Source organism: Taudactylus pleione, unplaced genomic scaffold (genome assembly GCF_031769625.1).
Source record: "Taudactylus pleione unplaced genomic scaffold, aTauple2 ptg000391l, whole genome shotgun sequence".
NCBI classification, from domain to species: Eukaryota; Metazoa; Chordata; class Amphibia; order Anura; family Myobatrachidae; genus Taudactylus; species Taudactylus pleione.
In genome coordinates this window covers 1,384,483-1,672,840 of record NW_028284792.1, presented here as the reverse complement: position 1 = coordinate 1,672,840, position 288,358 = coordinate 1,384,483, and the positions used below count along the sequence as shown (strand labels likewise).

General features: G+C 43.9%; 1 protein-coding gene and 1 pseudogene across 1 annotated transcript; one reads left to right on the top strand and one right to left on the bottom strand.

Annotated features, from left to right (window-relative positions):
- Positions 1-40,686: 40,686 nt before the first annotated feature.
- Positions 40,687-42,245, bottom strand: LOC148507526 (protein kinase C delta type-like; annotated as a pseudogene).
- An 8,783-nt stretch (positions 42,246-51,028) lies between these two features.
- On the top strand, positions 51,029-256,096 carry CASTOR2 (cytosolic arginine sensor for mTORC1 subunit 2). The gene is made up of 9 exons (XM_088445855.1): positions 51,029-51,400; positions 143,883-143,953; positions 232,306-232,499; positions 235,467-235,599; positions 236,729-236,852; positions 238,542-238,652; positions 240,329-240,411; positions 245,332-245,426; positions 253,753-256,096. Exons 1-9 carry the CDS (start codon positions 51,288-51,290, stop codon positions 253,816-253,818), a joined length of 990 nt encoding a protein of 329 aa, XP_088301981.1. The 5' UTR covers positions 51,029-51,287; the 3' UTR covers positions 253,819-256,096.
- The last annotated feature ends 32,262 nt before the right edge of the window (positions 256,097-288,358 follow it).

Genomic DNA, 288,358 nt, shown 5'->3' with positions numbered 1-288,358 from the left:
TATTAAAGGCATTCTGTATTTAACATATAACTTACTTCTTATCAAATGTCACATTGAAATTAAATAGTTATATGATTATGACATTAAGAACACTCTATAGCCTGAATAATGGTTGTCAAGATAAGACAACAGGTGAGCAATTATCATTAGGAAAGCCTCTTTTATGGACCAAGGCTTCCCAAACATGGTCCTCAAGGCACTCTAACGATTTAAGGATATCTATGCTTGTGCACAGATGGTATAATCAAACTGTGAGGTGCTAATTAAGTCACCTGTCCTTAAGCATGGATATCCTCATAACTGTTAAAATGCAGTGCGCTTCAGTACTATCACCTTCTGCTTTACTGTGAAGACAACAGCCAACTTTATCAAGATGGTTGCCGCAATCTTACAGCATGTATGTGACCCCGTATCCCTGTTTCATCTTAGATGTGTGACTGATGTACTGCACATGTTCCCCTTGGGAAGTCTTACTACAGATATTACTAAGCTATTAGCATTACCACTACCAATAACATCAATACCACTGCCTCTAGCAACATAACCGCTTACTCTGTACTATACTTTGTTACTGTTGACAACCGCTGTTATCCTGAATAATGCTCCAAACCTGCTTAAGGATAAACTGCTTGGCCTCAACTCCATTTCACATTCCAGTGGTACCATTGTTCTACACCAATACCACATATCAACAAAAACCTGGACTGTTAGGGTTAAATTCACTAATCTCCATGTCTGGTCCAAGTTTGCATTCATGGGTGCTTTGCCATTTTTACAAACACAGAGATTTACTAAAGACAACCACATGAGTGATTTCATGATTATGCAAAACATGGGTGAACTCAGGAATAGAAATAATTACACCATCATTGTCTTCAACAGACAAGAAAAAGCAGCACCAGGTTCACAAAATATGGGGGGCCTGGTTCACAAAATACGGGGAACAAAAAAGGTAGGGGTCCCCCGTATTTCATGAACTAGCATAGGGCTCTTGGTTGTAAAAATACAGGGGAAAATTGCTGTGAACCAGCACCGGGCTTCACTACCTGGAGGGTAATGCCACATCCAGAGGACCACTTCACTGGGTCGCCCGGCCAAAGCATTGTCACCCCAAGATAGTCAGCCCAGGCCCGGGATCCCAAGGAAGGTGGGTCCCCCCTACCCCAATAAAGGGGGGGCCAACCTGGGATCACCATCGCAGCCACTGGTCGCGATGGTTGCCCCTTTGGCCAGGCTGTGGTAGCTGAAGCCTTCTGCAGCGTGACTGGGTCCTGGCAGCTTGCAAGGCCAGGAAATCTGTGCCCACTGACACAGAGCCTGGACTCATCCCTCTTGGAAAATGGGGATGACACACCCTAGTTTCCAGGAATGCTGGCCAAGTTCACCCTCGCTCTGACTCACAAATACTGCAGCCTATCAGGCTGTGGCTGGGAGGCACTGCGAGTGGAGGGCTGTACATGTGCAGTACACATTCTGCGCATTCACAGTCCTCTAACAATCAGATGTGCGCATATGTGAGGATGAGTAGAAGTAAAAGTAATGATGATGACACAGAAATTGAGGATGCTATTGTGAAAGTTCAATAGGATGCATGGGATATTTGTGTATCTGACACTAATGAGGATGTTGATTATGAATTTGTTGGACAATAAGGCATTGATCAAATTCAGGAGGATGATGTTGTTTGTGTCAAAGTAAGTCAGTCACCAGTGGCAGCAGTTCTTGCTAGTTATAAAATGGACATTGTCATGCCTGAACATAAGTCCAAAAAAGCCACTTATTACATTTGGACATATTTTTACCCAAATCCTGACCACATTTCTTAAGGAATCTGTAACATTTGCGATGCCAACGTAAGTAGAGGTAGAGACTTTATCCATCTAGGCACCTCCTCCCGGTTATGTCATTTGCAGCAAGTTCATGCAAATTATATATCAAAATCTGGAAAATCATGTAAAATAATAATGAGCAGTCCAGCATGAGCTACCAGCAACATGGATAGATCCCAGCTCATGCAATGCCCCCTGCCAATAACTTCATCATCAACCTCCTCATTAATGATCAGAGATAATCCTGCAACCAATTTGCAAAGGCAAACTGGTTCTCCAGGAATCCCACGAAGAATACTTGTGCGTTAGGGCTACTGCTGTGGGTTTGAATCTTCGTCAAAGAATATGATAGAGAAGACTAGTAGTTTCAAACAACTGTTTTCTGTTAAACAAGCATTTGCAAGGCGGACCAAGTATGACAGCCACCATCCTGTTGCACATCGGATCACTGAAGCCATTATGGCTATGTTAGCATTAGATATGTGTTCAATATCTGCCATCAATCCATTTGGTTTCAGACAATTAGTTGAGGTTATGTGTCCATGCTACCAAATTCCATCTCTATTTAATTTTACCAGAACAGCAATTCCTCACCTGTACCATGTTTTGTGCACACAATAAACTTAGTAGTTCAGAATTTCTTTAAAAAAATGACAGGACCATGCAGGAGGTCTGGCTATGGCCTGTAAACTTTCTAGCCATTTTTTTCACTCAGCAACCACATGTAGAAGATTGTAGCAGCTGCAAGAAAAGTTCAATTTGCCATTCCACCAACTGAAGCAAGAGGTAGTAACCCGTTGGAATTCCACCCTTTATATGCAACAGTGACTGGAGGAACAGCAACAAGCCATTCAAAGGTACACGTCAAACCATTATATAGAATAGGGGGGAACAAGTTACCACCTAACTGCAGCACACTGAAAAATACTCTTGGTTTTATGCCAGCTCTCTGCACCTTTTGAAATTGTAACCGATGAAGTGAATTCAAACACTGTAAGCCTGAGTCAGGTCATAGCCTTAACTAAACTACTTGAAAAACAGCCAGTGAAGCTGAAGTAGGAGATGAAACTAAGCGATTCCACTAAGTATGTTGGACTTGTAGAGCAAGTTCTTTATTTGCTTTGCAATGATCAAAGGGTTTGCCAAGTCTTGGAATTGGATCACTACATTTTAGCAACAATGCTTGATCATAGGTTTAAGTTGCATGTAATGTCTTTCCAACTGACACAGATCTTAAGAGATACAAAAAGCTCCCTGTGAGCAAGTTGTTAGCTCAAGTGGCACATGACACGATAATGTATCCTGCTTCGGTTTCTCCAGCAGGTTTTGCTGGCATCAAAAAAATTACCTTTTCCTACAAAGACCCAGTGGTGATGATGATAAGTCCGTTCAGAGCACCAGAGGGAAACATTAAGATATCTGATCAGGCTTAAAGAATTGCCCACAATCAATAATAACTCTACCAAGACTCAATCTGATACAGTAAGAATCAATAGAATGGTGGAGGATTACTTTAATGATAATGTACAAATCAGCATGTCACACAGTATGTCCTTTTAATATTTTAATATGAGTGGGTGGGACAATTACTTTGTGCACACTCTTCATTATGAGCTTTGCCAAGATTGTGTGTGTTTGACAGGCAGCGTATATTACTGTACTTTGTTGGAAAATTCATGTTCTTCTGTATCTTGCAAGACCATCCATCTTCAGCTTCTTATCCAGTCATATAGGCCTTGTTTCCGACAGCTTTTTCACAGAAATAGTATCATCCTTCTTATCATCCTTTATTGTGTGTGGTTGACAGGCAGAGTATATAATGTTACTTTACTGGGGCATTCATGTTCTTCGGTATCTTGCAAGGCCATCCATCATCAGCTTCTCACCAAGGCTTAAAGGTCCCGTTTCCTGCAGCTTCTCACAGATACAGAGCAGTATCTTCAAATCATATAATTTATAATTATTGACTTCTACTAGCCTAATAATCTGCTTTGAATCTCTTGTATTGTCCCAAGACCTGTGATTTGCTGTTTGGATTCAGTTTCCACTTTAAAAAATCTAATTGGGATTTGGAAGCTTGTTTTTTAATAGTTTATTCCATGTCTCTGATTTACTTTCTTTATAGTTATTACTGTTAGTAATCAATCAATCAATGATTTACCTGGCTTCCACTAAATATCCCACCTCTATTTACATGTACTGATTAATGAAAACATTCTACAGGGTCATACAGTTTATTAAACTGCCATCCTGTCTGTCATTGCAGTGCCACTATGTTTCATAGATGTGTTATATTCTTTTAAATTGCCATGTTTTTGTACCGCTGCTCTGTCACTTATTCAGCCAGCAGGTTCACTGCAGTCTCTGGCCAATATTGGAAAAACAATATTGTGAGCTGTGAGTTGGTCAAAATTACTGGAAATTAATGATATTGTTGTTAATAATACTTTAGTAACAAAAAACAGGCCAAATTACATGATTTAGCTGTTTTATCAATTTTTAAAGCAATCTAAAACCAAACCATTTACAGTAAGGTGGTTTTACCAAAACCAAAACACAAAAAAGTTTTAGAATCAAAAGCAAAACACGGGGGTCCACGCACATCTCTAATTGCAAAAAAATTAGTTGTGGGCACATCCACAGATATGCCTTTTAGGGGGCATATCTCTTAAAGTGGGTACACACTTAACAGATATATCTGCAGATCGAGTGATCTGCAGATATATCTGAAGATGATGGTCGTTCATAGTCATACACACTGAACAACCAACATCTTGCAGGCAGCCGCGGGTCCCGCTGGCCAGCAGGTGGGTCGGGGCCGCCCCCCTCCCTGCAGCTGCCGCTGTGTGTGTACGAATGATCGCCCGTACACATTTGCTGATGGACAGATATGTGCTGCACAGCTAATGCGATATGTCTGTGAACGACTTCGTCCATAGACATATCGTCTGTACACAATTGATCGTTCAGTGTGTACCCAGCATTACAGGTATTGGAGGGCTGAGCCAATGATATGCAATGAGGATGACTATGATTATGACATTATCAACAGCATTATCTAGCCACTTCTGATTGGCTGTTTTGAGGCTATATAAAATTAAGTCATTAATATCTATTCAAAATACTTCTGTTATTTCCATTAGCTCTACTGCAGAAAAGAGGACTGTCATTTTATTTTTAAAGGGATAAACAATGACAGTGGATGTGTAAAATGCATCTTTTGCATTTAATAATAACCAAGACATTATTCTCTCTTGTGTATGTGACACTTCATTACTTATATTGTGTACAAATGGGGTATTGTGACTTTTGTATTTACTAACACTGTCAAGCTAAATCTATATGCTATCATTACACATAAGCATACACTTCTACTCTGATGTAAACCTGGTATAAATATGATTGCTTTGTTTTTTTTTCTTTTTCAGTTTAAAGCATCTTATCAGCATTTACACAAATTCATAATTTTTTTGCAATAACATTTTTAGGCCTACACTCATAGTGCAAATGCTTCCAACTTTAAATGAGGCCCTTAGTCTATGTCCTGATCTAATAAATAATTTCCTTTGTACTATTCCTCCTGTACATTGTTATAATTAGGGAGCTGATTTAGACCCGCTTGTTAGGATGCGAATGCTCGTAGCTGACCGATAGTAGCTGACCCATGCATCGTAGTGCACGTGTGCGAACCAGTGCGAATGCTCGGGAAGCAATCGCTCGCTGCGCATAGACAGCCCAGCAGAGTGAGTGACAGGAGAAGCCATTTGTGGGAGGTGACAGGGGCAGTCCACTAGAAACGGGGAAGTGGAGGTGCGAACGCAGGCGTGCCTGAGTGTTTCAACGCTGTTTCAGAGGCATGCATAATTAAATGGCAGCGTCATAGTATGTGTCACTTGGTTGCATTTCACACTGAAGTGATCGCAGTGCTTGTGGCAGTGTATAGTCAGTCTCAAGCGCTGCAATCACATCCGATGGTGCTCAATGTATCAATGTTTTCATGCACGTCCAGGAGATGACGTGCGCAGGTGGGCGTCTTATTAATGGCTGCTGGGTGTCTGCATACACTAAGTGAACGCACGCCAAGACATAGTGGGCGTGCTAATGCCTTGCCATGCTATCGCCAGCCTTGCTGGGCATGCGCTGGATTTGCATACGCAGGGTGCGAGCGAACGCATCTAGCGAGCGGGTCTGAATGAGCTCCTAGTGCCGGAGCTTTAGGCAGCTGCCGGCACCTGAAGGGGCAGCACTGAGGCTGCTGGAATAATAATAAGGATGTTTCTCAAAGTCTTTGGCGGCGGATCCTACAAGCCGCAGCCACCGCCCCCGCACTTATCATCTGCTCACAGTCTGACATATCTGGTGGAGCGCAGCCAGCAGTAGCAGTGACCGACCACTTCCCTCTCTTCATGGTGGCAGCTCGCTCACACGGAACCAGCCACTAATGTACTGCTGTCTATCTATCCCTTCTCCTGTCCCTACATGTCACTTGTGAGGGTATTTGAGGGGTGGTAGGCTAAAATTTTGCATAGGGCGGGTCTGAATGACCCCCATAGTCCACATAGCAGTCACTAATCTAAACTGCTAGTATGTTATCATGTGCCTGAATGCAGAAATAATAATAATAATAACTAGGGAATCCCGACGGTAACTGCCTTAGTTATGGAGGATATTATATATTTTAGTTACTGAGGATATTATGGGGATAATGAGTCCGTAATTTGAGGGTATTTGTCATAAAGAGTTCTGCTAAATATGGTCGAACAACCACATTGAGCAACAAAACCTTTCTATTGTGACAGCAGTCTGATAAAAGGGCCGTTAGTCTCCTCTACCAAGAAGTGTATAGCTCAACAGTTCACACATTGCACATCCATAGGATCCCAAGAGTACAATTGTGGAGAATATGTCATGTCCAATGAGAGCGGTGTACCAGTTGATCTTGTCATACATTGTTTACGATCTTTGAACTGCGAGCTCTGGGCGACATGTAAGGGTTCCACCACATCGACGGCCTCGAGGCTGGCCTCTAGGCATGTTTGGTGCAAACAATGTGAGGTGAAGTGAATAATGAAATTACGCAGCAGTCGGTGTCACTGCTTCCAGACTACCCAGCAGGTCACATATTCCAGGTCATCCAGCAGGTGCACAGGGAGTGTTCACCAACTGTCACATTGACCAGAGCACAATGATGATGCATTGTAAATGGAAAGTGGAGGTTTTGCTATATAACTCTGAAATGAAGCAACCAATTACAATGCCAATTGCAACTACATACACAGATCAATCGATTGTTAGCCATTGCTTATGTACCACACTGCATCTGTGCGGCAATCACCCTGCAATTACGCACGCAGATAGGACAGAGTAAGTGACAGGCTGTGAACATTTGGGGGTGGTGACGGGGGAGTGGTTGCAGAAACACAGGCGTGCCAGTCCGTTTGAAAGCTGTTGCATGGGCGTACATAAATTAGCCATTCAGACTTTCTGCGAGGGGTGAGACCTGTTGTAATTGTGCATGACGGGCCAATGCGCTTTGATGTTACTGATGTACACACAGGACTACGAGGTATTACGGATGTGAGAAAGCAGCTATGGGCGTCTCTATGCTGGCTGAGCTGTGGCATGCATTAACATATTTTTGCAGCTGCATTGCGTGCGATTATGCAGCTGCAATCGCAATTGCTACCTGAGCTGAATCAGGCCCCAAGACCTTTCATTTGCTATATGATGTGCCCTGCTCAGACAACGGCATCATAGAAATGTCACTCATAAAAGTCATCCTTCTGCTATTAATATATAGATAATAATAATACTTTTATTTAGATAGCACTTTTCTCCAATAGGACTCAAGGCAGTTTACATAGTATGAATATAATACAGAAGTTTACGTTTTCAAAAAATACAGAAACCATGCATACTGTATACAGTATTACAAAGGCACGGCAGCCATTTTGGATTTTCAAGTATTATTCATCCTTCCTAAGAATCATCCAAGCGAGGCAGCCATTTTAGGCACACTACATAGGATTACACTGGGCAGAATAGGCAATGGAAGAGATGACACCTAATGGGGAGATAAAAATAATAGGTGAAATCCTTGCATAATCATCAGAACCATGCATTGTTCATTCTACACAATAGAGTACCAAATGAGGCAGCCTTGTTGGGCGCACTACATTGGCTGAAATGCGTGCTAAGCTATATATATGTAAATAAGACATACAAGGATAAAGTGAACAGTGACTAGCAAGATACCAACTGCATAAATAGTTCCACAGGTTGTTTATCCTGCCCTTGAAAGTACAAATTGAGGCCGCCATCTAGGGTGCAGTACATAGATTACAGTGGGCAGGATGAGCCATTCATAGAAGTGTAAAATGCTGTGGGAAATCACAGGGAAAAGAAAAAACACAGTAGGTTGAAGTGGGTGGAGATACTGGGTAAGGGATTGGGAAGAAGGGGGACAGGGGAGGGACGGTAGAGTAGGGAGTACATGATGCGGCAGTACAGAGAGACATGCAAAGCAATCAGTATATTACACATAGAAGTACAAGGTAAAATGGATTAATAACAAAGATGCCATACATTAAAATATGTGAAGACAGAATGCAATAATAATCATACTTGCCAACCCTCCCTCATTGTCAGGGAGGCTCCCTGAAATAGTAGCATCTCCCTGACTCCCTGAAGAGCCCAGCAATATTCCTGATTGCACCTTACCCCCATTATGAAGCTGTTATAATTAAGAAAAAAAAAACAGAGATATATATATTCAAATGGGATCATTAGTATCATTTCCCTGCATTGGTTATAAGGCACAATGATCCCTACAACCACATGCATTTTCTGAGAAGTATTCTTAGTGTGTTTTCATCAACAAATGGATCTTACTGACTGCTTTTGGGCTTGCTTACATTTGGATGTAAGGAAATGTTATGACACGCCTCTCAGATGTAGCAGTACACGCCCACTTTACCGCCAAGCTCATAGGTGTTGCTTTCACAATCTCCCTGAAACACTTTTTCAAAAGTAGGCAAGTATTTATAATAATAGACAATGTAAAAAAAACTGTGTCAAATTGAAATTACCAGGTGAAGTTGTATGAGGCTGGAATTTAGGAGTAGTAGCATGCAGGGTTTGTAGTGTTTGAGAACTTGCACTATTATAGAAATTAGAGAGATGGGCAAAATAAAGTCCAAATCCAGTGTAAACTCTGGTTTCAACTCTGTATCCTTGGAATGACATCCTTAGAATGCAGCCTTCACAATGGCAGGCCAAGGCCTGATTGCAGATCTTGAAAGTCATTCTCTTAAATACTACACCGGGTCACAGTGTAGTACACCCTGTATCAGCTGGCACAGGGGGAGGGTGTGTTTGATCGGAATGTTCAGAAGTCTAATAAACAGGGGGGGTGTTACATTGGAGGCAGCATCACAGAAGATGGTTTTAAAAGGTCTGGAGTTGATTCTAGGTGAGACATTTGCATTTGGAATCAGTTGCTGTCAACTCTCAATATGAGATCCAAAGAGCTGTCACTATCAGTGAAGCAAGCCATCATTAGGCTGAAAAATCAAAACAAACCCATCAGAGAGATAGCAAAAACATTAGGTGTGGCCAAATCAACTGTTTGGAACATTCTTAAAAAGAAAGAATGCACCGGAGACCTCAGCAACACCAAAAGACCCGGAAGACCACGGAAAACAACTGTGGTGGATGACAAAATAATTATTTCCCTGGTGAAGAAAAACCCCTTCACTACAGTTGGCCAAATCAAGAACACTCTCCAGGAGGTAGGTGTATATGTGTCAAGGTCAACAATCAAGAGAAGACTTCACAAGAGTGAATATAGAGGGTTCACCACAAGATGCAAACCATTGGTGAGCCACAAAAACAGGAAGACCAGATTAGAGTTTGACAAACAACATCTAAAAAAGCCATTACAGTTCTGGAACAACATCCTATTGACACATGAGACAAAGATCAACTTGTACCAGAGTGATGGGAAGAGAAGAGAAGGAAAGGAACTGCTCATGATCCAAAACATACCACCTCATCAGTGAAGCATGGTGGTGGTAGTGTCATGGCGTGGGCATGTATGGCTGCCAATGGAACTGGTTCCCTTGTATTTATTGATGATGTGACTGCTGACAAAAGCAGCAGAATTAATTCTGAAGTGTTTCGGGCAATATTATATGCTCATTTTCAGTCAAATGCTTCAGAACTCATTGGACAGCGCTTCACAGTGCAGATGGACAATGACCCGACGCATACTGCAAAAGCAACCAAAGAGTTTTTTAAGGCTAAAAAGTGGAATGTTATGCAATGGCCAAGTCAATCCCCTGACCTGAATCCAATTGAGCATGCATTTCACTTGATGAAGATAAAACTGAAGGGAAAATGCCCCAAGAACAAGCAGGAACTGAAGACATTTGCAGTAGAGGCCTGGCAGAGCATCACCAGGGATGAAACCCAGCGTCTGGTGATGTCTATGCGTTCCAGACTTCAGGCTGTAATTGCCTGCAAAGGATTTGCAACAAAGTATTAAAAAGTGAAAGTTAGATTTAGGATTGTTTAGTTTGTCCCATTACTTTTGGCCCCTTAAAAAGTGGGAGGCACATATAGAAACCGTTGTAATTCCTACACCGTTCACCTGATTTGGATGTAATTACCCTCAAATTAAATCTGAAAGTCTGCAGTTAAAGCACATCTTGTTTGTTTCATTTCAAAGCCATTGTGGTGGTGAATAGAGGACAAAATCTGAAAATTCTGTCAATGTCCCAATATTTATGGACCTGACTGTATACATACACTAACACATGTATACACACACTTATATATATATATATATATATATATATGCACACACACACACACACTGACATACACACACTGACATACACACATACATACACACTGACATATACACATACAGTACATACTGACACATAAACACACACTCAGGGCCGTAGGGAGGGTGGTGCGGCCGGTGCCTCCGCACAGGGCGGAATCCTCTAGAGGCACCGGCCACGAACTGCCCGACTCCGGAGAGGTCTGCAGAAAGTGACCTGCAGTGCTGCGAGGCGCACACCAGCGATGCCGGCGAAGATCCCCGCCCTCCACCCACCTCCAAGAGGAAAAAGTAAGCGCTCAGGGGGAGGAGGGGGCCGGGGGTGAGTGAGAGGGGCAGAAGTGCAGCACAGGGCGCACTGCCGTCCTGCTACGGCGCTGCATACACTGACATATACACATACACACACTGACATATATTCACACTGACACATATACACACACACTGACATATACACATACAGTACATACTGACACATATACACACACACTGACATATACACAAACATACACACTGACATATACACATACAGTACACACTGACACATACAGTACATACTGACACATATACACACACTGACATATACACACACTGACACAGACACACACTAACACAGATACGCACACACACACGCTGACACAGACGCATACAGACACACACAGACACATACACAGATACACACTAACACAGATACACACACACTAACACAGATACACACACGGTGACACAATTACACCCACACTGACACAGATACACACACGCTGACACAGATACACACATGCTGACACAAATACACACATGCTGACACAGATACATACATGCTAACACATATACATACATGCTGACACATATATACACACATGCTGACACATATACATACATGCTGACACAGATACATGCATGCTGACAGTAACACAGATACACACATGCTGACACAGATACATACATGCTGACACAGATACACACATTCTGACACATGCACACACATGCTGACACAGATACACACATGCTGACACATATACATACATGCTGACACATGCTGACACAGATACAGGCATGCTGACAGTAACACAGATACACACATGCTGACATAGATACACATATGCTGACACAGATACATACATGCTGACACAGATACACACATGCTGACACAGATACATACATGCTGACACATATATACACACATGCTGACACATATACATACATGCTGACACAGATACACACATGCTGACACAGATACACACATGCACATGCTGAAACAGATACACACGCTGACACATATATACACACGCTGATGCATATACACACATGCTGACATGCTGCTCCCTCCCCCCCAATACTTACCAGTGGTGAAGCTGCAGAGCGCTGGGGAAGGAGAACTTTCATTATCCGTGTCACCCGGCGCCAGCAGCAGCTCTCAGCCTCTCAGGGTCAGCATGCTGCAGAATACCAGGAGGACTGCCTTGGAGGGACTGCGCGTCTCTTCTGCAGCTCCCCCTACAGTCAGCACCAGCAGCTTGCTGCTGCTAGTCACTCACTACACTGTACTGTGTACAGTAGTAGATTTCGTCAGGGGAAGCGGAGAGCGGGCGGTGCAGGGGGGGGAGCGGAGAGCGGGTGGTGTGGGTAACAATGCCCTGGCTGGCGCCCCCCTCTGCTGGGCCTGCCACGTCGCCCAGGGCACAAGCCCCGCTCGACCCCCCTTAGTTGCGCCACTGTTAGACTGTGCTAGAAAAATTATAGCTAGAAGCTGATTGGTTGCTATGGGCAATTTCTACACTTTATCTCTCTCCAAAGCTTGCTACATCTCCCCCAAAAGCAGCAGAAGCAGAAAGTAGCAGTACATGACTGCTTAAACCATGGTGAATATATTCCATATGATACAAGAACATAGCTATTGTTACTGCAGCTTATCATTACATTTCGATGTTAAACTGGAGGTCATAATGTGGAGTATTTTAGAGTCTATGGAGAACTTTTACTAACTCTTCTGCTTCCTCCACTTTTGGAAAATATTTTCCATAGAATCTTATTTTTTTCTGCTGCCCATTTCACAGATAATGGGCCTCATTCAGCAAGGATCACTATTGCTAAAGCGTACACAGAAGGCCAATTGTTGCATACTGCGCATGCTTATGCATCGCAGTACGTGAAGGCACCACTGCAATCACGGAGACCACGCAGAGCCATCGAAGAATGATTGACAGGCAGTGAGTGTTTGGGACTGTTGATGAGGGGTGGTCGGTGAAACGCAGGCATGCCAGTACATATGAACACCATTGCATGGGCACGCATAAATTAGCCTCTGCAATTTCATACACAGCTTGAGTACTCACTGTGTGCAACGAGGTTAGCAATTTAGAGGTAAAGTCAGGGCTGCTATAATTCTGTGTGAGAGGTCGATGGTACTTGATGTTACCAATGTTTATGGAGGTTTGCAAGGTATTACGGATGTGAGAGAGGCAAAGTGGCGTCTGCATGTTGTCCGTGCGAGTGCTTTACAATTGCAAGCATTTGCATACTTTCGCAGCAGACCTGCATGCTTGATTGCAGCTGCTATCACATCAGCGATCCGGGCTGAATTAGGCCCAATGTCCACTGTCTATTCTCTCTCCAAGTATGCTGAGGATGTGACTAGCTTCCATTAGCAATGCAGATTCACAACCATAGAAATGCTAATATATTACCCTGGGGGTGGAAAAAGACTTCTTTTATGTAGAATAACCCACTTTGTGCCTGTTACTGAGGGTCCAGTCTAGGTAATCTATTATGTCTCAGGAAAATGAACAGAGGTTGGGATAGAAACAGTGACATATTGAGATATTCCACTGCATCTCAGACTGTTTCCACTAGGGATGTGCGCCGACCCCCGTGTTTTGGTTTTGGATCTGTATCTTCGTGTTTTTGATCTGAATTAAACAGCCCTTGCGTGTTTTGGTTTTGGATCTGTATTTTTCTTCAAAAAATCATAAAAATAGCTAAAATCACATAATTTGGGCCTGTTTTTGTCCCTACAGTATGGTTAACCTCAATAACATTAATATACTCTAGTTTCCAGTCAATTTTGACTACCTAACAGCTCACAATATTGATTTCATCCAGTTTAAGCCAAAAGATTGCATCCAACTAGCAGGCTGACTAAGCTAAGTGACAGTAGTGGGCAGCACTAACATGTGGCAGTTCAGCTTCCAACATGGCACAGAGTGGTACTGCAGTGGTAGACAGGATGGTAGTTTAATAAACTATACGACCCCATAGGAAGTTTAAAAACCAATAGTGTTTTCATTAATCAAGGACTAGGTCAGAGGCCCGAGGGAGTTGGAATATGTTTAAGGACTAAAGTCAGCGAAAAGACAGAAGGATTGATTCGTTTTCAATTTATTTATTTTAATTCTTAAAAAAAATGATGAGTGAAGATCAATGTAGAAAGACATCTTTGATCTAGATGAGGTTTTTAATACAACTAATAGAAATGCGGTTGCCTTGCTTGTGCTAGTAAACACTGTAAACAGACATTTACTATGTGCTCAGGGAGGTTGTTAGGGATAATGGGGCCAAAACTTGCAGTTTACATCAAAGAAAAGCAGCCTGTAGCTCTCCAGCTGAACTAGAACTCTCAGCATCCGTGATGTTTGCGGGGCCTACTGGAAGTTATTTGTCAACAACAGGTGGCGTGCCTCAGTTTACCTCAGCCTGCTTTACGCATGTATGTAATTTCTGGACATATTTTACATTCCGCAACAGCATGTAGAAGATTTCAGCAGCTGTGGAAGTTCAACTTCCAACATGGCATGTCAGGAAACAAATGTTTTTATTATTCAAGAGGCCTGATGGAATATGTAGTTGAAGGCAGGGAAAGGAAGGGTTGATTAGTAGTCAAATTAATTTCATTTTTTGTTTCCGAAGAAAATTTATGAGGGAGGAAGGGAGGGGAGGAGGCATTTACAAAAAACTATTAAATCATTCACATTAGTCCTTGCCCCAGAAGAATCCTTGAGCGCTACGTCTGCTGCTGCTCCTGTTCCTCATGTGTAACTCTCTTCTCTGGCCTACAAGCATAATTGTAGGCAATAAAATGAATTCTACCAAGGGCTGGCTGGGCCAGTTGGTAGGATGAGATCTGCCTCCAGATGGTAGAATTCTGACAATTCTGGGTGCAGGTTGCTCTGTATTACTTTGCCTCTGCTCCATTTGTACTTATCACAAAATTAGAGCACCCGGACACAGTGGCGGCTCCAGAGATGGGGCTGCAGAGCAGTCCAAAATTCAAATAGGGGAGCCAGTGAGTCCCAGACGACGATGTTTTTGCAAAATTTGGAATGGCAGTTGGTGTGGCTTCTCTATTTAAATTTTGGACTGCGCTGCAGCCGCAACTCTGGAGCCACCATGTCCCAGACTACATCCTCTGCCTGGCCCGGCCACCAGTCACATCCACCATGCAGTGACAGTGAGTGTTGATGCTGCACTGTTGCAGGGGTCATACCATTAATATTGTTACTAGAATGCTGATTGGTGGATGGCACTGGCCATTCAGAAATCACAATGGTGGGAGGGCTCTACACACTAATTGGTGGATGGCTGGAGCTATCTACAAATCACAGTGCAGGATGCTGAAGCATGCTGAAAGACTGCAAGGGACTGATGGTTAAAGAATAGTGAGTAAATTTGATCACTCCATACTTCTGAAGTCTGAGTGCTTGAGTTGCCTCATAGACCTTATGCCGCGTATCCACTAGGCAATTAAACTGAGCGATTGAACCATAACGACATCGTTAAAGTTCAAGCACTCATTAACCGTTCACAAATCAGGCATGAAAATGTCGAAAACGACCAGTGATGCGCGATCCCGCTGGTCGTTTTCAACATCAGTCATCGCCTGAACATGCAGGTCATTCTGCAGATAACGACAGATTGGGCATGTTCGGGGATAAGGAAGGGTACCTGCACTGAACGACATATCGTTCAGTGTAGGCACTACAGGGGATGAGGAACGACTGTACGATTACAATGTTGTAATCGTACTGTCGTTCCACTATCTGCTAGTGGATACGCACCTTAAGCAGTTGCTTAAAGTGGTCCTAGAGACGTGGTGGAACTCACCCACCCCCAACCTCAGTGCTTTTTCAATAAAGGGATAGCACTTGCCGTAGGCCTGTGTCGCAAAAGAGGCATGGTCTCAAAAGAAAGGGGTGTGGTCATACAATAGTATCCCCAATTCAAATTATGCCACACAGTAGCACAATCTTATTCACATTACACTGCACATGGGGCCTGATTCAGCAAGCAACGCAAAGGAGAGAATGCACGCACCCATCCGCTGCGAGAATATGCTAATCAATGCATACGCACGGACAGCAGCACAAGATGCAGATGCCCCGCCCTATATTAAGCCACCCTTCTCCCTTTATTCAAAGCCTGATCAGTACGCAAGATAGTATAAACATCAGTAACATCGAGAGAAAAAAACTGTTAAGCAGTAAAAAACTGCAAAAATCCCGGCGCTGATTGAGAGAGGATATAACGATCAGTGCCAGCTGCAAGTATTAAGGTTATGGTCAGTAACCCAGAGACAAAAGTCTCTATAGCGATAAGCAGAGAAAAACGGAACAATACTGCGCTATGCACTGATGTATAAAATGGTATTGTTCATATGTCTATAATAGGTTTGCTGTTTGTTAATAAACAGGAGGCCTTATGAATAAGATAAATGTTTTTAATCAACACAATGTAGTTCACATATATATCAAAGTTACAATCATGTGCACATGAAAAATAGATCCTACATAAAAACAAATAAATAAATCAATAATGGGCTGGAATAAATTGCTAAATGCAAAAAAATATCGTTAAACTGGGGTATCACAGCATAGAGAAGCCACTGTCGTAACAATGTGGCTAGAAAGTAGCAAGTGTATCTTGATAGAAATTGTCAGAACAGCTTGGATTCGCTACTGTGTAGCAATCACTACTGGCGTCCCAGAGTGAATTGCAGTGGAATGGTAAAAATAAACAGTGAAAAGGTGGAGAAGGTATTACCTCTACCTCTAGGTAGCCGTGTTCACACTGATGGTTATCCCGGCTTAACTCTTTGGTGTAAGGCCGCGGGTGAATGATAGCAGCTGCCGTGCAATGGGAGACAAAATCTCTGTGAAGCGGTGAACGTGATCCAGCGAACAGTGACCAGGAGCAGGTAATGTACCGGAGGTGACTGGATCCACACTGTCCTCCGCCCTGACTGGTTCGCTTCACTGTGGAGTCGCGGCCGAATAAGACCAACTTGCCATGCAGCGGGAGATGGAATGGATCTGTAGAGTGAGTGCCGTGTGCGGCTGGCAGCGCTCCCGGAATAAATGGATGGTTCCGTATATATCATCCAAAGTAACAGACGGTAAGTGGTAGTGATGCTGTGAGCAAACCTCAGATGCCTGGGTGATGACGTCAACGCGTTTCGTCCCGCAAAAAAATGGAACTTTTTCAAGACTACTGATACCCCAGTTTAACGATATTTTTTTGCATTTAGCAATTTATTCCAGCCCATTATTGATTCATTTATTTGTTTTTATGTAGGATCTATTTTTCATGTGCACATGATTGTAACTTTGATATATATGTGAACTACATTGTGTTGATTAAAAACATTTATCTTATTCATAAGGCCTCCTGTTTATTAACAAACAGCAAACCTATTATAGACATATGAACAATACCATTTTATACATCAGTGCATAGCGCAGTATTGTTCCGTTTTTCTCATCAGTAACATCGAGAACCATCGACCACATTTGCATAATACTGGTTGACCAGACCTCGCGCAGGATCTTGGCAACTTCCTAAAATGGCATCCCAACTCACAGGCACGCCTGCGTTTACCCAACCACACCCCATCACCACCCACAAACTTCACTTCCTGTCAATTGTCAATCAATACGCTGCGTATAGTCTGTGTACGCTTACCCGATCGCACTGGCTAGCATACGCATGCGCAGTACTAAAACATCGACCGAGTGTGTGCGTTCTCTCACTTGCATTGCATGCTGAATCAGGCCCATAGTGCCGCTGATTCACATTACACCACACAGTAGTGTCCCTTATTCATGTTATGACACACAGTAGTGCCCCTTTTACACAATGCGCACATTAGTGCTCCTTATACACAATGCCCACAGTAGTAGTGCCCCTAATACACATAATGCCCACAGTAGTAGTGCCCCTAATACACATAGTGCCTGATTCTGCAAGGAACCCAATTCTGCTTATACGCACGCACCACAGTTGCTAATATCAGCGGTGCTATTTAAATATGTTCATTCACATTGCATACGCAGCCTGACATAAGGACGCCCACTTCCCCTTACTCACATCCGTACACTAGGGCAACATAGCGAATTAATCGATAGCATCGAGTAACATCAGACCCATACGCACAGTTAAGGAAGCCCAGACCTGACTCAGAAATTGCTAACTTCTGTGCACGCTATGAGGCCTCAGGAGGCTACTGGTATCACAGTGGATAATTTATGCACACCCATGCAACATCATTGAGACGCACTGGCACGTGCATCTCAAGAGAGGAGGCGGCCCGTGTGCACTCCCCGTGTGGTGCCCCCTCCTCTCTGCCCGGTGGCCGGCAGCTGACTGACGTGGCTAGCCAGCCACCGGAGCCTTAGTAGACTCCAGGCACTAGAGTGTGCCCGGAGTCTACTGCGCATGCGCAGAACGCCAGAAGATGGCCGTGGCGGCCATTTTCCCAGTGTTTTGTGCATGCGCAGTAGACTCCGTGCACACTCTAGTGCCCGGAGTCTATTGCGCATGCGCAGAACACCGGGAAAATGGCCACGACGGCCATTTTCCGGTATTCTGAGCAGTTCAGACACCCGCCGTGGGTCCACGGACAGGTAAGTTTAAAATAATATGGGCCCCCTGGACCCGGGGGCCCGTGTGCCCTGCACACACTGCACCCATTATAGATACACCACTGCGCACTGGCACGCCTGCTTTCGCATGGCCACCCCCGTCACCATCCACAAACGGCACTTCCTGTCAATCACTCTGCTTTGTGTCTGCGTAGCCTCTGTGTACGCAGTTCTGACCGTAGCATCTGGCTCGCATGCGCAGTAAGAATTAATCAACCGATTGCATGTGTATACTGCGGTCCTTGCTGAATCAGGCCCATAATGCCCACAGTAGGGGTGCCTCTTATACAATGCCCACAGCAGTAGTGTCCCTTACACATAATGCCCACAGCAGTAGTGCAGGGTAATCATACAAAGTGGGGAGGTGGTGGGTGGGATAGCAGTGGGAGCAGAGTGTACACACACTGGCCCTGATTCAGAGCCAGACACTCTGAAAGAGTGCTCGCTCTGAATCAGGGTTTTTTTTTTTGGAGCGGCCTCCTGGCCGCTCACATAGCTGTGGGTGAGCACTCGTGATGTCAGTGGGAGAGAATTCGGCTCTGTGAGAGCCGAAATCTCTCTGGGGCTTGCGGAAACGAGACCCTACCACAAGGGTCTCGTCGGCCTCCTGGTCACCCACAGCTATGCGAGGGGCCAGGAGGCCGCTCTAAAAAACAAGAAGGCCAGCCCTGATTCAGAGCGAGCGCTCTGTCAGAGCATCTGGCTCTGACTCAGGACCACAGATGGAAGGGGGGCAGTGGGGGAGCAAAGAGGTATTTTATAAAATATAAAAACTTCATAAGCTGCCAGTGTAGCAGGCTAGCAGCAGCACTGCTGCAGAGAGAGACACAGAGACCCTGATTCAGGGCCGGTCACTCTGAAAGAGCGCTCGCTCTGAATCAGTGCGGTTTTTTTTTTGTGCGGCCTCCTGGTCGCTCGCATAGCTGTTAGTGACCACTCACAGCTATAGCGACCGGCCAGGTAGAAGGTCGCGATGGTCAAGACCATCGTGACCATCGGGCTTGTGATGAGACTCTTGTGGTAGGGTCTCATTGCTGCAAGCCCCAGAGAGATTTCAGCTCTAACAGAGCTGGAATCTCTCCACTGACATCACTCGCGATGTCAGTGGGGCCGCCCCCAAATGGCAGGCGTTCACATGGGAACGCCTCCGTTTGGGCAGCCACCCCCCGACCTGCCCACCAAAGGGGGCTTGCTGTCACTCAACATCTACAGCTCACCCCCTTTGTTGCGAGACCCGGAGCGACAGAGTGCCCGTCATTATCCGGGTGTCGCGCATGCGCACGAATGAGCCGGCTCCGTCTTGCGCATGCGCTCTGGGCCACCATCGACCCGGTTGCGAGCGCTCAGCGCTTGCGACCGGGTCTGAATCAGGCCCAGAGAGAGTATTTCATTTTCATACCATTACCAGCTTAACCAGGCAGTTACCATGCGAACAGAACAGCTTTGTTTGCATTCAGAAGAAAATAAATCCTATCCTGACCTGCTAACTCAGTGCTCACACACAGCAGAGCTCAGTGTGCTGGCCTCAGCATCCGCATGGGCTCCTCTGAGTCTTAACGCAGAGGGAAAGACTGGAGGATGCGGGGTGGGCACAAGCCAAATCAATCATAGAATTATATTATATATGGCCATAACCCATATGGGCACTTTGGGCAGCGCCACAGCAGCGCTGGTGGACAGCACACAGTGGGGCAGACGGCAGTCATAGCGCCGGAAGCAAGCCGCCAAGCCACAGTCACAGTCAGTGACTTTGGGGTCTATTTACTAAGCAGTGTTAGGAGACAAAGTGAAAGGATATAAGGTACCAGCCAAACAGCTCCCAATTGTCATTTTTGAAACACAGCCTGTGACATGGCAGTTAGAAGCTGATTGGCTGGAACCGTATCTCATTTCACTTTGTCTCCTTACACTGCTTAGTAAATAGACCCCTTTAAAACAAATACTAAGGTAGTAAATGATCTGGTCACTGCCAAGGCTAAAGGTAATTTCTCACTCCTAATTCTTCTAGATCTCTCTGCTGCTTTTGACACTGATGACCACTCTCTTCTCATACAAAACTACAGTCCCTAGGTCTTAAGGACACAGCTCTTTCTTGGTTTTCTCCCTACCTATCTGATCATTCTTTTACTGTTCGTTTTTTTGATTCTGCTTCCTCTTCGCTACCTCTATCAGTTGGAGTACCGCAAGGCTCTGTCGTAGGTCCTCTGCTATTCTCAATCTATACCACCTCTCTTGGCAAACTAATCCGCTCTTTTCAATTTCAGTACCATCTGTATGTGGATGATACTCAAATCTACCTATCTTCCCCAGATTTATCGCCATCTGTATTGGTCCATGTCACTGAATGTCTTTCTGCCATTTCATCTTGGATGTCATCTCGCCACCTGAAACCTGAAACTTAATATTTCTAAAACAGAATTAACTATATTTCCACCGGCCAATAACAGTTACCAACCTGATCTCACTATCACTGTTGATAACTCGACAATCCACCCTGCCCCACAAGCTCACTGCCTTGGTGTCATCCTTGACCCTGAACTTTCCTTTGTTCCCCACATTCAATCTGTCTCAAAATCATGAACCATACATCTAAAAAACATATCCAAAATTCAACAATATCTCACACAATAATGGGGTAGAGGGTGCGGAGGGTGCGCTCGCCCTATGGGTGTAATGCTGGAGTAATAGTGTGTTGTGGTCTTTTGTGTTCGATGTTGTTTGTGGAGTGATGGGGTGTAGGGAGGGAAGGGGGTCTAATGGACTGGAGGTGGTGGGTGAGGAAATGAAGACAGAGGCAGAAATGGGGGCCAAAAGGTTTATTGGAAAAAAACAGTACTAATCCTGTTTGGTCCCAGGCACCCAGGTGGGGTGAGCGATCCACTTGGGGGTGTGTGTGGGTGGAGACTGGGGAGGTGAGTGGACCCTTTTAGGGGGCTCCTTTCCATGCAGTTCAATAGACCGGCACGTTACCCCTGCTGGACCTTTGGTCAACAGTCTTAGGATGTCTCGGGGGGAGGGGAGTGGTGGGTTGGCAGCGGGTCTGGCGGTTGTGGATGTACACCCTGGCAGCGTCCCGCGCAGGGGTATAAGTCTCGGAGTCACTTACCTACCGGTAGGATTTGTTGGTGAAAAAGGCTTGGGCTGCTGGTAGCTGGTGTTAGTTTCCTTTTGCAGATGCGGTGTTGGATGGCTGTTGCGGTGTCAGCGGTTGGAGGAAGCTCTGTGTGTGGTAGTGGCTTGCTGGTGCACCGTGTTGCTGGCGTTCTGTTCCCGCTGCCTGGTGAGTGCCTGCTGGTGTGGATCGCTTAGGGATTGCTGCTGGATGAACAGCTGTGAGTGGAGCTGGTGTTGGTTGCTCCCAGGGGGCGGTGCGTGGTCGCCTGGGTCTAGCAGGTGGAGTGGTGATCAAGAGAGGTGTGAAGGGCTTTGCTAGGTGTGATGCCCAGCGCGGCCCTGCGGGTGGTGGGTAGAGAGGGTTCTGGAAGCAGCAAGGCTCGACCGAGTTCTCCGCAGGAATGAAGAGCTCTGGTGTAAGCTGGCTGTGGTGTCAGAATGTAGGGGGTCTCCAACGCGTTTCGGCAGGGGCTCTGCCTTCTTCAAGGAGGTAAGAAGTGTGGCTATGCATGTGTGAGGTTTAAATGTGGAACTTCCGGGTTCTGTGTTTGTCAGGTGGTGGAGATGACCAATCAGGGCTAAGAGTGGGTGTGGCCCATGTATCTGATAGGTCGTGGGTGATTGTGCGAGGCTAAGCCTGTGGTTGGGTGATAACGTCACGTGGTTTGGGCAGCCAATGGTTTACTGTGCAGCTGTGTTTGTGTTAGCTGGAGCTCATGTCTGGGTGCATATGTGGCTGCTATGGGGATTGTGACCGGCTGTGAATGGTCAGCGGCGGTCATGTGGTGTCGGCAGCCAATCGTGTGCTCTGCTGGTGTGGGTGTGTATGCTGGGGCTGGTGTGCTTTAATGCATTATGCAGCTGCTATGGGGATCGAGACCAGGTGCGGTTGGTTGGAGGTGGTCACGTGGTTCTGGCAGCCAATCTTGTGCTGTGTAGGGTTTCCGTATGTTTACATGGGTTAAGGTGACAGCTGGCTCTGGCGTGCGTTGGGCGGAGGAGGTATGCGGAGTGTTTTGTGCATGGGGGCATGTGGCGAGTAGGGTGGGGGTCAAGGGCACCGGGGTGTGTAAGGCAATTATTGTGGAGGTGGGGATGTGAAACAGCATTGTCGTGGTAGTTTAGTCCCGTGGTGCAGGCGGCCAAACGTGTGTGTGTGGGGGAGTGATTATGAGGGTGATGGTTGAAACCCTTTGGCCCCCATTTCTGCCTCTGTCTTCATTTCCTCACCCACCACCTCCAGTCCATTAGACCCCCTTCCCTCCCTACACCCCATCACTCCACAAACAACATCGAACACAAAAGACCACAACACACTATTACTCCAGCATTACACCCATAGGGCGAGCGCACCCTCCGCACCCTCTACCCCATTATATCGTTACACAGGACCCGGTACTCCTGCTTTTAGGAAGGTGCAGCACCCCGACACAAACAATACATCTCACATCCCATCTGCCCATACAGCAGAGCGCAGTTCTAACCCATCATTTGCAATATCTCACACAAGACACTGCAAAAACTCTAATCCATGCACTTATTATTTCCCGCATTGACTATTGCAATAGCCTCCTTACTGGTCTTCCTAAAAACAGGCTATCACCATTACGATCCATTATGAATGCAGCTGCGAGGCTTATCTTCCTTGCCAAACGTTCATCGTCGCTGCCCCGCTCTGTCAGTCCCTCCATTGGTTGCCGGTTTTCTACCGTATTCAATACAAAATACTTTTACTTACACATAAGGCTATTAACAAAACCACACCAACATACATCTCTTCACTCATCTCAAAATATCTCCCAACCCGACCTCCCCGCTCAGCACAAGATCTGCGTCTCTCATCCCCACGCATTACTTGCTCCCATTCACAGTTACAGGACTTTCTTCGGGCTGCACCCACTCTATGGAATGCCTTACCATGCACAATAAGACTTTCCTTTAGTCTCCAATCCTTCAAGCCTTCCCTGAAAACTCACCTCTTCAGGCAAGCTTATCAGATTCCGGAACCACCCACATAACCTTCATAGCGTCCATATCTAATTACATCCCCTTTCACAGTCCACACACAACCTCACACATTGTCTCTCACATCCTCATGAAATTTGACCATCATTCCGGTGTGACTAGATCATGCAGCCCACCAAGAAACTGTGCATTCCGGCTCTACCAAAATGCAATATATAGCACATATCCTTGTGTATCAATGCCTATTTCCCTATAGATTGTAAGCTTGCGAGCAGGGCCATCATACCTATATATCTGTCCGTTATTAACCAGTTTTGTTCAATTAATGTTTACAATTGTAAAGCGCAACGGAATATGCTGCGCTATATAAGAAACTGTTAATAAATAAATTAAATAAATAGCATTTACGAACATAATTGCTCTTATTTTCACACATTTAATAAAGCTCCACAAAACTTTTGGGAAATACAAATCATGGGATTGATTTTGAACAAGGTGAGGCAGACATATTTGTGGCAAATATAGATCTGGGGTTATTATTCTTAATAAGTGAGAAGAAGGGGGGGCAGATCTGGAGTGTTTTTTTTATCTTTTATTTGAGTCATTGCAGTACATAGAAAAATAAAATACTGAACAATAAGTTATAGTAAATACAATAATTGAAAAGAGAAAACAGTAATTCATTAAGATTGCTATTTCCAGCAATACTATGACACAATAATACTAACAGATGAACAATGGGAAACTAAAATCCCAACAATTTATATTTCAATTTATATTTCAAACAATTGAGTTTGAAACACGCATTTGTGTTAAAAATTAACATATACAGTGCAATTAGAGAAGTTGGCTCAATACTCTGGGTGGGAGGCGTCGGTCTAGCAGTGTGCCTCTAGAAATGAATAGGGGGTGGGGTAACAATGGGGGGTGGGGTAAATTTGGGGTCTGATTTTAAACAGGGGTCATATCTGGGGTATGATATTATTGTAATGATGGAGTTGGGAGGGTAGATCTGGCATCTGATTTTTAATGAGAGCAGGAGTGAGTCAGATTTGGGGTCTGATTTTAAAAGAGGGGCTAGATCTGGATTCCGATGTTATTTCACATTTGTAGTAAAAGAAAACAATTAGAAATTGTATAATTTTTTTAAAAATATTTACATTTTTGTTCTCATATTGTTGTATATATGTAGTAGATTGTTTTTAATGTGTGAGTACATTGTTATTTATGCCATCAGCAAAATTATTATTATAGTTATATGTAGTGTGGACTTTGCCAACTATGTTTATTAATCATAAGCTTTATGAATTGTCATGTTAGTGAGCAGTGCAAGCCTTGGTAAATGAATACCATTATGTCTCATGAGAATATTACGATTTAATCTGTATGATTAGAAATTGCAATAGTCACCAAAACCTGCAAGAATTCTATATGTATTTTATATTGTTCAGTAGAAGGGTCACTAGATCCTCCACGTGTTGTATATCAGTCACTTGAAATCTACTAGGAAGGTGTCTATATTGTACATTGGTCACTAGATCCTCCATGTGTTGTATATCAGTCACTAGAAATCTACTAGGAAGGTGTCTATATTGTACATTGGTCACTAGGTGCTCCATGTAGTGGCATAGCAGTTTTAGAAGTGTGTGCGTGGGGGAAAGGGGGGGTGGGCAAAGAGTAAAAATAGGTGATGCAGTGAAGACACCTACTTCTGCTGGGCCTTACCACACTGTAATCCCCCAGTAGGTCACAGTACGTGTCAAATTAATGCCCTCAATAATTCACATTATAGTACACTGCAGCAACCCCAACAATTAACATTATGCCACACAGTGACCCAGTAGATCTCAGTGCCATGCTGTAGTGCCCCCAGTAGGTCACATTATGCCACAGTGTAGTGCCATCAGTAGTTCACATTATACCACACTGTAGTGCCTCCAGTAGTTCATATTATGCCACACTGTAGTGCCAAAGCAGGTCACATTATGCCATACTGTAATGCCCCCATAATTTACATTATGCTACACTGTAGTTTCCCCAGTTAGAGATTGCACTACTTACCAATTCTTGTTCGGGTGCAGTTGTTCTCCATCGGTCTGAGCGGGGAGCCCGGGCAGTGAACCTGAGTCTACTCTCACAGCAGTGAAGCCAGATGGCAAATCTCTGCACTCTCACAGCAGTGCAGTGCAGCCAATCAGGCACTCTCATCGCAGTCAATCAAAGACACAATTTGGACAGTGCACCCCCTCACCCATCTCTCAAATTTGAATTGCCAGTGGCCAATTATCAAAGATACCCCCGTTATGGGTAAATGGAAATAAAAAATTGAGACAGTCAGTGCACTCACCAGGGTTAGATTTTTCAGCAGGGGGAGCAGACGCTCCCACTGCCTACGTCACTGGCTCTATGTGTTGTATACTGGCCACTAAAAGAGTCCTTATATTGCATAACTATCACTGGAATGATACCTGTATTGTATATTGGTCACTAGATGCTCCATGTATTGCATATTGATCGCTAGAAGGGTCCTGTATTGTATATTGGTCAATAGAAGGGTCCCTGTATTGCATAACTGTCAGTAGATGATCCATATAGTATATTCATAACTAGTATGCTCTGTATATTGTATAGAGGTCACTGTAATGCTCTCTTGTTTGTTAGATGGACCTTATAGGTGTTGTATTTGTTTATTACTCTTCGACATAACATTTTTTTACCTATTTCATTGGCTATTTAAACCACACACACATTAGATAAACCATGTCTGCAGGGTTTTTATAATTTTTCTGTTGCATTTTGCTGGTAGAATGGGTATGGCCACTTCATTGTGTTTTTGTCCCCAGGCTGGAAATTGTCTGCCGGCCCCTGACCTTTACTATAATTTAATCTCAAGGTCCTTAAACATTCTGTCAATTTCAACAATGTCTGATGTCACGTCATGTACTTTTAAACTAACCATTTCAATTTGTGAAGGTTCCTTATCTGTCTATAATCTACATTTGTTCTAAATAAAGCATTAGTTGGACATATAACATCTCTGTTTTAACTCACTAAGCTTAAACGGTGTGTACTCAAATCACTAATAATTACTATTTGATTACAGTCGTATTGTTTTTAACATAGGGTAGCAGGAAAAGTGATGATAAAATGACTGATCTGATCAACAAAAATGTTTATTTATACATGCTGGTAGATATATGACAAAAGATCTAGTCAGGGAATTGGTGACATAAGCATTACTTTGGTCACATATACAGTATATGATTGTTGTTATGAAAGTGAATCAGGTATATGTGTGTTCACTTATCCTAAAGGTAAACAAGCTGCACGTGGCCTTGTTGCATAGCACTGTCATTATTGCAATCTTCTACTGACTCACCGACCTGTTTCTCAGCAATACTTCGTTCCTATATGCTGCAGCTGGAATATGATAACAGGTCTTTCACAACCCTGAGTCATAACAATGGCTCAGTATTTCAAGCATTGATCTAGTTCTTCTGTCATGTTTGTTTTGTGCTCAGCAAAGAAGTCAACAGATAAATTTGATTTTGGTCCAAATGTATTTAAAACTGGTTAATGAAATTGCCACATGTGCAGCCAAGTTAAGCCTCAGAAGTCGTATGTGTAATAATTTCCAGCAATGAGTTTATTCAGCGTTTATCAAGCAAAGAGAGAATGAACAATCAAATTTTATAACTAATAAAACCCTAATAGTTAATGAATGGTCATATCTGTAATAATACTGTGGACATATCCAGCAGGACTTTCTGCAAACAATTGTTTTCTATGAATATATGTCCAAGACATGTCTTTGTCAAAACATACACAGGTCCCATTACATTATTTATAATTATTTAAAAAAAACAGATAGGGCCTTATTTTGAGTTGGACGCAGAAGCAATGTCGGACAGAGTGGAGCAATATTTTTTGTATGCACTATGCATGTGTCCCGCATTTGTATGTACAGAGTACTGATTCGGACACGGCAGGATTGCCACTTTTGTCTGTACACCGTGCATGAACATCTTGTAAAAAGTAATTGTCCTGAACACAAAATGGACATGTCTGCGTAAAGTGCCACAGTACTGATTATGCCACAATTGGTCAACAAATAAATGTCTAGATAATTTAATGATAACTTTATTCCTAGAAACTGATAATGTTAATTTGCACTGTGGCTGCTTCCAAGGTCACTCTTTCAAACCTACAGCTTTATATAAGTATAGTGGATTACTACATTTACTAGAATACAACATTGAATTACCTTATTTTGTTTTGCAGATAAGTTGATAAGAGAGAGCTCTCAAGAGAGGGAGTGATCCCAGTGTTCCATGTTCAGGTTGGCACCCGCTATGAATGGCATTGCCTGATTGATTTTCTGGCTGTGTACTGTACCTCCCTTTGGTTGTGTGTACTAATTGTCTCTACCAGAGACAAAAATCATGGCCAAATACATTCAGGAGAATCTTTAGCCATGCTTTATGAAGATGAAGAACAGGGAGGGGGATTATGACCTTGCATTGTTTACAAAGGTCTGAATGCAATCACTAGAAAGAATCAATATACACTCCCGCTCATCTCTGAGCTTCTGGATCATGTAAAAGTAGTTATATCTATTAACTAGGGGTGAGCGGGTTCGGATTTCTGAAATCCGAACCCCCCCGAGCCCCCCCGATCCGAGGCAGATCCGAGTCAGGCTCGACTTTTCCTGCCTGACTCGGATCTGAAATCGAGGCAAAACGTCATCATCCCGCCTTCCGAGTCTCGCGGGTTTTGGATCCTATATAAGGTACCTGCGTCTGCGCCATTTTCTCACTCGGCTGTGGACAGTGAAGAGGGAGGCTGGGAGTTAGAGCTGGCTGGGCTGTGTAGTGTAGTGTAGTGCAGAGCAGTGTTGTGCTGTGCTGCGCTGTGCTGCTGTTGTCCACTACTTCAAAGTCCATAGGGGCTAGCTGTGTTGTGCTGTACTGCTGTTGTTAATAGGGGCTGTGTCCACTACTTCAAAGTCCATAGGGGCTGGCTGGACTGTGTTGTGCAGTCAGTTCTCCATAGGGGCTGTATCCACTCCAAAGTCCTGTGCAGTGTCTCAGTCCTAAAGGGGTGCTGTAGTGTTGTCCAGGGGGTGCTCTGTCCATCAGGGGTGCTCCCCCCAAGTGCTAAAAAAATAATATTTTTTGTGTGTTTGTGAATTGTGTGCGCAGTAGCCGCACGTGCATCAACAAAGTAGTGCCAAGCGTGCGCCTGTGTCATAAGCAAAGGGCCGGCTAGCTTGACCGTTAAAGGGTGCTGTAACCCCCGAAAGTACACTCCAGTCCAAACCAAAAAAAAAAATTATTTTCTGTGTTTGTGAATTGTGTGCGCAGTAGCCGCACGTGCATCAACAAAGTAGTGCCAAGCGTGCGCCTGTGTCATAAGTAAAGGGCCGGCTGGCTTGACCGTTAAAGGGTGCTGTAACCCCCAAAGTACACTCCAGTCCAAACCAAAAAAAAAATTATTTTCTGTGTTTGTGAATTGTGTGCGCAGTAGCCGCACGTGCATCAACAAAGTAGTGCCAAGCGTGTGCCTGTGTCATAAGTAAAGGGCCAGCTGGCTTGACCGTTAAAGGGTGCTGTAACCCCCAAAGTACACTCCAAACCAAAAAAAAAATATTTTCTGTGTTTGTGAATTGTGTGCGCTGTAGCCGCACGTGCATCAACAAAGTAGTGCCAAGCGTGCGCCTGTGTCATAAGTAAAGGGCCGGCTGGCTTGACCGTTAAAGGGTGCTGTAACCCCCAAAGTACACTCCAGTCCAAACCAAAAAAAAATTATTTTCTGTGTTTGTGAATTGCGTGCGCAGTAGCCGCACGTGCATCAACAAAGTAGTGCCAAGCGTGTGCCTGTATCATAAGTAAAGGGCCGGCTGGCTTGACCGTTAAAGGGTGCTGTAACCCCCAAAGTACACTCCAGTCCAAACCAAAAAAAAAATTATTTTCTGTGTTTGTGAATTGTGTGCGCAGTAGCCGCACGTGCATCAACAAAGTAGTGCCAAGCGTGCGCCTGTGTCATAAGTAAAGGGCCGGCTGGCTTGACCGTTAAAGGGTGCTGTAACCCCCAAAGTACACTCCAGTCCAAACCAAAAAAAAAATTATTTTCTGTGTTTGTGAATTGTGTGCGCAGTAGCCGCACGTGCATCAACAAAGTAGTGCCAAGCGTGCGCCTGTGTCATAAGTAAAGGGCCAGCTGGCTTGACCGTTAAAGGGTGCTGTAACCCCCAAAGTACACTCCAAACCAAAAAAAATATATTTTCTGTGTTTGTGAATTGTGTGCGCAGTAGCCGCACGTGCATCAACAAAGTAGTGCCAAGCATGCGCCTGTGTCATAAGTAAAGGGCCGGCTGGCTTGACCGTTAAAGGGTGCTGTAACCCCCAAAGTACACTCCAAACAAAAAAAAATATATTTTCTGTGTTTGTGAATTGTGTGCGCTGTAGCCGCACGTGCATCAACAAAGTAGTGCCAAGCGTGCGCCTGTGTCATAAGTAAAGGGCCGGCTGGCTTGACCGTTAAAGGGTGCTGTAACCCCCAAAGTACACTCCAGTCCAAACCAAAAAAAAATTATTTTCTGTGTTTGTGAATTGCGTGCGCAGTAGCCGCACGTGCATCAACAAAGTAGTGCCAAGCGTGCGCCTGTATCATAAGTAAAGGGCCGGCTGGCTTGACCGTTAAAGGGTGCTGTAACCCCCAAAGTACACTCCAGTCCAAACCAAAAAAAAAAATATTTTCTGTGTTTGTGAATTGTGTGCGCAATAGCCGCACGTGCATCAACAAAGTAGTGCCAAGAGTGCGCCTGTGTCATAAGTAAAGGGCCGGCTGGCTTGACCGTTAAAGGGTGCTGTAACCCCCAAAGTACACTCCAAACCAAAAAAAATAAATTTTCTGTTTGTGAATTGTGTGCGCAGTAGCCGCACGTGCATCAACAAAGTAGTGCCAAGCGTGCGCCTGTGTCATAAGTAAAGGGCCGGCTGGCTTGACCGTTAAAGGGTGCTGTAACTCCCAAAGTACACTCCAGTCCAAACCAAAAAAAAAATTATTTTCTGTGTTTGTGAATTGTGTGCGCAGTAGCCGCACGTGCATCAACAAAGTAGTGCCAAGCGTGTGCCTGTGTCATAAGTAAAGGGCCGGCTGGCTTGACCGTTAAAGGGTGCTGTAACGCCCAAAGTACACTCCAGTCCAAACCAAATAACAAAATATTTTTTCTGTGTTTGTGAATTGTGTGCGCAGTAGCCGCACGTGCATCAACAAAGTAGTGCCAAGCGTGCGCCTGTGTCATAAGTAAAGGGCCGGCTGGCTTGACCATTAATGGGTGCTGTAACCCCCAAAGTACACTCCAGTCCAAACCAAAAAAAAAAATATATTTTCTGTGTTTGTGACTTGTGTGCACTGTGGCCGCACGTGCATCAACAAAGGAGCAACGCCAAGCGTGCGCCTGTGTCCCATAAGTAAAGAACCGGCTGGCTCATTTCTTAAAGGGTGGTGTAACCCACAAGGTGCACTACTCTCCAGCAAAAATAAAAAAATATTTTCTGTGGTTGTGTGCGCTTTAGCTGCACGTATATATCAATATAACATAAATGGAGGACCAAACTTTCTGCGATAAAAATAAAATAGGGAAAGATCAAGAACCACTTCCTCCTAGTGCTGTTGCTGCTGCTGGGAGTTGTTCATCATCCCAGAGAGGAAGTAGGAACATCACTTTTACTAAACAATTGACCCTCCAACAGTCCCTAGCGATGAGGATGAAGTACGACAGCAGTCATCCTGAAGCAAAACGTATAACTGAGGCCTTGACTGCTATGTTGGTGTTAGACGTGCGTCCGGTATCCGCCATTAGTGCAGTGGGATTTAGACAATTGATGGAGGTAGTGTGTCCCCGGTTCCAAATCCCGTCTAGATTCCACCTGCATCCTCAAAGCAGCAGCGACAAGCGTGCGTCTGTCTGTTAAAGGGTGGTGTAACCCTCAAAGTGCACTCCACAAACAATAAAAATATTCTTCTTTTTTTTTCTGTCTTTGTGAAATGTGTGGGCTGTAGCCGCACCTGCATCCTTAAAGCAGCAGCGACAAGCGTGCGTCTGTCTGTTAAAGGGTGGTGACACCCTCAAAGTGTGCTACACAAACAATAAAAATATTGTTCTTTTTTTTTCTGTCTTTGTGAAATGTGTGGGCTGTAGCCGCACTTGCATCCTTAAAGCAGCAGCGACAAGCGTGCGTCTGTCTGTTAAAGGGTGGTGACACCCTCAAAGTGTGCTACACAAACAATAAAAATATTGTTCTTTTTTTTTCTGTCTTTGTGAAATGTGTGGGCTGTAGCCGCACCTGCATCCTTAAAGCAGCAGCGACAAACGTGCGTCTGTCTGTTAAAGGGTGGTGACACCCTCAAAGTGTGCTACACAAACAGTAAAAATATTGTTCTTTTTTTTCTGTCTTTGTGAATTGTGTGGGCTGTAGCCGCACTTGCATCCTCAAAGCAGCAGCGACAAGCGTGCGTCTGTCTGTTAAAGGGTGGTGTAACTCTCAAAGTGCTCCAAAAAATAAAAAACTATTTTTTTAATGTGCTTGTGACTTGTGTGCGATGTAGCCGCACTTGCATCCTCAAAGCAGCAGCGACAAGCGTGCGTCTGTCTGTTAAAGGATGGTGACACCCTCAAAGTGTGCTACACAAACAATAAAAATATTCTTCTTTTTTTTCTGTCTTTGTGAATTGTGGGGGCTGTAGCCGCACTTGCATTCTCAAAGCAGCAGCGACAAGCGTGCGTCTGTCTGTTAAAGGGTGGTGACACCCTCAAAGTGTGCTACACAAACAATAAAAATATTCTTTTTTTTTTTTCTGTCTTTGTGAATTGTGTGGGCTGTAGCTGCACTTGCATCCTCAAAGCAGCAGCGACAAGCGTGCGTCTGTCTGTTAAAGGGTGGTGTAACCCTCAAAGTGCGCTCCACAAACAATAAAAATATTCTTCTTCTTTTTTCTGTCTTTGTGAATTGTGTGGGCTGTAGCCGCACTTGCATCCTCAAAGCAGCAGCGACAAGCGTGCTTCTGTCTGTTAAAGGGTGGTGACACCCTCAAAGTGTGCTACACAAACAGTAAAAATATTGTTCTTTTTTTTCTGTCTTTGTGAAATGTGTGGGCTGTAGCCGCACCTGCATCCTTAAAGCAGCAGCGACAAACGTGCGTCTGTCTGTTAAAGGGTGGTGACACCCTCAAAGTGTGCTACACAAACAGTAAAAATATTGTTCTTTTTTTTCTGTCTTTGTGAATTGTGTGGGCTGTAGCCGCACTTGCATCCTCAAAGCAGCAGCGACAAGCGTGCGTCTGTCTGTTAAAGGGTGGTGTAACTCTCAAAGTGCTCCAAAAAATAAAAAACTATTTTTTTAATGTGCTTGTGACTTGTGTGCGATGTAGCCGCACTTGCATCCTCAAAGCAGCAGCGACAAGCGTGCGTCTGTCTGTTAAAGGATGGTGACACCCTCAAAGTGTGCTACACAAACAATAAAAATATTCTTCTTTTTTTTTCTGTCTTTGTGAATTGTGGGGGCTGTAGCCGCACTTGCATTCTCAAAGCAGCAGCGACAAGCGTGCGTCTGTCTGTTAAAGGGTGGTGACACCCTCAAAGTGTGCTACACAAACAATAAAAATATTCTTTTTTTTTTTTCTGTCTTTGTGAATTGTGTGGGCTGTAGCTGCACTTGCATCCTCAAAGCAGCAGCGACAAGCGTGCGTCTGTCTGTTAAAGGGTGGTGACACCCTCAAAGTGTGCTACACAAACAATAAAAATATTCTTCTTCTTTTTTCTGTCTTTGTGAATTGTGTGGGCTGTAGCCGCACTTGCATCCTCAAAGCAGCAGCGACAAGCGTGCTTCTGTCTGTTAAAGGGTGGTGACACCCTCAAAGTGTGCTCCACAAACAATAAAAATATTCTTCTTCTTTTTTCTGTCTTTGTGAATTGTGTGGGCTGTAGCCGCACTTGCATCCTCAAAGCAGCAGCGACAAGCGTGCGTCTGTCTGTTAAAGGGTGGTGTAACCCTCAAAGTGCGCTCCACAAACAATAAAAATATTCTTCTTTTTTTTGTCTTTGTGAATTGTGTGGGCTGTAGCCGCACTTGCATCCTCAAAGCAGCAGCGACAAGCGTGCGTCTGTCTGTTAAAGGATTACATCGGTGACAGCATCCAAGTAGGCATGTCAGACAGTCCGTACCTGTACTGGCAGGAAAAAGAAGCAATTTGGAGGTCCCTGTAAAAACTGGCTCTATTTTACCTGAGTTGCCCCCCCTCCAGTGTGTACTCCGAAAGAGTGTTTAGTGCAGCCGGGAAACTTGTCAGCGAAAGGCGTAGGAGGTTGCTTCCACAAAATGTGGAGAAGATGATGTTCATAAAATGAATTATCAACTCTTCCAGGGAGACCAGCCTCCAGAACGTGCAGAGGGACCTGTGGTTGTGGATTCCAGCAGGGACAAATTAATACTCTGTGAGGATGAGGATGTACACAACACTGAAGAGGGTGAGGAATCGGTGGATGAGGACGACATCTTGCCTCCGTAGAGCCAGTTTGTGCAGGGACAGATTAATTGCCAGCTTGTTTTGTGGGGGCCCAAACGAACCAATCATTTCAGCCACAGTCGTGTGGCAGACCCTGGCGCTGAAATGTTTGGTTTGTTAAAGTGTGCATGTCCTGTTTATACAACATAAGGGTGGGTGGGAGGGCCCAAGGACAATTCCATCTTGCACCTCTTTTTTTTCTTTGCATTATGTATAGTTTGGGGCCTAGTTTTTCAAACTGCCATCCTGTCTGCCACTGCAGTGCCACTCCTAGATGGACCACGTGTTTGTGCCGCCCACTCGTATCTCTTAGCATAGTCATCCAGCTACCTCGTGCAACCTTTTGGACATAAAAACACTATTGTGAGGTGTTCAGAATAGACTGGAAATGAGTGGAAATTAAGGTTATTGAGGTTAATAATGGCATAGGAGCAGAAAAACCCACAAATTCTGTGATTTTAGCTGTTTTTATGCTTTTTTTCAAAAAAATACAGATCCAAAACACAAAACCCAGAACCCAAAACACGGAAGGGTGGTTTTGGCAAAACCAATCCAGATCCAAAACACGAAGAAAGATCCAGATCCAAAACCAAAACACGAAAAGTGGCCGGTGCACACCCCTACTATTAACTACCTATAATCCCATTCATATAATGGAAAGCCGCTTTCAATACCAGTTATGTACTATGTACTATATCTCGTCATGCCTTTTGGTTTACGCAAAGCACCAGCAGTATTCAAAAGCTTTGAGAATTATATATTCTGGTGTTTCTGTACCCTTTTGTTGTGTTACAGTTTGAAGATCATTTATTGAATCTTTTCCCGTGACATTGTGACACATTGTCAATCTAGACAAACGTGCCTTAGAGAAATAAGACAGCTACCCTTCCTCTAACATAATGTGTCCTGATCAGGTCTCCAGATGGATCTGAGAGAGTGGAAGTTATTGTGTATTGGTCACAGCCTGTTAGTCTTAAGGCCATACAACATTTTCTGGGTTTGCAAACTATTATAGACAATTTATCAAAGAATACACCTCAATTGTAGCTCCAATCAAACAGAAGGATTTTAGCGCCAGGGGGGCGGGGCTTAGCACCAGGGGGTAGCAGCGACGGCTGGTCGGCGCATGCATGGGGCACTTTGTTCCGAAAATACTGTGACTAGTGTGAGGATGGGAATCGCAGGGACAGAGGGCCTGATTCAGAGCCAGATGCTCTGACCAGAGCGCTCGCTCTGAATCAGGGCCCTCCTACATGAAAATGGAGCGGCCTTATGGACGCTCACATAGCTGTGGGTTACCACCCACAGCTATAGCGAGCGTCCATGATGATGGTCGCGATGGTCAAGACCATCGCGACCATCGGGCTTGCGACGGAGACCCTGCGGTAGTGTCTCACTGCCGCAACCCCTGGTGTGATTTTGGCTCTATCAGAGCCAAAATCACTCCCACTGACATCACTAGTGATGTCAGTGAGGCCGGCTTCAGACAGTAGGCGTTCCCATGGGAACGCCGCTGTCTGGCAACCACGCCCCCGGCACGCCCACCAAAGGGGGCGTGCTGTCAATCAACATCGACAGCATTCCCCCTTTGGTGCGAGACCCGGAGCGACGGAGAGCCCGTCGCTAGCCGGGTCTCGCGCATGCGCACGACGTAGCTCCCTCCGTCATGCGCAGTGGGGCAACATCGACCCACTTGCGAGCGGGTCTGAATGACCCCCAGAGCTTTTTTGCAAGCTCTGTCCCTGCAAGGGATTTGTAGTAAATCCCTGTGATATTGCTACACTACAATCTGCATTCAATATGCGTATTGTAGTAAATACAGCCCCTAGAAACATTCCTCAAAATGTGTATATGTCTTATTTGTCAAAAACAATTGGGTGGATCTGCTACTATAAAGCTCTAATTCCAGATCTTCCTTTTTTTTTTACCCACCCGCATCTTCCTGCTCTCACTTATGTTCTTAGGAGCTGATTCAGAGCCGCTCACTAGATACGATCGCTCGCACGATGTATATGCAAATGCATAGGCAGCGCTATCGCACAGCAATGCATTAGCACGCCAAGTATTTCTTAGAGAGTGATCACATAGTGTATGCAGACACCCACCAGCCTGTTTTAAGACGCCCACTTGTGCAAGTCATGTCCAGGAAGTGTATGCAACCATCGGTACATCGGATGCGATTGCAACGCTTGAGGTTGACCATACCCTGCCGCAAGCACTGTGAGCACTTCAGTGTAAAAACAAGCAGGTGACGTGTACTATGATGCTGTCTTATTATTATGCACACCTCTAACACGCCGTTGAGATGCTCAGGCACACCTGCGTTTGCACCTTCACTCCCCCGTTTTTAATGACCAGCCCCTGTTACCACCTACAAATGGCTTCCCCTGTCACTGTGCTGGGCTGTCTATGTGCAACAAGCTAACGCATTGTGAACTTTCGCTAAGGTATGCACACAAGCACTGCGATGCATACGCATGCGCACAAAGCATACACACTGCATACCATCGGCAGCAGCGAGCGTTTGCATCTTAGCGAGTGGGTCTGAATGAGCTCCTTAGTCCAAAGGTCTCTGCTGTGAGTTCCCATCTACAAGATCTGCCCAAAATATCCATCTTTGTGTACTGAGTATAGAGGAAGCACCACAGTACACTAGCCCTTTTAAGATCCTCCAGAGATTTGATCCTGTGGCCTTTAAATTAGAGTTGCCCACTTCCTTCTGCCTACTAAATGTGTCTCAATATTAAAACCATTGGTAATCAACAATGTCTTTTCAATCAGTTATCCCTGTTCCATCCTTGTTCAACAATAAAAAGATGAGAAGAAAAAAATTTAGATTCCCTTGTCTCCAAGGGTGTCTTGCAAATCTGATTGATTGGAAGATGTACATCCCTGATTCATATTTGAGGATAAAGCCACTAAAATCCATGCTTTTTGGGCCTGATTCAACAGTGCGCACTAGTGCACTGCCAATCGCAGATTCCCAATGTTCGGGAATCTGCGCATGGGCGGGACCTGTTCTGTACATGTGGAGAACAGGTCTGCAATCATATACGCAGTCAGGCAGCAGACTGACAGTGATTGACAGTCTTCTGCTGTTTCTGGGCTCAAAACGGAGGCGTGTATCTGCTGTTGGGGGGGAGTGGAGAGGCCAGGATCTCCATTGGCTTATGGAAATTTTCTGGCCTCTTTTACTCATCTACAGTGACCGGTTTGCGTGACCCCATTGTCACTCAGCTGGACGATGATAGCGCAGATGATCCGATGCTGCATCCAAAGACGCAGCTTGGATCATTAATGCAGGTGGCATGACGCATTACCATATTAATGCTATAGCATCTGCTACCATGTTAGCAGCTGCGAGAGCCTATGCATCCGCAGCTGAATCCCCTTTGTCTTCTTAATACATTTCAGAGAACATGCAGATAAGCCATTTATGGGGTGTTCGGAGTTCACTCATAAGAGGGGAACTACTGCCAGGCATCAGTTGATCCATTCACTGGGTTCAGCATTTGTCACTGTTGGGGCTTCCATCCTTGTCCTGCTCTTGATGCCTCCACTCCTCTATGATTCCTCTCTGTGGCTGCATCCTTAAGCATGCGTCTCTAATGATAATTTAAAAGGCCAGTCACATAAATGCTGATATCATGTAGCTTGGCCAATTCGCATCGGTTAGGGTATTTAAGACATCTTTGTACACAGTCCTGTGTCAGAGTATTAGGCTCACAGCTAGTGTTCCAGCATTAGCTCTGATTCTGTCCATTTTGTCCTGACCTGGCTCCTCTTGACTTTCTCTTCTGATAATCAAACTGGCTTATACCCAGTCTGCTTGTGTACAAGACCCAGCTTTCTACATTCCTAGTTCCTGTTAGGAGGACTGTTACATGCAAGTCAACCAGGGCTGTAGCCCAAATTGCCTTGTGGCAGGGCCAGATTAACAATGGGGCGGGTGGAGCTGCAGCTCCAGGGCCCCCATTGAAAATAGGCCCACTGGAGGCTGTCACCTCATACTGCTGCCGCGAACACTTATGTAATGCAGTCAATTCAGTATATGATGCCCTGGTGCCGTCCAAAACCAAACCAAAAATACCTACAGGGACTGGCACAATGTAGAACTTGTCACCACATATTTTTTCTACATTGTGCCAGTCCCTGGTGTGCCACCTCTCTCTGCTTTTACATACATAATGTATGTGTGTGTAAATATACTGTATATGTATACAGGTATAAGCTTCGCTGAGTCGCTTTTTTTTTGTTCTCACTATGGGGTATAGATCGAAGATCTTCTTGGTATAACTAGAAATAAGATTTGATCCTTTTTATATAGAGAGATGTCACATTCATGACATCACTAATTGACCCACATGCTCTTTAGTAGACAAGGTTCAAATTCATGTGGTCAGTAAGTGCCATTTTTCTTTTTTTGTTTGTAGACTTTCACATCACACTGTTGATATAAGCAGAGTGGGGGTGCAATTGAGGTGATTAAAGGAAGGCGCTAGACACAGCCTGTGATGCATACCACACCCCCACAGCACTGGTCATGTCCCATGACATCACTAGTCACATCCCCTGAGGCAGCACACAATAGGCCCTTTGTAAATTTCAGCTCCAGGCCCATGTGGACCTTAATCTGTCACCTTTATTTATTTTTTAAACGTTATTTTATTAATTGAGCAATATAGAAGAGCCAATAGTGCATTTCCTGGAATGTAGCCAACATCGGAGCAGGTGGCACACAGTGCTTTTTTGGAATGTAGCCGAGGTCGAAGCAGGCAGCAGACAGTGCATCTCCAGGGACTTAGCTGAGGTCGGGGCAGACGGCAGACAGTGTATCTCCTTGGACGTAGCCGAGGTCGAAGCAGGCGGCAGACAGTGCATCTCCAGGGACTTAGCTGAGGTCGGGGCAGATGGCAGACAGTGCATCTCCTGGGATGTAGCTGAGGTCAGGGCAGGCGGCAGACAGTGCACCTCCTGGGATGTAGCCGAGATCAAACAGGCAGCAGACAGTGCATTTCCAGAGACATAGCCTGGGTTGAGCAGTAGGCAGACATCGCCAGGGACATAGCTGAGGTCAGGGCAGGTGGCAGAGTGCATCTCCTGCGACGAAGCCGAGGTCAGGGCATGCGGCAGACAGTGCATCTCCTGGGACATAGCAAAGGTCGGGGCAGGTGGCAGACAGTGCATCTCCTGGGATGTAGCCGAGTTTGAACAGGCGGCAGACAGTGCATCTCCAGGGACTTAGCTGAGGTCGGGGCAGACGCAAACAGTGTATCTCCTGGGACGTAGCCGAGGTCGAAGCAGGCGGCAGACAGTGCATCTCCAGGGACTTAGCTGAGGTCGAGGCAGATGGCAGACAGTGCATCTCCTGGGATGTAGCTGAGGTCAGGGCAGGCGGCAGACAGTGCATCTCCAGGGACATAGCAAAGGTCGGGGCAGGTGGCAGACAGTGCATCTCCTGGGATGTAGCCGAGTTTGAACAGGCGGCAGACAGTGCATCTCCAGGGATGTAGCCGAGGTCGAGCAGGCAGCAGACAGTGCATTTCCAGGGACATAGCCGAGGTCAGGGCAGGCGGCAGACAGTGCATCTTCTGGGACCTAGCCGAGGTCGGGGCAGGCAGCAGACAATGCATCTCCAGGGACGTAGCAGAGGTCGGGGCAGGTGGCAGACAGTGCATCTCCTGGGATGTAGCCGAGTTTGAACAGGCGGCAGACAGTGCATCTCCAGGGATGTAGCCGAGGTCGAGCAAGCGGCAGACAGTGCATTTCCAGGGATGCAGCAGAAGTTGGGACAGGTGGCAGACAGTGCATCTCCTGGGACGTAACCGAGGTCGAGCAGGTGGCAGACAGTGCATTTCCAGAGATGCAGCAGAGGTTGGCACAGGTGGCAGACAGTGCATCTCCTGGGACGTAGCCGAGGTCGAGCAGGTGGCAGACAGTGCATTTCCAGGGACAGACAGTGCATCTGCTGGGATGTAGCTGAGGGCAGGCAGCAGACAGTGAATCTCCAGGGATGTAGCAGAGGTCGGGGCAGGCTGCAGACAGTGCATCTCCTGGGATGTAGCAGAGGTCAGGGCGGGCAGCAGACAGTGCATCTCCTGGGACATAGCCGAGGTCGAGCAGGCGGCAGACAGTGCATCTCCAGGGATGCAGCAGAGGTTGGGACAGGTGGCAGACAGTGCATCTCCTGGGATATAGCCGAGGTCGAGCAGGCAGCAGACAGTGTATCTCCTGGGATGTAGCCGAGGTCAAGCAGGCGGCAGACAGTGCATCTCCAAGGACATAGCCAAGCTCAGGGCAGGCGGCAGATTGTGCATCTCCAGGGACATAGCCGAGGTCGGGACAGGCAACAGACAGTGCATCTCCAGGGACATAGCTGAGTATGGGGTAGGCAGCAGACAACACAGGAACAAGATGTTTTTAGGACTGCAGATTTTTCTACTTTTTGTTAGACCAGGTCTTCGTCTGATGGCATAGTGTCTGCTTCCATTGGCACATTGTGATAAGTTTTACCCTATTTAGGTCACACAAATTGAATGTTATCAAAAAGCCTCTGGTTCGTGATAGTACTTGGTTCTTTCAACACTTCACTATGGGACAAGGGAGTTTGCTATTTTTCATCTAGATCCATATAGTCCTTGTGCAGTATAACTGGGGATGCTGTTTTTCCAGTCTCTGTTGCTGCCCAGTTAATTGAAGAGAAGAAGCGGTGTTTTCACATATTGCCATTTACTCCAAGCCGGAGGGACTGTTTCTTACACAGGAGCTTTGTTATAATGTCCTTTGTTACAGGATCAGTAAGCCCTGAATACAATGGTTCTTGAGTGAGGATCATTGTGTTTACCACAGAAGCTGACTCTCCATGTAAAGGAGGGAGAGTAGATATAAAATAACACCATATGCAAACCAATCCACACCAGCACTGTATGGCAGACAAGTTATAATTTCTGGAGCTTTATAGCCATTGGTCCCTCCAAGTACTTTGGCATTGGTTTCTCCGTATGCATTCAATAAGGTCAGACCAAACTCTGTGATTTTAACATGACTCTCTGTGGTTAGTAATATGTTCTCCAATTTGAGGTCTCTGTGAATAATTCCTCTTGAATGCATGAACTGCAATCCACAAACCAGTTCAACAGCTATAAATTTTATTGTGCTTAAGTCCACCGGTGAGGTCTTCACAAAATCGAATAGATCCCCTCCGCCAGCCAGTTCCATTACACAGTATAGATAGCTCTCTGTGTGGAAGGCTGCATAGCCATGGATCATAAAAATGCTCTCATGTGACATTTCAAGTACTTGACATTCAACCAAACTGTTCTCATGTTCTATTATTGCTGTCTTCTTTAAGATTGTAATCAATGCTCTCTTCTTTAAGATTTTCACTGCTACTCTTTCCCTACGAATAGCATCTGTTGCCAGCATCACTTTGCCGTAACCTCCCTTCCCAAGTAGTGAGTGGAAAGTAAATTGTTCCACTGTTAAAGGTACAGTGTCTGTGCTTTGGTGGCTGGTGGGCATAGTGCAGCTCTCTTCTGCAGTTTGCTGAACCAGTGGGATGCCTGGTTGGCCTCTACTAATTGCTGTTATGAATTGATTTTTCTTCTTTTTTACAAATCCAGAAAACCTGTCCCAGCGTGTTTTGCCTGATTTCTTTTTGGTCATCTCTTTTTTTGAAAGGTTTGTCTGGCCTACCCAATGGCTGCATCCCTCCCCTGGATCTTCAGCAACGTCAAAGTTTCTCCTGTGTTTCACTCGCCAAAATCTGGGACATCTGCTGCATGCTCTTATGAACTGATCTCTTTTCTTTTTTAGAAATCCAGCAAACCTGCCCCAGCCTTTCTGTACACCTGCTACAAATGCATTGTTTATTCTTACCTCTCTCTTAGCTGCTTTTGCATGGCCTGCCTCCTTTCCTCTGCGTCTCTCTGCTTTTTTGGTCTGTTTTCTTTGGTTTTTCCGTCTCCCTGCTTTGTCTGGAGTTTTTTTTCTCTTAACAGTGCCCATGTTATGTCAGAAGACAACAATAGGGCTCTTAGAACATAAAGCAAACTTGCAATATCACAAGATGTGACTACGCAGTTTGGAGTTTCTGAAAACAGAGCTTCAAGGGTTTCAACAGCTGTACAAATAGTTCTGTGATGTCATCAATAATTGTGATGTCACAAGCAACTGCAATGTGCAGTTGAGCTTAGTCCTAAAGCACATAAATTATGGCAGTTGATGTATATGTAAGTTCCATCCTGTCCAAACTGTAAACAGTAAAAGATATATCTAAAATATACTTGTGCCCATATTAAAACGAATAATTTATAAGAGATGATACATTTTGGAGATTAAACTGTATTGCTGACAGTATTTACAAAAATAGAGAAGCATTTAAAACAGCTTTTTATTGCAATTGTAGACAGTGGTTTCCAGTCAGAAATACTAGAAAACTGATCTTTGTGATACCTCCTGCTATGTACTACAGAAAAAATGACTAGTAACCTACTAGGCTTCATTTTAACTTTAACAATATGAGGCCAATTTATCATAAACAGCCCTTTTGTGGCGATATGTGAGACTTTTATGTCAATAACTGTAAGATGTCTGCCAGGCAGAGATAGGAAGCTGTGGAGACATGATTGGTCTGCACAGTCACAGTTCCAACGGGACCTTTAGCCTTTAGTAGGGAGGTTTCATATTCATGTGATCACTAAGTGACCCACATGCTCTTTAGTAGGGAAGTTTCAGATTCATGTGATCATTAAGTGCAATTATTCTTTTTTATAACTTTAACAAGCGGTATCTCCTTTTATTTGTAGACTTTCACATCACACTGTTGATATAAGCAGAGTGTGAGGTGCAATTGAGGTGATTGTGATGTTCTGGTTTTGTTGTGGGCCCGGGGTGGTGATAGGAGCAAACACAGAGGCGGATTTAAAACAAAACGTGGAACTTTCAATAAGTGGTTTGGCAGACATGAACAATGGGAGAAAATAAAGTCCAGGGATGGCACTAAAGTGCAAATGGGAACTGAGGTGAAGCAATGAGTAAAAGTCCAGGTAGTGACATATAGGAGCAGTCCAATAATCCGGGTCTTGTGAGGCTGTAATGAATTGCAGGTTGAAGTGAAATTGCAGGCTGTAGTGAATTGCAGACTGAAGTGAATGGATAATGTCCAGGGGATTAGCAAGTGGAGGCAGGGAGCAGGGTAACAGCTGACACAGGTACTCAGGCAAGGGGGAGGCTATAGGAGGAGGCAGAGGATTCCAGCAGGGTATTGAGCAGGTCAGGTAAGCAGGCTAAGGCAAAGATCCAACAGGCAGTAAGTGAGCACAGGAACTCTCTCTCAGCGGCGGCTGAGAAACACATTGTAATGGCAATGAAAGAGCGATCAACTCCCTTAAATACCCAGTGCTCCACTGTGACAGGCCAGAGAGAGCATGTGACCCCCCAGGATAGGGCGATTAGATCACATGGCTAGAGGCAAGATGGCGGCGCCCATGCTGGAGCAGATGGAAACACCGCCAGACCAAACAAGCCCAGAGTGACAACATGCCCACACAGGATCACGCACAACCAATGCTCCCTGCCAGGCACCAGCACCACTGCCAGACGCCCCCCACCATAGCGACCTCACAGGTAATACCAGCCGACCGCTATGCCGAGAAACCCTGGTCTTGACAGTACCCCCACCCCTTATGGGTGGCCTCAGGACACTCACCAGGCTTCTTAGGTGAGTAGAATGGAATCTTCTGATGCATGCGGGAGCATGAATGTCCCGGGCATCAGTCCAGCAGCGTTCTTCCGGGCCGTAACGCTTCCAATCTAGAAAGTACTGCAAACGGCCCCCGAGGAGACGAGAATCCAGGCCTCCCTCTGTCTGGATACGAGGGGAAACAGAGAGGACCTTAAGGAACTTATTCAGAATCAAAGGTTTTAGAAGGGAGATGTGAAAAGAGTTTGGAACTCTTAAGTAAGAGGGGATCTGAAGGCGATAAGCCACAGGATTGATGATTTCTGTGATGGAGAAGGGTCCGATGTAATGTGGGGCAAACTTCATGGATGGAACTCTGAGGCGTAGGTTCTGGGTGGACAACCAAACCTGGTCTCCAACTTTCATGCAAGGTACCTTCCTTCGCCTCCTGTCTGCTTGTAGTTTGTAGCAAGAGGACATCTTCTCCAAATCAGTGCGCACTTGAGCCCATATGGACGCAAACCTCTATACTGTATCCTCCACGGCTGGAACATCGAAGGCTGGCAGGCTCCGAAACTCAGGTATTCAAGGGTGAAGACTGTAAACCACCTGAAAAGGAGTTTGATTCATAGAGGTATGATATGAGGCATTGTGCACAAATTCGGCACAAGGCAATAACTCGGACCAGGTGTCTTGGGATGTTGACATGAATATTCTCAGAAAAGTCTCAAGGTCCTGATTGACTCTTTCTGTGGATCCATTACTCTGTGGGTGGTAGGCTGTAGAAAAATTGAGTTTCACTTGTAGGACAGAACATAAGGCTCTCCAAAACTTCGCCACAATTTGAGCACCACGATCAGAGACTATATCCGTAGGGAATCCATGCATACGGAATATGTGCTGGATGAACAAGTGAGCCAATTCAGGGGCTGTTGGCAATTTCTTCAGAGGAACATAATGGACCATCTTCAAAAATCGATCCACCACGACCCAGATGGTGGTGTAACCCTCAGAACTTGGTAAGTCTGCTACAAAGTCCATGGAGAGATGCGTCCATGGATGTGATGGAATAGGTAGTGGCAACAGTTCACCAGCTGGAGCTTAACATGAGGATTTGTGCTGGGCACAGGAGGTACATGATGGGATAAACTCTAATACGTCAGTTTTCATCGAGGACAACCAGTAGGACCTTTTAAAAGTTCCAGAGTCTTGCGAGTACCAGAATGGCCTGCGAAGCGTGGGGACTGAGCCCACGTGAGCAGCTGCTTCCTTAACTCCGGGGCCACAAAGGTTCTCCAAGTAGGAGGCTGTAACTGTATGGTGGCAAACACCCTTGATTCCAGCATGGGGGTACTGCAAGAGATTTCGGTATTGTCACAGGAAAATGATCTAGACAGAGCATCTGCTGTCTGGTTGAGGGCTCCAGAGTGAAAGGGAAAAATAAAGTGGAATCGAGCAAAGAATATTGCCCATCGGGCCAGACGAGGACTTATACACTGAAGATTTTTGAGGAAGAGGAGGTTCTATGGTTGGTGAAGACAGTGAAAGAGAATTTAGCCCCCTCCAACAGGTATCGCCACTCTTTAAGTGCCAGCTTAACTGCCAAAAGTTCTTGTTCTCCTATAGCATAGTTCTTTTCAGCTGGAGAAAACTTCTTGGAGAAGAAGCCACAAGGGTGTACTCGGTTATCCTCATACCGTTGAGATAGAACTGCTCCCACAACCTCCAATGATGCATCTAACTCCAACAAAAAAGGTCTGTCTACGTCTGGTTGTCTTAACACTGGAGCCGTGATAAAAGCTTGTTTCAAAAGCTGGAAGGCTGTCTCAGCTCAGGAGTCCATAGAGTGGGATTAGCGCCTTTACGAGTCAATGCTGGGATGGGAGCCAACAGAGACAAAAATCCTTTGATAAAGCGTCTAGTTTTTGGCGAATCCGAGCAGTCTTTGGATGGCTTTCAATGTCTGGGGTCGGGACCAATCTAGAATCGCCTGGACCTTTTTGGGATCCATCTCCAGGCTGGAGCCGGAGATGAGATAACCAAGGAATGGCACACTGGGTATAATGAAGACAGATTTCTCTAGTTTACAGTAGAGATGGTTTCTTCTCAAACGAGACAATAATTCCTTCACATGTTTATGGTGTTCTTCTAGAGAAGAGGAAAAAATCAGTATATCGTCCAGGTAAACACCAACAGAGACATACAACAAATCTCGGAAAATCTCGTTGACGAAGCCTTGGAAGACAGCAGGAGCATTGCATAAGCCGAAGGGCCACAAGATATTCAAAGTGACCGTCTCTGGTATTAAAAGCGGTTTTCCACTCATCTCCCGCACGGATATGAATAAGGTTATAAGCCCCTCGTAGATTTAGTTTAGAGAAAATTATGGATCCCTTGACCCTGTTGAACAGCTCTGTAATCAACGGAAGAGGGTATCGATTCTTGACTACTATGTCATTAAGGCCTCGATAATCTACACATGGCCTTAACCCACCATCCTTCTTCCCGACGAAAAAGAATCCAGCACCAGCAGGAGACATAGAGGGACGAATGAATCCTTTCTCTAAATTCTCCCGGATGTACTCGGACATTGCTTTGGTCAATGGCAAGGATAGAGAATAGGTGTGACCTCGAGGAGGCATCTTATCAGGCAACAAATCGATGGGACAATCCCATTCCCTGTGAGGAGGTAAGACATTAGCTTGTTGTTCAGAAAAAACATCAGCAAACAGTTGATACTCCTTGGGGATAGCTGGGGGTACTAACGAGACTATTTTCCTCACAGGTCGTATCTTGGGAAGGCAAGACTTTTGACACTCCATTCCCCATGAAAGAATTTGCATAGAGCACCAGTCTATCCTGGGATTGTGCAGATGCAACCAGGGTAACCCTAGAACGACTTCTTAGTAAGCCTCAGGAATCACAAGAAATTTTAGATACTCAGAATGGAGTGCTCCAATGCGGACTAATACTGGTTGAGTCTCCTTGGTGACAACTCCATTAGCCAGAGAACGTCCATCTACACCAATCAGAGAAATAGAATGATCCAGGGTAGAACAGGAAATTTGTAATTTATCCACAAGACTAGAGGTCATAAAGTTTCCGGCTACTCCAGAATCCAATAGAGCAGCGACGAAGGCAGGTTTAGGCTTAACATCTAAAGCCATGGTCAGAACAAAATCTTTAGAAGTTGGGGACGGACAGATTACTCCTAACTTGATGTCCCCAGGGTCAGTTAGGAACAGGCGTTTCCCGGTTTGCGGGTACAGGATGCCACCAGGTGACCCAATTATCCACAGTATAGGCAGAGGTTTTTTGATATTCTTCTTTGGTGTTCCAGTTTGGTGAGATGGGTATGATTCACCTGCATTGGCTCTTCATCTGTAGGAGGAGGAGGTGGACGGGTAGGGGAAGGAAGAGTGACTGACCTAGTACGGTCAGTTCTTTGCTTCTCGACCTGACATTCTCTGAAGCGTAGATCGATTTTGTTACAGAGAGAAATCATATCATTGAGATTAGTAGGGAGGTCACGGGTGACCAAGTCATTCTTCAGTCGGTCGAAAAGCTCATGCCAGAAAGCAGAGGTGAGGGCCTCATTCTACTTGAGCTCTGATGCCAAAATCTGAAACTGTACGAAATATTGGCTGACAGGACGGGTACCTTGTTTCAGTTACATAATACTAGATGAGGCTGATACAGTTCGCCCAGGTTAATCAAAAAGCCTCCTGAATTATGTTACGGAATCTGTATAGTTGTCCAGCAGTAAATCTGAACGCTTCCAGAGTGGGGAAGCCCAATCCAAGCCTGGACCGGACAACAGAGACACAAGGTAGGCCACTTTGGTTCTAGCAGTGGGGAAGTTGTCAGGCTGTAGGGTGAAATGTATATCATACTAATTCAGGAATCCGCGGCAGAGCTTGGGGTTGCCATCGAATTTGCTTGGCATAGGAAGGTGCAGCCGAGGAGATGCCCTGTAACTAGTATTGTCAGGCGGAGGAGCAGGGGTAACTATAGTTGCATTAGAGGTAGACAAAGAAGTTTGCAGATTATCCTGTCATTTAGACATCTCTTGAAGAAACTGAGCCATTTGATGCTGCATAGTTTCCAGGTTTTCCAATCGACCTGCAATACACCGAAATAAATCTGTTCCAGACTCCTGTCCCATGGCTGGGTCCATGGGGCCAGTGCATACTGTGATGTTCTGGTTTTGTTGTGGGCCCGGGGTGGTGATAGGAGCAAACACAGAAGCAGATTTAAAACAAAGCATGGAACTTTTAATAAGTGGTTTGGCAGACATGAACAATGGGAGAAAATAAAGTCCAGGGATGGCACTAAAGTGCAAATGGGAACTGAGGTGAAGCAATGAGTAAAAGTTCAGGTAGTGACATATAGGAGCAGTCCAGTAATCCGGGTCTTGTGAGGCTGTAATGAATTGCAGGTTGAAGTGAATTTGCAGGCTGTAGTGAACTGCAGACTGAAGTGAATGGATAATGTCCAGGGGATTAGCAAGTGGAGGCAGGGAGCAGGGTAACAGCTGACACAGCTACTCAGGCAAGGGGGAGGCAATAGGAGGAGGCAGAGGATTCCAGCAGGGTATTTTATCAGGTCAGGTAAGCAGGCTAAGGCAAAGATCCAACAGGCAGTAAGTGAGCACAGGAACTCTCTCTCAGCAGCGGCTGAGAAACACGTTGCACTGGCAATGAAAGAGCTCTCAACTCCCTTAAATACCCAGTGCTCCGCTGTGACAGGCCAGAGAGAGCATGTGACCCCCCAGGATAGGGCGATTAGATCACATGGCTAGAGGCAAGATGGCGGCGCCCATGCTGGAGTGGAAGGAAACACCACCAGACCAAACAAGCCCAGAGTGACAACATGCCCGCACAGGATCACGCACAACCAATGCTCCCTGCCAGCCACCAGTACCACTGCCAGACGCCCCCCGCCATCACAGGTAATATCCACCGACCGCTATGCCGAGAAGCCCTGGTCGGGACAGTGATTAAAGGAAGGAGCTAGCCACAACACATGATGCAGGCCACACCCCCACAGCACTGGTCATGCCCCACAACATCACTAGTCACACCCCCTGAGGCACCACACAATAGGCTCTTTGTAAATTTGAGCTCCAGGCCCATGTGAACTTTAATCTGCCACTGCCTCGTGGGAGTAATTGGCGATGGGAGACCTGGCGAAGATGGGGAGCTTGCTAGACTCCTCGCCTTTGCCATTGCCGGCATAAATCCAAATTGAAACCAGTAAACTCAATTAACTCCATGAAAGCTGACTTTCCAATTTCTGTGATTCATCCATTTCAGCCTACAAAGAACTTATTCAGATTTGTAGAAATGGATATAGAATAATGTACCATCTAATGTGAAATATAAGAATAGTGATTCACTAAGGAGTTCTATAACCAAGCAGCCTCATGAACCCTGAGGGCAGTATAATATCTGGCTGAGTAAACTAAAGTTGGGTACACACGATATGAATGTGCAACTTAGCGATGCGATGTAACGATACATTGTGTCGCTGTGTACACTACACAATCCAGGTGTACGACTGCAGCATTATCCTTACAGGCAGCACCGTGTCAGTTGTGGAATCGTCCCATCTGATGTGCAGCACTGTAGATGGGACAATTCAAAGAACAAAGACAGTGAACAACGTATTGGGTATACACACTATACATTGTGTATGATATATCGTTGCGCTCCACATCGGGACAATAGATTGTATAGTGTGTACCCAACTTAAGACGATGAAAGAGACAAACAAGGCATAGAAGCAGTATATACGGTAATGTTAAATCAAAATGTAAAATACATAGGGTCTCATTCAGACCCGCTCGCGTGCGCAGGACGCTCGCAAGTGGGTCGATGGTGCGCACGACGGATGGAGCTCCATCGTGCGCATGCGAGAGACCCGGAGAGCGACAGCTCCGGGTCTCGCACCAAAGGGGGAGTGCTGTCGATGGTGATTGACAGCACGCCCCCTTTGGTGGGCGTGCCGGTGGCGTGGCTGCTAGACGGAGCTGGGAACGCCTACCGTCTGGGTCCGGCCCCACTGACATCACTAGTGATGTCGGTGGGAGTGATTTTGGCTCTGATAGAGCCAAAATCACTCCAAGGCTTGCGGCAGCGAGACCCTACAGCAGGGTCTCGTCGCAAGCCCAATGGTCGCGATGGTCTTGACCATCGCGACCATCATCATGGACGCTCGCATAAGCTGTGGGTGGTAACCCACAGCTATGCGAGCGTCCAAAAGGCCGCTCCAAATTTAAATAGGACAGGCCCTGATTCAGAGCGAGTGCTCTGGTCAGAGCGTCTGGCTCTGAATCAGGGCCATAGTTTGTCACTCTCTGACATGGAAATGTTTTAAAATGGAAACAATAATGAAATACAATGTTGTGTTGATTAGTGATATCAGAGATTGCCAAAACAAATGCAAGTAATGTACTCCATAAAATATTAGGGTATTAAAAAGCCTCCATTGAGTTATCAATATATATATTACTGTACAATGGAAAATCAATAGCATTATGTATAACTGCACATTCTAAAACTTATAACGTTTACTATCAGTTTGGATGCATACGGGGAGATTGGACAATCACAATGCATTAAAAAAAAACAAAGTGTGCACGGAGCATACAAGTTGCAGCTACAGTATATACAGTACTACTCACACTATAAAACGAACATCGTGAGTTCCAATGCAAAAAAATGGTAAAAAAAAAAAAAGCCCGTAATTTGAATGCATGTTCCAAATACAAAAAAATGACGTGGTAGTTTTTTACATTTTCGTTTTTTTTATTATTTCTCATAACTGCACCGTCATCCATTCATACAAAATAAATCACGACCTCCCATCTCCCCCAACCTCCCATCCCCCGACCCTTCAACATATCACATGAAATACAAACGTTGTGAATGCAATGTTGCAGGTGCAGATAACTGGCAGCGCAGCTGTTTGAAAATTCCGATATTTCATCCAATTGAATCAAATACAGATAGCACAAACACCAGCAGCCTCCTGCCCTAGCGGCAGATGATCTGGCAAGGGGATAGGACTCTGGAGGAGGAGGACTACACTTCCCAGTCTGCCTCAGTGCTGGTACGCATGCGCAGTGCCGGGCGGCTGGAGTGGCAAGTTGTTTGTTCCAGTGTAGCAGCAGCTGCTCTCTCTGCACTCTGGAGGAGCTGCCGCTGCTGCTGTTCCTTCCAGTCTTCCTGAACTCATTCTCCTACTAATCCCCCTCTCTCCTTCCATCTCCTTCCCCGAGCTCCTCAGCAGGCAGGGGGGCTGCAAGTAACAGGACAAACCACAATATTCCCTATAGATGATCTACAAATGAGAAGAAGAAAACGATGGAACTGCATATTCTAGAACACAGGCTAAAAGTGGCCAGCATAGCCAAGGAGAACATTCAATTCTTCACCTATGGATTAATCAAACTTGCTTTCTTGTCATCCAAAACCAGGTAAGCGGCTGCCCGGGCGGAGGGAAGGGGAGAATGACACTGAGCTGCTCAGCGGGTCACTCTCACTGGCTGATTCCATAGCAGAGAACCTCAGGAAAACAACTTCATCTTATTGAATTGTTTGATCCCACAGGGCGACAGTGAGCGTCATTAGGTGCTGGGATGCATGAGGCTGAGCACTGAATGAATGGAACAGGTGTTGTTTTTGTCCAGAAAATAAAAGTATAACATAATAGCCAAGCCAGGGCAGATGGACAGGACACAGACAGTTATTTGGCTTTCAGATCTAATGGGAAATGCTCCTACTCTGGGACCTGGACAGGCTACTGGGCATCCATAGGTCTCTAGTGACATGTTTTGCTCTAGGTTTCTGTGCAGTAAACATGAGCTGGATGGTAATTTGGATTATTTATGCATTTTAGTGTTGCAGCAATTTTTTGTTAAGGCCTGATATACATCTATGCTGCAAGAGGAGTCTATATGTACTAGGTTTTAGTGCTAACTATTTAATCTTTCTGTTTGTTAGCTCAATGGTCAGCGTTCATTGTTCTAAAGGTCATTAGCAAAGGGCACATTTGAATGGGTACTAAGGAGAACATGGATAAAGTTTGCATATAGGATCAATGGTTCATCTGAAACAATGGCTTGGTTTTGATAAGGGGGAGTGGCAGCCTATGTACAGCTTGCTGAAATGTGCACAGATATTTGGAGCTTTTGTCTCCCCAGTGGTTCAGCACTGCCATTGTTTGCAAAGTAATTTATTCCAGACCCGTGTTTACTTTCCCTGTGTACTGGGGGATGTAACAGTGTAAATCCCACGTGTAAAAATGAGGTGTGGGTGTGTGACTGCTTGCAGCTCCCCAATGACACAAAGACCAGTTACTCAGCCTGTCTAGAGTTAAATACTTCATTTGATTATTTAATAATGGCTGCTAAACCTTTTTCTTTAAAGTGTCCCTTGGTCCCTATTCAGAGCAGTTAGAAGGTGTATTTAGTTATATATTTGTTTTTGCAGGAAAGAAAGAAGAAAGTAGCCTGTATATGTTAGTATTTATAAATAAAAATAGGGATGAATCCAGGCAGATTTAAGGTGTCTGGTTCCTTTTGTTTCAGTTCTGCCATTCATCACTTCAGTTGTTGCTTGTTTGATTAAATATGTTTACAAAGTGTAGTGCGTAATGTGAGTAAATGTGTCTTTAATATGTAACACAAAAAGAAGCTGTGTCTGTTACAGAGGCCTAGGATTTTTCCATGTATGCAAAATTAGCAGCATGAGGTATATTGGAGGTTGTTTGTGCCCCACACCCACACTAACATTTTGCATTGATTCCTTGTTGTACGTTTTGGACCATTAGTGAGTTTGGAAAATGTCATAGAACCTCACAATTATCAAATGTGTTTAACTTGGACTGCCAACAATGACTGGCCCTAATTCCTCACTTACTATACTGAGGGCTGTATCACAGTGTTTACTGACTGTTGGTTTTATTTTTATTAATGGTCCTATTTAATATAGAGGGCAACATTGAAGTGTCCCCTTTTTAAAATTTTTTTGTTTTTTTTAAACACTCCTATCCCTATTTTTTTCCTGTAAGTTTTCTAATTGTGAGAGACATCTATATATTTGCCTTGAGGTTGTGATTTTACCATAGTGCTTTGTTGAAACTACTAAGAGTGCGTGATTGTGGCCTTGTATTTTTCTTTGCTTTACCATCCTTTTAGCCTATGTGACTTATGTTGAGATGTGATTTGACTGATAAAGTAAAGTTGATAAACAGTATAAACAGTGAGTTCTGATGTCACCACTTCATTGTTCATCTGTGAATAATGCACTCCTCTATTTACAAATATCAAAAGTCATCACGGCCTTCAGCCTTATGCTTTCTATATGAAACTGTTCAATTACTTTTAATATCCTTATTATACTAAAATTATAATAATGGTTCACAACAATTTTCCAATAGAATAGGACAAAAGAAAGAAACTCCTTTTTGGGGGCACTCTTAATAAGAGTGCCCCCAAAAAGGAGTTTCTTTCTTTTGTCCTATTCTATTGGATAATTGTTGTGAACTGTCTATAGCCTTTACTCCTGGGGAGCACCACCAACCAGCTCATGGGTATGGGATGTTTGAATAAACACCCTGATAAATTGAAAGATATGTTGGTTCGTATGGTCTTATAAATTGTATTAATCCAGTGCGGAGTTCCCTCCTGTGCTTTCATATAAAATTATAAAAACACAGGTCTGCGAAATGTAAGGTATTGAAAGCTTTTTTAATAATACTTTTATATTCTTAATTATACTCCTGTGTACATCAAGAAATAGTATATTAAAAAAATGACCACATCACATTTGCCTATAAGGGAGTTACATACATATTTAAGAAAAAACAAGAAGTTTGTTTTTGAAATATTTATGGTGAAATACGAAGAAGTGTAGATGACATTACTGTTTGTGTCTTAATTACATAATAAAATAACAATAAAATCAAATAAGAATAGAAACAAAACCATAATTATTGAAAAAATCGTTATTATCTTGTTTTTTTTTTGTCTTCAAACTTCGTTTTGTTGCTTTTTGCTTATAAGCTTTTTATGTGTCGTCTCTGTGTATCATCCTGCAGTAGTCAGCCATCATGCTGACGACCCTGGTATTTTCTTTCTACATCTTTAACGTCTTGGTGGAACCGTTCACCTTGTTCTTCACTGTAGTCTCCGAGATTATTCGGGAAATGCTCAATATGGGAATTCAAAAAATTTACCTTTAAACTAATATTGCAGCCAAGGTTTGTGTAACTATTAAGCATTTCCTTGACAATTCTTTGTAGTTTGGATTCTTGACATTGCCTAAAATTTTTTAAATCCCTTGTTTGAACGAGTCCTCGCCGAAAGTTCCACAATAATCATTACACGCCCGAAATGTTCATCTTTTATTAACTTTCTTTTATTAACTGGTATAGAACTGCAACGTTCTATTCAACCAATTGAATTAATTTAAGACAATGTTTTATAATGTAGGCAGAATACATTTATTACTTTAAAGAGTATGAAAACAGTAACATAGAAATGCACGTTTTGCAGAAAAACGTGATGTGATATGCAAAATCGGGAGTCATTTTCGTGTTCAGAAGCCAAAAATCTAGAAGTATCACATAAATTCGTTAAAAAAGCTTTTTCATAGCAGACCTGTGTAATGAGTTGGGCATTGTATACAATAATGCCAGAATTGTTGACAGCAAACCAGTTGGGTCTTGGAGGTATAATGCACCTATATCATATTTATAGCGTACAGATTTGGATGTAGCAATTAGGTCGACAACTCAACGTCGATAGTTAAGATGTTGTCAGGCAGTGCGTCTGCAGTCTCAGAATGCAGACGCACTGCAGAATGTTGGTATTATGGCTTAGGTTGCAGATGGGAGTGTTAGGGAGTGGGGGAAAGGGATAGTGTTAGGCGCTAGAGGGAGTGTTTGGGTTAGCAGAATTACACTTACTGGAAAGCTGTAGAATCTCCGGTCCGACTCCCAAGTCACGGTCACATGACCACCATAAGCCACTGCAGCTGTTAGGAGCAGGTAAGTTGACGGCTGGGCCACCAGGGACGATATGTCGACATTTCATCAGTGTCTACATGATGAATGTAGACATGGTCAATGTTGATATTATGACCATGTCTATATTATGAATGTCGAAATATCATACCACACTCAAGATTTTCTTGAAGATAGAGGGGCGTCATTCTGAGTAGGACATATTTGCAGTCGCTTCTCCATAAGGCCGTGGCAGCACACTTACTAGGTTATGCTAACGCGAGATTATGCCTATGTCTACCGAGTATTTGTATGTCTGCATGTGGAAGGCCGGCCCACCCACTGTTTTTCCGTTTGCAGCCATCATCATTAGTATCAGGACTTGCACCCACTCCATGCTGGGTGCAAAAGATCTGCCTGAAACAGGCATTCCCTCTCCATCCACACGCTACGAATGAGAACGGAAGTCGTCTTACACGCCCCTTGATCCTCCCATAGATGGAACAGATCAGCGAGTCTGCATGAGCGTCACCCAGAAACGCCCATTTCATGGAAAGAGTGGTCTGTCACTGAACAGATCACTTAGCCTGCACTTGTAGTCTCTATCTGTGTGAATACATCATGTCTGACGCATGCGCGGTTTGTGATTGCATTCCATGGCACATGTGCAGTATGCCGATATACATAAGATCCATCCACATTTCTGACACTAGGTGCCCATACACTGTGCGATAAATCAGCCGATCCGACGGATTGGTGCGATTTGGCAGCTCTATCGTACCGTGTTTGGGCATGATATCGGATAGTGCGCGCACCCGTGGGGTCGTGGATCACACCTCCAGATCTTACTGTAGGTTCTGTTGATCTGGGGTTGCAATGTGCAATCCCATGCTGTGCTATGCGGGGGTGCTGGCATATCGGGCGGTCGGCCACCCGATCACACTGTGTGTGGGGACCGCCCGATACTTTGGCCGTCGGATCCCCCGTCGCGTCGCAAGGCACCATGTATGGCCGGTTTTAGATTCAGAAGCTCTTTGCTTTATTACTGACCCTGGTTTGCTAGATAAACATTTTGACAGTCCTGCCCAAGACCCGTTTTATAAAAAGGTATATGTAAGAATAGCTCATTGACTCATCGTTGCCTTAAAGAGAAATATTGTTTTCATTAAAATTTAACTACAGGCTCATAACTTTTACTTATACCCCTTTCAGACATACAACCTGGGAAATTTCCTGCTCTGACCCGGGAATTTCTACTGTGCAAATTCCCGGGTATTTGGTCGAGACCCCCCCCTTTCACACTACAGCGTCTACCCGGGAAATTCCCAGGTAGACCCCTTTCAGACATAAGCAGGGTTTTTTAGTTTTTAATATTACCTGCCTCTCCTCTGCCCTTCCTAGCCTATCCCCTCTCCGGCTGCCGCTGATGATGTCATCATCATGCAGCAGGCAACCGACCAATCACTACAGGCATTTTATTTTATTATTAAATTATTTAAATGTGCCGTGCTGGTCCAGCGGGAGTGCGGGCGGCCTGCTGTGGCAGAGACCCGCCGGCGGGTGTCCCCGGCGTCCGGCACTGGGGGAGGTGAGCAGCAGCGCTGTGCGTCCTATATTACGCTCTGCGCTGCCAACTCAAAGCAGCAGTGCTGGGCGTCCTATAGGACGCTCTGCGCTGTAAAAGCTGCTTGGTGCAGCCCAGGAGTAGTAAATTCCCGGGTAGCAGCATTCAGACATAAGCAGGGTAATTTCCCGGGACTTAAGTCGGCCATACCTATCAGACATACGCGGCAACCCGGGAATTTGGCTGAGGCAGGCCAATTTCCTGGGATTCTCAGCATGTCTGAAAGGGGTATAAGGTGCTGTATAGATTTAGATTAAAGAAATGTTGAAATCCTCTCTAAAAAACAAACAAACCATTTATGGCTGCATTCCAAAATTCACAATAACATCACATCATTATTTGTTTGTCTATCCATATATATTTACATATGCATTATTGAAGAAAGAGCAATCCAAGCCATTCTGAAAAGAATGCTTGGTTACTGTAAGCCAGTGAAAATTCATATTGAAATTGAAACCTTGATTAAAGGCACATAACTCTATACGTTTTGATGACAAAAAAAATCTACAAGTACTGCTTCCCTTTTATGGCTCATATACATGGCTTTTGGGAAAACAACTCTATATAAAAGCATATTGAAAACCTTGCACTTTATTGTCACTGTAATATCAGTAGAAGTGGCTCGTATAGTGGGTACAGTCATTAGCATTGCTGTCTCAGCTCTAGCAGGGCACTATCTATGTGGAGTGTTTATGTTCTACCCGTGGTTATGTGGGTTTCCTCTGAATGGTCAGATTTCATCCCAAGTCCCCAAAAAATTAAGCTTACCCTAATATTTATGTGGCAAAGAACTTTATAAGGTGCGGAAAGGCTAATTTTAATAGTCTAAATGAAACTGAATGTGCACAGCAACCTAGGGAATTATTTCATTACAGAGCCCCTTGGGCTGCTACATGCAACTGTTTGCCCTGGGGATTTTCCAAGTCTGTAATACAGAACTGGCAATTTTATTTTGTTATCCACTTGTTAATGGTACTTTGGATTGTGACTAGTTATTGACCGTCTCACTATTTCACTCTGCCCACCCCCATGCTTTTCAGAGGAAAGGAATTCCTTTTACCTCAGCATACATCTTATGGTCCGTGAGTTTGCCCTTATTGTTTTCACAGTGGAACTTATTATTTTTCATTGGAGCTTATTACCTACACTAGAAGCTCTATTGGAGGAACTACAAGTCCCAGATATAACTCTGGGTACATTTATATGGCATTACTTGACTGATCTTCAGCAACCCTTACATAAAGAGATACAGATGGTACTGTCAATCTAAAATACAGTTTATATTGACAATTCAACCCAGTCACTATCAGTTAATCATCATACATGTGGCATATTATTCATGTTTATACTGTATGTGTGGCTAATACCAAATTTTAACTTTGTGCTAAATTGTATATTTTCTATCTCATTTTGCTTCACTAAACATTTTTACAACCGTTACACAGAGATGAGCGCTCTGCCATGTTATTTACAATAACTTTTTTCTCCTTGTAAAATGTGCTCTATTTGTTCTTTTGTTAGTATTCATGACTAAGTTGCAGTGCACCTTTATGTGCAAACTAATGGAGCATGGGCTTGTACAAACTATGAACCATGTTGTCAAAGTGTTTTGAACACCTTTTAATTAGTGACATTGACAGCAATAAAATCAGAGGCGTACAGAATGAGCACCTAATATTGTTAATCCAGCCTTTTTCTCACTTCAATGTGGCATTCATGAAGGATATTTACTACCGTGTTTGTGGAATGTTAATATGCCCAGCATAGAGACGCCCACTGCTGCCTTCTCATATCCATCCGGTGTCATGCACCAGCTTAAACATTGGTAACATTGACAAAGATCGGACAGCCATGCTGCATATGCGGCAAGTCTGACCTGTCCAAACAGTCTCTCCTGACATGCAGAATGCTCTCATGCTTCATTTATGCATACACTGCGGCTAATTTATGCACGCCCATGAAACGCGTTTATACGGTCAGACACTCCTGCGTTTGTCTAGCCTCCCCAAATTGCTGACTGCCTGTCACTCACTTTGCAAATTAATCCTCTGTGCGGGTGTAATCGCAGAATAATCGCTGCATGTGCGCAGTGCGGTTGACACATGCACAATGGAAAACAGTCTCTTGATCTGCGTAAAAATCGGCATTGCGTACATCTCTGAATCAGGTCCTCAGTGCTGTCCATGTCACTTATTAAAGGTACAGTACTCAAAACACATCACCCATGCACATATACCTTGAGATTGGGAGGGCGAAGCTGTAACTTAACCCTTACCACTCCAAGCAGGTTTGGGCAGGCAGCCATGCAAGTGTCAATTGGCCAGTTCACTATGAGAGACTTAATACTTTTATTAACAATACTTATTATTAACTGTCGTACTTCGCAATATTTAGCAGTCACAGTGACTCCTTCATTTTTCAGCCATATGTCACAATAACATGCATAAATGGCAAAGCTTGGTAGTATTAATATACAGTATATGGCAGCATAATTTAACACAAGTTGTGCCCCACACATTTGACCTTCCATCTAGTAGTGGCACCGTGAGGTTCCACAATCTTAAAACCACCCACTAATGTTCTTTCTCCATGTGGACAACCCTGAAAATATTATACAAGTTCTCAATGAAAGAGATGAGTCTGGGAATGAATATATGGTACCTGATCAGAGCTGTTTTTTGCAGTGTGAGGACTTCTGAATTTATGCCTTGGGAGTCCCTCTGTGCACGTGCACTGTAGAAGTCTCCGAAAAGAAGCCCATAGGCTTCTATTAGGCAACGCCATCTATAGATGGCGATGCCTATCGAGTGCAAGCTAGCTTGGTGCATATGGGGAATGCAGTAAAATCTCTGAAAATGGCATTTTCGGAGGTTAGACCACATTTTTGGTGTTGATGCATCCCATCCTTTGTGAATAACTGACCTTCCTTGGAAACAAGTGTAGCCATGGAAACATTTGGAGGACTTCAGTTGTGTTTAAGTGGAGTTGCCCTTTAAGCCAACGAGCAGCTTTTGTTTCCCAACACTTTGGTTTACTGTAGACTGAAAAGTTCCATCACTAGTAAAGGGGGTAGAGTGTGGTGATATTTCTGTTTCTGTTTTCCTGTACTTAAAAGAACACGATCATTTAATATTGTAGATGGCTTATAGTTAAGTTTAATGATGGTTATGGAAAGTACAGCTTATATCTTGTATGATAGTCTTTGGGTATGTGTATTAAATTGTGATCTGTCCCACTGGAAATTAACATTCCTATATCATATTGCAGTAGTGAGGAATATTTTTTTCAGTGATGTGTTTTGTCTTTCAATTACCAGCGATGAGCTCTGATATGAGCCTGTCCCTGCGATGAGAAAGAAGTAAATTGAGTGCTTACATAATCACCTCCGTGCAGTGTTGTCTGGTTTAAGCCACCTTGGTTTAAATCATGGTTTAAGCCAAATGGCTTTTTAAAAGAAATACCTTTTTTTTTTTTTTTTTTACACTGTGACTACAGGCACTGCGCTGTGACTTCTTAAAAAAAATAAAAAGCCTATTATAAGGGAATCCTCCTGGTGTTGTTCCACATTGTTGTTGCTTGTGGTCATCATTTGAATGAGATGAACCAATACAGTAAATTCACACACATCCGATAAATAGGGAAGATGTACCAAATCAGAGAGGTACTAAATCTGCCTAGCATCAGCTAAAGGTCCCCATACATCAGCAATTGATTGCAGCAATCGTGCAATTTGCAATTGATTGATTATAAAAATCTTTCCCTTTTTCAATCGATTGTGGCAATTCTGCAATGGATTGAAAAAGGGAAATATTTTTATACTAATCGATTGCAAATTGCACAATTTCTGCAATCAATTGCTGATGTATGAGGGCCTTTAGACTCCACAAACTCCTTCCCTAACAATCTTGTAAGGACAGGAGAAAACCACAACTAAAGGGGGGTATCCACTTAGCGATTTAGCCAAGCGATTGAACAATAACGTCGTAGTTATCGTGCAATCGCTTGCAAATCGCGCATGCATCGGGCATGTTTTGGTCGGAAGCGGCCAGCGATGCGCGTGCCCGCTGGTCGCTTCCGACATCGCCCGTACATGCTGGTCAACCTGATGATCTCTTCAGGTTCAGCATGTGCGGGGATGAGGTATGTGCCGGGACTGAACGAGTGAACGTTCAGTCTAAGCACATCACTAGCTATACAAACGAGAGCACGATTGCAATGTCGTAATCGTGCTCTCGTTTGTATATCTACAAGTGGGTACCTGCCTTAACATTCTCAATTTAAAGGGTAAACAAATCCAACACATTAAAGAGAAACGCCTCTATAGATTGTAAGCTTGCGAGCAGGGCCTTCCTACCTATATATGTGTCTGTTATTACCCAGTTTAGTTCTATTAATGTTCCAATTGTAAAGCGCAACAGAATATGCTGCGCTATATAAAGAAACTGTTAATAAATAAATAAAATTGTTTACTTGTTTATTTCAATTCAAAACCTTCAGTCCAACTGAGTTGAGTGGAAGGAAGAAAGACTAAGGGGTCTATGCACTAAGCTTTCGAGAGAGAAAGTAGATGGAGATGAAGAACCAACCAACTCCTGTCACTTTACAGACTGTTTGAAAACTGAAAGGAGCTGATTTTTTTGTACTTTATCTCTGTCCAAGGCTTAGTACATAGACACCTTAGTCTGGCTCTTTTTAATGAGATAAAAAATCCTAATAATTTTGGATTGTTAAGGTGCGTACACACGGGATGATTAAAATGCTCGATATTAATGATATCGATCATATCGTGTATTTTCTGGTCCCTTCCAACCCACTAACAACTTGTGATGCATGGACGATTACGATATCGTCCATCGCCCGTGCATGCAGGCCAACCTGGTCGATATCGACCAGGTTACTATAGGGACCCGCGATCATTGATCGCGGGTCGTTGGCCATTGTTGGTGGTGTGCTGGTTGATCGATATCGATCATCCAGCACTCTGGGAAGGTGTAGGATGATCAGTCAGCGATATCGTTATCGCTGACTGATCGTACCGTGTGTACGCTCCATTAATGTTATAAAGCATTAAAACATAGCAATGTTTCACAGTATTTATATAATAAGTAGGATTACATTTTTTTTTTTTTCATTAAAACATTAATGCAAAAAGACAGTTTTAAAAAAACAAAACAAAGACAGTTTAAACCAAATACACAGTCTTTTTGCCGCAAACAAGTCCTGCAAAACTAAGCTTTTCAGAGCTTGTTATAGAGCTCATGTATGCCGTCCACATATAGAAAGTTATGGGGCAGCTCCTGCGATGACTGGCAATCAGAAAGCAGCAGATATCTATGCTATCTAGAGCCTGGTACTGACTTGCACGCAAAGTAGCATGCAACAGCATCTATTGGCTGTGACCTGTCTGCGGGTTTATGTCCTACAAACTCCTTCACTTGTGCATATCCATGCGGCTGAATGTGCAAGGACTGAGATGCCCACATTTAGCACATGTGCACACTATAATACCGATTGGTGCTTCCTCATACGCAGCCATTTATCACACCATCGAAATTGCATCAGCCTATGGCAGGTGTAGTTTCTCTGTCTGACCATGGCCTCCTATGCTTGCGTCTGTGAACGTGGCTGCTGGCATTGACACTCCCATAATACATCCACTGAATGGCCTTTTTTGCATGCACTATAAGCCACCTCCCAGTTACCTACCAGGAACACCCATTGCTTTTCCCACATTCTTTCTGATGCCATCTGAATCAAACCTTTGTGTGTGCATCTGTGTAGCGGATGCTTAGGTGTTTTCAGAGATTTTCACGCAGTTGCAAATAATCGCTCAGCTACGTAAACATCAGTATTGTGTGCTGCTCAGAACCAGGCCCTTAATGCTTTCAATCGTGTTACGTACTTAATTCTGTTTTTAAACACGCGGAAACAGACATTTCCACATGTATTAAGGACAGAATTTACTTGACAAATCTGCCCCTTTATCTTTAGTTGTTTTACTGTTTGAAGAAATAATTGTACATTGTGGAGCTATATTTGTTAGCTATGTGACTTTTCACTTTTCTTTTAGTCTCCGCAGGTTTTTATTGTGCAGGAAACTGGCAAACAATAGGTTTCCCTAAACAAATGAAACCAGATGTATGTGTGCATTGCATAGATGTGGTAATATTTGTGGTAATTAATTTTGGGAATCCTTTTTGCTTGAATAGTGAGACCTATACCATTTTTTACAGTAAAACTTTTTGAATCATTCCTCAGTGTTTGCTCTTACTGTAAAGAATCCTTCGCAGTTGAAGGTGATTTTTTTCTATATTCTTAAATTCTTGCAGTTTTTCCTAATTCATAAAACTGCCTGCTGTAATATCATTAGGCGGCTTGTAGTCAACATCCCAACAGTAGGATGACCACAGTCACAATACCGACATCAGCATCCCGACTGTCAGAATCCCGACAGACTGAGGAGGTAAGTATTAGGGTCAGGAGGAGAGTTCAGATTAGAGTGAGGGTTAGGGATAGGCTGCGGGATGGGAGGGTTAGGGGTAGGTTGCGGGATGGGAGGGTTAGGGTAGACTGCGGGAGGGGTGAGTTAGGGGAATTGTTAGAGTATGGGTTATAATACTTACAAAAATCTGTTGGGATTATGTTGGGATTCCGCTGTCTGTATTCTGACCAGCAGCATCCTGACCGTCAGGATCCCATACCCTCCCCCTTTAGGCATATGTCAAAATACAGACATGAAGACTATGGGAGAGTCTACAACAGGGGTGACCAAGTGGCCAGTCACAGTCTACATATAGATGTAGAGATAGGCAATATTATGGTAATATAGTTTTTTAAGTTCTTGTCTATGTGAAGCTGTTAGTTTAGGTGACATGCAGGTGATGAAATATATAGAAGAGGATTCTCTATATAAGGCATGAAATACATTTCACACTTCAATAACATGCAGAGGCAATACTTCATACACTTCTACACAACGGTAAAGTAGCACACCATATCACTATTAAATTGAAGCCTGCAAAATTGTTGTATGTATTTATAGTGCTTTTAATCTAATGTTACTCAGTGGTACTCCGTACCGGAACTTTTTTTTTTTTTTTAAATATCTGTTTTAATTATCAGTTCTGTATACAGGAAGAAATCTGTGGGATCATTTCAGAAAAAAATCAGTGTAAGATGACTTGTCCAGAGTGTGTAAGCTACTATAAATCTTGTATGAACTTGTAACTTTTAGGGGGCAATTTAATACATCTTGGAGAGAGATAAAATTGTGAGAGATAAAGCACCAACCAATCAGCTCCTAACTGTCATGTTACAGGCTGTGTTTGAAAAATGACAGTTAGGAGCTGATTGGTTGGTGCTTTCTCTCTCAATTTTATCTCTCTCCAAGCTTTATTAAATCTCTCCCCTAAGTGAGTAATGGTACATTTTATTTTTTTTAAAATATGCCAGATCGATCGGTCTCTCTCTCCTCCGCTACCTTTACCCCAGGCGCTCTTTACAGTGGTCCCTTCTCTTTGTTTCATGACATGCCATAACTGATTTATTATATCCCATCCTCAGCTTGCTGAAGGTTCCATAGCCAAGTATCTTCCCAATATAAAAAGATAAACTGTGCACAATGGCCTAGAGGCCTATATCGTCAGTTAGTAGCTATGTAGATAAAATATGAAAAAGCATTTATTAAATAGCAACAAATTATTAGCAGCACATATGTTGGGCCTCTGAAAAAAAAATAGTAGGTAAGCAGTTTGTTACATAAATGCCAATAAGGATTCCTTTTCCTTATATTGGCCTGTTGGTATTGGCATGGTATGGGCCTAAGACTGAGAGTATGTCCCTTTTTTAGATGAACATTTGATGTAGTTAAACGCATCAAGTGACCCATACTGTTAGTAGTTATTCTATCATAAGGTTTTCCATGATAACTACAGGACTTACCGACTGTGCTTTTGAGAGGAACCACTAACTGAGAGTTGACATCATCGCTAATCCGGACCCCATCAATATCTCCACAGAACTGGTAATACCAATATTTTAATGCTGGACAAGTGTCATTCTCTGTTTTAATCTGGATACACACTGGAGCGATGTCTGACCACTATGTCGTTACCTGCCGAGTCAGAATGAAATATCGTCTGGATTGCTTAGTGTGTACGCCCATCTGTGCGTTCCCACGGCCGTTAGTGCTGCACGACCAACCAGACAATATCGCACGCTGCACCATGCAATGAAGGACTGAAAGAGGGATCGTTCCATCATTCATTACATCATTCTGATGTGTACCACAAGTATGATATGTCGGCCGCCATATCATCCGGGTACACATCGTCTAGTGCAGGGGTGGGGATTAGCGATCCTCCTGCTGTTGTTGGACTACATAGTCCAGCATGCTTTGCAACAGTTTAGCATGGCCAAAAAGTAAAACTGTGGCGGAGAATGCTGGGATGTGTAGTTCTACAACAGCTTATTGCCCACGCCTAGTCTAGTGTGTACCCAGCATTAGGTCCATACTATACCAATACCAACTGGCCAAATTGAGAACAAGGAATCCTTATTGACATTTATGTAACTAACTGCTGACCTACTACTATATTCAAACGCCCGACATATGTGCCGCTAATAATTATTCTATCTAAGCCATTGTTACTATTTTATATGTTTATTATTTAATAAATGCAATTACATATTTTCTGTACATAGCTATTAACTGACGTTATTGGCCTCTAGGCTATTGTGTGCTATTGAAGTTGATGTATTTGAAGCAGGGAAAATGGGCAATCCTAAAGAATCTGAACAACTTTGACAAGGGCCAAATTGTGATGGCTAGCTGTCTGGGCCTGTGTATTTCTAAAATGGCAGGTCAAATGGGGTGTTCCTGGTATGCAATGGTTAGTACCTACCCAAATTTGTCCAAGAAAGATTAACTGGTGAACCACCGACAGGATCATGGACACCCAAGGCTCATTGAGGCGTGTGGGGTTCAAAGGTTAGCCCATGTGGTCCAATTCCACAGAGCTACTGTAGCACAAATTGCTGTTAAAAAGTTAATGCTGGTTATGATAGAAAGGTATCAGAACACACGGTACATTGCAGCTTGTGTATGGGGATGCGTAGCCTCAGATCGGTCAGAGTGCTCATGCTGACCCCTGTCCACCGCCAAAAGTGCCTACAATGGATAAGTGAGCATCAGAACTGGACTATGAAGCAAAGGAAGAAGGAGCCTGGTCTGATGAATCAAGTTCTGTTTCACATCATGTGGACGGCCGGGTGCGTGCGTGTGTGTTGTTTACCTGGGGAAGAGATTGTATCAGGGTGCACTATAGAAAGATGGCAAGCCGGCGAAGGCAGTGTAATGCTCTGGGCAATGTTCTGCTGAGAAACCTTGGGTTCATGTGGCGTTACTTTGACACATTCCACCTACGTAAACATTGTTGCAGACCAAGTACACCTTTTCATGGCAATGGTATTCCTTGATGGCAGTGACTTCCTTCAGCAGGATAATGCGTCCTGCCACATTTCAAAAAATGCTTCAGGAATGGTTTGAGGAATATGACCGAGTTCAAGGTGGTGACTTGGCCTCCAAATTGCCCAGATCTCAATCCGATCGAGCATCTGTGGGATGTGCTGGTAAAACAAGTCCAAACCATCAAGGCCCTACCCCTCAGCTTGCAGAATTTAAAGGATTTGCTGCCAATGTTTAGGTGCCAGATACCAAAGGACACCTTCAGAGGTCTCAATGGGTCCGAGCGGTTTTGGCAGCACAAGACGGTCCTTCACAGTATTAGATAAATGGTTTTAATGGTATGGCTGATGGGGGGTATATATAATCTCTCAGCACTTAATTTTTCACAGATTCAGCATGAGGCAAATAGCTATGGCATTAAAATTTGCAAGCTATCCTAATATAAAATTTAATTTTATGTACCGAATATTATTATTATTACCAGTTATTTATATAGCGCACACATATTCTGCAGCGCTTTACAGAGAGTATTTGGTCATTCACTTCAGTCAGTCCTAATATAAACACTTACTGCTAGAAGTCCAGCTTTGATTAGTATTTTGTAGAAAATATATTGTACAGGTCAGTTGAAATTTTTAAATCTTGCCTAACTAAACAAAAGCAGCTGTGGAAGCGTATCTATTATTACAGTTAAGAATGTAAAGTGATTCTCAGGTAGTTAGACCCAGATGAAACTTATCTGAAGTAAGCCGACTGATCATTACATTGTATATGTATTAAATGGTTTGGTTTCTAATCTTCTCGCAGTATGAATTTGTAGTACCACAAACTATAACCTCTTTACTGTGTTTATATGACGTACATATTTTAAAATAGGTTTATTTAAATTTACAGTATTTATATTGTGTTAACTTAGTAACTTTAGAGACTGAAATAAACAGACCTCATATTTTGGAGAAGAATGGACAGGATCTGAATTCATTGTAGGAGTACTCGTTACCTAATATTTCTAGGAATTTAGACATGTTTCGGAAAACCATCCGATTTATAAATATCCTGGTATAATAATAGGCCCACTCAAAGGGTTGCCATTGCTGGATCCAGCAATTTGACAGGCATCTATTTGAAGAACACAGGATTATAAAGATCTTACTCCACCTCCACCTCCATCATAAGCAGTGAGGAGATTTTAGTACACGTGATGACAGCTGTTTTTAGTTGTGTAGTGCACATTAGATAATGGTACTTATTGTTAAAATGCTACATGTAATTTCTATAAAGAACTAAAAATAAATCAAAAGAATCAAAAAACTACTAACCACACATACAATTTCAATAGCAGGAATGATAAACAACTTTTTTGGGTTTGTTTATTTATAAAAAAAAAAAAACAACAATTTTTTTTCCAACCCTGGTCAGAAAGCATTAAAACATGGTTAATCAATTATTTTTCTAATAAATAGCAATGTTTCACAGTATTAATATAATATGCAGGATCTTTTTATTAAAACATTAATGCAAGTTAAAAACTTTTTTTTTTTTACTTTTTTTTTCAACCCCTGCAATGTAGCCAGTATCAGACATTTGGTGAGATGATTCCACATTGAAAAACTAAACCACAATGCCGAATAATTATTTTTGAGGCATTTGATTGAAGATGAGCGCTAATCCACCTGGGCGGGATGGGATTGGCTGGATTTTGTCCTTCTGGGCCTTTTACATATATAACCTGATTAGACTCTGATCCGAGGAACAGGAGAAGTTCCCATGTCTCACCAGCTCTAGTCCAGTTTTAGGTCTCTTTCTAATTAAGTAGAAATATAGGCAATGGCTCAGCTTGAGGGGAAAAACTGGTATCATTAATTTGTGATTACCACAACATGCATGCCCAAATACATCAGTGCATAAATTCATAAATGTACCTTATGAAACAACAGAATTTCTATCCCAGTATCACATCCAGAGGAACAAAAAACAAGTTTATCATTTAAGTTTTGCATCAAAATGCATTATCTGCAAAAGAAATGGGGGAAAAACATTGTTCAAGACTGGATAATTTTATATGTTTTATATGATAAACAGATCATGAAATAGAAAATCATTGTGCCAAATGGATAGATCTAAAAATGTGAACAGTGCCCCTTACAGCTCTGGGCTTTAGCCCCCACCCAAAAAAAAAAAGATTCTCAACTTCTAAGTTTAATGTGTGCAGCATGTAACAACAGATAAAGAAGTGTGTGCCGAATGACTACATATGTATTTGGATAGTGTGATTAATACATTTTACCAAGAAGTATCTGTTCTTCATTTGCGCTTAGAGAAACAAGATACCCTGTGAGATCGCCTTTTCACTGTGTCTTACCAGTTCTTGTATTCTTATGTTATTTTTAAATATCTGAAACTTGTAACCAGATGACTTGGAGAAAATAGATGGTCTGTACATCTGTTGCTGAACACATTTGTTCCTGTCTCTTTTTATCCTACCATTATGTCTACCTAGTCCAATCTGTCATCTGAAAATGTAATCAATCACTTAAAGAAAACCAACAAATATTTCTGGAAGATGCATAAAATAATCCTAAAAAAATATACGGTATATTATATAATAAAATAACAATTGTGAGGCAGAGATTATCAGACATGTAAGATTCCTAAGTACAAAATGCAGTTTTATGTTTCTACAATATCAAAACGTATAGTAGATGGGAAAGCATCTAACAAGGCACTATAGCGGAATGATGATGACTGCGTAACCCAGTGTAGTACTCCAGTATATTTAGGCACCTCTACTCTTAAAGGCGGGTATCCACTACCCAATTAAACAGAGCGTTTGAACGATAACGACATAGTTATCGTGCAATCGCTCGTTAATCGGGCACAAATCAGGCATTCAAATGTCGGAAACGACCAGCGATGTGCACTCACGCTGGTGGTTTCCAACATCAATCATCTCCTGAACATGCTGGTCAATCTGCCGATAACGACAGATTGACCATGTTCGGGGGTTTATGGTGGAGGGTGCCTACACTGAGCGACTGATCGATCAGTGTAGGCACTGCAGGGGCTGGGGAACTACGGTACGATTACGATGTCGTAATCGTACTGTCTTTCCCTAGCCGACATGTGGACAATGTTATTGACTGCTCAATCAACTACAGCATCAATTGTGCAGGCAGAGCTTTAAAACAAGTAGGCATGTAGCAACAGGTCTGCAGTGTAGAGTCAATACGGAGTAAGGATTTAAACAACGTTGATCGGAACATGTTGGCTGTCAGACACACATCAGTGTATTAGAAGCAGCAACTGTTCTGTGGTTTTTACACAACCGTGAGACTGATGCTTTGCTATCAACAAAATAACATACAATTAAAGGTGTTCTTCTGGTAGGAAAGAGTTGATGAAAAGATACTGTTGAAGCTGGCAAGGTTTCTATAGAGTAACAGATGGCCTACAGTAAGCCAACTAATAGCTGACATCAGCAGTGGTGCCAGAGGAGGCACAACTCTCTGTATTTTGACACAGATGGTCTTTGGCTGCCAGTAACCCAAAAAGTTTAAACTCTGTCAACTAAAAAAATTGTGGCTATAGTGGACTAAGAGACGCAAACTCTGAACACTTGAGATGGTATTTTCTGCTGAATCCCTGTTTCTGCCGTTCCACCCTTATGAGAAGACCAGAAGAATAAGGGTTTGAGTGAGCTGATTCATGCTTCTTGGTGACAACAAGGCCGGCTGGTGGTGATGTAGTTGTAAAATACAAGGTGTTTTTGTTGCAACACATTGAATCCCTTAATATTTCATGGTAACAGTGATCTATGAGAGGGATTATTTTCTTTAGCTTTATTATAAAAAAAAAAAAAAAAATGTTCCATGTTATGAAATTAGAAAAGTTCTGAAATAGTTTTTCGGGGCTGTGTGTGAATACACCTTGTAGATGTTTTTAATGAAGCAGCCATTAAGTGTAACATACAATTATTTGTATTATGACCATGCTCTGCAGTGCTGTACAGTTAGGGAACAAACGCTGTAATAAAACAGGATTGGGTACTTACAGATAGAATGCGAGCAGGGCCCTATTACCTATTTATCTAGCTACAGCACAGATTGAAGCTACACAGAAATAAGAAGGACACAGCAGTGCTACATGAAGTCACAATGTAGCAAATCCCGTTTTCAATATATGTAGAGTACCACCCAACATTACAACATGCATAGACAGGACAAATAAGCCTTAACTATCCACTTTGCGGTGAAACCCTGCCCAATTTATTGAAGTTTTGACTCTTAAGCGGTATGCTATTTGGCATTGTCCCACCAATGTCCCTACGGTTAGGAGGTATGATTAAGTATGGTCACACATTCTTATTTATGGAACGCAACTTGTGATATCCAACCATCAGTTTAGTGCTGAACATAGAAATACAGATTTCTCAATGCAATGTAAAAGGCATCTTATTCATATTTATGGATGTGTATATGGTTCTACAATATCGCTTTTTGCTGACTGAGGCTACCGTGAAAATTCCTCACAGTTCATTCATTTCATTATATTGTAAGCTCTCATGAGCAGGGCCCTCTTCCCTCATGTGCTTCACGTACAGTATACCATCATAACAGGCAGAGTTCTGTATTCTAGATCTTTTTGCAACTCTGTGCTGGCTTTACCACACTTTGGATTTATTGTCAATACATGGTATAAACTCAGTGGGGTACATTTACTAAAGCTTCTAAAACAGACAAGTGGTGGTGGTGCCCATAGCAACCAATCAGATTTCATTTATAGTTTTCTAGGATGCAATAGACAAATGATAGTTAGTTAGAATCTGATTGGTTGCTTATGGGCAACACCACCACTTATATGTTTTAGAAGCTTTAGTAAAGCTACCCCACTGGGGCAAGTTCTTAGGAATATTTGGTTTGTACAATTAACATATTATTTAATATCCTCTTTTACTCTTGATCGAGTTACATACATGTCAATGCGGTGGTTTATAGTCAAATTGGCTTGATGTACATGTATGAGGATCACAAACAATGCTATTTAAAGAGTGTAATTGTATATAGTGTGTGTTTGGTCACAGACTGCCTAGTACTTATGAATCCTTGTTCTGCTCAACCACCTAACGAATGGGTCTGTATAGCCTTCACCTTCCTGTGCCTAAACTTTGTAGTAAGTACAGTCTCTTTTGGCATGATCATGTGTATGGTCAGCTTTGTAGGCACGTTACTGTTTTTATACAGTACATAAATGTAAGAACAAGCAGACGTGATTAAGGAAAGTTTGCCTACTTTGTTTGCTTAGAAAGTTGTTCCTACCTATCTATACACTCTAAAATTGTCGCTATTTAGCACAAAAAGTTATTGTTCAACATAAAAGGAGATAGTTACACACTGTGATCTAAATTACAATTAGCGCAAACAAATTATACAGCCACAAGGTACAGTCGTTACATACGCACGCGCTCTGGGTCCAGATCCCAGCATCAAAGATGAAACCTCCGTCAACAGCAAAGCAAGATGACTAGCATCTAGTTTCAGAGAGCCTGCATATATACTCTTACCGAGATAGGCAATACAATAGAACAGTTTGGCATGATTCCATTGGTTCTTCTTCCTGGTTCTTCTGTTACAGTACAGTTCATAGGTCAATTCGTATGGTCACATTCCAGCCTCCAACAGCTCTGTGTGTCCAAATTCCCGCTGCATAACAAATCGAAACTGGCTGCATTAAAGGATACATTTCAATGCCTAACTGTCTATGATCCATAACTTGCAGACACATGTTGCGATTTCTTCACCGATGGAACCGGAAATCTGCAAAGACACAGTGGTTACCAAAACACGGTCTGCTTATCATTCAATAACATGTATTTCACAACATTACTGATAATGAATAAAACCTTAAATATTAACCTTAATGCTAGGGAACCTTTTTATGTAAGTGTGCAGTGTGTAAGTATTGGGGTATTAAGAAAAGACGCTAGTTAGCGTTGTGCGACTACATGTTTTGTGGAGTACACAGTGGTATGTGTTTTGCAGGGTTGATCATATATGTTTTAGTAACTGTCTGTATTTATATAATGAGACTTCTAACATCTTTCTATTGCGTGGGAATTGCACGACGCTAAATGATACCATCGCCGTATGTACTTATGTGTGAGATTCGCTAAAATGGCCAGTCGCAAAATGGCGTCTTGTTGCCATTCGCAAAATGGCGTCGTGCAGATCTAATTTTAAACAGATTCTGTCTCAGCCAATTATCTAGCTTCGACAGTAGTATATACATAATTTATACATAAATTAACCTGCAAACAACAATTATCTACTAGGTAAGTTTAAACAAAAAGCTGACACTGGGTACACAGACAGATATATTGTCCGTTCAATTGATCGGCCAATATATCTGCAGCCTGTCGGCCAGTAGTGTGCCCGCGATATGTCTGTGAACAACGTCGTTCAGACATATTGCATTGGCTGTGATGCGCAGCAAATGGACAGATATGTCTGCAGACATATCTGGCCATCGGCAAGTCTGTGCGTTCACACACCATGGCAGCCGCGAGGAGGAGGGGGGACGCTCCCCCAGCCCGCCCACCGTGACCCACGGGCAGAAGCAGATGATGGCCGTTCGGTGTGTATGAACGACCATCATCTGCAGATCACTCGATCTGCAGATACAGTATCTGTATAGTGTGTACCCAGCATTAGACACAAGTAGGTTGGTAAAAAAAATAAATAAATTTGTACATAATCTCCTTTTATTATACCTTACAGTGTGACGCTTAGAAACGGGGTTTCCTAAATGGTGATTACATAACATGCAGTTGTATTTGGATGAGTATTTTGCTAAACTAAAGCCTTAAATCTGCATTCATTTTTAAAAGGCTCAGCATGTAGAATACCCAGGAATTGTAGAGTTAAAGCCGCATGTTGGTAAGGTCAGCACATTGTAAAGTTGGTTTAAGCACTGGTTACCAGGCAAGTGAAGATGAAAATGACTTTGCTTTGCATGCTGTGTGTACAGAGCGTTAGGGAATATGAGGAAGTGTTTGCATATACTTTATTTGTTGGGACATTTTGATAATGCTAAAGATAACCATCTAGGTCCGAAATGTTGGAAAATGCTTCTATCTTTATCCCCCAAGATGGAACTTGTAGACTAAATAGCTGTAGGCTCTCCTGCTCTTTTTCCAAGGAAATGTGTCCATTCATGGTTTTTCTTTGGTGCAATTAACATTTTGCACTCAAGCTGTTAAAAGGAAGCAAATAATAATAGTGTGAGATTATTTAATTTTAATTTCTAGTTCGAAATCTTAGAAGAATCTTGTTTTATTTTTTTTCCTGCTGCTACTAATGATTCAGCAGTGTCATGAGACTACCATGGCAACCACTGTCACATGGCACATGATGTAGTGAGCAGAGGGGGCTCCCCTAACCTCAATCTGCTCTGTGCACTGTAACATCCTTCTTCCCCCTCTGCCTTCATGTCATACAAAGAGCTGCGAGTCTGAGATTGGCAGCCCTCCAGTGATATTTTGAAAAGGAGATCATTCTGGGCAACATAGTGTCATCGCTTTACACATTGCTGCTTCACAGCAATGGGGACATGAGTTCATTTACTAACCATAGCGCCATCTGTGTGGAGTTTGTATGTTCTCCCAGTGTTTGCATAGGTTTCCTATTTTAGTGCTCCTGTTTCCTCCCACACACCACAAAACATACGGGTAGGTTAATTGGATTCTGACAAAAATTGACGTGTGTGTGTGTGTGTGTGTGTGTGTGTTAAGGCGGGTATCCACTGCTAGATATACAAGCGAGAGCATGATTACAACATTGCAATCGTGCTCTCATTTGTATATCTAGTGATGTGCCTAGACTGAATGTTCACTCGTTCAGTCTAGGCAGAATGAGATCAAGACACGGACCTCTTTGCCGCTCTTGCTGCCGCCGGACCTCTCTGCAATACACGAGAAGGGAAACAGTCACAGCCTGATGATGCTGGACACTCACACGTTGTGAGTGTCCAGCGTCATCAGGCTGTGACTGTTTCTTTTCCCGTGTATTGCAGAGAGGTCTGGCGGCAGAGAGGTGCTCTCTATTGCTCCCCGCACATGCTGAGGTGCTCTCTATTGCTCCCCGCACATGCTGAGGTGCTCTCTATTGCTCCCCGCACATGCTGAACCTGACGGGACGGGAATTTTTAAGTGGCTTTGCAATGTATTATGAAAGTGGCATCATGTTGTAAGCTGAGCCAAGTATCTGTAGGTGGGGTCAAATAATCAGGAGGTGGAATAATGTGCTGCTACTAGGTTGCAGTGCACCACTGGTGTGGGTGTTGTGATGCTATTGGAGGTGGCTTATTGCCATCCAAAGCGTCCCCTTTAAAGTACACCATCATTGCGAAGTGCAAGTATAATATACTGCAAATCTATGTGTATATAGCAAATAAAAGCATGGGGATTTTGCCCATATATTGAACAAAACAACATTTAAGCTTGCAGCCCGTCATCAAGGGACCCCAATTTATCTGCAGGCCTACACTAACATATATGCCCAACACACCATTAAATTGGAGTTCTATGCACGCACTTCTCACATGTACAGGGGGTGACATCTAGACAAGGGCTGGCTTGTGAGCCTCATAGAACTAGGCATTTTATAGTCTCGATTGGAAACAGCCATGATAGCACTAGGCAAATTTGTTAAATAAAACAGAAAGGAGGTATGTCCGCGCTTGGTTTTACCTATATTGTACATGGTACCAGCTGCCTGGCAACATTATGTATATAAAACAGAAAGACTCTTGCTATCGGTACTAACAATAATATACTGCAAATCTATGTAGCTAGCAAATAAAAGCATGGGGATTTTGTGCATATTTTGTCACATTTCCAAAGTTTGCCTATTAAATTCATTATAGTGTGTTGTTTATCATAAGGACTTCCTGCACTTGGAAATTGCCTCTAACACAAGCTTAGTCACTTTCCTCTTCTCCACTTAAGTCTTTCTCATTCATGTAAGCTGGCATAGTTGCAGTTGTATTGCTGTAGGCACATGGGATACATAATTGAACTATTAAACTAAATCTTTGTGCTTAATAGAAGGAGAATGTGTTTGTTAAACAATTTGGCAAAGCAAAGTTAAGGTCAAGGTAACTTGTATGGGGATGCAATCGGGAAACCGGCTGACATGATCCCAACAGCTGGTTTTATCCCGGCGTGGGTTAAATGACAGGCGTCTATCTAGACCCCTGTCATTTTCCCAACGCCGGGAGACAGGCGCCTGGCATCCCGATCGAAGGGATGCTGGGCGCCGCGAGCGGGGGGGGGAGGGTTAGGTTTAGCGCACCCAGGGGGGACTTAGGGTTAGGCACCCCACGGGAGGGTTAGGCTATGGGGAGGTAGGGTTAGGGTTAGGCTAGGGGGAGGGAGGGTTAGGGTTAGGCACCCCCGGGGGGGACTTAGGGTTAGGCACCCCCCCCGGGGGACTTAGGTTTAGGCAGCAGGGAAGGGGGGATTAGGGTTAGGCACTTGGGGGGAGGTTAGGGTTAGGCACCCCTAAGGAGGGTTAGGGGTGTTAGGTTAGGTTAGTGATTACTTACCTTAGGACGATCGCGATTTCCAGAGCTGTCGGCCTGCCGCTGCCGGGATCTGTTCAGCTGTCGGGCTGGCGGTATTTCATACCGGTTCCCTTGTATGTAACAGGTAAAGTTACCTTAACCTTGGGATTAATCACTTGTCTGGAGCTGACTTCTCCCCTTATTTTCTTATGTGGACTGTGCGTGACGTTATATTGTGTTGGTATTTTATTTCAGTCTTCCTATTGTCACATAAATATGTAGAATCATGAAGATTGCATTCCACAGTATGTTTTACTAGCATCTTTTCTGTTCTGTGTCTGGGCTTGGTTCCCCTGGGATCTACATAATTTGAGGGATTGACTTCAATGCTGGTAGATTAGCAATTGTTTTCTAGGTTTAATGGCATTGTTATATTTGCAAAAACATGAAAGCACATGCAGAATGTAGGCATGCCTTGTGAGACAAAAAACAAAGCAAAAATATAAATACTTATTAATCTCCATTGCAGTATGTGTACCAAGCTTTATGCTGGGTGTACACTATGCGATCCATTGCATGGATTGGAACGATATATCATGTGGATTGCATTGTGTGTACGCCCCGATCACGTGTGCTAGCGGGACGTTCATCACAACTTCCATTGTGCTGTGCAACACAGCAGATGGAATGATGCGAGGAATGACACATACAGCATGGAATGACACTGCGCCGTCGTCCACTGCTTTGTGCAGTGTGTATGGACAGCGTGATATATTATACCGTCTCTGGGTACACACATTGTGTAGTGTGTACCCAGCTTTTCTCAGCCCAATTCTTCAATTGCAAACCATCTAGACCTAAGTCCAAGTAAAATGTATCACTTTTCCCCCCTTTCTCATCTTCTGCAAACAAAAGTTAGAAAATAACGACTATCATGCAAATTGTTCAGAATTTAGATAGATTTGGATAGATATATATATATATTTTAGGCTAATATATTCAGCATTATTCACATTCATTTGTTATTTCAATATTAAATAGATTATCCTAGTTAGTGTAAATCTGCTACTTGTAACAGTTTGTAGCAAATGACTAGTGAGCACAAGCATTACGCTTCTGATTTTCCTTGTTTGTTTGAAACAGACTCTGCCTTTATTCTAATCTTTTTCTCATGATTTCAATGAAACCTGATTACTGCATTCTGTGTGACACCTCACCAGCCTCAGTTTCTTTACTGGAATGGAGAAATAACTATGTTTCTGATTAAACTATGTGACTTATGTGCCCTGCGAAGATGACTCTCTTGTTTTTCTTCATTTTATGTTGTTTTTATCTTTAAACATTAGTCTCTTAATTAGTGCCTTTTTGTTTTTTACTTTTATTACTTTTTTGTTCATTGTATGTAATCACAACGTTCTGTAACATTGGATACTGTGGAATGGCAGGACTGTACCATGCAAGATGAAGTCTTGTAATTATTCATCTAATAGTTTCTGCCACCTCCCAGACTCCTTTTTTTAGTTTGAAGACCAACTAGAATGTGTCTGACCTCCCATAAATAGCTGTAGCACTTAATCTTGTTTTTGTAACAGCCCAGAGGGCAAAATCTGTTTTTGATGCAGTGACCTTTGTCTCTCTGCTATTAGAGACAATGCAGGTTTTAAACTGCTGGTTTATTTACTATAGATGTAAGCATCAACAGATCGTGTCAGATTGCAGCAAACACCATCAATCTTAAGAAACATTGTGTTGTGTTATCTATGATTTATGTTGTCTTTTTCCATTGTCCACTGTGTGTGTGTATGTATATATATTTGTGTATATATAATATTTATTACAGAGTATGGGTGGAGGCGGAATTCACTATACAAAAAAGCCACTTCTATAATCATATTATAATTACCAGCAATGATGACACAATGGTTACATTGTGTTACGGTCCCATATCGACTGTTGGACACTGAACACTTTTTTTTTTTTTTTTTGCTTTTATTGTGTAAAAACTAGGGAGTGCGGTGCTTTGGATAATATATATGTGTATATATATATATATATATATATATATATATATATATATATATATATATAGCTACATTTTTATGTAAGTGACATTTATTAATTTTTTTGTTGACTGTGGGGACCACTCTGTGCAGAGCTGTAACTATAAATATTAGTGCCTGGGACAGGGGGAAAAAACTAGACACCTACTATATCCACTTTAACCAAATTATCCATATTACATTTTCTGCTCCCCCTTTAGCCCTGGGCGGATGCCCTTCTCAGCCCTAGTTATAGCTCTGCATCAGTGCTACCACCCATGTAATTTCTAGTCATTGTGGCCTCTCCTTTCTGACATTACACTAATCTCTCATTTATTTGTCACTAATGAGAAAAATGCTTTGGGGGAAATAAGCTTCAGTTTATTATTTAACAGGTCTCTGAGGCGAAGTGAGAGAGAACTTTAGTGAAAATTTGCTGTGAGAATAGTTGAGTTTTTGCCACACATGACCCAAAATGACTGCAATACCTGTTAATAGATTAAAAAAAAAATTGATGGGCTCTTTATTGGTCATGTTGGAAGAATTGGCCCATTTGTGATAAATCACTTTTAATGTGTGTAACCTAGACAGTTATTCATGAGGTTTTACGATTAGGGAGTCTATGTATTAATAATCGCGGTACTGCCACGATTATTATCTGTCCAACTCGCAGGAGATATTTTCAATTTTAATGAAAATATCCTTGCTATGTACCATGGGGAACTCGCAGAGACAGCTGTTGCGGTAACCACTGTCCCTGCGAGTTATATCCCCGGCAAATTGTGTAAGTCTTTCACAGAAGTGAAAGACTTCGCCAGGGGAAGCTGACATTGCACATGTGCACAGTGTCAGCTTCCAGGGGCTGCGAGATCGAAAGATCTGAAACTACCGGGGCTAAACTCCGCAAAGCTTTGCTTTTTGGAGTCAGATCGTAGTCCCCATTGATAATAATGGGGAATGCGATCTGCAGCGCTAATTAGCACTTTGCAGGAGATTTCTGTGAAAACTCCTGCATTGTGCTATTAGTACATAAGAATAATACATAAAATTATGCAGAAACTGCAGTTTCTGCATACTTTTATGTAAAAAACTGTTTGATACATAGGCCCCTTAGATATGGAAAGTATTGACTGATATTGTAGCTTAGTTATGATACAAAGTCCTACTGAATTGATAGAGCGCATTCATATGACTATTGTTTCAGCCTATAAAATGTCTCCCTCCATTGCTGGGCTGAATTCACACACATATGTTATTTTAGTGTTTTTAAAACCAATTACAATTTATAGTCAAATGCCAAAATAAATGTGAATTTGTAATTATGTAAATTTAAGTGCAAATGTTTTTTAAATGCGGCCTTGTGAGCTTATGTTTACTGACTTACCACATAAGTGTCCCAACACAATCCACTTCTTAAGCTGGGTACACACCTAACAGATATATCTGCAGATGATGGTTGTTCATACACACTGAACAACCATCATCTTCCTTCTGTCCGCAGGTCCCGCTGGCCGGGGGTCGCACCACGCCCCCCTCCACGCGGCTGCCGCTACAAGTGTGCGGTCAGTTGGCTGATTGCCCGTACACACTGCACGATGGGCTGATATGTCTGCAGACGTCGTTCACTGACATATCGCTGGTTCACACTGGCTGACGGGCATACGATATATTAGCCAATCAATTGATCAGCCAATATATCTGCCAGTGTGTACCTAGCTTTAGTCAATTTTAAATCTGTCATTTTTGGAATGATTTGTTTATCAGAAATGAGACTCTTAACACCATTATATAAACATGAATAGTAGAATTAGGATTATATACTATTATATATCTAATATAGGTACTGGCACGCAGTGTAACATCTGTGTGTATTGCATTGCCCTAATCTTTGTTCACTGGAAGGTAAATTTAGCTTTAACATTTGTCAAAAATAGATATCAAGTATGACACTATTTCTGTGGCTATGGCAAATTGATTAATAATATATCACTAATTTTATCGTTTTGGTAATTTAATAACTGCTGAATGCATTTGTGGTTTGCCTGAAGTTATTTAAAAGTGACATGAGTATGGAAACTGCTTGGTCAGCATTTTGGTAACCTGGTCTGTTCATATACTTCTTGTTAGAAAGTGTTTCGAGTTTGTTTTTCAAAAATTCTATAGCTAACATAAATGGGTTTTTACTGCTAGATTTAAAACCCCTCATACTGTGAGTAAATGGGCATACCTACAGTATGGTAGTATTCACGAGTAGCCTCATAGGTGGGAATAGATTGTAGCATTGTGGCTTACCTCCCAATATTTTTTTATTTATTTATTACCAGTTATTTATATAGCGCACACATATTCCGCAGCACTTTACACAGTGAATATTTGCCCATTCACATCTGTCCCTGCCCCAGTGGAGCTTACATTCTATATTCCCTACCACATGCTCACACACATACACACTATGGTCAATTTTGTAGGGAGCCAATTAACCTGCCAGTATATTTTTGGAGTGTGGGAGGAAACCGGAGTACCCGGAGGAAACCCACTCAAGCACAGGGAGAATATACAAACTCCACACAGTTAGGGCCATGGTGGGAACTAAACCCATGACCTCATTGTTGTGAGGCAGTAACGCTAACCATTACACCGTCTGTGCTGCCCAATAATCACACATTCAATGTCGAGACAATTTGACCAAAACCAGCAACTTTTTTTTTTGTTTTAATTGAAACCCTGACTGACCCTCCTTGAAGTTGCTGGAATTGGGACAGTTGGAGGCTTTGTTGTGGGGGTTGGGTCTTATGACTGTTATTGAGTGATGTAGTTACCTGGCACTATAACCTCTCTGCATCTGATCAGCCAGTGTAATAAACTGCCATAATATACCAGTAAGTTTTCACCTCTACAAATGTTAACATGTGCATCATGAATTACATATTTGTCTTCTTACCATATGTCATTTTAATGTTGAAAAAAATAAGTAACTTCAAGTGTGTAGTTTGCTTTAACCTAGTCATACAGCCCCAGCAGCTGATCAGGCCACTCTATACAGTGTCAGTATGGGTGGCTACTCTCTGACAATGAGCTCTTCTCTGCGGGCTGTGGAATGAGCAGATCATGTGTATCCGATAACCCAAATTAGACCTCTGCTAAGAAGCCACACAGAGCTTGCGAGAAGCAAACAGCTCCTATGTGTTATTTGTTTTCAGACTTGTGTTACTTTGTGTGAAAAGGAATTGCTAAATTCATGTCAGGGAATAGGGAATGTTTACACATAGCGCCTGATACAGAGGTGGATGCAATGGCGATTACTTACGCATATTGAGCGGTTGTTTGCCATGGCGCATGAGCTATGAGGAATCCATCGCAAAGTGAGTGACAGGTTGTGAGCGTTTGGGGGAGGTAATGAGTGCTGGTTAATAAAAGACAGGCGTGTCTGACCTTCTAAACGCTGTTACATGGGCGTGCATAGCTTGGCCATTGCGATCTCATACACAGCATGAGAGCGCTCTGCGTGTCAGGAGAGCTTCCCAGTCTGTGGCTGGTCAGACCTTCTGCAAGGGCTAGATAGCCACTCGGTGTGCGCCGATTTTATCCATATTTACACAGGTATACAACGTTGTACGCATATGACAAGGCATCGGTGGGCTTCTTTATGCTTGGGTAAGCTTTGTAACTATTACCATATTTCGCATTAGTGTCCATCTCTGAATCCGATCCAATGTCATTTGGAAATGCAATAGTACTTGTGCAAAAGTTTTTCTAAAAGCCTTTATAGTGCAAATAAACTTATATGAAGCATGATAGTAAATGTGTTCTACATTCTACCTGTAATTTTCCTCTAGTTTTTGTTATCATAGACCAGTCTCTGCTTCGTACCACCCTGCACTCTGTTCCTCTCCCCTGCCCTGTGGCGCTCTGTCTCACTTGCTCTGTCCCACCCTTGTCAATGACAGTTTTTTTTCCCATGGCTAAATTGTAACAAAAATATAAAAAACTTTACGAAAATGACAGCGAAATCTGTGTTCATGATGCCCTGATGAGTAACGACGAGATGAAATAGCTGGATCTGTTGTGGTCGGACGCGTCAGCTCTGTCCTTTCTTCCACCCAAGTCTCCTCAGCCTCCCCCCCGCCTGAGTGCGTGACGCGCGTGGAATCTTGCGAGACCGCAGTAGTTGTAGTATCTGGAATACTGTACCACCGTTACCATACAAAGGGTAAAAAGGAGATGCCATTTTCACAATTATTACTGTGTCACTTGGTGCATAAATATAAATACTATTGGGACGCTTTTGGTACAGCCCACTGCCATCTTAGTTATGGATTATTGGGGAATAGTGTGGCATATCATGTGAAATGGGGGGCATGCACAATGTGGCATATCATGTGAAATGGGGGGCATGCACAATGTGGCATATCATGTGAAATGGGGGGCATGCACAATGTGGCATATCATGTGAAATGGGGGGCATGCACAATGTGGCATATAATGTGAATTGGGGGGGCTAACTTTTCAAGGGAATTTTAGAGATATGTTCTTCAGCAAAATCCATTATAGTATCATTAAACTGCAAAAGTTGTGACTAAAACATTGACTAAAATTTAAACTGAGATCCACTGACTAAATCTTGACTAAATCAAAGCAAAAAAAAAACAACTAAAATGTGACTTTCATCTAACTACAATTTTAAGTAAGCGACTAAGACTGAGAGGGGTATTCAATATGAAAGGTTAACTTCCCTGGCGAAGTTAACGTTTCATATCGGAGTTTTTTTCTGTGTAAAGGTATGGTGCGCGCTCCCGCTTATCCCCGTATTCAAAATAAAATTAACGAAACGGGAAACTCCGAAGTTGGATTTGCGTAAAGTTACGAATTTTTCCTTAAAATAATTATAAGACCCCCCCCTAAAGTTGTAAAAACATGGGGGAACACTATGGGTACCCCCGTTTTAGCCTTTAATTGAAAGTCGGGGATTTAAATAGCCGCAGCAGATGTTTTTTTTCCGACATTGAAGAAGTGATGCAGAAGAGCACTTAGGTTATTGTTTTTGTTTTTTTGAAGTGGTCCCATCAAATTTGAGGTACATGAAAATGGCATATTTTGGTGTCCCTAAAGTAATTTTTTAAAAATTCTGCATTTGTGCACCTGCCGCTATAATTCTTTTCTAGAAAACACCTGCCGCATACTTGCAGAATAGCCCTGAACCTATTTCCCTATTGTTTAACAATTTTTTTCCCATTTTTTTTTTTTGCACCCCAATTTTTAAATTAATTTTTTGAGGTGTCCCTATTTTTTTTTTTACTTTTTTTGACACAGTTCTTTTTTAAATGTCAATGTCAGGGGTGAAGGCTATTTTTTTTTTAATATAGCCTGAACCCCTGAATATAGCCTGAATATATTTTTTAATATAGCCTGAACCCCAATTCTGCACTTTTTTCGACACCTATTCAATGGTGAAAAGTTATCACTGTTTTTTATCAAAGACTTTTCAAAACTGTGATAAGTCTTTGAAATTGAATACGGTGTAAAACTAAAACAAGTGATATTAACGCAAAAACGTTAAAAAGTGCGATATTAACGCAAAAAACGATGTTATCGCACCCATATTGAATACCCCTATGAGGGTTGTATTCATTTGTTTCGCCCCACTACACGCCCGACAGGAGCTATTCAATTGTTGCTCCTGTTGGGCGCAATCAGTGGCTGGCGCACCATTTCAGCTCATTCCTCCCATGGGGGGGTGCGAAAAGTGACCTGTTTGGGTGCCCAAACAGCACTTTTCGTGATCGCGCCCAGCACTTTGGTTGGGCGTAGCCGTTTTACTTGGCTAAACCTGACCACTATGGGCGCGTTCAGTGCAAAAATCGGCAATGATTGAATAGAGCCCCACGATCTCCCGTCACTTTAGAAGGGAGAGCGGACGTGCTGTAACAATTGAATACCGCCCTCTGATATATACTAAAGTGAGAGTTTTTAGAAATGGAGATGTTGCCCATGGCAACCAATCAGATTCTACTTAACATTGAAATAGCACCTTCTAGAAGATAAGAGCTAGAATCTGATTTCTTGCTATGGGCAACTTCTCCACTTCTAAAACCTCTCACTTTAGTAAATATACCAAAACTAAATTGAAAATACTTGTCAAATTTAACACTGGTTGGGAGCTGTTGGGGTGCACATTTTGACTTTCACTGTATGTGCATTGAGGAGACAGGACAGACTTTCTGCAATTTTATAGATTTGATTAGCAGGTCACATGATCATTATCATTAACTAACTAAAAATGTGTGTGACAAGCTTTTAATGTACATAGAAAGATCTTAGAAAAATGTTCTCCTGTTTTCTTTTGTTACATACATATAAAAAAAAGTTAGCAACTGTAGGATATTTAAACTTTAAGCTCCAAACAGCAAGGATTAATGTTGATGATTAAACATTCTCTAAACAGCACCACGGTATATAAATAAATAAATGATAATTTATAAAAAAAAAAAAACTAAATCAACTGATCCACCATAATATTCATCATCGTTTCACTTTTGAGAGTACAGTACTACATTCTCCATCACAAAGCACATTTTTAACTTACAATTGTTAAAAAACTGCTTATTTAGGACAAACACCTCAATAATAGTTGAGTTTTTTCTTTCATACTGTGGGTCTAATTCAGAGGTGGACGTAATGATAATGTTGTATGTAGTGGGATGATTTTTCACTGCGCATACTCCAAAGCTGTAATGCGCAGACCCCGCAATTTCACTAATGACGACAGACGCAGTGAGGATTTATTTGCAAAGTAAGCGTCAGGTAGTGACCGTTTGTGGGAGGTAATGGGGGGTGACTACAAAAATACACACGTGTCCCCACCATTTTCTGGGCGTATCATAGTCGGCCACTGCAAATTCGTTCCTGTCGTCTTAGCGGAGATGGACATTCTGAAACCCCATAGGGTCGCTCAGAAGTTTGATGGTACAACTGATGTTCCCGTTATTGCATCTTTTGTATGTAAGCAGCGAATCTGAGACCGGCGGTGGGCGTCTCTGTACACAAGAAAGTGGATGAGTCATTAGCATATTCTCACAAGCCCACTGCGTCTGAAATTGCAAATGCAACTGCTCCCACCAATAAATCAGGCCCTATAAAACCTCTAATCACGCTCATGCATCCACCAACCTGCGTCATGCTTTTCCAGGAACCCAACAAGGCTTTGAACTGCTAGATGCGCTTTGTGAAAGCCAAGCAGTCAGTGGTGGGGTCAGTGAACTTGTTAATCAGTTCTAATAAAGTCTTTGCAAGTTGCAATTGGTTCAGTGCCATCCTTGCCTTCTGTTTCATGTCATTGTATGTTAGTTATACGTATCATGATTTCTTCAGTATACTGCAGTTTGTAATGTGTGCCAAATAAATAAAGGATAATAATTATAATGGACTTCACAATACACAGTGAGGCTGATGCAGAATGGGGAGCAAAGCAAAAGTGGGTGCAAATTTGCACCTTGGCAAAACCATGTTGCCCTGCAGGTGGGGATGACTTGAATTGTGCAGAGAGATTAAGAGTTGGGAGGGGTGTGTCCTAGCTACCCTGCATGTAAAAATACACACATGCTGTCCAACTAAAATGCAAATGCAGCAGGAGGTGTCTGTAGGACAATGACACCTTCTGTGTGAATCTACGATCCAAATTCAGGGTCCGTAAATGCTGCTTCAAGTCACCATCGCAACCCGATGGTCGTTTCCCTCTGTCAGGTCGCGTAAGCCAAAGCTTGCTCAGTCTGGCCTGAACACCTCTGCCAGGTTTAGGAAGTCTGCGGCCGATTACGCAGACCCTGGGCTTGGCATGTCTTCAAAATGGGGTCGTCACGCCCACATTTTGTAGGACAGTCTTTGTTACTGCCCCCCAAACGCTGCAGCATGTCATTAATGCTGTGACTAAGGGGGGACTGCAAGCGATCATACAGGACCCATTCTGCACATGTGCAGACCCCCAAACATTGGATATGTATGTAAACCATCGGGTTTCCATACATATATGACTCTGGCCCACGTTTTGTCCAGGTGCAGAGTTGTTCCTTTTTCGCTTTACTCATAACTCCGAATCAGCCCCATGTGGCTAATGTGCAATTAGCAGTGCCGTCTGCGCCAATGATAATGGCATCTGCGCTCCACTGGCAACTTGCTCCCAGGTTAACTTAGTAATTGGCTTGAGCATGTTTTCTAATGATAAATTGTCTACATGTCATCTTGCCCTGTTATTAAAAATGAACAACTTCTAAGAATCTACCAGCAGCATGGTTCCCTTTTGTGGTTAGTTCTAATTCTTCTCCGCTTCTCATACTGGTTTCACAGTGCTGCCCTGCTGGCAATGCCTTGTATAGCCACATATATCACATCTACATACATCGTTATACACTGCTTCTTAAATAACATTTCTTTGTTTCACTGAATGATTGTGTAACATGAACACAGCAAATTAGAAGCTTCAAGTCTGCTGAGAATCTTTCTATCATAACATGTTTACTCCTCCAGTAGAACAGTTTGTACAAGTGTGTTAATAAATAAATTGAATGTCATCTGCATTTACAGTTGTTGTTTGCAGCGCATGACATTATGCTATTTGTTGTATAGCCTACATTAAACTAAACTAAAATTAGATATGGCTATGTGTACTGAATTTTTGTAGATGTACTTACATTGCTGGGTTTATTCCTGTTTCTATGTATTATCCACTTCAACTAGCAAATCTGAGAAGATTCACTTGCAAAGTGAGTGACAGAAAGTCAGCGTTTAAGGGTGGTAACGGGTGGGGGCGGTTACAAAAACACAGGCGCATCTGACCGCTTACATGTCGTGCATAAATTAGCCATTGCGATCTCCTTCGCAGCACAAGAGCTCTCTGTGTGTCAGGAGAGCCGCAGTGTTTGAGACAAGTCAGACTTGACTTAGAGGCTGCGTGGCTGCCCGATCTGCGTCAATGTTACTGATGTTTGCACAGTTGTACATCGTTGTATGGATATGAGAAGGCAGCAGTGGGTCTATGCTTGGCTTTGGTTAGGAAAGCATTAGCAACTGCATTCGGTAAGGGATTGCATTAGCGTAAATCTCGGAATCAGGCCCTTAGCTCACTGTTCTAAATCATTGCTAATGCCACTGGACTACATTCTTGTGAATGTTTGTTCAGCCCAAAAAAATAACTGCACCTGCCACTTGTGGACAACTCTTGTGGTAAGATAATTGGTACCACTGGCCTCACTAGGGGGGTGCGGGCTGCACTGGGTGACACCATCCGAGGCGGTGACACCAAAATATCAAAGCTGCTCTGCTATTTTGGTGTCATCCCGTCGGATGGTGTCACCGTGAAGCCAGGACATGGAGAGAGGCAGGGGAGAGACTGGGCTGCCCCAGCAGCTGCAGGAGCACTGGGGAAGCCCGCACTGTGTGCTGAGAACGGGAGGTGGTAACGCCCCCAAGATCGGCACGCGACCATGCCCTCTTACCGCGAAGCCACGACCCCTTTAGAGAGCTCTGCAGCGCGTGCCTACTGTGCGCAAAAAAGCTCAATCCAGCCACACCGGGTGTCACCCAGGTAAATGACGCCCCTTATTGTTATGTTTAACTGACTTGTGCCCACACTCTGTTAAGGGTTTTGAGTTCCATAAATTCAATAATTTGTGTGTGACTACAGAAATATGTAATGTGTAATGTATTTGAAAATTGAATATTTGTAGTTGAAAAGTAGAAAATACTTTTGGTTTCTGTCGCGGGGGAATTCAAATGGCCATGGGACTTACCACAGGCTTGTAGTTCCTGAGGTAAGCTATTCAATCACTGGCCACAGTAAGTCCCAAGGGTGCACTTAACGTGGATTTCTGAAATCTGTGTTAAATGTACCGTCTGGGTTTACCACAGCCGGTATTTGCATAGCTCTGGGCACTTAACATGAAATATATGCCATACCGCGGGATACAATTGAGCAGCTCCAGGCATGTATCCTGGTAGCCAAAAGCCCGTGGTAAGTCCCATGGCTAATTGAATTCCCCCCGAAGTGTGACTCTTGGGCACATTGTATTATCTGCAACTGGGGAAGTGAGGAAACCCACAAGTCTATGTACTAATAACTGTAGCGATAACCATTGTCCCTGCAAGTTACATTGTCCGTTTCCAGAGACGGATGGAGGCTGTGGGATCGAAAGATCCCTTTCCTGTGAAAATGTCTCCATAGACATAAAGCGGTTTATGCCAATCTGTGGATGAGGTAAACCTATGGAGTAGTGTAGCTTTTCGGAGTTTGGTACATGGGGCTCAGACTGTAGTCCACCTTTATAATAATAGTTAGCCTTTTTCAGGAGACTACTGTGAATTCTCCTGCATAAGGCTGTTGATACATAACCAGTATACATACAATTATGCAGAAACTGTAGTTTCAGCAGCATTTTATGAAAAGCCGGCTTGACAAATAGACCCTTGCATCGCCGTTATATTGTCAATGTCAGGAATATAGCCGGTCATAAGTGTTTTTGACCAGTTGATTCAAATAATTGAATTCTGCAAAAAGTTGAAGCTGTCAGTGTATTGTACGGTAACATTGTATTTAAGCTGCACATCTTCCTGGCAATTAGTGGGAAATAGAGAAAAAAGTGACAGTTTGCCAATTGACTCATGTTACTGCTCTGACAGCATGCCCCTTGCAAGCTAGCGAAGGTTTGGCTATTTCCTCTCCTGTGATAATAGGGAAATATTTTGACTTGAAACAATTGTTCCAAAGAACAAACTTGAGCTGATGTATTTCAGCTTTGTCACTGTTTGTGACTGCATTGCATCCTATTCCAGTTTCAGCTGTTTCCTCTGATGTACATGAATGGTACATCCTGTCAGTGGCATACTGACATCAGGTCATGAGAACACTTCACAAAGGCAACCTGAAAGGCAGCATTACACTTTCAAATAGAGCGAGAAAGAGCAGTGGTTAAAATTAAAAAAAGAGGGAGATCATTTAACTTGTGCAAGTATCCTTTTTAAAACAAAAATGCTAAAATAGCTACTCAACTCCCTCTGTTATCCATGCTGCCAGCAGCCCTTTTGTGCTTTTCTCTGTTGACTTTCAATAGGACATGATCACTAAATTAGCCCCACTCTTCTTACATTATTATTATTATTATTATTATTATTTATTTATATGGCACCACAAGTGTTCCGCAGCGCCTTACAAAGTACATAAACAAATTGTAGACAAGCGACTTACAGAACAATACACTACAGGACCAGGACATGGCTAATATATATTGCTACATTAGAGACCATAACACCCAGATAAGCAACAGAGCATAAGCAGCCAGGTGTTAGGTGCCCTAGTGGGGAGTAAGGTTAGATGAAACTAAAGTAGGGAGAAGCCCTGCTCGTAAGAGCTTACATTCTAAAAGGGAGGGGAAGACAAACAGGTGTGACACAGATGGGGAGGAAGGAGCATGTAGCAGGGAGTTAGAATGAGAGCTGGAAGGCTTTGATGAAGTAGTGGGTTTTGAGAGCCCGTTTGAAGCATTGCAAAGAGGTGGAGAGTCTGATGGCCTCATCATTTTATACCCCTTTTACAATGACTTAAAAATCCCAGGTTGATGCACGTGATCGCACATCAACCCGTCATTTTTGTCAGTGTAAATAGATCCACCCAGGTCCAGGGCCCCGGGACCCAACTTGGGTAGCTTGCAGGGTTGGCCACTGGTCGTTACCGTGTTGCCCTCCATTTTAAACTGGGCAATCTGGGTCACTATGACCCGTATGGTGCCGCAGGCTGTCTAATTGGCCGGCTTCAATACAACCACTGCCGGTCCGACCAGCGCTCCCTACCCACCCTCCCTACCTATGGACCGCTGCAGAGAGTGTGGTAAGGGAGGGAGGGGAAGAAGCTCTGCTTACCTGCGCCAGAAGAGCTGGGTCACTGTAGACCAGTCTGCGCCGCGGTGTAAAAGGGGCCTGTCCTGGGTTGGAGACGTTTTCCAAATCCCGGGTCAGACACTGGACTTTGGTATAAACGTGATATACGTTTAAGGAATATGGCTATGACATCTGCACATATCACATCTAAATATATAGTTCAGCTCATGTGATTAACCTCTTGGAAGACTTTACTTTTTATGGCTGTTTAGAGGTAATAGTCAGCCTGAGGATGTGTCAAATGCTTTATGGGCATACATAATGCTTCAGGAGTACTAGAACACCTCCCCTGGGTAAAGCTCTAACAATAATGTGTAGCATTTGCACACCCCCTCTAAAAATTTCCAACATGCAGCACAAAAGTCTGTCATCAAGGTAACTGTAACATCTGTAGAATTGGTTCTGCCCTGCCTTTGACATTTGTACACATCTGCATTGTAGGTAGCAATTTTTAGGGATTTAAACATGTTTGTGGGCTGTGCTGCTGAGGAGCAATCTGTGAGCTTAAACTCTGTAGCTTCCAATACAGTTTTCTGATCACATGAGTTTAGTATCACAGCATCTACAGCACGCTCCAACATCTCTACCTTTTATACCATGCCTTTAGCATTATTACAGACATTAGAAGATAAAGACAATGGGCCTGATTCAGAGATCTACACAAACCCGATGGTTTACGTACATCTCTGATGTTTGTCAATTTGCGCATGTGCAGTATCTGTACTGTGCATGTGTAGATCTCTGTCTATGATGATGGTCGCAGTGCCCCCCAAGCCGCAGGATAATTTAAATGTTGCAGCCATTTGGGGGGTGAGGATAGGGTGGCGACTGTCAGTGTTACAGAAAAAGGGTGTGTTGACCCCCTTTTCTGGGCATGCTAAACCCAGTGGCTGTGTCCTAGGATGCAGCCTCGGCAGCGTGAAAACACCAGCCGTAAGGGTACGCAGATAATCCGATGGATCACAAAAGCACGCAGTGTGCATATTTCAACTACAGATGCCTTCTGCTGCTTTTACATAAACACACCGGACACAATAATATGGAATGCTAAAATTAGATGTTAATTCGGCATTTCATCACCACCTGCCTTAATGACAGCTCGGATTTTCCGAGGCATGCTATCAATATGACTATGTGGATCACATTCATATCTCATTGCGCCCATTCCATGACCAAGTGGTCCTTCAATGCAGCCAAATTCAGAGGGTGTTTATGTTCTTCTTCACAGCCCGTACCAACATGTCCCAAATTTTCTCAATGACATTGCGATCTGGCAACTTGGAGGGCCACGTGAGATGTGGCACGTCAGTCTGGTGCCCTGCAAACCAACCCTGCACAATCGTAGCACGATGGACAGTACAGTTATCATCCTGAAACAGTGGATCCACGAGATGGTCTTCGTCTTTCAGAAACTAGACAAATGGCAAAACTGCATGATCCAACAATGTCACATAGTCCACCACTTTCATGCAATTGGATACCTCAGCCAAGGGTCCAGCTCCAGCACTCGGAATACACCCTCAAAACAAGACATTTCAACCTACTTTCTGCACAGCTCGTTGGACACAGTCTGGTTGGAAGGCTTCCCCAGCCCTCCTCATGACTCTGGAGTGGCCGTCATTGGAATATAAGCAAAATCTGGATTCATCAGACCATATGATGCGTCTCCACTGTTCAATTGTCCAGTGACCATGCTGTTTGGCCCATGTCAGACGCTGTTTCTTTTGGATGGTTGTTAACCTGGGACGCAATTGGGCTATTTGACTGAAAATTCGTAACCTATGCAGTTTGTTCTGATGCTGTTTGGCTGGGTCCGGCATTGTACTGTTGGAGCCGTTTCTGACGCGTTTGGAACAGATTGGTGGTTGCTAAGCGCCCTAAATGCCTGCGGTCCTGATTTGTCATGATTGAATTTCGGCCACTGTTCCGCCGCTGAGATTCTTGGTGTCCATGCTTCTTCCAATGTACATGGCTACTGCTCACAGTCTTCGAGGGCACATCAACAAAAGCCGCCACCTCTTCCAGGCTTTGGCCATGCTCTCGGACAAAAAATGGCTCACTTTTGCCACTTCACGTGTATGACCCATGGTTCCACCTGAAATAGAAACAATATCTGAACCAATTTGCACTGTATCAATACCTCAGACATTCACAATGATTATCCAATAGTTTGTGTCACCATCTACACGCATGTTCACATCCCGTTTCGTTGAACTTATACCACCTTGTCTTTACGCATTGTATATTATTTTGTCTGGTGTGTTTATTTTCACGCAGCAGCTGCATCCAAAGACTCAGCTGCTGTGTGAACTATATACATCTCTGAATTGGGCCCAAACATTTTTTTTTTAATCCTTGATGGCATGTGTGTTAAAAACTTCACAATGCAAATAGGCTTTTACTAATGTTACACTAATGATATTAGATGTTTCAGATGTACACTACGATATAATCTCAATTGACACAGCTTTAAATTTAGGATTTCCAAGTGTTATTCAGTATAGCAAAAAGTCACAAGAAAGATACATTTTGTGCACTTAATTTAGCACCAAGGATGAGGAACTGGGGTAATTAAGTTGTTTTACACACAGTGCAGCATAGCATCTATCCATTAGCTTTATTTCCCCTTTTTCCTGTGATGCAAACTGCTTTAATGTCACTGCATGGTGCAAGTTCTACAAAGTATCTATTAGTATCCCGCAGACACTCCCAGCAGTGGTTCTTGCAAAGGCTTCTTGAGATCTCCTGTATTATTTTTTTTATAGCAACATAGTTAATAAATGTATTCTCATAACTAGAAACAGTTCTAGCAAGAAATTGTATCGAAATGACCCACAGACCCTGCAAATTAACATACGCCTCTCACACACGTACACATGCAATATACTTTGTGGGCAGCACAGATGGTGTAATGGTTAGCATTACTGCCTCACAGCACTGAGGTCATGGGTTCGATTCCACCATGGCCCTTCCTGTGCGGAGTTTTGTATATTCTCCCTGTGCTTGTGTGGGTTTCCTCCGGGTGCTCCGGTTTCCTCCCACATGCCAAAAATATACTGGTAGGTTAATTGGCTCCCAACAAAAATGAACCCTAGTGTGTATGTGTGTGTGTGTGTGTGTGATAGGGAATATAGAGTGTAAGCTCCACTGGGGCAGGGATAGATGTGAATGGACAAATATTCTCTGTAAAGCGCTGTGGAATATGTGTGCGCTATATAAATAACTGGTAATAAGTAAATGTGTGCTTTGTGTAGTCTGCAATTTTTAGTCATATTTTGTATTTTTAAAACTGCTCAGTTTAGACTTATCTTTACTTATAATGAAGGTGTGATGGTTGTGTCTGTACATAGAAAGTTTTCTGCAGAAATGTACTCCTTGGGAGACTTTTTTTTTTTTTTCCCCTAAAGTTTTGTATGTCACGCAAAAAGTACAGGATGAATTTGGATTGCGTTTTCAATATTGTATAGCTTAGTCACCTAGAAAGAAACTGTAGTATGTATTATCTCAATCTGACATCAGGGAGAGGAGCAACAAAGGAAAAACCAGAAGCTTGACACTCGGTGTGTGCAGTATGCAGGCTCCTCAAGCCAAACATGACTAAACCATTATAAATACAGTGGGTAAAATAAGTATTGAACACATGAACATTTTTCTCAGTAAATATATTTGTAATGGGGCTATTGTAATTAAATTTTTACCAAATGTTGGCAACAACCCATGCAATCCACACATGCAAAGAAATCAAACCTTTAGATGACCATAAATTAAGTTATGTGTAATAATGTGAAATGACACAGGGCAAAAGTATTGAACACATGAAGAGAGGGAGGCGCAAAAAGGCATGGAAAGCATAAGTAATTGGAAAGCAAATGGTGTCTCATTACCAAGGTGTAAGACACAAGAAACATCTGATGATGGGTAGAAGCAAAGAGCTCTCCCAAGACCTTTGTAACCTTATTGTTGCAAAACATACTTATGGCATTTGTTACAGAAGGATTTCTAAACTTCTGAATGTTCCAGCGAGCACCGTTTGGGACATAATCCGGAAGTGGAAAGAACATAAGTTCACCATAAACCGGCCACGACCAGGTGCTCTTCGCAAGATTTCTGGCAGAGGAGTGAAAATAATTATCAGAAGAGTTGTCCAAGAGCCAAGGACCACTTGTGGAGAGCTTCAGAAAGACCTGGAATTAGCAGGTACAATTGTTTCAAATAAAACAATAAGTAAAGCACTCAACTGGCATGGCCTGTATGTACGCTCCCTCTGCAAGATTCCATTGATGAAGAAAAAGCATGTTGAAGCTTGTTTAAAGTTTGCTGCACAACATTTGGACAAGCCTGTGAAATACTGGGAGAATATAGTCTGGTCAGATGAGACCATAATATACACCATGTTTGGAGGAGAAATGGCACTGCACATCACCCCGAACACACCATACCAACAGTGACGTTTGGAGGTGGGAACATCATGATGGTTTTCAGCATACGGTACTGGCATACTTCATATGATTGAAGGAAGGATGAATGAAAAAATGTACCAAGACATTTTTGTTAAAAATCTGCTGCCATCTACCAGAATGCTGAAGATGAAATGAGGATGGACATTTCAGCAAGACAATGATCCCAAACACACAGGCAAGGACACTCTCAATTGGTTTCAGAGAGAGAAATTAAATCTACTAGAATGGCCCAGCCAATCACCTGACTTGAATCCAATTGAAAATCTATGTAAAGAACTAAAGATCATAGAAGAGGCCCACGGAACTTTCAAGATTTGAAGACTGTTTGTGTGGAAGAATGGGCTAAAATCACACCTGAGCAATGCATGCGACTAGTTTCTCCATACAGGAGGCGTCTTGAAGCTCTCATTACCAACAAAGCCTTTTGTATGAAGTATTACATTTTCAGTAAGCGTATTCAATACTTTTTTTTCCCTGTGTCATTTCACATTATTACACAATTTAATTTATGGACATTCATGGTTTGATTTCATTGCATGTGTGGATCGCATGGGTTGTTGCTGAAAATTTCATTACAATAGCCCCATTCTAAATATATGTACTGAGAAAAATGTTGATGTGCTCAATACTTATTTTACCAGCTATATATATTTTTTGAGACAATTATACTTTTAGGGACTGTTTTTGAACTATGGAGGCAAAAATTTCTCACAGGCTCCTCAAGTCCAAAATAACTGGTGTGTGTGTGTGATTATATATATATATATATATATATATATATATATATAATATGTGTGTGTGTGTATGTACATAGATTTTCAAAAAAAACATTGCTTTTCTTAAAAAAATCAGGAAATTTCAAAGTGACCCCGAACTTTTCAACGGGTGTGTGTGAGATTATATATATATATATATATATATATATAATCTCCATCTATCAGCAATACCAACTGCCGGTGATGTTTGGCAGCATTTGGGGTCATAGTTGGTGTTGCTCCCCTATTTGAATATTGAACTGTGCTGCAGCCCCACCTCTGGAGCCGCCACTGATATAATGTTTATATATATCTATCTATCTATTGATGTATAACAATATAATGTGGTATAGGGCGCTTGTCCTTTAAACAGGAGAACAGATATGCAGTTTGTCCTAGAAAGAAAAAATTCTTCCAACTGAGGAGTTATCAGTGTTTCAGACTGGAGGCACTCTCCTATGTAAAGTGTGGGGGGGGCTGCTGTTCTCCAAATGACCGTTATTCAGATGGTTTCAAAATAGATTTCTGCAAGAAAAATGAGAAATAGCGCCTCCTAGTGTTGTATTTTAGGTAATTCTTATTCCCGTCACCAGGCAATAACGCCCAAGAATTGGAGGTGTACCTATTTCAGTGGTATTATTACCACTATTCTAACCGCAGATGAGATCTTTCTCTCAAATTGAAGTTTCCAGAAGTAATGGCAGCTTAGGATATCTCCTTCTGGGGATCACCCCACAAATCCAACATCCATTCCGTGCAATATTATAATATATACGAGAAAAAGAGAACAAATACCGTAGTGTAATTTACACCATTTATTTAAACTAAAAAAAAATATTATTTAAAGTTATGCTTGTACAATATCTAAAAATTAATAATGCTTATCTGGAGGAGAACTGTCCAAGTTCTCTAGGTCTCAAACATTAGAAGACTAGCGTGGTTAACCTCAACGCGTTTTGTCCTTATGCCATCTGCTGGATTTCACCAGCAGGGTAAAGTGCATGGTATGGAGGTAACCCTATATATAACCCATATCATTAGTATAATAGGGGGTATGTGTACCGCTGAAATCGTGTAAATAACCGGCACTGTAAGTGAGCCTACTTCCTATTTCTGTGGTGATTTACATCATATGCAGTCAACATATGTTTATTAGCCCACATACTTTCGGATCTAGCAGCACCGATGTGTAGTATTGATCACAGTGCCGTCCGCTCCACACATCGTGTGCAGTTTCCCCGGGTTATCGCAGGTGTTGCAGCGGCCATTTTATTGGAGTCCAGCGCCATTTTGTGAGGGATTATTCCAATCACGGCGGCCATTTTTGGGTCCATCATTATGTGTCAGGAAGGAAATATCCTAAATTGCTAAAAATATCTGCTTTAATACTGTAGGAGCTGTGATTATTATAATCAAGTTGACCATCAGAAGTTAAGTATAGCAGAAGTCACATACAGTACAGGTGCAAACGACTACCTAGAAGAGATTCATCTGCATAAAAGTAGGTTATTGCATTTTCCCCGAGCCATGCAGTACCTGGATATACTACCAGTGCTAAAACATGGCCTGGCAAAGAAAACAGATTGCTGATTTTTTTCCCCAATGCTTACTGATAAATCTGACTGCAAACATGTCAGATATCGTTCTCTGACAAACGTGAACGCGCATCGTTCATCGTCCATCGTTCATGCATGTAGACATGAACGATTTTTTTCATCAGATTTGAACGATTTTTAAACTCGTTATCGTTCAAATCTGATGAAAAATCTGACCGTGTGTATGCTCCATTAGATGTTCCCGAGCTCTTCGCTTACATATTAATTTTAAAGTATAAAAATTCCTAAAATGCAGTTTTTCTCATCGAGCGGAGGTACTTTATATCTCATTGCCAAATGCACCTGGAAAAGTGATTGAGATCTTTATGGACAAGAATAAAGAGAATGTTTTTAATAGTTTTTCTTCCATATGGTTCAATTTTGTACAATCTGATTCTGCACGCATTGCTAGTGTTTTATAACTACTTGGGAAGTCAAAAATATACAACAGCACTAGTGAGTAAACAAATGCAAGCAAAAATCACCAGTTTTAGGTTTTTTTTCTTTTTCGGTGGAGTGAGTCTACTTTGTCAGTGGGTATATTATTCAGCTCTGTCCCATATGTAAGACTTATTTCATATATTAGGTGAATTACACACACAATGGGCCAAATTCAATTCAATGCTAAGATGAATAGCTGTGGGAGGAAGCTTCCACAGCTATTCAATACACTGTGCTGTTTGGGCAGGTTAAAGGATGTCTTCTCACACCCCCCTGGGGAAGCGAGGAGGAATCCGACAAAAGTGCCGGGGGCGCAGCTCTTTGCCGGCTTAGCGCGGCACTAACAGCCGCGTGATCGGCACTTTAGTCGGAGAATGCCGGTTCTCGCGACTAAACACCCTGGTTAAGTTGCGTGAACCGGTATTTTCTGACTTAAGCGATTCCCGACCAGGCAAACAGCGAGGTGTATTGAATTTGGCCCATTGTGCACCTCTTTATAACCACCTATTTATATAGCTTCATCATGTTACACAGTGCTGCATAGAAAATATTTATTCATTCACATTAGTCTCTGCCCCATTGGTGCATACACTATATAAATTCTCTTCCTCACATATAAACTAGTGTCCATTATTTGTCAGCATCCAGTTAATCTACCAGTTTGTGTTTTGACTATGGAAGGAAACGAGTACTGGAGGAAACCCATGCAAACATAAAGAGAATATCATACAAAGGGGTCTATGTATCAAGCCATTTTTTACATAAAATTCTGCAGAAACCGCAGTTTCTGCATAATTGTATGTATCGATCCTATGTACTAATGGCACAGTTCACAGAAATCTCCTGCAAACTACAGATCGCAGTCCCCATTATTATCAATGGGGACTACGATCTGACTCCTATGTACTAAACTCCAAAGAGCGATGCTTTTCAGAGTTTAGCCCCGGTAGTTGACACCATCTTCAGATGGTGTAAACTACTGTAAGCCTATGGAGGCTCCCAGTGCAGGAGACAGATCTTTTGATCTCTTCCCCTGCAGCCCCCGGCCAGTCCAGGAAGCTGACGCTGTGCGCAGTGTTAGCTTCCCCGGGGCAGTCTTTAACTTCAGTGAAAGACTTCTCCAAAATGCTGTGGATATAACTTGCAGGTAGGACATAGCCGTTTTTTTAAAAAATAAAAATATCCCCGGCGAGTTGGCAGTGCCGCGATTATTAATACATAGACCTCAAACTCTGGACATATAAGGGCCCTGGTTGAAATCGAACACATTGCTTCAGCTCTGCTAAAGATTTTTTCTTCATAGAATATGGTTTTACTGTATACCAGCAGTCCTTTTCTTAAGAACCTTTTCAGATCTGTCTACTTTTAGACCATAGACTCATATACTCGTCCTGCATGTAGATGCTGGTTAGTGTCAGTCACACTTTCCTGCTTTCAATAGCAGTGTTCCATTAACAGTATGGAATGCAGTGCCCAATGTAGTTTCATAGTGGCTTTTATCCCCACTATACCACCTAGTGATAAAATGCAGTAATGATACAAAAATAGTGTTTAGTTTTTTAACTTTATGGAATATGTTTGTTTGAAGTAAGAAAATGAAGGGCTTCTTTGATTTTTATTTTGGTTATGGAAGGTAAGGAAATTCACTATTGTCTGATCTTCCTGTATGTAAATATGTTTTTTTTTTTCCCTGATTGCAGAGATAAAAAAATATTTCGTGAAAATGTATGTGATATGGAAACTACCTAGCGAAGCATATTCAGTTTTAAAAATTTGAAGTAGAGTTAAAGCCTTAAGGTGGGTACACAAGAGACGATATGTCGCCCGATCCGGCGGATCAAGCCGACATATCATCCACATCGGCAAATGTGTACCCACTATGGACGACGATGCCCACTCCCACAGGTCGTTCTTCGGGTCATTCCGTCGACCTGCATGTAGGGCCGATTGAACGACCCAGCTGCCGACGCCATATCGGGTGGTCGGGCACCGGATTGTGTTATTTTCTATCGTCCACCAGATATGTCGGCCCATTGGGCGTCTCATTGCTGGGTACACACATTGGTAAGTGCTATATAGAGGTAGTTTTTACATGGAGGCACTTTTATTAACTCCTTAAGGATTTAAGTGGTTGTATTTTATAAGTTGTTGAATACACAAATTCCCACATATGTGTTAGTTGCACCAACCTGCCAAATTTCATTTATATATGTGTTTTGCCCAGCAATGTGGTTCAGAGTTCATTTACTGTGTAATTATCAACAATTACTCAGTAGAAATGTCAACAGTACACACATAGCATAGTTGTGTTAAGCTTAACAGAAAAAAGTGCTGAGTGGTGTTGATACACTGCATGACCAAAAGTATGTGGACCTCCTTTCTGAGAAGTGCGTTTGGCCACTTCAGCTACACCCATTACTAAGGTGCATACAATCAAGCATATACTGTACAATTATCTGGCAGACCAAGTCGAAAATATTGATCGATCGGGCATGCTGAATCATCCAACATGTCCATCCGATGCATTTTTTTTAAGTTACAGGTCCAACGCATCTGGCAGCGTATGCCCTGCTGCAGCAGACTGAAGGACATTTCCATCTCTTCCTTTGCAGAAGTGTAACAGGGTAATGTCTCCTCCCCAGGGGAGGAAGCCAGATATCGTGGCCAAAACACTGTGACGTATCTCACAGTATATAGCCATGATATCTGCAGAGTATCAGGCTGATAAAATGTCTGTTGGTCTGACACACATTTTATCTGGCAGTGTATGCCCAGCATTAGCAGTAGAATGGGTTGTATTGAAGAGCTCACTGACTTTTAAGGGCATATTCAATTCGGGGTGAGGTTTAGCGAAATAAAAAACCCAATTTTGGATTACAGTGGGTATACGCACTCACAATACCCGCGGTATTCAATTAAAAAAAAAAGTGGTTGCGGGGTTTTCAGAGCTGAAAACTGGCACGCTTAAAAAAATGAACTAAAAAAAAATGATACTCACCTGTCTGGGGGGGGGGTCTCTGGTGGTCTCTGTGGCTCCTGGTGGCCTCCCCTCGATCTTGTCACTGGGGAGGGAGCTGCTGGGAGTCCCGGAAGCTGGTGGGAGGTGCAAAGGCTGCTGAGAGATGTAGTTCTCCCAGCGCTGGTTATAAACTCTTACGGGGAGGGGGGGGGACACTCACACATACACACTTGCAAACACACACACTCACATACTCACCCTGCTGCAGAAGACCTGGCCCCTGACACTGGATGCCGAAGACACCGCTTTGGAATGTGAGTAAGTACTAATTAATCTAATTGGAATCTTCCAATTGCTTACTTAGTCCTCGGGGGTTGCCGCCGGTGTGACAGAGCAAGTCTCGCTCATTTTTCCTAAAATTTACTGTTTTAGGAAAAAAAATCAGACTTGCTCTGGAGGTGCAAGAAAAATGATGGAAATCACTGAGTCCCATTTTCAGTCACCTAATTGAATAGCAAAACCCCGCGGCTATGGGAAAAACCCTTTGCTGCGTATTTTTTTTAAAAAAGCCCACACGCAATTGGATTACCCCCTTAATGTGTTGTACTGCCACAGGGTCCACCTTTCTAACTAGTCAGTTTATCAACAATAGCAAAGCATTCGGCCCCAGAGAACAGAACTGCTGAGTGCTGCAGTGCGCAGCACATAAAATGCTCTGTCCTCAGCTGCTACACTCACTACGAGCAACTTTTCGACTGAAGCTTAATGGTTTGGGTTTTCATGGCTGAGCAGCTGCCTACAAGCCTCCAATCACCATGTATAATGCCACTGGACTATAGAGTTGTATAAATATGTTCTCTGGACTACCATCTGGCATTCTGATTGAGTCAAAATTTGGCAGATGCACGGAGAACGCAGCCTGTCTGATTGTGTGCTGCCAATGTATGGCAGAGGATGACTAATTATGGGCTTTGACTGTTTATCATGGTTTGGCCTGGGCCCCTCAGTTCCAGGGAAATTAAATCTTAATGCTACAGCATACAATGGCATTCTAGAAAATGTGCTTCTACATTTGTAGCATCAGTTTGGGAAAGGCCCTTACCTGTTTCAGCAGGACAATGCCTTGTGCACAAAGTGACGTCCATCAATATGGCCCAAATGTAATAGGGCGAGAGTTTAGAAAACGTGAGGGTTTTCTCCCGCTTTTTAAACTTGCCAATGTAATAGTCAGAGAACATGCAAACTCACATATTTTTCAGACTCAAAAAAACTCGCGATTTAAACTTTCATTCAGATGTTTTCCCATTTTGAAGACTCAACTCGACCAATATAATAGTGTGAGAGTTTACTGCTAAACTCTCACATTTTCTAAACTCTCACTCTATTACATTAGGCCCTACATGTCTTATTCCAACCATAACAAACACCTATGGGAATTAATTGGGACACAAACTACAAGCCGGGCTCTATACCCAAGATTAGTGCCCTATCTTACTAATTCTCTTGAGGCTACAAAACCAGAAGAGTGGTGGCTGCAATAGCTGAATAAAATGCCATCTCCATATTTAATGCCCATAGTTTTGGAATGAGATGTTCAACAAGCACATATGGGTGTGATGTCCAGAGCCGTAACTAGACATTTTGGTGCCCTGTGCCAGAAAGAGTGCTGTGGCAGATAGTTCAAATATTACATTGTTTACAATCCTAAAGACATAAAGGATCAAGCGAATGGTGATTAGCATACAGTAAGTATTATAAACAAATATAATCTCCCTAATTATAATGGTGTATGATATAAATTGGTATATAAGAAGGCTATGATTAACAAATAAATCAGTTTAATAGTATAGTAGGCTGCTTGAGACTGAACAGAGGGGGCTGGTGGCCAGAAACCTGGTACCAGAGTGCAGAGAAGGAGCCGGGCGCACTCTCCTAGTGCATCCTGCACTCTGTGCGTCAGCATTGGCTGCAACACCCTACTTATGGCCCTGGTGATAGCTATGTGTCCTCTATACTTATGGCCATGCAGTGTATGTATGATTGGGTTCACCCTTCTATGTGTGATCCACCTTTGCACTGCTGTCCAAGTATTACAGATGTGTGCTCACTGTGTGAATAAGACGCATTTGAAGGTTAAAAAGTTGCACGAAAGACGCTCGGCACTACTGAGGCACATGGAGCTCCAGCGTTATGTGTGGCGCGACTTGTAGTGCATGGAGGATAGATGTATGTGGACACATCTGTAACATGAGGATTTCATATATGCTACCAGTGTGCGCTTGTGAACCAAGAAATATATGCTATGAATATTGTTTTGGAAGATGGGGAACACAAAGATTGGATTTGAGCAGCCTTAAACATAGGGATAGTTTTTTGTTCTGGTGTGAGGTAGAGCAGCTAACCTTACACATGACCATTTAATCTGTGGGCCTGATTCAGAATTGTACACTGTTTGCATCGCAATGCTAAAATATGGTAATCCTGCAGGAGGCGTCCAAAGACGAAGCATCGGATCACCATCGGCCATCTTAATGGCCGCCAAAACTCTTCTGCGGGGGTCAGGAAATCTTCGTTGGAAGACACATGCCCCGTTTTGTAAAATGCTCACCGTCGCCCACCAAAAAGACGCAGCATGTCAATCATGCTGCTGCTTAGGGGCCACTGCGACCATCATGGCAGACAGAGATTGGCACAAGAGCTGGTTGGAAAACATCGGAGATGTGCGTACAACTCTGAATCAGATTTTGTATTATTCATTTGCTTGCACTATTTATTATGAGAAATGCTCACCTGGCTTGCTGTCACAGGCTGTAGGTGTTGAACCCACTGTGCCATTAGTGGTTTGACGCTGGCTTACCTGGGAGTGCTTGGGAAGTGAAAGAGCTTGGGAGGGAAGGGGCACTTGTACATGATGGCTGCTGTGCTCTCTGCGTAGAGCAGTAAAGTAGTTACTTTAGAAATAGTCTTCCCTAGGGACCTGCTTGTTTACAATCTCCTGTGCATACATGAGAGTTGGCTCAGAATAGACTTGTTGAGTAAATTAAAAATGGATAGAGAAGAGGTTCTGGGTAGAAGCCAGAGGCTCATCCCCCAAAGATATGGTATATTATTTATAACACATTTCTTAATTCATTCATTATTGCCAAACAGAGCTAATAACGAAGACCTTCATGAAAAGGAAATGTAATTACTATACACCACAGAGAAATCTCTTTGAACATAGAAAACACTTTTGAAGTATAGCTGAAAGTGCTATTCTGTACACAGGTCTGGATAACCACAGGAAAAAAACAGGTCAACATTTTATGAGACACCATTTAAAGGCACATGCTCCAAGAACAACGCTAATACAAACCATGTTCTATAGTTTTGCAGTATGGGCCGTATCATGTCCTCTGTTCAATACTTCTTCCAAATAGTGTTAGCTGGCTATCGCTACTTATCGTTCTGGTGTTTTTCCTCCCTCTCCTGTTATTTGTAATCATACAGTCAGGTGCATAAATATTGGGACATTGACAGAATTTTCATATTTTGGCCTCTATTCACCACCAAAATGGCTTTGAAATGAAACAAACAAGATGTGCTTTAACTGCAGACTTTCAGATTTAATTTGAGGGTAATTACATCCAAATCAGGTGAACGGTGTAGGAATTTATATGTGCCTCCCACTTTTAAGGGGTCAAAAGTAATGGGACTATCAACTCAAAAGCTATTTCATGGACAGGTGTGGGCTATTCCCTCATTATTTCATTATCAATGAAGCAGGTAAAAGGTCTGGAGTTGATTCTAGTTGTGACATTTGCATCTGGAATCAGTTGCTGTCGACTCTCAATATGAGATCCAAAGAGCTGTCACTATCAGTGAAGCAAGCCATCATTAGGCTGAAAAATCAAAACAAACCCATCAGAGAGAAAGCAAAAACATTAGGTGTGGCCAAATCAACTGTTTGGAACATTCTTAAAAAAGAACGCACCGGAGAGCTCAGCAACACCAAAAGACCCGGAAGACCATGGAAAACAACTGTGGTGGATGACAGAAGAATTATTTCCCTGGTGAAGAAAACCCCCTTCACAACAGTTGGACAAATCAAGAACACTCTCCAGGAGGTAGGTGTATATGTGTCAAAGTCAACAATCAAGAGAAGACTTCACAAGAGTGAATATAGAGGGTTCACCACAAGATGTAAACCATTGGTGAGCCACAAAAACAGGAAGACCAGATTAGAGTTTGCCAAGCAACATCTAAAAAAGCCATTACAGTTCTGGAACAACATCCTATGGACAGATGAGACAAAGATCAACTTGTACCAGAGTGATGGGAAGAGAAGAGTATGGAGAACCCAAAACATACCACCTCATCAGTGAAGCATGCTGGTGGTAGTGTCATGGCGTGGGCATGTATGGCTGCCAATGGAACTGGTTCCCTTGTATTTATTGATGATGTGACTGCTGACAAAAGCAGCAGAATTAATTCTGAAGTGTTTCGGGCAATATTATATGCTCATATTCAGTCAAATGCTTCAGAACTCATTGGACGGTGCTTCACAGTGCAGATGGACAATGACCTGAAGCATACTGCAAAAGCAACCAAAGAGTTTTTTAAGACTAAAAAGTGGAATGTTATGCAATGGCCAAGTCAATCCCCTGACCTGAATCCGATTGAGCATGCATTTCACTTGATGAAGACAAAACTGAAGGGAAAATGCCCCAAGAACAAGCAGGAACTGAAGACATTTGCAGTAGAGGCCTGGCAGAGCATCACCAGGGATGAAACCCAGCGTCTGGTGATGTCTATGCGTTCCAGACTTCAGGCTGTAATTGCCTGCAAAGGATTTGCAACAAAGTATTAAAAAGTGAAAGTTAGATTTAGGATTGTTTAGGTTGTCCCATTACTTTTGGCTCCTTAAAAAGTGGGAGGCACATATAGAAACCAGTGGCGTAACTAGGGTATTTGGAGCCCAGGGCAAATTTGAAAACGGAGCCCCCCCCCCCCTAACACACCGATATTCGCGAGCGTGGGAAAAAATGGGCGTGGTCACTTAAAAATGGGGTGTGTCAACATGACACACCCCTTTATTTTCACGCTGAACATTCCTATCCATATGCACCTTAACCCCAGTAGTACCCCTTATACAGTACCCCCAGTATGCAGTTGTGGTCCCTCTTATGCAGGCCCATAGTAGTGCCCCTTATACAGTACCCCCAGTAGTGGCCCCCCAAATGCAGTGCCCCACGTAGTGTTCCCCTTATGCAGTGCCCCCAGTAGCAGTCCCCACAATGCAGTGCGCCCAGTAGCAGTATCCCTTTATGCAGTGCCCTTTATATGGTGCCCCCAGTAGTAGTCCCCCCCCCCATGCAGTGCCCTTTATATAGTGCCCCCAGCAGTAGTCCCCCCCCCCCATGCAGTTTTCCCAGTAGTGGTCCCCTTATGCAGGCACCCTGTAGTGATCCCCCCTATCCAGTGCCCCCTGTAGTGGCCCTTCCTATTATTGCCCCCAGTAGTGGTTCCCCGAGTGCAGTGCCTCTAGTAGGCCCCTTTCATAATGCCCCCAGTGGTAGTTCCCCCCCAAGTAGTAGTCCCCAGTAGAGTAGGTGCTCCCAATGGTGCCCCCAGTAGTAGCCACCCCTCCCCCAGTAGAGGTCCCCCCAGTAGTAGTCACCCCTCCCCCAGTAGAGGTCCCCCCGGTAGTAGCCACCCCCCTCCCCCGTTGTGCAGATAGGTTACAAAAAAAATAAATATATATATAATCTATAAAAATATACTTACCTCAATCTCTGCTCCTACTCCTGGTCCTGATCGCGACGCCGCTCCCGCCCGGGCGGTCGCGCTCAGCATTATGGGACAGACGTCATGACGTCAGTCCCATTACCCACTGCAGGAGCCGGACGGAAGTCCGGCTCTTGCAGTGGGTGCTGTAGCAGTCAATGAGAGTCTATCTGACTCTCATTGGCTGCTGTTTAACACATGCATCGCCGCCAGCGCTGGCGGCGATGCATGTGTTATGCACAGCCTGAGCCCGCCTCCTGGGGGAGGGAACGGGCTCAGGCGTGCAGCACAGGACCGGCGCTGGAAGCCTAGCGCCGGTCCTGTGTAAATGTGTAGCGCTGACCGCACTCATTGCGGTCGGCGCTACACTGGCTAACTAGGGCGGGCCGGTACCGTGGCCGGCGGCGCCCCCCCCGCGCCGCCGGTCCAACGGCGCCCAGGGCACGAACCCCGCCCGCCCTGCCCTAGTTACGCCACTGATAGAAACCGTTGTAATTCCTACACCGTTCACCTGATTTGGATGTAATTACCCTCAAATTAAATCTGAAAGTCTGCAGTTAAAGCACATCTTGTTTGTTTCATTTCAAAGCCATTTTGGTGGTGAATAGAGGCCAATGTCCCAATATTTATGCACCTGACTGTATATCTCTAAAAGAGTTGTACAGTGTCACTTAGCAAGATTCAGGCAACGTAGGTTATGAATGCCACTTTTAGCATATTAGCGATAGTGGCCAGGAACCTGAGCCACTCAGCTAAAATGGCCACAGCTACAAACACTTTAAAGTTTTGGTGCCTTGAGCCAGAAGTGTAGCTAGACCTATGGGGTCCCATGGCAAAATTTTCAAGGTGCCCCCATAGGTCTAGCTATGTCTACAACCCCCACCGCACTTCTCACATGCTGAGTCTGCGGCATGCTTGCCAACATTGTGGTTGCCCCCTCCGGGACGGGGCAGCTGGGTCGGCATAGTGGGGGGGGAGGCGTGGCATAGGGGGGCACAGCCGGGGAAATGACTCGGAATTAGGGGCGGAGCGGGGGGCATGACCATGCAGTCGCGTAATACACAGCGCGGAGATTAACGGTATTATAAAGCGGAGAAGCGGGGTCATGACGACTCAATTCAGTATAAATTGCATCATCGTCCCCACCCACTGTGGGGGTTTGTGTTGCAGATGCCGGGGGTGCAGCGGCCGGCCGAATTGGTAGAGTAGGCAAGTATGGTCTGCTGCCCCCCATCCGCACCTCTCATCTGCAAAATACACTTCTAACCTGTCCACTCCCCACTTCTGATCTGCATAGTCTCTCCCCCCCCCCCCCCCCCGTGCATTTGTCCCTTGCAAAATCTGGTCCCCAAGCCCCCCCTCTGCACTTCTCCCCTGTTGAGTCTGGTCCCCCCCAATAAACCCCTCCCCAGCATTATTCCCCTGCTGAGTTGCCACCCCCTCCCCCACTACTCACCTGCTGAGTCCGGCTCCCCTTCTCACTGATGCTGGGAGGAGGCATCCCCGGGCCATGCCACGCCACCTCCCAGCATTAGTGAGGAGAGTCCTATTAGCAGGGGGTCGGGGGTGTTGTTGCTGGTCAGCCTTAGACTTGGTACCCATTAGCTTATGTGTACCCAGCACGATATCATAGGCGGTGGGTCCCAGCATCGGGTTGTGTATGAAATCCCGGCTGTCGGAATGGCCCTGTCTGAATACCGACAGCAGCATCCTGACAGCCAGAATCCCGACACCCGAACGGTAAGTGTTTTTCCTAACCCCTAACCCTCCCTCCCCAGTGCCTAACCCTACCTCCCCCCCCTAGTGCCTAAACTTAACCCTCCCTTCCCGGGGCCTAACCCGCCCCCTAGTGCCTAACCCCAACCCCGCACCCTAACACCCCGATCTATACCTTTGCGATGTCGACTATGGGGATACTGGTCCTGGGATCCCGAGCTGTCAGGATTTCGGCGCCGGCATCCCGCACGCCGGGATGCCGACTACATCCCCCGGCATCAGCATGTGCATACGATGCCGGAAGCGATAGCGGGGAGCATGTCCCCCGCTGATGATATCGCCCGTCAGACCTGCATGCAGTGTCGACAAGCAATGCCACTGACGATGCGTGTGAGCGCGCATTGTCACTGGCATAGTGGGTACACACTGCCTGATGTGGATGATATGTCGTCAGATCTGCCGGATCGGACGACATATCGTCTAGTGTAGGGGTGGGCAATAAGCTGCCGGCTGTTGTAGAACTACACATCCCAGCATGCCTTGTGACCATAATTTTGCTATTTGGCCATGCTAAAACTGTTGCAAGGCATGCTGGTATGTGTAGTTAAACAGCTGGAGGGCCGCTTATTGCCCACCCCTGGTCTAGTGTGTACCCGGCTTTACAGAAGGATCCTGATCCCTGCAGCAAACTTTTTCCTAGTGACAGACTGAAGTTTGCTTGTGACTAGGAAGAAGTTTGTAGGACGGATCAGCATCTTTCTGTCACAGTGGGCTCTATTTATTAACATTATTTTAGTTTCACCTACAGTTACTATAGGGCAATTGGAGCAGAATTCGTAAAATTCTACTCCAACCCCTAAGTATCACTTATTTTTAGTAATCAGATCGCATTTCTCATAATTGTATTGGGAAATGTGATCTGCCTGTAGTTACTAAAAATAAATTGTGAAAAAAATACCTAGGGAGGCTCTGTGATAATAACGCTATCTGGAGGGGGAGTTATCCAGGGTCTCCCCTGGTTACCGGACTCCTGCTCTGCTCTAAAAGGCAGAGCAGAGCCGGGAGCTGGCCTCAGTGATCAGCTGTGTGGTCTAAGCAGACCACAAGCTGATCACTGGGGAAAAAAAAAAAATAGTAAAAAAATAAATCAACGTACCTGACTCCATGGACTGGTGGTCGGGGCTCCGGTGGTGTCTCCCCTCTGGTCAGCTGGTCTCCCATGCTGCACTGCGCCCCGGTCATCAGGAGATCGGGTCCCAGTGCAGTATGGGTAATCACCTGACCGGAGGACAGGGAAGACATCCCCGGAGGCCCGGATCATGCAGGTAAGTGTAATTAAGGGAGGGCGGGGTCGTGAGTGGGAGGGCGGGGTTGCGTGGGGTGGTCTGCAATTGTGGGGGCGGTGCTTAGCACCGGGGGCGGGGTAGCAGCAGCGGCCGGTCGACGCATGCGCGGGCACTTTGTCACAGTATTTTTTGCGAAAATACCTTGACTAGTGTGCGGAGGGGATTCGCAGGGACAGAGCTTTCTCGCAAGGGATTTGTAGTAAATCCCTGTGATATTGCCTGAAATCGCAATGCGAATTCAGTCGGTAATATCACACTACAATCTACATTACAAATGCGGATTGTAGTAAATAGAGCCCAGCGTGAGGTGAGCTGGGTGCCGGGAGAAGTGGGCCCCATAGCAACCGCTGCACCCACGGTAGCTACGCCCCTGCTGTGAGCTGAATGTGCAATTATATAGTCCAAGCGCTATGTGCAATTGTAGAAATGTATGTTTAAATGTATTGACCGTGCACTTTTAGATAATAGTATTTGTTGATAGTTTGTGAGTCTTGAAAGAGTATTAAGTTGCAAACTATCTTGTTAAAGAAAGCCTATTGTGTCACGCAGACACAGCTAATAACATGTTAATTAAGCCATAGGTTCTCAAACTCTGTCCTCAGGACCCCATACAGTGCATGTTTTTCAGGTCTCCTCACAGAATCAGAAGTGAAATAATTAGCTCCACCTGTGGATATTTTAAAATGTGTCAGTGAGTAATGACTACACCTGTGCACCTGCTGGGTAACCTGGAAAATGTGGCCTGTGTGGAGTCCTGAGGACAGCGTTTGAGAACCACCAAATTAATTTGATCAACCATTTTGCTCTCAAAAATAGAGCTGATTTTTTGTATTTTGATATTCCTTTAGATTACAGTTTCCTAGAGATGTCTGCCATAAGGAAGGAGACACAAAATAATTCAGTTTGCTTTCTGGTGACTAAATATTCTGTGTGTAGCTTCAAAATAAAAATGTATAAAATATATCAGCAATTGCATTAATGCATGCATAGGCACCTATGACTTATTCCCCATTTCCCAGGCACCCCTCCAGATCAGTCTTGTGTGTCTCTGATCACATGAGCCTACTCATTATCCTGATGAAAAAGACTCCCAAAAGGAAAGAGCCAATAAAGTAGTGTTGACCAAGACTAGAAAAAGACCATCACAGTAGTGTTTGTTCTGAAAACAATAAAGTTTTATTTAAAAATTTGGAAAAGAAAATCTGTAGTTGCTGCCTTCCTGCACACTGAAGGGAAGTTGAAGAAGGTGGTTAGGCCCTGATTCAGAGCCGGACGCTCTGACCAGAGCGCTCGCTCTGAATCAGGGCCCTCCTCCATTAAAATGGAGCGTCCTCCTGGACGCTCGTATAGCTGTGGGTCACCACCCAGGGGAGAGTCTGGTTAGTTTGGTGGGGCATTTGCGTACCCATGTAGCAATTTAAAATAACGATTTGAACAATAACGATATCATTACCGTTCAAATTGTTCATTTAAATGGTCCCTACCAACTTACCATCGACAGCGATGCGCGGCCATGTATGGACGATAGCGATATCGTCCATCGGCCGTGCATGCCGGTCAACTTACTCGATATCGAGCAGGTTACTATAGGGACCCGTGAACGTTGGTCGCTATAGTCGTCGGTAAGTAGGTGGTGTGCTGGATGATCTATAGCACACCAGGGAGGGTGCATAATGATCAGCCAGCGATATATCTTAACGCTGGCTAATCGCTACGTGTGTACGTACCATTAGGTGGGTAGCAGCATGGGAGAAGTCTATTAGAATTACCTCTGACCTGCCCCTCACCTCATATCTGATAATTATTTCTCATTCCTGTGTAGGCCATGATGCTTGAGAGCCAAGCTTTTGCAATGAGTGAGGGTGCTTAGATCACCCATCCCCACATAACAAAAAAAATCCCATACATAGCAGGGTTAGTGGCTGCAGTAGCACAAGTATAGGGGGTGGTCAATTGATAATAGAAGACCAGATATGCTGTGGAACTGAATCGGAAATGGATATTTGAGGGGAATGACAGCTAGGTGCAGGCTGGAGTAGTTAAGTTGGAAAATGGATCATTTTGGTTTTATTTTTAGGTAAGGGCATATTTAAAAAAAAAAAAAAAGTACTGTACTGCTTTCCCCAATAGAAATTTTCAAATTGGATAGGGAATGCCATGCAAATGTTATTTAATTGGCTATATTGTGAAGTTAAAATTAAGCAATCTTCAAGTTGTGCAATATAGAGCTTATACAATGACTAGGAATGCCTTCCGCTGTGTGGTGAGTCTGTGGTACAATTGAGAAAACTTAAAGCCATGGTTCAACGACTAAGCAACGCAAATTCATGCGCATAACAAGGTGAAAACTTTGCGGAACAATTTTTTACATTTTGTTTATTTCTAACCCTAGGTTTAAAAAAAAAAAAAATTGTATAGTTTCTATTGCAATCATTTTTCTGTTACTCTTTTTAATGCCTTTTGGGGGATTAAAAGAAACCAGAGAATTATTGTGGACTTTGGGAAAGGTCAGCTGCTTACTTGATGACATTCCTATATCCCTAGCATGCTGCAAACACTGGCAGGGACATTAAGTAGGTTGGCAGTGGCCGTCTTAACGGATAGCTCAGGCTCATTCCTGAAGCATGCTTGCTGGAAAGAAATACTCAGTGCACATTTAGAAATGGTCAGTTCCTCTTGCAGCGGTGTTATGTTTCCACTAGTGTCTACTGTACTTGGCCAAGATGAAAAAGGATCAGCATCCGCACTTCATAACTTCTAGTAATGCTTTTATTGGAAAGCAGTAGATGACTCCATTGTTAGGATTCCAGATCCTGGAATTTGCCTGATCTGTTTTCGTTCTGCCTGCTAACATTTAAAGATATCTGTTTCTGTTCTGTCCACTGGGGCATTACTAATAAGCAGAAGTGAGCTTTGCAAAAGTACTTGACATTACAATTCTGCAGTACTTTATCTGCTGTTCTCAGATATTCCAGTAAGGTTCAATCAAAATCTTCTGTTAATCGTGTCCAATTCATATTTACAGAAACCAACTGGCCGGTTCCCTGTTTTATTTGGGATTGGTTCCAATGTTTTATTTTTATTATGTCATATGTTGTAGCCAGTTATTATTTTTTTTTTTCATTTGACATGTGGAGGCGAAGGAGTTAACACAGACAAACCTAAGTTTTAACCTTAGACTTATGAGGTCATTGTGACTGCATTAATTTATCAGTCCTCTCCAGATAATCTAAACAATTGTGCTGGCACTCTTCCTTTTCAAAAATTTCCTGGGCCTAGGTTGCCTTATATTTAACGCAGGGACTTCAAACCTCCAAATTTCTGAACATCTATACCCAATATCTAATATCAAACTAAAAAATGGATTATTGTTCTACCAGCTAACTGTGTGTGACTTGCCCATTCTGTGGGTGATGTAGTCTGTAATATCATTGCTGGAAAATGCAGTCTTACCTACTTTTGTAGCTGGCAGACATTACTGCTGTGATTTGCCCAGCTGTCAAAGAATAAGTACACACTGACCGCATTCTTCATGACAAAGGTCATGCATGACATCCTGTGACTTACCTACATTTATGTGCCCTGTCTTCGAAATGAAGCCAGTTCATTTGGTGAAAAAAACCCACATCCTATATATATCATGCCTTTCTTCAGTTAATGGTTTATGATACTGTTGCAGCAATGTTTTATATACCATGTACTTGTCCTGCAATGTCTTGTACTGTATGTCACTGTATTCTTGTTCTGTTCAACTGTTTATGTACTCTGTAAGGTGCTAATAAAATAAAGGATGATAATAATTTAAACAATAAAAAACCATTTGCATAGAAAACTATGTACTTAAATTTAGTTTACTATTTTTGTATCAAGATCACAAAGCTATAAGAAATAACACCCTCACCCCTGCACTATCTGTTAGTGATAAAGCAGGAGACATTTCGGTATCATTTCCTTCATCAATTAATGTCAAACAGGAATGAACTGAGGCTTCCCTGTGAACGTGCACGCTGCAGGGGCATGTCGCAAGTCATTGGGTGCAAGGCCTCGCGGCGTGCCCCTGGCTCTCTGCTAGCTGGCTGAGCAAAGAGCGGAGGCTGAGCTGCTCGGCCAGGCTTTCGAGGCCATCGGCCCTTCCGACATTTGCCGGAAGTGCCAGTCAGGCCCTAGGGCGCTGTTGTTGGCGCCGGCAGCTGTCCCCTCTTCGCGCCCAACGGAGCTATTCTATTGTTGCTCCTGTTGGGCGCGAACAGCTGCTGGCGCCAGCCAGGGGTGGCGAGCTGAAATATATGCGAAAACTTACCCGTTTGGCACTATTCGCAATCACGCCCAGCACTTTGGTCGGGTGTAGCCGTTTTACGCAGCTAAACCCGACCTCTTTGGGCACAATCGGCGTGATAATCACAATCAATTGAATATCGCCCTGCCATCTCACATCACTTTAGACGGGAGATTGGGCACGATAAAACAATTGAATAACGCCCCTAATGTTTTCTCCTGCCGTACAAGAAATATTGCACTCATCTGTTATTTCTCCTTTGTGAGTGATTGATGGGCAGGCTCACTTTCCCCATAGTAGCACTACTTGGTCATTTAGTAGACAGCATGAAATGTCACCCCTGTTATGGTTCCCAGCCATAAAGGAGGCAAGCAATGGTCTGTGGCACCCCTAGTCTCTTCTGATCAAGTCCTCTAGCCACATAGTCATAATTTCAGAATTTCTCAGTAATGTTTGTTCTGTTTGTCAGAAAAATGGCTCTTGTTATGTTACTCTACCTCCTCTCAGCAGCTTAATAAGGTCTACGATCATTGTCTTGTGACTGAGAATATTGCACAAGAGCAATCCAAAGAGTGTTCTCTGGAATATACTGTATATTTCAGGCTGGGAAACACAGGGGAATATTGAACGAAAACAGTTACCTTAAGTGAATACTAACAACATGACTAGTACTGGATCCTGTGAACTATGTTTTGTTTGCCTTAGAGCCTGTTTGCAGATAATATACTTGTTTTAAAGCATATGATGTTTATTGGTTGAGATAACTGGACATTAAGTTGTCCTATAAATGAGTCATTAAATGAACATTGCATTAACATTTAAAATGTATTGATATGAGGTTTTATAGTGTTACTAAAAATAACACACAGGCATGTATGGGATATAGTTAAGAGAAATCTGATATTTATTAGAAATGTCAGCAAAGGAAAGGTTCATGGGTTATGTAACTTTTTTTGGATAGTACTTTTTCACTAATTACCTATAGTATGCTCATCTGTAAAAAAAAAAAAAAACTATATCAAAGTAATAGTGTATTCTCTAGCAGCAGATTTGGATCCCAAAACAGATTTGGGATGATTATTATTATTATTATTATTATTATTATTATTATTATTTATTAGTGCAGTTCTCCCAATACTACTCAAAATTCTTAACATTATTACAGAGGATGAGGCAACCATCTTGTGTGTACTTACAGTAGTTGCTATGCTAAGAAATCAGTCATTGGCTCATTGGAGCTCTAAATACACACACACACACACACACACATCTAACCTCTTTGGGCGTGATAGTCACAATCAATTAAATATCGCCCTGCGATCTCGCATTACTTTAGACTGGAGATCCCCCCCCTAGGATCCATTTTTAACAGAAAACAAGTAACCTACCAGTATAGATACAAAATAGTAATGACTAGTGCCTTAGGCTGCAGCTTAGTCCCACCCCCAGGAACCAATCCTGAATTGCAAAAATATATACAAAATGGAGCTAAAAAAAAAGCGCAGACTTCGCTATACAATCTAAAGTTGCATCTAATCCAACTTTGGCTATGCCTTCTTGTATGGCCACCTAAAAATGGTACTACTTTTCCAGATACTCTGACTGCATACCAAGCCTCGTTCCTATAGCATAGATAGCACTCACCGAGTGGAAATAAATACCGTTTCTTGAAAGGTTTCTTCATATTCAGGTCATGCAAACCTACCAGTATGTTTTTGGACTTTGTGGGAGGAAACCAATACAAACCCTGAGAGAAAAGGCAAGCTCCACATAGTTAGTGCCTTGGTGGGAGTTGAACCCAGGGACCCAGTGCTTTGAGGTAAAAGTGCCTACCACTGTGCCACCAATTCAAGTACACTGTAGTAATAACATTCTACAACAACCAAGTGAAACAATTTATGAATTTACAAATAAAAGCATGCCAAACAAATATGAGCAAAAATTATATAAAGAATATATAATGTAAGTATAAATATATTAAATTAACATGCAAGTTAATAACAAATTCTTATTTAAGATACATAATACAAACAGAAGTGAAAGATTTGTGAACCACAGTGTTAGAAAGTTGACAGTTGTAGTAAGAATGACTGAAGCTGGCCACACATCTACAGATTATCTGTCCAACCAGCCAACTATTTGGTTGGTTGGAATGAAAATCTGGTAAGGTATGAAAGCAAATGACAATCAGCAATTTGCTCCCAAACACCAGAAAATGGACAAAAACTGTTGTTTGAACAAATTGTTTACATCAAACATTTAACACACTTGTCAAACAAATATTTTCATCTGTTTTCTGGCATTTTGGAGCAAATTGCTGATCATCAGTTACTCCCATACATCACCAGATTTTCATTCCAATCAACTAGTTGGCTGGTTGGACAGATAATCTTTAGATGTGTGGCCAGCTCAAGGGGTTGATGATGTATCAAGTAGTGAAAAGAGTGGGGAAGTGGACCAGTGGACAAGTTGCCATAGCAACCAATCTGCTTCTTCCTATTATTTTATAGAATATACTTGATAAACGCTACCTCAAAGTGATTGGTTGCTATGGACAACTTCTACACTGGTCCACTTCTCCACTCTTTTCACTGCTAAACACTAGATCCAGGGAGAATGTGACATTACTATTGAAGAAACATTGAAAGTAGGGGTCATTTGGACCCATTCAGCCATTCTATTGTAAGGGATTCTGGCTGATATTGATATAAGCAAGTTTGAATGTGTTCAGGGATTTCTATGGTACCACATACAAATAGAAGGCACCATCATCAGGGAATACGTTCTAGCTGTTGCTTATTAGGTGGTAGCATCTGCAACATATTATTTTGCTTATTTATCAATCCAATGTTACATAATTTAAAATCTTTGCTCGTTTCATTTTTTTTTTCTTTTTAAGTTGTACCAATATCCCTAAATTCAACCCTTTTTCATACCAACGTGACATATGATTGTAGACTGTTTGTTATCTCCTTAAGGTGCCCATCCACTTACCGATAATACTAAACGATTGCACGATTACGACATCGTAATCGTGCAATCGCTCAGGTATCGGCTGCAAATCGGGCATGTAAATGTCTGAAACGACCAGCGAGGCGCGCGCCCGCTGGTCGTTTCTTACATCTATCATTGCCCATGTTAGGGGATGATTGATGTGCATACACTGTACGTCTGAACGACGGCGCGATTACGATGTCGTAATTGTGCTGTCGTCCCTGCATCTACAAGTGGATGGGCACCTCTAGACTGATTTTCCAACAGTAGAGATAACAACACACATTTTTTCCCCTGAACCAACCATTGCATTTCTGTACAATCACATCAATATGTCTATTATTAAGTGCACTCATTGTAAAAAAACAAAACAAAAAAAAAACAATTGTTCCACTCACATCACAGTAATGAACTGACTGTGTATTGGCAATTTGTGCATTTGTCAGATCGTTACACTTTAACCATAAACTAACAATACAAACACTTCATTAAACTTCAGGCCAATCCTATCGATTAAATTATCAATCGATTTGGTCATCTGCAGATGATCATTTTGAGCCTTTTGCCTTCCAGACATGTACCAATTCTTTAACAACTAAATAAAAGAAATATTGACTGGAAAAAAATGGATTGTTATGTGTTTAGTTGACTTAAGATCTAGTTTTTGATATGAAGGTCAGAAACAAAACACTGTATTAGTCCAATCATTGTGGAGTATATTAACAAACGCAGATCACTTAGCTCAGCAACACTTTACAAAACCCCCATCCCCGCCCTTGTTATCTGAAACTGAGAGCCAGCTGGAGCTGTAGGTCAGTCAGTCAGTCCATAGTTCTTCATTAGAGCTCTCTGTTGGGACAGCTATGGATAGATTGTAGTATGCTCAGCTGTATCTGAAGCAACTGGCTCCACATCATTTTGAATTCTGGGATCATGAACGATTTGCTTTAAAATCTAGCATTTCCTATTCCAAAGACCCTTTATGGTTGGGTTTATGCTGCATTTTGCATTCTTGATTATATTTGCTGAAACTCCTACTCTAGATATAGGATTTTCTAAAAATAAATGTTAATATACAACTCTGAACTATCAAAATACTTTTCCGTATTTTTTTTTTTTTTACAGACTGCAAAACTATAACAAGATTAAAGAAAAATCTATCTGCTACATTATTCTCTGCAATGAGCTAATAATAGTTGAATTTCCTCATTGAAAAGAAAGGTCATTGGAAGGTCAACCTGTTGTTCAGGTTACCCAAAGTAAATCATATATGTAAGATGTTTACAAATACGTTTGGGAGTTTTCGGTATCTAGCACCTAGGTGAGGCATAATCAGCAGGTCATTGGCACTTGTTTCGTTTTGTTCTAGTGTGAACTGCGTCTGACAGAGAATTATTCTACGTAATAGACACTTAGCACCCACATGCATATATTTTATAACTGTTCTCCTATAGTCAGGATATGTGTACTTATTATCGGTGCAGATTTTGTAGTGTTTTTCATATGATGCATACACACGTAGTGATATAAATGCGCAATTTGAACGATAACTATATGCTGGTCAATAGTGAGTTGGTCCCTACCAACTCATTATCGACCAGCGACACACGGCCACGTATTGATGATAGCGATATTGTCCATCGGCTGTGCATGCAGGTCAACTTGGTCGATATCGAGCAGGTTACTATAGGGACCCGCGATCGCGGGTCGCTATAGTTGGTGGTGTGCTGGATGATCTATATTGATCATCCAGCACACCAGGGAGGGTGCAGAACGATCAGCCAGCTATATCCTATCACTGGCTGATCGCTACGTGTGTATGGGCTTGCAGATTTTTGCTCACAACTCTATAGGGCTACTTACAATCCATGAGATCGGGTTACATTGGGGCAGGCTGAATTGACCCCGTAGATTTAAAAAAAGAGGAAAAAAATAATTACTAGATTTACAGTAGGTGGCTATTTATAAGGCAAAAGGGGAGGGGCGTACTGAGAGGCCAACCAAGGGTCCCATATTTTGTCAAATGATTACAAAGATCTATTAATAATGCTAGTCATGTATTGAATTAGGTAAATATACCATATTCAGGATGAAATAGATTTGTGATGTAAATCTTATAGAATCAATGTTTTTTAAAATAGTCTTGTTAGGATGGTATAAATAAAGCGGTTTGCAAAGACTACAATTTAGTACTTGTTTGCCTTCAATTACACAGAATTACATTGACTTTTCCCAGAGCATATCTGTTGGTACTATTGAGGTGTGATTATCCCTATAGAATACAGAAGTTTAAAGATCATATTTTACTAGCAAGTAGTGGCTGCTCCAGGGGTGGGGCTTCAGCGCAGTCCAAAATTCGAATAGGGGAGCCACACCAACTGCCAAAGAGTCCTAGCCATCTATGTTTGGCAGCATTTGAAATGACAATTGGTGTGGCTCCCCTATTTGAATTTTGGACTGCACTGCAGCCCTGCCTCTGGAGCCGCCACTGCTAGCAAGCATGTTCTGTAAGAGGTTTTACATCATTGGGGAAAAGCCAGGTAAGGAAAGGACAGAACTATGGAAAAGAGCAGGCAGCAAAGTATGATAGACATTACCAAATCATTATACACAATTAGGTAATTTAATATTTGATGCCTTATTCCCTTTTAAAAGGAACAGTAGGACTTGAATTATCTTCGAAGGATACTGACAGTGCTGGGGGGGTGGGGGAGATGTATCAATCCGAGGAGTGAGATATGGTGCAGAGAAATAAAATACCAACCAATGCACTGCTGACTGCCAGTTTACAGGGGTCTATTTACTAAGCCTTGGAGAGAGAAAAAGTAGATGGAGATGAAGTACCAACCAATCTGCTCCTAACTCATTTTTCAAACTCAGCCAGTAAAGTGGCAGGAACTGATTGGTATTTTGTTTCCATCCACTTTCTCTCTCCAAGGCTTAGTACATAGACCCCAAGTATCTCTCCCCACTTTCTCTCTCCCCACTTTCTCTCTCCCCCACTTTCTCTCTCCCCACTTTCTCTCTCTCCACTTTCTCTCTCTCCACTTTCTCTCTCTCCACTTTCTCTCTCTCCACTTTCTCTCTCTCCACTTTCTCTCTCTCCACTTTCTCTCTCTCCACTTTCTCTCTCTCCACTTTCTCTCTCCTCTCTCTCTCTCTCTCTCTCTCTCTCTCTCTCCACTTTCTCTCTCTCTCCACTTTCTCTCTCTCTCCACTTTCTCTCTCCCCTCTCTCTCTCCCCTCTCTCTCTCTCTCTCTCTCTCTCTCTCTCTCTCTCTCTCTCTCTCTCTCCACTTTCTCTCTCTCTCTCTCTCCACTTTCTCTCTCTCTCTCCACTTTCTCTCTCACTCCAAGGCTTGATACATCTCCCCCTGGGTATGTATAGTTATCTAGAGAGAAATAATACTCAAGAAATAGTAAACACTTCGATATGCAGCTTATATCCATTTCAGTATTCGAGTTACCAACTTGTAAAGCCGCTTTACCATGGTAAATTGTTTCCTCAGATAAATTACCCATTACCATGAAATGCTTCCTTGAAATGTTGTAGGAAAAACAACTTACATTTGGATGGAATTTTACTGTGGTGCAATACTTCCTATTATCCTGAAGATGGTGCTGTGCAACACGCAATGAAACACAATTTTAGCAGAAAAATAGCATTAATCAGATTTCCCAATACACACATTTATTTTGTTTTATCAAAAAGAAACAGTCTGACTGTTGTTCACAAAAATAAATAAATTTGGATGAACCCTTCATTTAAATCTTAATATCATTAACTACCAACTTTAGAGATTATTTGAATTATTTTCAGCCAGTTCAATCCATTTTTTTATACACTGCCTTTCCACATAGCTGCTTAAAATACCTGCAGTACTTCACAAGTCTGTGGCAGAAGAAACTACAGCTGCACTGAAACATAACTGCCCTCTGTACTGATAAGTTTAATGACAAATGTAATGAGCTGACTTGTAATGAGACAGTGATCTTGTTAAGACCATGCATAATATTTGCTTTCTTAATACAAAGGCTGATTGAGCTGGAAAACTTCATAGCTAAATGCCCCCAGAGTATCTAGGCTTGCTCAGTGGAAATATGAGCGGAGATGCCTTGTGTTAGAAGCACACCTAAAATTTGCAGACGTTTACACTCGTAAATAAAACAGCTACAATACCAATGTAACAAGTAAATCCAAAATTGAAGGTTTGTTTCAGCATGTATAGGTTTATGTGAGATACACCATACCATGAGGAATGAAGTTTTACATTGTAGTTATTGTCCTTAAATAGCCATTTTGAATTTGAAATGGCTTCTTGCACTGCATTGGGAATGCCCAGAACACATGATTTGTATACTGTCTGTTTAGCACATCTACAAAATGGAGCAGATCACTTAACAATATGGCCATGAGTATATTACACTGATGTTAATTGTTTGTCATAGATATTACATGGCTGAATTTATGGGTTAAACATTTTTTTTCTCATCTGGTGCTTGTAAGGGATTGAACCTGAACACAATTAAAAGCAGTATTTTTTTTTTTCTAAATAATGCGTTTAGCAAGTAGATCCCCCAAAAATGCATTTAAGTTTGCTGGTTTTTTATTATAATAGCAACAATAGTTAGTGCATATAGTGTCCACATACATCTATCCTCCGTGCACTGCAAGACGCATTACACAACAACTCTGTAGCGCCGAGAGTGTTTCTTGCAACTTTTTCCCTTAAAATGTCTTATTCACAAAGCAAAGTGAATATGACACAAGCAGCTTCTGCTGATTAAAATGATATGCGGCATGCCTATGTTCTGTGTGCGACTGTGGGTGTATCTGCATGCAAAATGCTGTGTCACAGCTGCTGACACTGTAACATAGCATTTCACATGCAGATAAAGAAAAAAATTGCAGTGTTGAATCTGTTTTTAATGTAGTAAAATATATGTAATATAAGTTGTCCTTGGGTGTCTACAAAATGAAGTATCTCGGCTATGAGAATACAGCATTTGTTAGACAGAAGCACTTTCCTTTACAGACAAACTGTTCATCAAACAGACTTATCATGAGTTCAGCCTTTCCAAACAACCTCACGCATGAATTTATGAACTTGACCGCAAAAGTTCACTTGACTGAATTCCTATATACTGTACTTGTGACAGTGATGCAAAGTAATTTGGGAGTATTTGCATGTGAAAGGAGAGGATTTGAATAGTGCCTTCATTCCCAGGAGCTGTTCAACAATCTCTGTGGCAATAATTGTGCTCCCTACCGCCACACATGTGATATACACAGTCCCCTGTTTACTGAGAAATTATACCAAGAACGTTTATATTTGTGTGAAACGAGGAGTTCAGTTGGCGTCGTGCTGCGAACCACTACTGTGAGGATGATGCTTTTGGGTTTTTGGCTGGAGGCAGTGTTTTTATTAGCTTGTGCTCACAATATTCTGTAACTAGAGAATGTGGTCTAACATTTGAAAGATTGTTGCAGTGGGTGTGGGATCACTGAGGCACCATTACTGCTAGCTAGGGATGTGCAGTATATGGAATTCCTGTGTACTGATTGGGACACTGAGGTGTGGGTAATGTGCTGGATAGAATATTTGTGCCTGTTTGCAGACGAGTTCTCCATTTTGGACAATCACATTTTTAGTTGTAACCTTTGTGTCATATATATATATATATATATATATATATATATATTACTGCTATTGAAGATAGTATACATAGCATCCTTCTCTGTTATACATGATTCTAGGTTGCGTGGAGTCTTGAGCCAGATTGAAAAACACTAACCTGTATAAGAAGTAATTGTTCTCATTACTTATGCTGGACATACACTATACAATTATCTGTCAGATATCTGTCCAATCTGGCTGGTTGGAATGAAAACCTGGTAACGTATGGGAGAAAATAACATTCGACCATTTACACTGGAAAACAGACAAAAATGGACCTTCAGCCAAATTGGTTAAAACACACGAATTTAACCAATTTGAACAATTGTTTTTTTGGGGGGTTTTTTGCATCAAAAGTTTTGATTTAAATCAACAAAAAAGAAGAAACTTGAACAATTTGTTTTTTTTGTCCGTTTTCCAGTGTTTAAAACCCTATGATCGACACTCATTTGCTCCCATACATTACCAGGTTTTCATTCTAACCAGCCAGATTGGACAGATATCTCACAGATAATTGTATAGTGTATGCCCAGCATTAGTCTGTCCCAGTATTCATAGCTCAGATGTCTTGGGATGTTACAAGACTGGTAATAAAACAAGATTTTATGGGTTAAACAAGAATACCTACTGTCTTTTACAGTTTACTTGTATTTACCCTTGTCTCCACATTACCGATTCCATAGATTCTTATATAATTTGATTTCAATGTTTCTTCCTATCACATTTGCTGTTACATTAATAGTTGCTTGTGAGTTGTATTTTGTTGCGGCCTTAATAAAAAATAGTTTGCATTAAACAAAATAAAATAATTCACTAGTCTCAACCTGTTCAGAAGAAATGCAGAGAGTTTGCTACATCTTTTAAGGCTTACGTTTTCTTCTGTCGCTGGTTTTAGTACAATTTCCTTTGTTACCAGGGCCTGAAATTCCTTTTCATGGTAAAGCTCCTTCTGCTTAGTTGGCAGTCTAACTTGCTGAATTTGTTGAGCCAAAACACAGTTAATCCACAGGTCATCAGCAGCAATAAAAACAAGTGACTAAGCCAGTCTGTTACTGTAGGAACAAAGCCTACAGGCAGTGTATGCCAGTGTGCTCTGCAGACATGAGCACTTTTCTGACTGGAGCATGGGCACTAACACAGGTTACTGCTACCACATTATACAGCATTATTACTCTTCACCAAATGAAGCTAGTTTGCACTTTGTGAATTGCACTGAAATGAGGTAATATTAGCAATTACTTTTATTGTGCCATCATATTCCGTTTCACTTTATAATTGTCATTGTGGCTGATTTTCTGTTCTTAGTTCAGCAGAGTTTTCTCTATCATTATATTCAATGTTCTGTAATTTATTATAATGCCCTAAATGTACTTCCCACTGTGTACAGTTCTGTGGCAAATGTTATACCTTTATACCTGCAATGCATCGGCAGTGTAAATAGGTAAAAAAACAGCAATGTTTATAAATATTTTATTTGTGTGTATTGCAGGGCTACAGTAAGTCCTGGACTGCAGGGCAGTAATAGTGTAAGCCCAGCGCTAAACACCAGGCATAGAGACTGTATGTCAGAAGGGATGTAGTTAATCCCGACTGCTGAATGCCGGCAAAGGATTCATGATAGGCGTCGGAATACCGACGCCTATCATAATCTCGATGCCGGAATCCAAGAGGACTCGTGCCGGAACGAGGTAAGTAGGGGCCGCATTTTCTGTTAGCCGCTGGGGGTGGGTGGGTGGATTAGGTCACTTAGCAGGGTTAGTGTTAGGTTTTGGGGGTAGAGGTTAGTATTAGGCACCCCCAGGGAGAGGTTAGGGTTAGGCACCCCCAGGGAGAGGTTAGGGTTAGGCACACCCCCAGTAGGGTTAGGTTTAGGGAGCGGTAAGGGGGGGTTAGGCACCCCCGGGGGGAGGTTAGAGTTAGGCACTAGTGGGGGAGGTTAGGGTTAGGCACCACTAAGGGAGGGATAGGGGGGGGGGACAGGGAAGGTTAGGATACTTACCACCTGCCTCTGCCGGGATCTTCATCCTGTCAGGCAACTGCTGTCTGATTTGAACCGCCGGCATTTCGATCCCATTCCTGTCAGAATAATGCAGACGTGAGTGGTAAGCCCCAGGCTGCAGTGCCTTGGTGACTAAAGGCCCAGGCACAGTTTATAAAATGGTAATAATAAATGTATTTGCAAATGTTTATAAATAAAATGTAAAACCCTCCCCTCACCTAGAACTCTGTGGAGCCAGGCTTTGGGGCTTGGACAACTGCAAAATTACTGCTTCCATTGTCTACCAAAATTTTCATCATCTGTGTCGGGGTCCCTATGGCCAGTTCCAGGTAGTACCCTCTCCTCGAGTCCCCCTCCAGGTGATCCACCATCACAATGAAGTTGATTCGACCGTCGGGGTCTGATGCCAATGAGAGCCTCATTATGTCCTTGGGAGCTGCCGGGGAGACAGGCCGGGTCTGGTTGACCTAAGCGGGTGAGATCCGGAGCAGGAAGAAAAAAGTGGCCAAGGAGCAGTGGGTGGCCCCCAGTACCAGGGGTGTGCACAGCCCCCTGCATTGTGCTGTGTTCCGGGGCTCATAGGAGCTTGGAGTCTGGGGAACACATGTCTCCTATGGGCGCTGCAGATCCATCATGCTCTGGCCACAATGTCCTTTCCTCAAAATGCAACCTATACATTTATACATTGTTGCTACTTGCTTTAACATTTTATTTATTGTGGAACAACCGTAATAGTGGACCATTTAAATTCTACTCCTATTTTTTTTTTCCCCTCTGTAATGGCCTAATTATAGATGAAAGTATAATAATTATCCTGTTCATGTTTTTTACATAAGGTCTCATAGCGGGTAAAATAAGTATTGAACGCATCCACATTTTTCTCAGTAATTATATTTGTAATGGGGCTATTGTAATGAAATTTTCATTAAACGTCAGCAACAACCCATGCAATCCACACATGCAAAGAAATCAAACCATAGATGTCCATAAATTGTTGTGTGTAATAATATGAAATTACACAGGGAGAAAGTATTCAACACATGAAGAAAGGGAGGTGCAAAATAGCTTGAAAAACCAAAACACCAGCTGAAATCCATCAATAATTCGAAAGCAATCCTGCCACTTTTCAGTGCAAATTTATATAATCAGTCCCAACTGATGGCAAAAAGGTGTCTCATTACCAAGGTGTCACACAAGAAACATCTCATGATGGGTAAAAGCAAAGAGCTCTCTCAAGACCTTCGCAACCTTATTGTTGCAAAACATACTGATGGCATTGGTTACAGAAGGATTTCTAAACTTCTGAATGTTCCAGTGAGCACTGTTGGGGTCTAATCTGGAAGTGGAAAGAACATAATTTCACCATAAACCGACCACGACCAGGTGCTCCTCGAGGAGTGAAAAGAATTATCAGAAGAGTTGTCAAAGAGCCAAGGACCACTTGTGGAGAGCTTCAGAAAGACCTGAAATTAGCAGGTACAATTGTTTCAAAGAGAACAATATGTAATGCACTCAACCGCCATGGCCTGTATGCATGCTCACCACGCAAGACTCCTTTGCTGAAGAAAAAGCATGTTGAAGCTCGTTTAAAGTTTGCTGCATAACACTTGGACAAGCCTGTGAAATACTGGGAGAATATAATCTAGTCAGATGAGACCAAATTGAACTATTTGGATGCCATAATAATAAATGATAATACCATGTTTGGAGGAGAAATGGCACTGCACATCACCCCAAAAACACTATGCCAACAGTGAAGTTTGGAGGTGGGAGCATCATGGTGTGGGGCTGTTTTGCATTATACGGTACTGGCATACTTCATGTCATTAAAGGAAGGACAAATGGAAAAATGTACGGAGACATTCTTGATAGAAATCTGCTGCCATCTACCAGGATGCTGAAGATGAAACAATGGTGGCCCTTCCAGCAAGACAATGATCTCAAACACACAGCCAAGGACACTCTCAATTGATTTTTAGAGAGAGAAAATACAGCTGTTAGAATGGCCAGGCCAACCACCACCTGATTGTAATCCAATTGAAAATCTATGGAATGAAATTAAGATCAGAGTTCATAGAAGAGGCCCACTGAACCTTCAAGATTTGAAGACTGTGTGAAAGAATGGGCCAAAATCACACCTGAGCAATGCATGTGACTAGTTTGTCCTTAGATTAGGCGTCTTGAACCTGTCATTACCAAAGGCTTTTGTACAAAGCATTAAATACATTTCAGTAAGTGTGTTAAATACTTTTTCCCTGTGTCATTTCACATTATTACACACAACTTCATTTATGGACATCTTTGCATGGGTTGTTGCTGACATTTGGTGAAAATTTAATTACAATAGCCCCATTACAAATATATTTACTGAGAAAAATGTTGATGTTCAATACTTATTTTACCAGCTGTAGATACTAGGGGTGTGCATCGGCCACTTTTCGTGTTTTGGTTTTGGATCTGGATCTTTCTTCGTGTTTTGGATCTGGATTGGTTTTGCCAAAACCACCCTTCCGTGTTTTGGGTTCTGGGTTTTGTGTTTTGGATCTGTATTTTTTTTTTAAAAAAAAGCATAAAAACAGCTAAAATCACAGAATTTGTGGGTTTTTCTGCTAGTATTAACCTCAATAACCTTAATTTCCACTCATTTCCAGTCTATTCTGCACACCTCAGAATAGTGTTTTTATGTCCAAAAGGTTGCACCGAGGTAGCTGGATGACTATGCTAAGCGACACGAGTGGGCAGCACAAGCACGTGGCCCATCTAGGAGTGACACTGCAGTGGCAGACAGGATGGCAGTTTGAAAAACTAGGCCCCAAACAGTACATAATGCAAAGAAAAAAAAGAGGTGCTAGATGGAATTGTCCTTGGGCCCTCCCACCCACCCTTATGTTGTATAAACAGGACATGCACACTTTAACAAACCAATCATTTCAGCGCCAGGGTCTACCACACGACTGTGGCTGAAATGATTGGTTCGTTTGGGCCCCCACAAAACAAAATGGCAATTAATCTGTCCCTGCACAAACTGGCTCTACGGAGGCAAGATGTCATCCTCATCCCCCTCATCCACCGATTCCTCACCCTCTTCAGTGTTGTGTACATCCTCATCCTCCCAGAGTATTAATTTGTCCCCGCTGGAATCCACCACCACAGGTCCCTCTGTACGTTCTGGAGGCTGGTCTCCCTGGAAGAGTTGGTAATTCATTTTTATGAACATCATCTTCTCCACATTTTGTGGAAGCAACCTCCTACGCCTTTCGCTGACAAGGTTCCCGGCTGCACTAAACACTCTTTCGGAGTACACACTGGAGGGGGGGCAACTCAGGTAAAATAGAGCCAGTTTGTACAGGGGCCTCCAAATTGCTTCTTTTTCCTGCCAGTACAGGTACGGACTGTCTGACATGCCTACTTGGATGCTGTCACCGATGTAATCCTTTAACAGACAGACGCACGCTTGTCGCTGCTGCTTTGAGGATGCAGGTGCGGCTACAGCCCACACAATTCACAAAGACAGAAAAAATTAATTTTTATTCTTTGTGGAGCGCACTTTGAGGGTTACACCACCCTTTAACAGACAGACGCACGCCTGGCGCTGCTGCTTTGAGGATGCAGGTACAGTGCAGACAATTCACAAACAGAAGAAAATGTTTTATTCTTTGTGGAGCGCACTTTGAGGGTTACACCACCCTTTAACAGACAGACGCATGCTTGGCGCTGCTGCTTTGAGAATGCAGGTGCAGCTACAGCCCACACAATTCACAAAGACAAAAAAAAAGGAGAATTTTTTTTATTTTTTGTGGAGCGCACTTTGAGGGTTACAGCACCCTTTAACGGACAAGCCAGCCGGCCCTTTACTTATGGGACACAGGCGCACACTTGGCGTTGCTCCTTTTGTTGATGCACGTGCAGCCACAGTGCACACAATTCACAAACACAGAAAATATTTTTTCATTTTGTTTGGAGTGCACTTTGGGGTTACAGCACCCTTTAACGGTCAAGCCAGCCGGCCCTTTACTTATGGGACAGAGGCGCACGCTTGGCGCTGCTCCTTTGTTGATGCACGTGCAGCCACAGTGCACACAATTCACAAACACAGAAAATATTTTTTTATTTTGTTTGGAGTGCACTTTGGGGGTTACAGCACCCTTTAACGGTCAAGCCAGCCAGCCGTTTACTTATGACACAGGCGCACGCTTGGCGCTACTTTGTTGATGCTCGTGCGGCTACTGTGCACACAATTCATAAGCACAGAAAAAAATATTTATTTTTTTATGCACTTGGGGGGGGAGCACCCCTGATGGACGGAGCACTCCCTGGACAACACTACAGCACCCCTTTAGGACTGGGACACTGCACAGGACTTTGGAGTGGATACAGCCCCTATGGACAACTGACTGCACAACACAGTCCAGCCAGCCCCTATGGACTTTGGAGGAGTGGACACAGCCCCTATGGACAACAGCAGCACAGCACAACACAGCCAGCCCCTATGGACTTTGGAGGAGTGGACACAGCCCCTATGGACAACAGCAGCACAACACTACACTGCACTACACTACACTACACAGCCCAGCCAGCCCTAACTCCCACCCTCCCTCTTCACTGTCCACAGCCGAGTGAGAAAATGGCGCAGACGCGGATACCTTATATAGAATCCACAACCCGCGAGACCCGGAAGGCGGGATGATGACTTTTTGCCTCGATTTCAGATCCGAGTTAGGCGGGAAAAGTCGAGCCTGACTCGGATCGGCCTCGGATCGGGGGGGGTTCGGATTTCAGAAATTCGAACCCGCTCAACCCTAGTAGATACATTGACTTTATCATATACCTTATGCCACTTATAACTACCTTTCTCTAATAATATAGAATATATGAAACACATTCCTGCTTTTTTTTCTAGCTTATTTACTAAACGCCTAACTATATTTTTATATTTGTAAATAAAGTTGTTTATTGATCGATTTGTAAACCAAACATGTTTTTAACAAACAGATTGCATTAAAATATAATCCTGTTGCACAGCCATTATTAACTGCTATAAAGTTTTTATGAATACTTTTTTATAGAACTTGCCATGCTCTACAGTGTCATTATTTTTGTATTTATTTCATACTTTATTTTTTTTTATATACACTACAAAACTTTTCGCTAAATATCTATATAATAAGCGAGAAAGAGTGTCCGTCTTTATTTTTGTCCTGTATGTGTGGCCAGAGTTTTGGACCTAGCTCCACTAAATTTGCCAGGGTGTTGTAGTTTGACTAGGGTTAGGATTTTGCCTAGATTTGAACCGAGTCAGGGCCACACACTGTCACACAGTCGCTAAAAATGGGGACACTCTTAAATTACCCAGGTTCCGGGGCTGGCTCCTGTGGAAACTGGCAGTCTGCCAAAAACCTGTGTGACTGCTACAAAAGTATAATTTTAACCTCAGTCTGAGAAAATTTGATGTCTCATGCAAGTTCATATTAAATACAGAGCCTCTGTGTATTCATGTAAGGGCTTAACTATAACTTTGTGGGTCACATCTTAAAAGCCCCCCCAGAGGTAAAAAAAACCTCAAAACATACATTTGTCCCCACACAGCCCATTCAAGTTATGCCACACAGTAGTACCCTTTATACACATTATCCCATACAGTAGTAGTGTCTCTTACATAATGCCACACAGTAATGCCCCTTACACTACACATGTAATGTCTCTTGCACATTATACCACACATTAATGCTCTTTACAGATTATGCCACATAGTAGTGGTGCCCCATATAACACATTATTCCACACAATAGTAGTGCCCCTTACATATTATGCCCCTCCACAGCAACTCGCCTCCCCATGTCCCTCCAGAAGCCTCTCTCCTCCCCCTGTGTGTCATCGGCAGCCAGCAGGTGTGGATTTGGGGCAACAGCAGACATATGGACAGACCATGCCAGAGCAGTTTGAATCTGGCACCGGTCGCAAACTGATCAGGAGCTGACACTGCTGTTTGGTTGCCAGTCCGTGAGCTCTGATTGCCTCGCGACTCTCATCTCGGTCTCTCCATGACTGCCTGCCAGTGTGCTAGCTGTAATCAGCTGGCGGGCCGACACCACATCAACATTGCTGACTCCTTGGCCCCCCTTGACAGCCCTGACTGGACTGGCCCAACTTGTGTGCGTGACTGGGTACAGGGGTAGCGGCGGGCCACAGAGACAGCATGCTCACCATAGCATCTGCACCCCTTGCACCCATGGTAGTTATGCCACTGTTTGCAAGCATGTTAGCAAACAGTGGGGTCCTTTTCGGGATCAATGGAATGGGGTTATAGGCAGGACAATGTAAACAAATAAAGGATGCAGGTGTACTTCAGGGTCCAGTCTTCAACCCTGGCAACGTCAGGTATCCCAGCTAGTTTGTAATAAATGTCTAACAACAGCAAGGGGACTTGATAGGGTGTGAGGTGCAATGTTAGTTGCACATTGATAGAGCAGAGGCATCAGCTTAAAATTATAGATATAAAAGATTAATGCAAATCTGTTCCTAGTATATGCATTCCACTGTACATGTTTATATTTATCAAATACATTTTAGTTTGCTGCTTAAATGCAGAAAATTGCAACCGCTAAAACGTCTAAACATTTTCAAGGTTTTATTATGTGACAATTATAAGCTCAGTGTTGAGCGCATTCTCTTGTGTACAATGTAATGTTACTTTTAAATGGAAACAAGAAATGTAAAAAAGATGAGAGCAAACATAAACTATATTTTAAATACTTATTTAAATTTTATACTAAATCTATAAACAGATTATAAAGAACATTAAAAAAATCAATATATACACAAACATGTCTGAGTCGCTTAATGGAAATTTTTCACTTTTAAATGAAGTAACTAAATAATTTGGGGTGAGACATTAAGAAAAAGTGTGCTCCCTATCAGTGCTGCAAAAAAAACAAACAACCCAAAAACTAAAGTACATACAGAATTATTTCTTAAGTTCAGTCAAAAGAATGATGCATAAAACGGGAGCTTAATGGAATGAGGAAATACTGTAGACACCCAGCATTACTAAGGAACCAGGCTGCAATTGGAAAGAAAGAACAACCAGGGATCCTAAATCAAATTGAACTTGTCACAATTCTATTTGTAGCAGGGATCTCTTCTACATGGCCTGCTAGGTTAGAAAGGCAGCTTGGCTTCAGAAAATAAACAGTATAGACAACTTTTATTTTATAGACTCTCTGCACTGTCCTACAACACATGTGGAAAGGGAGTGCAGTTTGCTGCTTATATGTGATCATAGCTTTGTATTTGTCTTAATTTATATAAATAGTCAAGTATCCTAAAGCATGAATCAAATGCATATGAAACCCAAAGTAGCAATATCTCTCATGATATGGAATATTTATAGGCTATGCCTCACTGTACGCCATTTTATTTACATCACTTGTATAAGGTGATAAAGTAATTTTAGCAACAACCCCACAATAAAGTGTTCTACATCTGAAATATGTTACTAATGGTGCATACACACGGTCAGATTTTTTTCTTCAGATCTGAACGATAACGATTTAAAAATCGTTCAGTCGTTCATAGCTGAAGGAAAATCTGACAGATGAACGATTTGAACGATGCGCGCTCCCGATGGTCAGATATCGATATCTGACATCTGATGTGTTTGCAGTCAGATTCCATTCATTTTAATGCAGTCAAAAATCATTCAATCGTTAAAATCTTTGGTCAAAATCGTTCAAATCGTTCATCTGACAGATCTGACCGTGTATATGCTCCATTACACTTTAAGGAAGAATTTCTGCATCAATTTTATGACCGTTTATAATGATGAAATGTAAGTGCTGGGCTTTATAGCTCTGGATTTTTATCTCAAATAATTCAGATATTGAAGTGGGTAATGATGCATTTTATTTGACTCTCTATTGTATTCATTGCTCATCTGTGCACAATGTAATCCAATTGCCAGGATATTACTTATCCTCATGTGGTACCTAACCCTAATCCCCCCCCCTTTCCCTAGCCCTCCCGGGGGGGTGCCTAACCCTAAATTCCCCCCGATTAGGGTATTATTCAATCCCAGCGCTCTGCACAATTGTATAATTGTGTAAACATACCTTTAAACAATAATTTTTTTGTTGTGTTTTTTGTTAAAGGAAGCCAAAATGTGTCACACAGACAGTTAATAACATGCAAATTAAATCTTTGATAACCATATACCGCAGCGCCTTTGTGTTTTGGTCTTCCTGCATTTTGGTCTTGCAAGGTGTGTCTTGAATAAGGAAGGAGACAGTCAAATTGCTCTTTAAATCCAATTATTCCAAATATTCCAAAGTTGAACCCAGTTGACAGGTTCCTTTGAAATTAAAGTTCTATTTAATGTTGGGAGACACTGTCCTGTGAACTAGACTTAATTGGTTAAAATGGTAAGGGTGGGAGACAGAATTGTACAAAAATACGGCTCACTGAGCTCAGAAATGTATATATCATATTGACCATTTTGGCGTGTTAATTCTCTGCCCATCATGATAGGAATGCACCATCTTATATGCTGTAATATTATTTGTCTTTTTAAAGACATTTGGAGCTAAAATATCCTTCAAGAAAACATTGGCATCTGTATCCTGTGACCACCATTTAAATGTCAAACACCTTTAACCATTCTCACCTGTTTGAAGGTTTAGACCAGTGTTTCCATGCTCAAGCCCACTGCCTGCTACCAAGCACAGTACTTGTCCCTAGGAAGCAGCCAGTGGGGATTTAGCCAACATTAACCATCAGGCATAGCAGCAGTGTGTCCACACATACAAAGAAGTAAGCGGCTCCAGGTGCTGGTGGTCTGGGAGAGGTGTTTACAGGTGTCCCATGTAGTGAAATGTCTTAACTTTTCCCTGTTGGTCCTGGTGAGAGGTTGCAGCAGCCCCTGGTTCCAGAAGAAACCTTTCCCTACCCTGGTGGCTACCTCCCGAGTTTGGGTTAATATAGGAGGTGTTGAAAAAGCTGGCTGTCCAGTAGACTCCAGTCTTGGTAGCAAGGATACTGCTGCTCCTAGGTTTAGCTGCTTTGCATCTGGAGCCCATTTTCATCCAGAGAAAGCAGCCAGCAGTTCTTCTGGATGTAATTTTTTGGAGTGAGATGGAGAGATAACTGCCCCCTTACTAGCAGTGGCGTAAGTTCTTCCCAGACATCCGGAGGCAAGTTATAATATGGTGCCCCCCCCCTGTCACAGCTGCTGCTGACACTGTAATGTAGCATTTCACAAGCAGATACACCCGCAGTTGCACACAGAAAATAGGCATGCCACAGATTATTTTAATCAGCAGAAGCTACTTGTACACCCTCTTTGCATCGCTGTGCGAATAAGACACATTTGAAGGGAACAATTAGGACTAAAAAATGTTTGGAGTTACCGAGCCACTCTGCGCTTACGCGTTGTGACGCACGGAGGATAGGTGTATGTGGACACATCTGTATGCATTAGTCACAGATAAGATAGTGATCTGTATGATGCAATTAGCATGAGGCACAGAGACCTCCTGATGGAGGCGAAAGCTACCTGATATGGGGTGGGGAGCTTATCCTCGAGCCAGCCACTCAGGAGTCTGCTGCACGGATCAGCGGCTAGTGCTACCGCCAGGAAGTGAGACATAGTTGTGGGTGAGGGGGGCGCCGGACGGGTCACAGACATAAAAAGCTGCAACACCAATGAGTAGGGATAGGCTAGAGATAGACGGAGGCGGCAGCTGATGGTCTGACATGGAGCTCTCCACTAGTATAGTGGCTTCTCAGGTGTCCGGAAAAGGTACCATGTATTGGGCGTCCATGATGGTACACTTACGGGTACATAGTTATAGCCCCAAGTGGGATGAATATATTATGGACAATGGAGGAGGTGCCCCTTCAGTGCTGGTGCCCTGCGGCAGGCACCTCCATTGTCTCCCATAGCTCTGCCCCTGTTTACAAGACTGCAAACCCTAATCTATTTGTATCCTGTGATTACCAGTTAAGTGCAAAATGTTTAACTGTTCTTTAGCTGTCCTTACAGTTGAGCGCAGTGTCTCCAAACTCAAGCTCCCTGCTTGCTTCCAAGCGCAGCATTGGTCCATAGTAGGTGGCCAGTGGGGGTCTAGCAGACACCAAGTTGTTGTGGCAGTGTGACCACACATACCCAGATGTAAGCCCACTCAGGTTGCTTAACCTCTCCGCAAAAATGTACCGGCCAGCATAACAAGATCATACTGTAGACTACAGTACTGGAAAGTTAAGGATTTTTACAGACTTTGTGTGATTGTCAGGCTTGTTCCAGTATTTGTTTTCTTGGTCATGCATTGCAACCTGACCCAGCCGACTACCTTCTGAGGCTTTTTCATGAATAATCAGCGAAATACTCCTGAGAGAAAGTAGCGTCTTTCACCAAGCCTCATGACTATTTAATTACCAGAGCAATCCAGAGATGAACACACATTATTAAGTTATTCAGGTCATTTAACAATCGGAATGCATTGTAAACTGTAGGCAGAACAGTGTTTTTACAATGTAGTGTAAGGGTGCATACACACCTGCACGATATCGGCCTGATATGACCGATTTAACCAAATCGGAATGACAAATAGGGCGTATCGTACCGTGTGTATGCCCAATTTGCGCGTACCCGTGGTCGCATGCGATATTGTGCGATTGGCTGTGCTGCACAGTCAATCACACGATATCACATGTGAGCCTGTACATGTTAATGAAGGATGGAACAGTGATTGTTCTGTCTTTCATTAAATCTTTCAAGTGTGTACCGGCAATTATGCGATGTCCAGGGTGAAGGCAAATCGCCCTGAACATCGGCGCGATTGCCAAGTCGTTTAGGTGTGTATCCAGCCTAAAAGAAACTGATAAAAGTCAATCCTCCATCAATTCAAATGCTGAACGGTAAAATGTCTTCTTTCTGTTTTTGTTTTTAAAAGCAGAACTTTGTCAGGTTAAATTTCACATTATTTTGAATATGTCAAATTGTGTAGTCAATCTAAAATTCAGATCTATAGAGTGGCAAGGTCTCTGCCCCACTACCTATATGCACTAAAATGGGCACAGTGGCACTCAATGGGTTACTAGTCAGAGAGGTGGTGGTTGGGAATGCTTATAAAACAAGAACAAAAAAATAATAAAAATTTATTCTTTAAGTGTACTTATGCTGCAGCACCAGATTTGGGTGCATGTCGAAAGGGTTAAGTCATGGTGCTAGCCACAGAGACTAGTGCAGAGGTTCCCAAACTCTCACTATTACAGTCCATGTTTTAAGGATATCCATGCTTGAGCACAGATAACTTAATTAGTACCTCAGTCAATTTGATTTCTGCGCTCCAGCATGGATATCGGGTTAGTTTACTTACGTGCCCCTGTCAGGATGTCCTACTGTCGGGCTTCCGGCATCGGTATGAGAACTAGCGGCTATTCAGTCGTTTGTATTTCATACCGATTCCCAGCACAGGCTGGTAGTCCCAGCACATGAATTTTCACACTACACTACAGAAGGCTATAGGAACCTCAACCAGAGCGCTTTTAACCACCATTTCTATTTGTATAGGAGCAACAGCTAGGGGGACACTTGTCCTGGTATCTGGCCACTCTGAATTTCCAGATGGGAGATCTAGTGATAAGACCCCGACCCCTGCACCTACACATCCAGATGCATGGGAGGAGAAAAGGGCTGGACTTTCTCCCCCTGGCAGCCTCATGTATGGAGGGGAGAACACTCAATCTTGTCCACTGGCAACAATGTAAAAATGTGTGAAACCTCTCCTGATGGATGCACGTGCACAATACATAACTTGAACTGGATTGGTTTAAAGGAACAGGGCTGGCTAACCCCCTGCTGTACTATATGCTAGAACTGTATAAAATAAATCTAGCTTTGTGAATACTCTTTAACATCTTGGCAAGTGTAACGTGATTAATTTTAAAGAACATGTTGTATGCTGTATGTTACCAATACCTAAAAACCAGAGTTTACCAAAACTCCATCATTAGTGTCCAGGTTTTAAGGATAGAAGTCACCTGTGCCAATCATGGATATCCTTGAAACCTGGACTCTAATGGTGGAGTTTGGGGAACCAGTTACTCTGCTGAAATCAGAAATAAGGGGGCGTGGGTGTGGCAATAAAAATAGAACTTAGGGCACACTCACTAAGAACAACTTGCTCATTTTATTACCAGACCTCTACGGGTTTGGGTTTTAGAATTTTCTTCTGTCAGCCCCTTTGAGAAGGGAAGATAATTCTGACAAACATTGTTGCTAGTCTAGTCCTGGAGCATCAATGATATACTCACACCTTGGCCAGGGAAGCAATCGGGAAGCCGACTGCCTAAATACCGGCAGCCGGCTTCCCGACTGTCATTTCCCGGCAAGGGTGAAATGCCGGGCGTCTAGATGTAGACGCCCGCATTTCCCCGACGCTGGGAGACCGGCGCCCGGCATCAGGATCTTAGTGATGCCGGGCGCCGCGAGCGGACAGCCGCGGGGGGGGGGGGAGGGTTAGGTTTAGGGCTCCCGGGGGGGACTTAGGGTTAGGCACCCCCCGGGAGGGTTAGGGTTAGGCTAGGGGAAGGGGGTGGTTAGGGTTAGGCACTTAGAGGGCGGATTAGGGTTAGGCACTTGCAGGCCGGCGGTATTTCATACCCATTCCCTTGGCCAAGTCCTTCTCTGCGTAATGAATGCTCTGGGCCTCACGCAAGTTTTGTTTTCCAGTTTGTTTTAGAAGTCTCTTGCCTAAAAATAAACTCTGTAATTGGTCAGATTACTACTCCATTCCCAGGTATTGGTGGCAGATCTGGTCTTACAAGTTTTGTTTTCCAGTTTGTTTTAGACGTCTCTGGCCTAAAAATAAACTTAGCAATAGGTCAGATTACTACTACATTCCCAGGTACTGATGGCAGATCTGGTTCTCTTATTTCATGGGTGCCTGGGAGGATCCTTGATCTGTTATCAATTACTATAATTGGAATGGAATGACAGCAATGTATGCTATTGCTCCTGTTTGTAAATGACTATTCATATCACAACGTTAAGCACCTTGGTTTGGCACCAGTATTGGGTTACTGAAGAAGTGAGGTTGCAGGCTAGAACGTCAGTCTTTCAAGACTCACATTGAAGAAAATTGGATCTCAACCTCGAATATGAGTACTCCCAGGGGGGTACTTGCTGTGATGTTCAGGGACCTCTACCCCCATGAATTAGAGAGTGACCCTGGTAATAAGCAGGAAAATAAAGTGACATGTCTTCAGCCTATGATACTGCATATGTTTTGCCAATTTAATCATTAAAGTAAAAAAAAAAAAATGTTTGCATCTGTTAGAACATAACAAAGTAAAAAAAATACTAAGCATATGTATACTAAAGTTGTATTGTCAGTTTCCTTTTTTTTATTATAATTTGGGAGAGAATACAATTGTACAATTCATTCTATTGTAATTCTTTTAAATTCTTGTTTATAGCACATCTATTGTATGTGTATGTGTGTGTGTGTGTGTGTGTATATATATATATATATATATATATATATATATATATATATATATATAGCGACGCCCATGCATTTTATCTAATTGCAATTATATTCATTAAAAATGTTTTGCTTTGCAAATGTTGGGGGTACAAATAATGCAAATGGGCTGCCAGGGCCTACAGGTGGAAAATGATTGACTGTTGCAGTGGATCAAGCTTATTGAAGAATACCAGTCCACAATCACCCATAAAAGTCAAGGTTCCTGTCTGAATATGGAGGTACAAAAACAGACCAGTGGGTGGATCATTCGCTGCCATCATTAAGCTACACTGGCACCTTTTAACTACTTGTTCTACAAGGCTTCTACACTAACAAAGGAATAGTTTGGACATGCTCTTACACTGGCACCTGGAACCGTTTGTTTATCCAGGCTCCAACACGATCACCTGGAACAGCTTGTGTAAGCAGGCTGAAACACTGGCATCTGGAACCACTTCCCCAGGATCCCTACACTGCACCTGAAACTGCTTATTTCTAGGTATGTTTGGCCACACTGCTGCAACACATCCAGGTTGGTTATGGCCAATTCCCTACTAGCAACTTTATATGGACCAGTGCCCTTGGTAGTGGGTGGAGCATGGAGACACTGGGCCCAACTGCAGGACAGCTAGAGAATGGAATAGCATTTGGCACTATTCTATTACTAATAAAATTCAAGCAGATGCAGTCCATTCTTGAAGCCAGATGATGTTTTATAGCTCTTGTGAAATGTCTTTAAAAAGACAAATTAATTTCTTAGCTGAAGGTGCTGCAAGATGTTTCAGATGTTAAGATGATATACTCTCCAAGCAGGGGGTAGACCAGCCCCCTGTCTTTGAAACCTATTTAGATTACGGTAGATTACAAATCCTAGATGTTTTTGCAAATATTCACATTTTATTATGATCTCTCATCAGGAAACAATGCCTTTCCAATTGAGTTAATTGACAGCACTCTTGTCAGTTGTGTTCCTTTTTAGAATATCTATTTTATATATTTTTAGTAGCCCTGACCACCAAAGCCGTAACTAGACTTTTTGGTGCCCTGGGCCAGAAAGAGCATTGGCTTCCCCCCCCCTCCCATTTTTCAAATAGGGACATGAGACACTCACCTGGCCTCATGGGGGAAGGGCCATTAAAAATATGGTTTGTCCTGTACAATGATGAAGGGGTACTGATACTGTTGTACCACTGTTATCCAGGTTTCACTTCTAAATACAGTGTAAATCCAATGGCTGCAGTGATGATACACAATAATTATGTAGTATAACTCACCAGCTCTACATGTAGGAGAATGTTGGTGAAGCTGCACCTGCAGCCGTGCACAAGCCTGGAGCCGGCAGTATAGATCACTGACTGAAGGTATAGAAAGAGTGCAACTTGTAGTGTATACGCAGTAAATATCAGTGGCAGGGAGATCCATGTATGTACCCTGCGTTGGCAGCTGAACTCACCAGCAAGGGTACTCGAGTTGTGCTGGTAACACCTGGGTTGGGAATAGGTTGCTGTGTTCAGGGCTACCATCAGAATTGTGGGGCAGATAGCTCCATGTGTACAGACTGCCATGTGAGAGGTGAACGAATCTCGGAATCAGTGAGGAGAGAGAGATGGAGCCGACCGGGAGAGTGTGCCTGTCCTGCGCAGCGTAACCACGAAGCATTTAAGGCGAGAAGGAGGAGTGAGGAGGGTGCAGGGGATGAGCGTGGGCTGAGGGGGGGCCGCAGACCTAGGACGGCCCTTTCAAATTTTGCTAATGGGCCTCACTAGGTCTAGTTACGCCCCTGATTAGCAACATTCAGAACTTTACTTATAGTCCCGAATTGGAGAGATCTTGTTTTCTGAGTGAATCTATTGCTAGGATTAGGAGAGGTTAGTTACATTTTTAATTCTAAAATTAAGTAGCGTTGTAGCATATTGGTGGGAAAAGTAATTTTCCCTTCAGCTGTGCAATATCAAATGTCTTCTTACTGTTGTCCGTGCACTGTTGTGCCTGATTGTAGAAAATGGAAATGGCTTTCTGATGCATAATGTTTATATTACAATTTATGTTATGATAGGGGTAACAACTATTTTCACTTTGGGTGCCATATATATTCAACTTTACAAGCCAAAACAAATTCTGGAATGTCTCCATCATTATAATATATACAAACATTTACAAAAATAATAAATGATACTGAATAATGTCAGTGACTATCCTTTTTTTTTTTTATTGGTTTGCTAAGGTTCAGTTGATAATTCATTGATCTGTTTATTGACTGTGAGAGACTAAAGGTACATATCCACTAGACAATTAAAATGAGTGATTGAACGATATCGTTCAATAATCGTTTGATCGTTTGAAAATCGTTTGCAGATTGTTTCAAAAATTGGTCTTTTAGACATCTATCATCGTGCAAACATGCTGGTCAACCTGACAATAACGTCAGGTTCATCATGTTTGCAGATAATTGATTGTGCCTACACTGAATGCCTGCTCGTTCAGTGTAGGCACATCACAGACTGTCAAATAACTGCACAATTACAATATCGTAATCGTGCAGTCTTTTGCCTGTCTTCTAGTGGATAGGCACCTCAACTGTGGCAAGGTTCACTCACCAGAGGACCAGTTTGCAGGACACACTTTGGTTTGGAGATGGTCTAGCTCTAGTCTCTTCTGTGAAGGTTGTGAGGGGTTCGGGGGACGGTCTGACTAGTAGTAGATGTACTGACCCTGTGGTTGCCACGCTACCCATCCTTGAGTGTCACTTCGTGGCACTAGTGCCTAGGGCTGCCTACCCCTGTGCTATGAAATGTAGTATGGATTCTTGTTGTTTATGTTATTTTATGTAAAACATGTATGAATACCCCTAAATCGCTAGAGAGAAATAATCGCTTTCCAGATTTTGATTGTGGTTCCAAAGCACAAAAAGTTCTTACTGCAACAAAAAGTAAGTTACACGCTTTGATCTATCACAATTAGCGCACAGACAATTAAATACAAAAGGTACAGCTTGATACATACGCATGCGCACCGGTCCCAGTATACAGTTGTCAATCCTGAGGTCTGTGGTCATCCAAAAGAATGGCTACTGACTGGGACCGGTGCGCAGGTTATATACCCTCCAGATCATGATAACAACAATCTAGACAAACATAATTCCATTGGTTCTTACTCTTTGTAGTATGCTGTAGTTCATAGGACAGTTCATATGTTGTCACTAGGGGTATGTCCCAATTCTCCAACAATGTCTTGAAATTACATTGTTTTTCTTTAACTGGTTAAAGACACTACATGCAGAGTATACATTCTAACCAATAATTTCCTATAATCCATAACCATCGAATGCAAGATGCGACTCCCTCGCTGATAGATTCGAATATCTGGAAATAAACAGGGTGTCAGTATAGTACCAAAACATACCATGTTGTTTACCTTAAATATCATATATGCACACTTTATACCATAATGATTGTCTAATAAAACATTTTCTATATGTGCTTGCATAAGTAATAGTGAGATGTTTACAGAAATACATAAGTATGCGTTGTGCGTCTGAGCACAGCGCAAATGTTGCGGTGCGTGTATGTATTGTGCACAACGCAATTATGCCCAGTGTGTTTGTGCATTTTATCTTACATACGCTAATGTGCGTTGTGCGTCTTCATATTAAAATAGTTACAGGGTATGTTCGTGGGTATGTGCGTAAGCATAAGAGCGTCTGTGTTCGCATTGTCGATACACATGCGATTGTCTGTGTATGCATGTGTGTGCAAATGTGCATTAGTTTTTGTGTCATGGATTAAAATTATTTATATATATATATATATATATATATATATATATATAGCTTTATCCGTCTGAATCTAATTATAAAACGTCATATAAAATTAAGTTTGTCCTGCTCACAGGTGGGGCAAGCCTTGGCCATAGTCAAGAAGTCTGATCACTTTAACAAAGGCTTTCTTATGCTTATTTAGAATACAATTGTCAGTACTTCTTAACCACATCAGCATTGGACACAAGGCATACAAATGCTAATGATAATCAAACTTCTGACAATTGTTTCTAACTCTACATTCAGAACTTCCTCTGAGCATATCACTGTCTGTGTTACACTTCAATTGCCAGAGACATACTGCATCTGTATGCGGAGCTTCTCAATATATATGCAATCACTCACAGTATCTTTGTATATTTTTAATTACTTGTCACAGACATACTCCTGCTTCTCACACACTTGACTAAACCTTGAATGACATATATATGTGTGTGTGTGTGTATGTATATATATATATGTATATATATTATGTGTATGTATATATATATATATATATATATATATTATGTATATATATATAATGTGTGTGTATATATATATATATATATATATATATATATATATATATATATATGTATATATATGCGCATCGGCTTGTTTCCGACGCAGAGTAGCGTCCGATTTACTCTTTATCAGCCCATAAATGACTAGATCGTCAGATAATAATTATAAACATTCATAACCAATTTTTTTACTTCGACACATGGCTGAGAGAGGCTGCGTATAGTGTCCTTTAATCTGAATACAGACATATGCTGAGCAGGAAAATGTATCCCTCACAATCTCAACATTACTTCTGATATTTTCTATTCTGTTTAACTCCTAAAATGTTGCAATAAATCTGTGTATGTTTTTTGTAAGAACTTACCTTTTAGGTTTAATGCTTGCTTGCCAAGAAGCATATTGTTTCCCTAGCTGTAGCCTGCCATCTATTGCTGTCCTATAAATCCACTTTTGCTTTGGTGTTTCAGCTAGAGGAATAAAATGGCTGAGAAAGGCGACTGCTTTAATGGTATAATTACAGAAAATATTGATTAAGGGTTTATTGAGAAGTGCCAAGCCTCACAATGAACCCCACTTCCAATAGGGAGATGATTGTGTACATGGTGGAAAATTAGGGTGGGAGTGACGTACTGATAGACTTTTACCATGGACTGAGCTGTTTCATCTCGGCAAGGCTTGCTGATCTAATAATACATGTGATCTACATTCTGTGAGCTGCCAAGATAAAGACAAGGCATATGTTTTCCAACAGTCAAACATTACAAGCCTGACCGGGAGGGGAAGTGCTGAATGACTGAGCAATGGTGCCCTGAATATGTCATAATAAAGGCATACATATGTACAGTGCTAACATACAATCTATTTATGAACATTTACATTTATAAGCAATATTTGCACTAAACTATAGTAACCAATCAGATCTGTTCTTTATTTGCGTAACCTGTACTAGACCGATAAAGTCTAACTGCTTCTTTGGCTGTTCAATTTTTGCAACTAAATGCAATATTGGTAGCTGATTCATTGTGATTGTAAGAGTCTGGGAAAAACACTAGGGAATTCTAGGGGACTGCAACGCTTCCCCAACAGTCAGGACCTTTGTCATAACTCCTGGGACTATTCCCAATCTTCAGGCTAACCTTGTACATCACAGAGTGAGCAGCATAAGTGGCATCTGCCTGACTCCCTGTCAGGGCACCTAAACTGCTTCGTCCCATAGCAGCTGCTACTCTTGTAGTTATTTATTTAATTGTTTACAGTTAGAAATCAATAACGTTTAAATCATACTTGCCAACTCTCCCTGATTGTCAGGGAGACTCCCTGAAAATAGCAGCAATCTTCCTCTCTCCCTGAAGAGTCTAGCAATCTCCCTGATTTCACCTTACCCCCATTATGAAGCTGTTATATAACAACCCATAGATAGATAGATAGCTACATTCAATTGGGATCATTAGTATCACTTCCCTGCATTGGCTATAAGGCACAATGATCCCAATGAAAAGTATCTGTGTTTTCATCACCAAGTAGATCTTACTAACTACTTTGGGGCTCATTTACATATGGATGTAAATCAGTTTTATGACACGCCTCTCAGATGTAGCAGTACACGCCCACTTTACTGCACGCTCATAAGTGTTGCTTTCACAATCTCCTTGCAATACATTTTCAAAAGTAGGCAAGTATGGTTTAAATTATAAAGGGGCTAGATGGAGTAGTTGTGGTTTAATAAAAATATTGTGAGTTTTGCAAAAATGAAGACAACATGAGCAATCTGTGCCATTTCATCGTACATATTTCCAACATTATTCAGGAAAGTATAGGCCAGTAAACAATGGCATCAACTACAACAAAGGGGCTTATCTATGAGCTATTGTGTAAAATCCACACACATTAGCATTCCTTATCACTGCATGTTGCTGCGATTTGAAATACTTTTTTGGAGCTACTTATCAGTCAGATGCTGGGACATAGGACCTGATTCAGAGGAGCAGCCGCTACTGTGAGTTTATGCTAATGCCGCAGCCCGTGGGCTGCCTACTGATCCACCCACCGGCGAGCGGTAATAGCCAGGCAGAGCTTCAGAGGGTCTCTTTGTGGAACAAATGTGGAAATGTAACGCATAGTCTACAAAGGGCCAGCTTTAGCTTTTTCACAGTTCCCATAAAAACCTATGGGACTGCTTTTGCATAATAAGGGTCCACTAGAGATATCTGATATCTGCTGCAGTCCCCCTTTGTCACATTTGTGAGAATCGGAGCTATTTAACAATCATTTAAACACAGACATTTTCGTTTGATTGACCACATGCAACTAAAAGATTTGCTTGATATCCAAGATCAAAATTTAGGAAATTCTGAATGATCATTATTATTGTTATTATTATTGTTATTATTATTGTTATTACAATATAAATTACTAACAATTTTTGTGCTTCTCAAAGTACTTTTTTTTTTTTTATGAAGAAGAAAACAACCCATAACATTTTAACAGTGATTTCTTTTTTTTCCTTTATAGCTGCAAGTTTTTCAGTCTTACAGAAACTCCAGAAGATTATACCATAATTGTGGATGAAGAAGGTTTTTTAGGTATGTTGATTTGTTATCTGTGTTATACAAAATGTGCATATGTGAAGCTATCCCAGTATTGCATCATGAGTGGTACCAATATGACCCACTTTAACCTAACAATAATCCAAATGCAATCTTTGGCTTATTATCAGACATGTTGGCAGGGACGGTACATTGTAGGCTGTAGTATTAAAATTTGAATTCTCTGATTTTTGTTATGGGTATGTATACTTTGTGTATATGCTCGGCAGCAATTATTTTCCTATGACTATTCTTTATGTTATGAGATGTACAGTATTTCTTTTTTCCTCTCCCTCTCCCTCTCTCTCTCCCCCTCTTTCCCTCTCCCTCTTTGTGTCCCCCCCCCCCCCCCCCCATTCTACTGCTAATGTTTGACTATGGTGATTGCATGGCTGTAGTCACCCTGATTGGTTTGGGGATTATAATTGATTTCACCATGTTTCAAAAATTAGTTATAAGAATTAGAAATGTTACAGGAAAATGTGCTGGTACAGATTACCATTGAGTACCTAAAAAAAAAAAAAAAAAAAGCACCATTATCCTTAATATTGCGCTGCCATATTACCCAGCGCTTTACAGAGAATATTTAATCATTCACATCAGCTCAAATCAGTTCAAATCATGCTATGTAAGTCTCTAAATTCAACATGATGAAAGAAGGGATCTGCTGCACTATAGTTATTTGTACTAATCTCTTTCTGGTGAGGGATTACATCATCATTAATCATCTTTCAAAAGAAAAGTTTCTGTAAAATCCTTTCAATTCCAGGTAATTGGGATTTGCTGGTTATCACATGCTATTTTGCAGTGCTTTGCTATTCAAATCCAGGACATTGAAGCACATTGGTGACGATAGTATGCTCACTTGCTGTTATAGCATGCCACCTAAATTGAGTTGTAATGGTTTAAGAAGATATCCATGAAATCGCATAATCTAAAATTATATATATACCAGGGGAGGGGAACCTTTTTTCTGCCGAGGGCAACTTTGATATGTATAACATTATTTGTGGGCCTGGTGCAGGCCATGCTCCCTCCATGTCATGTCACACGGGGACGTGGCCACAATCGCCAGTGATTACAGCAATGCCTGGAGCGTCCTGATGATGCTGCGGGGGAGCTGTAAGGGCAGCGGTGTGACCATCTGAAGTGTCCTAAGGATACTCCAGGCAGCACTGCTGCATAGATTCTGGCTGCAGGGTGCCATTTTAGGCTACCCTGATATCCAGATGAGGCTAGCAGAAAAAAGCTCAGAGGGCCAGACCAAATGATTCTGGGGGCCTTATACGGCCCTTGGCCGCGAGGTTCCCCATCCCTGATATATACCATCCAAAAATCCGGCACTCCCTTATACCAAAAAAAGCCGTACCCCATTGCCAGCACTAGCATGTCAAAATAGAACTACTTATAATAGAGAAGCAAAGTATGAGCGTCACTCGTCGGCTTCGATAATACATGTGACAATAGTCTTCCTGTTGTCAACGTTTCAGTGGCTATGCAAGTGTATGTGTGTGTGTGTGTGTGGTATGCAGTCGGGAAGGCGGTGGACTTAACCCCGACAGCCGGCTTTCTGACTGCTTTATCCCGGCGAGGGTTAAATGACAGGCGTCTAAATCTAGATGCCTGTCATTTTACAGACACCGGGAGATTGGTGCCCGGCATCCCGATCGAAGTGATGCCGAGTGCGGACAGCCGCGGGGGAAGTTAGGTTTAGGGCTCCTTTGGGGGACTTAGGGTTAGGCACCCCCCCCGGGAGGTTAGGGTTAGGCTAGGGGGAGGGAGGGAGGGAGGGTTAGGCTAAGGCACCCCCGGGGGGGACTTGGGGTTAGGCACCCCTCTGGGGGACTTAGGTTTAGGCGACGGGGAAGGGGGGGTTAGGTTTAGGCACTTAGAGGGGGGATTAGGGGAGGGAATTAGATTAGTGAATACTTACCTTAGGGACGATCGGGATTTTCACCTATGTCGGGCAGCCACTGTCGGGATACCAACCGCCGGACGCCTGTAAATCATACCGATTCCCCCAGTGTGTGTGTGTGTGTGTATATATATATATATATATATATATATATATATATATATATATATATTATATACACACACACAGTGCATCCAGAAAGTATTCACAGGGCTTTACTTTTTCCACATTTTGTTATGTTACAGCCTTATTCCAAATTGGCATAAATTCATTTTTGTCCTCAAAATTCTGCATACAATACCCCATAGTGACGTGTAAAAGTTTTTTTGAGATTTTTGCAACTTTAATAAAAAAAATAAAAAAAAACAAGAAATCACATGTACATAAGTATTCACAACCTTTGCCATGATGCTCAAAATTGAGCTCAGATGCATCCTGTTTCCATTGATCATTGTTGAGATGTTCCTACAGCTTAATTGGAGTCTACCTGTGGTAAATTCAGTTGTTTGGACATGATTTTGAAAGGCATACACCTGTCTATATAAGGTTCCACACTTGACAGTGCATGTCAAAGCACAAACCAAGCATGAAGTCTAAGGAATTGTCTGTAAACCTCCGAGACCGGATTGTCTCGAGGCACAAATCTGGGGAAGGGTACAGAAAAATATCTGCTGCTTTGAAGGTCCCAATGAGCACAGTGGCCTCCATCATCCGTAAATGGAAGAAGTTCGGAACCACCAGGACTCTTCCTAGAGTTGGCAGGCCGTCTAAACTGAGCGATCGCGGGAGAAGGGCCCTAGTCAGGGAGGTGACCAAGAACCCGATGGTCACTCTGTTCTTCTGGAAGGTTCTTCTCTCTCCACAGAGGAATGCTGTAGCTCTGACAAACATCTCTGCTGCAATCCATCAATCGGGCCTGTATGGTAGAGTGGCCAGATGGAAGCCACTTCTTAGTAAAAAGCACATGGCAGCCCGCCTGGAGTTAGTCAAAATGCACCCGAAGGATTTTCAGACCATTAGAAACATAATTCTCTGGTCTGATGAGACAAAGATTGAACTCTTTGGCGTGAACGCCAGGCGCTATGTTTGGAGCAAAACAGGCACCGCTCATCACCAGGCCAATACCATCCCTACAGTGAAGCATGGTGGTGGCAGCATCATGCTCTGGGGATGTTTTTCAGTGGCAGGAACTGGGAGACTAGTCAGGATAGAGGGAAATATGAATGCAGCAATGTACAGAGACATCCTGGATGAAAACCTGCTCTTGACCTCAGACTGGGGCGACGGTTCATCTTTCAGCAGGACAACGACCCTAAGCACACAGCTAAGATATCAAAGGAGTGGCTTCAGGACAACTCTGTGAATGTCCTTGAGTGGCCCAGCCAGAGCCCAGACTAGAGTCTGATTGAACATCTCTGGAGAGATCTGAAAATGGCTGTGCACCGACGCTTCCCATCCAACCTGATTGAGCTTGAGAGGTGCTGCAAAGAGGAATGGGCGAAACTGCCCAAAGATAGGTGTGCCAAGCTTGTGGCATCATATCCAAAAATACTTGAGGCTGTAATTGCTGCCAAAGGTACATCAACAAAGTTTTGCGCAAAGGCTGTGAATACTTATGTACATGTGATTTCTTCATTTAATTAAAAAAAAAAAAAACTTGCACAAACCTCAAACTTTTTACACGTTGATATTATGGGGTAATGGGGGAGATGTATGAAGCCCAGAAACTGTATCAGCGCACGTTATGTGCGCTGATACCGCTTCTCCCCGATGTATGATCGGGGGCCTGGGCGGTAAATTACAGGGGCGCTGTGCGCCCCTGTCATTATCGGCGCTGCTATCTATAAGGTAGCAGCGCCGACGGCAGGGCCATGTATGAACGGTCATAACGCATGACCGTTCGGCCGGCTGTAGCTGTCGTTATCGACAGCTACAGCCTGGTGTTAGCCTATCCCCACAGCAGGGACAGTGCTTGTCCCTGCTGCAGCGGCTGCCGGCTCCAGGGCTCCACGCAGGGATCTCGCGATACTTGCGAGATCCCGCGCACGCTCAGTGGAGCCGGCCGGGAGAGAGACAGCTGATGCGCTGCTGTCTCTAGCGGGTAGCGCCGGAGGGGGGAGTTAACGCTCCCCCTCTCCGGCTGATGAGATGTTTATACATCTCATCGGTAGTGCTTCCTGCTTCGCCTCGGTAAAGAGGCGAAGCGGGAAGCGTTATAGCGGCACGTTAAGTGCCGCTATAATACATCTACCCCATTATGTGTAGAATTTTGAGGACAAGAATGAATTTATTCCATTTTGGAATAAGGCTTTGACATAACGAAATGTAGAAAAAGTAAAGCGCTGTGAATACTTTCTGGATGCACTATATATATATATATATATATATATATATATATATATATATATATAGTGTGTGTGTGTATATGTATATACACTGTGTGTATGTACAGTATGTGTGTGTGTGTATATATAATGTGCAGATACACTAAAATATTTGGTTATTCAAAATATAAATATTGATTCACAAGTGAAGGGTTAAAGCAAATATGAGTATGGAAATAGACTATCAAATAAACTAATATATTTAATATTTCCATTAAAATTCGTAACAGCAGAAAGATAGGGTTAATACAGAAATGTGCAGACAACAATGTAAACCAATTACCTGGACTATAGAACAGACTACAGCAGGAAGCTCTGCTGAAGATGGATCCTCAGTATGGCTATGAATGCATAGACTGTCATTACAGCAGGGATTTATGAACTATAATAAGAAAATTCTATACTTAATTCTCACACACACATCCATGCTCCCAGTGCAACTAAGAAAACATTTGTATTTGTCCTTGTGAGTATCACACTTACTATTACTATGCATAGTATAATAACACAAAAAGTTCTATATTCAGTTCCGGAATTTGTATATATGTATTTTTTTACTAAGGCACCAAAGTCATAACTGAAGAGCTCAGACATGCGATAGAGTAAGAAAGCAATTTATTTAGAAAAAGATGTGGGAGGGTTCATACAAGCTTATATATATATCAGTCATCTGAAGATGAAAATCTGGTTTTAAGATTCTTGCTAGGTTTATTTTTTATAATGTTTTGGTATAGTTGTATGTAAACGGTTGGATTACATGTCATGTAAAGCAAAGAATAAAAGAATCAGCGTGTTGTAAAAAGAAAGATGTGTGACAGGTTGACAACTGTTAGATAGAACAGGAGGAGATCCTGACGCTGGCTTGTAAGTACCCTAACCCTCCCCCCCCAACCCTCCCTCAGGGGTGCCTAACCCTAAAACTCTTGGGGTGGTGCCTAACCCTAAGTCCCGCCGGGGACGCCTAAACTTCCCTCTTCCCGCACCCTAAACATAGCCCTCCCGGGGGGCTGCCTATCCCTAACCTACTCCTGGTGGTATCTAACCCTCCCCCCTAGGGGTGCCTAACCATAGCCTCTCCCCCAAAACTTAACCCAGCCGCACTCCCTAATCCTGCTTATTTTGTCAACCAATATCACTTTAACAAAGCATCTCTCAGACATGGCAGCACATTTCAGTGTGCAATGCTGCAACATTTATTTCACATGCCACCTACAGTATGTCCTTGTGGTCATCTTTGATGTAATACTACTTCAGGCTTGCCTACCCTCCCGATTTTAGCGGGAAGCTCCCGATTTTTAATGGAGTCTCCTGCAGCCCCGCAAATTATAACTCATCTCCCGGTTTCTGAAGCTGGAAATACTGAGGGCGGCTGCTGCTAGTGAGCTCTGAACAAAACTCAGTCTCATGCAGCTCCAGCGTCGGCTCCTCAGTCCGTCCTCCATAATCACTCTCCCAGCACCAGCAGTCTACAGTCTACACTGGCCGGTGTGCGGGAGGAGGCGGCCCCGGGAGATGTCTCTAGCACTGCACTCCTGACGTCATGTTAAAAGCCGGCTACCGCGGGCGGCCAGCATAGCTTACAAATCAAACAGGCACACTAATGCTGGCGGCATCAGCAGCGGGGACGACCACAATGGGTCATGGGTGCAGGTCAGGGAGTCAGGAGTGCAGTGCTAATGCCCGGAGACGCTTCCCCCTGCACCCAGCTCATACACCCTGCCAGTGTAGACTGTTGGGAGAGTGATTATGGAGACAGACGGAGGAGCCGGCGCCGGAGCTGTATGACACTCTGAGCTCACTAGCAACTCTTGCAAAATGTATTGACTGCAATGCCACGGGAGAGGAGAGGAGGGGAGGATCTATTTGTGTGAATGTGTCTGGGTAAATGGTTGTGGAGGAGCATGCAAAGGATCTGTCCCACTTTTCAGGATCCATAAAGAATATTTTATGTCCTAGAGAGTATAAGCATTTTTTTCACAACAGCCCTTGGCCAAAAGGTTATTGAGAAATTCAGCACAAATTATTAAAATACGTACATTCTGCCTATGTATCATTCTTAGGTTCAGTTATGTGCGGTGGTGGACAGGGCTGTACTTTTGTTTGTCTGCATATTTTATGACTGTCAGCCACCAGCACTGATTTGCCTATAACATTGGCCATAAATAACTTAATTTGGTACAGGACCATAGGCGAAACTAGGGGGTGGTACGGGGGTGCACCGGACCACCCATTAGCCTCTGCCGCCAAATTGCTATTTTTTTTTTGTAATTAGTCCTCTCCTGGTCAGGAAGGCGTTAACGCTGCTCAGTCTGCTCTACACACAGCGCCCACCTGACCAGGAGGACATTTTCTGCAGCTCCGCCTCCCCTGTGCCCGAACCAATAGATTAATTCTTCTTGCGGCAGCGCACGCGATGACATCATGACGTCGGGCCGTGCGCTGAGCGCTCTTGTGAGGAGCTGCCGAGATGCCCTACACCTGGAGGAGGAGGACCCGATCCCTGCTGCCTTACCAATGCTGCAGCTTGCAGTGAAGGGGACTTACCAGGGACAGCAGCCGGCTTCCTCTCACCTCCACACACGGCACAAACAGTGATAGATGATATGTGAGTGGTGAGGAGAATTGGGGAGGCGGGGCCTGGTGTGAGAGAGTCTGACTGCACTAGTCGGTAATTGGGTGGGAGGAACAGCAAGACCCTGGTGACACAGTACACTGATCCTAACACCACCAGCACCCTTTATATCCCCCCTCTGCCACCCATACACACATTATACCCCCTCCCCCCATCCATACACACATTATACACCTCCTTTTCCCCACCCATACACACATTATACCCCCCTTCCGCCGCCCATACATACATTATACCCCCTTCTCTCCACTCATACACACATTGGGGGAGATGTACGAAGCCCTGAAGCGGTATCAGCGCACGTTATGTGCGCTGATACCGCTTCTCCCCGATGTATGATCGGGGGTCTGGGCGGTAAATGACAGGGGCGCTATGCACCCCTGTCATTATCGGCGCTGCTATCTACAAGATAGCAGCGCCGACGGCAGGGCCATGTACGAACGGTCATAACGCATGACCGTTCGGCCGGCTGTAGCTGTCTACAGTCTGGCGCTATCCTATCCCCACAGCAGGGACAGCGCTGTCCCTGCTGGGGCTGCTGCCGGCTCCAGGGCTGCACGCGGGGATCTCGCGATACTTGCGAGATCCCGCGCATGCTCAGTGGAGCAGGCCGGGACAGAGACGCAGTGCATCAGCACTAGGCTGATGAGCTGCTGTCTCTAGCAGGTAGCGCCGGAGGGGGGAGTCAACGCTCCCCCTCTCCGGCCGATGAGATGTTCATACATCAGTAAAGAGGCGAAGCGGGAAGCTTTATAGCGGCACGTTAAGTGCCGCTATAATACATCTACCCCATTATACCCCCCTCCCCCACCTATACACACATTATATACCCCTTCCCCCCACCCATACACACCTTATACACCTCCTCCTCAACCATACACACGTTATACACCTCCTCCCCAACCATACACACGTTATACACCTCCTTTCTCCGCAAAGATTATACACCCCCATACACAAATTATACACCTCCCTTCCACTAATAGATTATACATCCCCATACAGACGACATACCCTCCTGTCGCCAGACACATTATACTCACCTCAATACTACTACATAGCGTTCCCACTAGGCTGTTTTAGCGGGGCGCGGCGCCCTGCCCTCCTTCTGGAGGGCAAAAAGCGCCCTGCCCTCACAGCCTGCGGGTGCCGACTTCACCCGCGGGACGCAGTGTCCCGCGGGTGGAGAAATGTGCGGTGACCGGTCATCGTCGGAGAATAGACGCCGGGCGCATGCGCCCGGCATCTATTCTCCCTATCTGCAGGGCTTGGGGGCTGCCCGGCGTGTCCGTAAGTGCCGGGCACGCCCCCAAGCATGACGAAAAGGGGACACGTCTTATAAACATGCCCCCTTTTCGGGCGCTCGCACAACGTTGCCCTCTCTAGCTCCGGCACCCTGCCTGCCGCCGGAGCTAGAGTGAACACTACTACACATACACATCACTTCCCGCCCCCCCACACACACAGGCACACTGTACCCCTTCCACCACTACAATCACATATCCCCCCTACAACCACACACTCTTCCCCCTCCGCCCCTGCACAGGCACACTGTACCCCCTTCACTACTACACAGACATCTCTCCCCCCTCTGTCCCTATACAGGCACACTGTACCGCTCTCCACTACTACACAGACATCTCTCCCCCCTCCGCCCCTGCACAGGCACACTGTACCCCCCTCCACCACTACACAGACATCTCTCCCCCCTCTGCCCCTGCACAGGCACACTGTACCCACCTCCACCACTACACAGACATCTCTCCCCCCTCCGCCCCTGTACAGGCACACTGTACCCCCCTCCACCACTACACCGACATCTCTCCGCCCTCCGCCCCTACACAGGCACACTGTACCTCTTTACCACTACACAGACATCTCTCCGCCCCCTCTGCCCCTACACAAGCATACTGTACCCCTCTCCACCACTACACAGACACATCACTCCGCCCCTGCACAGGCACACTGTACCCCCTCCACTACTACACAAACACAAATCTCTCTGCCCTTGCACAGGCACACTGTACCCCCTCCACCACTACACAGTCACACATCTCTCCCCTCTCCGCCCCTGCACAGACACACTGTACCCCCTCCACTACTACACAAACACAAATCTCTCTGCCGTTGCACAGGCACACTGTACCCCCTCCACCACTACACAGTCACACATCTCTCCCCTCTCCGCCCCTGCACAGGCACACTGTACCCCCTCCACTACTAAACAGACATCTCTCCCCCCTCTGCACAGGCACACTGTACCCCCTCCACCACTACTCAGACATCTCTCCCCCCTCCGCCCTTGCACAGGCACACTGTACCCCTCTCCAGCACTACACAGACATCTCTCCCCCCTCCGCCCTTGCACAGGCACACTGTACCCCTCTCCACCACTACACAGACATCTCTCCCCCCTCCGCCCTTGCACAGGCACACTGTACCCCTCTCCACCACTACACAGACACATCTCTCGTCCCTCCATCACTGCACAGGCACGCTGTACCCCCTCCACCACTACACAAACACATCTCTCGTCCCTCCGTCCCTGCACAGGCACGCTGTACCCCCTCCACCACTACACAAACACATCTCTCGTCCCTCCGTCCCTGCACAGGCACGCTGTACCCCCTCCACCACTACACAAACACATCTCTCGTCCCTCCGTCCCTGCACAGGCACGCTGTACCCCCTCCACCACTACACAAAAACCTCTTTCCACCCCTGCCCCTACACAGGCACACTGTACCCCATCCACAACTAAACAGACAAATCTCTTTGCTGCCTAACTAATGGTCACGAAACAAAGTGCCATACTTCCATAGTGTTCCTGGTAGGCTGTTTTAGTGGGGCACCGCACCCTGCTCGATTTCTTAAGGGCAGAATGTGCTCTGCCCCTCTTAGCGGTGCCCCACTAAAACAGCCTGTGGGTGCTGTCCCCACCAGCGTTCTGCAGTGCCCCGTGGGTGGGGAAAATAGCAGTGCAGCGGTCACCGCCAGTGTATGGTTGCCGGACGCACAGCAGTGCTTGGGGGCAGCCCTTCAGGTCCATAAGTGCCAGGCACGCCCCCAAGAGCGATGAAAAGGGGACGTGCCATAAAGACACGCCCCCTTTCCTGTGGCCTCACAACTTGTTTGGCGGCTCGCCTTCGGTGCGCACAGGGGTCCCTCTTTCTAGGTCTGGTGCCCGGCACTGGAACTACAATGAACACTACTTCCAAAGTAACACAAGTTCTGGCGAGGGGTTGGAACTGGGACCACCCATTACCAAATGTCTAGTTTCGCCTATGTACAGGACACACCCGAGTGGCAATATATACGCCCATAGGTGGAGCTTGACACACCCATTGGGTGGAGCTGGTCACACCCCCATGCTGCGCTGCGCGTGGAGCCATCTAAAATCTCCCTGAAACTAGTTTTCAAAAGTAGGTAGTATGTACTACTTTGCTTTAAACTTTTTTGTCCAAATGAAAATAAAGCTATAGCTTTCATTTATGCCTTTCTACCCTGTGAAATGTCGGCAAAGACGAGGTATATCAATTAAACATGAGCATAATCAATCACTACAAGAATGTGCTGCATTTCTCAAACACTGCTCAAGCAAATATGTAGGTTAAAGAATGAAATGTGTAGACGCTCAGCAGTATTGGGATTCAGCACACTTCAGGCACAGCTAATACACGCTGAGTGAGGCAAATGTAGACAATGGATAACCAGATAATGATGTTGGTGGAAGTAAACATTTCTGAACGTACTTCCTAGCAACTATCTTTCTGAAGAGATGGAAGAAAAGTCTCTTTTTGGCAGATGTTTAACAGAGATCCCACTGCTGCTGACAAAGGCCCAGTCCAGAACGAGGCTGATGTTACACAGCAATGGGCAAAAATGTATGCTGGGCATACAAAAACATATTTTCTATTGCTGCCACGTAGGAGGGAATAGAGCCTTAGTTATGTCTTCAGGGCTCATACTCCCTGGTGTATTTTTAATGCATTTTTAGGCATGTAAAATGGGGATGTGGCTGAGCCACGCAGCTAAAATGGGCACCACTAGATAAACTTTTGTGCCATCAAGGATAAATGTCAGCGCTATGCGCCTAATGTGGACTGAATATATGTAGCAAATAGTGTGCAAATTATGTTTAAAATGTACATCCTTAATGCTATTTTTGGCGGTTGGCACTGTAAGGAGGGTATTCAGTCCCAGAGCTGTGCATAGTTGTAGAGCTGTATAAACAGATTTTTAAATGTACTGAATGTGCACGTTTAGATAATACTATGTGTCCTGTTAATGGAAGCCTATTCTATCACGCAGATACATATAATAACACATTAATTAGCCATTTACTCTGGGGGCAGAGGTGCCTTTGTATTTTGGTATTTTTTTGTATTTTTGAGTTTGCTAGAGATGTCCTAAATATGTGACAAATCAAATCGCTGCTAACCCTAAATCCATATATTCAGTGCTTAAAGTGGTCCTAGAGAAGTGGTGGAACTATTCCCCCACCCCCCACCCCTCCCCCCACCACTATAAAAAAAAAAAAAAAAAAAGGGGCGTGGTCACAGAATAGTATTCCAAATTCAAATTACGCCACACAGTAGCGCAATCTTTATTTACCTCTGATTCACATTACACCACATAGTAGTGTCCCTTATTCATGTATGACACACTGCAGTGCCTCTTTTACACAATGCTCACATTTGTGCCCCTTATACATAATGCCCACAGTAGTAGTGCCCCTTATACACAATGCCCACAGTAGTAGTGCCCCTTATACAATGCTCTAGTAGTGGTGCCCCTTATGCAGTGCCCCTAGTAGTGGTGCCCCTTATGCATTGCCCCTTATGCAGTGCCCCAGTAGGGGTGCCCCTTATTCAGTGACCCCCAGTAGTGTGCCCCTTATGCAGTGCCCACAGTGATAGTGCCCCTAGTAGTAGTTGTGCCCCTTATTCAGTGACCCCCAGTAGTGTGCCCCTTATGCAGTGCCCACAGTGATAGTGCCCCTAGTAGTAGTTGTGCCCCTTATTCAGTGACCCCAGTAGTGGTGCCCCTTATTCAGTGCCCCAAGTAGTGGTGCCCCCTGTAGTTCTGCCCTTTGTAGAAGTAATCTGCCCAGTAGTAGTGCCCCAAGGAGTAGTGGCCCCTTATGCACCCAGAAGTTATGCCCCCTATAGTGAAGCCGCTTACAAAAAAAATAAAAATATATATCCTTAAGCCCCACTTCTACGTCCGCTGCCTCCGGTCCGCCTAGCTGCTGCTCTGAACTATGGGAGAAACGTCATGACGTGTCTCCCATAGTGCACTGCACACTGCGGGAACCAGAAGCCGGAGCTCAGGAGTGAGCTCTAGCCTCTGGCTGGCGCTGCGAGGAGGGCACCTCGCGCCCGCTGGTAACAAAATCTCAGCGGGTGCCCAGCAAATGGAGCCTCCCTGCGGTGCTGGGCTGAGGTGGGTTAGAGGAGGTGGAACTGATTCAGTCTCCACTTCAACCCCTGTATATATTCCAAAAATGAAGTCAGTTGACAGGTTCCTTTTGAAGTCAATGTATGTTTAAGTTGTATAAAAGAATATTATACTTTGTAAACTCAAAATGTTAGAAATTTACTTTGACTTTCTTGAGGAATGTAACATCTCTATGCTGTGTGCACTTTTGGTACCTTTAACTGAGTACTGTCCTTTTTAATATATTTATTTGGCACTAATTAACATCTACTTTCTCCACCTGTCCGCAGTTGAGACCACTTTCTCCAAGTTGAAACCCTCTGCCGGTTACCAAGTGCAGCACTGGTACATAGGCAGTGGCCAGTGGGGCATTGGCCAAAACAAACCTGGAAATGTTGCAGCAGTGTGACCACACATACCCAGAAGTAAGCAGTTACAGGTGCCAGTGGTTGGAGCCTGGGGGGTCCAAGCTTTTCCAGGCGCCCGGTGTACAGAGCCGGTCTAACCAATTTGGTGCCCTAGGCAAGATTTAGGCTTGTGCCCCCTAGCAGATAATCCCACCACCAAGTTTAGGGTCCTATTTATTAAAGTAATTTATTACCAGTGGCATATTCTGTTTAGAATCACAGTAATACTAATGAATATGCCACTGGCATTCAGCATTACTTCTCCAGTGAGGTCCAGCGACAATCTCCCTCCTCAGCGGCATTTTCTGCTTTGTTGCTGCCAACGACTTTTATGTCATGCGCACATGCGACAGTCAGTTTGTGTTTAACCCAGCGGGGACACAGCAGTGCCTGGAAGGCTTCTGCCGGGTCCCCATTGCTGGCAATAGGGACCGCATTGCTCTCACCATCTAAAAACGTATGTGTTCTATGCGCCACTGCTCGTTACCTCCCCCAAATGCTCCCTGACTGTCAATCACACTGCCAGTAAATAGTCGCTGCGATTGACTATGTTAATGTGCCTTGAAGCATGCGCAGTGCGACTCAGACACATGCGGAAATTGCCAATTATCGCTCAACTGCGTAAACATTAAAATAGCGTACAACTCTGAATCAGGCTTATAGTATGAGGTAGCTTGCTGCTTTAAGGAGTGGTGGTGATTGTGGGAGTTCTCTGAAGTGATTAATTTTCTTATAGGTAGGAGGGTTGCTTGATCGGTGGAGTCTGGGTATAATGTAGTTTAGGCAGGTTGGATGGTGTAATGGTTGGCATTACTGCCTAACAACACTGAGGTCCTGGATTCTATTTCCACTACGGTCCTAATTGTGTGGAGTTTGTATATTCTCCCTGTACTGGTGTGTGTTTTTCCACTGGGTACTCTGGTTTCCTCCCTCAATTCAAAAATATACTGGTACAGTAGGTTAATTGGCCCCTGACAAATATTAACTATAGTGTGTTTGTGTGCGTGTATATATGTGGTAGGGATTATAGATTGTAAGCTCCGCTGCATGTGACTTGATCACATGATTAAGCACCACATAACTATAGGGGGTGAGTAGGATTTGCCGATCACGACTTTGGGCTGCATGTAGAGGGCGAATCCCACTTACCCTTATCAGTTAAGGGGTTAGTGTCTCTTGAAAAAAGGATAACATTTATATTATACAGTATTTTATAGGTAATTATAGAGGAACAAATTAACAACTTTTAAATTGTGAACCGAAGTGGAAATAAATGGTTATTATCTTTAGGTATAAAAAGATGTTATTTCAGTTCATAGAAATTTAAATAAATGTAAACAAAATGTTAGTCTCTCTGTGACCAGCTGTTGAGGAGTTAGTAATCCTTCCACATGTACGCCAGTGGTTCAGTGGGCTAAAGACAAGCTGTTTTGGATCTGTCAGCAAAACATCTAAGAATAGAACTAGCAGGATATAATAGTGTTCCGACTGATTTTTGTTAAGAATCCTTCACACCTTACTGACGTAATGTTACAGCACTAATCTGACTCACACAGCTATATAGAGAAAGTATCACTGAAGTGTGTGCGTTCTTATAATGTTCTTGTCCATATGTTTCTGAAATACAAAAAAGCATTAAATTGTGGTATACATGTACAGGTTGGCCCTCAGCAATCTGAAGATCATACATAAAACTGTGTTTTAGATTCAAAACCAAAATATCTATTCGGGTGGTAAATTTTTACTCCTGGGTTAAGTACACTTTAATTACTTTTGTGTGTATATGTGTGTGCGTGTATGTGTATGTATCTATCTGATATGTAAAGTTGATACCTTTTTAGTTGAAATTTTTGCGAACTGTAAAGGCTCCTGAACAACTTCACCTGACAAATTTTAAATTAAACTAAAATGATGTGTGACACAGAAGCTTCCATGAATAAGCCTGAACACACAGTGACATCTCCATACACCTACATAATCTAGGACTGTTTCCATCAATGACGCACTCAATTTATTAATGTTCAATTCTATAGGACCAATCATATTACGCAGCAGTGCTGTACAGGTATTATGCAATAATTCACAACAGTTCCTGCTTACATTTTAAACTCCTCAATATATTCTGTCAGCGGCATTCCGCCTCTAGCCCAGCTGCTTACCTTATGGTCGGAGCAGCATTCTTATCTCCTGGCAATGGCAGTGTGGTGCTTGGCTGTGACATCTTAAGAGGCCCACACTTTATTTTACGGGCCCTTAGGGAATACAGTCCTGACTGGTCCTAGAACTGGTTGTCACTATGCTGTGGTAACCCCGGGTTTATATATGCAAGTGCTGGTAGTGCCAATTTCGGAGGTAACCCCTTGCTTTTTAGCCCATAATTTTGCAGATAGAAGCACTAGCAGCCACAAACATACGTCCTTGAAAAGGAGACCCAAGCAAAAGTTTGCATAAAGGTTTTTTCTGTAGTGTTAATTAAAATTATTGCTTGACCAACCAAAGTTAACTACAATAAAAATAATTATATATATATATACACACACACACAGAGCTTGAATTGTCCGGCACTCAAAGAATAAATTCAACAGTCCAGGTGCCCTTCCAGCTGTAGTCCGTGACATACAGATATAATATAGCAAGATAGAGACGGATGGCACTCCGGTGTGAAAATAATAAATCAGGCCACTCAGTAGTGGTAGTCAACGTTTCAGAGGCGTGACCTCTTTTATCAAGACTTTACAAACGAATAGAAGGCAAACAAACAATAAATAGTCACTCACCAACGTGCATCTCACAGCCTCGCTGCCCGCCCGGGCGCCGGTGACGTCATCAATCGCGGCAACCCGCTGGCGTCACGGCTACCCGTGGGGGGCGTGGCTAAACTAGCGTGTCCATCACCAAGACAACAGAACACACAGTAATAACAAGGCAGCATGGGTACAGCGAACACTGCATTATAATTGCTATAAAACGAGTGAATGAAAATATCAAAGCGAACCATGGCTGTGAGGGACATAGGTACATCGATAACAGTGCCGGGCCGCACTGTGACATCTGAAGTACACAAGTGAATGGAGACTCAAACGGGCATGTAAAATGTACGTGGATCATATATAGCAACAATGCCCACAGAAAATGATCTGGCAGTAAAGCCCAAGCCCATATTACTCTATAACAAAAAAAAGAGAGAGCTACTACAAAAAGCACGAAAGGGACAGCATCTCATTGAGACCTGATGGATACACTGTATTCAAAGTGTGTATCCACCTTGCCTCCTTTTGCAATAAAATACGACCTCTGTCCCCTCCCCTTACACTGGGGGGAACCCAATCTATCATTTTGTATCTAAGGGTGCTCAAACCGTGCTTTGCATCCCGAAAGTGCCTTGCCACGGGCTGCTCAGAGGGCTTACCATCGATCGCTGCTCTTATGCTGGACCTGTGGAGCGCCATGCGCTCCTTTAATTGTCTCGTGGTCTTGCCTACATAAAGGAGCCCACATGGAGACCTTATGTAGTAGACCACATATTTACTGGAACACGTGAGGGGGAACTGAATCTGGAATTTTTTGCCCGATCTGGGGTGCACAAATGTGTCTCCTACCTCTAAGTAGCTGCATGTAATGCAACCTATACATCTATAATTCCCTGCTTTACGGGTGAGAAAATGACTTCTCTTGGGGGATTTAAAGGAGGAGATGTCATTGTGCACGACCAGATCTTTGATATTGCTCCCTCGTCTGAGCGCGGGCATAATAGATTAGTGTTTGAGAACCGGCAAGGAGTCATCCCCAGTCACTATGGGCCAGAGTTCTTTCGCAGATTTCATCAGTTTGCCACTTAATTCTGTGTAATCCTGGGTCCAAACGATGCATTGCTTATTGTTCTTGTTGTGAGTGGCAGGCTTTAATGCATTCCTTCTGCTGATTGAGAGGGCTTTGTTCATCGCCGATCTTAAGGTTCTGGGGTGGTATCCTCTAGCCAGGAATTTGTTGGTCATCAAATTGATCTGTATGATGGCATCACTCTTATTACTGCATATTCTAATAATCCGCAGATATTGGGAAAATGGGAGGCCCTTTTTAGACGCTAAGGGATGATAACTGGAAGCTTCCAGGTATTTATTACGATCTGTCTTCTTTGTGTAAATTGAGGTTTCAATTTCTAAGTCACTATTGAGCCTCACGGCTACATCGAGGTAATGTACTTCCTGAAAGCTGTGGTCAAATGTGAATTTGACCGCTGGATCTCTCTCATTGATCATGTTCATCACTTTCAAAAACGATTCTTCTCTGTTGGACCACAGGATGAAGATGTCGTCAATATAGCGACAATAGAATGTGATATGCTGTCCTATTTGGGGATCTGAAAAGAAAATATCCCTTTCTACTTGTACCATAAAGAGATTGGCTCCATCGTTTGCCAATCTCTTTATGGTACAAGTAGAAAGCGATCTCTCTCATTGATCATGTTCATCACTTTCAAAAACGATTCTTCTCCGTTGGACCACAGGATGAAGATGTCGTCAATATAGCGACAATAGAATGTGATATGCTGTCCTATTTGGGGATCTGAAAAGAAAATATCCCTTTCTACTTGTACCATAAAGAGATTGGCTGCATCGATGGCTCCATCCATGACAATAAATAGAGCACAGGTACAGACACTTAACGTCGCTGGAGTTAACCTAAGCGTAGACTGTTTTGCTCATGAACAACTTGACCTAGCCCTGTTGTGTGTCACATCAAAACTATAAATTTTTTCGAGTCACTGTAAATTATTATTATTATTTTATATGGCGCCACAAATGTTCCGCAGCGCCTTACAAAGCACATAAACAAGTTGTAGACAAGCGACTTACAGAACAATACAATACAGGACCAGGACATGGATAATATATATTGCTACATTAGCGACCATAACACCCAGATAAGCAACAGAGCATAAGCAGCCAAGTGTTAGGTGCCCTAGTGGTGAGTAAGAAGTAGATGAAACTAAAGTAGGGAGAAGTACAAGAGGTTAGAGGGCCCTGCTCATAAGAGCTTACATTCTAAAAGGGGAGGGGAAGACAAACAGAGGTGACACAGATGGGGAGGAAGGTGTATATATCAGGGAGTTAGAATGACAGCTGGAAGGCTTTAATGAAATAATGGGTCTTGAGAGCCAGTTTGAAGGAATACAAAGAGGTGGAGAGTCTGATGGGGAGTGGGAGAGAGTTCCAGAGGCGGGGAGCAGTGCGGGCAAAATCTTGGAGGCGGGAGTGGGAGGAAGTAATCAGCTGGCATGAAAGGCGGCATGCATTAGTTGAACGAAGAGAGCAGAGAGTGAAGGGAGATGAGATCAGAGATGTATATGAGGGAAGATTGGGTGAGGGCTTTGTAAGTGAGCATGAGAACCTTAAATTGGGTTCTAAAAGGGAAGGGGAGCCAGTGGATTGCTTGTAGGGTCGGGGAGGCAGATGTAGAGCGTTTGGAGAGAGATAAGCCGTGCAGCAGCATTAAGGATAGACTGGAGAGGAGAGAGATGGGATTTGGGAAGGCCAGATAGGAGGAGGTCACAGTAGTCCAATCTGGAGATGACCAGTGAGTGTATGAGGGTTTTTGTAGCATCCTGGGTGAGATGGGATCTGATCTTAGAAATATTTTTGAGATGGAAACGACAGGACTGTGAAAGGTTCTGGATATGTGGTTTGAAGGAGAGGGATGAGTCCAGGATAACTCCAAGCCAGCGCACTTTGGGGCTAGATGAGATAGTTATACCATCAATTGATAAAGAAATAGTGGGAAGTGAGGTTATGTGGGAGGGTGGGAAGACTATCAGCTCTGTCTTAGACATATTAAGTTTAAGAAATCGCTGGTACATCCAGGAAGAGATGGCAGAGAGACAGTTGGAGATACGAGTCAGAAGAGAAGGGGAGAGATCAGGGGAGGAAATGTAGATTTAAGTATCATCAGTATAGAGATGATAATGGAGGTCAAAAGAGCTGATGAGTTCACCTAGAGAGGAAGTATAGAGGGAGAATAGAGGAGGTCCAAGAACAGAATCTTGAGGAACACCTACTGTAAGAGGCTGTGGGGGGGAAGAGGAGTCATGAGAGGAAACTGAGAAAGATCGGTCAGAGAGGTAGGATGACAGCCAGGAGAGGGCAGTGTCACGTAGACCAAGGGAGTGAAGGATATGCAGCAGGAGAGGGTGGTCCACAGTGCCAAAAGCAGCAGAGAGATCAAGGAGAATGAGAAGAGAGTAGTGGCCCTTGGATTTGGCAGCAAGGAGGTCGTTGCTGACTTTCGTGAGGGCAGTTTCAGTGGAGTGGAGAGAACGGAAGCCGGACTGAAAAGGGTCAAGGAGGGAGTGGGAGGAAAGAAAAGTGGTAAGGCGTTTGTTGGCAATCCGCTCAAGGAGTTTGGAGGCAAAAGGGAGGAGAGAGATGGGTCGGTAGTTAGAAAGAAGGTTAGGATCAAGGGTAGGTTTTTTAAGAATGGGGGAGACAAGGGCATGCTTGAATGCAGAAGGAACAGTGCCTGATGAGAGGGAGAGGTTAATGAGGTGGGCAAGATGGGAGCAGGCAGAAAGAAAGAGGAAGTGGAGGAGGCGGGAGGGGATAGGATCAAGGGGGGAGGTGGAAGGGGGGAGGACCAGATGAGGGCCATTACTTCCTCTCCAGATACAGGGGAGAAGGATGTTAGAGTTGGTAAAGTTGATTGGGAGGGGTGATCTGGGAAAGGAGGAGGTGGAGAGCTGGGGGACTGGTTGGATATGATGTCCTGACGTATGGAATCAATTTTTGATGTAAAGTAGGTAGCAAAGTCAAGGGCAGAGAGCAAGGAGGGGAGACGAGGAGAGGTTGGGCAGAGGAGGGAGTTGAAAGTGGTGAAGACGCTGGGGATTAGAGGACTGAGAGCAGATGAGGATCTTGAAATATGACTGTTTAGAGAGGGAGAGAGCAGCACTGTAGGATGAGAGCATAAATTTGAAATGGAGAAAATCTGCCTTAGAGTGTTATCTTCTCCACTGTCGCTCGGCGGTTCGTGAACACTTTTGCAGGTATCTGGTGCATTTGGAATGCCAGGGTTGAGGACTAGATCTTCGAGTGTGAGTAGTGATCGCCGGAGCAACAGAGTCAATAGCAGAAGTAAGGGAGGCGTTGTATAGGGAAGTGGCTTGGTCAGGGCAGGAGAGAGAGGATATGGGAGAGAAGCGAGTCAAGCAGGGAAGAAAAGGAAACTGTGTCAATAGCGTCAGTGTTACGCTTAGTGATGGTGGCTTTTGGAGGTAGAGAAGGGGAAGGAGAGAGGGAACGGTTAAAAGAGAGAAGGTGATGGTCAGAAAGTGGGAATGGGGAATTGGAGTGATCAGAAATATCACATTGGTGAGTGAAGACCAGATCAAGCAAATGGCCACTCACATGGGAGGGTGAGGAGGTCCATTGGGAGAGACCAAGTGAAGATGTCAGGGTGAGGAGTTTGGAGGCAGAGGATTCTGTGGGGATATCAATTGGAATATTGAAGTCACCTAGGATAATGGAGGGAAGGTCTGAGGAGAGAAAGTGAGGGAGCCAGGAAGCAAAGTTGTCAAGGAACTTGGAGGGAGGGCCAGGGGGACGGTAAATGACAGCTACTCTGAGGTGTATTGGGTGGAAGAGGCGTAAAGCATGGACTTCAAATGTAGAGAATGTAAGGGATGGCTCAGAGGCAATGGGCTGGTATGAGTAACCAGGGCATAGGAGGACCCCAACACCACCACCATGGCGACCCCCAGGTTGTGGGGTGTGGGAAAAGGTGAGGCCCCCAGAGGAGAGAGCTGCAGGAGAAGTGGTGTCCAGAGGGTAAAATCTAGGTTTCAGTAATGGCTAGGATATTCAGGGAGTTGGAGATGAAAAGGTCATGGGTTGGGACCAGGGACAAGCAGAAGGTGGGCAGGAAGGAATCTTAATGATATGTGGATGGATGTGGAGTGAAGGGACATGGAGAGGGGGGTGGGAGGAGGGATTAGCAGTGAGGACCCCGGTGGAGTATAAGAGAATGAAAGTGGAGTAATGGGAGAAGATGGGGAGGAAGGTAGATAGAGGAGAGGAGATAAGGGGAAGAGGAAGTGGAGGAGACAAGGGGGAAAGCATAAAGGTGGAAGCAAGGGGCAGAACGAAAGATTAGGTAGACACTGAGTGAAGGTGGGAGTTGAAGAAAACATGGTAATAGTAAGGATGATGTGAATAGGGGAAGAAAAAGTTGAAAGTAGGAATGAAGAAAGAATGTAAGAGTGCAGATTTCCAGAAATGCAAAAGTAAGAGTACAGTGTGGGAAAAGTGTGTATGTAAAACAAAAGTTTATAATTGAGTATAATAAAAGTGGAGATTTGGTGGGAGCAGAAATTAAATAATAAAATATACAGTGGTTGGAGCTAGATGATATAAGACTTAGAAACAGAGCTAAGGTAAAAGTACATTATTATAGAGGTAAACTGACATTAACACAGATAAGTATGCATTAGGATTATATGTAAAGCACAGAGCCAGCAGAAATTGTAGCAGGGGAGGCACCAGGTTTATGCAGCCACCAGACAGGGAGTTCAGTGATGAATGTCCTGGTTATGTATCCACAGGAGCAAGTAGTATGGAGAATGTGAATTCACAATTGTTCATTCCACTTTGTCCAATTAATGTTTGGGTTGCTGTTTGATTGTAGATTGGTGGGTTTCCCTCTGTTTAACGCTGATATAACGCCAATAATCGATTTTAAAATTTAATTGGCACTTTTAAAATCGGGCACTTAGAAGATAGGGTACCAGCCAAAGGCTAACCAGCCTTACTATGAACCTTACATAGGAGACCTGGCATGTTAGGCCACTGATTACTAACTACCCCCAAAACACTCCCACTAGTATTGCCAGCAATAAATTACCTTAAACAAACAAATAGCACATACCATTAAGCTAGCATCTGGGTCTATATATCTAAAAGCTAACAAAGGACACAAAAACATAAAAAACTATGGCCCTCATTCAGAGCCAGACGCTCTGAGTAGAGCGCACGCTCTGAATGAGGGCCATCCTCCATAATTATGGAGCGTCCTCCTGGACGCTCGTATAGCTGTGGGTCACCACCCACAGCCTATACGAGCGTGCAGGTTGATGGCCGCGATGGTCTTGACCATCGCGACCATCGCCACTGCGAGCCGGAGCCTGCGGTTGAGTTTCTCAACCGCAAGGCCCGCAGTGATTTTGGCTCTATCAGTTCTTTTTTAAATGTCATTCTCAGGGGTGCAGGCTATTTTTTTTAAGCCTGCACCCCTAAACCCCAATTCTGCACTTTTTTTCGACACCTATTCAATGGTGAAAAGTTATCACCGTTTTTTATCAAAGACTTGTCAAAACTGCGATAAGTCTTTGAAATTGAATAGGGTGTAAAAGTAAAACCTGCGATAATGACGTCATAATTGCGATATTAACGCAAAAACTATGTTATCGCACCCATATTGAATACCCCTGTATGCATTGATAAACTACTTAATTTAACATTACTTCTAAGTTAATTGTTCAGGGCAGTAGTTAAATACTAGTACAGCTGAGGCAGGGACATACAATTACAATTGCAGCAAGAATATGCTGGGTGCAGTAGTCAAATACCTGCAGGTGAGAGTAAATTCAAAATTGCTCCAGTGCGCCTCATGTCACCTGTCTGTCCTCCCCTAGATTGTCAGCTCCTAGGAGCAGGGTCCTTCTCCTCATCCTGCTCTCACAGCCATCTTCTCTAGCACTTCAATGACAGCCTTCACCTTCCCAGCTGTATTGTGTACTGAGAATTGTGGTGCTAATTGTTACTTGTGCTCTGTTTATCTTTCGGTTGCTGTATTGTAATGTAATGTTCTATGTACCCTGTACTGTCCTACTGTTGCTGTATGTACAGCACTGTGGACCACTTGTGGCGCCTTAGAAATATAATAATAATATGACTCATTTAAAAAAAAAAAAGGTCAGAGCACAGAAGAGCACCTGTAGTAGTCTAGTAGATATGAATTGTGCTGACCTGGGTTATGATGTCAGGAATCACTTAGGTCAGAGCGACTTGTGCCTTTTATTACCCCTGATGCAACTGCTTGATCCCTTTGCTTGCAGCAGTGTGTTAAGCTTCTCTCACCTTAACGCCATATATATAATGAAATTCCAATGTGGAACACTCTGCATCCTTTTTCTACTAGAGCACTGATGATTGTTGCTGACTTTTGATGAAGTCTGCTATATCCACATCTTTGGCAGCCTAGGTAACGCTAGTTTATACCTTCTCTAGTATTTGGTCAGACTGCTTAAAGATTTATGAAACCAGGTTCAATTAAGGTTAGTAAAGCGTAATCAATGCTTTGTTTTTTAATAACACACAAAAACATTTGTTAATTAAAATTAAAAAACATAATGTTGCATATACAGCTTAAGGGGAATGTTTGTAACCCGTAAACAGCCGTTATCTGTATGGTAGATCCAGCACACAATTTACAGAGAACTACAGATGAGAACTGTCCTAGCGGGGGTTTGGTATGTGATCCCCGTGCTGACAATGCCGATGATCAAGGTCCCGGCAGCATAATCTCAATGGCTGGAAATCCTGATGCGTGCAGGTAAGTATTGTAACCCTTCTCCTACCCCTAACCCACCTTTCCTGCATCCTAACCCTAACCCCCCCCCTGCATCCTAACCTTCCCACAGCCTAACCCCCCCTGCATCCTAACCCTACCCCTCCACCCGTATCCTAACCTTCCCACAGCCTAACCCTAACCCCCCCTGCATCCTAACCCTACCCCCCACCCCCCACGCATCCAAACCTTTCCACGGCCTAACCCTACCCCCCCCTGCATCCTAACCCTATCCCCCACCCGTATCCTAACCTTCCCACAGCCTAACCCTAACCCCCCCTGCATCCTAACCACCTCTGCATCTTAAACTTACCCCCCCACCCGCATCCAAACCTTCCCACAGCCTAACCCAACCTGCATCCTAACCCTAACCACCCCTGCATCCTAAACCTACCCCCCCCCCCACCACCCGCATCCTAACTTTCCCACAGCCTAACCCTAACCCTCCACCAGTGCCTGAACTTACCGTTGGGATCGCCCTTATCAGGATACTGACTGCCGACATTGTGCGCGCCGGGATCCCGACTACATCCCCATAGCGGGAATGCCATCTATTTATTTCACTTGCAGTGGTTTTATTATTATTTTCCACATAATCCACAAATTGACATAGTAATATACATTTCACTTAATTTGCAAAACAAGGTTCCACATTTCTAAGTGCATATCATAGCCAGCAGCATCAGCTCCCATAAGGGTTATATTGACTTGCAACATATTTTGTATTTATATTGGCGATTTCTGGTCACTTAGGGAATAAAACCTTTTTTTTCTGCAAGCAATCTGTAGTCTAACCCATTACTTTGTTTTATTTTCAGGGACAGCAGTATTTAAAGAACGGTAAAGCAAAATGTATGGAGAACATTTGCTGTTGCATATTAGTTGTCAGATAAAATGTTTTCTCCACAGTTAATGTTATTACAGAGCACAAGCTTCTTTTTCAGAGTTTTGTACGCCTTTCTGTAGCCTGATTTGTTTGTGTGACTGTGTTGTTATTGGCTTCCAAATTTCATTTTGTATAGTTTACCTATTTCATTAACAGCAAAATCATGTTGCTCTCCTGTGGAGGAATGCACTTGAACGCAGTGTTGAATAGCGCAGAGAATCCGTTTCCGGCGCTATTGAATTGTCCCCATCGCGCCCTGCACTTGCAGTAAGTCGGGAGATGCAGGTTACAACGCATAAAGCGCGCTAACCTGCCGGCTGCAATACTGTTAACACACACGCTAAACCCGAAACTAGCATCGCGACCCTAGTTTAGTTGGATTTCTGCTTACACCTCAGGAGGGTGCGAGTAGAAATCCTCTAGACGGGGTTAATAGCACGCCCAATTGAATAGCTCCAGGAACAATTTCCCAGCGCTATTCAACATCGCATTTAATTGAATTCTCCACCTGGAATGGTTCAGTAAACACAACATGATAGGGAATTGTCCCATGCGACACTATTGCATTTGAAATACTTGGATGCATTATCTCAGGATCAAACTATCCCTGGAAATTATATCAATACTCCCTGTCTATGTATAAGTGGTAGCAAAGCAAATCAGTATATCATAGATATATTAGAAAACAAACTTTTTGAGACACTTTTTATGTTAAAGGGGAAGAATAGGAATGGCAGCACTTCCTCTCTGCCAACCATGCTACTAACCCACTCATTCATACACCCGATATTACCAAAACCATACCCAAGAGCTCCACTCTTTTGGTTGACAAAAATACTAGGGTCTATTTCCTATGTTTGTAGTAGGGCAGCAGGTATTGGGATATTTAGTTGGTGGTTGGCAACAGATAAAAGGGTAGAAGCCACTCTCTGGGCCAAATGTAATATGGTGCGGGATTCTCAAACTGCTGATATTTTGGTGAGTTAGCGGTCAAATTTAAAATGGCAAATGTGTAGCAAGACCATACCAACTTAATTCTGACTCTCTAAACGGTGCCGTTTTAAATTGTGCCAATTTTGCCTCTAATTTGCACCTTCTTGTTCACCGCCCCATGGGAGGGGGACATATTGATAAACACAATTTAGGGGCTAATGCTGGGTACACACTTAACAATGTCTACCCAGCCGATGTCTCGTGCGGCGAGTCCCGGTAGGGGTGCCGGCATAGGCAAGTGCACTTGCCAATGCCGGGAGCGACAGCGAGGGCCATGCTGCCGAATGCAGGTCCGACAGGCAATATCGCTGACGACGCGCGAGAGCCCAATGTGGATGATATGTTGTCCGTAGCTCTAGTGTGTACCCGGTATAAAGTATGTGCTGTATAGGAGCAAACTGAATTGCCAACATTGGATTTCTTTATTTTTCAAACTACAGGAATTGTGTATTAGGTTCAATGTTGTTTTCGGGTAAATTAAAAGTTATAACCGAGTTCTTTTTGAATGCAAGCATATAGCATTACTGCTAGTTTATTCAAACTATAATATGCTATGCAGCATCAACATAACAGTTTGTGCATAAACTAAGCCGCTGGGGTTTTTTCCTTGTTTTCATTTCAGCCCAATGGTGATAAACATATTCCAGGCTTATCCAACTGTATTAACAATGGCCCGGATCACCCTCTAGTGGTTAATCAAATGCAGCATGTGCAGAAAAAGAGAGACCTTTTGCAATAGGACATACCCTCAAGGGGATGTAGTTATGTGACCGGTGGCCACAAGGCCACCGGTCACAATCCCGACTGCAGAATGCCGGCAAAGGATTTATGATAGGCGTCAAAATACCGACGCCCATCATAATCCCGACGCCGGAATCCAGGATGACGCGTGCCCAAACAAGGTAAGTCCAGGGTGCCCGTCCTGATAGCTGCAGGGGGGTAGGTTAGGTTTAGGGCAGTTAGCGTTATGTTTTTTTCGGGGGGAGGTTAGGGTTAGGCACCCACAGGGAGGGGTTAGGCACCCCTAAGGGAGGGTTGGGAGGGGAGGGTTAGATCACTTTCCTGCCACTGTCGGGATTTCCTGTTGTCGGCCTCATGCTGTCGGGATTTGAACCGGATTCTAAACAGCTGCAGACATTTCAATCCCGTTCCCTCTTAAGCAGTCCGTACAGAAGCCATGATCAACGTCCAATTTGACCACATACTGTATGTATTAGCAGTCTCATATTTACGAGACTAAATAGGATGGTGCACACACAGTCTGACAGCCCTCCTCTTACTGCCTTTAGCAACATGCTGTTATACTCTATTTTGATCGCAATGTTTCTGGCCAATTACCATTCTCACCTCTGAAAATTGTGTGTCATTACTGGACACTTAATTCTTGCATTGTTTTGCTACATAAGACAGATCAACTTCCATTATGAAAGCAATATGAACACTGTGCAAGGACTTTGATCTCTGTACTATGTTCAGTATGTGGCGTAAAACAGGATGGGATTTGTGTAAGGAAGAGTCACAGTTTCAGCTCAATAAATCATCCCTCATTCCTGCCTGAATTCCTGTATTTTTCCAGGGATAATGTCACCTGTGCTGCAACTAAATCATAGAGGCCATTATAATGATCTTTATTTGCCATGAAAGCAGTTGTTTTCTCTCATGTGTGGGCCAGGGGACCTGCATGTTATAATATCATTTTCGCAAGATAACATTGGTTTTTCCACAATCCCTAACCAAAGGTTTAATGAAAATGACTCTTGTATGAAAGATGAACTGCTGGTTGGTTCTGCACAAGTATGCAGCAATTGTTGCTTTGTCTTTCCCATAACCAGTGTGTACTTCACTAACACAAATGGCTTTCCCAAGTATATTTTACATCTATACTTAGACATATTATATATAAGAGCACGTGTTCCCACAACCTAATTCTTCCCACCTCCATCTCCACACGGCACCTGCCGCTGTCCTCATGGTTCTGCTGTATGGTGTGCTTGCTGCCTAGTGCTGTGAAAAGAGCGGATAGTATTAACTGCAGGCAGCCCAACCTATACATGTGCTTCATGCTCCGCTAAGCAGCAGGTGATCCACCCCCGTCTGATGGCTGATCTCTTGCACCCTTGATTGAGCAGGCGCCTGGAGCAGGAGCCCCACTGGAACCACCCTCGCTACTCCTTTGACCGCACAACATAGTGGGTACACACGATACTATTTTGAGGATTTGTTGTTCCGATTCATCGGAATTGGGCAAAATGCTAAAAAAAAATCAACTAGTGTGTACCCAGCTTTAGTCTGGAGAATGCCCTTCACACTGCAACTACATCATTTCAGTGTATACAACTGTCAGAGCAGTCACGAAGTTGATAAAGATGACCATAAATTAAAGTGGTCCTAGGTGTAGAGCAGTGGTTCTTCTCTCCAAACCTCAAGTATACCCAACAGGTCATGTTTTGAGGATTTCTTTCTGTGGAAATAGAGGGGATAATTACTGACCTAGCAAAATAGATTAACTCATCTGTGCATGATCAAAGAAACTGATGTAGACCATATTGATCATATCTTAGGGTCCTTGTACTATCACTGTAGTTAAACTGTAACAGGTTTAAGGCACCTTACCAGGGCCTCTTTTACAAACAGTACCAGATGTGAATGGCTCAATCATTAATATATATATATATATATATATATATATATATATATATATATATGTGTGTGTACGGGTTAGCTCATTTATGCATACCTGGTTGTGCAATTCTCAAAAATAGATTTCAGTTTTTTATAGGGGTGCGTGTCCACGGCGGCATTGGAGTAAGACGCAGGTCCGCAGTCTCAGATGGCCAAATCATCTGACTACTTGATCCTGACCTGACAATTTGGTGATGGTGCGCATCCTCTGGTCTGAGGTGCCCTTGGTTGTGGGCGGTTGCTTTGTGGTGTGGGGTCCAGCAGCATTCTTCCATGGTTGAAAATAAAACCAGAGGTTGTCCCAATCATTCCCCACTTATTGCAGATTTGTCCTTGGCTGGCCCTCGAGGACAGGTATTTTGAAAGTTTCACCCATTCTGGTTGTTACAGATGGGTGCGTGATCAGAATTAGAAGCACTTTGGACTGGTTACTTTGCTGACCATACATGGTATACCTCAACTTCTGTGATATAGAATGCGTTGAAAGCTTTCTTGTGGGGGACTTTGTTGAAAAGAGTGGCTGGGATAAAACTTTTTTTATAGGAAGTGAGAGATGAAAGTTGAGTCTACTTGTCGGGACCTTGAATTTGTTTACTTTAGCACCAGGCTTGAGTTCACTAGACTTAATTGGTTAGTTTCTCACACCTTTGGCCACACCTAATGTTTTGCTATCTCTCTGATGGGTTTGTTTGGATTTTTCAGCCTAATGATGGCTTGCTTCACTGATAGTGACAGCTCTTTGGATCTCATATTGAGAGTCGACAGCAACTGATTCCAAATGCAAATGTCACACCTAGAATCAACTCCAGACCTTTTACCTGCTTAATTGATAATGAAATAACGAGGGAATAGCCCACACCTGTCCATGAAATAGCTTTTGAGTTGACAGTCCCATTACTTTTGGCCCCTTAAAAAGTGGGAGGCACATATAGAAACTTGTAATTCCTACACCGTTCACCTGATTTGGATGTAATTACCCTCAAATTAAATCTGAAAGTCTGCAGTTAAAGCACATCTTGTTTGTTTCATTTCAAAGCCATTGTGGTGTTGAATAAAGGCCAAAATCTGAAAATTCTGTCAATGTCCCAATATTTATGCATCTGACTGTACATTATCACATTGTAACCTGTAGCTCTCCCCAAACTCCAGTATAGAATTGGATGGATGTTTAAGAGTTAATTTGTATACAGCGTAGTCTTTAGTTAGCACAAAGGTTCCCAAACGTGGTCCTCAAGGCTCCCCAACAGTTCAGGTTTTAGAGATATCCATGGTTGAGCACAAGTGACTTAATTAGTACCTAAATCAATTTAGCAACCTGTGCTCAACCATGGATATCTCTAAAACCTGAACTGTTGGGGTGCCTTGAGGACTGCGTTTGGAAACTCTGAGTTAGCAAGTGTAGTAATGTAACTTCAGTTTTATTTTTCTTCTTCAGGATCTACAGGAATTACCTTGGAGTATGTGGCTGGAATGATCCAGGCACCAAACTGTTAAAAGCTTCAGCTCCCAAGATGCGCTAGGTCCTCCTCCATATATACCCTGCCCCTGGCTACAGGCATTTAGTTTTTTTGTTTGGTGCGCCGGAATGCACTGTACTGAACAGGGGACTGCTTCAACAGTCCCAAGCAAGTTTTTTATTTATTTTTTTGAGTAAGCAGCACTAGGCGCCGCAACACCAGTGCGGGAACTGGTGATTTCGTCGGGGGTCAGCAGAGTGAACGCTAATCCCGGGATTGCAACCAGAAACATCGGGGGATGCAGGTAAGGTGGTTCCCCACGGCAGCTGACGACTGGGAACCACGTGGCAATCCGTGCCTCCAGTGGTGGAGACTAGCCGGAGGACGCTGTAGTAAGGAGCCAGTTGAACTGCTTCCCCAACTAGCCCATCAGGACATGAGGTATCCTGACAGCCGGGGTGAGAAAGGCAGTGGCCATGTGTATGTCAGTGCGCCCGGTGGATCCTTACAGCATAAAGAAGGTACGCTCTCCATGGCGGCCCCTTCCCCAACTCAGACGCTGGTCCAGAGTCTTGGTTTCCCACGTCTGCCTTGCTCCTCCCAGCCTCCCTGTATATGAGACGGCCAGAGACCACTCTCAGGTGCTCTTGGTGGCTGCGATCTCAGGAGGTTTGGTCAGTATCCCTGTATACGTCTGTTTAGATGGACAGGTTATACAGAGCTCGATAAAAAAATATATATATATTTTTTTTTTGTATTGCATGTGACTTTTGAAATCTGCTGTGTGTTATACTGCCTTTCTTATTCCTGAATGACTGTCAGTTATAACGATCACTGCTGATTCTCCTCATAAGCCCTGTGCTACAGGTGTGTGGGTTATTTTCGGTGTGAAGCACTATCACATTGTATATTATTTTGCATAACTTTAGAGATATCGTTATGTTTAAAGAATGTGAAAAGCAGGTGGCTGAAGCCCCTGTGCTGGTATCATGTAAAGCGGGGTTGTCCCCTCAGGATTTCATGCAGAATGGATTATGTGGTCACTGTTACAAGGAGTCACCACATCAGTCAAAATTTACCAGCTCCTGGACAGGAACCCCCTTGGGCTTCCTTTTCCCAGATCATGGCGCAGGTTGTAAACCAGTTATCTGCTCCTATGCCGGCCCCTACTGTGGAGTACCCTCAGCAGCTACAACCTACTATGTTTATGAATCCTATGCATCCGTCCTGGATGGATGTTTATGCCCACTCAGGTCAGAGTATGGCTTCGTCCCCCGCTGCATTTCAGCAAATGCTACAAGCAGCTAGGCCGATACAGCCTAAAATTCATTCATACACCCGATATTACCAAAACCATACCCAAGAGCTCCACTCTTTTGGTTGACAAAAATACTAGGGTCTATTTCCTATGTTTGTAGTAGGGCAGCAGGTATTGGGATATTTAGTTGGTGGTTGGTAACAGATAAAAGGGTAGAAGCCACTCTCTGGGCCAAATGTAATAGGGTGCGGGATTCTCAAACTGCTGATATTTTGGTGAGTTAGCGGTCAAATTTAAAATGGCAAATGTGTAGCAAGACAATACCAACTTAATTCTGACTCTCTAAACGGTGCCGTTTTAAATTGTGCCAATTTTGCCTCTAATTTGCACCTTCTTGTTCACCGTCCCATGGGAGGGGGACATATTGATAAACACAATTTAGGGGCTAATGCTGGGTACACACTTAACAATGTCTACCCAGCCGATGTCTCGTGCGGCGAGTCCCGGTAGGGGTGCCGGCATAGGCAAGTGCACTTGCCAATGCCGGGAGCGACAGCGAGGGCCATGCTGCCGAATGCAGGTCCGACAGGCAATATCGCTGACGACGCGCGAGAGCCCAATGTGGATGATATGTTGTCCGTAGCTCTAGTGTGTACCCGGTTTAAAGTATGTGCTGTATAGGAGCAAACTGAATTGCCAACATTGGATTTCTTTATTTTTCAAACTACAGGAATTGTGTATTAGGTTCAATGTTGTTTTCGGGTAAATTAAAAGTTATAACCGAGTTCTTTTTGAATGCAAGCATATAGCATTACTGCTAGTTTATTCAAACTATAATATGCTATGCAGCATCAACATAACAGTTTGTGCATAAACTAAGCCGCTGGGGTTTTTTCCTTGTTTTCATTTCAGCCCAATGGTGATAAACATATTCCAGGCTTATCCAACTGTATTAACAATGGCCCGGATCACCCTCTAGTGGTTAATCAAATGCAGCATGTGCAGAAAAAGAGAGACCTTTTGCAATAGGACATACCCTCAAGGGGATGTAGTTATGTGACCGGTGGCCACAAGGCCACCGGTCACAATCCCGACTGCAGAATGCCGGCAAAGGATTTATGATAGGCGTCAAAATACCGACGCCCATCATAATCCCGATGCCGGAATCCAGGATGACGCGTGCCCAAACAAGGTAATTCCAGGGTGCCCGTCCTGATAGCTGCAGGGGGGTAGGTTAGGTTTAGGGCAGTTAGCGTTATGTTTTTTTCGGGGGGAGGTTAGGGTTAGGCACCCACAGGGAGGGGTTAGGCACCCCTAAGGGAGGGTTGGGAGGGGAGGGTTAGATCACTTTCCTGCCACTGTCGGGATTTCCTGTTGTCGGCCTCATGCTGTCGGGATTTGAACCGGATTCTATACAGCTGCAGACATTTCAATCCCGTTCCCTCTCAAGCAGTCCGTACAGAAGCCATGATCAACGTCCAATTTGACCACATACTGTATGTATTAGCAGTCTCATATTTACGAGACTAAATAGGATGGTGCACACACAGTCTGACAGTCCTCCTCTTACTGCCTTTAGCAACATGCTGTTATACTCTATTTTGATCGCAATGTTTCTGGCCAATTACCATTCTCACCTCTGAAAATTGTGTGTTATTACTGGACACTTAATTCTTGCATTGTTTTGCTACATAAGACAGATCAACTTCCATTATGAAAGCAATATGAACACTGTGCAAGGACTTTGATCTCTGTACTATGTTCAGTATGTGGCGTAAAACAGGATGGGATTTGTGTAAGGAAGAGTCACAGTTTCAGCTCAATAAATCATCCCTCATTCCTGCCTGAATTCCTGTATTTTTCCAGGGATAATGTCACCTGTGCTGCAACTAAATCATAGAGGCCATTATAATGATCTTTATTTGCCATGAAAGCAGTTGTTTTCTCTCATGTGTGGGCCAGGGGACCTGCATGTTATAATATCATTTTCGCAAGATAACATTGGTTTTTCCACAATCCCTAACCAAAGGTTTAATGAAAATGACTCTTGTATGAAAGATGAACTGCTGGTTGGTTCTGCACAAGTATGCAGCAATTGTTGCTTTGTCTTTCCCATAACCAGTGTGTACTTCACTAACACAAATGGCTTTCCCAAGTATATTTTACATCTATACTTAGACATATTATATATAAGAGCACGTGTTCCCACAACCTAATTCCTCCCACCTCCATCTCCACACGGCACCTGCCGCTGTCCTCATGGTTCTGCTGTATGGTGTGCTTGCTGCCTAGTGCTGTGAAAAGAGCGGATAGTATTAACTGCAGGCAGCCCAACCTATACATGTGCTTCATGCTCCGCTAAGCAGCAGGTGATCCACCCCCGTCTGATGGCTGATCTCTTGCACCCTTGATTGAGCAGGCGCCTGGAGCAGGAGCCCCACTGGAACCACCCTCGCTACTCCTTTGACCGCACAACATAGTGGGTACACACGATACTATTTTGAGGATTTGTTGTTCCGATTCATCGGAATTGGGCAAAATGCTAAAAAAAAATCAACTAGTGTGTACCCAGCTTTAGTCTGGAGAATGCCCTTCACACTGCAACTACATCATTTCAGTGTATACAAATGTCAGAGCAGTCACGAAGTTGATAAAGATGACCATAAATTAAAGTGGTCCTAGGTGTAGAGCAGTGGTTCTTCTCTCCAAACCTCAAGTATACCCAACAGGTCATGTTTTGAGGATTTCTTTCTGTGGAAATAGAGGGGATAATTACTGACCTAGCAAAATAGATTAACTCATCTGTGCATGATCAAAGAAACTGATGTAGACCATATTGATCATATCTTAGGGTCCTTGTACTATCACTGTAGTTAAACTGTAACAGGTTTAAGGCACCTTACCAGGGCCTCTTTTACAAACAGTACCAGATGTGAATGGCTCAATCATTAATATATATATATATATATATGTGTGTGTGTGTGTACGGGTTAGCTCATTTATGCATACCTGGTTGTGCAATTCTCAAAAATAGATTTCAGTTTTTTATAGGGGTGCGTGTCCACGGCGGCATTGGAGTAAGACGCAGGTCCGCAGTCTCAGATGGCCAAATCATCTGACTACTTGATCCTGACCTGACAATTTGGTGATGGTGCGCATCCTCTGGTCTGAGGTGCCCTTGGTTGTGGGCGGTTGCTTTGTGGTGTGGGGTCCAGCAGCATTCTTCCATGGTTGAAAATAAAACCAGAGGTTGTCCCAATCATTCCCCACTTATTGCAGATTTGTCCTTGGCTGGCCCTCGAGGACAGGTATTTTGAAAGTTTCACCCATTCTGGTTGTTACAGATGGGTGCGTGATCAGAATTAGAAGCACTTTGGACTGGTTACTTTGCTGACCATACATGGTATACCTCAACTTCTGTGATATAGAATGCGTTGAAAGCTTTCTTGTGGGGGACTTTGTTGAAAAGAGTGGCTGGGATAAAACTTTTTTTATAGGAAGTGAGAGATGAAAGTTGAGTCTACTTGTCGGGACCTTGAATTTGTTTACTTTAGCACCAGGCTTGAGTTCACTAGACTTAATTGGTTAGTTTCTCACACCTTTGGCCACACCTAATGTTTTGCTATCTCTCTGATGGGTTTGTTTGGATTTTTCAGCCTAATGATGGCTTGCTTCACTGATAGTGACAGCTCTTTGGATCTCATATTGAGAGTCGACAGCAACTGATTCCAAATGCAAATGTCACACCTAGAATCAACTCCAGACCTTTTACCTGCTTAATTGATAATGAAATAACGAGGGAATAGCCCACACCTGTCCATGAAATAGCTTTTGAGTTGACAGTCCCATTACTTTTGGCCCCTTAAAAAGTGGGAGGCACATATAGAAACTGTTGTAATTCCTACACCGTTCACCTGATTTGGATGTAATTACCCTCAAATTAAATCTGAAAGTCTGCAGTTAAAGCACATCTTGTTTGTTTCATTTCAAAACTATTGTGGTGGTGAATAGAGGCCAAAATCTGAAAATTCTGTCAATGTCCAAATATTTATGCACCTGACTGTATATGCATGTGCCAATTACACCGTCCCAGCAACAGTTTCTGCATTTGCGGTTCTGCAGAGACATTTTCAATTTCAGGCACTGCCTTTTGGTTTGGCAACAGCCCCTCGGATGTTTACCAAGATAATGGCAGTAATGACGGCCTGCCTCAGACATCAAGCAGTCAGGATACTGCCATACCTGGACGATCTCCTGATATTGGCACAATCTCCACAGGTGTTGCAGCATCATCTCAGACTGACGATTGCCTGTCTGCACAGACACGGCTGGATCATAAATTAGAATAAATAATTGCTTCTTCCAGTACAATCGATGGTGCATTTAGGGGCACGCCTGGATTCTCTGGCACAGAGAATATATCTACCAGAAGACAAGATTGTGGCCCTTCAGTTGCGGATTCGCAGCTTTCTCCACCACCAGTTGGTATCTGTTCACTCAACGATGCCGGTCCTGGGATCCGTGGTATCCATCTACGACATGGTGGAATATGCCCAGTTCCACTCCAGACCACTGCAACGGCTAATCCTCTCCCGCTGGAAGAAGGAGTACCACTCAATAAAGGTACATATGATCCGTCTTTCTCCAGAGGTGTGGCTGTCCCTCTCTTAGTGGTTGCAGACGTTCCGTATGAACAGGGGTCGCCCATTCTGGATTCCAGATTGGGTACTTCTTACTACCGATGCCAGCGTCCGCGGATGGGGCGCAGTGACAGTTCGGCACACATTTCAGGGAAGATGGACGATCAAGAAAGGTCTCCTGTCCATAAATGTCCTGGAACTACATGCAGTGTTCAGAGCACTTGTTCAAACACAGGATGTACTGAAGGGCAGGCCTGTCCAAGTACAGTCCGACAACGGTAGCCTACCACAACCATCAGGGAGGCACGCGAAGTCAGGCTGCCATGGCAGAAGTGTCAAACATTCTGGTCTGGGCAGAATGTCATCTTCCAGCAATCTCGGCAGTATTCATACCAGGAGTCCTCAATTGGGAAGCGGACTTCCTAAGTTGGCAGGATATACATGCCGGAGAGGGGCTCTTCATCCACAGGTACTTCAGAGCCTAGTGGACAGATGGGGACTTCCAGAGGTAGACCTCATGGCCTCAGGCCACAACCACAGGGTCCCCAGGTACATGTCAGTAACCAGGGATCCCGTAGCAGAGTTGGTGGACGCTCTAGCAGTAAATTGGGACTTCAAGCTAGCGTATCTGTTTTCCCTACTTCCAATGGTCATCAGGAAATTCAATCAGGAGGTCGGAATAGTAATACTGATAGCCCCTGCTTGGCCCAGATGCCATTGGTTCACCGACCTACAGAATCATTCCATAGACACTCCATGGCCTCTTCCTTTAAGGCCGGACCTGTTAACAAAGGGTCCCTGCCTGTATCCGGACCTTCCCCGTCTGTCTTGACGGCGTGGTTCTTGAATCTTCAATCTTAAGAGCTAAGGGTTTTACCAGTTCTGTAATTCAAACGATGCTTAGGGCGCAGAAACCTTCCTCTACCCGCATTTATTACAGAGTCTGGCACTCATATTTTCAGTGGTGTAAGCATAAAATAAATATGATCCTGAAGTGTTCTCTCTCTGTCTCTGTCTCGTTTCTGCCTGGCCACCCTGAGGGATCTGCACATTCAGAGCCGGACGCTCTGAATCAGGGCGTTTTTTTGTGGTTTTTTTTTTTTTGGTGTGTCCTCCTGGACGCTCGCATAGCTGTGGGTTACCACCCACCGCTTATGCGAGCGTCCATGATGATGGTCAAGACCATCGCGACCATCGGGTTTGCGACGAGACCCTGCGGTAGGGTCTCGCTGCCGCAAGCCCTGAAGTGATTTTGGCTCTATTAGAGCCAAAATCACTCCCACTGACATCACTAGTGATGTCAGTGGGGCCGGACCCGGACGGTAGGTGTTCCCATGGGAACGCCTCCGTCTGGGCAGCCACGCCCCGGCACGCCCACCAAAGGGGGCGTGCTGTCACTCACCATCGACAGCCCGCCCCCTTTGGTGCAACACCCCGAGCGACGGCTTCCCCATCGCTTGCCGGGTCTCACGCATGCGCACGACGGAGCAGCCTCCATCATGCGCATTTGGGTAACATCGACCCGCTTGCGAGCGTCCTGCGCTCGCGAACGGGTCTGAATGAGACCCTCAGTTTGATTTGAGGTTAGGACTTTTTTTCAAGATGTTCTGAGGGATCAGCCTCCCTTTGTCCCTCCGGTAGCGCCGTGGGATTTGTGTTTGGTTCTTAGGGCTCTACAGGCTCCTCCATTCGAACCCCTGAAATCAGTAGACCTTAAGTGGTTGACAACAAAGACAGTTTTTCTTCTTGCTATTTTCTCTGCCTGTGGGGTCTCTGATTTTGGCAGCCCTTTCTTGCTGTGCTCTCTCTATGATTTTTCATCAGGTTAGAGCATACCAGGGCGGGTTACCTTCCTAAGGTTGTATCCCGTTTTCATATAAATGAAGAAATTGTGGTTCCTGCCTTCAGGCCTTTCTTTAGGTGAGGCTTCGCTGGATGTTGTGCGTGCCCTACGTATTTATGTGGGTCGCACCAACTCCTTTAGGAAATCGGATTCTCTTTTTGTGTTGTATGGCTGTCATAAATGAGGCTGGTCAGCTAACAGACAGATTCTGGCTAGGTGGCTCCGTATGACAATTTCTCAAGCTTACACACAAGCTGATCTCTCTGTTCCAAACACAGTGACAGCACATTCTACTCGATCCGTGGGACCATCATGGACATTTTGTCGTGATGCCTCTGCTGAACAATTGTGCAAGGCAGCCACGTGGTCTTCTGTCCACACTTTTGTAAAATTATACGCATTTCATACATTTACCTCTCAGGATGCTTCCTTTGGGCATCAGATTCTCCTTTCTACTAAACAGGAGTGTCCCCACCCTTGAGGGAACTGCTTTGGGACATCCCCAAGGTAATTCCTGTGGACCCTATGGACCCTGAAGAAGAAAATAAGAGTTATGGTATAACATACCTTTTGTTAACACTTTTTCTTCGAGGTCCATAGGGTCCACAGGACACCCACCCTAATGTACCTAGTGTTATTGGGTAATCTTTTTTTTTTGTGTATTTCTATGATTCCCTCTTCTTAGAGAGAGTTTCTGAGGTACAATTGTCCTTCCTTCTCATCTTTTCCTTCACCTGCATTGGGCTTGGAAACAAAGTAAATGCATGTAGCCAGGGGCGGGGTGTATATGGAGGAGGACCCAGTGCATCCTGGGAGCTGAAGCTTTTAACTGTTTGGTGCCTGGATCACTCCAACCACATACCCCAAGGTAATTCTTGTGGACCCTATGGACCTCGAAGAAAAAGAGTTAACAAAGGTATGTTATACCATAACTCGTATTTTTTTAAACTGTTACAGACCTTCAAACATGACCCATTCCAGGAGGGACAAAATGCTCTGTTCCTGGGCTTCCCTCTTAATTTATGATTGCCGTCACCTGTGTTGAAATACCGTTCTTATCAATTTACTAGTTCAACACAGTTGACAGCAATAATACATTAAGTTCAGAAACAGAGCATTCTCCCTCCTGGAATGGGTCATGTTGGGAGGTATGCTGTTACCATAAACTCCCCTCACTACCCAAAAAAACTTTTCTTTAAAAAGTGGCCAATTTCCATTTATACCACGAAACAGCTTGAAACAAAGATGTTCCAAGCAGTTCCATAGGGAAATAGCAATGTAACTGACCTTGAAATGTTAGCATGATTTGAGAAAACAGGTTTCATGTTTTGTCCTGTTGACTGCTAGTCAGCTGTCACCCATTTGCAGAATGAATGCCCTACACATACTGCATTTAGATCTTGCCCTGCAGTGAAAAACATGTTTTCCTCATCCATACCAGACAGAAACACACCCAGCACTACTACGTACAATCTTCTCTATGACTTCTTTGTAAGAAATGAACGGCATTGATGTTTTATGGTGGGCTTATAAAAAGCGGATTATTGATTTTCTTGTGGAAGTGTAATGCTCTATTCATGACTGTGCTTTTCTAATCCAAGTTTCATGTTTTGAATGCATGAAAAACTAATCACGTTGAGCAATGTTTATAGAACCAGCGCAGAGAAAATACTGTGTTTTTTCTCCTTTTTTAAACTATTTTTTTTAAATTGAAATACTATTTTCTTCATCCTCTGATCCCACACACAGTTATGTTATAAGTGAAGTTATTCCTTTTATGTAAATTCAGGTGTTGTGGACTCCACCTCCCTCAACATTTAAATCATACTTACTGACTATACTAATCTGCTCCTCGGGAGATGCCTGGGGAGCAGACACCTGTGAACGCTTCGGGGGGCGGGGCCGGCTTACTACGTCATTAGGCCCGCCACGGCAAATGACAGCGAATCGCGGGAGCATGATGAGGGTGCGGAGCTAAATGACGCGGTTTTGCGTAATTTAGCACCGCCCCCTCCATGCGGAGCCGTGAGTCATAGCAGTTTTGCTGTGATTCCCGGCAATTTATCTCCCCATCCTGCCCACTTCACTAGGAAGTGGGCGGGATCCGGAGATGTGGATACTTTTCCGGGGTTGCTGGGGGGGGTTCCCCGACAATTCGGGAGCCTCCCAACACGGTAGGTAAGTACGATTTAAATGGGAAGAAATAACTTATTGTACAAATTTTTTATTATCGCCACTCTTTGGGATAAATGTACTAAGAACCGTGTTTGAGTGAGATTAAACTTGTTCCCACGAACATGCACAAGTTTTCCCAGACCAAACTCGCAAATTTACTAAGAAATGAGTTTTTCAAAATTATGTTTTTTGATGGTAAATGCAAACCTGTTTTAACGTGCGAGTTTTTGGAAAAACTCGTGCTGGAATAGATGTGTTTATTAAACATGCACCATCCTAAAAACATGTTCTGATTGGTTGAAGCAGTCACGTCATGTACATACTGGCCAAGCAGATAAAACGTCACAAACAGCCCGACGTTTGAGGGATTTGTTGGTTGGAGGTTGCAGAGGTACAGTGAGGAGTGTGTTTAGAGGTGTAGGAGAGTTTTTGGCTAGTGGACTCGATTGCTGTTTGGTGCATGGAAATTGTTTTGTCTTGTTATTTATCTGTTTTCTAACTTTTCTGTCTTTCTTGATTGTGTTTTTTTATTTTGTCAAGTGTATTTTTTTTTTTTTTGTGTGTGGGTAGTAGGAGAGGAGGTTTGTGTCAGTTTGTCTGTCTTTTTTTTGTGTGTGTTTTGTGTTTGTATAGGGAAGGGGACAGGAACATATTCAGGGCAGAGGAGAGGCAAGGAGAGCATGAGGTGGTTGAGGTTGCTGCTCAGGAGGCCCTATTGAGCAGTACAGGCAGCAGGGGTGAGATGCCCAGGCATCGGGCGCAATATGTAATTCTCTTTGGAGGAGAACATGGCCCTTGTGTAGGAGATCATGAAATCCCACCACAGCACATTGACTCACCACAAGAATACCACCTAGGCAGTCAATATCACCCAGGACATTACGATTGCCCACAATGCTATAAAAGCTACCATGACTGCATGCTACTGTGACTCCTGGCTAGGGGAGCAGATGCAGGTATCCATTAGTGGCTGAAGGGATGCAGTTATTATACCTACCATACCGGCTGACGAAATCTTGGCGCCGGAATGCCACTACCCGGCCAGAAGACCGGCGCCGGAATGCCGACAGTAGTGGAGATACCGACGCCGGAATCCCATCAGACAGGATGCCGATCGGAAGTATAGTGGGGCTGGTTAAGGGGGGTTAGGTTTAGGCGTCATGGGGGGGTTAGCCTAGGGGAGGGGGAAGTTAGGGTTAGGCACTAAGGGGGAAGGGTTAGGTTTAGGCACTGATGAGGAGGGTTAGGGGGTGAGGGGAGGGTTAGTGTTAGGATGCATGAACAGAGGGTTAGGGGTGAAGAGGGGAGGGTTACCATACTTGTCGGACCCTGGTCGGGATCCTGAGTATCGGGATGCCGCTGTCAGCAGGCATCCCAACTGCCAGGATTTCCTACCGATTCTGTGGCTGAAAAGTCGGCATTACCTGAGTTAGGTACTGTGAGAATGTTGACTGAAAATGATCAGTAGCCAGAAATGAACACAGCCAGAAGCTTATGCAGGCCTGAGACAGAGTGGGAACGTGCTGTGTTAGGTTCTAGGTCCAGTGTGACTTGGTCATACAGATGGAATATGTTGTTACGGTTCAGCCGGAACATCTGTATGACCTCGCCATCGGCCAATGAGTTCAGGTTTAAACACCTACTAAAAAACTGTGGCCGGTGCAGCGTTTGTGGTGCCTGCATTACCTCAGTAGCCTGCTCAGTTTCTTGCTCCTGGATCCTTCCAGACTGGTAGTAGAGCTTCTGCACTGGTAGTATATTCTGCCATTTTTGCTTCACACAAATCAATGCAGCTGATTTAGCCCCTGTAATAGGCATCATCATTGTGTTCACACTAAGTGCAACTTGAGACACCTGTGAACACATGCAAACACACCTCAGGAGGTGGTCTATTTGAAAAGTCTATTTTAATGCAAGTTTGGTAGTTTCCCATGTTTCAAAACTCGATTCTTGGTAAATTTGCATGTTGTATTGTTTTCTATGGAAAGTACTTGCGAGTTTAGCCGATGGTGGATATGGTTGTGTTTTTTAAGTTCGTGTGAGTTTTGATGTTCATTTCTTTCATGTGTTTGCCCATAGTAAATTTGTGAGTCGGTAAAACAGGGTAAACTCGCACGAGAATGCTGTCTCATCCAAACATGATTCTTAAAAAAGTTACCCCTATGTGTATTATTGTAAATGGCGAAGTGTACATTGGCTGGTTCCATTGTAAAATGTGCTCAGTGCTGTGGGTAGTGTTGCACATGATTTCCTCAGTTACACTATTTTTTTTATAGCTGTTGCTAATGGCCTCCTATATCACAGTCTATGTAGATCAACTGCTCTACGTTTTTCAGAATGCAGCATTTCTGTTTACAAAGGAAATAACTTATTTTAGGCTTTCCTAATAAATTGCATTGGGCAGTCTGTCTGAACTAGATATGAGCGGGTTCGGACCTCGGAGATCCGAACCCACCCGAATTTCGGGGATCTGGGGAGATCCGAGCGCAGCTCTGATGTCCCTGCCTGCCCTGGATCCCTCACCCTAGGCAAAACCTTGCGACCCCGCTGTCGGGTCACAAGGTTTTGTTTTGAGCGGGCTTAACGCTGATTGGCTGAGATCTCAGCCAATCAGCGTTAAGCCAATTGAAAATGCACAGAGAAAGAAAAAGATGGCTCCCGCCGCCTGACACTGCCGGCAGCTGCCGACACCACAGCTGCCGACTCTCCTGCACTGCTGCCCCACCTACTGAGGACACCGTCAGCGACCCCCCCCCCCACACTGCCGACACTCCCACACTGAGGACACCACCAGCACCCCTACACTGCCGACACTGTCAGCACACATGCACTGAGGACACCGCTGGCACCCTCGCTCTGCTGACACAGCCAGCAACCATGCACTAAAGATACCGCTGGTACCCCCGCACTGCCGACACAGCAGCAAACCTGCACTAAAGACACCTCTGGCACCCCTGCACTGCCAACATCAATGGTACCCTTCACTGAGGACACTGCCCGCACCGCAGCACTGCCATTCCATGTACTGAGGACACCGTCAGCAACCCTGCTCTGCCGACACTGCTGTCACAGTAAGTGCACTATTGGTGTATCCAACCCACACTGTATAACATACTGTATCCGTGTTAGAAATTAGAAGCTGAACTGCCACATGTTAGTGCCGCCCACTGTGTCACTTAGCTTAGTCAGCCAGCTAGCTGGATGCAACCTTTTGGCCTTAACTAGATGAAGCAAATAATATTGTGAGGTGGTCAAAATTGATTGGAAATTACTGTAAATAAATGTTATTGAGGTTAATTTTACTGTAGGAACAAAAACATGCCCATTTTATGTGACTTTAGCTGTTTTTATAAGAAAAAAATCCAGATCCAAAACCAAAACACGAAAACAAAACACGGAGGTGAGGTTTTGGTAAAACCAATCCAGATCCAAAACCATGGGGTATCCAGATCCAAAACCAAAACACGAGGGTCGGCGGACATCTCTAGTCTGAACACATTATTTATTTTTCTACAAAGGCGGAGTAATTTAATGGGCATAATTGTTTATCTATGACAATATAAGTTGTATGTTGTGCTGTGTGTATGTAGCTAATATATATATATATATAACAAAACCACAAAAAAGTCAGTGTTCTAGTACAAAATAGTCAATGAAATAGGACAGGATACCACAGTCCTGAAGTGATTTCACGGAGACACACTAGACTGTGTCTTTTTGGTTTCAATTGAAATCTTTATAGTGCACAGGCCAGCAGCCACAGCCAGGGCCATAGAGAGCCGGCCCGGGTAAAGGAGGAGGCGTGGCCACGCCCCCTTGACCCAAAAATAAATCAGTTATAAATCGGCGCTGGGGAGGGGGGCGCTGTAAGCCATAGGAGACAGTCTCGCACTGCAACCTAGCACAAGCTGTGTGCTGAGCTACTGTGAGGGAGGGGGGGCTACACAGGGCCCCTCTAGCAAGCACGGTCCCGAATAAACTGTACCCGCTCCCCCCCCTCTCGGCACCCATGGCCAAAGCAAATCAGCCGGCGTCTTCCCCTCACACAAACCCAGATCCGAATGTGTAGAAATCTGAAACATTGGAGCACAAACGGGGCGCCACATCGTGCATCAAAGATAGACAAACGTTTTATTAAATAAAAAACAGAGACTCCAGGTCAGCGTGCGTACCAAAGTAGGCGGTCTAAAACCACCGCAAGCATAAACAGTGATCTACAATGCCTTGCAAAAGTATTCACCCCCCTTTGCATTTTTGATGTTTTGTTACCTCACAACCTGGAATTAAAATGGATTGTTTGAAGGTGTGCATCATTTCATTCACAGAACATGCCTACAACTGTGAAGAAGTGTTTTTTTTTTCTTTTATATTGTGAATCAAACAACATTTAGGACAACATAACAGAAAACTTGAGCGTGCGTAACTATTCACCCTCCTAAAGTCAGTACTTTGTCAAGCCACCTTTTGCAGCAATCACAGCTGGAAGTTGCTTGGGATAAGTCTCTATGAGCTTGCCACATCTTGCCCCTAGGATTTTTGCCCATTCCTCAAGGCAAAACTGCTCTAGCTCCTTCATGTTGGACGGTTTCCGCTTGTGGACAGCAATCTTCAAGTCTGACCACAGATTCTCAATTGGATTGAGATCTGGGCTTTGACTAGGCCATTCCAACACATTTAAATGTTTCCCCTTAAACCACTTGAGTGTTGCTGTAGCCGTATGCTTCGGGTCATTGCCCTGCTGGAAGTTGAACCTCCGTCCCAGTCTCAAATCACAGGCTGACTGAACCAGGTTTTGCTCAAGAATATCCCTGTATTTAGCACCATCCATCTTTCCCTCGACTCCAATCAGTTGCCCAGTCCCTGCTGCTGAAAAACATCCCCACAGCATGATGCTGCCACCACCATTTTTCACTGTGGGGATGGTGTTCTTGGGATGATGGGATGTGTTGGGTTTGCTTCAGACATAGTGTTTTCCTTGGTGGACGAAAAGTTAAATTTTAGTCTCATCTGACCAGAGCACCTTCCTCCATACATTTGGGGAGTCGCCCACATGCCTATGGGCAAACTCAAATCGTGTCTTCTTATTTTTATCACTAAGTAATGGCTTTTTTTCTGGCCACTCTTCCGTAAAGCTCAGCTCTATGGAGTGTACGGCTTATTGTGGTCACATGCACAGATATAATAGTCTCTGCTGTGGATCTATGCAGCTCCTTCAGGGTTACCTTTGGTCTCTGTGCTGCCTCTCTGATTAATGCCTGGTCTGTGAGTTTTTGTGGGCGGCCCTCTCTTGGCAGGTTTGTTGTGGTACCATGTTCTTTCCATTTGATGATGATGGATTTGATGGTGCTCTGGGGGATCATCAAAGATTTGGATATATTGTTATAACCCATCCCAGAATTGTACTTCTCAACAGCTTTGTCCCTGACTTGTTTGTCTTCATGGTGGTATGTCTCTTGCTTAGTGGTGTTGCAGCCTCTGGGGCCTTTCAGAAAAGGTGTGTTTATACGGACAGATCATGTGACACTTAAAATTCACTCAGGTGGACTTCATTTCACTAATTATGTGACTTCTGAAGGTAATTGGTTGCACCAGAACTTTTGAGGGGCTTCATAGCAAAAGGGGTGATTACATATGCACTTGCCAATTTTCAGAATTTATTTATAAAGATTCTTTTTTATATATATTTTTCTCCTTTCACTTCACCAAATTAGACTATTTTGTGCAGATCCATCACATAAAATTCAGATAAAAAAAAAGAAATAAATTACAGGTTGTAATGTAACAAAAAAGGTAAAAAGCCAAGGGGGTGAATACTTTTGCAAGGCACTGTAAATAGCAATAAAGCTGGTGTTTCACTCGAACATCTCCAGGATCTAATCCAGCGAGTCAAGCAGTAACAGAGGGTCACGACATATGTCCGCCATGGGAACTAGGCATTCCTAGCTGATTCCTTTATATCAAACCGAAAAATAAATTGTGTAGGAGTTGGGGCCCTTATAGAGTATTGCTGTGGAGTGTCTACACACCAAGGACAATTGCTATAATCTAATGGAACACTATCTCCGTTCAGCTGCTGAACTCGGCGAGTTCAACTGTCAATGTTGCTGCCACCTCTTTTTATCCTTTGATGGTCTTTACAGCATTCTTCATTGGGGATGCAATCGGGAAGCCGGCTGACATTATACCGACAGCCGGCTTCTCGACTGTCATATCCCGGCGAGGGTGAAATGCCCGGCGTCTAGATGTAGACGCTGCTCATTTCCCCGATGCCGGGTTAGGTTTAGCACACCCGGGAGGGGGACTTAGGGTTAGGCACCCCCCGGGGGACTTAGGTTTAGGCAGCGGGGAAGGGGGGGGTTAGGGTTAGGCACTTTGGGGGGAGGTTAGGGTTAGGCACCCCTAAGGAGGGTTAAGGTTAGGGGGGTTAGATTAGTCATTACTTACCTTACGACGATCGGGATTTCCAGCGCTGTCGGCCTGCCGCTGCCGGAATCTGTTCCAGTGTCGGGCTGCCGGGAATCGAACCGGCGGTATTTCATACCGATTCTGCTACAAATTCAGCACAACTGTGGCACTAGCTCTATGTACTGAGAGATCAAGATGCCAAATACAAGGTTCATGGCTACATACCTCCCAACACTGGGGAGGACTTGGTCAGGACTTATGTGCACACCCGAAGATTGGGAGTGACCTTGATGCCACGCCCCCTACTGCACACGTTTTGGGAGCGTGGCTACACACTGTGTAGTTCTCCTCAACCTGGGTGCTTGTCCAATGCTCAGGGAGCTGCTGATGAGCCCTCACCCTCTGCCGGCACAGTGTGGATGACACGAGGATGCTTGCGTCATGCCTTTACCGCTGCTTTGCTGTGCATAGCAGCAGTAACAGGTGCTTCACCAAAGTCTCTGCCCTTAGGACACCACGGCCTGAAGGGTGGGACATTGGGAAATCGGGACGGTTGGGAGATATGCAGCAACTCTAAACAGGCGGATACACATGCAGCAAAAAAAGCAAAATCCATCTCTAAAACAGGAAGTTAGGAATAGTCAGGGAAGCATCACAATATGCAAGACAACAAAGAGGATTATAAATAAAGATGACTGCTTCAGGGCATAGTGGGTATGAATTAATGTATTCTACAGTCAGCTGCTCTAAGTGAACAATACAATCATTCTTTTTTTTATTTTAGTAGTTTCATCTTGAAAAAAACATAACATGCATTACTTAGGTGCTTGCACGAAATGTCACACGCATGGTGATCCAATTGTCAACCAAGATCTGTGCCAATTTGGCCACATACACTTAGTTTAAGTACATAGCTTTATGAGTTTTCATGTATTAATATCAGGGCTGCATGGTCAGAAAATTGCCCAACACATTTGTGGGTAGTGTGGGTAACTGATCGAATTAATTTAACACTTTGCCTATACTGGGGTAAAGAAAAAACTTACTCCCACTGAGGTGAAATTGCTGAATGCTGTCATACTGAGAATTTGGCTTTGCCTTTCTGAACCAACGCATCCCCCTTTTCACCATGCTATGTAAAATTTCAAATACATAAATTTAAACTAGCCACCTCCGGCACCTTAGCGTATTAATTAGTAAGCAATACGCTAAGGTGCAAGAAGCAATTTTAACCTTATTATCGGTCTGTCAGACATGCAAAATCATCCAGCATGTCCAATAAATCCAATAATTGGTCGGCCACATCTAACCCATACTTGCCGACCTTTTGGCTGCCACCTCCAGGTTGGCACTGTGGTGGCTGGGTGCGACAGAGATGGGCAGTTCTGGGGCCGTGAAGCGGAGGGGGGAGGAGCTACGATGATGCAATTCACCTTGAATTGCATAATCAGCCGTCTGTGTATCCCACTTGCCCACCTTTCCGGCAGACGCACCACCTGATTTTTGGGAGTTTCCTGGCTGCTCCGGAAGGGCAGGCAAGTGTATGCACTGCAGAGGCCGGCCGTCCTCATTTGGGCGAAGGAACGCAGATATCGTGGCCATACACTGTGAAATATCTCACTGTGTATGGCTACGATATCTTATGAGTTCTAAGGTGTCAGATAAAATGCCTGGCTGTCTGTAAGGTATTTTATCTGACCATGTATGCCCAGCATTAGTGCAGTATGAATTATACAGTACTATACTGTTGAAATCGTAAGTAATAATTTTTGATAAATGAACAGTAGTCACACAAATATTACTCTTTGGACATGTGGGAGATTGTATTATTATGATCAAATGCTAAATTATAAGTTAAATATATGTACAGAAAAATGATGCTTTCACATTGTTTCTTCCCCTGTGTTATTTAATAAATTCACTGTAAAAAACATAAATCATTTTCTTAATATCTCCCATGCTCATCAGCACAGTGAGTCACAAACACTGTGATAATGATCTTAAACATATTGAGGGAATCGGTATATAATGCCAGCTGTCGGGATGCCTCCTGTCACAATACAGACAGCGGCATCCCGATGGTTGGTATCCCCACAGGGGACAGGTAAGTATACTTACCCTCCCCCTTATCACACTAACCTTCACCCTCCCTTCTTGTAGCCTAACCCTAACCCTCCCCACCCTGAACCCTAACCCACCATGTTAGTTAATTAAACATAAGTCTCCCCCCTTTGTGCCTAAACCTAACCCTCCCCCCTCAGTCCCTAACCCTCCCAAAACCCAACTCTATCCCCGCCATGCGTAACCCAACCCCCACCACCACCCCCACGGCTAACCACTAAGGGCGCCCTGGACATACCTTATTTGGGCCGGCATCTTTCTGGATTCCGGCAATGGGATTTAAATAGGCTTCAAAATACAGACACCTATCTTAAGTCCCTTGTCGGGCTTCCCCCGTTGGGATTTAGTCCGGCAGCATCACAGCCGCCGGTCTCATAACTTAATCCCATATTGAAGGCCCATTAAGATCATAGGTTACAATTTTTTTAGCAATTTACACATTGGTATATTACCGCTTACTGGGATGTTTTATCCCGGAGAGGAGATTTAGTAAGTCGTCAAGTATGGGTTACAGAGAAAATCGGATAAATCCAATGTTCGTAAAAGGTATAATAAACAGAAGCCAAAAAGTACTATTATGTAAACCAACAGGTAAAATAACAAAAATAAAAAGTGTGAGAAACATCGGGAAAAGGGGGGAGAATAAGGTGGAACGAGAAGAAGAGTTTGCATAAGAGGATTCTGCTTAGTAAGGAGTCCCAATATCAGAGAAGGTAGGACCTTAGGATGTAGGAGGGTCTGTATTTTCTAAGATATGTAATATTTGTTGTTGGTTAGTGGGGTCTAGGGAGCCTACGTATGGTCCCCACTTTTTATAGAAACAAGGGACTCCTTTTTCCACATCAGGCAGAGGGGAATATCATTCAAAATACAGGGATTTTATTAGCAGTAGCTTGACTTTCTCCAAACAGGACAAAAACTGTGAAGTCCAGTTGAGAATGACTTTTTTAGCAATAGTAACTACCACAGTAAAAAATGGTATTAAATGTTTGTAGGATGAAAGAGAATGCCAGTTACTAAAATTCGCACAGAAGAGCTAATGAATCCATGGGTAAGTTAAGCAGAAAAAGGGAGTTGAAGTAAAAGCAGTTTATAACAAAAACGTCTAATTATTAGGGGTGTGCACCGGCCACTTTTCGTGTTTTGGTTTTGGATCTGGATCTTTCTTCGTGTTTTGGATCTGGATTGGTTTTGCCAAAACCACCCTTCCGTGTTTTGGGTTCTGGGTTTTGTGTTTTGGATCTGTATTTTTTGGAAAAAAAGCATAAAAACAGCTAAAATCACAGAATTTGTAGGTTTTTCTGCTCCTATGCTATTATTAACCTCAATAACCTTAATTTCCACTCATTTCCAGTCTATTCTGAATACCTCACACCTCACAATAGTGTTTTTATGTCCAAAAGGTTGCACCGAGGTAGCTGGATGACTATGCTAAGCGACACGAGTGGGCGGCACAAACACGTGACCCATCTAGGCGTGAAACTGCAGTGGCAGACAGGATGGCATTGAAAAACTAGGCCCCAAACTGTACATAATGCAAAGAAAAAAAAGAGGTGCAAGATGGAATTGTCCTTGGGCCCTCCCACCCACCCTTATGTTGTATAAACAGGACATGCACACTTTAACAAACCAATCATTTCAGCGCCAGGGTCTGCCACACAACTGTGGCTGAAATGATTGGTTCGTTTGGGCCCCCACAAAACAAGCTGGCAATTAATCTGTCCCTGCACAAACTGGCTCTACGGAGGCAAGATGTCATCCTCATCCTTCTCATCCACCGATTCCTCACCCTCTTCAGTGTGTACATCCTCATCCTCACAGAGTATTAATTCGTCCCTGCTGGAACCACAGGTCCCTCTGTACGTTCTGGAGGCTGGTCTCCCTGGAAGAGTTGATAATTCATTTTATGAACATCATCTTCTCCACATTTTGTGGAAGCAACCTCCTACGCCTTTCGCTGACAAGGTTCCCGGCTGCACTAAACACTCTTTCGGAGTACACACTGGAGGGGGGGCAACTCAGGTAAAATAGAGCCAGTTTGTACAGGGACCTCCAAATTGCTTCTTTTTCCTGCCAGTACAGGTACGGACTGTCTGACATGCCTACTTGGATGCTGTCACCGATGTAATCCTTTAACAGACAGACGCACGCTTGTCGCTGCTGCTTTGAGGATTCAAGTGCGGCTACAGCCCACACAATTCACAAAGACAGAAAAAAGAAGAAGAATATTTTTATTGTTTGTGTAGCACACTTTGAGGGTTACACCACCCTTTAACAGACAGACGCACGCTTGTCGCTGCTGCTTTGAGGATGCAAGTGCGGCTACATCGCACACAATTCACAAACACATTAAAAAAATAGTTTTTTATTTTTTGGAGCACTTTGAGAGTTACACCACCCTTTAACAGACAGACGCACGCTTGTCGCTGCTGCTTTAAGGATGCAGGTGCGGCTACAGCCCACACATTTCACAAAGACAGAAAAAAAAAGAACAATATTTTAATTGTTTGTCTGTTAAAGGGTGGTGACACCCTCAAAGTGTGCTACACAGACGCACGCTTGTCGCTGCTGCTTTGAGGATGCAGGTGGAATCTAGACGGGATTTGGAACCGAGGACACACTACCTCCATCAATTGTCTAAATCCCACTGCACTAATGTCGGATACCGGACGCACGTCTAACACCAACATAGCAGTCAAGGCCTCAGTTATACGTTTTGCTTCAGGATGACTGCTGTCGTACTTCATCCTCATCGCTAGGGACTGTTGGAGGGTCAATTGTTTAGTAAAAGTAGTGATGTTCCTACTTCCTCTCTGGGATGATGAACAACTCCCAGCAGCAGCAACAGCACTAGGAGGAAGTGGTTCTTGATCTTTCCCTATTTTATTTTTATCGGAGAAAGTTTGGTCCTCCATTTATGTTATATTGATATATAATATACGTGCGGCTAAAGCGCACACAAACACAGAAAATATTTTTTTATTTTTGCTGGAGAGTAGTGCACTTTGTGGGTTACACCACCCTTTAAGAAATGAGCCAGCCGGCTCTTTACTTATGGGACACAGGCGCACGCTTGGCGCTGCTCCTTTGTTGATGCACGTGCAGCCACAGTGCACACAAGTCACAAACACAGAAAATATATATTTTTTTGGTTTGGAGTGTACTTTGGGGGTTACAGAACCCTTTAACGGTCAAGCCAGCCGGCCCTTTACTTATGACACAGGCGCACGCTTGGCACTACTTTGTTGATGCACGTGCGGCTACTGCGCACACAATTCACAAACACAGAAAATAATTTTTTTTTTGGTTTGGACTGGAGTGTACTTTGGGGGTTACAGCACCCTTTAACGGTCAAGCCAGCCGGCCCTTTACTTATGACACAGGCGCACGCTTGGCACTACTTTGTTGATGCACGTGCGGCTACTGCGCACACAATTCACAAACACAGAAAATAATTTTTTTTTTGGTTTGGACTGGACTGTACTTTCGGGGGTTACAGCACCCTTTAACGGTCAAGCCAGCCGGCCCTTTACTTATGACACAGGCGCACGCTTGGCACTACTTTGTTGATGCACGTGCGGCTACTGCGCACACAATTCACAAACACAGAAAATTTTTTTTTTTTTTATTTGGACTGGACTGTACTTTCGGGGGTTACAGCACCCTTAACGGTCAAGCCAGCCGGCCCTTTACTTATGACACAGGCGCACGCTTGGCACGACTTTGTCGATGCACGTGCGGCTACTGCGCACACAATTCACAAACACAGAAAATATATTTTTTTTTGGTTTGGACTGGAGTGTACTTTCGGGGGTTACAGCACCCTTTAACGGTCAAGCCAGCCGGCCCTTTACTTATGACACAGGCGCACGCTTGGCACTACTTTGTTGATGCACGTGCGGCTACTGCGCACACAATTCACAAACACAGAAAATATATTATTTTTTTAGCACTTGGGGGGAGCACCCCTGATGGACAGAGCACCCCCTGGACAACACTACAGCACCCCTTTAGGACTGGGACACTGCACAGGACTTTGGAGTGGACACAGCACCTATGGAGAACTGACTGCACAACACAGTCCAGCCAGCCCCTATGGACTTTGAAGTAGTGGACACAGCCCCTATTAACAACAGCAGCACAGCACAACACAGCCAGCCCCTAAGGACTTTGAAGTAGTGGACAACAGCAGCACTACACTACACTACACTACACAGCCCTAACTCCCACCCTCCCTCTTCACTGTCCACAGCCGTGTTAGAAAATGGCGCCGACGCGGGTACCTTATATAGGATCCAAAACCCGCGAGACTCGGAAGGCGGGATGATGACGTTTTGCCTCGATTTCAGATCCGAGTCAGGCGGGAAAAGTCGAGCCTGATTCGGATCGGACTCGGATCGGAGGGGCTCGGGGGGGTTCGGATTTCAGAAATCCGAACCCGCTCACCCCTACTAATTATTGGAGCAAACCCAGAAATTGTGTATAAAAAAACAAAGCTTTCTGGGCTTTACATTTTGGGCATTGGCCAGAATCCTCCAGAACCATATGCATGCGTTGACCTTGGGATATATAAGCTTTGTGTATCATACGGAAATGAACCTCCAGTAATCCGGCTGAGGAGAGATTTTTAAACAATTGATAAGAGTTGTTCAGGGTCTGCTGAACAACATTCCTAAAAGTTCTTTTACAGTGGATTGTATACGAAACTAAATGATATTGCCTCCAATAACAGATTTTGGAGGATTGTCAGAATAATAAAGGATCAGCAGATTAATGCTGTCAATTATCAAGTTTGAATTATTGCCAAAACAGTTCAACCTTACTACAGGATTTCAAGGAATTGACTTAAGCTGGTTACACACCTAACAGATATAGCTGCAGATCAAGTGATCTGCAGATATATTGGGCATCGGCTGTGCAGCACAGCTGACACGATATGTCTGCGAATGATGTCGTTCACAAACATATCGCTGGTACGCACTGGCCGCCACACACACACGATATATTGGCCAATCAAATGATCGGCCAATAGATCTGTCAGTGTGTACCCAGCATAAGGGAGACGGTAATTTTTCCTTAGACACTTGTATATCCGTGTGCACCTGAGTCTATATATGAAGCACAACGGAACTTGGAATGAAAAAAGCTGCGGCCGCTATATTGTAGCACTTCGTAGACAGATTCGTACTCCTTTTATACCAAAGTCCTGGCTCTGACCCGGGATTTGGAACACATTTCCGTCCTGGACAGACCCCTTTTACACGCCGGTGGCCGAGTCGGCACCATTCACACCGGAGCCGAGTCAGCACTGACCCGGTCATTCCGGCGCAGATGACCAGGGCTTCTTCCAGCCCAACCCACCCACCCCTGACCCTCTTAACTTACTCCGCAGCAGTCCAGAGGCAGAGAGGGCAGATGGGGTGCGTTGCTCCATGCTGGTTGCGGGTGGCTCCTTCCACACTGACAAAATTCCCACATTCACATGCATCAACCTGGGATTTTCAGGTTGGTGTAAAAGCGACTCAGTTGCACACAATTCAAATTAATCAGCACAGTCTGCTGGTGCGTCCTAGTCACATCGCATTGCGGCATAGATGCATTTTTGTAAAAAAAAAAAAAAGATGCCCGGCGCCAGCAGAGTCTCACAGGACCTGGCACGCTGAGAGGGGCTTTTTATAGCAACTGCAGCAAAGATGTGTAAGGACACATCTGTATATCCAATAACTCTAGGAGAATGTTGCGTAAAAAATGTTAGACTTGAGCCCTTTAGTTTCAGGCAATTCAACAATTTATTATTTATTTATTAACAGTTTCTTATATAGCGCAACATATTCCGTTGCGCTTTTCAATTGGAAACAAAACTGGGTAATAACAGACAGACATATAGGTAGGAAGGCCCTGCTCGCACGCTTACAAACAGTCCTAAGATTATTGCTTCTTGACCTGTTCTTCAGATCATCAAGCTTAGACCAAATTTGGTATTAAGACATTTGGAATGTAGCTGTATGTGCTTTTAAGGATTCTACATCTTGAAACATCTCACCCACCCTGTGCTCTGCTGCTTGCACTCTGGTTGATATTTGGTGCATCTGACGCTTTAAATCAGCCACAGCCTAAGTGAAAGCTGCAGCTTGTTCTTTAAGCAAGAGGCCCAGAGTTTCTTTAATTGGCAGAACTACCTCACTATTGTATATGTATATGTAAGAGGTACCTGCAGGTAGCTGCAAAGTAGTGTGGTCCGTGTCTGCAGTGAGTGAGGTAGGCGACAGCGGGAGTCAGCAATGCCTTAGCGTCTTCAGAAATCGCAGCCATGTGTGATTAGAGGCTGCGAACAGACCAACAGTGCCCACACTGTTTTGAGGGCATTGGAGAGCCAAGAAAACCTCTTTATGCAACTGGTGTGAAGCCGCCAGCGTGAGAGGTGAGCGAGGCAGGCCTGTGGTGACCGTGAAGCAGTGAATGAGGCAGCTGGGCAGTGTAGCCGGGAAACTCTTTGGCCGGAACCTTATGTCTGCTTTTTTTTTTTTTTTCACTTCGTTGTTTTAAACCATTTGTTAAAGGTAAAGCAGAGACATCTGTTTGAATGCCTCACCAAATAAACAATGAATATAGCTACAAATTTAAGTAATTGATTAAGATCTGTAACTGGTTAACCAAACTCTGCTAGCAATGATGTTCGTTTTAGGAAGTAGAACATGCAACAGACGGCTATGTCCGTAATGGATTTGGTGAATATGCCCATTAATCTAATTTTACTCAGAGAGGTCATCCTGGGTTTCCTTGGTTTTACCAGTACTCAATAGATTAGGTTAAATATGTATATTGCTGGAAGGATTTTATCAAACCATTGCTTCCACAGTAAAATTAAATTTTTAGTTTGCTGGAAATAGGTCCTACTGGAGTTTATTCAAGCAACTATATTAGTGTGTTCAGTCAAACAAAATAAAATACTTACATTAATAGCACTGTTACGTAATAGTAGTTATATAATTCCAGTCTGTGCCAAAAAATAAATGTTCTAAAATGTCAGAGTTACAATATACTGAATGGGATCTATTATCTGTAATGCTTGTGACTAAGATTTTCCTAAAAACATTTTTTTATTTTTTTTATTTGGTTTGCCATGCTTAAATTTTATACTAAATATTATTAATCTGTTTTTTTTCTCACATTGCCCTAGCATTCCTCTCCTCCAATCATACTTGCCGACTTTTTAAATCTCTCCCGGAGAAGACATAGCTGGCCACTTCGGGGTGCCGGGATGGTCTATATCATTAGGCCCCACCCCGTCACGGGAAAGTGCTGCAAATCGCAGGACTCGGCTAAGGGACGCACTTTCACAGTGTACAGCCCCACCCCCTCCATATGGAGCGGCGATTCCTGGCAAATATCTCCCCATCGCGCCCACTTTACTATTCCAGACACACTTCCGGGGGTGCAGGGGGGTACCCCGAAAATTCGGTAGCCTCCCACAACTTCTGGGAGAGTTGGTAAGTATGCCTCAAATTGGCCAGAACACAGTGAATGTAGGAGAGCGTCCTAAATTAAAATTATTACAATATCTGTCCTGATTTAGGCAGGACTGTCCTGATTTGAGGAAATTGTCTTACAGGTCAGTAGTTGGTAGATATGTCACAGTCTGATGCCCCATGTAACAATGACCTGTGTGCGTGGCATTCCCTGTCATGTGGGTGTGGCAGACCACTCATGTAGCATGGCCATGCCCCCCCAGCAGCGGGCGTACACTGTCCGATTCCCTTACTGTTCTCTATTTTAGGCATAGTTATGATTCTTGTAACTTTGAATTTAAAGACCTGGACACCTGTGTCACTATAAATTCCATATTTCCCTTTAGGTCCCAAATAACCTAAAACATTTTCCAACTTGCTTTGTTAATTTGGGTTCATCTAGAGCACGAATAATGGAAAAATCAGTATAGCTAAAGAATTTGTGTTGAAAAAGAGACTGTCCTGGTAACATGGGTTGCAAAGCACATGTACAGTATGTGTTGGGAAAAAAATAAAAAACTTTCCCAATCAACAGGGGATTTTCAGACATATATCAGCAGACCTAGGTGTGGCTGTCACTATGCGAAATTGAGACTAAAGATGGGTACACACTGACATCATACAAGCCAACATTCAGTGCCTCCTTCCGGGAGGGAGCTGAATGTCTGTGCACAGTGGGGGGCGACGCGGTTTTAGGGGCAGAACCACACAAGCTCGCAATTGTGGCTCCGCCCCCTCTTCACAATGCCGAAAATATTGGCATTGTGAAGTTGGGGGGGCAGGTGGCAGCCGGGAGGCTTGCCTGCCTTTCCGGGGTGTCGGGAGTGGCACCCGATATTCGGGAGGCTCCCGACCAAATCTGGAGGTTAGGCAAGCCTGACTGACTTATATGGCCAATCAATTGATCGCCCAATATATCTGGTGTCCGTCGGCCAGTGTGTACCAGCGATATGTCTGTGAACGACATTGTTCACAGATGGACAGATATGTCTGCAGAGCGTCCAATTCTAAGTTTCAATTGTAATAATTTGATATCTGTCCATTAGCCAGTGTGTGCAAGCGATCAGCCCACCGCCCATACACATGCAGCTGCAGCCGCGAGGAGGGGGGTGGACCGGCCACCTGGTAACGGAACCCGTAGCTGCCTGGAAGAGGATGGTCGTTCAGTGTATATGAACAACCGTCATCTACAGATATATCTGCTAGGTGTGTACCCACCTTTAGGGGTTTATTTACGAAGCATCATGTTGTAAAACCTGGCGCTTCTGATCGTGTTTATGCCCAAACTTTAAAAGGGAAATGATTCTAGCAGCCATGTCATGCTATAAAAATCATTACCCTTTTAAATTTCGGACATAAAAACTATCAGAAGCATGAGTAAACCCCGAACTTGTAGGAAAATCTCTAATCTAAATAGTCGACATATGAAATATGCCGACATATATTCAATATATATCATATATAAGTGATTTGCCGACATTACGGTTAGGTAGAGCGGCACACTTCCTACTCTAATCGCAGGTTGTGGCTAATGTTGCAAAACTGCAAGTACAGCGGCAACCGCCAGAACATTTTCTACACCGCCAATTGATTTTGTTCGCATGTCGATATTTAATTTTCGTCATAATCGAAGTCTACTTGGTCAATTCCGCCATGCTGAGCATGTTGACTTGATGAATGTTGACATTCTAACTGTCAACAAAATATACAGAACCCAGGAAGAAGTTTCTTAGAGAATTGAAAAGTTTTTGGAAGTGCTGTTCTTTGGGAATGAGGGCTAAGAGAAGGTTGTATATTCTTGCAATGTCACAATTCACATTAATAAATACTTTAGGGGCTAGTTGCGGGCGAAAATTGCATAGCTTTAGACACTTAACCCGGGAGCAATAGGTTACTGCGTGTTAGCCACGAGCTTACCACGGTAAATAATCGAATAGCTCCGGGCACTTAACTAAATTCCTGCAGCAAGTCCCGTAGCTAATTGAATTCATCCCATAGTCTCTGTATAGGAAGTGAGAAAATAGGTTGGTTATCTGTCATTTTTGTTTTGTTTGGACCTGACCATGTCCCAAATAGTATTATGATATAACACAGAGTTATGTTCCTAAGCAGCTTTATTGTGATAGGATTAATACACCTGAATAAAACTGGCAGACTGCTTTAGAGAAGACTGGCAAAAGAGTATTGGATGAAGATTAGAATTTTGCAACACAAACAAATTATAACTTGCCTCCGGGCATCTGGGATGAACTTACGCCACTGGGTGGGACAAATTAAATGATTAAATAAAAATGTGTTCATGAAATTTTTATAATTTTGTTAATTATAACATGGCACCGAGGTATCCCTACTAGACACATCTCTCTAGATAATAAATTGGTTGAATTTTGGGATAAACACTGCAGTATATAACAAATCAAGCAACTTTTTTCTAATACAATTAAGTTATTAGTTACAGTATGTATAGACATTGAGATGATATGTCCTGTAACTTACTGATTTTGTATATGAAAAAATTACTTTTGCACTTATCAGATCCCCAGCAGAGACTTCCAATAAATAAACACAATCATGGTTGTTTTCAGACCAGACACAATCATGCTTGTTTTCAGACCAGACACAATCATGCTTGTTTTCAGACCAGAGGGCCTGATTCAGAGCCGGACGCTATTTGCGCTCGCTCGTTCAGAAAAAGGGGCTGGCTATTTAAATTGAGCGCTCGTTCTTTCTTTGCGGTCTGTTGACGTCTCTATGTCAGAGCGAGCGAACGAAACATGCGCTCGCTATTTTGAAAAGACGCCCCCTGGCCGCTCGCATCATACGTCATCTCTGCTATTTATTAGATTAATCGAGTACATCGAAAGGCGTCTGAACTGCTCGCAGTGCTTGTGGTTGGATTTTCCTACCACAATCATGCGAACAGTTCAGGCTAAGAGACAACCAAGTGACGTGGTCGATGACGCTGCTTTGTTAATTATGCACACCCTTAAAAACGCCCGTTTTGACCGTTTGGCACGCCTGCGTTCGGATCTCCACTCCCCATTTTCAAGCACCTTCCCCTGTTACCACCCACAAACGCCTCATCCTGTCACTCAAATTAGCAGGCACTCGCATGTTTTGCGAACACACGTTTTCCGACCGCACTGACTGGTTGGCGCATACGCATTACGACCCATACGCATGCGCAGATGTGCGAACATCGCTCGGAGCGAACGAGCGGCCGCTTACAAGCGGCTCTGAATCAGGCCCAGAGTGTTTAAACGTTCAGTATGACATTTGTTCTAGACCAAATTTACTTGGCTGACCCTACAAATCTTTGTTGTGCCCAAATATTGTAAGTAGTATTCAAGCTGGAGATGTTTTTTGGCCTGTCAGAGGTGAAGAATATAATACTTGCATGATTCCATTGCCTACACATCTGTGACAACAACGCTTCTGAACAGAACAATACTTTGGCATATTTTGTGTTTGTGGCTTTGAAGACAATTCTATTACTTTATTTTGTATCATCCCACACTAGTCCCACAGCAGATGTTGTCTTCTAATGACTTAATCTTGTCACATCCACCTAGGTAGACAATTCTTAAATTTTTATATGAGGTTTTATTTAATTGCAGCAAGAAATCTACAAGTTTCTGAGTCATATAGTTTGGGAATGTGTTTGGGACTATTTTACATTCATGACACATTTCACTATAAGGGGCAAGTTCCTGGCGTGTCTGGCTGATATTTAAATAGGCAGTAATTTAACCACTTGCCTGGCATGGTTGCATCAGATGGGAATATGCTAGACTGGGCTCACATCTGATGCGACAAGTCAGAAACGCCTACTGGGATCCTGCCGGAAAATAATCTTCCAGCATCCGACAATCTCGGAGGGACCTCCCGGCCCTTCTAGACTCCAACCCCCAGTGTGTCCCAATCACTGCTGGCCAGAATGATCACACAGCCTAGTGGCACCACACTGCAAATGTAAACAGTGCAGCCGCAGCTTGAGGTAGCCTCGGCTTTACTCGCTGTCTCCCAATCACTGTGGCCAGCAGTGATCAGGCAGCCACAACTTACCGTCATATGCCGGGTCACCTCAGCCTCTGACCCATACCTCCCCCAACTCTGTCTGGCCCTGCCCCCCATTCTGTTACATCTCCACCCCACCCCCCTTGATGCATCTCACCCCATCTGGTCCCATAAAAAAAACACATACATTTGCCCCCACACAGAGCCCTTTCATGTTATGCCACACAGAGCCCTTTCATGTTATGCCACACAGAGCCCTTTCATGTTATGCCACACAGAGCCCTTTCATGTTATGCCACACAGAGCCCTTTTAGGTTATTCCACACAGCAGTACCCCTTATACACATTATGCCAAGAAGTAGTAGTGCCCCTTACACAGTAATGCCCTTTACTCTAGACAGAAATGCCCCTTTACACATTATACCACACAGTAATGCCCTTTACAGATTATGCCAAATAGCAGCAGTGCCCCATATAACACATTGTTCCATAAACAGTAATGCCCCATACAACATTATCCCCCCCCCTCCCCAGCTACTCACCTCCCAGTTTCCCTCCAGCAGCCTCTCGTCTCCTCCTGTGTGCCATCAGCAGCCAGGAGGTGTGGAAAAAATTATATTGAATCAGTTTTAAATAGTCAACATAATTTAATAATTAAAAAAAATTATCAATTTTGGGAAAATTTTTGCAAAAAATATTAGCCAGTTAAGTAATTAAAGGCAATGCCATTTTTTCTGCTTTTAAATGATTGCCCCTTTAAAACATCGGCAAGACTAGCCGGGAACTGGCTGATGCCTGCAGTTTGCAGGCTATTACATTTATCCTTAAGCTTTTGATTCAATTGCATCTGACCTCAGAAACGTGATAAATTGATTTCCAGGTGGTATCCTACACATTTTGCCAAAAACAGTCCAAGCTGCAAAATAGTTGTTCAGTAACTGCACAGCGACAATGTCTGAATTGCTATAAATTCTGACTGCTCATCTAAATAAATATTATTGCCACGTTTTGTTTAAGTTTAGAGCAACGTCAATAAGGAATAGACGCAATATATAGACAATATAATTATAGGAAAAGATGCACACATTGACGTAGCCTCATGCTGTAGTTAGACATTTTGTAAAATGTCAATTTCAGCATAAGGCATTTCATGAAATGTTTAATTTCCGCATGAGGCTACAATATAAGGTACACATATAAGCTGATATAGCTCCACTACCACCTACTGGTAAAAAGAAAAACTTAAAAACAACTGGAAATTACATCTCCCAGGGCTCCTGGTTTCGAGAGAAGCACGTTGGTGGAATTTTACAGTAGGGTGTTGTGCAGCTCTAAAGACACCCTAAGCCCATCAACGATATCTTATAGGTCTTATTTAATTTAATTATAGAGGAATGTGATTATAATAAGTTCAAGCTGCGAACAGGAGTCAAACAGCCTATTTGAAGCATCACCATTGTTCTTGTTATTACAACTGACGTAGGGAATTACCTCAGAAGCTTGGTACACACTTGATATATTGTTCGATCAAGGAACGATCTATCACAAATGCATCGGCGGGTGTGACCACCGGGTATGGCTGTGAGCAACGTCGTTCACAGGCATATCTGTCTGCCCTGCAACACAGCTGATGCCAATATATCTGGTTGTCTGTACAGGTGATCCGCCGACTGCCCGTACACTGGCTGCAGTGGTCGTCGAAACTGACCATCACAGCATGGCGGGCAAATTTAATTGCCCGCCAAGTTGTAATGTCAGGCTTGAAACATCGAGCAGCCTATTGATAAGTGTATATAGCTTACAAATCGATCGGATCAGGCTGCTGGCCGAATTGTCATTTAAGTGTCGGCAAGTGTCCAAGACAATTGGCTTTTTTTAAAGATTATGCAGTCAAGATTGAAAATCTTATGGATAGGTCTAATTGCTGGTGACTACATGGTCCGTATGTGTAGTTGTCTTCCTTTTATATGCACAGTATACAAGGTGATTTGGCTCAATCAAAGAGATTTGGACACCTTCATGATTCACGTCTTTTTTTGATTGATGTGAGTAGGGTGATTGGCCTGCTTGTAGCATCATTTCTACTGGTTGCAGTAAATGGGTTTCTTTAAATTCATTAAGATCTGTGGTTTCAGATGGGACTTCCTATATTATGTATAGAAGATACTTGTGATTACATAGATTAGTAAACATGAAATTGCCATTTTTTTAACACATTATTACTTCTTTTGATCATTTATTTTCTGTGTCTGCTGATCCAGTGCTAAAACTTCTAATTTGCAATCTCCCATAAAAAAAGAATAATACTTTTTAAGACAATTGTGTGGTTTCTCTCTGAATAATTAATTGGAATAGAACAATGTAATGTTGTTTAACCACCCACTGAGAAAAAAGAATTTGGAGTGTTCTAGATGTAAAGCTTTATATCAGCACTGTGCTTTGTTTGGCCAAATAATTCACTGGGTATCTAATCGGATCAGCTTGATTTCAGTTTCAGTGTTAAAGCTTCATTGTTTCAAAAGAATGCTGGGAAATAGTGTGGCCTGATGAGGGCACGTGCTTGTTTTTAAATACTAGAATCTAGAAGATTGAGTCTTTTATTGGACAGTTGAAATATATATCTATATGTGTGTGTTTACATTCTAGCACACTGCACCTGTCACAGTTACTCTTGCCTGCCTGGGACGTAGCTCTCTGTTGTGGTGCTTCAGCTGATGCACCAAACTGCTAAATACAGACCAGAATGTGCTAGAGCAGAGAGCGACACCTCTGGCGGGAAAATGGAACTGCATGGGTTGTGATAGCTGCAGGGTGCTAGATTGAACACAGTGTGTGTGTATGTATATATATCTGTTGCCTGCAGCTTCGCTTCATATGTATCATATCCAGACACCAGAGTCGGATCCACATGTATTTAAACAGTCACCAGAGTCCATACCTCCTAACTGTCACGTTTTTCGGGGACTTTCCCGCTGTCCCACCTGCGGGCTGCAGTGTCCCACGCTGGGGGGAGAAGCTGAGGGGAGCACACACCGCTGCTCTGCATACCAGAGCAGCGGGTAAGCAGGGGGAGAATAGATGCCATGTGCATTGCTGTTTTTTACTGCTTTCTAAAAGATGAATGTTGTTCTTTGCATTACATCATATTCTTATGCCTCTTTGGAGGCATATCTGGTTTAATAATGCCCTATTTTTTCAGTGCTGCAGTGTTTCCGCTTACCTGTTGCTATGGTGATTGTATACACAGACGTGCATCGCGTTGATATGCGATGACGTAATCTCAGTGTGTGCGCATGGTGCTCCCAACGGGACACTGTTGCACATGCTGGGTCTGGGGGTATAAGGTAGAGGTGTTTTTTGCTTGTTGTTTATACTTCCTAACGAAAATCAAAACAGATTGAAACATTGAAGACACTTTGCTGTGTGTGCTAGTATTATATGTATACATGCTGTGAGTACCACACCTCTGGAATTGTATGCATGTATATTACACTGAAGGTGCCAATAGCCATGGGATAGCAGCATGTAAAGGTAATGGTAGATGGCGTCACCATACTGTGAAGACTTAGAAATGCCCAGACCTGCATCAGTTGTAATCTGACATCTTGTGAGTCCGTTTCAACACCGGCTAGGCTGCTCATGGAAAGGCGACATGAATTATGGGAGTTTGAATGGGGCATGATAGTGGGTGCCCGACGGATGGACGTTCCATTTCTGAAGTTATACGGACATTCAACATTCCTCGATCTACAGTGTCATGTGTACCTGGAATACCTCATGGAAGGCATTATCACCCACTGTGGACAGCATAGTGACTGGCCATGGGTGCTTAATGATCATGGCCAACGGCATATGGCCAGACATGCGACACTGGCTCAGATCACATCCACATTCAATGCAGGAGGTACCAGACACATATCCAGCAGGTCAGTGCTGCATTCTTCAGCTTCCATGGGATATGGGAGCAGAAGACCTACCAGAGTACCCTTGTTAACACTATGACACCAATCACAGTGCTTCACATGGGCTTGTGACATTGCTAATTGGTCCCTATAGGACTGACAACATGTGGTATGGTCTGATGAGTCACGGTTCCAGTTGCGGGCAGATGGTAAGGTTTGGGTGTGGCACAGGTCCCGTGAGGCCATGAGCCCCTGTTGTCAACAAGCCACCGTGCAGGCTAGTGGTGGCTCCATAATGGTATGGGATGGGTCCGCTGGCCCGCCCGAACACGTCATTGACCGGTAACCGCTATATTGTATTGATGACTATTGGCAGCTCTTCATGGACTTCATGCTTCCCCACAATGATGGAATATTCCTACAGGATAATGCACCTTGTTGTTGTCACTAAGTTGTCCAGAATTGGTTCGAAGAGCATTCAGGAGCGTTCCGACAAATGGTGTGGCCACCATGTTCACCCAACATGAACCCAATCAATGCACTTCGCCGGGCTAGAAGGGGTCCTATGCTCCACTAGCCCTTCTCTGTAGTCTGGCTGCTAGTCAGCGTTGAAAGCTCAGCTTGTTGGATCCCACAATCCTTTGTATCTTCACACACCAAATCAGTCACAACCAGCTAGTGCAGCTGTGTTTTGTAGTAGGCAGCAGAATTCTTAACCCTGTCTGCCCCTTTTCCTGGGGAATGAGATCTGTTCTGGACATACCCTTCCGCCTAGCTTTGCCGGTGTGTACGACCGCCCGATATATTGTTACACCACCACATCCAGAAGCATGGAGCCAGCCACCAGATCTTGAGATCTGCCTGCACTGCAGACAAATCTGAAGATACGACGCATGGGAGCATGCAATAGTACGTAGTGTGGACGATTTGCCATTACAATTTGCCTCAAAACGACAAATTGGCCAATATATCGTCTAGTGTGTAACCAGTTTAAGATTCTCTGGAGGAGTCTTTCACAAATGTGAATGACTCATCCGATATGCTAGGGATGTAACTTGGAGGGAGAGAGTTAAGGCGGGTATCCACTACTAGATATACGAACGAGAGCACGATTAAGACATTGCAATCGTGCTCTCGTTTGTATATCTAGTGATGTGCCTAGACTAAACGTTCACTCGTTCAGTCTAGGCACATCCATCATCCCCGCACATGCTTAATCTGACGGGATCATCAGGTTGACCAGCATGTACGGGCGATGATAGATATCGGAAACGACCAGTGGGCACGCGCATCGCTGTATGCTTCTGACTAAAACATGCCCGATGCATGCGCCATTTGCAAGCGATTGCACGATAATGTCGTTATCGTGCAATCGCTTGCTAAAATCGCCTAGTGGATACCCCCCTTTACAGTTTGTGCATAGACTGAGCATTTTTGTAAAAAATTAAAAAGACCATCATGAGACGGACTGTCAGTAATTGTGGCACTACTGTGATTATTAATACATAGGCCCCATAGTCAGCAGTAAAACTGAGTAAAAATAACTGAACTGTCCACATCAGTAGTGGTAAAAATCAATTGACTTTTGCCCTTTTACAAACAGCTACTGGAATGCTTTGATTTGTTGCCATAAGGATATTTTATCCTTGGTATTTAATTGATTTTGTTTCTGTGCATTGCACACATATCTAGAGTGTTTCTAGTGACTGTTTCTCTTAAACTGAAACAGTGCTGGATTTTGTAATGAAAGAATCCATCTCTTTGAATAACTAGCGAGATTCCTCCTAGGGGGCAATGATCTGTTCTGGATTCATCTAATCCACTCATACAGAAATAACCTAATTTGTTTTAGTAGAAAATTGCTTTAATTAGTGGAGCCAATTTACTTGGGGAAAAAGCCTGATTTTATGTCCCAATACATTTTGTATATGATTATAGGTTTTCATTTCAATATGATTGCCATGCAGTGAAATGCTTCATGTGAGCACTTTTCTCTCAAAATAATGACACCTTTTAATTCTTCTGATTAATCTAATAATTGCGTAGGATATTGTACCATGTATTATATCCAGTGGGAAATGGGCTTCATTACTTAATCTGAATAGAGAGACATGTTTAGGTTAGAAATAATATAAATATACTGTATGTGTGAGGTCACATAGGAGGCACCATGTGCCATAATTGTTACTACTTTTCAAGGGGACTCTTCTGTATTTAAGAGGCATGAAGCTTAACTCCATAGTTAATAAGACAATTTCAGTAAAAAGAACCTATTTAAGAGTTAACACCGGGACAGTCTCTGTGGTTATTTTTATTTGGAGGCACGAATTGGCTTGCATAAAGGAACTGAAACCCCAGAGTTAGTTTTCAAATAGATTAAATTTATGTAACAGCCGTGATGCTGTTAGCGCATGCGCTAAGCTGGACACCAGCAATTGTAGCCCTAGTTTAGTCCTTCTTCAAGAGAGTGCAAGCAGAAATCCTCTAGTCGGGAGTTTACATCGTGATCAATTGAATAGCTTCGGGTACTCTTCCATTAGATGTAAACACCTTTCTACTTCAGGGTCCATAGGGTATCCACAGGATACCTTGGGGTATAGGTGTGACGTCAGTCATCGGGCACCAAAGAGTTAAGCTTTCACCCTCCCAGGATGCACTAGGTCCCCCTCCTATACCCCGCCCCCGAGCCAAGGCATCTCAGTTTCGTTTGGTGCCCGGCCGGAGTCGGAGGCACCTGCTAGAGGGGGGCTTAGAAGAGCCCCTGAAGCTTTTTCTTCATGCAGCTGTGGCTGCACATCTGGATGAACAGCATGGACAGTCAGTCCTGACGTCCATGCTGTCTTCCCTACACCCCGCCGGTACCAGAACGCCGGTACTGATCCGGGGATGCTGGTGGACATCTGGGGTCACAGCTAGCGGTGGCCCCAGATGTTCCGGACCATGGCCGGATTCAAGGGTGACAGAGGTAAGCAGCGGGGTCCCGCGGGGGGTCCCCGCTGATCACATGGTCCTAGAAGTCCCCAGGCAGGGGGCTCCCTGGGGACTGGCTGCAGCGTGGAGCCAGGCGACCAACCTGCGCTTCCACTACCCCCTGGGACAGCGGACCGCAGCAGAGCGGTAGCGCTGCGGCGTCCCAGGGGTTAAATGCATGCCAGGGGAGCGCGCCTTCCCTGTCTCACAGCCGGCGCCTCCCCCGCTGCACACAGCCCTCTCTGCACTGTGCTGACTGGCCCTGTGTCAGCGCTCCTCCCCCAGGCCAGCCTTCTCTCTGCTCCTCGGCGACCATCTTTTCTGAAGCATGGTGAACGCTGCTGGAAGCCTGCATTGGAAGCATCGTGGTCTGGGTCCCCCCTGCATACCTCTCCTCTGCTGTGGTCAGGTCTGTGTATGCAGCGCTGTGTCCTACCAGGCCCTCTGCATTGTATGTGACTGTGCTAGCGCTGCTGCCTGTAACTTTTTTTCTAAACTGTCAGCTTTATACTGTCCCTGTTTTTTTCTGCTAAGCCCTTGCGGTGCGGTGCTGCAGGGTGGTCTCTCGCCTCTTAAATATATAATTGGTGAGAGGGGTCACATACGTGGTGCCATCATGTCTGAAAGTGATTTTCCCCTCCGGCTACAGTGTACTACGTGTAAAGTACCGTTAGCGGAGGGGGAGGGTAGCGCGGAGGGCCTCTGCCGGCAGTGTTTGTCTATGGCGCGGCCTCTTACGGTTACTGCACCGGTACAGGAGCCGTCCTGGGCTTGTTTCGCTCAAGCGCTTACAGCCTTAGTGGGCCAGTTAGCTCCGCAGCCCGCGTTTACACCGATGGGTTTGTCCCAGCAGTCAGTGGTGTCGTCACCCATGCAGGGTTTCCCACGACAATTGGTGGTACCCCACAGTCTCCCTATTTCCCCACTCCCGGTTTCTCAGGAGCCAGCGTGGGTTAATTCCCTGACGAGTTCTGTACAGCACTTGTCGGATGTGTTGCAAGGGGAGTCTGTGATGCGGCCGCATAAGACGGCCGGTGGCGTCTCTGTCGGCTCCTTATGAGGATGACGAGGGGACGTCTGATGATGGGGAGATTCTGGATCCTTACGATCAGGAACCTCTCCATGCTAAGGACGCTGATGCTAAGTCCAAAGTATATATTCCTGGACTTATTCGGGCGGTCCGCACAGCCTTGGTGATTGAGGACGAAGTTCCCCCAGCGGCTAAATCTAAGTATGCCTTTTTCAAAGATGTGAAGGGCGATGCCACAGTCTTTACTCTTTCGGGTCAGTTGGTGGACCATTTAGAGGAGGCGTGGAAACAGCCTGGCAAAAGATACCAGCCGCAGAGACGCCTGGCGGTGGCTTATCCGTTTGCGGATAATTATTTTGCAAAGTGGGAATCCCCTCCACAGGTGGATTCTCACGTGACCCGTCTTGTCCGTAGTGCCACATTGCCGATGCCATCCATGTCCTCCCTAAAGGATGCTACGGACCGCAAGGTGGAGATCTGCCTGAAGTCCGCTTATTCCCTTGTGGGGGGGGCAGCACGGCCGGCTATGGCCATTTGCTGGGTTCCCAGAATGATGGAGCGCTGGGCGGATTCATTAGAGGCTTCTTTTGATTCCGACTGTCCGGCCGAACAGGCGGAGTTGATTGGCAATCTCCGTGATTCGGCCACCTACATCAACGAGGCGACCCTAGACATTAGTACTCTGGTGTCTAGGATTTCTTCAGCAGCGGTAGCTGCTCGTCGCACCTTGTGGCTGCGATCCTGGAAGGCGGACGCAGATTCCAAAAAGGGTCTGGAGGCGTTGCCGTTTACCGGAGAAGTTCTCTTCGGTCCGGATCTGGATAAGATTGTGGCCACACTGGCGGCAGCCAAATTGGCTTGTCTCCCGTCGGCCACTGCTCCTTCTGGTTCTGGACCATCGTTCTTTCGGTCATCTAGGGCCCAGGGCAGGCCCAAACCACAGTCGTTTCCTCGACAGGCTGGCCCTAAGAAATCAGTCAAGCCCCGGAAGCAGGCATGGAGTGCCAGACGTCCGGCCCCCAAGCCAGATGACAAGCCTGCGGCCTGACGGTCCGGGCCTCCCTTTGGGGGATCCCAGGGTGGGAGGCCGCCTGCTGCAGTTCGCCCAGTGTTGGTCGACCACTACGACAGACACTTGGGTTCTGGAGGTGGTCTCCCACGGGTACGCCCTCTCCTTCCGGCACAGACCCCCGGCTCGATTCTTCACCACGGGTCTACCATCAGACCTGAACAAGGCTACGGAGCTGCGGAAGGTATTGCACACTATGCTCCAGGCTGGAGTTATAGTGCCTGTTCCATTCTCCCAGGGGCCAGGGTTTCTATTCAAATTTTTTTTTTGGAACAGAAACCCAATGGGTCGTATCGTCCGATTCTCAACCTCAAAGCACTCAACAGGTCTTTGCGGGTACCGAAGTTTCGGATGGAGACCCTACGGTCCATCATTCTGGCGCTGGAACCTGGGGACTACATGGTGTCATTGGACATACAGGACGCTTACCTGCATGTCCCTATTCTTTTGCGCCATCAACAGTTCCTCAGGTTTGCAATCCGCAGCGACCACTTCCAGTTTCGGGTGTTACCTTTTGGGTTTTCACCAAGGTGATGGCGGTCATGGCGGCTTCTCTGCGGCTGCAGGGAGTCCGCATGTTGCCGTACTTGGACGACCTGTTATTGGTGGCAGGATCTCCAGAGCTCCTGTTACGCCACTTGGACCTGACCATTGCACTGCTGCAACGGCACGGCTGGCTAATCAACTGGCAGAAGTCCACTCTAATCACGTCTCGGAGGATTCTGCATCTTGGAGCCTTATTGGACTCGGGACAGCAAAGGATCTTCGTGACGGAGGACAAGATCTCTGCTTTACAGTCAAGGGTGCGCAGTTGTCTGCACAGCCACCGGGTGTCCCTACACTCGGCGATGAGGTTACTGGGCTCCATGGTGTCGGTGTTCGACATGGTGGAATACGCCCAGTTTCACTCCAGACCTCTGCAGCACCTGATCCTGTCCAAGTGGAACGGGCTGCCTCAGTCTCTGAAGTCCCAGACGATTGTGCTCACCCCGGAGGTTCGCCTGTCCCTTGCTTGGTGGTTACAGACGACCCATCTCAACAAGGGACGTCCGTTCTGGGTTCCAAATTGGGTCCTGTTGACAATGGGCGCCAGTCTTCGGGGCTGGGGAGCGGTTTCAGGTCCACACTTGTTCCAGGGCAGGTGGACGCCGACAGAAGCGGAGCTTCCCATAAATATCTTGGAAATCCGTGCGGTCTTCAATGCTCTCCAGCAGGCACATCGGTTTCTCCAGGGTCACCCGGTACAGGTCCAGTCGGACAACGCTACCACCGTGGCCTACATAAACAGGCAAGGAGGAACCCGCAGTCGGGCGGCTCTCGTAGAGGTCTCTCGGATTCTGGTTTGGGCGGAGCGCAATCTTCCGGCCATATCAGCGGTCTTCATCCCGGGAGTGCTAAATTGGGAGGCGGACTTTCTAAGTCACCAGGACGTTCATCCGGGGGAATGGTCCCTGCACCCGGACGTTTTTCAACTGCTGGTGGACAGGTGGGGTCTTCCAGAGATCGACCTCATGGCGTCCCGGCACAACAACAAGTTGCCGGTGTACGGGTCTCGCACAAGAGACGAAGGGGCGTCTCTGGTGGATGCTCTGTCCGTCCGGTGGACGTTCCGGTTCGCATACCTGTTCCCTCCGGTCTCCCTTCTTCCACGGGTAATCCGGAAATTCAAACAGGAAGGAGGGACGCTCCTGTTGATAGTTCCCGCGTGGCCCAGACGGCACTGGTTCTCAGACCTTCAGGGTCTGTCCGTGGACAGTCCACTGCGGTTGCCGCTACGACCGGACCTTCTGTCTCAGGGTCCTTGTCTTCACCCGGACCTGACTCGGCTGTCTTTGACGGCGTGGCTGTTGAGACAGCCATGCTGAGGTCCCGGGGGTTTTCCAGCTCTGTGGTGCGTACCATGTTGCGAGCTCGGAAACCATCTTCCGCGAGGATATACCATCGCGTGTGGCATACGTTCTTCCAGTGGTGTCGACCGAGAGGTTATGCACCGCGGGAGTTTCGTCTGTCTGGGATTCTCGCCTTCCTACAAGCGGGACTAGATCATGGGCTTCGCCTTGTCTGAAGGTACAGGTTTCGGCCCTGTCTGTTTGGTTTCACCGTAGGATTGCTACAATCCCGGATGTGCGCACCTTTATGCAAGGTGTTGTCCGCTTTCAGCCGCCCTTTGTTCCACCTGTGGCGCCTTGGGATTTGGCTGTGGTCCTGAGGGCTCTCCAAGGACCGCCGTTTGAACCACTGGGCTCAGTGGATCTTAAATGGCTAACAGCTAAGACTGTTTTCCTTCTGGCTATTGCTTCGGCCAGACGTGTTTCAGAGTTAGGGGCTCTTTCTTGTAGACCCCCTTTCTTGGTTTTTCATGGGAACAGGGCAGTGCTCCGCACTCGGCCCGAGTTTCTTCCCAAAGTTGTTTCCCAGTTTCATGTTAACGAGGAAATCGTTGTTCCGGCCTTTAACTCACCAGGTCTTTCCGTGGGTGAGGCCTCTTTGGATGTTGTGCGGGCCTTAAGGACTTATGTTGACCGCACTTCTTCGTTTAGGAAGTCGGACGCTTTGTTTGTCCTCTATGGCTTCCGTAAAAAGGATTGGCCTTCTTCAATGCAAACTTTGGCAGCCTGGATCCGTATGGCTATTTCTGAAGCTTATCTTCATGAAGACCTGCCGGTTCCTCCTTCTGTGAAGGCTCATTCCACTAGGTCTGTGGGTCCTTCGTGGGCAGCTTGACGTGGTGCCTCTGCAGTCCAGATCTGCAAGGCTGCTACGTGGTCCTCTGTCCATACCTTCGTGAGGTATTACAGGTTTGACACCTTCGCCTCTCAGGATGCTTCCTTCGGGCGGCGGATTCTCCTTTCTGCACAGGAGCGTCCCCACCCTTAAAGGATACTGCTTTGGGACATCCCCAAGGTATCCTGTGGATACCCTATGGACCCTGAAGTAGAAAATATGAGATATGGTAAGAACTTACCCTTGTTATCTCTATTTCTACGAAGTCCATAGGGTTCCACAGGACTCCCGCCCTGTCGCACCTGTGCTGCAGATGGGCTTTGCTCTGGTCACCGGTTTTCCGTCTCCCTCTGGTGAGAATGTGATTCTTGTATGTGTCCAGATCTTTGTTCTCTCTCTTCCTTCTCCTCCTCCGGCCTATGGCTTGGTAACTAACTGAGATGCCTTGGCTCGGGGGCGGGGTATAGGAGGGGGACCTAGTGCATCCTGGGAGGCTGAAAGCTTAACTCTTTGGTGCCCGATGACTGACGTCACACCTATACCCCAAGGTATCCTGTGGAACCCTATGGACTTCGTAGAAATAGAGATAACAAGGGTAAGTTTTTACCATATCTCATATTTTTTCATTTTAAAATAAAAAATTTAGCTGCCTTGGTAAAGCTGGCTTCATTTTCTCACCTGTTATGGTACTGGTGAGAAGGTGTTTTATGCTCCTTTGTGGGTATGATGAGGTGTTGACATATGAAGCTACATTGCCTGCTCTGTAAGATATCTTGTACTTGTATTGATCCAGGTAAGCCCAAGGGTTCTCTAAATGAAAACAATGACAGTACTTGAACAGTGTGAGACAGCCATATGAAATAGAAGCACCATGATATGCTGTCAATGCATGTATACATTCATTTGTTTTTGATATTTATAAATTTATACAGCATGGAAGTAATTAATATTTTTGATTGGATGTGTTTACACTGCTTAATTTTATCACAGTATTTGCCACATAGTTTAACATGTAGATTTGTTGTGCTCAATTACAATTGCGCCAGTGGCGTCCCTCCACGCGGTGTCACCCGGTGCGGGGAGGGATGGTGTACGCACGGCGAAGCTGCACGCCGCTGAAAAATAAGAGTTATGGTAGACTTACCTTTGTTAACTCTTCTTCTTCGAAGTCCACAGAGATACCATGGGGAAATGTGGTTGGAGTGATCCAGGCATCAAACAGTTAAGCTTTCAGCTCCCAGAATACCTCAGGTCCTCCTTCACATAACCCCACCCCTGGCCACAGGCACTCAGTTTTGTAAACAAGCCCAAGGCAGGAGAAGGAAGAACAAGGTACACCAGAAACACTCTCACACAAGATGAAGGAATCCGTGACCGAAAGAAATATTACCCAATGCAGCCAGGTGCGTCAGGGTGGGTACCCTGTGGACCCTGTGGACTTCGAAGAAAAAGAGTTAACAAAGGTAAGTCTACCATAACTCTTGTTTTCTTATTCAGGGTCCATAGGGATCCACAGGGATACCATGGAGATGACCTAAAGCAGTTCCCATAAAGGTGGGAACGCTCCTGAGCAGAAAGGAGAACCCACTGCCCAAAGGAAGCATCCCAAGAGGCAAAAGTGTCAAAGGCGTAGAACTTAAGAAAAGTGTGGACAGAAGACCACGTGGTTGCCTTGCACAATTGTTCAGCAGAGGCACCTCGACGAAACGCCCACGATGGTTCCACAGACTGGGTAGAATGTGTTGTCGCCATGTTTGGAACAGGGAGATCAGCCTGCGTGTAAACCTGAAAGAGAGTCATACGCAACCATCGAGCCAAAGTTTACTAGCTGGCCAGCCTAGTTTGTGAAAACCATATAACACAAAAAGAGCGTCTGATTTTCTAAAAAAGTTTGTACGATCCACATAGATACGGAGAGCACGAACCACATCCAGGGAGGCTTCACCTACAGAAATGTCTGAAGACTGAAAAGCTGGAACCACAATCTCTTCATTGACATGAAAATGGGACACTACCTTAGGCAGGTGACCCGCCCGTGTACGGAGAACAGCTCTGTCGTGGTGAAAAATAAAAAGTGGGGAGCGACAATAGTGCTGCCAAATCAGACACACTGCGTGCAGAAAAGATAGCGAGGAGAAAAAGTGTCTTCACTGTCAGCAATTTCAAATCCATTGAGTCCAGTGGTTCAAATGGGGGAGCTTGTAACCCCTTGAGTACTAAAGACAAATCCCACGGTGCTACCGGTGGAACAAAGGGTGGCTGCACTCGGAGAACACCCTGAAAGAAATTCTAACATCCAGCAGAGAAGCAATCTTTTGCTCGAACCAAACTGACAGTGCAGAAACTTGTACTCTCAGAGTGACCAGGCAGAGACCGAGGTCTAACCCAGCCTGGAGAAGAGCAAATACCGGGAAACCCTGAAAACCTTAGGGACATACTTTCTGTGGGAGCACCAATGACCAAAAGAATGGCAAACTCTGTAATAGATGCGAGCAGAGGAAGGCTTTCGTGCCCTAAGCATCGTTTGAATCACAGAGCTGGAGAAAACCTTTGGCTCTTGGATGGAATACTCAAGAGCCACGGCGTCAAAGACAGACGAGGTAGGTCCGGATGCAGGCAGGGACCCTGCGCTAACAGATCCGGCCATAGAAGAAGAGGAAACTGAGTGTCTATGGATAGATTCCATATGTCAGTGAACCAATAGTGCCTGGGCCAAGCAGGAGCTACCAGTATTACTGTGCCGCCTTCTTGCTTGAATTTCCTGAGGACCCTTGGGAGGAGGGAAAACGGAGGAAAGAGATACACCAGCTTGAAGTCCCACTGCACTGCCAGCATGTCCACGAAGGCTGCTGAGGGGTCTCTGGTCCTGGACCCGTACCTTGGAACCTTGTGGTTGTAACGTGAGGCCGTGAAGTCCATGTCTGGTAGTCCCCATTTGTTTACCAGAAGTTAAAAAAAAAAAACCTGGTTGGATAGCCCACTCTCCGGCGTATATGTCCTGATAATTTAGGAAGTCCGCTTCCCAGTTGAAGACTCCTTGGATGAATATTGCCAAGATAGCTGGAAGATGACGATCCCCCCCCCCCCACTCCCACCAGATCAGAATGTTTACTTCCCTCATGGCTGCATGATTTTGCGTGCCTCCCTGATGATTGAGATAGGCTACTGTGGTCACGTTGTCGGACTGGATCTTGACCGGCCTGCCTTGGAGTAGGTCCTGTGCCAGGATGAGCGCTTTGTATTCTGTGCGCAGCTCCAGGATGTTTATGGGCAGGTGACTTTCCTCATTTGTCCATCTTCCCTGAAAGGTATAATGATTTGTCACCACCCCCCCATCCACGAAGACTGCTGTTCATGATGAGGAGCACCCAATTTGGAATCCAAAATGGGCGACCCTTGTCCAGATGAGCCTTTTGTAGTTGCCACAAGAGAGCGAGTCGAACCTCCGGAGTGAGAAGTATCCTTTGGGACCGTATTGGATGATACTGCCCGTTCCACCCTGGGAGAGAATCAATCATTGCAGAGGCTTGGAATGGAACTGAGCATATTCCACCATGTCGAAGGTGGACACCATTGACCCCAGGAACTGCATTGCTGATAGAATGGATACCATTCGCTTGCATAGCATTTTGCATTCTTTGAATATTAGCAGCAGCAATATTGGCAGAAATACCCTTTGTGCCTGAGAATCCAGAAGTGCCCCCAGATGTACCATCCACTATATTGGAGAAAGAGGGTTTCTTCCAATTGATGATCTAATGGTCAGTTGGAGATGGTGTTGTAGAACAGCTGGGGACTGTGCCAATATCAGAAGGTCATCCAGGTATGGGAGTATTTTGATTATCTGATGCTTGAGGTAGGCCGTCATAACCGCCATTATTTTGGTAAAGACCTGAGGGGCCTTTGATAGACCAAAGGGCAGTGCCTGAAATTGGTAATGTTGTTGTAGGACAGCAATCCGTAGAAATTGTTGGTGGGATGGCTTGATAGGGACATGCAGATATGCATCCCGAATGTCCTGGGAACCCATAAAATCCCCAGGTTCCATTGCCAAAATAATTGACTGAAGAGACTCCATACGGAACTTGTTGAACCACAGGAACCGGGATTATCACCCCTGCCAGCAGCAGGGAGTAAATGGCCTCCTGGAGGGCCCAAGACCTTGATAGAATCTGATGGGGGAGTTGTACAAAAAAACTTGGATGCCTCCGGAAAGTGAGAGCATACCCCCGAGAGACCACTTCTCGGACCCAGTACTGCCAGTACTCCGCAAATTGAAGAAGTCGGCCTCCGACCCTGGGATCCCTCAGGATGAGGCTCACTCCATCAGGCAGGGGGTTTGTCATCCGCTTAGAAGCTTTAGAAGTTGGACGTCTGACCGGCCAGGACCTCTTAGTTTGTTGCTTAGTCGTCCTGCGAGAACTAGATGGTCTGGAGAAAGACTGTCCTTTTGCTCTTCCCTGAGGCCTTCTTGGATCCGGTATCTGCTTTCCAGGACCTTAACCAAAGGGCTCTACAAGCAACAACCAAAGCTGCCGATGCTTTAGAAGCCAGGAGTCCAGCATCTATTGCAGCTTCTCCCAAATAAGAGGCTGCTTTCTGTGGGAGATATGTCAGTTGTTCTCTGGTAGCATTCGGTAGAGTATCTTCTAATGCCCCCATCCATTCTTGCCTTGGACACCCAAGCTGAGGCCATAGCTGGTTGAGAAATCAGTGTTTTCATTGTCTGGAGCTGTTAAAGACATGTTTACATTTTTCTATTTGTAGGATTTTTAAGGGAGGATGCGGATGGTATAGGTAACGTAGCACTCCTGACTAAATGTGTCACATGAGCATCCACAGTAGGAAGGACCTCCCACTTAGTACATTCAGTAGGTGGGAAAGGATACAAATATGCTAATCTTTTAGTAACATGGAACAGTTTATTCGTTTTACTCAATGCTTCTTCCATAAGTTCAGTGAGTTGCTCAGACTTAGGAAACTCAGCTTTTACCACTTTGTTTCTGGTGTTTAAACACCAGAGTCCTAGGTCTAAGGGCTGGCTCATTATCCTGTATATTTAGGATTGATTTGACCACCCTCACCAAAGAAGAGACACCCACTGTAGAAGGATGGTCCTCCTCTTCTGAGATAGACCCTGGAGAAGTACCCGGCACATCATCTGATTCCTCCGATCACACGTCTGAATTTACGTTCTGAGCAAATTGATAAAATGATATTGTCTGCTTGGGCGCTTTAGTGACTACCGGTCTGTTCACCTGCAACATTTGTAGAAATGCAGCAGCTGACTGAGCCGTACTCTGACTTAAGTGGGCATAAATATCCATCCAGGAAGGATGCACAGGGTGAACAAACATAGCAGGCTAGAATTGCTGTGGGTATCCCATTAAGGGAGGCAGCTTGGGCGTAGACAAATGGTCCACTAGCTGCGTCATAACCTGAGTCAAGGAGGACAGCCAAGATGGCTCCTGTACAGGGGATGGTAAACTGAAATGGTGATGTGGTTCTTTATAACAAACAGCACACAAACCATCCTGTGTAAAGTCCTGAGGGGACAAGCCCGCCAAACAACTTTTACATGAAACCAACACTGGCGCCTCAGTTTCCGGTTTACCCTTATTCTTAGACCTAATAAGTAAGTGCACATGTGACTGCATTCACAAATAACAAAATAAATGTTAAGTACAATTAACAACAAAAAAATATATATATATATATTCCCCACACACCTGTAGCAAAGGGTTGAGATGAAATAGTAGTGATAGTTATACCTGACAGTACAGAAAAATAAAGGCAGTAACAATAGATCAGAGCTAGCAAAAGTCACATACAATGCATATACAATATACTTGCAATGGGCCCTGAATCAACTACTCAAAGCACAAGGCTTGGTAGGATTTTGAGCACTGTATAACCTGGCCTCTGGGGATAGGTATACAGGGAAACCAGACCCAAACCTCCTGAGACCAGCAGCTTCATCACAACAATGATAGTGGTCGCTGTACGTCTTATAACAGAGGAGGGTAGGAGGAGCAACCCAGAAATAGGAAAACAGCTGGATCGGCATCTGGGTTGGGAGAGGGGCTGCCGTGGAGAGCCTACCTCCCCTATGCTGTAACAATCCCCGGGTGCACTAGCCTTATACATGGCCGCCACTGTCCCAGACACCAGACTGACTTGCCCTGATGGTCTAGTGGGAGTGCGGACGCAGCGGTCACCCCACTACAGCGGCCTCCAGCAGCACAGGTGTCTTTAAGAACGCCTAGCGCTGCTTGCTCTAATAGTAAAAAAAAAAAAAGTAATAAAATAAGAAGCTTGGGACTGCCTAAGCAGTCCCCATGTTATAAAAGGTGTCTGAATCCTGCCGCACCAAACTCAAAACTGAGTGCCGGGGGCGGGGAATATGTGGAGGAGGACCTGAGGCATTCTGGGTGCTGAAAGCGTAACTGTTTTGTGCCTATATCACTCAACCACATTTCCCCATGGGATCCCTGTGGATCCATATGGACCCTGAAGAAGAAAGGGGGCGTAACCACACAATAGGGGGTGGAGCCTCACACTCCAAACCCCTGTGGTCCTGTCACGTATTACTGGGGGGCAGGGGGGTGCCGGAGATGTGGATTGCCCTGTGTGCTGTGCCGGCCGGCTCCCTCACAGTGTCAGGAGCAGAGTGCTGCACTTAATTATACAGTGCAGCACCCGGTAGTCCTGTCACTGAGGGGGAGTCTGCACCTTGGTGTCATCCCTCAGCAGGTGACACCCGGGTGCAGCCCGCACCCTCCTTGTGACGCCACTGAGTTGAGCTGTGTATTTTTTATACTTTAAGGATAAATGTATTAATTATAGCATACTAGTCTTCATAATACGGAAATGCTCACTAAGCACTGATACGTAGTAATAGTGATGACAACGTCACTTAGTACCGCATATAAAGCCATTGATAGAAATATACAGTTGTCCTTGAGGCCGATTCAATTCAGCACGCTGTTGATAGCGCCGGGAGCAGGGCCGAAACTAGGATTTTTGTCACCCGGGGCAAGACAGTAACTTGTCGCCCCCCTAGTGATTCCCCCATAGTAATGCCCCCTATAGTAATACCCCCTGTAGTAATGACCCTATAGTAGTTCCCATATGGTAATGCCCTCATAGCAATGTCCTTGTAGTAGTGCCCATATAGTAATGTCCACAATACAGAAGTCACATATAGTACAGCATAGCAATTACTTATTTCTACAAAGAGGCCGCCAGCTCCGAGGGGAAGAGCTCCCGCAGGAATCCCTCCAGCAACGTCCGACTCTCCGCCCGATCCCACAGTTCCCCGACCAGCAGGACCCGCTATGGACCTCCGAACTGCTCCTGCACCTCCCGGAAGCCGCTCTTCGTGCAATCCCGAGCCATAGCACTCACCGCGGGAACATGACAGCAGCAGCGCTCATATATAGCTGCCCAGCACAGGCTCACGGAGCCGCACGCATACCCAGCGCCCATACATTGCGGCTGAGGGCAGCAATAAGCAGGAAGCTGCACCAACTACTGAGGCCGGTTCCTGTACTAATCACATCCCCAGAGTGCCGGCCGCCACATCCCATAGGACACCCGAGAACACACCCACACCTCAGTCACCGTTACACCTCCGGCGTACACACACCTGTCTGTCACCTTCACCCAGGCAGCGCACACACTGCTTCCCGCATGTATTGCTATAGTAGGAGCATGGGTCCTCCGTATCCTGATCTCACAGGCAGCTGGAGGACACTGGCGGTGGGTGCAATGGCGCACCCGGTGCACGTGCACCTCCAGCCCCCCCTAGTTGCGGCCCTGCCGGGAGGGAGCTCCCGTAGCTATTTAATTCAGCGCAGTTAGGTCGACTAAATTATTTCTTTTCGCACCCTCCTGGGGGTGCGAGAAGAAATCTAACTAACCCTGCTTTAGTCTACATCCTGCTTTGGGCGCGAGAAGCAGCATTCTACGACTGAAGTCAGACTAAACTGTGAGTTGAATTGAATAGCTGTGGGACCAACTACCCAGCGCTATTCAACTTGCTCTTAATTGAAACGCCCCCTTTGTGTTTTATATAGGTATAACTGATCATGAGGCAGTGTAAGTACTCGGTCCCTGAGGACAAAAGATGATAGTATTTCAAATTAAGCCTATTGCACATCTTTGCTCTATTATATATTCCTACAGTCAAATTGTTGTGTGGAACATAGTTGTCAGAAAAATGCCTGGCACTATTCTGAATGTGAAAATGCAAGTGCACACTCTAAGCACTAAGAATACTGATATAACAATTCTGAAAAACCCTACAATTAAGAGCCGTATTCAAATAGCGGCGAAAACGGCCATTTTACGCAAAAAAAGGCAATATTTTCGCAAAAAAACAGGCGAAAATGCAATTGGCGAAAAAAAACTGGAGAAAAGCTTTCTCCATCCCAGACCAGGCGAGAAAGAATGCAAAATCCCTATTTTTGGCTAAAAATGTGGGGATTTCTTTCAGAACCCTTTGGACATCCCCCCCCCAAATGATAAATTAACCCCCAAAAAATTTGCACAATTTTCTGTGAAAAAAAAACGTTGAGAATGATAAAGCAATTTTTATTGCAGGAAATTACTGTTCCACGTAAATTGGGGGCACGTTAAAATGGGTGCAAGTATATTTTCGTGCCGTAAAAATGCAATTTTAAAAAACGACTGCTACAACCGCGTGCGATGTTTAAAACACTGCACACATCCATTCCGCCCCCCGAAAAATCAGACCCAATACATTAAAACCATTTTCAACATTTTATTTTATTTTTTACCCAAAATTTGCGTGGTCGTCCTTCACCAAAGTGCAACTTCTGAAAAATTTCGGCGTAATTTATCGTTGGGGGGGGGTGGGTGGGGGTGTCCAAAGGGTTCTGAAAGAAATCCCCATATTTTTCTTAGCATGCCCATCTACACATTTTTGGCCAAATATGCTCCATGTTAATTATAGCGTTTTTCCAGGGGCGTATCTATAATGGGTCCAGGGGGGCCCCGCACCGCACACCCTGCACCCATAGCATACTTACCTCTCCGGAGTCCCACGTCGGAGCAGGGGTCTGGCGCTCTGAAAACGACTGGAAATTTTCCCATCATTTGCGTATGCGCAGTACAGGGAAAATGGCCGCCGTGGCCATTTTCCCAGTGACCTGCGCATACTCTATAGACTCTGGGCGCACTGTAGTGCCCAGAGTCTATAACTCCAGCACTGGCCGCGCACAGCTCAGTGCGCTGCTGGCCGCCGGACAGAGAGGAGGGAGGGCCCGTGCCGGAGACTGCACATGGGCCCCCTCCTCTCTAGAAACGCCCCTGCGTTTTTCATCATTATTTTGACTATAAGTGTTCTTAGTGCTTACTGTGTGCACCTGCATTTTCTTTTTTTTCTGCATGGCCTTGCATGTATAGCGTACTGTATCTGTATATGTCTGTATGTATGCCTGTGTATATGTATAGAGAGAGAGAGAGCTAATGTTTTTATCTTGGAAACTTCTTTAGCTGACATTTGGGTTTAACCCTTATGACACCAATTTAGTGCCTAAGTAGTGATACTGCCACAGAGATGCCTTGCAGTGCAAATGTTATTAGTGATGGTCCTCTCTGACATTGAGCCCTCCAGAGTACAATACAGAGCTGTATTAGAGAGGGTTCAAGCTGATTCATAAAAGCAGCTTAAGGTCTGTGAGGGATTCTTGCACTTTACTAAATCTTAATTTACACAACAAGTTTGATTGCTCATAAAGCAACAACCATAAACCTAAATTGGTTTTGCTGTGCTGTGTCACAAGAGACAATAACAGGTCTGGAGAAAAAAAACAAATAATTTTCCAAATATTTGTTTTCAGCCATTGTACCTGTTTTATGTATTGATTTGTGTTTTGTACATGCCCTCCTGCATTCATGACTTGGGGGCCTATTCATCATCGAAGGCCGCATGGCCTCCGATGATGAAGTATTGAACTCACTGCGAGAGATACTTAAGTATCCAACTCGCAGGCGGATAGATTACACCGGAGCAATTCATCATTGCTCAGGTGAAGGGACAACTGCTCCAAAAAGCAGCAGTCCCCTCTGTTAGTATCGCAGCTACAGATGTAGCTGCGTTACTTACCTCCTTCCCGTCGGCCCGACTACTCATGCATGACCCAAGGTGACGCATGCGCACAGCCGCCGGGGAGGTAGTGAGCAGGCAGCGTAGGGATCCGCCCGGATCCCTGCTCACATCCCAGAAATCCATCCCGTAAGAAGGAGCAGGGCTAAGGAGAGCAAGCGCCGTCTGAAGATGGTGCTTGTTCTCGGCAGCAGTAGCGTTTCTGCATGATTACCAGGGCCATGTATCGTTTGAGGAATAGGCCCCTTGATCTTTCTACCTTCCTATTGTGTTTTTCACTAAGACCTTTATATCCCAATCAAGGCACAGTATATTATATTTGTTTGCATGGTTATCACCAGGGCCGTGTTAAGGATTGTGGGAGCCCCATTATTAAGTTTGCCTCGGCCCCTAGCAGAGACTACTATGCCTCTTATCTTGTCTCTGGACTCTCCACTGACCAGCAAGGTCGCAGGATACGACATCATGTCCGCAACACTGCTGGGAGCAGACTCCCGGCAGCATAGCGGTCATGATCTAGTACACTTAGAGGGGCTGATATATATATATATATATATATATATAGATATATATAGATATAGATATATATAGATAGATAGATAGATAGATAGATAGATAGACAGGTTGATTCTCCCATATCCAAATATTCCGAAATACGGAATAATTTTGACATGACTGAGATAATAAAACCTTTGATTTTTGGTGATTCAATGTACACAAACTTTGTCTAAGGCACAAATTATTAAAAATATGGTATAAAATTACCTTCAGGCTGTGTGTATAGGGTGTAAATGAAACATAAATTTATTTCATGTATGTACGCAAACTTTGCTTGAGCCACAAAATTATTGAAAATATTGTATAAAATGAGCTGCAGGCTATGTGTATAAGGTGTATATAACACAATGCATTCTGTGTGTATATTGGGGTCCCATTCCCAAGATATTTAATTATGATATGCAAATATGGAATATTCCGTTATTCAAAATACCCCTGGTCCCAAGTATTTTGGATATGGGAGACTCAGCCTGTATACTGTATATAGATAGATCATACTTGCCAACTCTCTCTTTGTCAGGGAGACTCCAAATAGTAGTAATCTCCATGTCTCCCTGAAGAGTCTAGTAATCTCCCTGATTGCACCTTACCCCCATTATGAAGCTGTTATATTAAAAAAAACAGAGATATATACAGGGGCGGCTCTAGGGGTGTTCGGTCAGTGCGGTCGCAAAGAGGCTCCACCCATAGGTGCTCTAACCCCTGGAGCCGGCACTGGATATATACATTCAAATGTGATCATTCGTATCATTTCCCTGCATTGGTTAAGGCACAATGATCCATATGGCTACATGCCTTTTCTCAAAATTGTCAGTGTGTTGTCATGAACAAATAGATCTCACTAACTGCTTTGGGACTCGTTTGCTTTTGAATGTAAGCCAATTTTATGACACGCCTCTCAGAAGTAGCAGTACACGCCCAGGTTACCACGCGCTCATAGGTGCTGACTTCACAGTCTTCCTAAAATACTTTTTCAAAAGTAGGCAAGTATGAGATAGATACATAAGATAGATACTGTATATCAATTAAGATAGATATAAAGCTATATATAGAGAGAGAAATAGAGAGGGAGGAAGGGACAGGGAGGGGGAGAGTGACAAAGAGGGAGAGGAAGAGAGAGAAGGAGGAAGGGACAGGGAGGGAGAGAGGGAGAGGAAAGGGAGACAGAGCAAGATCTGAAGAAGAGGGTGGGGAAGAGAGAGGGAAGAGGGGACAGACGGGTAGAGAGAGAAGGAGGGAGAGTAAGGGTAGGAGGGAGGAAGGGACTGATAGAGCGTGCATACAGTGTCTGTAGGAGATGCGGTCAATATCACGACGGCGGGGATTCCGGCGGTCAGAATGCTGAAGCCAGAATACCGGCGCCAGTGGCTGACCACCAGGATCCCGAAGGTAAGTACTGGGGTGGGGGGGGGAGGGTTAGGTAATAGGTGGTGGGTTAGGCACTAAGGGGGGCTGGTTAGGTTTAGGGTGCGGGGACGGGGAGGTTAGGTGTAGGCACCAGGAAGGGAGGGTTAGGGGTAGAGAGAGGGGGAGGGTTAGGAATATCGGTATCCTAACCCTGTAGGGATATCGGTATCCTAACCCTGTAGGGATGCCGGCGTCTGCATTCTGACCGCCAGGATCCCGAACGCTGGCATCCCATCCCCATCCCCATCCCCCTGTAGCAGCTGCAGTATCAGCTTTCTGATGAGGATGGGCACATCACGACATTAGGCCCGCCCCTTCCCATACACCCGCTAATCGCAGCATTGTGTCAGTGAGAAGGGAGGGGCTCCCATAATCTGCCATGGTCAGGTTCATCAGTGAGTGTGCTATGCCAGTGATGCTGCCAGTGGGGAGAGTCCAAAGTGGCCAGGTTCCAGCCAATATTTGCGGCAGTGTGGGGGCCTCTGGGCGACCGCCACGCCTATAATCCTGGCCCTGGTTATGACACAGGTCAGCACAGATCAGTTTTGTCCTTGCCTAACTAGTAACAGTCTTCTCATTAAAAGGAATCTAAAGGCCATTTTTTACAATTAATGGAAAACTAGAAAAAAACCTTTAAATTTATGGTTCAATGAAAAGATTAATAATTACAGATGTGTCCTTACACACTATTGGTGTAGTTGTGCCAAACAGCCCCTCTCAGCACGCCAGGTCCTGCTTGTATCTGTTTGCGCTGAGCATCTTTTCCCCAAAGAATGTGTCTTAGTTGCAAACGGATGCGACAAACTGCAACTATGCCTCCCCCTCAGGCTGCAGCACCGGTCGCACACCCCTTGTTATGGCCGTGATTACAGATATACAGGAAAATCTGGAAACAATTTAATGTTTGCATGGCTGTTCCTCATGCAACTATTCTATATATTCTATAATTTGGTTACTGTGTCACCTTTTTCCATTATAGGCCCCTGATCCTAGCTTTTCCAAGGACTAATCTGTTTATTTTGCAGCCCTGGCCCTTAATGTAACACAGTCGATATGCGTACCAGAAATAAAATTATGTTCGAGGGCTGATCCCATACAGATGCATCCACATACATCTATCCTCCGTGCTCTACAAGTCACGTTACACATAATATGTGAGTGCTCTGTGACTCTGTAAAGCCGAGCGTCTTTTCGTCTTTTCAGCGACTGTATCACTGTAACGTAGCGTTTTCGTATGGAGATACACCCGCAGCTGTACACAGAATATAGGCATACTGCATATCATTTTAGTGAGCAGAAGTTGCTCGTGTGTCCTATTCTCATCACTGCAAACAAGATGCATTGGAAGGTAAAAGTTGCACTAAAAGACGCTTGGCGCTACCGAGTCACGCCACGGCATGGCGGGACTAGAAGGGCTGTTTAACGCGCATGGAGGCTAGATGTATGTGGACACATCTGTCGGTAAACGTGGCAACACTATGCTGGTTATTGTGAAGCACATACATCCATGTGTCTGAACCTGCGATTGGACTGCCTGTAGTCGTTTTTGTTTGGTCACAGCAAGTGGAAGATCTTTGTACGTTTCATCATGGCGGATGAGGAAGACGTGTCTGTGAGATTACGTCAGAGATGTGTGATTGAATCTTGTGTTAAATGTGAAAAAAGCAGAAATTAAATGTTACGGCTGTGCTACTGTATTTTGGGGGTGGAAGCACTTCACAGAGGGTAATACGCAAGTGACTGACTAAGCACGTTCTGGGAGATCATCCACTGCGATTACAGATATCAACATTGCCAAAGCTGCTGAGATGTTGCAAAATGACAGGAGGTTAACTTTGTGCAAACTTTTGGCTTCACTTGGCATCTCATTCAAACGGGTTCAGCATATTGTGACAAAGGAACCGAAAATGCACCGCATTGTGTGCCAGGTGGGTACACAGAAATCTCACAGAAGAGCAGATGTGACGACGAGTTGAATTGTGCAAGAACACTGTTTGAATGGTGGAGAGAATACCCGATTTCCTGACATTGAGTGTGACGAATCGTGGATTTGTTATTATGATCCGGAATCCAAACAGTCCAGTGTATGGAAACAAGTGAATTCGCCTCCGCCCAAAAATTCTGTGTGATTCCTGTTGCTTGTAAAGTCATTCTTCTGCTGTTCCTTGATGTGCACGGTATGATCCTATAGCACTGGTTTCCCCGCAGACAGACAATGGTGACTGCTATGCAAACGTCCTGAAACCCCATTTGCGTGGAGCCATGAGGAGGAAAAGACCACTTTTGCTAAAGAAACAGTGGTTTTTGCTCCAAGACCATGCCCGACCACATGTTGCTGCTGTTGCATTGGCAGCACAGACTGGAACACCCTCCATATAGCCCTGACTTGGCCTCCTGTGATTTCTGGGTATTCCCAACCCTGAAAAAACAACTGCGCGGAAAGAAGTTCTCAAAAGATGATGAAGTGAAAAATGCCACAGTTGCAACACTAAGTAACGTCATACAACAGTCTACTGCACGTCTTTGAATCGTTGTTGAAAGACTGCAAAAAATGTATTGAATGTGAAGGATGCTATTTTGAAAAAGAAAAATGTGTAGATTCTGTGGAGTCATCTGATTCTGATTTAATAAAATCAGTCTCATTACTTTTCAATCAGCCCTCGTACTTGCTTATCGTTTTTTTTGGTAACAGTCCACTGAGGAAGTAAAGAACCACTGTTATCAAGCACTTCATCACACGTCCTGTAGACCTCTACTCTGGTCTACAAGGAGAAGAGATGGCAAGTATGGGGTAAAGAGGGCCTAGGTCATGAGAGCTTACACTCTACACTACAAAACAGGTAATTTTAAGTGTCTTAGTTTAGAAAACAAATAAAAAAAGTATATTTGGAATTAAATAAAAAAATCCTTTGCCAGTAGTAGGCCCACTTTAACATTTGGAATTATCCCTAAAATTGTGGATAGCTAGCAATAATGTTGGTAACATTTACAGGTAAATCTATGCTAATATTTTCAGGCACTTGTTACAACTACATAGTTGTAAGAGAGGAATTCTATGCACTGCACACCAGACTTCTTTATTTAAGTCTATATTAGGTCATGGTAGGGAGCAACACAGAGTCTACAATGCTAAATGCAATGCTAAAGGATGATTATCTATAACTAGAAGGCAGCGTCTTTCTCTTTAGGTGGCAGACATTAAACATTACCAGGCGAAAAAATATCTGGAGTGTCACCGCCATTACAACATATAAAATAATTTGCAAATGTAATCGAGGGGTATGAAATCTGTTAATTTCAGGGCCATAACTAGGGGTGTGTGCCCACTGCCACCACACAGAGAACAGGGCTTTGCGGGCAGTGCTGTCACTGCCCAATGGCCCTTGCTTCTGGCTAGCAGCGAGTCTGGAACGTGTGCCATGCTGTCCGTAGTGTCCCTTGGGCCAGAAGGAGAGGAGCAGCATAGCAAGTGTTGTAGGAGAGGGCCTGACCTCACAATTACCACTCAAAATATCCATGAGTGCCAAATTGCTGCACTAGTGCCAACGTCTGTTTAAATAAGTTTGTCGAAAAATGTTTGGTTTTTTTGGGGGGTTGATGTATCAAGTCAGGGTTGATGTATCAAGTCATGAAAACATACCCATAGCAACAAATCAGCATCTCACTATCATTTTAAAGAGAGTATACTTGATAAATGCTACCTCAAAGTTGATTAGTTGCTATGAGCAACTTCTCCACTGGTCCAAGTCTCCACTCTTTGCATTGCTTGATGCATTAACCCATATGTTGCAAACAAATAGAAATTGTATGTAAAGCTTTTCCTTATAGATTATATTCCACAAAAAAAACACCTTTTGAGGTGATAATAGTTTTAGATTTAGACATCTGAGCTGTTATCCCACTGTGCCCAGATGTCCGTGCTGACTCCCACAGTGGACATATCTGCCTAGCAACTAGATCACTTGCTCTAGAAAGAGAACAACATGTGGGATGTGGTGTACACCAGCAATTTACCGAGCAGTTTTATCTGAAATAAATGTACTGAAAGGCTTTGTGTTTAAAGGTCAAGATGTATGTTTAATTATGTTTTTGGAGAACATTCATCTATTTATGTAATGGACATACTTGGAAATTATGACGTTTTGTACAGAGCTGCTCATCAAAATTAAATATTTGAAAATATTCTCAGTCTCGGAAACTATTATATCAGTGGTACCTTTACAAGTATAATTTTATTAAAATGTTATACTTTTTTTTTTTTTTTTTGGGTTACTCAAAATAGAAACCTTATTTATAAAAAAAGTTTCTGTCCATCCTAATATCTGTGTGGGAATGATTACACAATGGGTAATACCACAAATGTTCTATTTTAATATGCCCAGAACTCCATTCAGACCATAGCCAATCTGCGCTGCTATGACATCAACTAGGCCCCAGTACTAAAAGGACGGTGCAATGCTCCGTTTTGACTACAGGGGTGCATTAGGAGTATATTTATTAAGCCGAGATTACAACTAACATTTTCCATCGCTACTACTCGCAGGAAATAAAATTTAGCTCAGCTCCCTGTCAATAATGGCTGCTGAGTACTCTTACTACCAGGCCATTGCAGGGGAGCCTCTACGCAATCATGAGCTGGCATTTATGGTTCAGACATGCACAGTGAGACTGGAAACGCCAGTTCCACTTTTGAAAAATAAATAAATAAAATTAAAAGTCTAAAAATTTTTGTAGTACAAATGTAAAATTAAATAAGTGCTCTATATGACTAATAAAGTATTTTCTCTTGTGCCCCACCACTGCAATGCCATTCTGATATGGTGATAGTTATAGGAGATCAGCAATACTGCTGTCTTCCTTTAATAGGTTTCACTGGAAAGCTCCAGCGATGGTCACTGTTAGCGGTATCCTTTAATAAATATGAAAAAAAACCCTATCTCCAGGAAAAAAACAACTGTTTTCGCCAGAGAGGTCTATTCGCCACTTAATAAATATACCCATTTATTTAAATTTTTTTTAACAAAGCTGTAATGTTGGAAAGGCAATGGTAAATCTGAAAAATTTATTTTATCTTTATGCTCCTTGTATGAATATTTTAATGTGTTAGTATGGGTTTACTTGAAATACCATGAGTGTTTGAGAAAAAGCTAAAACTATATGTTTTTGTGTTCTTTACAGAACTCCCATCCTCAGAACATCTAAGTGTGGCAGACGCAACGTGGCTCGCCCTTAATGTGGTCTCTGGAGGTGGCAGTTCCTCCAGCTCTCAACCAATTGGAGTGACCAAAATAGCCAAGTCAGTCATCGCGCCACTGGCAGATCAGAACATCTCTGTGTTTATGTTATCCACCTATCAAACAGACTTTATATTGGTAAGGGACTTTACTACCTTATTTTTTTTATTTTTTATTATAAGCTTGTAATTTCAAGTAATTGTGCGTTAACTAACTGTCCATTTGCAAAATATAGAAAGCTAGAACCTTTCTCATGGGATCTTATTGTAAGACCTACAACTCCTACAGTAAGCCAAGTTAGAAAATTGCACCGATGAGAGGTATAATTATATATTTACTCTCACAGAATATAAAATAGAATCACAAGAATACAGTCTTCTGGGGCTGGTTTTTTTGTCTTTTAGTTCCATCCTTATTTGTAAAGTGAGAGCAGGTGTTGTACTGCAGGCAATGTGAAAGTTGGCCAATTATTTATATATATATATCTTTATATCAAACACCAGATTATTGTATTTAAATGCATCCATTCTCTTCCACTCCTGCACTGGCATAATCCATACTTCCTACTTTATTAGATGTTATAAGAGCGGAACTGCTTAGAATACATTGGTATTGAACAGTCACAATGCGTCAGTAACCTTACATGGTGGTGATCTCAGTCACTAAAATGTCTGTCTCTATCAGCCTACAGCACACTAGCTGTTGTGTAATTCTGATTGCCATCATTTTGAAACTTGTAGATCCACATTATGTTCTGTACTATGCAGCCTGAATTCTTGGGGCTGCCATGCTCTTGTTTTATCATTTATTTGTCAGCAGTGCTGGTCCTGCATTAGTATAAGGGCTTTATGATTTAGCACCACTGGTCTTTCTATTGACATAAATTAAGCACTTTCCTTTGCGTGCGAATTCTACGTATCGCGTCTTTTTTCACCCAATTCACTCCCAAAAGTCGCAAAGCGGCATACGTGCGAAAATTCTTTCTGCTTTTACCGGTGATAAGTATACAGCAGGTAAAAATCAGTGACGTGCAGTGAGGTAAATGGCTGGGGAGGCACAGGCTAGTATCAGAGCCAGATTAACAAGTACATTAACACAGTTAATCTGTTAATGTGGGCATTATACAGAGGTGCAGCAGTATATAGTGCTGGGAATTTGGTGTGTTTTGATCAGGGATGTGCGTTAAAGGTAGACAGGGGAGGCAGTGCCTCACCTGCCATACACTTTTTACTACATTGTTTTGACTATAAAATGTTCTAGAATAATACAAAGAAGATATTTATAATAGTTATTTAATTTTTTCTTATTATTTTTATAGTCAAAACTGTGGAGTATACCTAAGTATGGCAGGAAAGGCTCTGCCTCACCCGACCGCACATCACTGGTGAAAATGGGGAAATCGCCTATACCCCAAAAAATGGGAAAGTGATGTAGGATAACAAAATAGAAGTGTATGAGTGGCCAAAGTATTTTGGGATTCTTAAATTGTGTCAAATGGCTGTAATATGCATGTGTCTAAAACATCCAAATAATGATAGAAAGCAAGTGTTTTTTTGAAAAAAATAAATGTTCTACTTAAGTTGAGGGTGCATAAAAATACCTATACGTATACAGTATGTTTGTGTCATTAACTGACGTTGACACAGCCAGCTGTGTTTTTGAAGAGAAAATTTGTTCTGTACATGTGCAGAACGGATCTTTTCTGACTACCCGGACTTTCCTGCAGACCAGGCAATTTCTGACTGGTTTTGCTGTAAAAATCGTCAGTTAAGTGGTTAAAGAAACATTTCAAAAACCTTCAAAATATGCCTCTAACATCCACCTGTAATCTTAAAAAACACCAGTCCCACTCATACAGCACCCCCATATACCTGTCCCACTCATACAGCACCCCATATACCTGTCCCACTCATACAGCACCCCCATATACCTGTCCCACTCATACAGCACCCTCATATACCTGTCCCACTCATACAGCACCCCCATATACCTGTCCCACTCATACAGCACCCCCATATACCTGTCCCACTCATACAGCACCCTCATATACCTGTGCCATTCATACAGCACCCCCATATACCTGTCCCACTCATACAGCACCCCCATATACCTGTCCCACTCATACAGCACCCCCATATACCTGTCCCACTCATACAGCACCCCCATATACCTGTGCCATTCATACAGCACCCCCATATACCTGTGCCATTCATACAGCACCCCCATATACCTGTCCCATTCATACAGCACCCCCATATACCTGTCCCACTCATACAGCACCCCCATATACCTGTGCCATTCATACAGCACCCCCATATACCTGTGCCATTCATACAGCACCCCCATATACCTGTCCCACTCATACAGCACCCTCATATACCTGTGCCATTCATACAGCACCCCCATATACCTGTCCCATTCATACAGCACCCCCATATACCTGTCCCACTCATACAGCATCCCCATATACCTATCCCACTCATACAGCACCCCCATATACCTGTCCCACTCATACAGCACTCCCACATCAATTTACCCCATTTTTCTACACTTTGCACATATTCACCACAAATATGCTATGTCATTATTTGCCAAATTAAGCTAATTAAAAAAATATATTTTTGCCTAACTGGTCATTAAGGAAGGTGTCCTAGTGGTTCTGAACCAAGTCCTGACAATTTTATCCAATAATAGGGGTTTTGCACAACTTTTTACCTAGTCAGGAGTTGGTGAAAACTTTTTGCGGCAAATGGTATGGAGAATGCGCACCCGTGAAAAGTCGTAGCTAATAGGATAGCACGATAAGTACAAATTCGCACAATAAGCCGTTTATTGCGGAAAAGCGGCTAATCGTAGCTTACTGATTTTCCCCCATAGTGTGTTATTTCCCCCAGTCATGTATGTAGATAGTATAATGTAGATTCTGTTTCTTTTCTTTTTTCATTTATATTGGAAAATAAAATCTAAGTTACAAATAACCATCTGTAACAAAATAGAATTACCTAAATGAGTTTATCAAAAAATATTCAAGTACAAACACTTAAAATGGCATGATTGCATCCTTAGGTTACTGCTCAGCTGTGACTTTATTACACGCTCTTTCAGGTACGCGAGAGGGATCTGCCTTTTGTGATGCACACGCTGGCAGCAGAATTTACTATACTGCAAGTGGTGAACGGAGAAACTGTAGCTGCTGATAATCGCGGAGTGACAAATGGATTTGTGAAACCCAAGCTTGGTATGAAACCTACACTATACATGAAAGCACGAGGGATATCACACATCTGGTATTATAAATGTGCTCAGGAAACAATTAAATTACCAGTCCATCCAGAACATTTTATATAAAGCATCAAAACAAAGGGGCATACACACGAGACGATATCTTTGAACGATATTGTTCAACAATATGTCGTTCATATCGTTTAGTGTGTGCACCTTACATTTGACTAAATATTTCCAAGTTGCTTGTGGGATCTTTGAATCTTATGATTGGCTTCATTGAAAATATATAAAATGTATTCTGTTTCTCAAAATTTGTACAGTTCACTTGAGTTGCCAATATCTGAATCCGTCTTTTTTAATCAAATCCATGTTCTCATCTTGATTAATGTGCACTGCTTACATACATACACTGCATATTTACATAGGCAATCATAATCTTACACAGACGACTTGTTTTATTACAATAACAATATACTTTTAAATTGCCACATTATCCAGTGAGTATTCTTGTAACAAAATGTGTACAAGACATAAAAATGAATTGAATCGCAATGTAAATTTATATGCTTATTTTGTTGTGGAAATTGGAATCGCTTTAAAGAACTGTAAGGTATTCTCCTCTTTTATCTGGCCTTAGGCAAAACAGTTTTCCTGTTCAACACAGGAACTGAGCGATTGGGTCACATTCTTATTTAGCCACAAACATGGGTGGCCTAATAATGTGTGATCCTGCCATTGGGGGAGGTGATGACTGCACACACCTCCAAATAACATTTACTAGCATGCTAACAGTTTTGATAGTATCTGTGGTGTCACAGTTGTCTAGTACCCACACACATGGATATATCACAGCAGCATAACTACATGCTATTGTCATCTGTTATCAGCCACTTTAAAAAGACCTCTGTTCATTAGTCTGTTCATTAGACTTACAAACAGACATTTAACTTCATTTATATAAGGTAATTGCAGGATCAGTGGTCCTTTGTACTGATGATAAAAATGCACTAATTACATAATTTTTTTATATTTTTGTGTTTTGCAACTAGAAGGTATTGTATATTACTTTCTAATAAACCACTGAAAGTAAACATTTATTATGACCTCAATAGCATTAATTCCTCTGCCCCGTTTTCATTTAGTTCAGAGACCGGTTATTCATCCACTTTCCAGTCCCAGCAATATGTTCTGTGTTACCAGCCTGGATCCTTATACACTCCCAAGTGTGACTACACTCCTAATGGATGTGATGTTTTACTCCAATGGGTAGGTACACATACATGTACTGCATTGTTATGTTTTGTCTTTCGTAGACCTAATTGGAAGAATGGGAAAGATCTGTCCTATTATAGATCCTATATGTAGTACAAGCATGTAAGGATCACTAAACCAGTTTGTTCATATTCCTATATTGGAATCTTTCCAGAAGTACAAACATTTTATTTTACAAGTATCCTTTAAGTTACACTGGGTTAAAATTTGAGGCTTCACAGCCCATAAAGTAGATATCTACTAAAAGCAGAAATCACATTCTCAATCTAGTAATGCTGGCTACACACTAGATGATTTCTCAGATGATATGGTGAATTGACCGACATCGTAGATCGTACAGTGTGCACTATGCGCGGTCCTGCGCAGCAACATGGGGGCTGTTTCATTGGCCGTGCATGCACGTCAGATGGAGCGACCTAGCTGCCGATGCCAGGAGGGTGAATGGTGCAGGTGAACGATGTATCGGGCGGTCGGACTCCGGACCATGCAGTGTGTACCGCCCGCAGGACATAGCGTATCATCATGCGTCGCATTGGCAGGTCGAGTAATGTGTACACGGTTTTAGATGATTTGCAACATGTTACCATTTATTCTGCTGCTTTATGGGAATGGGTATGAAATACCGCCGGCGGTTCGATTCCCGTCAGCAGCAGCCCGACATGAGCAGAGTTCGAAAAGGGCAGGAAGCCTGACAGCGCTGGAAATCCCGAACGTGGAAAGGTGAGTATCTACTAACCTAACCTCCCTAACCCTGCTGCACAAATAATTAACAGTTCCTGCCAAATATAAATATTGTATGGAGTAGAGCTGAGGCTACTCTCTCTTGAAACCGATTTGATAAGGTGTAATTTCCAAGTAGCAGGTAATATGTTAGGAACCACTTAAATATAAGTTTTGTTTTCTACTGGAATCCAGTAAGAAATAACATACAAGTCACTGGGAAGCATAGCATAATAAATACAACCACAGGAGGGATTTATCTATCCTAACTGTGTAAGAGAAAACCTTTACATAACATGTTCACTTCACGTGACAGCAGTCTTTTAAGTGTAAAATGAAACTATGTAACATGGCTTCAAAACGATCCCTGATTTGTGTATATGAGGTAATTTATTTGTTTGAGATAAGCCAACTGAGTTGTTTCCAATGTTTAAAATTCTTAACGCCAAAATAGTATATTAATATTACGTAAATATTTGCCGACTGTATGTTAAGGAATACATTTTTAGAAAAATTGCACAAAATTCGTTTTTACAGGTGTTAGGGGTTGATGTACTGTATCAAGCAGTGTAGAAGTTGCCCATTGCACCAATCAGCTTTGAGGAAGCATTTATAAAGTACACTTTGTAAAATGATAGTTAGATGCTGATTGGTTGCTATCGATAACTTCTCCACTGGTTCTCTTCTCTGCTTGATACAGCAACCCCAAAGTTTAGGATGGAAAGTTCTGCTTATTCAAGTTGGTATAATACAGCATTTGACTTGCTTGTCTCACCAATTCGCATCAATACATAAATCACTAGTATTTTTTTCTTTTACAGCAAATTGGTATTAGCTGTGATATGGGTTAATGTGCACCATGGTAGACTTTGGAAAGGGCACCATAGTCTATCTAGTACATGTATGCTATGATCTAGACTTCTCGTGTACAATTACTGAGATGTGTGTGCTGTGTGCTTGTAGAGTAAAAGATTCGGTGGTGGGCAGTGAGGAATCTGGTCACATCCGGTTCTTCTCCTTCTCCCTCATTGAGGGCTACATTTCTTTGGTGATGGATGTACAGACGCAGCAGAGGTAAGGCCTATCTGAGAGACAGTATAACTGCCAGACATGAATAGGTGCATATCTAGTAGTCATTGTTCCTTATACAAATGGAAATATATATAGCCCCAGGTGCTTTAAACAGCAAAAAATAAATGTAAACAATAGTGTACTATAAAATTGTGAGAGTTGTATACTTTTAAGCAGCAGTTAAATGGTTCTTACCAATATATATCTAAAGGAGACAGAAAAGTAACCGCGCTTAAACCTGTATCCAATATAATTGTGCTTGTGTTCTGGGTACCATATAAAACAATTTGTATATAATGAGTACAATCAACCTAAGTGAGCAATAAAAAATTATAATAATTTAGTGTTCAGTAGCCAGTCATAAAAAGCTCAAAGCTTACAGCAATGGATTTAAACATGAAATAGCACGCATTGAATCAAACATATAAAGGTTGAAACATTGTCTCTTTTGTTAAGTAGCAATCCTGAAAAAATCTGTTAAAACTGAATATCTGAAAGTCCTGTAACTGTATGCTGTAATAGAGCCAGGTGCTTCTTGTTAAATAAATATATATATTTATATATATAGATAGATCTATCTCAGCCGCGTCTGGCTGAAAGAATGTATAGTATAAAATAAAACGATCCCGAATTCCTCTTCAATATAGACAGTTTGGATATGTAATCTGATAAAATACCCAAGCATAAATGTCAATACACCAGTAATATCATAGGATGCCTCCGTGGAAATGTTCAAAACATGCTGTTTATTGAGCACACTGGGCCTGATTCAGAGCCGGACGCAATTAGCTCTCGCTCGTCCAGAAAATAGGGGTGGCTATTCAAATGAACCGTTCGCTCTTTGCGGTCTGTTCACGCCTCTAGGTCTGAACGAGCGTACAAAACTTGCGGTCGTTTTTTGGAAAACTACGCCCCCTGGCCGCTCGCATCCTACGTCATGTCCGCTATTTATTAGATTATTCGAGTACATCGACCAGGGTATGAACTGCTGGCTATTCTTGTGGTTGGTTTTTGCTACCACAATTTTGCGAGCAGTTCTGAATATAAAATAACCCAGTGACGTGGTCAATGACGCTGCTGTATTAATTATGCACACCCATAAAACGCCCGTTTTGACCTTTAAGCACGCCTGCGATCGGATCTCCACTCCCCGTTTTCAAGCACCTTCCCCTGTTACCACCCACATACGCCTCTTTCTGTCACTCAAATTATCAGGCATTCGCTATTTTGCGAGCACATGAATTTCGACCGCACTGACTGGTTCGCGCATACGTATAAAGATCCGTACGCATGCGCAGTTGGGCAAACATTGCTCGGAGCGAACGAGCGGCCGCTTACGAGCGGCTCTGAATCAGGCCCACTGAGCGGGAAATGGTCCCGTAAAACTTTGTATAACAATGCACCATTTAGAATTATATTAGTAAGGAATAGTCACTTTCCTATGGTGGAGTGGTCAAGCATGTGGTAGCATTACACTGTACTGCATAGGATGCTGGGTAGTGTACAGAGAAGCAGTGAGCGGCAAATGCCTATTAGGAACAGTGAATAATGTGCTGTCTATATGCATTGTGGTGTACTAACGACAACAATAGGGGTTGTTTTTCAGAAGCTTTTCCTTTACATTAAATTATTCATAATGTATTTTCTTGTTCAGTGATGATACCACCTTTTGTGCACAGGTTTCCTAATAATTTGCTGTTTACAAGTGCGTCGGGCGAGCTCTGGAAGATGGTTCGTATTGGCGGACAACCTCTTGGTTTTGGTATGTACATAAAATAATCCAATAAAACGTAACGAATATCTCATATTTCTGTAAGTATAAACTATAACAAAAAGCTTTACATAGCATTTCTATTTCTTTGTACCATATGGGATGATGTATCAAGCAGTGAAGAGAGTGGAGAAGTGCAGTGGCGTCACAAGGGGGGTGCATGCTGCATCCGGGTGTCACCCGCTGAGGGGTGACACCACAGTGCCAACTTCTCAGTGTGGTTGCTGCACTGTAGCATTATGTGCAGTACTCTGCTCCTGACACAGTGAGCTGGCACTGCGCACAGAGTGGTCCCCGGTGGCAGCCCGTACCCGCGAGGCCCCACCCCATTTGTTGCGCACTAGAAGCTTCCCGCACCAGGTGTCTACACAGGTAGGGACGCCACTGTAAAAGTGGACAATCTGATTCAAGGGAATATTTATCAAGTATATTCTATAAAATAATAGAATTATGCTGATTGGTTACTATGCGCAACTTCTCCACTGGTCCAAGTTTCCACTCCTTTCATACCACTTTCACACAGAAATGACCCTAAAACTCGGCATTTGAGTGCCAGGTCCAGCCTGACCTCCCTTTCAGACAGAATAGAAAATGACCAGATCCAGCATTTTTACTCCTGGTAATTTACTGATCAACACGGGTATTTCTTCTGTGGGAAAGGGTCAATCCGGGTTTTGTGCAGGCTCGGTTTGGATTTTTCCCGCCAAAAATGATAACTACCTGAGCCTGCACATCTCTAGTAAAACCCAGGGTCAAAGTCACAGGAATTTCAACCTGGGTTGACTCGTTCAGCCCGAAAAAGTACCCGTGTTGATCAGCAAATTACCAGGTAAAAGCGCTTTTCTGTCTGAAAGGAGGGTCACGGATTGATACTCACCGCCTATTTTACATTTGCTATGGCTGGTCTTAGTCATTCAACTATCTTAATGGGCAACTAACTGCCATTAGTTTCTAGTGACTGTGTCACAGGTTTTAAAATGTATCCCCAACAGAGTGAAAGCAATTGCTGGTATGCAATCGGGAAGCCGACCGCCTAAATACCGGCAGCCGGCTTCCCGACTGTCATATCCCGGCAAGGGTGAAATGCCGGGCGTATACATCGTAGTGATGCCGGGCGCCGCGAGCGGGCACATTGCGGGGGGGAGGGTTAGGTTTAGGGCTCCCGGGGGGGACTTAGGGTTAGGCACCCCCCCGGGAGGGTTAGGGTTAGGCTAGGGGGAGGGAGGGTTAAGGTTAGGCACCCCCGGTGGGGGACTTAGGGTTAGGCACCCCCCCGGGGCACTTGGGTTTAGGCAGCGGGGAAGGGGGTGGTTAGGGTTAGGCACTTAGAGGGGGGATTAGGGTTAGGCACTTGGGGGGGGAAGTTAGGGTTAGGCACCCCTAAGGAGAGGGTTAGGGTTAGGGGGGTTAGGTTAGTAGATACTCACCTTTCCACGATCGGGATTTCCAGTGCTGTCGGGCTTCCGCTGCTTCGAACTCTGCTCATGTCGGGCTGCCGCTGACGGGAATCGAACCGCCGGACATGCGGCCGGCAGTATTTCATACCCATTCCCAATTGCTTCCACCATGTTGATTATTACTGAACATACCATCACTTTTATTGGGGATGTAGGAGCGGTGCACAGAAGGGGTCGCACAGCCCTTTAGTAGTATTAACTTTCATTTATATAGCTGTACGTTTGCAGTGTATGATAATACTGTTAAACAGATGTGAAAATTTTATAAAACACAAAATGGTACATATATTGTATGCTCAAAGTTTGAATGCATGGGCTGTGTGAGAGACAGGCTGGTTACTCATGTATTTGCTTGAAAAAAGTAATAGTGACATAGTCTTCATTCTAGCACCCTGCACCTGACACAACCCCTGCAGTTTCTCTATCCTGCCTGGGGTGTCGCTCTCTGCTCTGGTGCTTCTAGCACACGCAGCTAATACAGCAAACTGCTGAAATACATCAGTTTGTGTGCTAGAAGCACCAGAGCAGAGAGCGACACCCCAGACAGGAAAGAGTAACTGCATGGTTTTTAACAGGTGCAGGGTGTTAGAATGACCACTAGTGTCTAACATGAGTATGGTAAATGAGCCTTAAAGCAGCATATATATTGCTACACAATAAATGTAGAGGGGCGGGGGCTAGTAATTCTAAACATGTGGTAGTTAATGTTTGAAGAGGGTGAACCAAGCTCTTGGTGACACTGGGGAAGGGAGCGGATTTTAAAGATGATTAATGGACCATTTTCTGAAAAGCGGTTAACCCTGTAGATAACCCTCCACCAGTGATAATATTTGCTGGGTTTCTCTGGTGATAGCCTCCCCATGCAAAAGCATTTAACAAGGATCACTGTGGTACACGAGGAGTTCTCTCTTTTCACATCTTTGCTGCCTCAAACTGGCACCAAGAGCATGACAAAAGTCCACTCTCCAATAATACCTCTTTTCCACCAAAGTTCCCAGTCTGACCCGGGATTTGGAACATGGTTCCAATCCAGGTCAGGCCCCTTTACCACCGCAGCGCCAGTCTGGCTTGTTCCCAGATTGGCGGCGTTCACACTGCACACAGGTGATAATATATTATCCGATCGCGTCAGCCTCCATTAAGTACTGCTGCGCCTGTAATTGGAAACAGCTGTGTTTCCCGACATAATACTGTTATTGGAAATATTTATACATATTATGGACAGTCTGTTACACTATAGAAAGGTGTTACAGACAGACAGAGGCATGTAGCTGCAACAAGTTAGCAATTTGAGTGGGTTGTAGGGTTAACAAGCAGATCAATATGGAACCTAATTATATCAGCTGGCATGATAGAGGTGAATAATGACATCTATACAGAATCACCCGAGTGAGGCTTGTAATGCCCATGCAATGTGCGTGCGCAATACGGAGCCAGGAAAAACAGCTGTTTCCAATTACTGGTGCCTGAGAGGCGGAGAAACGCGTAAACGGTTGCCCATATGATATAACCACTATTTTCAGCAAATTCATCGTAAAAAGTGCTTCACCGACTGCCGGCTACTGACCACCGCGATACGACAAATTGGTAAAAAAAATGTGGTCTCCAAACTAACAACATCTGTGTGCAAATAACATATGAGGGATACCACGTGGGGTTGAGTTTCTGAACAGTCAATAACTGTGCATGCATGCCGCCCGGCTATAACTCTCACTGCCACCCATGTCTAATAATCCACAGCCTTCTTTGTTAATACGAGCTAGAATACTAACCCACTAACACGGGATTTTTCCTTTTTTTTTGGCTTGCTTGAGCTATTGAAATACAACGCACTTTGGCCCTGATTCAGAGCCGCTCTGAATAAGGGCGTTTTTTTTTTTTCAGCTATTGCGAGCGGCCAGGATGATGGTCACGATGGTCAAGACCATCGCGACCATCGGGCTTGTGATGATACCCTTGTGGTAGGGTCTCGTGGCCGCAAGCCCCAGAGAGCTTCTGGCTCTAATAGAGCCGGAAGCTCTCCCACTGACATCACTGGTGATGTCAGTGGGGCCGCCCACAAACAGCAGGCGTTCGCAAGGGAATGCCTCCGTTTTGTGAAGCCACCCCCACGCCACGCCTCCAAAACGGTGCGAGCTGTCGATCAAAATCGACAGCCGCCCCCTTTTGGTGCGAGACACGGAGCGCCCGTCGCTAGCCGGGTCTCACGCATGCACACGTCGGAGCCGGCTCCGGCGTGCGCATGAGCAGTGGCCTAACATCGACCCGCTTGCGAGCGGGTCTGAATCAGGCCCTTTGTTCAAATCTGTTCTTACTAACCATACCTGCTTGAGCCTTCATAACTATAAGGATACGCTGTTATAATTGTTGAATTGGAACGTTGAGACTGTTTCTTTTTTTCTAATAAGGAGGCTACATCTTGCTAAAAAGGATACAAACTTTGTCATTATAAACACCACCAATGCTATACTGCTACTGACTGCCGTTAGTTTTATATGTTTCTTTATTCTGCGGAATTTATATGGCTGCTATTTTATACTGATCTGATAGACATGGACCGTAAATCTATTTAAACTATCTGCTTATTAATGCACTTTGAATTAATAATAGTAGTCTTCATTCAGCTATGTATCAATCTTTTGAGATGTATTAATAGGGTCACATGAGTTTACAATTTGATCAGATCAGGGTTATCATCTGTGTTATACACGCATATACTATATAAATCTACTAGGTTATTTTTATCTATTGTAAGTTTTTGTTTTTTAGACATGTAATTAAACCTCTTTTTGTTTTTTTTTATTGACCAGCGCCCTTTTGGGGCATTCAGTATTCCCCAATTCGTGTAGGGGCAGCTGTCAATTTGTGTGTGCCCATCTAGCACTTCTTTGTGATAAATATAGTTACCCATAAGGTTAGCGTCTGTGTTTTTTTGCTTCTATTCATGTAAACTGATTTATTTTAGAATAAAAATGTGAACATAAATTGTCATAATTCTGCATTAGAAAATGTGGCTGTTAGGAAACAACATTAATATAATTAGTTGTTGTATTAGAGTGCTGTAAGTGTGAAGGATGAATCACAGCATAGCAGGGTATTGGCTATTTCACCTGTAACCTTAAGTATTGAGGCTGAAATATGCAGCAGGGTCCTATAACTGTATTTTCTTGATAGAGTTCAAAACTGCTGACATCAGGCAGATAATGTGCAGTGAGGATCAGACATTCTAAGAACTGCATACAGATCCCCTTCCCCTCTAAAGAGGGGTCCTAAGGCGTATAGCATTATTATATAATCTGATGCCGAGTGCATCTAACAAACAAAAAACATGAGGCATTTTAGGGAAAAAGTGCAAATTAAACTACACTAGCTGTGAAAATAAGAAATGTCTTAAACTTAGAACGATATGCTATCTCACAATGTTTATATTTAATTGAGAATTATTTTTTTGTAGATGAATGTGGGATTGTTGCCCAAATCTCAGAGCCTTTAGCTGCTGCTGACATCCCTGCCTATTATATCAGCACATTTAAGTTTGATCATGCACTGGTAAGTTTCTAAAATCCTTACATGTGTATTGCATTTATTGGAAATAGTAATGTGAATATAAATGAAATTGCATGATATGTTTGTATTAGGCAACAAATTGTCCTCCGTATCTGCTTGCATATTGGTTGCTACAATTGGCTCTGCTGGTCCTAGATCATAAGATTCGGGTCAGCTTTACTTACTAAATACTAAATTTGTTGTACACAAACCACAAGAGCTACCTTTGTATATCTGATATCAAATTAGGGTCCATGTCCATATACATTAGTGACTTGTTACTTACCTGCCTAATTTTGCCTTGTGTCCTTTAGCCTCTGCCCTGAAAGCACCTTTAGAATAGAATAATATGTGTAACATCAAGTGGGATTATAACGGGTTGAGTATGAAATCCCGGCTGTCCGTATGCCGTTGGTCAGAATACCAACAGCAGTATCCCAACAGCCAGAATCCCGACACCCATAAGTAACATGAGTATTTTTCTAACCCCTACCCTAACCCACCTTCCCCGGTGCCTAACCCTAACCTCCCCCCTAGTGCCTATACATAACCTGCCCCTCCCCGCAGTGGTGTCACAAGGGGGGTGCGGGCCGCACCCGGGTGTCACCCGCCGAGTGGTGACACCAAAGTGCAGACACCGCTCTGGTGACGGGAGCCGGGTGCTGCAATGTAGAAGTACGTGCAGCACTCTGCTCCTGTCACAGTGAGGGAGCCAGCACTACAAGCACACTGGTCCCCGGGGGCAGCCAGCACGTCCTGGACCCCCCGAAGACACTAAAACCGGGGTTCGGGAGTATGGCCCCACCCCCACACGTGAGGCCACACCCACATGTCCTGTGGACCCGCCCCCTTCCCCCCCGTTTGCACGGCAGCACCACCCTCATTTTTGTACACGCCACTGCCTCCCCGCACCCTAAACCTAACACCCCTTCCCCGGTGCTAAACCTAACCTCCCCCTAGTGCCTAAACCTAACCTCCCCCTCCCCGCACCCTAATCCTAACACTTCCTACCCGGTGCCTAACCCTAGCCCCGCTACCTAACCCTAACCTCCCCCTAACACCACGATACTTACCTTCGGGATGCCGGCGGTCAGGGTACTGTTCCCGGCTCCGGTATTCAGACCCGCAAGCCGGGATGCCGGCTACATCCCATTATACCTATCAACCTTCCAGCCCAGTTGGGACAAACCTGTCTCTATCAGGACAGCATGATGTTGTTAGGCCCTGCTTTGCTCACTAGCCCGCAAATTATACTCAGATTTACATACTAGTTGCTAACAGCCCCTCCCAGTAAAATTTGCCACCTGCAGGGACTGCCTAGCAGTGACAGTGACTTCCCATTAGAAGTGCTTCCTGCTACTCACAGCCGGACTGGCAGTCCCAGTGTGAGGTGTTTTCTCCCCCTGGGACTGCCTGTCCGAACTGCTCTTCCCATTGGAAGAGAGCTCTTCGAATGAATGGGAAGTGACTCCCCTGCTATGTTGTCAGCCCAGTCAGACTTCCAGAGGTTACAGCTGATGCAGTCCCCAGAAGTTGTTGATTTGTCCTCATGCATGGGATCGTAATCCCTCACACGCAAACATTTCAGACCGGTCTGGCAGTAGGCACCAGACTCCCCCAAGCATGGGCGCCGAGAGGGGGGGGGGGGCGGGTACAGATTGCCCGGGCTTGCTAGAGGGGCCCAGCGGGGACCAGGTCTGGCGTGCCCCCCCCCCCCCACCTCACAGCAGCTCAGCACACAGCTTGTGCTGGGCTGCTGTGTGAGACTGCTTGCGGCTGCCGAAGCAGTCTCCTATGGCTGTGGGGGGGGGGGGGGGGGCAATCACACTGATAGCGTACCCCTCCTGCTTGGCACCGGGCTGGGGGCTTACAGAGCCCCACCTTCCCGGCACACAGCGCCGCTGAAAAAGTCATGGTTATTTATTTTTCAAGGGGGCGTGGCCATGCCTCCCGCGATTAGGCCACGCCCCCTCCATTACCCGGGCCCGGCCAGGCTCTCAACGGCCCTGCCCCCGAGAGATAGGTACAAGGGACCTGCAGTCAGGGTTGGCATGGGAGGCAGAGCCTGAGATTTGATATAAAAATGATTAGAATAATACAAATAAGATATTTATAACTTATAAACATCTTCTTTGTTTATTTTAATCATTTACTCACCAGCTTTGTGGAGCTCCCTGGGACTGTAAGGAGATGAGAGATGAGGCAGCAACAGCTCAGCCTCGCTTCTGTATAGTCTGACACTGCTTGCAGAGCTGGGTGGCGGGGCCTCACCACGGGCAGTAAGCTGCACAGAAAGAGAGCTAATCGAGGCATGGGAGTGTCCCTTGAGCACTGATGGACACCTTGGATGTGTCATGTGACCAGGAAGTGCACTGCAGTGTTTAGAGATCGGAGCTCAGCAGCAAGAGAATACAGTGATGCAGGTAGGAGAATCAATGGACACTGAAGCTTAGTGTAGTGAGGGTAGAGTTACAGTGAGAAGGGGGTGAGATAGGCTCCCAGCACTCAGACCCATCTCTACGTGTTTCTCCCCAGCCATTGACCTCACCGCACGTCACTGATGGGTACGAGCGGCCGCTGATTCTCTGTAATTATAATTCTGTTTTCTGTAATGGTCAATTACAGATATTAAAACATGGCATAAGCTGTGTGATGTGACAGTTACATGAGGGTGGATAGATTATTGCAGTTTCTGTCAGAAATGCATTTCAATTTAATTTTTGTTTTACCCAGTTTTTTTTTATTGCAACCGTAATATTCTACAACACATTAAAATATTATTTAGCAAAACTACATGACCAGAATATGCCTTGATGTAACTACCATCACAATATGTTTACATATTTTCACAGGCGTAATACCGTTAGTGCAGGGGGTGCGGCTGCTACGGGGATCAGGCTACCTGTAGGGCCCGCCACTCACCCACACCCAGTCACGCCGCTCTGTCTGCCAGTGCAACAGTCACACTAACAAAACACTACTAGCTGTTGCTGTGCTGCCTGTCCTGCTGGGATGGACGTCCCAGCAGGACAGGCAGCAGCGCAGCAAAGTCAGATTAAGGGGTGGCTCCCCTCTACCGCAACAGTGCATCTGCCTCCTGCTATTATGCCCAACAGAGCAAGTATTGAGGGGGCATGACAGAGAGAGGTGGCAGGTCAGATAAGATGAGAGGGGGCGGGATAGATTAGAGGGTGCAGGTTGGACGAGGAAAGGCGGTGAGCCAGATGAGAGGGGTTAGGCTTGACTAGCAGATGGGCGCGCTAGACGACTGTATGTCTAGCGGGGTGGGGTTACATGAGAAGAGAGAGGGCTTAGGAAGGACAGCAGCAGGGGCCCAGGGGGCTGAGAGTAAACAGATATTGAAGGGAAAGAGCAGGAGGTACCGGATGGAGGCGAGAATATATGGAACAAAGGAGAGCTGAGGGGAATAATGCTGTTTGGTTAGGGGAGAGTGACTGAGAGAGTCCTGGGTGGCGAAACATGAAGCTGCTGGCGATCAGGTGCGTGTGTGCCGATAGAAAGTATGACTGGAGCAGACCTGCTGAACAATAAGGAACCGGATCAGACGACAGCGCTGGAACCTGTGAATACAACAACCTCAAGGTTAGTGCATGCAGGGTCTTATCTACCTCCTGGCGAGGATGGCACTCGCCAGGGCCGCTGGCTGAGGGGGAGGCACTGTCTGGTCATGCCACCCATGGCCAGAGGGTAGAATCAAGACAGGACTGCCAAGACTGGAGTCCCGGGTATGTCCCTGGCTCCTTGCCAGTTGCTGCCTTGCACAATGAATGAATAAAGTTGTTTAGGTTTTTTTCTAAACAAGGTAAACATGACGTCACGCACGCCGCATCACTGCACTGAGGAGCTGGCCACAGCAGAAGATAGTAAGTATCTGTGGGATCCAGGGGCTGGAGCTGGGGAGACAGAAGGGGGGGCTGGCTGGGGAGACAGAAGGGGGGGCTGGCTGGGAAGAAAGAAGTGGTGCTGCATTGTGAAACAGAAATAGGTGCTGGCTGTTCAAACATGGGGGCTGGCTGGGGAGACGTTATAAGTACAGAGTAATTATTTAGAAAAACCTGGGAGGTGCCAGTCCATTGCTTTGCATGGGGCACTCTGACCCCTACATACACCGCGGACTGCATGCTTGTGTGAATATATAGTTTTGTTTTCTTTATTAGATCTTACACTATATGTAATACCTCTTTTCCACCAAAAACCCGGGTCCGACCTGGGTTTTTGGACATGGTTCCAACCCAGGTCAGACCCCATTTACACTGCACCTTCGATCTGGATTACTCCCAGGTCAGTCCTGTTCACACTGAACCTGGGTCTGCCCTGCTAAACAGGGACCCTTTTACACTGAGCTGCGACCCGGGTAGACCCAGCAAAAAAACAGGTTTTTGCTCTGATGTGAAAGAGGTATAGCTAACAACTCAGTATCTGCACTGCCCTGTCCTACCCTCCACTCTGTCAGGCCCTGACCTCATTTGCTATTCCGGCCCCCCCCCCCGCCAAAAAAAAATACATTTGATTTAATCAGCTCGTCTGAACAACATTTTGAGCTGTTTTTCTGCATATGGGAGCAAACTCACGATTATCATTTGCTGCCACACACTAAATGTTCTAATTAGTTTTCTCTGATTTAACGATAATTAGATCATGTGTGGCTAACCCTTAATGAAGCTGCCACCACAGTTTTGTAATGTTTTAAACAAGTTGTCAGGGCTTTGTTACCCTTTAATTGTAAAATGTGATTTACAAAAATTATGAGGTGGACTACAGTCTATTTGGAAACCTAAAGCTATCATTTAAATGCAGGGACAGGATTGAACAAAGAGTATAATATACAGTGCATCCGGAAAGTATTCACAGCGCTAAACTTTTTACACATTTTGTTATGTCACAGCCTTATTCCAAAATGGAATAAATTCATTTTTGTCGTCAAAATTCTACACACAATACCCCATAATGTCAACGTGTTAAAAGTTTTGTTGGAGATTTTTGCAAATTTAATAAAATTAAAAAAAACACTAAAGCTGCATACACACAACGATTTAGTTAATGAACGATTTTAGTAAACGATTTTCTCCCTTGAAAAAATTGAACTAAAATCATTTACTAAAGTTGTTCATTTACTATGTTCATTTAAATGTAATGAACGATTTTCTAGAACTACAAACGATTTTTGCATATTCCCTTACTGCAAATCATTGAGTTGACAAGTCTGACTGAACTACAAACTACAAACGTAAACGCACATGAACGAAAATCATTCATCGTTTGACTCAGAAAGTGAACGATTTTTACAAACGATTAACGATAATCGTTCAAAAAATCGTGTGTGTATGCACCTTAAGAAATCACATGTACATAAGTATTCACAGCCTTTGCTCAATACTTTGTTGATGCTCCTTTGGCAGCAATTACAGCCTCAAGTATTTTTTAATATGATGCCGCAAGCTTGGCACACCGATCTTTGGGCAGTTTCGCCCATTCCTCTTTGCAGCACCTCTCAAGCTCCATCAGATTGGATGGTAAGCATCAGTGCACAGCCATTTTCAGATCTTTCAAGAGATGTTCCATTGGATTCAAGTCTGGGCTCTGGCTGGGCCAGTCAAGGACATTCACAGAGTTGTCCTGAAGCCACTCCTTTGATATCTTGGCTGTATGCTTAGTGTCGTTGTCTTGCTGAAAGATGAACTGTTGTCCCAATCAAGAGCGCTCTGGAGCAGGTTCTCATCCAGGATGTGTCTGTACATTGCTGCATTCATCTTTCCCTCTATCCTGAGTAGTCTCTCAGTTCCTGCCACTGAAAAACATCCCCACAGCATGATGCTGCCACCACCATGCTTCACTGTAGGGATGGTATTGGCCTGGTGATGAGCGGTGCCTTATTTCTTCCAAACATAACGCCTGGCATTCACGCCAAAGAGTTCAATCTTTGTCTCATCAGACCAGAGAATTTTGTTTCTCATGGTCTGAGAGTGCATTTTGGCAAACTCCAGGCGGGCTGCCATGTGCTTTTTACTAAGGAGTGGCTTCCGTCTGGCCATTCTACCATACAGGCCTGATTGGTGGATTGCTGCAGAGATGGTTGTCGTTCTGGAAGGTTCTCCTCTCTCCACAGAGGAATGCTGTAGCTCTGACAGAATGACCATCGGGTTCTTGGTCACCTCCCTGACTGGGGCCCTTCTCCCCCGATCGCTCAGTTTAGACAGCCGGCCAACTCTAGGAAGAGTCCTAGTGGTTCCGAAGTCTTCCATTTACGGATGATGGAGGCCACTGTGCTCATTGAGACCTTCAAAGCAGCAGATATTTTTCTGTACCCTTCCCCAGATTTGTGCCTCGAGACAATCCTGTCTCGGAGGTCTACAGACAATTCCTTGGACTTCATGCTTGGTTTGTGCTCTGACATGAACTGTCAAGTGTGGGACCTTATATAGACAGGTATATGCCTTTCAATATCATGTCCAAACAACTGAATTTACCACTGGTAGGCTCTAATTAAGCTGTAGGAACATCTCATGGATGATCAGAGGAAACAGGATGCACCTGAGCTCATTTTTGAGCTTCATGGCAAAAGCTGTGAATACTTATGTACAATTGATTTCTTAGGTTTGTTTTTTTTGTTACAAAAATGTTCAAAAAAGCTCAAAAAAAAAATTTTTACACGTTGTCATTATGGGGTATTGTGTGTAGAATTTTGAGGACGCACTGTAAAAGGGAGAAAATCAGAAACCTTTTCTCCTTAAGGTGGGTACACACCTGAAAGATATATCTGCAGATTGACGCAAAGCCATGGGGGGGCGCGATCAGTGTGATCGCTCCCCCCTTTGGCATAGGAGACTGCTCGGGCTGCTGCTTTAGCAGCCTCGGACAGTCTCTCAGTGCAGCCCAGCACACAGCAGCGTGTGCTGGGCTGCTGTGGATGGGGGAGCTGTGCCAGAGTCGGGTAAGTAGTACCCGCTTGCGGCTTCCCCCCCCCCCTCTCTGCACCCCTGTGTACGGGCGATCGGCCGATCGCCCGTACACACTTGCCAATAGACAGACATGTCTGCAGACATATCTGTTCATTGGCTCTGCAGCACAGCCAATGCGATATGTCTGTGAACGACGTTGTTCAATTGATCCGCCAATATATCGGCCAGTGTGTACCCAGCTTTAGACACCAGCAGCTACGTAACTACCTAAGAATTAGGTAAGGAATGAAATCTCACAGCCAAGTTTTCTTTAATTCGTCTATTTGGGCCAAGTAATGTAGAAAAATAGCACCTTTGTGCGCTACAGTAAAGTAGTGGCTTGCCACCCAGAGATTTTTTTATGATTGAAGGTTTAATTCACTGTTTGGAATTAACATCTTATGACCTGTGTCTAACACCCTATTACCTGTGTCTTACATTCTATGACCACACCACATTCTTTGAAAAGACCAAGGCACTTCACAGAGTCACAAATCCATTGCACAGTTAATCCCTTGCATAGTTATCCTAGAAAATCAAACTTCCTAATATGACACATCATTATAGTATTTGGAGAAGGACTCTTACTCCAATCCAATGAGGTGATGAACAAGGCATTAAGCAGAATGCAGTTTGTAATACCTTGTAGCATATAACAGACAAAATCCCCAAACAGGTCTGTGAAAAAAAAATAATTACAGAGGTGTAAGCAACTAGAATAATGGAGATTGGAACACCAATATATGGTCTTCGAACAAATACCAATGGTGCAGGCAGGTGGTGTCAATCGAATAGTTTAACAGTTTTGTAGTGGCTGCCTCTAGCTGGATAATGCATCATGTCACAAAGCTCTCATCAACTCTAGCTGGTTCAACAAAAATGACAATGACTCCAGTGTGCTCCAATGAACTCCACATTCAACAAATCTCAATCCAGTAGAGCATCTTTGAATTTCTAAGGGATATTCCCAACACCTTGTGCAACAATTTGGCTCTCATGGGGCAAAGTGGGATCCTACTGAGTTCTAGAAAAGTGTACCTTATAATGTGGCCACTGAGTGTGTAATAATATGTGCACACTTAAGTTTTCAACAATTCACGATTTTTTGACTATAAAAAAAAATGCTATTTGACACATTGGTTTGATGTGAAATTGAATTCTTGATTAATCTGTTAATCTGTTTTGCTATTTTATTGAAGCAAGAAATATATTAGGTTGTAGGTGCAGTTATTATTATGATGCGTGTCCTCTACATTGCTTATCATGTTGTTCTCTGCATTGCTTATAATGGTCTATTGATTCATTTGTTTGTAGCTGCATGTTAGAACAGCATATTTTTTTTCTCGTCATATTCTGCTTGATCTTTGCAGGTACCTGAAGAAAACATCAATGGTGTCATTAATGCTCTTCAAGTCAGCCAAGCCGAGAAGCATTAGAGGTCCTCTGGTTGGTGGCTGGCTCCTTTTTATTATCTGTGCAGTATTTCAAGACAAGCTGAAACTCTAGAGGTGCCATGAAGGACAAGAGACACTGAAATGGAGATGAACATGGAAATCTCCACCAAGTTATTTTTGTTTTGTTTTATTCACATATTGGTTTTCTTTTGTTAGTTTCCAAAGTGATCTGTAACCTTCCTGCTAACTTGTTATGGGGGGAGGGGGGGATAAAAAACAAACAAAAACTGAAAGAAAAAAGAAAAGGAAATACATTTTGCATCACAGTTGCAATTAGTTATTACTGAGATGCAGTGAAGCCTTGGCTGTAGATATATAATCTGCACCTTATAGATGTGTAAACGTTTCATTCGGGAGCACCTTTGTGGGAAGTTTTGCAAGCTTAAAAATGAATGAACATCACATAATGGTGAAGTATATTGCACTGTATTCATCTATACTACTTCAAATGACATCAGACTTTCATAAAGATTGTAATACCATTGTACTACATATTTTAGTAGGTCGTGTGCTTCTCATCCTTGCCAGGTCTTGAGAGCAATAGTGTTCCGTCTCCTCCTGCCTTGGACTGGGATTGAAGTTTCTGGGTGGAACTGATGCTTTACACCAGCTGGTCTCACTGCAGTTTCCATGTAGAGATGAAGAGGGAGTGTTGGCAGCTTTGTATAGTTCCATGCACCTTTATTCTGCTTTTACCCCCTTTTTGTTTCTATGCATGGTGAACGGTGGCTTTTTGTAGTGAATATGCTAGCCAAAAGAGCCTTTTTAGAGTTTTTTAATTGTTGAACCATGACCGTGTAAATCATGCAAGCAACATCATTCTTTTGGCCTTGCTTTCAAAGCCACCACTGCAGCAAAACAAGTGCATCTTTGTAACAAAAAAAGTCATGGCTAAGTGATTCATAAACTAATTTCTTTTAATTCTAGAATAAGAAAATAATAATAATATTAAGAATAATTTAGGGGAAAAAAAAAAAAAAAACTGTGTGCCCCGCATGTCTAATGTGGATCCCCACTCATAAATATATTTGTCCTAAATCTTTACTGTCACTGCTACACAACAAACACTAGACCTTTAGTTGACAGTTGTATATTGTGAAAATGCCTGCATTGAATATCTTGCACCATATAGTTAAACAATTCATACTGAATTGTGACTATTATTAATTGTGGTTAAATCAAGTGGGAAATCAAGCTAGTGGAATTCTATTATTTGGTGCAGTTTGCAGGTTTAAAACACTCCACTCATCTCCCCTTAGTGAAGGCAGACAAAATGTATATTATAAGCATGCTGCAACCTAAGTTTCTAACAAGCAGTGGCATAACTAAGATGTACTGTTTTTGGTTTTCAGCACATTAAAGGTGACAAAATGGCTGCCTTTGTTGTGCGGAGGCGACAGGCCACAGTTTTATTGAAAGGTTACCTATCAGATGTGTATGCAATAGCAGTTTGCACTACAACTTTAGAAATTGTTAACAAATATTTTTTTCTTGCCATAAGCTATCATTAATGTTTATCACTCAGAGTACATCAGGGTGATAAGCTGTTAGGTCAAGGTTGGAATTTGGACTAAAACTTCATACTTTGTATTATAGTGTATAATGCATTATTCAACTTCACTGGTTCTAGAAATTTGTTACTGTTCCTGGGCAGCTCACCCCACCATACGTCTCACCTGCACTAATTTCCTTTGCAGTTGTTCTCAACAATCATAGTGATCTAAAATCATTAAGCATTTGCATATTTACAGCTATTTTAACAATATTCTTCTGTTCGACATATCCTTCCAATTCCAGATCTATTTCTTTATTGTTAATAAAGAGGCCTGAATTGTACTTAACCTTTACATTTACAGCATCTGGCAGAAGCGGTAATTACCTCTAAATCATATCAGCTTAATTTAACAGAATGTTTGATAACATGGTGGACCTACATATAATCCTCAACTTATTTTTTTTTTTGCTTTGAGACCTATATTGACAAGACTTCGTGTGTGTGTATGTGTATATAACACCATGTCCAGCACTCCTTATTCCAAATAGTACCGCGCTGTGTGTCTTCACAAAATCATAAGATATACCAGTCACAGGTGTGGCACTCCAGGCATAAACTTCACCACACTTTTATCTGATAAACGCTGTCTAGTGGTGAAGTTTAAGGCCTACAAAAAAAAAACTTTATTCTGCAAGAAATTGTGGAAGGACATTAGTGCGATCACAAGTTAATTACCAAAAAATATACAAACCAAGCGCAATATTTTTTTGGGTTACTTATCGATCTATAAATGTCAACAAAACACAGTAACAGCTGTCAAATAGTCCACACGTATCCTGAGTTTTCCCTCTGAGGCTGGTTATTTTTGATATGTTCCTCCAAGAGAAGAAAAGATACACCATTCAGTGAATGCCCAATAATTCAAGTGGAATCATATATCCCTACTTACATCTAGGATAAGGGTGTCCGTCTTCCCTCTTGTATAGCCCGATGGATTCTCCTGCATACACAGTGCTTCCCTGGCCGCTTGTACCTCAAAAATATTTATACAGAGGAAAATACCATCGTGTAATACCACCAATACTTTATTGATAAATATATAAAGAATACATAAGAATGCCTCCGTACCAGAATGGGCCTTCAGACCAAGGCAGGGTGTAAAAACATATATAGTGGTCCTATAATCCGGATAAGGCACAAGCGGCCAGGGAAGCACTGTTTATGCAGGAGAATACATCGGGCTATATAAGAGGGAAGACGGACACCCTTTTCCTAGATGTAAGTAGGGATATATGATTCCACTTGAATTATTGGGCATTCACTGAATGGTGTATCTTTTCTTCTTTTGGAGGAACATATCAAAAAGAACCAGACTCAGAAGGAAAACTCAGGATACATGTCGACTATTTGACAGCTGTTACTGTGTTTTGTGGACATTTATAGATCGATAAGTACCCCAAAAAAATATTGCGCTTGGTTTGTGTATTTTTCTTGTGATTTGTATATATACAGAGGGGACTGTATTTTTTACTGAGCAGCATTTTTTGTTCATAGGAGTGCAGGATTTAACCTTTTTTTGTTACAAATTAATTACCGACCATCTATCTTAAATGATAAGAGTGAATATAGAATATCTGCATTTGAGACATAAATAAAATGTTTACAAAATTCTTTTCAACCACTAAAACTGTTTACATAAAGGGACTTTAACCTCAAAATATTCTGATCTTAATTTTGCCTAGCACAAGAGAATGCATACACTAGACACACCTTCTCTATTTGTGCAGGATATCAGAATACTGGGGGTTGTGCCTATTACTGTCTTTTTTTTTTCCATGTTACCAATGACGTCTCGTTTCTCCCTAGCCAGTAGTCCACATTACCAAGCTGTGGGTTGTGACTGGATTGTCACACCACTATGAAATTGACTGTAATACATTAGGACAGTGGTTCCCAAATTTTTTCGAATAACGGCGCCCTAGACTGTAAGTAGTTTCTTCACGGCACCCCTGGGCCAAAAGTTTCTTATTGAAAAAATCAACAAAAATTAAATGAAGTAAATTGTTCTTATATGTAACCCTTAGGGTCCGTTATGTGGTGGGTGACAGGGCTGTGCTTCTTTTTGTCCACATTTTTTGATTGGCAGCAGCCAGCACTGGTTTTACCTATCACACAGGACATGGACCACATATTTGGTACTGGACCACCAACCCGAGTCACCCCTGCAAGTGCCCTGAGGCACCAAGTTTGGGAACCACTGCTTTAGGAGGTTATGGAGAGGAGAACAATTGACGATGCCAACTCTATTGAATGGCAAAATCTGCAAGCACCATGGTTGAAACTATATGAAAATCCATAACCAGAATATTATACAATTACAACTGAATATTAGCATTATGGTGCGTACACACTGGGCGATTAAAGTGGACGACTGAACGATAACGATATCGTTATCGTTCAGTCGTCCACTTTATCGTCCATTTTTAACACAAAAAAGATGAACGATGACGACGACGCGCGTTCCCGCGGGTCGTTCGTCATCCTCGTTCATCGGGCTGACATGCAGGCCAACCTGACGACCTCGTCAGGTTGCTGCATGTCAGGGAATGGGTGAGAGAGCCCGGCGCTGAACGATATCGCTAATGATATCGTTCAGCGGCTGTGCTCAATGTCATGAACGACATTGAGCACAGCCTGCCGGGGACACACTAGACGATATCGCTCAGGGAGCATATCGTCTAGTGTGTATGCACCTTAGACATTAAAAAATATATAGGTAGAGTCCCTTTTGATTTTATACAGTTTTGACATCAGTGTATAAGAAACAAGCAGCGAGTCAAATCTTGTTTCATTGTTTCACCATTTCAGTGTAGTACAGGATAGTCACATTTGTAGAGTCCATGTGGCATAGAATTTACAATTAATATCAGTCACTTGTAAGAATGAATCCTTAAAGCTGTTTGGTCACCAACCCTAGATCTTAAATGGTTAGATATTAATTATACCAGTAATTGACACAATTTCCAGGATCCTTTTTTTCCTTTTGCCTAGAATAGAATACAACGAGCTTCAAAAACTGGTTTGTGGGAAAAGTAAAAGTTTGAGTAGAAATTAAAGCAACATTTTTTTAATCGTATTTATCAGAGTTTTGTAATTCATGAAGGATATAATTATATATGCTCTTATTTGGAAGTATTTGTGTAGGTTTTTCACACTTAATGTTATTCTATACATTTTTTTGTTTGAGAGGTGAAACATTCTGAATACATATTGTATATGAGGAGCAATCACAGCCCTGCGCTGCTCATTAGCGTGTCGGTAATTACATAGATGTACAATATATAGGCGGTGTTTATCATTGCCAGCAGTGAAAGAGAACTACCGTCTATCTCCCATTTACTTACCTCCCTGCACTGTACTGACTTTTCTACATTCTTTGCCATACTCAGCTAGCTCGCAAGGAAGTAATGGGGGGGCTACCTTAGAATGTCTGAGCGAGTTTAAGTTAAATATCCAACCATCATCATCTCCTCCCTTTATCATAAACCCCTATTGCTGGGTACACACTGTGCGATGTCGTTCAATCAGTCCACAAACAACAAATCGCATAGTGCATCTGTTTGTGTGTACAGAAGATATGTTGCACTGGCCCTGCAGCACAGCTGATGCGGATACATCCTTCGGATATATTGGTACATCTGGCTGTCTGTATGGTTGACCCGCCAACCAACTCATAGGCTGGCCCTGGAACTGCCGACAGTGACCTCACTACCAGTTCCTGTGGCCAGATATGTCGGGCGGTGTATTGGTAAGTGTGTATGCACAATATCATATTGGGCTTACCTCTTACCAAATCGTTGGATCGGGCAGCCAGCCAATCCATCGCTCAGGTGTGTACCCAGCATACAGTACATGAAGTCAGGATTTCCTCATGCAAATATTATTTTTTGTAAATTACAGATGGTGTATATATACCTATCCAGTGCAATACAATGCGGTTCACTCAAAATTTACTCTGCATAAAATATTTGTACTGAATTTGTTTACACAATGTTTAATGAACATGATTGAAAAAAAAAAAAAAGATGAATATTTTATCAGAGCCAAAGCTAAATCCTGGTCTATATATTGCCTTACAAAGTATTTACAGTATGTGCACAGGACAGATGTCCTCCCTGCTCTGAAAGCATCTTTTGTAATAAAATTGGTTTGTGTATTTGCAGTTTAGCTTCACATATTAATAAATGTTGTTACTTTATGATTTACATTAATCACAATATTTTAAACTGCAAAAAAAAAGCACAAATCTGTGAAACTTTATTTGAACTGAAAATAGTTAAACAAATGAGTCTTCTATGACCAGCATTTTTATGAGGAAATCCTGAAACAATGAGCCATGGGGAGTATTTGAAAGCAATACACTAATTCTACAACAGTAGTATTTTTAAATCTGCTCTTTGTGATACTTAATATGTACCTGTTTGGCTACACATGAAGAAGGCTACCAGCCACTATATCAACAGGTGCTACATCAGAACCAGAATGGCGACACCAAGATTCCGACACTGTTATAATAACTGTGCAGACATTCTAACTTTTAACATGTCGCTTTACCAGAATGTTTAAAGTTATAATGTCCACATGGTTAAAGTGTTTGATGTTGCATTACAACCATGTTGGGATACTGACACTGGCATTCTGGTTTTAACCTAGTGACTGAGTTTGTTCAACCCACTAATAATGTGTACCTGCATACTGGGCCTGATTCAGCAAGGACAGCAATTGCAAAGCTGCACGCAGGCAGCTTGAAATTGCGATCCTTGCAATATGGTAATGCAGCAGGAGGTATCACGCCTCCTGCTGCATTACGTATCCGAGCTGCGTTGTCCAACGCAGCATCGGATATTTTGTGGACCATCGGCAGGCTGCTTGACCCATGGGGTCCCACAGCCGGCTGCCGCAGATTAGAGTAAGAGGCCAGGAAATCTGGCGCCACCCCCTCCCCGCCCACAAATGCCAGCAAACTGTCAATCACTGACAGTCTGCTGGCAGTCTCCATGCAGCCTCGCATACCCGTTCTGCACCTGCGCAGAACGGGTCTGGCACCTGCGCAGATTCCTGAACATCGGGAATCTCGTTCAGCAATGCACTAGCATGCACTGCTGAATCGGGCCCACAGTCCTCCAGTGAGCACTGCTAGCAGAGTGCATGCCTTGAAGTAAGCCCACAATAAAATGTCATATGTGTGGCTCCGCAACATGTCATATGGTGCATTTTCTTGCTCTGCCAAAGACTTGATCTTAGAAAAGTTGGGTAGTGAATTATTAGTATTTGTGCACCAGCAATCAATTTATTCTCATCTAGTGTTGCTGCCTTGAAGGACCATGAAAAAAAGGGATTACTTGAATCTGACAGCAACCATTGTGAGCCTTAATGGAATGAATAGCTTTTATTTTTGTAAACATTGCTCTCAGGCCATTTGTTGATGCAGAATGTTTGGTGTGTGCTTCTTTTTTTTTTTTTATAAAGATGATGCCTTTTTATAGTCCATGTTATTAAACTTGAGCGATAGGCCATCAGCTCTTAATAGAAGAACGATAAGAGTTAATTTCTTCCCACCAGCACTACTGGAATTAAACATTGGCCAAAGTGTCATGTCTCCCAGTAACAGTACATATTAGCAGTCAGGAAGTGACAATCCTGAGGAAAGTATATTTAAGAGATTCTCTAACTAAAGCAAAAATGAATGAAGTCCTGTTAGTCGATAAAATAGTCTAAGCCGTGTGTATCTGGACAGGTCGTAGGTGCATATACTGCTATGTATTATCTACCAGCATTACATACTTAATTTATTTTTGTAGGTGGAAAGCCAGTTTTATTTTTTCATTTTTTTTTTCTGATATCATAGAACAGAAGTTAAAGATGGTTTAATTTGGGAAAAAGGCGTCTTCTAATGACATGCCCTGTTTAAATCGTATAGTACTCTACTTTGTTAGAGCTATATTGGGTCTGTAACAGTATGTTTCTGGGTTTCAGCTGTCTATACATAGTATATATGAGTGCATTCAGTGCCATCTCATCCATGAGTAAAATAGTATAGAAGCTGTGTTGCAGTGGGTGGTTTGCCATGATACTGCTATCAGAAACCCAATAACTGATTTATTGATTAGTTGGGTCTGAACAACCTCTTACTCAATAAGTGTCCATGTTCTCTTGGTGTATTTAAGATAATCAACAAACTTGCAATAGTTTCAGAAGCTTACTAATATTGTACAATTAGATTCTCATAGCAATATGCATCACAGGCTGTTCCAATGGGTAAATTAACCATATTCCTGAGATGCATTGAGGAGAAGGCAAATGCTCAATGGCTCAAGCCGCTTCCACTTGCCAAATCCATTAATAGTGAGCTACTCCTATTTGTCTTGCCATACTGGCTGTAAGTACTACCTACATTAATGGAGTCATAATGAATCAGCTCTTTGGGTGCCTTGCCCATGAGTACCTCAGGGGTACCTATGCTGTAAAACCAGAAAGGGCGACACAATACTGCAGTGTTGTTTGTTTTAGGTTTACATATTATTGTTTTTTGTTTTTTTAAGCTATTGACTGAAATGTGTTATTGTCACCTGCAGTACTGTGAAAGGAGAGATCCAGAATTGAAGCCATGCCGGTATCAGAGAATAGGGAAGGCGCAGAAATAAAAACATAAGAATTTTAAAAAAATGCAGATTAGTGAAACTCTACCATTTGCAGTGACGATGGACTCACTGTTATGGTTTTTGTATTCTTGCTATTAATTTGTCTGTTATAGGTTATAATCTGGGCCAGCACTGAATACAATAGATTCATATGGGCTTCAGAACCAGATTCATAGACGTGCACTTCCCCCTCTGCCAGGTAATGGACAACCCATCCCCCCCCCTCCCCGCGGGACATTACACTACTCACCTGGACTGACCTGGCTGCCCAGTTGATCAGTGTATGTCCCGGTGGGAGGGAAGGATGGAGTAGTCTGACTTGGTGGAGGTGGAAGTGCCCGAAGCATCACCTTCTGTGCTGGCTTCTGCGCTCTTCTATGGCCAGATTAAGAGGGCCTTCCCAATATTTGACTACAGCTGCAATAATTGAAAAGAAGAGGGAAGGATGGAGTCCAAGCAGGAAGGGGGGGTGGTGGCTACACAGCACTGTACAGTCAGTGTCTGCAGCACGAAATAGAGGATGGGAGGAGTAGCTGCAGACAATGTACCAGAGTGTAAGGTAACGGAGTGGGGCACTATACTATCTGTATATATATGTGTATAAGTGTGTGACTGTATGTATGTCTGTGGCATATCTCTAATGGATGTAGGGTATTAAAGAACATGGGTACAGGGTGTGCAGTGTGCCCTTCCCTGGACCCAGGGACCTGTGTGAACCCCACACCCTATATCCATGTTCTTTAATACTTACCTCTCCGTAGTCCTGTGGCAAAGGCGATGCACAAATCCCCGGCAAAATGGCATGACCATGCGCAGTATAAAAATCATCAGGAAAATGGCAACTGCGCTATGTTCCTGGAGACAGTAATCTCACGCCAGCGCCAAAGTCTACTTACATGTGGCAACAACTAGAGAGGAGGGGCCCTGGATGAAGCCTTAACACACGGGCTCCCTCCTCACTTAATAAGCAACTGGTGTATGTATATATGTGTGTGACAGCATGTATGTGACTATGTCTGCATACCCCCAACCATCACGTATTTTTGGAGTCGGTAGGGAACACTCTCGCGTGCTGTGTGCTTGAAGGTGGGCCTGCCCAGAAGCTGGGGAATTGATGTTCGTGACCCAGCGTGAAGTGAAAGGCATGCACACAACAACTCAATCCCTGTGTCCCAAATAGAGTTCTTTAGGGCCCCCCGAGTCTTAAGTGCCCCAGGTCCCCCAACGCCTTAATCCAGCTCTGATGGGCTCCATAGTTCAAGAAATAATATAGCTAAACTAGAAGTTGATCCTGAATGAGAGAACACTTTATCATTAACCAACAAGACGCAATGTTTGATGTGTGAGTAGTTTTGGAGGCATCTTTCTTTATACCATTCTGAGCAGCCTCTTTCACTGTTATTCAACTGACCCTTGCGAGGATTTTCTAAGATATAGCATGTGACTGTACTGATAGCTCAGTTTATGTATGGAAAACTATTTTCCAGTTCTTTTAATAAATGTAAAAGTCAATTTCCAAATAACTTGTCATGATTTTGAAACTTTTAGTGATAATCTTTAGAACAACAACTAGGCTTATTAAATAACACAGTGCGGTGCTTGAACCCATAGAAATTCATACCGGTAAATTTTTAAGGTGTGCTTGACTAGTGTGTTGTGAGCCTAATCTTTTATACAATTGCATGTTCCAACTTTTGAAGTTGGTGAGGCTAGAACAACCTGTAACCAATCAGATGATTGGAATGAGTACTACAGCACACAAGGGGGGGGGGGGGGGAAGCGTGGTCATTTTTGCAAGGGGCAATGTCCTGTCCAGTTGTGTGATTGTAAGGACAGCGTTACAGGGCACTGTTATGATTTGTGGAGGGGAATGGAAGCAAGCCATTGAGTGAGTGAGTGTTTGAGGGTGGTAGGAACCCAACAGTCCTGTAGAGTGACTCCAAGCTCCTGATGCGGGAAGGTTGTGATATCAAACACATCCCTATATGAAGCACAGTTCATAACTACAACTCTTTGTAGTTGTGTTTACTATATTTAAAAATTCAAGTGCTTGGTAGTTATGGGTTTCAGCACATTTGCACACATTGCACTAGGTTATCGAATAAGCCATATCATCTTTCATATAGGAGCCTCTTGTATTTTAACTATATTTTCTTTCATTAATAGGCAACTAAATGTTTACTTATCCATGATCTTATTGCAGTGCGATCTTTTTAACATCTTATGACTATTGAGCATACAGCTAGTGTGCTTGATCATTTCAATTTATGTTGTTTTGCTTGTGTCTGTGTTACTTTTGTGTTTACTACACATATCTGCTGGAAACCCTTTAATAGTATTAGAGATAATTGGTAGCCAATGCTGAAACAGATAACTTGCTGTGCTCATTACAATATGAAAGTTGAGTCAAAATGGCACGTTAACATAAATTTGCTAATCAGTAAGTGTGCACGCTATCTACACTCAGCAGAGGCAGCCATTTTGTGGACTGTACCAATATCCGGAAGAAATCAGCTTATATATTTACTATAGTGACATAAGTGAGTCAACAAGCTCTGGTGACACTAATTTCATGTCTTAGTAAAGTCACTAGGGAATATGTAGGGATAATATGGTTTTAGTCCACAAAATTACTACCTCCACCTTGTGCAATGATTGGATCCACTTTAACTAGAGCTCAAAGAAAGCTTATGCTAATTATGACTGGATAATTGAAGATTTGTGTGTCCTGCATCGCCGGAAACATCAAACTCCATGTAACAGGCTAATATTTTTCTTTGTTTCTGTACATTTCCCAAATATATTTCACACTCCATTTTAAATTGTTACCCTGTAAAAAACTTACTTTGGTGTTAATTTGCACAAGGCACAAGTCATCCAAAGAAAATAAGTATTACTTTTATTATATAAGAAAAGAAAATCTTTTCTCATTACTTTGCTCATTCTCTTAGTATTGGTGCCTTTCTCATACTTCTGTTTTGAAATTGTGTTTTTATTGATTATTATACCATTGGACTTAGTCTCATTGTGTAGAATTTGGGAATGAATAGATAAAAAACAAATTATTTTACTTTATGTTGAATGACCATATTTGTGTGTTGAGTTCTTATTTGTTCACACTATCTGGAACATGTACATCCTACATCGAACACTGTAAAAGTGTAGGTTATAAATATATACATTGAAAACCCTATAACGCTGTCATCACATTACAGTTGTCTAACCAAGACTACCTCTGAGCCCAACAAAACATTAATTTTTGTGTCCACAAACAGGTAACCGTAGCAATATGAGAAAATAAATTGGTACAGGCATCTGTCATTTTCAGCTGATTGCATGCGTCTCATATCAGTAAAGAGGATGTTTTAAAATGATAGCAAAATCTAGTTTGAGGTTTATATTTTTCTCCATCATTAGTAGTTATTGAGCTTTTTTTAAAAACAAACAATAGGGTGGCTACAGAAAGAAAAATAGGGAAAGGGGTACAGTCAGGGGGTAGGATACATGTCATACTCATAATAATTGAGTGATGAACATTACAAAGCATTCAAACATAAACCATAATACATTTCCAATAGATACTGTTTGTACAATGTTAAGGTGTGGAACGGGGGCCCTAGACTGCACACCCTGAAAATATATATAATGGGAGGTGCTACCTGTGGAGACTATTGTTGCAAACATACAAAAAAAGAATTACAGATGCACAACTCCAACATTACTCATTATATATAATAATACATTTTGCAATAGAATTTTGCAAATAATACAAGGTTTTGGCATAATCATGGATATGGGCCTACCCACCGTGCCCAGGTAACCTCTGAGGGTAGGCAGCTGCTCTTATCTAGCCTACACCTTTTTACACTTTACCTTTCATTATTGGAGTGATGCCCTGGGGTGGCTCATCAGGGATGGTTTGGGGGTGTCAAGCGCTCTGGATTTCAACCCCAGTATGTTAGGGACCTACCCTCAGAGGTTACCTGGGCGCAGTGGCTAGGCCCATAACCATAGCCATGATTATGCCAAAACCTCTTTTATTATTTGCAAAATTCTATTGCAAAATGTATTATAGTAATGATGGAGTTGTGCATCTGTAATTCTTTTTTGTATGTTTACAATGTTAAGGTGATAGCCTGTCCTCATAAAACATATATGGGAGATTCATAAAGGTACAGTAGAAGGAGGTTTGGTGAGAGGCAGTATGCCCTAGCTTTATCAGTGGTATATTCATACCGGGAAAAACATTTGCAAAGATGAGAGGAGACTGTCTCCGTCTCAAAATTAAATGTTACATTATTAACGATCTTGTTAGGAGAGAGAGGCAGGGGTCTTCTAATGCTGCACAATTACTGTCCAAGCAGCAATCAGGACATGACCTGGAACACAGCACTACTTCTGGGTCATGAGAGACTGTGTGTTTAAAACTGTGGAAATCAACAGATACACCGTGCTCCATGAGGATTGTATTACTGTGCAGTGACAAAAATGTGTTTATTTTTTGTTGTTTTTTTTACCCCTTCCCCCTTAAACAGTAATGGAATTAGTATTCAACTTCCTCAACTGTACAGGAAATCATTGAGAACAAACACCAAACTGGTTTTCCCCAAAAGCACACAGACACACAGGTGACCCCCTAGTGTGCTTTTCAAAGAAAGTGTTATAAACAAGGCTTGGTTAATCAACATCAACCCCCAACTAGAGCCGGACAGTTACCATTACTTCATATTTCACAGAAGATTGCAATTACTTATACAATAAAATACTAAATAAATAATATAATCCACACATTCAAACATGTGCTTCACCAATTTCACAACTGCACACAGCGCATTGAATATAACATATTAAAATATGAGATATGGTAAGAACTTACCCTTGTTATCTCTATTTCTACGAAGTCCATAGGGTTCCACAGGATACCTTGGGGTATAGGTGATGACGTCAGTCTTCAGGCACGACAGAGTTAAAGTTTTCAGCCTCCCAGGATGCATCTGGGTCCCTCTCCTATACCCCGCTCCCGGGCCAAGGCATCTCAGTTACGTCATAAGCCATAGGCCGGAGGAGGAGAAGAAAGAGAGAGAAGAAAAAAAAAAAATCTGGACACTCACAAGAATCACATTCTCACCATAGGGAGACGGAAAAACCGGTGACCAGAATAAAGCCCATCTGCAGTACAGGTGCGCCAGGGCGGGAGTCCTGTGGAACCCTATGGACTTCGTAAAAATAGAGATAACAAGGGTAAGTTCTTACCATTACTCATATTTTCTACTTCAGGGTCCATAGGGTATCCACAGGATACCTTGGGGATGTCCCAAAGCAGTATCCTTTAAGGGTGGGGACGCTCCTGTGCTGAGAGGAGAATCCGCCGCCTGAAGGAAGCATCCTGAGAGGCAAAGATGTCAAAAGCGTAATACCTCACAAAGGTATTGACAGAAGACTACGTAGCAGCCTTGCAGATCTGAACTGCAGAGGCACCACGTCTAGCTGCAAACGAAGGACCCACAGACCTAGTGGAATGAGCCCTCACCAAGGAGGGAACTGGAAGACCTTCATGAAGATAAGCTTCTGAAATTGCCATACGAATCCAGCCTGCCAAAGTCTACTTTGAAGCAGGCCAACCCTTTTTACGGAAGCCATAGATGACAAACAAGGCGTCCGACTTCCTAAAAGAAGAAGTGCGGTCAACATAAATTCTCAATGCCCGCACAACATCCCAAGTGGCGTCACCCACTGAAAGTCCAGGTGAATTGAAAGCCGGCACAACAATTTCTTCATTGATGTGAAAACTGGATACCACTTCGGGAAGGAATCCCGGACGAGTGCGAAGCACTGCCCTATTCCTATGAAAAATCAGAAAAGGGGGTCTACAAGAGAGAACCCCTAAATCCGAAATCCGTCTGGCCGAGGCAATGGCCAGAAGGAATATGGTTTCAGCTGTAAGCCATTTAAAGTCCACTGAGTCCAGTGGTTCAAACGGCGGTCCCTAGAGAACTCTCAGTACCACAGCCCAATTCCAAGGCGCCACCGGTGGAACTAAAGGTGGCTGAATGCGAAGAACACCTCGCATAAAGGTGTGCACATCAGAGAGCGCAGCAATCCTACGATGAAACCAGACTGACAGGGCAGACACCTGCACTTTCAGAGAAGCCAGGCGAAGCCCATGATCCAGTCCAGCCTGTAGGAAAGCCAACACCCTAGACAGGCGGAACTCCCTAAAGGAATACCCTCTAGGTCTACACCATCGGAAGAAAGTATGCCACACACGATGGTAGATTCTTGCCGAGGAAGGTTTACGAGCTCTTAGTATGGTTTGCACCACGGAGCTAGAAAAACCCTCTGGACCTTAGCATGACCGTTTCAACAGCCACACCGAGTCAGGTCCGGGTGAAGACAAGGACCCTATGACAGCAGATTCGGTCGTAATGGTAACCTCAGAGGAACGTCTACTGACAGACTCTGGAGGTCGGAGAACCAGTGCCGTCTGGGCCACTCGGAAGCTATCAACAGTAGCGTACATCCTTCTTGATTTGAATTTCCGTAATACCCGCGGAAGAAGGGAAAACGGAGGGAAAAGGTAGGCAAACTGGAACGTCTACTAGACGGACAGGGCATACACCAGAGACGCCTTTTCGTCTCATGTTCGAGACCCGTACATCGGCAACTTGTTGTTGTGCCGGGACGCCATGAGGTCTATCTCTGGAAGACCCCACTTGTCCACCAGACTCCGAAAGACGTCCTGGTATAAAGACCACTCTCTCGGTTCCTCCTTGCTGGTTTAAATAGGCCACCGTGGTGGCGTTGTCCGACGGGACCTGCACAGGGTGACCCTGGAGAACCGGCTGTGCCCGCTGGAGAGCTCTTGACACCGCATGGAGCTCCAAAATGTTTATTGGAAGCTCCGCTACCGCCCGAGTCCACCTGCCCTGAAACAAGTGTGGACCCGTGACAGCTCCCCAGCACCGGAGACTGGCGTCCGTTGTTAACAGGACCCAGTTCGCCACCCAGAACGGGCGACCCTTGTTGGGTCGTCTGCAAACACCAGGTTAGAGACAGGCGAACATCCGGAGTGAGCCCCATCGTCTGGGACTTGAGACACTGAGGCAATCCATTCCATCTGGACCGGATCAATAGCAGCAGAGGTTTGGAGTGAAATTGGACGTACTCCACCATGTCGAATACCGACATCATTGAGCCCAATAACCTCTTTGCCAAGTGTATCGACACTCAACGACACTGCAGACAACTGCGCACCCTCAACTACAAAGCAAGGATCTTTTCCTCCGTCACAAAGATCCACTACTGCCTGGAGTCCAATAAGGCCCCGAGGTGCAGGATCCTCTGAGACGGGGTGAGAGTGGACCTCTGCCAGTTTGTCAACCAGCCGTGACGTTGCAGTACCGCAATCGTCAGATCCAGATGGTGTAAAAGAAGCTCTGGAGACCCCGCTATCAACAGGAGGTCGTCCAGATAAGGCAACCGTCGGACTCCCTGCGTCCGCAGGAGAGCCGCCATGACCTTGGTGAATACCCGTGGAGCAGTCACCAGGCCAAAAGGCAGTGCCCGGAACTGGAAATGTTCGTTGCAGATTGCCAATCTGAGGAACTGCTGATGGCGCAAAAGAATAGGGACATGCAGGTAAGCGTCCTGGATGTCCAATGACACCATGTAGTCCCCAGGTTCCAGTGCCAGAATAATGGACCGCAGGGTCTCCATCCGAAACAGAGGCACCCTCAAGGACTTGCTGAGGGCCTTTAGGTTTAGTATTGAACGGTAAGACCCATTGGGTTTCTGCACCAAAAATAGAATGGAATAGAAACCCAGGCCCCTCTGGGAAATTGGAACATGCACTGCGACCAGCACCGGGCGAACTGAAGCAGGCGCCCCCCACTTTGGGGTCCCCCAAAAGGAGGCCTGGACCGTCAGGCCGCAGGTTTGTTATCTGACCTAGGAGCCGGACGTCTGGTACTCCAGACCTGTTTCTTGGGCTTGGACAATTTCTTGGCCCCAGACTGTCGTGGAAAGGACTGTACTTTAGGCCTACCTTGGGCCCTGTGAGGCCAAAAGGACGACCCACCAGCACTAGAAGGAATCGTAGCAGACAGAAGACATGCAGATTTTGCTGCTGCCAACGTAACTACAATTTTGTCCAAATAGTACCTGTCCAGACCTTCTAATCCCTTTTTGGAATCCGCGTCCGCTTTCCAAGAATGCAACCATAAGGTGCGACGAGCAGCCACGGCTGCAGAGGAGATCCTAGAGGTGAGCATACAACTATCTAAGGCCGCTTCATTAATGTAAGTGGCCGAGTCTCGGAGATTGCCCACCAACTCGGTCTGTTCAGCCGAACAGTCAGAGTCCAAAGACGCCTCCAAATTATCCGCCCAGCGCTCCATAGCTCTGGCTACCCAACACACGGCCAGAGCCGGTCTGGATGCTTCCCTGCAAGGGAATAAATGGATTTGAGGCAGATCTCCACCTTGCGGTCAGTGACATCCTTCAAGGATGACATCGAAGGCATAGGCAACGTGGCACTTTTGACTAGGCGTATGACATGTGAATCCACTTGCGTAGGGGATTCCCGCTTAGAAAAATAATTGACCGCAAACGGATAAGCCACGGCTAAGCGTCTCTGGGGCTGAAACCGTTTACCTGGATTTTTCCACGCCTCCTCTAAATGATCCACTAATTGATCAGAAAGAGGGAACACCGTAGCCTCACCCATAATATCCTTAAAAAGGCATATATGAATGTGGCCACCAAAGGATCAATATCCTCAATAACTAAAGCCGAGCGGACCGCTCGAATAAGACCAGGGATATACACCTTGGACTTAGCGTCCGGCTCTTTGGTACGGAGAGGTTCTTGGTCAGATAGATCCAGAATCTCCCCATGATCTCACGTCTCATCGTCATCCCCATAAGGAGCAGACAAAGACGCCACCGGCTGTTATGAGGCCACAACACAGACTCCCCCTGTAAAACATCGGACAAATGCTGAACCGATGTAGTTAAGAGTATTAACCCACGCAGCCTCCGGAGAAACCTGGGAAGGGACAGGGAGACTGTGGGGTACCATCAATTGTCTCGGGAACTCCCGCATGGGTGACGACACCACTAACTGCTGGGACAAACCCGTCTGGGTAAACGCAGGTGGCGGAGCTAGCTGGCCCACAAGGGTTGTAAGCGCCTTAGCGAAACAAGCCCAGGGAGGTTCCTGGACCGGGACCATAATCGGCCGTGACAGTGCCAGGCACTGGGGGCATAACCCCTCCGCGTTACCCTCCCCCTCCGCTATTGGTACCTTACATTTAGTACACATGAGCTGGAGAGGAAAATCAGTCTCAGACATGATGGTAAGTATGTGACACTCACACCTATACGTATTGGTATAGTGTGAATAACACCCTGCACACCGCGCACCGCAAGGGCTTTGAGCAGAGCAAGATCAGGGACAGTAATAAGGCTGACAGTAGAAAGTGAAAGTACAGACAGCAGGCTAGCAGTTCAGTCACATACAATGCAGAAGAAACAAATCCCTGCACTATTAGCGCTGATTCTCAACTACTCAGACCCTCAGGCTGGTAGGACTCAGCGCTGCATACACTGACCTGTGACAAACAGTGGAGAGGTATGCTGGGGGATCCAGACCGCAATGCCACCGCTCACAGGCTTCCAGCAGTGTTCACCATGCTTTAAAGATGGCCACCGAGGAGCAGAAGATGAAGGAGGCCGGCCTGGGGAGGACAGCTGACACACTGTGGCCAATCAGGCAGAGCAGAGAGGCTGTGTGCAGCAGGGGAGGCGCCGGCTGTGAGACAGGGAAAGCACGCTCCCCTGGCATGCATTTAACCCCTGGGACGCCGCAGCGCATGCCGCTCAGCAGCGGCCCGCTGTCCCAGGGGGTAGTGGAAGCGCAGGTTGGTCGCCTGGCTCCACGCTGCAGCCAGTCCCCAGGGAGCCCCCTGCCTGGGGACTCAGGACCATGTGACCTGCATCCCCTTGGATCCGGCCATGATCCAAAACATCTGGGGACACCGCTAGCCGTGACCCCAGATGTCTACCAGCATCCCCCGGATCAGTACCAGCGTTCTGGTACCGGCGGGGTGTAGGGGAGACGGCATGGACGTCAGTACTGACTGTCCATGCTGTACTCCCAGATGTGCAGCCAGCGCTGCCTTTAAAAGAAACTTCAGGGGCTCTTCATAGCCCCCCTCTGCACAGTGACTCCGGCCAGGCACCGACGAAACTGAGATGCCTTGGCCCGGGGGCGGGGTATAGGAGAGGGACCCAGATGCATCCTGGGAGGCTGAAAACTTTAACTCTGTGGTGCCTGAAGACTGACGTCATCACCTATACCCCAAGGTATCCTGTGGATACCCTATGGACCCTGAAGTAGAAAATACATTATTATATACATTTACAGTACATATAATATGATAGTTCATGAGAAATTGGCATTGCAGCACAACAATAATTAACCCTCTCATTGCCACAGCCACTATCTTGACCATGTGGATGGTGTCTCTGGACACAATCCCTCCCTCCCCCCATCCTTGTGGGTCACAGCAGGCCTTGTCACAACAATTTGGCTCGTGGTCCTGCAGTCTCTGAGGGTGAAAGGAAGCTACTTGGGGGGCTTTGGCTCCAGCCTAGACAGTTTATGCATATTGCAATGGGCCTTTTCTTGTTGGGAAACAGTGTCCAAATTTTAACCCTGAAGTCCAAGGCTCCACCACAACAGCCCATCAGTTACCCCCCAAGGTAGGTTGCAGTCACAGTAAAGGTTGATGGTCAGTTATTACTGTGGGGGACTAGTTGCACAAACAGTGCTGAAGTTGGTCCAATGCACACCCAATTGCCAACCACTGTGTTCCAATTCTGGCATACCCCACCTCTCACCATAGCACTATTCTGCTCAAACTGGCCACAGGGTGCACCTATCTATATGGTCCCTACTGGTTCAGCACTGCTCCCAGTCCATGCAGTGACTCATTAGTTCGTACCACATTGTACTGGTCATATATTGTGTGCTATCAGTACTGGAGCTGGTACCAGAGCCTCCTTCAATGATTGGAATGCCAACTCATAAGCTGGTATCCAGTCCACTGACTTGGGAAGTCTCTTTCTAGTCAAATCTGTAAGGGGTGTCACTACAGAACTAAAGTCTAGTACAACTTTCCGTAGGGCCCTACAGTTTCTATGGTCAATACCTGTCTTGGGGTTGTGAACCGGCGACAGTCTCTGGTAGCCTCTACCTCCGCTGTCTTGGGCCTACTGTTGCCTCCTCTCACTCTATACCCCAGGCATCACATCTCTGTCACTTCTATCTGGAATCCATCTGCCCTGACTGTCAAAACTGCTCTCCAAGTCACCTCTAACAACCTATGACTCAGGGTAACCTACCTTGCCACCTAGGTCTTCTCTTAACACATTCTGTGCTACCTGTTCCACAGCCTCTGTATCCCGTGTGACATGCACCACAGGGAGGCTGCTTGTATTCCCCAATCTACCTGGGATAGGCAGAGGACCTACTATGTCCACAGCCACTTGCTGTAAGGGCTCAACTATGAGCTGGGACATGGGGTAAATGAACACTGGAGTGCCCAAGCCACCAACACATGTCACAGGACTTACAGTTGGTCTGGGCATCAACTGATCTTGGGCAATACGAGCTTTGTGATGGGGCACTTCAGTGTAGGGCCCATCCTCGGGTGACTGTCAGTAGGGGTTTCATAGGTAACCGACACCAGTTGCACGTGAAAGCTTCCTAGGTACACCAGTTGATTATGTTCCCTGTCTGATCTATCCCCTGCTACATTTTTGGCTACCCTGTACCTTAACCCTTACCGCTAAGTCACAGTGCATGTACTGGGGCGATTCAATTGTTGCGTGGGAGGTGATCATTAATGAGCGCTCAGGGTGCAAGCAGAAATGCCGGTGTCGGCGTATATCGCGCTCAGACGGAGCAACAATTGGATTGATCCGTTTGGCGACTTAAAAAAACAGCCGCTGGCTAAACAATTGTACATACATACTTATATTTCCAAACAAACTTAACAATTTCGTCCTTCCTTTCATTTAATTGTCACCCAAACCAGTTGGCTTTCCTATAATACATACTGCCACTCACATTTCGCAGGAGCTGGTAAAATGCATTCATCCTTTCAAATAGTTTAAGCAGCGATAGAATGAGCATTCAACTTCCTCAAATGTACATGAAATAATTAAAAACATTAAACTGGTTTTCCACAAAAGCACACATACACGAGACCCCCTAGTGTGCTTTTCCAATAAGCATACACAATTGGGCGCAAGGTTTAGCGAAGTAAAAACCTTGCGCCCAATTTAGAAGTACCGCGGGTATGCACGCTCCCGATACCCGCAGTATTCAATTCCAAAAATACTGGTCGCAGTCTTTTCAGTTCTGAGATGTAGTTCTCCCAGCGCTCATTCCGGGGGGCCATGCAAACACTGCAGGGGCACACTGACAGTGGGACACACACATATACACGCACACACACTCATACACACTTACATACACCACATACACTGACATACTTACCACTGCTGCAGAAGAGCCGGCTCCCGATGCAGGATGAAGAAGATAGCGCTGCAGGAGGTAAGCAAGGACTAATTAAACTAATTGGATACTTCCAAATGCATAATTAGTCCTAGGGGGGGGGGGGGGTGTCAGAGCAAGTCCCGGAGATTTTACCTAAATTCATCGATTTTAGGAAAAATCATGCTTGCTCAGGAGGTGCGTGTTTGAAAAAAAAAAATAGAATACATACTTGACGGCAATCAGCTCCAGCCTTCCGGGAGGGAGCTGATTGTCGGCTAATAGCAGGGGGCGGGGCCGGACATTAGGGGCAGAGCCGGGGGTGGGGGCGGCCATTTGGTGGCACACTGGGGACGGGAACGCACGATCGCGTCATCGTGACTCCGCCCCCTCTTCACAATGCTGTTATTTTCAGCATTGTGAAGCAGGGGGCGGGGCCACGATGACGCGATTCTGCACGAATCGCATCACCGGGCCCCCCGCTGCGGGGGTTTCCGTTTGTTTCAGGGGGGAGGTCGGGAGGATCTCAAGCCTCTGGGAGGCTTGCTTGCCTTTCCGGAGGGCCGGGAGCAGCACCCGAAAATCGGGAGGCTCCCGGCCAAATCGGGAGGGTAGGCAAGCCTGTTAGAATAGCAAAAAACCTTCACCTGTAGGAAAAACCTCGCAGGTGCGGGATTTTAGCTATTCTCGCAGCCTATTGAATATGCCCCTAAGTGTTATAAACAAGGCTTGGTCAATCAACAACAAACTCCTGCTAGAGCAAGGACACTTCCTATGTCACAGAAAATTGCAATTTCCTATACAATAAAACCATACTTGCCTACTCTCCCGGAACTGTCGGGAGCCTCCCAAAAATCGGATGCTGCTCCTGACACCCCATAAGAGGAGGCAAGTCTCCCGCATCGTCTGCCGCCCCCTGCGACCGCATGTAAAAGTGTGCAGTTCGGGTGACGACGCGATTTGCACTAAATCGCGTCATCGTGACCCCGTCCCATGCTTTGTAAATTATAAAGTGAGCGGGCGGGACATGCCCCCGCTCCGCCCATTACAGCCGTCCGCACCCTCCCTGCTGGACCGACCCTCCCAGAAGGGGCTGCCATAAAGTCGGCATGTATGAATAAAATACTGAATATATAACAAGTGCATAGTCCACACATTCAAACATGTTTCCCCAATTTCACAACTGCACAGAGCACATTAAATATAACATGTTAAAATACATTATTACATATACATTTATAGTACATATGATAGTTAATTTGAAATTGGCACTGCAGCAATAGGAATTAACTTTCTCAGTGCCATAGCTGCCATTTTGGCCCTGTGGAGGAGGTTTCTGGCCATCTTCTGGTATCTTCTTTGTATTATTCTAATAATTTTTAGAGTCAAAACTCTGGAGTATGACAGGTAAGGCTCTGCCGCTCCTGACTGCACGTCACTGTTTACTATATAGGGCTGTTACTGAGATTTTAAAGCATTTACATGCATCTTTTGCATGCTCTCTTCTATGCCTACAATACAGTGCATTGGTAGGAAGAACATGAAGTCACCAGGCCTTACACCGTACAGTACTTGCTGAAATAGTGGTGATCTCCCAGAAGAATCTAGCACACCCACCATGCAGAAAACAATGGGAATAATGATGTGTGCTACAAGAAGATGGCCACCCCTCTCCAGCACACTGATGGCTACATTAGTGGTTGTCTGCTCAAGGACATTGGAAGAATTACAGGGAATATGTGAGAAATTGATTGAACCTGGAGGAAGGAAGTTAGAGGGAACAATTTAAAATACTAGAAAACAGTACAGTGTGGTATAATTTTAATGCACAGTCATGCCTACAGTAAAACACTTGTGAGTGACATTCTCACATACATATGCAATGATGTCACTTATGGAAAACAAAACTAATGGATATAAGTGGGGGAGGGACTTCAAGGGGTAAGTTTACTAAAGTGAGAGTTTTTAGAAGTGAGTTTTAGAAGAGATGTTGCCCATAGCAAGCAATCAGATTCTACTTAACATTTAACTAGCACCTTCTAGAAGATAATAGCTAGAATCTGGTTGCTATGGGCAACATCACTTCTAAAAACTCTCACTTTAGTAAATTTACCCCTAAGTCCCTATAGCTGTCTCCTCTTCCAAACACGGCATCCCTGACAATGATCACCAGGCAATGTCACCTACACTACATAAATAAGTCCAGGGATGGGAAAATAGTTATCTATGGTTTCCGTATATCAAGGAGCACCCACATATAAAAGATGGAGTCCCCTCTTTGCAATGATGTGCCCCCCTAGTAGCTATTGTCTGATCACCAGATAATATCACTCTGCACTATAAAAAAAAAAATGTTTTTCCATAGATGGGAAGGCACATTGGGGCAGATGTATGAAGCTCTGGAAAGTGATAAGGTGCAGAGTGATAACTGACCAGCCACTCAGCTTCTAACTGTCATGTTACAGGCTCTGTTTGAAAAATGACAGTTGGGAGCTGATTGGTCGTTTATCACTCTGCACTTTATCACTTCCCAGAGCTTCATACATCTGCCCCCTTGTGTCCTATCATACTGGCTCAAACACACATGGAGCATCCTTGTTTGAACAACATGCCACATTAGTAGTTCTAGTCTAATGATCACCACACAATATAAAATGTTTAACAGCTGTGAAGAAGGGGGAGGGGCATTTTAAACAACCTAGATCTCTTCCATCTTGAGTCAAGTAAAAAAAAAAAAAAAAATGGAGCCCCCCCATTTCATACCATTTTTAAGGACAGCTTTTATTTGTATAAAAACCTGCACATTCAGCTATTTGCTAAGAAGGGTCAATGCTGAAGCAAGAACCAGACAAAAGAAGTTACATATGCTTTTATTTTACTTACTTGACATTTAAATTAAAAAGAAAAAAAAAACCACTTCTTTGCCCATTCTGCTTAAATTCAATTTTACATGTAGGATGTGCCAAAAGAGAGTAATGATATTTTCTGAAAATCCAATATCTGCTGATAAAAACAAGGTATAATTTGTGATATGGATGTTGGAATGTGACGAGTGCAAATGCTGAAATAGGGGCTCAGCACAGGACTGAGGAGACCCTCTGCAGCGGAAGGGTTAAACAAGTGTTATTTACCAGTATTGATAAGTAGAGAGCCACGTTCAGGTTTGAGCTACTGTAAGCAAATTTGCAGAATATGATCTAGTTCACTGGATGACTAAATTTTAAATATATATGGAGAACTGTCAAGAATACCACTTTATTAGCCATCAAAAGAGAGACCTGTAAAATAGTGCTGCTGGACTTAACCTATCCAAACTAGTGGAGTTGTGATGAGCATAACTATTGGATCACCAGTCTTGTCCATTCAAGACTCGTATTTACTATTTATTTAGGCAGACGTTTGAGCCTACTGTCTAGCTGTTATAACCTGCACCTAGAGTGCACCACTCTCCTCACTATCAGCACTGCTAGAGGTTCTATGCTGATAGAGCTGGTAGAGTCCCTGGGTACCCAAATAAATGGATGCTTTAAGGAAGGGTATCTATCTAGCAGATATTGTACACACATCCTTCCAGGAATTATTATGAGTTTTATAGATTTCATTAAACACGTGATACAAACAGAATGTGTGTGTAACCAAAGGAATTCAGCTTTGTCTAGCATTTGGTAGAGTAATAAATACAAAAATCTGTTTGAGTAAATTGCCTAATATACTGTAGATTAGTGCACATAGTAATATCTGCACCAAGTTATTGAGTAACACCTTTAAATAATTTGTCTATACACTATTACACGCAGGGCCGGATTAAGGTCTATGGGGGCCCCTATTAAATGTGGACAAACTGGGGGCATGCACAATGGGGACCTTATGCAGAGGCCACGATAGCGGTACCTCTAATGCAGTGCCCCCAGTAATGTCAGTGCTCACAGTAGTAGTGTCCTATATGCAGAGCCCAGAGTAGTAGTGCCCCCAGGAGTGGTGCCCCTTATGCAGTGCCTATTCAATACCCCCATTAGTAGTGCCACCTGTAGTCATGTCCCCAGTAGTTATGCCCCCTATTGTAGTGCCCCGAATAGTAATGCCCCCTTTATAAATACCCCCAGAAGTAGAGCCCCGAATAGTAATGTCCCCTTTATAAATGCCTCCAGTAGTAGAGCCCCAAATAGTAATGCCTCCTGTGGCAGTGCCACCAATAGTAATGCCCCCTATAGTGGAGCCCTCTGTATAAATACCCCCAGTAGTAATGGCCCTGTATTAGTGCCCCCTATAGTAATGCTCTTTCTGTAGTAGTGCCCCCTGTAGTAGTGCCCCAGTAGTAATGCACCGCACCCAAGTAAAGCCCCCAATAGTAATGTCCCCCTGAGTATTTCCCCCAGTAGTAATGTCCCCCTGAGTATTGCCCCCAGTAGTAATGCCCCCCAAGCATTTCCCCCTGTAGTAATGCCCCCCGAGCATTTTCCCCATATTAATGTCCCCTGTATTAATGCCCCCCGAGCTTTGACCCCAGTAATAATGTTCCCCCATATTGCCCACAGTAATAAAGCTGCCTGCACACGCAAAAAACAAACAAACAACTAATACTTACTACTGAGAGTGGTAAATAGTAAAATATTGGACTCCTGTATAAATACGAAGGGTCATTATATCCTTACTGGGCATTAGATTACTATCCTGTACAAAACAGAGCTTACCAATTGGTAGTGGTTGTTTTAATTGATCTGATCTTTACGTACATTTTCTATATATTTTTCCTTGTCATGTGGCACATTTCTACCTTCCCCCAATTATTCACATTGTCACTGTGTACACACCACTGGCACCTTCAAATGCTGGGAAATACTTCTTATGGGAATCTACCTCTATTTATCTTTACAGTCTTCTGAATGGTAGATGATGGTTACATGTGTTTGACTACGGTGTTGTAAGAATGGTCGAAATTCATCAGTTTGACATGCTTAGCAGTGGCCACGTCATAATTAGTCATGTCTACACTGATGATATGTCAACATGATGAACCTTTGACAAAGGGTGTTTAGAGGTGTCTTACCTTTCCCCGGTGGCAGTTGACTGCTCCAGCATCTTCTTCCGGGTCCCAGCGGTCATTTGTGCAGCAGTTCTGGTGCAGGCATCTGGGGAGCATCATTATTGTAAGTATTCTTCCCACTATCCAACCCTCCCACTAGTGCCTAACCTGACTTCCCTCCTCTCGCAACCTAACCCTAAGCCTCCTTTTGGCACCTAACCCTAACCATCGGCATCCTCAGATGTGGACAATGTGCACGTCGCCATTCTGTGCATGTCAACATTGTGGTGTCCATCTATCTGGATGTGTTTGTATGGTATAATAAAAAGTTATATTTTAGAGTCAGATTTATAGCTACAAATTATTGTGAGTTTTGAAACATTAGTGTGTCCCAGGATTGTGAGTCTTAAACCTATTCCTAATTTCTTACTCAATGGAAGCTTCACCACCAAAGCGAACATTTACCTTATTTGAAGGTTTCATACTCTAGATGTACATAGTTTGATGTGCCCACCTCACTTTGTGAAATCTCATTAGAATCCTGTGCTACCCAGCTTCATATAGGAAAGGATATAGATGTCAGATTCAAGGAGAATAAAACGTGGATTAAAACAAGCTAATTAGGATAGAGCTGAGGTGGAGCTTGGGGTTTATAAAAGTGCTCTTTTCCTGTGGGCATGACGATATTATCCACACAGAAACCACACATTTTTAGAATTCTGCAGGTAGTTGTAGATTTGTATATGTTTAAATTAGGGATGTGCACCGACCCCCGTGTTTTGGTTTTGGATCTGGATTTGGTTTTGACAAAAAAAATTAAAAAAAATCATAAAACAGCTAAAATCACATAATTTGGGCCTGTTTTTGTTCCTACAGTATTAATAACATTTATTTCCAGTCAATTTCGACCACCTCACAGCTCAATATTGATTTAATCTAGTTTAGGTCAAAAGGTTGCATCCAACTAGCTGGCTGACTAAGCTAAGCGACAGCAGTGGGCAGTACTAACAGAGTGGCATTGCAGTGGTAGACAGGATGGTAGTTTAATAAACTATACAACCCCTAGGAAGTTTAAAAAACTGTAAAAGAATGTTTTCCTAAAAGAAGTCAGAGGTCCGACGGATTTGGAATATGTTTATGGACTGAAGACAGGGAAAGGACAGAAGGATTGATTAGTTTTAATTTATTTTAATGTTTTGATTCTTAAAAATGAGGGAAGATCAATCTAGGATCAAGTTCTTAAGTTCCTAAAAGACATCTTTGATCTGGAGGAGTTTTTTCATTTTTATACTCTTCTAATAGAAATGAGGTGGTCTTGCTTCTGGAGGTGCTGTTAGAACATACTGTAAACAGACGTTTACTTTGTACTCAGGGAGGTTGTTAGGGATAATGGGACCAAGACTTGCTGTTTACATCAGAGGAAAGCAGCTTTTAGTTCTCCGACTAAACTAGAACTCCCAGCATTGGTGATGTTTGCTGGGCCTGCTGGAAGTTATCTGTCAACAACAGGTGGCGTGCTTCAGGTTACCTCAGCCTGCTTTATGCACTGTATGTACCATGTAAATATTTATGTATGTATGTGACCAATATACACAACTAAATTTTGTATTAAATGTATTTGCACTTTATTGCACACATCCTGGGAGGAAAATGCTCTGTGCTGCTGCTCATATTTGCCCACCCCATCAACTTGGTAGTTCAGAATGTAAAAAAAAATGGAAGGGGCATACAGGAGATGCTGTCTGTGGCCATTACAATTTCTGGATATTCATAAACTATAATATTAAAAATGTCAGGCAGCAATTCCCCAAACAGCACAATGCAAAGAAAAGAGGTGCAAGATGGAATTGTCCTTGGGCCCTCCCACCCACTATGATATTTTATATATGAAACAGGCCATTCACATTTTAACAAACCAATCACTTCAGCGACAGGGACTGCCACTTGTTTTGGCCCCCACAAAACAAGCTGGCAATGTGCAGTGGACATTGGTGGCAATGATCCCATACACAAACTGACTTTACAACATAGGTAAGAGCAGATGTCATCATCATCAGTGTGTACATCCTCTTCTTCACACAATATTAATTTGTCCTCGCTGGAATCCACCATTACAGGCGCCTCTGTATTTTTTTACTTAATCGCTGGTAAGGTCGTCATCATGGAATTTGTAATTCATTTTGATGAACATCATCTTTTCCACATTTTGGAGAAGTAAACTCCTACGCCGATCACTGACGGTTTCCAGCGGCGCTCAAAACTTTCAGAGTACACACTGGAGGATGGGCAACTTAAGTAAAGCAAAGCCAGTTTGTGTAAGGGACTCCAAATTGCCTCTTTTTTCCTGCCAGTAGTGAAACGGACTGTCTGACATGCCTATTTGGATGCTATCCCTAAAATAATCATCCACTATTCTCTGAATGGTGACCATATCAGACAAAGTCACGGTAGGCATGTCATTCATTGTAGGCAATTCTTTCAGACCCAACCAGATGTCATTAGGTTTTGCTGACTGATCTGCATCACCAGAAGTGGGTCTCTTAGGAAAATGTAGTTTTTTCCTGGCAGCCGCAGAAACTGAAGGAGGAGATGCTACTGTGTCACGTGCCGCTTGAACTGACAATTTTATCACCAACAGCTCTTTGCATCTCTTCAGATTTGTGTCCATCGGAAAGAAAGACACAACGTGTGACTTAAACCTAGTATCAAGTATGGTCGCCAAAATATAGTGATCTGATTTCAAGAGACTGACAACCCTTGGATCCTGGTGAAGTGAATGAAGGGCTTGATCTAAAAGTCCAACATACCTAGTGGAATCAATCTGTTTCAGCTCCTCCTTCAGTTTCTCCAGCTGCTTTTGCAAAAGCCTTATTACGGGAATGACCTGACTCAAGCTGGCAGTGTCTGAACTAACTTCACATGGGGCAAGTTCAAAGGGTTTGAGAACCTTGCAAAACACGGAAATTATTCCACTGCACTTGACTAAGGTGCATTCCCGCTCCTTTCCCTATGTCATAGGATGTTGTGTAGCCTTGGATGGCCTTTTGCTGCGCCTCCATCCACTGAGGCATACAGAGGGTAGAATTCCACCTAGTTACTAAATCTTGCTTCAGCTGATGGCAGGGCAAATTCAACTGTACTTGCTGGTGCTGCAAGTACGTACTTGCAGTTGCTGAATGTCGAAAATGTCCTGAAATCTTTCAGGCCACCAAGAGCACCTCCTGCACGCCCCTGTCATTTAAAAAAAAAATGTTGCACCACTAAATTAATTGTGTGAGCAAAGTATGGGACGTATTTGAATTTGCCAAGATGTAATGCTTTTGCAATATTGGTGGCATTGTCAGAAATCACAAATCCCGAGGAGAGTCCAAGCGGGGTGAGCCATTTTTTTGGCAGGGGGGAGCAAAATTTATAGTTACGCCACTGCCTTCTTTATGGACAACAAAGAACCCCTGCCAAGTGCGGACAGACCACCTGCAGTGCAGAGTCACAAATACGTGGACAATAAACTGCGGTCTGGCTGGCAGTGTCACCAAACCATAATAGCGCAGCTAAGTTGCTAACGCACACACACACAAACAAAAAAAACACTTAATTTTTTTTTACACTGGGGAAGAGCACCCCTGAATGAGGCAGCAGCCCCTTGATGAACAACACAGAGAGCACCCCTTTTTTTGGACAACAAAGCACCCCTGCTGAGTACGGACAGACCACCTGCACAGTCACAAATGCGTGGACAATAAATTGCAGTCTGGCCAGCAGTGTTACCAAAGAATAATAGCGTAGCTAAGTTGCTAACGCACACACACAAAAAAAAAATATATTTTTATTTTGAGTGAATCGATAATATTAATTTTCACTTTTATTTTTTTTACACTGGGGAAGAGCACCCCTAAACAAGGCAGCAGTCCCTTGGTGAACAACACAGACAGCACCCCTTCTTTATGGACAACAAAGCACCCCTGCTGAGTGCGGACAGACCACCTGCAGTGCAGTGTCACAAATACGTGGATGATAAGCTGCGGTCTGGCGGCAGTGTCACCGAACATCAAACAATAATAGCGCAGCTAAGTTTCTAACGCACACACACAAAAAGAAAAACACATTTTATTTTTTACACTGGGGAAGAGCACCTCTGTTTGACAGAGCACCCACCCTGGACAACACAGCACCCCTTTATGGACTGCAGCCCTAGCCCTTTGATGGACAGGACAACAATATAGCAGCAGCTCCTTGATTGACAGGACAAGTGACACAGGAGCTGCAGCACCCACTGAAGCACCCCTTTATATCCTGCAGCCCCTTTATGGACAACACAGCAGCAGCCTTCAGCCCCAGGCCCCGATAGGACAAGTTGGACAACACACTGACACATTGACAGCAACATATCTGTTCAGTTTACCATCCACAACCAGAGTGAAAATGTCGGCGATCACCGAGACCTTTATAGAATTCAAAACCCACGAGGATCAGACAATGGGAGGATGACTTTTTGCCTCGTTGTGAGATCCGAGCAGGTGGGAAAACCCGAGCAAAGCTCGGTTCTCGTCTCAGATCTGGAAGTTCTGGTGGGTCCGGTTCTCTGAGAACCGGACCCGTTCATCTAGTTGAAGTGGAGTACTGTGTGTTAACATTATACCTGATTGCAGGGCATGTCCTTTCTCATACTAGCACATCTACTGTACATATCAGATATTGTAAATACTGTACCTCCTTCTAAACTTTGTTGAATATTCAAAGGGACTTTACAGTTCATGCACATCTCCTTTCCATCTCTTTTAAAGTAGACAAAGCTAACACTCTCAAGGGGGATTTAGCTTTTATTACTGTAGTCAAACTTATTATTAATATTTATAATATAGCCCATGGAAGTGATTCTACCCAATGATCCTGTAAATGTGAAATGTTGCATCTAAGAAATTGCTCTAATAACAGGTTATCCCTCACCCTTTGTTAGTTTTGGGTGGTATGCAGATGAGAAGCACAGATTAATATCCAACAAGGAACAAATACTTAAAAGAGACTGACCTATCAACTTACAGAATGAGGAACTCTCCAACATTTGACGTATCATGCCAATAATCATATACAGTAAAGTGCCCAATTTAAAAAATAAATCTATCTAAGTCAGCTCAAGGTAAAACAACTCCTGTTTTCAAAAGGGACATCGGTCAAGGTAAGATTAAATCACCTGTCATACCAAAGGAGTGATTTACATGCTCCAGTGCCAATGTGGCCTGCAATATATTGGATGTATCATTAAAAAGTTGTGTGAGGGTTAGTGAACATTTAAGAAACATCTGTAATGTAATTACTAACCACAGGTCCCTGATTATTTTAAAGTGGGACATGCAAGCTATCGTTCAGTTCTATCGTGTACGTCTTGCTAAGATCCCAATTTAATGGAAATGTAGATATTATATAAAGAAGACCATACACAAAAAATTTAAATGGATCAATAAAAGGAGACTCCAAAAAGTTGTCAACATAGATTTCGATTTTGGAATAATTTTTATAATCATTACTCTCAGGGGATGTTAAAATCAATTTTATTATACTGAATAAAAATTAGCATTACCTATCACTATTGTCATCCACAACTGAATTATCTTCATCTTACTATTTTACTAAATTACCAACTTAATACAGAATCAGGGACACACACACAACATTTATTGGATACTCTTATATGCAGTTTTATTTTATTTTATATATTTTCTTAATGTGCCAATACTTTTTTTGGATAAATAAATTTTATTGTATCATTAACAGAAATCCACATCAAATGCAATAATTATACCCACCAAAAGCAGAAATGCAGTAAAGACTCAATAAATATTATACTCTATCACACAATCAATATACCTATAACATCTTGGGTTAACTGATCCGCACACTAATCTACCAAATATTAGGAGGAGGGGTCAATAATGGGTTACCATAGTACATGTGGGGATAATACTTATATATTATTCAGAATGGAGGTTTACCTAACTTTAAAACCTCCATGTTGTACCATGACGTTAAAATAACAGCAGTGCAGATTTAATTTTTCATGGAGGGAATAAGAGTGAGTATGTAGGAGAGCCAAGTGTTAAAGAATTTTTCCGTTTTCTTGACTTTATTAATAGATGTCTCCAGCCAATAAATATTCCACTCTAGGCAACCAAAATGTTAAAGATAAGGTGTTAGATGATGTCCACTGTGACAAAATGGTTTTCTTCTTCAGGGTCCATAGGGATCCGCAGGGATACCATTGGGGATATTATGGTCGGAGAGATGCAGGCACCAAACAGTTAATGCTTCAGCTCCAAGGATGCCTCAGGTCTTCCTCCATATATACCCCGCCCCTAGCCATAGGCCTTCAGTTGTTTGTTTGGTGCGGCAGGATCAAGACACGCCTTTGTAAAAGGCGACTGCTCAGGCAGTCCTAAGCTTTTATTTTATGTTTTTGGGTTGGCAGTACTAAGCGTCTGAATTAAGATGCATATACTGCGACTCCATCTACCTCCGCCGGACTGCAACACCAGTCAAGGCTGCCATCAGGAAGTGTGGGGCCCGGGTCTAACAAAAATAGGCAGGGCCCCCCCCAGCCCCCACTCAAGCCCCCCTTCCCCCACTGGCTGGGAGAAAGCAGCCCCCTAGCCAGTTCCACTCCCCACATCTGCAACAACTGACAGGGATGTGCTGCAATAATAGAAGATTAATTAGACACTTACCTGTTTTGGCTGCAGCCTCTGGCTCCTCTGTCCTCACACCGCGGCTCCATTCTCATTCGGCGGCGCAGCGCCGGTGACGTCATGACGTCATGCTGCGCTGACTCAAGTTGCGGCAGGTAGGAGTCTCAGCGAGGCGGAGAGGGAGTGCGGCAGCTATGTGAGAAGTGACTCACTATGGGTCACTTCTAATGTGTGGCGTCGGGCGATATAGTGGGCGGCTCACTCTTAGGAGCGGGCCCTCGGCCGGGCCTGTCACTCTCTATAGAGGTAGCAGGCACCGGCGGTAATAGGAGTGGGCAGTCACACTTCTATTGTGTGGCAGTAGAGGGTAGTAGCGGGCGGGCCCCCTTAGTGTCCGGGCCCGGGACTCCAGACCCGGCAGTCCACCCCTGATGGCGGCCCTGACACCAGTAACTGGGCTGGTGATTTCGGCAGGTCACGGCTGAGCTTGCTAGCAGCAATGGTGTGACCTGGACTGCAACTGGACGCACAAAGATGTCAGGTAAGGTGTTACAGACCTTGCTTCTGGTGTCACACACCAGAAGCCCCTGCAGTCAGGGCCCGGGATTGTCCGCGTCCTCACTACACCACCGGGGCCTTATCATCTGACACTGTGGATCATCAGCAGGCGCTTCTGCTGCCACGAGGCCAGCGTACCTGGCTGGTTAATGTAGCTTAGGGGAGGTAGGCGCTCCTCCCCCGACCCAGATGCAGTCCCTACGAAGGGTTTTGCGCATCTGAGTTGCTCCGCCTACCCTCCACGTGTATATGAGATGCACAAGTGTGCTGATGTAGCTGTTGGTGTCAGGAGGGTTTGGGTCAGTCTCAGTGTATACCTCTCCCGTGGCTAAGGGCTCTATATCCTACCATTCCTGGTGTTTGTGTAGTTGATTTAGAGTCCATTGTAATTATATTACATATGCATTTTACTGTATGTGACTGTTTCCTAGCTGCTTATGATACTGTCTTTTATTTATGTCTGTAAATTATAACTATCACTATTTTTTCTCTCCATCCCCTGGGATGGAGGTTTTTCTTGAGTACTTCATATTCACTGGAGATTTTGTGAAGGCTGTCACATAGCATTGCATTTATTACCTTTATGAACATGTCTAAAGATAAAGAGAAACAGGAGGGGGAGTCCCCTGTGCTGGTTTCATGTAAATAATGTATGGCTTATGGGTCCTCTGAGGACGTAAAGGATGTCTGTTATAAAGAGCCACCTCCCCAGTCCAGTTTACCTGTCTCTGGACAAGAGCCATCTTGGGTATCCTCTTTGTCTCAGGTAATGAAGCAATTTGTGGATCGTATGGCTGCTCCCACAATGAACTCCTTGGATGGAGTGTCCACAGTATGCTATCTTTACACCTCCTATGCATCCTTCCTGGGAAGAGGTTTATGGCCATTCTAGTCAGAGTATGGCACCATCTAATGTTGAAAGCAGGCCGGTAGTTACTAAGGCGCCTAATCGCAAGTTAACTGTTTATCAGTCTTCTCAACATATGGATTCAGATGCATCATCAGAGGAATCAGATGATGTGCAGGGTTCTTCTCCAGGATCTAGCTCAGGGGAGGAGGACCATCTGTCCACAGTAGATGTTCCTTCTTTGATGAGGGTGGTTAAATCAGTCCTAGATATTCAGAATGCTGAACCAGCTCACAGTAAGAAGGCGCCAATGTTTAATCACCACCAGAAGGTGGTCAAGACAGAGTTTCCTGTATCTGAACAGCTCACTGAGCTTATGGATGAGGCATGGGGTAACCCGGATAAACAATTTTATGTGAATAAAAGAATAACATCATTGTAATTCTTCCCAGCTTCTGTATGTACTAAGTACCTCCTACTGTGGATGCTCATGTAATGCATTTAATCAGAAATGCTAAATTGCCTATTCCATCAGCATCTTCTCTGAAGGATTCCACAGATAAGAAAATTGAAGCGTGTCTTAAAGCAATATTTTCATCATCTGGAGCTGCTACTCATCCAGCTATAGCTGGAGCCTGGGTAGCCAAAGTTGTTGAA

Excerpts from the sequence above, each read along its gene's own strand:
- CASTOR2 (XM_088445855.1), top strand. The coding sequence starts at position 51,288 with ATGGAACTGCATATTCTAGAACACAGGCTAAAAGTGGCCAGCATAGCC. Across the intron at positions 236,853-238,541 it reads GTGATGTTTTACTCCAATGG|AGTAAAAGATTCGGTGGTGG; the intron begins GTAGGTACACAT and ends GTGTGCTTGTAG. Across the intron at positions 238,653-240,328 it reads GATGTACAGACGCAGCAGAG|GTTTCCTAATAATTTGCTGT; the intron begins GTAAGGCCTATC and ends TTTTGTGCACAG.